The sequence below is a fragment of the Neofelis nebulosa genome, chromosome 12 (genome assembly GCF_028018385.1).
Source record: "Neofelis nebulosa isolate mNeoNeb1 chromosome 12, mNeoNeb1.pri, whole genome shotgun sequence".
NCBI classification, from domain to species: Eukaryota; Metazoa; Chordata; class Mammalia; order Carnivora; family Felidae; genus Neofelis; species Neofelis nebulosa.
The window spans coordinates 64,679,584-64,960,578 of NC_080793.1; the positions used below are offsets into that span (position 1 = coordinate 64,679,584).

Genomic DNA, 280,995 nt, shown 5'->3' on the forward strand with positions numbered 1-280,995 from the left:
TTGCCTAAAAAATGTGGGTTTTTAAAATCGAAATATATTTGACATACAACGTTGTGTAAATTGAAGGTGTACGTGTTGATTTGATACATTTATTATTGCATTGTGATTGCCAGTGCCGTGTTGGCTAGCACGTCTATCACCTCACATATTATCATTTCTTTTTTTATGGTGATTGGAATAATTAAGATCTAGTCTCTTAGCAAGTTTGATGTTTATAATACAATATTGTTATCTATAATCACTATACTGTGCATTAGATCTCTAAGACTTATTTATCAGGTTTACACCCTTTAACATCTCTCCTATTCTCTACCCTCGAGGCCTTGGTAACTGATAGAGTAGGCAATTAGCTAGATAAAAGCAGGGAACAAATGCTTTCCAACTAAAAAAAAAAAAAAAAAAAAAAGGCAGAAACCAGATTCCAAATAGCTAGGAAAGACCCTGGAGGATATATATGCATTCTTCCCTGTAACAGGCTGCCCTACAGTAACCTATAGCTTCATTATAATACATTTACATTGCAGTTTTGACTCCCCACCTCTGGGGCGGGGTTGGGGGGGGCGGGTAGACAGCAGCCATGGCAGTTCCAACAAGGACCATACGGGGCCAAAAACTCCCCCTTGAGAGTTTGGCTCTCTATATTCTTTCTTGGCTGAACTCAACAACTGTGGTTGGTGCAGAAGCAGGGAAGGGCTCCACAAGATGACAGTAACCACCATTTTACTGTTCCTACAAGTTAAGCATTTTTTTAGATTCCATAGTATAAGTGATATCGTACAGAATTTGTCTTCTCTGAGTTACCTCACGGAGTATAATGTCCTCAAGGGCCAACCATGTTGTCACAATGCAGGATTTCCTTCTTTCTCATGGATGAATAATATTTCACTGCATATATACCATATCTTCTTTACCCATTCATCCACTGATGAACATTTAGGTTGTTTCCACATCTTGGCAATTATGAATAATGCTACAATCTTCATGGAAGTGCATATATATTGCTTCAATATCCTGTTTTCATTTTCTGGTTATATACCAAAAGTAGAATTGCTGGATCATATGGTAGTTCTATTTTTAATTTTTTGAGGAACCTCCATAATACTTTTTATAGGGGCTATGCTAATTTACATTCCCACCAACAATGATTAGTGACTCCTTTTTCTCCATATCCTCACCAACAATTATTTCTTGTCTCCCTGATGATAGGTGTGAGGTGATAGCTACTTGTGGCTTTGATTTACATTTCCCTGATGATTAGTGATGTTGATCACCTTTTCCTGTACCTGGTGGCCATTTGGATGTTTTCTTAGGAAAACTGTCTATTTAGTTCCTCTGCCCACTTTCCCCCCTATTTTTTTATTTTTTTTATTTTTTTTTATTTTTTTTTTAAAATTTTTTTTTTTCAACGTCTTTTATTTATTTTTGGGACAGAGAGAGACAGAGCATGAACGGGGAAGGGGCAGAGAGAGAGGGAGACACACAGAATTGGAAACAGGCTCCAGGCTCCGAGCCATCAGCCCAGAGCCCGACGCGGGGCTCGAACTCACGGACCGCGAGATCGTGACCTGGCTGAAGTCGGACGCTTAACCGACTGCGCCACCCAGGCGCCCCTCCCCCCTATTTTTTTAAATTGTATTGTTTGTTGTTAATGAGTTCTGAGTTCTTTATATATTTCAGATATTTACCACTTTTCCAATATATGGTTTGCAAATATTTTCTTCCATTCTATAGATTGCCTTTAAATATTTTCTCCCATTCTATAGATTGCCTTTTCATTGTGTTGTTTCTATTGCTTTGCAGAAGCTTTTAAGTTTGATGGAGTCCTACTTAATGATTTTTGCTTTTGTTGATAGAATCCAGGTTTTCTATTACTTGAAAACAAAAGCACTGTAACTGATAAGTTCTCACTATACTTATTCATTCTTCTGCTATATTATTTATTGCTCTTCATCACAACTATTGATTCTGAGCTTATCTTCCCAAATGGACTATTAGCTCATTGCCTTAAGCGTGTCTTATCTTAATCTTTCTAGTTTCTACCAATACCTGACACAGGGAAGTTGCTAAGTACATATTTGTTGACTGTGTGACTAGTTCTACCTGTTATATCCTGAGTACAGGGATTAAGGAGTTTACATGAAAAACAATTTGTATCCTTAAAATGTAAAGGAAACCATAATACATTGCAGTTAAATAAAATTTTTAAAAAATACACCTGAAAGTAACCAAATGAAACACCAAACCAGAATAAAACATATTCTGTGGTAATCATTTGTGGCTTGTACGCATACGTCTTTCTGGGTCACTTGGACACTAGAACATTTTTTTAAAAACTGTTATTTTGATCTAATTTTAGGTGTACAGATAAATTGCAAAACAGTACAGAGTTCCTATTTACCCTTTACTCACTTACCTCTGTTAACATCTTACACGACTATGATACATTTGTCAAAACTAAACTCATTGAAGTACAGACTTTATTTGGAATTCCCCAATTCCTCTACTAATACCCTCTATCTGCTCCAGGATCCAATACAAAATACCATGTTGTCTTTAGTTGTCATGACTCCTTATCTCTCATCTGTGATGGTTTCTTAGTCTTTGACTTTTATGACACTTTTGAAGAGTATTGGCCAGGTATTTACAGAATTTCTCTTAATTTTTGTTTATCTAGAGACTTATTGTCTAAAGCTTTCTGGAAATTCTTTTTTTTTTTTTTTTAAAGTAAACTTTACCTCCAATGTGGGGCTTAGACTCACAACCCCAAGATCAAGAGTTGCGTGCTCTACTGACTGAGCAAGCCAGGCGCCCTCTAGAATTCTTTTGTAGTAATAATAATGCCTTATAAATGCAAGACATTTTATGGTTTACAAACGAACATCAGTATGTTCCTGTGGTGATTCCCACCTTCATCTGGAGAAGTGACTCAGAAAGAATGTTTGTCCCCATGTACAGGAAGGCCTTCACAGAGAACTACTGGAAGGAGCAGGCTGAAAACACCATTAGCACCTGCTGGAATGAAGGCTGGACAGGAGGTCACTAAACCGGACCAGGCCTGAAGGGAACCGAGCTTGAACTTGTGAGGTACCCTCACTGGGTCAGATTCCTGACCTCCACGGGTCTACAAGGTTTCTAAAATCCTCTATTATCTATGTATTTCATTCACCCTGCTAATACTGCACTCTATTCACACTAAAAATTAACAGCTAATGATAAAACCCAAAAGTTGCCTTTCACAGATAGCATTTTACTGTACAACAAAGTCCTTTACTTTTATTTCTCTGAGAAAGGCCCTCTTCAAAAGGCTGATGGGGCATATTAGCACCTGATGGGTCAGCCTAAGTTACTTTTCTCCTTCCTTCCTTCCTTCCTTCCTTCCTTCCTTCCTTCCTTCCTTCCTCCCTTCCTTCCTATTTCTTTCTTTCCTTTTCCTTTTTAGTAATCTCCACACCCAAGTCAAACACACAACCCCGAGATCAAGAGTCACATGCGCCTCCAACTGAGCTAGACAGACACCCCTGAGTTACTTCTTGAGGAATTAACCTCTTGGGAACTACATTCCTTGTTTCAGAAAAACCAAGGTGCATTAGTGAGAGCAGCAGAGATGAATAAACCAATAATGCACTATTTTCAGACCAAGGTACAGTCACAGCACTCAGCCAGGTGTGCTTGGGGAGAAGGAAAAGAGAAACTGGGGAGAGGGGAGGATAGGTGGAGGAAGAAGTGCGTGCAAGAGGAAGACTTAAAGACAAGCAAAAGGAAGTTCATGCATTCATGAATATTTCTTGGGTACTTTCTCTGTGATAGATTTTAGAGATAGAACAAAGTAGACATGGACTTTTTTTCAGGGAGTTTATAGTCTACTTAAGAAATGGAAAAGAAACAAATACTTATTTAATCCTAATTGTAACAAATGCTTAAAAATACTGAAGTGTGCAGTGCACCAAATAACCAGAAGGTAGCAGGTTAGGGTTCTCTAGGTGGGCTAAAATAGTTGATAAATTATTAACATACTTGAGTCCAACCAGGCAGTTTTGGGGACTTTTGATAGCTATTGGGATGATCAGTGTGAAAATTCTTGTTAGAGTCAGTGGTTAGCAACTAAGCCAAGGAAACCTGAACATCTACAGTCAGGTGAGGCCCATCTCTGGAATAATCTAAGCGGAAATAGAACTGGCTGGGTGTTAGGTGGACAGGTTTCTGTGGACTGGCCATACTGCGTTGGATGTGTTCTCTGAGCTCTGCCCTGCAAGTTTCAACCAGTGGGAAACACCTGACCTGTGAAGCACTCTGATTGCCCTGCTCCCACTCATACTCACTGCACATTGGCTGGCTGAGCTTTCCCGGCACCACCATTTCTCACCTATTCCATGCATTCCCCAAACAATACTCACCGAGGCCTACTATGTGCCAGGCCTCATGTCGGTCTGTGAAGATAGTACAGTGCTGCAGAAGGCAAGGAGCTTACTGTCTCATTTAGAGGTTCCCAAACACTCAGCTCGAAGCACCTTTAGGGCAACAGAAATTCCTGTTAGTTCCCTTCGTTTAGAAGTTAGGTCCAGAGGGGCGCCTGGGTGGCTCAGTCGGTTAAGCGGCCAACTTCGGCTCAGGTCATGATCTCGTGGTCTGTGAGTTTAAGCCCCACGTCGGGCTCTGTGCTGACAGCTCAGAGCCTGGAGCCTGTTTCAGATTCTGTGTCTCCCTCTCTCTGACCCTCCCCCGTTCATGCTCTGTCTCTCTCTGTGTCTCAGAAATAAATAAACGTTAAAAAAAAAAAAAAAAAAAAAAAAAGAAGAAGTTAGGTCCAGAGCGCCTAGGTAGCTCAGTCAGCTAAGCAACCAACTTTTGATTTCGGCTTAGGTCATGATCTCACGGTTTAGGGGTTTGAGCCCCACATCGGGCTCTGAGCTGACAGAGCCTGCTTGGGATTCTCTGTCTCTCCTTCTCTCCCTCTAAAAATAAATAAATATTTAAAAGTTATTAAAAAAAAAAAAGTAGGGTCCAAACAACTTAATAAGTATTTATATTTTAACAACCTAATCGCTGTTTGAAGCTACAAATGAAAAGAAAATGTCACATTTTTATTTCATTCCAGGATGTGTGCCTGTTGGGCACTATACAACTCCTCAATCCTTGAAATCAGATTGGACACCGCCACCCTGGTTTCCTGTTCCACAGTAATTTTTGTGTGGTTCCAGATTTTTATCACAGCTGTTGAAAACCCAGCTTTGCAAAGATATGATGTCATTCAAAGAAATGCAGTAGAAAAGAAACGTCAAATCATCAACTATCTTTACTATCTCTACTTACAGGCAAGATGTCAGACAGATGACCCATTTCCTCAAATATTTAAAATATCCTGCTGTACATACTGTGTAAGTACACTGTGGCACCCCAACACCTATTTCTTGATTTAGCAACAGATCTATGCTTTAAAATGTCTAAACCCACTGCAGGTTTCTCAAACAAAGCACTTAAATATGTGTCCAGTAACGTATACATCACACAGCTGCAAGCCAGAGGATACAGGATCAGTTTCTCCCACACTTTGTGGCAGACACTAGTCACATATACCTCACTAGCACTCTGTCCAGGATATGGGTGACTCTAAAGGGCTTCAACTAGACAAATATAATAGAGGATCACATTTTCTGAATTGCAAATCCAGATACAAAGGTGGGTGAACTTATAAAGACGAAGTCTGTTATCTGGCCCCGTCCCAGGAGTTCTGGACACATGGTCACCAACTATGAGAAACCCCAGTACAAGATTAACCCCCAAGTCTGGGGCCAACGGGGTCTCCTAGAGGCTGCAGAAATTCCTAAATTCCCCTATGCCTGCCTACATACAGCCTGCCTTAGGAGAAATTAGGGTGGAACTAGAAGCAGGCCTAAAAGACTACCTGGTATCAACCTTAAAAATAAAACAGCCAGTTATTTTATCAGCAAAGTGAATTTATTTGGCAATAGCAAAGGGACTGCAATTTGGGACAAACAAACTATGACAAACCACAGGAAAGTATGAAGAAACAAAGGGAAGGTCAGCTTTTATTAGGCCTTTGGGAAAATTTGGGAGATTTGTTTTGAACAAAAGTTCACTGGAGAAGAATAAGAGTCTGCAGCTGTGGTGGTTTCTCACTGGCTACAAGCAGTAGTTAGCATGTTGCTGGGAAGAGAGGGATCTTCCTTTATCTTTTTTTTTTTTTTAACATTTATTTTTGAGGCAGAAAGAGACAGAGCATGAATGGGGGAGGGTCAGAGAGAGGGAGACGCAGAATCTGAAACAGACTCCAGGCTCTGAGCTGTCAGCACAGAGCCGGACGCGGGGCTCGAACTCACGGACCGCGAGATCATGACCTGAGCGAAGTCAGCCGCTTAACCGACTGAGCCACCCAGGCGCCCCCATGGGATCTTCCTTTATCTTAAAAGCAGGAGATAAACTCGTAAGTGAAACATGCCCTCTCTTGTCAAGATAATTCTTATCTTCCTTCTTCCTGCTGGTTGTACAGGCTGCAAGGAGTGGCATCTGCATGAAAATTTCCCCTTCATGGCTTCTGAACTCTATTTTATTATTTTTTCCATACTTCATTTTAAATGAGGTGTCCTTTACTCATTTTCACACTGGTAGAGACTTCTACAAAACCGATGCCAAGTCATCTAACTCCATCGTCTTCATCCCTCCCAGCCCTTTTACACACTCAGGTGGGTTGTCTCACTTGAGGAGTCTGTTTTTTACTTAAAAAACATCTTGTGGGGGGGAGGAGTACTCTTGAAACATTTAGAACATGTCTTTTTATTTTTTTTTTAATGTTTTACTTATTTTTGAGAGAGAGAGAGACCATGTGAGCAGGGGAGGGGCAGAGAGAGAGGGAGACACAGAATCCAAAGCAGGCTCCAGGCTCTGAGCTGTCAGCACAGAGCCCAACACGGGCTCGAGCTCACAAACTGTGAGACTATGACCTGAGCCGAAGTCAGACACTTAACCGATTGAGCCACCCAGGTGCCCCTATTCTATCTAGTACATTTCTAAAATAGGTTTGTTTATCTATCTATCTATCTATTTAAAGTAGGCTCTACACCCAATGTGGGGCTTGAACTCAAAGGCCCGGAGATCAAGAGTGGCATGCTATACTGACTACTGACTGTGCCTTCCAGGTGCCCCCTAAGATAGGTTTATCATACCAACTCTTAAAATGTAAAACACACACATACAGAGAAGTATTATGCAATCATAAAAAGAACAAGATCATGGGGCGCCTGGGTGGCGCAGTCGGTTAAGCGTCCGACTTCAGCCAGGTCACGATCTCGCGGTCCGTGAGTTCGAGCCCCGCGTCGGGCTCTGGGCCGATGGCTCGGAGCCTGGAGCCTGTTTCCGATTCTGTGTCTCCCTGTCTCTCTGCCCCTCCCCCGTTCATGCTCTGTCTCTCTCTGTCCCAAAAATAAATAAAAAAACGTTGGAAAAAAAAAAAAAAAAAAAAGAACAAGATCATACCATTTGTGACAACATGGATGAACCTAAACAGCACAGTAAAACCCTGGATTGTGAATAATTTGTTCTGCGAGTGTTCCTCAAGATGAGCAAACATTTCTAATACATTTTAACTTGATAAAGAAGTGATGTCTTGCAATAGCAGTACATGACTCCGAATATCCCGTGATCACTACTGAGTCAATGGTTCTTCTCTCTCTCTCTCTCTTTTGCTGTGGGATTGTGGATGATTGTCTCCCATGCTCAGATTCTCTGTCTCAGGCCTCAGTGTTTGGCAGAAATCAGTGATTTTTCAGAACAGTGGGAGGTGCCCACAACTGACACTAACTAGTGTATTTTTGTCACTTCAAAGCACCAATGGACAGTCCTTTGCTTTTCCATACAAGAGTAAGCTTAGGAATGCTTTGCTTCATTCTAGGTCAGGCTGCCTGCAGAAATAGACCTTTCCTCTGCTGCCTTATTGCCAGTTACATTAAATATGGTATATGACAAGAATTTCTTAATACTGTACTGTAGTCAACATCCGTGTGAGCATATACAATGATCCCCATGCAGAAAAAGGTGGAAAAGAAAGGCGGTAAGAAGAACGGGATGAGGGGCACCTGGGTGGCTCAGTCGGTTGAGTGTCTGACTTCGGCTCAGGTCATGATCTCACAGTTTGTGAGTTCAAGCCCCACATCAGGCTCTGTGCTGACAGCTCAGAGCCTGGAGCCTGCTTTGAATTCTGTATCTCCCTTTCTCTCTGCCCCTCCCACATTCGCACTCTCTCTCAAAAATAAATAAACATTAATAAAAAAATTTAAAAAAAAAAGAAGGGGATGATTACACTGGAAGAAAGACATCATCATGAAGTACAAATGAGGTATGCAAGTAGCTGGAATTGCAAGATTTCATAAGAAGTCTAGGTCTGTGTCTTGTCTGCAGAGGAGGAGGAGAAAAAGGTGGAGGAATCTCTCACTTCAAATGAAATTAGGGAGATGTGTAAAATGTGGGAAACAATGCAAAATTTTGTAGAAAAGCACCACCCGAATAAGGCTGTAGCAGCATGCAAGCAATGAATCTGTTTAACAACAATGCAAGGTCACATTTCTGTGAAATCCTCAAAAGGAGGCAAAAGCAAGTGTCATTGCATAGGTTCCTTGTTAAAGTTGCATGAAAAGAAAAAGATACCATTGAGCCAAAAGACAGCAAAGATTCCATTAGTGAGAGTGAAAGTCTTCCTACACAACAACCCTCCTCTCTCGTCTCCCTCACATGAACCAGGAAAGTTTTCAAAGGTAAGTGCAGGTTATTTTTTCTTCATATTTTGTATTATATTACAGTATTCTGATCGTTTTTATTTCTATTTATTTTTAAGTTTTTTAACATTTATTCATTTTTGACAGAGTGTGAGGGGGGAGGGGCAGAGAAACAGAGAGAGAGAGACAGAATCTGAAGTAGGCTCAAGGCTCTGAGCTGTCAGCACAGAACCCGATGAGGGGCTCCAACCCACGAATTGTGAGACCATGACCTGAGCTAAAGTCGGACGCTTAACAAACTGAGCCACCCAGGTACCCCTTGTGATCATTTTTATATAAATATTTTTGGGTTGTGGAACGAATCATCTGAGTTTCCATTATTTCTTATGGGGGAATTTTCTTTGATATACAAGTGCTTTGCATTACAAGCGTGTTTCCAGAATGAATTATGTTCACAAATCAAGGTTTTACTGTATTATGCTAAGTGAAATAGTCAGACTGAGAAAAACAAATACCATACGATTTCACTCACTGTGGAATCTAAAAAAAAAACAAAAAACAAACCAACAAAACAAACAAATAAATAAGCAGAATCAGACCTGTAAACACAGAAAACAAACTCACGGTTGCCAGAGGGGATGGGGAGTAGATGGGCAAAACAGGTGAAAGGGAGAGAGAGATACAGGTTTCCAGCTACGAAATAAAGAAGTCACAGGAATAAAAGGCACAGCATAAGGAATACAGTCAATATTATAATAGTGTTATATGGTGCCAGATGGTAGCTACACTTGTGGTAAGCATAGCATAATGTTTAAACTTGTTGAAGCACCATGTTTACACCTGCAGCTAATTGACATTGTGTGCCAACACAACACTCAAATACAAAAATTAATAATAAAAAAATTGGTGGTCTTACCAAAAGAAGTTGAACCTATGCATCTTAGCTTCTTCTTGTCTGTGGCACTTGCACAAATTGCTGCAAACCTACTTTGTTCTATGACTTAAAATATTTAAATCACTACCTTGCACACACACGCACACAAAGTAGAATTAAAGGAGTTTGTTCCAGTGATGAAAATTTTCCATATTTTCATAGGGATGTGAATAACAGGGGTGGACAATCAGCCAAAACTCATTCGACTGTGCAGAGATGCACAGAAAAGTGCCAGAAGCCAAGCTATCCAACCAGCCTGATGGCAGGGCCCAGGCGGTGGATGGATCGGGACTGCATGGCGGCCCACCAAAAGTGAAGCTTCTTGTACTCCTGCTTTTATGTAATTTGGCCTTAGCGATGGTCAGGGCAGCCGCCCTACCAATGAAAGTACATGGGGATTTGTTGATTGGGGAATTGCCCATGACAGGCCCCTCGGGGAAAAAAACCATTGGGGAAAGAAAGAAGATTCCGCAGGGAAATTAGTGGCCCTACATCCAGCCTTTGCCACCCCCTATAAAGACTCCTCTACCTAAAGGAAGGATAGCCCCATATATTTCCCAGCCAAGGAGGGGGACAAATGGGTTCGAAATCCCCAATTCTGGTAACAAAGGAATGTATCTATGGATACAAGTTACTCCAACCCCCTGGCCCACTTGGCCGCCAGGAGGCATTCCAGAGCATATCTGGACCTCGTGGGTTAAGGTACAGAATGGTTCGTTAGTTCCTAGGTATACATTGTCTCTCTGGGAGCACATAAGGCATGGGTTCCCAGGGCCCTCTTGCCTCCCTCCGGGCACCCCAGACCAAAGCGAATACTTTTGTTCCTTGTATCCCAGATGGTTCAAAGGAACAATTAAGAAGTCATGTCCCTGTAAAGGTGTTGAGAGCTAGATGACCTTGAAAGGGCAAGAGGAAATGTTACAAGAAAATAACTATGTTGTTCCTTAACAGGTGATTACACAAAAGAACATTTTTAGAATTAGGTAATGCCAGAAAGCATAGATGACACATGCTATAAAGAATTTGCTAACAAATATAATGCCACACTTGCCACAATAAAGCGGCCTATCTAACACACTGCTATTGTCTGTGTCCATTTGTTATTTTCGCAGACGCCATTCATCCTTCAGAAACCCCTGGACCTGCTGGGGCTGGACTCTGGCAGAAAAGTGACAGAGTAAAACATTATCGATAGAAACTAGATGGTGGACCCAGGAGTGTTCACTGCACAATTCTTTCAATTTTTTGAGCATGTTGTAAAATATCCAAGATACGTACACCTGAAACTGAAATTAAAAACTTAATAAAAAAATTAAATAAATAAATAAATAAATAAAAACTCCTTGTTTAATCACGGTCAGAAAAAAAAAGAAGAAATGCACATCCAATGACCCAATCATTATTCTCCTGGGTATATACTCAACAAAAATGCATAAACATAAATCAAGAGATGTGTATTTTAAATCTTACGGTGGCATCGTTTATGCTGAGCAGAATTCTACTAGCAAAATGACTAATATTTATTCACAGATACAAGAATCAGGGGAAAAGCCCATTCATGTCAAGAAATAAATGTCAAAAATAATTTTGCATTTTATATTTAATAATTGCATATCAAATTATGTAATGACTTATGTCATTTGACCATGTGTATACAAATAATAGTTGTAATAAAAACCCAATTCAGTACAAAAACATTTTTTAATAAAAAAATAAAATATCCATGATAAAATGTTGGCAATCTTTAAATTAAAAATTAAAGATTTGGGGCACCTGGATAGCTCAGTCGGTTGAGCCTTTGACTCCGGATTTTGGCTCAGGTCATGATCCCAGGGTTCTGAGATCAGGCCCCACACTGAGTGTGGAGCTTGTTTGGGATTCTCTCTTTTTCCCTCTGCCCCTCTCCCACGCCCGCGCGTGCTCTCTCTAAAATTAAAAAAAAAAAAAAAATTAAATTAAGTTAAAATTAAATATTTATTTTAAAAATAAAAATTAACTCTACACCTAAGATGTGTTCATTACACTGTGTATTAATGATACCTCAAAACAAAACACCAGAACTAAGGGCTCGGTTAAAAACGGAATAGAAGGAAAATACAATAAGTCTGTTAAATCATAAATGTGGCTGTTCTGAGAAGAAAATTCTTTAAATTGGTAACTGGTTCTCTAAGTAAGAAGTAACTTCGGCCGAAGCAGGGGGCTGCGTCCTTCCTAAACAACTTTTTCTCCCCTGGACCCCTCTCCCTCTTCCTACCTATAGTGGCTGAGTCAGAAAACACCCGTGCAGCTTAAGCTTGCCTGCGCGTCGCGGCCAGCGGAGACTCATCTCGTAGCTGCGGTGTGCGCCCCATCCAGTCCCCGTACACTCCAGTCTACCAGCACCCAGCGGGCCGCGACCCAGCGTCCACGCCCGACGGAAGCTCACGCAGCTCCGCCCCTTGTGCTCTGCCCTACGGCCCGCCGGGAGCTCCGTCCCGCCCCTCCCAGGTTGCGCCCCGCCCCGCCCCGCATTCAGCTCCGCCCCACCCAGGTTGCGCCCCGCCCCGCCGCGACGAGGGTCGCCCCCGCGGGCCGGGACCCCACGCAGCTCCGCCCCGTGCGTCCTGCCCCGCTCCGCCCTGAGTCCCGCCCAGCCTTGCGTCCCATCCCCAGTCCCGAATTGCTCCGCCGGGTGCACTCTGATCGGCCTCGACCCGTCTGGCACAGCCTATGCGATCAGCCTGAGCCCGGTGGGCGCGATCCCTGGCCGGCCGGGCAGATGCTGGGCGCGATGGCCTACCTTGCCCTCGCCCCGGTAACGCGGCAGGTCAGCGGCCGCGCCGCCCCGGCCGCAGTCCCTAGCGGCCCAGAGCGCGGGCAGCCCCTGGCCGCAACAGTGGCCGAGCTGTCTGTGCTGGACGCCTCCGGGAGGCAGGTGCCGTTCGGCGCGCTGTTTCGGGAGCGCCGGGTTATCGTGGTCTTCGTGAGGGTGAGCGCAGGCAGAGGGGCGGCCCAGAGCAGGGACCTTGCGGCAGGCTGGGATGGAGGTTGCTTCTGTAGCCTCTGCTGGGGGACATCGGGTCCCTGAGAAGGTTCAAGGCCCAAGAGTGAGGTCTCCCTGGGCGTGGCCATCCCCATTGCTGGTCAGTAGAGGCTTCCGGAATACTAACTGCCCTTCTGGCTTCCTTTAATAGGAATGGAAAAATAGCCCGCCAAGCCAAGTACATTCTCCCAGCAAACGAGGCCTAAGAGCGGGTGCGGCCCAATTTTAATGCACCTCGAGCGCCCTTCACACCTTTTTTGTCCACCTCGAGTGGCGTCATGAGTAACAAAGTACTTGGTCTTTTATAGTTGCTAACTTGCCCTTTTTGCCGTGTTGGGATTTCAGCATTTCCTGTGTTACATCTGCAAGGAATACGTAGAAGATCTGGCCAAAATCCCCAAGAGTTTCTTACAAGTAAGTTTCCTGAGAGTGAGCAGCAGTGTGCCTTGCCTCAGGGCGACCTTGTGAAAGTCACCTGTCATTTATTAAGAAGCGAGGTGTGGAGGCGCCTGGGTGGCTCAGTCGGTTAAGCGGCCGACTTCGGCTCAGGTCATGATCTCGCGGTCCGTGAGTTCCAGCCCCGCGTCGGGCTCCGCGCTGACAGCTCAGAGCCTGGAGGCTGTTTCAGATTCTGCGTCTCCCTCTCTCTGACCCTCCCCCGTTCATGCTCTGTCTCAAAAATAAATATAAAAACGTTAAAAAAATTAAAAAAAAAAAAAAAAAAGCGAGGTGTGGTGAGTATGACACATCTCCAGAACAGACTCTCACAAACCCATATTATCACCTTCCCGCACATCTCTCCCAACACTTTCAAAAAGTAGACAGAGGTTAGAGATCTATTTTTGTCCTGCTTTACTTTTCTATGTACTGCCTGCTAATATGTACTAATCATAATAATTTAGATGTTAGTAACTTATTTGCAAATGTTGAATGATAATGACCAAAAGCACAAATGCTAGAAATTATTGCTATTTTATTCCCTTTATTTTTGTAATAAGAGCACTGCAAATAGTTGTTGACTATGCGAAAATACTAATATATCTTAAAGGTGAACATTTGTATTTGTTAGGATGCGCTTTCCACATTCCTGGGACATCCACATACGCGCTTTTTTTCAGATACATATACGTTTGTTCCCAGGTGAATTTTTGAGTGAAGAAATTGGGCAACCTTTATAAAACTAAGATCTGTTTCCCTCAGGCATTAGTAATTGGGATGTGAAAAAGTAAAATTGTCTGATTTTTAAAAACCCTCCAATAATTTTTATTCTTTTTTAATGTATGTCTTTGGGGAGAGGAAAGAATTATTGGCTATATTATTTTGAAGTTCTTTCTTGGCAAAAGACCAACTGAATTAACTGAACATTTTAGCATACATTTCTTTATTTTGATTCACACAATTTTGCTGTTTATTCCATTCTTCTAGAAGCCTATAGGTGGCATTAGAATGGAACAAAAGAGTTGAATAAGGGGGAGTTTTATAAAACATATATAATTTCTGGTAATATGTACCTGTCCTTTTTTTCTCCTAAAGGAAGCAAATGTCACCCTTATAGTGATTGGACAGTCATCCTACCATCATATTGAGGTAAAGGTATCATCAGAAATTGCGAAACCAACAGATTAAATCAGTTTCAGACATAAAAATTATTTTATTTGAAAAATAAAGATAGATTATCATTACTTTTCTCTCTCATTTTTACTAATACAAATTCCAAATATTATCTTTTTTTAGCCTTTCTGCAAACTGACTGGGTATTCTCATGAAATCTATGTTGATCCTGAGAGAGAAATTTATAAAAAATTAGGAATGAAAAGAGGTGAAGAAATTGCCCCTTCAGGTAAGACATGACACGTCCCATCAGAAAATGCCGGTGGTGTATTTTACATTTGTGTATGTATGCATAGAGAAACGAATGGTAAACTCATAAATCAGGCTGGTTTTTAGGATTCTAGTAAGTGGGCCAGATACACCAGATTCTCAAGGATTCATTTCCTAGGTGTAATGACATAGAAAGCTGTGAAGTACCAAAGGAGTGAAGAAAGCAAGTTGCAGAACACTGTTTTTGGTTTGATTCTGTTTTTGTGGAAATAAAAACCATTTTCATAAAGATCAAGAGTATGTATATGTGTGTGTAATGAAAAAGGTTTTAAAAGATACTGCCATGCTTACCCCAAGTTATAGAAGTTAGAAAAGTGGCTTTTGTGCTTTTAACAGTGGGAGTACATTTTTTTTAATGTTTATTTATTTTGAGAGAGAGATAGCACATGTGTGAGTAGAGGAGGGGTATGGAGAGAGGGAGAGAGAGAATCCCAAGCAGGCTCCACGCCATCAGGGCAGAGCCTGAAGTGGGCTTCGATGTCTTGAACCAACTGTGAGATCATGACCTGATCTGAAGTCAAGAGTTGGATGCTTAACTGACTGAGCCACCCAGGCACCCCTAACAGTAAGTACATTTTACTTTTGTAATTCAATGAAAAAATAATATTGCTTGAGTTCATATATTTTGCTACTTCAAACAAACATATATTTTGCTACTTCAAACCATAGCTTTGAATAGTATATGTTCTTTAATTGATGAAATCTGTTTTCATTGAAGCCCAACTCAAAGGGGCCCTTCAAGCAGAAGTTATTGCTTCCCTCATTGTACTTTAATAGCACCTTGTACTTTATTATGTACTCTATTAGTGATTAAGGTGTGCAGATACTATGGTTATTTGAAGAATTTGAAATTTTATTCATTGTTATGTGGTCCATATTCCCTGCCCTTAGCACAATTCTTTATAATTAACAGAGCTTCATCAGCTTTAGGTGAACCATTGCTGCATGTTTTAGGTGGAAAGAATGTGGCTTCTAAAATGCCAAACGAGAAGGGGTGCCTGGGTGGCTCAGTCAATTAAGTGTCCAACTTTGGCTCAGGTCATGATCTCGTGGTTGTGAGTTCAAGCCCCCCGTTGGGCTCTGTGCTGACAGCTCAGAACCTGGAGCCTGCTTCAGATTCTATGTCTCCCCTCTCTCTCTGCCCTTCCCCTGTTCTCTCTTTCTTTCTCTCAAAAATCAATAAACAGGGGCGCCTGGGTGGCGCAGTCGGTTAAGCGTCCGACTTCAGCCAGGTCACGATCTCGCGGTCCGTGAGTTCGAGCCCCGCGTCGGGCTCTGGGCTGATGGCTCGGAGCCTGGAGCCTGTTTCCGATTCTGTGTCTCCCTCTCTCTGTGCCCCTCCCCCGTTCATGCTCTGTCTCTCTCTGTCCCAAAAATAAATAAAAAAAAAAAAAAAAAAAAAAAAAAAAAAAAAAAATCAATAAACAAAATTTTTTTTAATTAAAAAAAATGCCAAATGAGAGAACTCAAACTCAAATCATTCACTCTCAAAAAATATTGTTGCACTCTTGTCAGTAATCCCCACTTTGGTGGATGCTCCCAGAAGAACAGTGATAAACAGCCCCTGCCATCCTGAAACTCATACTCTTCTCTAGGAAACAGAAGCGAACAGCTGATTACAATTTAAGGGCTTGTACTAGAAAACATGTAAGGAGAATATCATTACCAGAAATATGAGGGCAGAGAAGAATCTGGAAAGGCTTCTCCAGAGGAGGTGTCACCTAAGCCCACTCTTTTTTCTTTTTCAATTTTTTTTAATGCTTATTTATTTTTGAGAGAGAGAGAGAGACAGACAGAGCATGAGCAGGGGAGGGGCAGAGAGAGAGGGAGACACAAAATCCAAAGCAGGCTTCGGGCTCCCAGCTGTCAGCACAGAGCCAGATGCGGGGCTCAAATTTGTGATCTGCAAGATCATGACCTGAGCTCAAGTTGGACACTTAACCAACTGAGCCACCCAGGCACCCCACTCCATAAACCTACTCTTAAAGGAGTTAGCTGGGTGAGATGAGTCTGGAGAAGGGTGCTGCTGACAGAAAGCACATGCAAAAGCACATGGGCATGAAAAACTGTGGCCCTTGGAGAAGTGTAGATCCCTGCATCACACCAGAGTCTAGGAGCCATTTGAGGAATTGGTGTGAGCCAGGGGACAGGTGTTGGCCATTTCAGACTGAGTCTGGGGTGACCAGCCAAGGAGTTTGGATTTGCTCTGGAGGCAGTAGGGATGTCACACAAGCATTTTAGGTAGAGAAGTGATAGCCATGTGTCCATTGTGGTGGAGTATTTAGAACTTGCCAAGCCAGAGCCACTGATACAGTTATAGTAGGGTGTAGCAATAGACTAGAAAGAAGTGCTCTGGCAGAAAATGGAGATGAAGAGGAGGGGATGGGTCAGGAGCTATTTATGACATAGAGTTGATACGATTGCTTTACTGATATTTTTTCAAAAAAGGAACCTAACTTTTTTTTTTTTTTTTTTTTTTTAAAGAGAAGAACAGGGGCGCCTGGCTGGCGCAGTCGGTTAAGCGTCCGACTTCAGCCAGGTCACGATCTCGCGGTCCGTGAGTTCGAGCCCCGCGTCAGGCTCTGGGCTGATGGCTCGGAGCCTGGAGCCTGTTTCCGATTCTGTGTCTCCCTCTCTCTCTGCCCCTCTCCCGTTCATGCTCTGTCTCTCTCTGTCCCAAAAATAAATTAAAAATAAATAAATAAATAAAATAAAGAGAAGAACAGACTTTTTTTTTTTAACGTTTATTTATTTTTGAGACAGAGAGAGACAGAGCATGAACAGGTGAGGAGCAGAGAGAGAGGGAGACACAGAATCTGAAACAAGCTCCAGGCTTTGAGCTGTCAGCACAGAGCCCGATGCGGGGCTCGAACTCACGGACCGTGAGATCATGACCTGAGCCGAAGTCCGACGCTTAACCGACCAAGCCACCCAGGCGCCCCAAAAGCAACCTAACTTTTATTAAAACTAATAATGAGCTATCATAAACAGAGTTTACTATTTCCTTTTTTCTCCTCGGTATAGGAAATTGCAATGTACAGATTGTGAGCCTTACTTATTGGTAGACTGTTTTCTGTGTTATAATAGTCCCAGTGTGTGTAAGTTCTGTTTATCATTTAGCACTTTAGATCTAAACTGTGAGCTTCATCTGTAACACCTCACCATTCGCAGGCACAATAAAAATACAGAATTGAAAAGAAAACAGATGAATTTGAAACAAAACTTATGCTTGTAGTTATTAGATAAGGTATATTTAAATCTTTTAAACTCTTCTGACCTGTGTTAAAGTACTGTATTTCCAACCAGAAAACATTATTTTCTCATAAGATCATCTTTTACAAGTTCCTCTCTGAAAAAGCGTAAGTCTCAGAATAGTCCTACTTGGAAATTAAGACACTAAAAAATAAGATAATTTTAAATTAATGGACATTTTATAAAGACAAATATAAAAGACATTTTATAAAGACAAATATATATTTTATAAAGAAAATAAAGCCTTTACATGCCAGGAAATAATGGGTTTGTAGAAGACTGAAAAACAGGAGTTTTATACATATGAACTAAATTCAAATGGGCAAAATTAGATCGTGTTTGAAGCAAAGACTGTCGATTCTAGGTCATGGAATCTCCTTCAATTGAATTTCTAAAGTTTCAGAAATATTAAATGACCCCATCTTTGGACCTGAAGAAATAGTTTGGATTTCTGAATATTTATTTTAGATAGAGAATCCTATAAACCAGTAAACCAGTCTTTTACTCATGTCTCTAAGCTAATGAGCCTGTATTTGTTTTTTGGTAACATCAGTGTCCATCATAATGGAAACATGAAACAAATAAAAGAGTCGTAGAGATGAAGGGAAATAATAGGTATTTGGAAATACTAGGAATTTAGGCAGGTCAAAGGCAGTGTAAATAATAAACCAAAAGCAAAACATAAAAGGCAAGGATAGGAGAAAGATAAGTTACAAGAAGGGTAAAGAGACTGAGTCCCTTTACTCAGTGGGAGTGGAAGGGAAGTATTAGTCACAGTGGGAAAGGAGACTGAAAAACTGACAGCCAAGGAGAGATGGAAAGGTGGCTGGAGTAGCTGTTGTTACAGAGAACTCCCAAAGTCTCAGTAGCATAACACAGTAGAAGATTAGTTCTTTTTCTGTTAATTTCAAGATGGGTGTATCTATTCAGATGTCTCTCCTCCAAGCAGCAATACCAACAGGAACACAGTAGGAAGGACTGAGGCCTCTTCCATCTTGTGGCTCTGTCATTTTCAACCCAAGGCTTCCAAGAATGTAGAGGGAATATGGAGAATCACTTGTGGGAAGTTTTAAGGAGTTGGCCTGGAAATGGTCCAAATCATTTTATTCAGGGGTTAGAACATAGTCACGTGGCCATACGAAACTGCCAGGAAATTTAGCTGTGGGCCCAGAAAGAGGAAATGGGTTTTGCCAGCATATAATAGTCTGTGCCACAGTGTCTCTTGAAAAGGAGTGTAGTTACTTATAGTAGGTGAGAGACTCAAAAGAGGATAAATGGGGTATTAAAAGGGAAAGCACTGGGGCGCCTGGCCAGCTCAGTCAGTAGAGCATGTGACTCTTGATCTCGGGGTTATGAGTTCGAGCTCCATGTTGAGTGTGGAGATTACTTAAAAATAAAACCTTTAAAGAGAAAAGGGAAAGCACTACCAATTTGAGAAGTCTGTAGCTGACATTCTTCTGTGGCATTGGGATATATCATGACTTCTTCCTTTAAAGTAGTAGTTCTCGATCAGGGGACATTTGGTATTGTGTGAAGACATTTTTGGTTGTCACAACTTGGTGAATGGTGCTATGGCATCTAGTGGGTGCACAGGGCAGTGATGCTGCTGAACATCGTACGTTGCACAGGACAAAGACTTGTGTGCTCCAAAATGTCAATAGTGAAAGGCTGAGAAGCCTTTCCTTGAAGGAAGAAAAAAAGACAACTTGAAAGTAAGATAACACACAAGAAAGAGAATGTTTTAGAGAGGGATGGGCAAAAGTGGGTGACGGGGACTGGGACGTACAGGCTACCAGTTATAGGATTAATAAGTCATAGCAATGAAAGGTACAACATAGGGAATATTGTCAATGGTATTTCAATCGCTTTGGATGATGACAGATGGCAGCTACACTTGTAGTGAGCATAGCCCAACTACAGAGCTATGGAATTGCTGTTATATACCCCAAGCTAATGTACATTCTGTGTCAACTATACTTCAGAAAGAGAGAGTGAATGTTTTACAGAAGTACTAACATTATCTTCTGATATCTAATTGAATATAAAATGATAATATCTAAAGACAATTCCCAATATTTCAGGAAAGAGTCCCCATATAAAATCAAATGTACTCTCGGGAAGCATTCAGAGCCTGTGGAGGGCAGTGACTGGCCCTCTTTTTGATTTTCAAGGAGACCCTGCTCAGCAAGGTGGAACCCTCATTTTAGGTCCAGGTAAGCATCAAAGTGCAATTCCAGCAGTATGCTTTTTGTGCCTTTTAGAAGTTAAGAGGCCACCCAGTTTCTTCATAAAATAGATACCATGTAAAAATGGCAATTTGACATTGTAATAGTCACCATTCTGTGCTTGTAGGGAGCAGGGGGCATCTTTTGTTTTTAAAGGCTTCTGTGTATTTTGTGTCTGTTTATTGGATGTAATGTGCCCATCATTCTGTGCCTGAGTGATTTCAGTATTTGAGATAGGAAAGTCAGTGGTGGTTTGGTGAATTGTATATGGCTATAAAACTGTTTAAGAAGTTCATGGAGGGGCACTTGGGTGGTCCAGACAGTTGAATGTCTGACTCTTGACTTCGGCTCAGGTTGTAGTCCCAACATTGTGGGACTGAGCCCTGCATTGGGGTCTGCACTGAGCGTGGAACCTGCTTAAGATTCTCTCTCTCTCTCTCTCTCTCTCTCTCTCTCTCTCTCTTTCTCTCTCTCTCTTCCCCCCCTCCTCCCCCAGCCCCTCTCCCAGCTTGTGCATATTCTCTCTCTCTTAAAAAATAAATAAAAATAAATAAAATAAGAAGTTCATGGAAGTGAACATTTCCACATAAGAGAAAATCCTCAAGCTTCCCCCCCACCCTGCCTTTTTTTTTTGGAGGGGGGAGGGGTCGTCAATAGAAGAATCAATCCAGTTACTTATATCTAATAAGGCTAGAAGACTTATTTAGTGTCAGAAGGCAAGTCAGCTCATTCAGTAACAATTACTATAAGCCACATAGTTTTAGTAGCTTTATTGATTGGAATACCTGAAATTTCTTTGGCTCCACATTGCTAACTGGTTGACTGTTGGATCTCTACCATGTTCAAGTATTGTAGTCAGGGACAGGCACTAAGTAGATTTTTCTTAGTTCTTCCTCTTTGAGACTGTCCACAATAGTGAGCATAGCTTCTAAAAGTTATAAAATTTTACTTTAATAAACTCCAGATGTCTAAAAGTCTTTAGAAGGAGGCTTTTGACCAAACATTATGGCTTTTTGGCTTTCTGCAGTTAGAGTACTTTAGCTAGCTAAAACCTGTCATTCAATCTCTTTCCCTCTCTTGTGTACACCAGTTAGACCAGACAGAAGAGAAGCCCTGTTTTATGAGACTGAGTCCTATAGATTATCCTCAATGACATTGAGCCATAGTTTTGGATGGCTTGTTTCCATCGTCCAACCTGTTGTGAGCCCCTCATCTCCATTGTCTCAGTATCATGTGACCACATGTTCAGGTGTGTAAGAGTGATGAGCACATGGAGTTCATCACTGGAACATACTCAATAAAGAGAATATTTTGATACTCTCTGCTGGAAGGAGTGTAGCTCCTCTAAGGAAAGAGCTGGGTGTACTTATTTACACAAATCTATCACAGTTAACCCAGTATTTCATTTTGCCTTATTTGATAATAAGCCAATTCATGATATTAAATCTACAGTGATACTATAGACAACAGTTAAGTATAATGCAGAGAACATGCCTCTTATAGTTAATCATGAGGGTTGATGGAGGAAGGTGGGGGGGGTGGATGGACTAGATGGGTGATGGGTATTAAGGAAGGCACTTGTGATGAGCACTGGGTGTTGTATGTAAGTGATGAATCACTGAATTCTACTCCTAAAACCAATATTGTACTATATGTTAACTAACTAGAATTTAAATAAAAATTTGAAAAGAAAAAACACACATGCAAAGAATTACAGAATTTCAGCTGTAGGTTGAAATAAAAAAAGCTAATCTAATGTTTTAAGTTCAACATCTGGCTTTGATTCTAAGAATCAAAGTAAAAAGATCTAGACCTATAAATTACAGGGTTTTTTTTACTTGAGCAGATAAAAGGTTTGTTGTGGAGGTCTTAACAGTCTCAATGCCCTGCTTTTCAGCCTCTTTTGGTCTCTGGTTATAATGCAGATAGCCTATTAAATCAGTGTTTGAGAGTGAATTTTTTTTTAAGCAAGTGATTTATTCCATTATTACATTTAAGAAACAGATGTGATTTTCCATTTGATATCTATGTTCTGTATTGTTCCTGTCTGTTTGACAGGACATTTTATTTAATTACATCTAATAAAACCTAACAGAGGTTATAATTTAAGAATATTTCCCCTTAGATCTCATAAAACATTAAGTATCACTCTTATTTAACCATAATCCTTTTCATCCTTTATTACCTTAATTAAAAATTATTATGGCATTATATAGAGAATATTATGAACTCCAGGCAATTAATTTTTCCCTTAGGATTAATTAAAAGTTGCTTTTGCTTCCTTTATTCTAATAAGCAATAAATCTAATGAATAATACTGTATGCCAACTTCTGCCTTTTATTCTTACTCTCTTCTAGGTAACAACATCCATTTTATACACCGTGATAGAAATAGGTTGGATCACAAACCCATCAACTCTGTTTTACAGCTTGTAGGAGTTCAGCATGTGGACTTTACAAGCAGATCTTCAGTTATCCATGTGTGATGGTATAGACTCTTTATCACTTTCGAATGGACCCTTGGGATATGACCTGAAATGTTCAGAGTGTGGTATCCTTGTGCAGTGTCTCACTTGTTGGCTTTTCCCAGCCTTTGAGGAGTTATGAAAACATAAAGAGACCATGTACTAGTTGAACTACATACTGGGAGGCATCAGTTGTCAAAAATGTTATATATATTTATAATTCTATAGCTTTTAAAGTTTTATGTAAAATAAAATTTTATTTATATAAAATAAAACTTTAAAAGCTATAAAATTAGAAATACCATTTTTTATTTTACATTATGGTATATCCATTCAATGAAAGTTTTTATTGGCCCTAATTCTTATGAAGAACATATAAAGGGAAAGGTAAGCAACTCAGGACCACTTTATCCAGTGAAAAAGCAGGATGTCAAATCCTGTAAATAATGTAATCATATTTTTATGTATATGTTTATATTTTTGCATACTTAGGAAAAAAGACAGGATATAAACACACCAGGTTATTGCCAGTAGGTACCTCTATATGGTAGGATTACAGTATCTTTATTTTTTTTTCCATATTTTCCTTTATCTCCTAACTTTCTATAATGAGCATGATTCATTTTTTTAGCCAGGAAAAGTTATTTAAAAATTATATGAAGAATATATTCCTATATAGGAAGCTTCACAAAGTTGCATATAAATGCAACTGTCTACATGTTTCCATCCACATTGCTTTACTTAGAGGAAATATTGCAAACCAAACCTGCATAGCCTGTGTTCAAAGTGCCTTGTACCACACACACAGTATCCATTTCACTAGGATTTGGCGGGGGGTGGGGAGGTGGAAAGAGTAAAAGGAGAAAAAAAATGTTTTATGTATTTAATACATGTATTTAAAATATGGTTCAATATGCTTTTTGGATGAATTTTAAGAATTGTTTAAAAAAAAACTTTGTAACTTAAATGTACACTGGTTTGCTTGCCAAATTGCTTTTATTTAGTGTACTGTTATCTTTTATTTTTCTAGAATGTTAATAGGTTTACTTGGGAAGTGTCCCAGAAATTCTGATGAAAAAGTACAGCAAGATCAAAATCTTGGTAATTAGTAGCAAATATACACTGCTTTGAACTTATAAACTTTTATATCAAGCATATGAGGTCACACACACAAAATATATTTTAAATATCCAAATATTTTAATGTACATTCATGTATATATACATTAAACAATCATGTTTTTAACCAATAAAAACAAAATTTCTCATGACATTTAAAATTAAGCAATTTTGTGCTATTTTTTATAGTAAGGGAAGACTGGTGACCCAGATCCTTTTGCTGATTTTACACTTAAAACTGCTGAATCAGAGCTTACACAAAAATTTATATGTTTATAAACTTACACCACGTTTTTCTAAGATACACAAATGTTCTTTATGTGGCTTCAGGGAGGTTCAGTTACATAAATACAGTGCAGTGGTAATTTGCTGACCCAAACAAACATATTTAAAACAAAAAATATTTCTGGTAGTTACTGTGAAATATATGAACATGCTGCATACCCAATAATATACTAGACTCCAAATTTTGGAAACCTTCCTATAATAAATACATAGAAATTACTGTTAAAAGAATATCATCTAGCCCTGTTATGGTGCTAATTATTTGCCAAGTAGTGTTCCAAGTGCTTTACATAGTGCTCTATAGAATTGACATCCCCATCATGCCCATTTCACAGAGAAGAAGCATCTTTTTTTTTTTTTTAATTAACTTTTAATAAGAAAGTGAGGAAACCATCAGGGCCAGAAGCAGAAACATGCCTTGAAGCCATGGGCTGCCCTGAAGTTTGTGCTCATCCAGGAATGTTCTTTGGCCAACTCAAAGGCTTTGTGTAGTAGAGAGTTAAGACTAAGACCACTGCCTAAAGTAGTGCCTGAGACCTAAGCCTGAGACCTGGGACTTCCTGGGACTTCTAAAAGCTACAGCTGCATTGCAGTCAGATCCATCCATAGACCAAGGATCCCAGTGAGGAAGTGTGTTGTAAGGCTCCTGCAGTGAACTACTGGGGCAACAAGAATTTTAATAACATGAACGTACATGTTTAAAAAATTTTTTTTGACATTTATTTTTGAGAGACAGCATGAGCAAGGGGAGGGGCAGAGAAAGAGGGAGACAGAATTTGAAGCAGGCTCCAGGCTCTGAGCTGTCAACACAGAGCCCAATGTGGGGCTCGAACCCACAAACAGATCATGACCTGAGCCGAAGTCACACGCTTAACCGATTGAGCCACCTAAGCACCCCTTTTAAAAAAATTTTTTTACTGGGACGCCTGGGTGGCTTGGTCGGTTAAGCGTCTGACTTCAGCTCAAGTCATGATCTCACGGTCCGTGGGTTCGAGCCCGGTGTCGGGCTGTGTGCTGACAGCTCAGAGCCTGGAGCCTGTTTCAGATTCTGTGTCTCCCTCTCTCTCTGCCCCTCCCCTGTTCATGCTCTGTCTCTGTCTCAAAAATAAATAAACGTTAAAAAAAATTTTTTTTTAATTTTTTTACTAAAAAATTTTTTTCTTAACGGACTGCATGTTTAAAAACCAAATACTTTTGTTTCTCAAGATTGATGATAAGCTAGTAACCAGCATAAAATGCTTATTTATGTTACCATCTACCAGTGGGGCCAGAGTGATAACATGGACCATGTGAAACTGGGAGACAAACTTTCTAAAGAAGAAACATCATCTACTCCAAAGTTACCAGTTATTTTAAGAAGAGTGTTCCAGAAAATAATTAAAGATGTACAGTTACAGAAGGTACATTTACACATCATTCTGTGAACATTTTTTTTTCATTTATTTTTTTTGAGTAGACTCCATGCCCAACATGGGGTTTGAACTCACAACCCTGAGATCAAGGGTTGCATGCTCTACCAACTGAGACATTCATGCACACCTAGTTTTAATTTAGAACAGAGTCCTTTTAAATTAATTTTGCTCATTTTCACTTCCAAGTTTTCTTGTACCCATATAAAAAGTGGAATGGCAGCTATTCATATATTAGCTCTATTAGCAGAAAATTTTGAAAACAGTTCCCAGATGCCAGTTTTATATCAGTATTATATAAATCTAAATGATTATATACTGTGATAAAAACAATGTTCATACTAAATTATGAAATCTATGGAGCACAGTGTACTTGGAACTTGGTTGTGATATATATATATATATATATATATATATATCTCAATTATATATATATCTCAATTATATATATATCTCAATTATATATATATCTCAATTATATATATATCTCAATTATATATATATATATATATATATATATATATATATATATATATATAAAATTGTGTCCAAGCTGTCAGTCAAAATAAATATTATAGTCGTTAAAATTTTTTAAATTTTTAAAGCATTTTATTGTGATAAAATATACATAAAAACTTACCATCTTAACCATTTTTAAAATCTACAGTTCATAACATTAAGTATACTCATAGTGTTATGTAATCATCACCACTACCCATCTCCAGAATTTTGTCATCATCTCATACTGAAACTCTGTACCCATTAAATAACTCTCATTGCTCCCTGCCCATAGCCCCTGGTAATCACTGTTCTGCTTTCTGCCTCTGTAAATTTGTGGAGTCATACAATATTTATCATTTTATGTCTATCTGATTTCACTTAGCATAAAGTCCTCAAGGTTCATCCATGTTGTAGCATGTACCAGAATTTCATTCCTTTTTAAGGCTAAATTATATTCTATTGTATGTATATACGTTTTATTTATCCATTTATCCCTCAGTGGACATTTAGGTTATTTCTACTTTTGGGCTATTGTGAATAATGTTGCTGTCAACCTTGGTATACAAATATGTTTGATTCCTTGCTTTCAATTCTTTTGTGTATATATCCGGAAGTGGAATTGCTGGATAATAGGGGCATTCTGTGTATAAGGAACTTCCATACTGTTTTCCACAGAAGCTGCACCATTTTACGTTCCCACCAGCAATGTACAAGGGTTCCAATTTCTCTATATCCTCACCAGCATTTGTTTCTAGTTTTTACATTTTTTTAAATGTTTATTTATTTTTGAGAGAGAGACAGCACGCGCAGGGGAGGAGCAGAGAGAGAGGGAGACACAGAATCTGAAGCAGACTCCAGGCTCTGAGCTGTCAGCACAGAGCCCCATGCAGGGCTCGAACTCACAAGCCATGGGATCATGACCTGAGCAGAAGTCAGCTGCTCAACCGAACCACCCAGGCACCCTCTCGTTTTTTTTATAATAGCCATTCTTATGGGTACCTCATTGTAGTTTTGACAAAATTTACCAATTTTTAAACATGTATACACATAATAACCAAAAGAAAAAATATCTATGAGCAGCTGATGTTAAATAATTAAAAAAAAAAAAAAAAGCATGGCAGCCTGGACTTTCAACAACAAAGTCCACTATTGAGCAGACATTAGAAACATTTGGAGTGTTAAAGAACAGCTTTGTAAATCAACCTGTGTTGTCCTGATTGTGGATATTTTTTTCTTTTTTTGTGAATGGGTCCTTACATGTTTTGATTTCTATTGTTTAAGTTGGAAATCTTTAGTGAGTTTATTTAATGGATGGTGTGCCAAAAAACTTTCATTTTGAACTTTTAGCAAATCATATGATTGAAAACAAACCTTACAAATAGGAAGACATTGAAATCTGGCTTTAAATGAGAAGGAAACTAAACAGAATAAATAATTGAAAACTCAAATAGAATAAGATTTAATTTTGAAATTCTGTAACTTTGCTTTACAGTTTTTTAACTTATGATGAAGCTCCTATTTTTAATTAGGTAAATGTGAATTCAACATTAGAATAGAAAAGAATGAAATGGAGGGGCACCTGGTTGGCTCAGTTGGTAGAGCATGCCACTCTTGATCTCAGGGTATGAGTTCAAGCTCCACATTGGGTGTAGAGCTAACTTTTAAAAAAATAATAATAATGAAATGGAAAAAAAAAAAAGAACAAAATGGCCTCTGATTATTTACCATAAAAATATGGTAAAACATTCAAAAGAATTTAAGTGGAGAATTTATTTGATGAGTTTTATCTTGTAAAAATTATGTGTTGAAGAAAGGTACTGAGTGGAAGCAAAAGACAGTACATATTTGAAAATGTTAGGGCTGCAATATTTTTTGGTATCAAAAAAAAATGGACTTTAGGGGCGCCTGGGTGGCTCAGTCAGTTAAGCATCCAACTTTTGGCTCAAGTCATGATTTCACAGTTCATGAGTTCAAGCCCCTCATTGGGCTCTGTGCTCACAGCTCAGAGCCTGGAGCTTGTTTCGGATTCTGTGTCTCCCTCACTCTCTGTCTCCCTGCCCCTCCCTGTCTCTCTCTAAAAAATAAATAAACATTTTTTTAAAATGGCCTTTAAATACCCTCCATTTAACAATATTTTTCTGGAGTTTACCAGGTACTTCAGTACCTAAAGAGACAGTATATTCTCCATTTGAAATGTGGACTACAGAGAAAAATCAAATGAAGAGGTCTACAATTCCAAGTCAATTAACTATAAAATCCAACATTAGGGGCGCCTGGGTGGCTCAGTCGGTTAAGCAGCCGACTTCGGCTCAGGTCGTGATCTTGCGGTCCGTGAGTTTGAGCCCCGCGTCGGGCTGTGTGCTGACAGCTCAGAGCCTGGAGCCTGTTTCAGAGTCTGTGTCTCCCTCTCTCTGACCCTCCCCTGTTCATGCTCTGTCTCTCTCTGTCTCAAAAATAAATAAACGTTAAAAAAAAAAACTATATAAAAAAAATCCAACATTAGAGAAGGTTGCAGAGAATTTTATTTAAATGAAATTAAAAATAAGTTAAAAATAAAACAATATTTAAAAAATCGTTTTCAGAAAAATGACTTGGCATCAGACAGACTCAGCTTAAAAATGGACTGAAGTATATACATATGTATAATTTAGAATTTTTAGAAAGGATTTTATTTTTAAAATATTTTTGGGGGGCATCTGGGTGGCTCAGTAGGTTGAACATCGGACTCTTGATTTCAGCTCAGGTCATGATCCCAGGCTCATGGGATCAGGCCCTACATTAGGCTTAGGCTCTGTGCTGAGCATGGAGCCTGCTTAAGATGATCTCTCTCTCTACCCCTCTCCCCTGCTCATGCTCTTTCTCTCCCTCTAAAAAAAAAAGAAAAGGCTGCCTGGGTGGCTTAGTAAGTTAAGCATCTGACTTTGGTTTGCGTCATGATCTCACAGTTTGTGAGTTTGAGCCCCTCATCAGGCTCCCTACTGTCAGCACAGAGCCTGCTTCAGATCCTCTGTTCCCCGCCCCCATTCCTTCCCCGCTTTCTCTCTCTCTCTGTCTCTCTCTCAAAATAAAATAAACTAAAAAAAAAAAAGAATACACTAAAATAAAATAGTTTTTGAATAGAACAATTTTAGATGTCCCTTAACATTGAAACAATTGTCAGTCAATAAGTGTTTCAATAAATTATTTTATTTTTATGTATATTTAATTTTTATTAATAAACAATAATTTTCACATCTTTTTTCACTCTCAAATGTTGTTTGGACCATAAATTATATGGCCACCTTATTGATGATCTTCATTGATGGATGAAGCAAATAAAATAATAGTAAGAATAAAGAATAGTTGAATAATGCAAATAATAAAATTAATTTAATGAACAAATGTAAAACAATAGGTTAAAAATAAAAATCCTATCTTTCTCAAGAATACATGAAACATTAACCATATATTATCCTTAAAGTATAGCTCAATAAATTTAAAAATTCAAGTTTATACAAACCATGTTCTATAGGTATCACAATACAACTGTATTTAGGGTGCCTCGTGACTCTTGATTTCGGCTCAGGTTATGATCTCACAGTTTGTGTGATCAAGCCCTGCGTGGGGCTCCAGGCTGATAGCTCAAAACCTGCTTGGGATTCTTCCTCTTTCTCTCCTCTCTGCTGTTTCCCTCCCCCTCCCTCCCCACGTGCACCCAGGCTCACAAAAAAAAAAAAACCACAATGTAACTATATTAGAAATCAATACCAAAATCAAACCAAACCCTCTGTAGACATTTTTTTTTAAATTTTTTGAATGTTTATTTTTGAGAGAGACAGACACAGAACATGAGCGGGGGAGGGGCAGAGAGAGACGGAGGCACAGAATCCAAGGCAGGCTCCAGGCTCTGAGCTGTTAGCACAGAGCCTGACATGAGGCTCAAACTCATGAACTATGAGATCATGACCTGAGCCACAGATACTTAATTGACTGAGCCACCCAGGCACCCCTGTAGACATTTTTTTTTAAGTAGTCTCCAAGCCCAGCATGAAGCCCAACATGGGGCCTTAGCTCACAACGCTGAGATCAAGTCCTGAGCTGAGATCAAGAGTCAGACCCTTAACCTACTGAGCCACCCAGGCACCCCTAGTCATTTTTAATTAAAAGAAAAAACAACACTAAAACTTAATGGGACAAAGAAAATGTGATAGATGTGAAGAATTAGAATTGAATAGTGACAATAACTTGTGGAATTCTTAAAAAATGGTATTTTAATGTAAATTTATACCCCTAAACTCTCATATTAGAAAAGAAAAAAAAAGGGCTAGAAATTAATAGACTAAGTGTTCAACGTTAAGAAGTTAAGAAAGCAACAAACTAAACCCATATAAAAAACAATGAAAGGAGGTAAGTAAGGAGTGGCAATTGATTAAATATCAGACAGAGATACAACAGAGCAACTCCATAGGCTAAATTTGCTAATAAAGTAGACAAACCTGTGGCAAAGCTGTTGAAGGAAAAAGAAGGTACAAATATTAGAAATAAAAAAGGGACAACTACAAAGATAGCAGAGATTAAAAACACTCTGAACTTTATGCTAATAAATTTGAAAATTTAGAGAAAAAGAATGTTTTATTTAAATAACTTTAAATAACTTTTAAAAGTCTTTAAAAATAGAATATCTAGGGGCGCCTGGGTGGCGCAGTCGGTTGAGCGTCCGACTTCAGCCAGGTCACGATCTCGCGGTCCGTGAGTTCGAGCCCCGCGTCAGGCTCTGGGCTGATGGCTTGGAGCCTGGAGCCTGTTTCCGATTCTGTGTCTCCCTCTCTCTCTGCCCCTCCCCCGTTCATGCTCTGTCTCTCTCTGTCCCAAAAATAAATAAAAAACGTTGAAAAAAAAATTAAAAAAAAAAAATAGAATATCTATATAGCCTTAAAACTCTTTTTTAAAGGAAGTGATTTTTTTAGGTTTATTTTTATAGAGAGAGCACACATGAGCGCAAGTGCATGGGGGAGGAGAAGGAGAAAGGGAGAGAGAATTCCAAACAGGCCCTGTGCTGTCAGCGAGGAGCACCACGCAGGGCTCAATCCTAGGAACCATGAGACCATGAATGACCGAGACAAAACCAAGAGTCTGACGCTCAACCAATGGGCCACCCATGTGCCCCCAGACTTATAACCATTTATTTATTTATTTATTAACATTTATTTGTTTCTGAGAGAGAGGCAGAGCATGAGCAGGGGAGGGACAGAGAGAGAGGGAAACACAGAATCCGAAGCAGGCTCCACTCTCTGAGCTGTCAGCAGAGAGCCTGACTGGAGGCTCTAACCCACAAACTGTAGGATCATGAACTGAGCCAAAGTCGGACACTTAACTGACTGAGCCACCCAGGCGCCCCATAACCATTTAAAATTGAATCAGTAGTTGAAGATCAGCAGTTCCTTCCCACAAAGAAAACACCCAGATGAAAAAGGTTTAGTAAGAATTTGAATTCTACCATTTTTTTAAACCAAATTTTTAAGGAAGTAAAGACACTTGCAATCTTTTTTTTTTTTTTAAGTTTATTTATTTTGAGAGAGAGTGAATGAGTGGGAGAAGAGCAGAGAGAGAGAGAAAGAGATAATCTCAAGCAGGCTCTGTACTATCAGTGCAAGAGCCTGACGCAGGGCTTGAACTCACCAACTGTGAGAACATGACCTGAGCCAGTCAAATGTCAGCCACTCAACTAACTGAGCCATCCAGGAGCACCAATACTTCCAATCTTATACAAACTTTCTGAGAAGAGAAAATGAGGCTAATTTTACCTTGTTTTACTTCAATCAGAGTAGGATAATATAAGAATGGAAAATTATAGGTTGGATTCTCCCATAAATAAATGAAAAATTCCTAAGTTGTATATTGGCAAACAGAATCAAACAATATGTAAAATATTTAATTTACCACAGTAAAGTAGGGTTTATCCCAGAAATGCAAATTTTATTTTACAGTAAAAATTAAAGTAATTCACCATATTAATACATTCAAGGAAGAAAAAAATGCGTAGTTATTTCAAAGAAGCAGAAAAAACATATGATAAAATTTAGCATCTGTTTATACTTAAAACAATTTTAAGCAATCTAGGAATTAAAGACAATTTCCTCAATCTGATAAAAACTGTCTGCCAAAAACCTTCAACATTTATTATATTTAATGGAAAAATACTATAACTCTTCCTTTGAAAAAAGGAATATGATGAGGGTGCCCACTATTACTGCTAGTTTTTGACATTATACCAGAGTTCTAGCCAGTGCAAAACCACAACAAAACAAACAAATAAAGGTATAAGATTTAGAAAAGAAGAACTAAAACTCTTTCATTTATTATATATGCCATGACTGTCTATGTAGAAAAACAAAACTAATCTAAAGACAAATTCTTGGGGCACCTGGGTGGCTCATTCGGTTAAGCATCTGACTTCGACTCAGGTCATGATCTCACGTCTGTGAGTTCGAGCCCCACATTGGGCTTTGTGCTGACAGCTCAGAGCCTGGAGCCTGTTTCAGATTCTGTGTGTGTCTCTCTCTCTCTAACCCTCCCCTGTTCATGCTGTCTCTCTCTGTCTCAAAAATAAAAAAAAATAAACGTTAAAAAAAAATAAATTGGGTTATTTCTCTAAAAAAAAAAAAAAAAGACAAATTCTTACTTAATAAGTTGCTGGATGTGATATCAATATTCAATTTAGTTTGAGTTGCTACAAGCCCTTAATTATGAACAGGAAAACTGATTTTAAAATCATTTATAGGGGTGCCTCAGTGGCTCAGTTGGTAAAGCCTACAACTCGGCTCAGGTCACGTGATCTCATGGTTTGTGGGTTGGAGCTCTGCATCCAGCTCTGTGTTGACAGCTCAGAGCCTGAAGCCTGCTTCAGATTCTGTGTCTCCCTCCTCTCTCTGCCCCTCCCCCGCTCACACTTGGTCTCTCTCTCTCTCAAAAATAAATATTAAAATGTTTTTTAAAACATTTATAAGAGCAATAAAACGTATAAGGGACCCAGGAATAAATCCAACATGTTAAACCTTTACAAGAAAATTATACAGTGAAACCTAGGTTTGCTAGCATAATTTGTTCTGGAAACATGCTTGTAATCCAAAGCACTTGAATATTAAAGCAAATTTCAAGAACCATTGGCTCAGTTGTGTTCATGTGGTGACACGTACTACTTGTATTGCAAGACATCACTGGTTTATCAAGTTGAAATTTATCAGAAACTTTTGCTCGTCCTGCAAAACACAGAAAAGTTACTCCCAATCCAAAGTTTTACTGTATATCTTTATTAAAGAATTTTTTTAAAGATTTGATAAATCCAGAGATAATATATTCATGGAGAAGAATTCTCATTATTCTAAAAATGTTAGCTGTTTCCAAAGTGGTCTACAGATTCCTAACAGAATCCTTACCAAGTTTTTCATGGAACTTGAAATGCTCATTCTAAAATTTATGTAGAGGAGCAAAAGCTAAGACATTCCTAAAAAACAAGAATCAAGAAGTGGCTCCTTCTATGAGAAATCAAAATGCAGAATTAGGTCATAGCAATTAAAAGATGGTGTGAAACTGGAAGGGCATATATAGAGAGAGGAATGTAATAGAATGGAAAGCTCAGAAACAGACAAACATATATAGACACTTGACACACGCTACAGATAACTGGAGAAAGAATAGAGTAAATAAGTGGTTCTGGGATATCTAATTATCCACAGGAAAAGAGAAATACAGTAGTGCAATATTTGTAAGCCACTGTTTTTCAAATCACAATATCATCAGATTGTGTGGTATGACCTCAGGCAAAGACATTCCTATCAGGAGTGACATTCCAAGGGTTTGGAGATTAAGAAGCTAAGGGCAAAGGCCAGACCTCTTTTGTGGGAAGATCACATTCTTTAGTACACAACTACAAATTCATAGGGAAAAATCTCATAAATCGTGAATAAATATATGAAAAAATTTTCCAACTTCACTAATAAATTAAATCCACAATAATATACCATTTTATACTCAGGAATTTGGCAAAAATAAAAAGTATGACAATACCAAGTGTTGAGGATATGGGTACACTGATAAAACATAAACTGGAAAAACAATTTGTGGAGCAATTTGGCAATACCTAGGAAAATGGAAAACATGTATAGCTCTAGAGCCAGTCTTCTATAAAACAGATAAAATGCACAAATATATCCACAACAACATTGCTTGGCATAGTTATAAATTGGTAACATCCTAAATGTCTATTACCAGGATGATGAATTAATTGTGGCATAATGTTTTAAGAAATATATATTAAGGATACTTACATATGTCTTACAGTCTTAAAAAAATGCAAGGCAATCATAAATAGTAAATTAAGGAGAATAAATATCTTTGGGGAGATAAAGGTGGAAGTGATTATTAGAGTGGCACAGAAAGGGGGTTTGGCTGAGTTAGCAAAATTTTATTTTTTAAAAACACTATATTAATTTTTTGTAAAGATTTTATTTGTAAGTCATCTCTACACCTAACATGGGACTCAATTTACAACCCCGAGGTCAAGAGTTGCATGTTCCTTGGGACACCTGGGTGGCTATGTCAGTTAAGCATCCAAGTTCAACTCAGGTCATGATCTTGTGGTTCAGTTTGTGAGTCCGAACCCCACATTGGGCTCTGTGCTGACAGCTCAGAGCCTGGAGCCCGCTTCGGATTCTGTGTCTGCTTCTCTCTCTGCCCCTCCCCTGCTCATCCTCTATCTCCCAAAAATAAAAATTAAAAAAAAAAGGGGGCGCCTGGGTGGCTCAGTCAGTTGAGTGTCCGACTTCAGCTCAGGTCATGATCTCCTCATTCGGGAGTTCAAGCCCCGCGTCAGGCTCTGTGCTGACAGCTCAGAGCCTGGAGCCTGCTTCAGAGTCTGTGTCTCCTCTCTCTCTGTCCCTCCCCCACTCATGCTCTGTCTCTCTCTCAAAAATAAACATTAAAAATTAAAAAAAAAAAAGAGTTGCATGTTCCACCAACTGAGCTTGTAGCCAGGTGCCCTCAAAATTTCATTTCATTTTTTTTTTTTTAATTTTTTTTTAAACGTTTATTTATTTTTCAGACAGAGAGAGACACAGCATGAACGGGGGAGGGGCAGAGAGGGAAACACAGAATCGGAAGCAGGCTCCAGGCTCTTAGCCATCAGCCCAGAGCCCGACGCGGGGCTCGAACCCGCGGACCGCGAGATTGTGACCTGGCGGGAGTCGGACGCTTAACCGACTGAGCCACCAGGCACCCCGAAATTTCATTTCTTAGGTGATATAGTGGGTACATGGGTATCTGTTGTGTCATTCTTTATACCTTTTGTATTCTTAAATGGTGTATAGTACTTTGAAAAGTGAATATATATGTGTCTGTGTTTACACACACACACACACACACACACACACACACACACACAAATGTATTTAGCCTATTTTGTAGATGTATTAATTGGGTTGGCCTTACATTATTCCCTGATAATTGCCTTTATAGCCTAAATGTTGAAAGAGAGGGCAATCGACAGTTGTACATTTATGCAAAGAAAGAAAAGCATTGTCTACATCTTTAAAACATGTAGGTTTACTAAGCTGTACATTCGGTTCCTGCCTAGAATAGCAACACAGGGGTGTCTTTCTTGTTTGGGATCTGTGCTGCAGTACTCTCTTACAGGTGATGCGGTCTGATCATCAGGGAAAAGATGTTTTCCAGGGCCTATTATATGTTAGGTATTGTGGAAGATTTAAAGGAAAGAAACAGCAGAATCTTTGCCTTTAATCATTCAGAATATATTTAGGGAGGGCAGGAAGAACATCAGGGCAAGTAACAAAATAGGGTAGTAAATGATAAGCAGGCCTCTGCAGGGTGCAGAAAACCTCACAGTGATTTGAAGGTCTTGGAGGGGAAGGCAGGAGACTGGAGTGCTGGGAGGTTTGCACATGAATTTTTAAAAGCAGCTCACAAGGACCACAAGTGTAATTAGCCTTATTCATCATGATGAGGTATTTGATCAAAGCTCTTATGGAAGTAAAACTTGTTTCTAGAAAATTATTTTTAATATCACGCCAATCTTCTTACAATGCCATTTTTAAAAATAGGTAAGCACTCAGAATACTTTTAAGGTTTCTTTAGAAATCATTCCAGCTCTGTTATTTAACTTTACTCTGAGAGCAGCCTGTAATCACTGACATTTCCAGACTTTGACTCCTAAGGACTTAAAATGCCATATATGAATGTACTTACTAACTTGATGTAAATAAATAGCCTCATAATTCCAAGCAACATGCATACATGTCTCATAAGCAGTTCATCATTTCTTCTGCTTAAACCCATACTTTCCTCTCCCTTTTTGTAGACTGAAAGCTCAGATTTTGAGATTTTGTTGCTCATGTCTATATAGGCAAGTATGAGGCCCTCCTGTGAATTAATACTGTGTGCCACACAAGGGGAAAACAAAGCAAAAGAAAATGCTTTCAAAAATGTATTGAAGGGGCACCTAGCTGGTTCAGTTGGTAGAGCATATGACTCTTGATCTCAGGATCGTAAGTTTAAGTGGCACACTGGATATAGAGATAACTTAAAAATAAAAGTTTTTTAAATTTTTTTTTTAACATTTATTTATTTTTGAGACAGAGCATGAACAGGGGAGGGGCAGAGAGAGAGGGAGACACAGAATCGGAAACAGGCTCCAGGCTCTGAGCCATCAGCCCAGAGCCTGACACGGGGCTCGAACTCACGGACCGCGAGATCGTGACCTGAGCCGAAGTCGGATGCTTAACCGACTGAGCCACCCAGGCGCCCCAAAAAATAAAAGTTTTTAAATAAATAAATAATAAATAATGTACTGGAGACATTTTTCCAAAGATGACAAACAGATAGACAATGGGTACATGAAGAGACGATCAAATAACTAATCATCAGGGAAATGCAAATCAAAACCACAATGAGGTATCACCTCACACCTGTCAGAATGGCTAAAATCAAAAAGACGATAAATAACAAGTGTTGACAAGGATGTGGAGAAAAGGGAACTCTGGTGTACTGTTGGTAGGAATGTAAATTGGTGCAGCCACTATGGAAAACAATACGGAGGTTCTTCAAAATACTGTAAGTAGAGCTACCAAAAGATCCAAAAAAAAAAGTGAAAACAGTAACTCAAAAAAGATATCTGCACCTTCATGCTCACTGAAGCATTATTTATAATAGTCAAGACATGGGAGCAGTCTAAGTGTCCATCGATGGATGGATAAAGAAAATGTATACATATGTGTGTGTGTGTGTGTGTGTGTGTTGTGTGAATATATATGTGTGTATACATATATATGTATACACAACACACACACACAACACACACACACACACACAGGAATATTACTTAGCCATGAAAAGAATGAAATCTTGCCATTTCCTGTTGACATGGATGGATCTTGAGGACATTAAAGTAAGTAAAATAGGTTAGATAAGAAAAGATAAATATGTCTGATTTCACTTATATGTAGAATATGAAAACAAAATAAAACCAAGCTCATGAATATAGAGAGTAGACTACTGGTTGCCTGTGGCATGGATAGGCAAAATGGGTGAAGGGAGTCAAAAAATACAATTTCCATTTATAAAATAAATAAGTCATGGGAATGTAATGTACAGCATGATGACTCCAGTTAATAATACCTTTTTTTTTTAAGTTTATTTATTTTTGAGAGGGAGAGAGACAGAACGTGAGAGGTAGAGAGAGAGAATCCCAAGCAGGATCCGCAGTAACAGTGCCCACTTTGGGGCTCATACTCACCAACCATGAGATCATGACCTGAGCCGAAACCAAGAGTGGGATGCTTAACCAACTGAGCCACCCAGGCACCCCTCTAATTAATAATACCTTACCGCATATTTGAAAGTAGCTAGGAGAGTAGATCTTGAAAGTTCTCATCACAAGAAAAACACATTTTGTAACTATATATGGTGACAGGTGTTAACTGGACTTATTGTGATGATTTTGCAATATATACAAATATTGAATCATTACATTTACATCTGAAACTAATATAACGTTCTGTGGATTATGCCTCAATGAAAAAAAAGGTATTAGAAACAATGATCGATGTACGTTGTGTAGTTAGGAAAATTAAAATACAGTACCAGAACCATTCTGGCAGAGAGACCTGTGACCAAAGAGAAATAAAGTATCTTTCTGCCACTTCTTTAAGGAAAGAAAATGTATTCATTTATTAATGTTGAGAAATTGTTCTAATATTGAGTTAGAATCTATGGGCTGCAGTGTAATCACACATATCTCCATTAAAAACTATAAAATTCATTCTGTAAGTTTTCTTATGTCATTTTGTTTTAACATATAAAAGTGAACCACTCACAGAGTACTTAATAACAGATATGTGCTTGAATATGCATAGACTATATCTGGATACATAAAATATTGAATTTTGAGGTGGATATATTATCTATTTAATGAAGTTATTTTTATAAGTAATAATCAAATTGTCTTGCATTATAACCTTCTCTAGATTAGTTAATACTAATTGGTTACAGAAGACTCAACTAAAAACACAGTGCAACAAAGAATAGAAACCTCATTGCCTTATAATGCCAGTTCTCTTGTTTTCTTGAACAGTATTATTTTCTATTTCCCACACAGAAATCAGATATACTTACAGTGATAATCAGGCAAATATAAATTAAAACAATGAGATGGGGCACCTGGTTGGCTCAGCTGGTACTGTATGCAACACTTGATCTCAGGGTTGTGAGTTTGAGCCCCCACATTGGGTGTAGATATTACTTAAAAAAATAAATGCTATTTATTTTACTATATTTTATTTTTTTGAGGGAGAGAGTGCACAAGCAGGGGAGGGGCAAAGGGAGGAGAGAGAGAATCTTAAGCAGGCTCCATGCCCAGCACAGAGCCCAATGGGGTGCTCCATCTCACGACTATGAGATCATGACCTAAGCCGAAATCAAGAGTTGGATGCTTAACTAACTGAGCCACCCAGGCACCCTGAAATGCTACTTCAAAACCAAACCAAACCAAACCAAACCAAACAAAACAAATGAGATGCCATTTTCCTACCATGTGACAGAGAGTGCTACCAGGAGCAGAGGTCAGGCTGGGATTCAAAGGCAGTCAGAGAAGACCACACATCAGTTAACACTTAAATAGTTGTGAAAAAGGGTTTAAGAATTAGCCACACAGAAAAGTGGTGGTAAGGGCCTCCAGGAAGACGCTACAGCATGGGCAAATGCAAGAGTATGGGGGAGTATGGCACTTTGGGGACTCTGAGAGGGTATGTGGCAGAGCATACAAGGCAGTGAAGAAATCGCAGGAGATTTTGTAGACGAGACTAGAATCAGTTCTCAGAGGCCTTGAGTGTTTTTTAAATACTGTGACCAGGGGCACCTGGGTGGCTCAGTGGGTTAAGTGTCCGACTTCGGCTCAGGTCATGATCTCAAAGTTCATGAGTTCGAGCCCCATGTTGGGCTCTGTGCTGACAGCTCAGAGCCTGGAGCCTGCTTCCAATTCTGTGTCTCCCTCTCTCTCTGCCCCTCCCCTGCTCATGCTGTCTCTCTCTCAAAAGTAAATAAACATTAAAAAAAATTTTAAAATAATAAATATTATGACCCAGTAAAGACAGCTAGACCTTCCTGGAGGAATAACTGACTCCAGGGCAGGGAAAGGACAAGTTAAACCCTGAAAATCTTGTGCCAGAAAGTAAGGAAGCACTAAAAAATTGATGGGGACATGTCAAAAGGACACAGAAGCTAATATGAAGTGCTACCCACTAGTCAAATCTGAGACAATTTGAGCATCAAAATACATAGTGACACTAAGGGATTATAATCCATTATAGAAAACTAGAAGTAAATCCATAATCTATCCACCTACCTACATGCATGCATACATGCATACACACATACATACATGCATACATACATACACAGGAGAGAAAATAAAGCTCCTCTTTCTATAGAAAGTCAATAAATAAATGTAGAACGTAATTAGAAAGTCACTATCTGTACCATTATAGTAACAACTGATTCAGAATCCTCAATGTGTACTAAATCACTGGGTGGAAGTTTGTGGTCTTAAACTATCTCCCCACAAATTATTAATTACAAAGGGAAAAGTTATACCTTTATAGTGGGAAAAATTGGCAGGCAACACCTTAATGAACCCAGTGATCAAAGTTCATTAATTACCCAGAATAAGGCAAACTGTCATCCTGGGCCTCCTTACCTGACACAGCAAGGATGCACCATCACAGTAGAAAATTCCTGCAAAAGTACACATCCTGAGCCTAACTGTTAGAAAAAGGATTGCTTCCTGGGTCAGGGAAAACCAATGCTATAAAGGGCATTATTAGGACAATTGGTGAATTGTGAAGATGAACTAAACATTTGATAATTGTATTGTCAAGGAATGTTAAGTTTCCTGAATTTGACAATGACATTATGGTTATGTAGGAAAATGTTCCTGTTTTTAGGAGATAGAGGTCATGATGTCTGTAACATTTTCTCAGATGGTTCCCCCCTAGATTAACTTGTAGGTTTGACATTTTCAAACTAAAATAAAATAATAATAAAGATGACTCTTATATAAGTGTGTAGGATGGTCCAGAAGATGAATTCAAGACTCTCTAAATGGGGCAAGGGGCTGTGAGAACATTTTAGTTGATAAAATATGATCAGATTTACCATCTTGAAAGTTTACTATGGAGCAGGGTGGAGCACGGTCCAGAAAATGAACATGGTGGCCAAAAGACAAGTTTGATCTGCAAACTCTTCACTTGGAGTTTCTTTCCTTTTCTTTCTTTTTTTTTTTTTTTACTTTTTTTTTTTTTACACGTTTATTTTTGAGAGACAGAGAGAGACAGAGAGAGACAGAGCATGAGCATGGGAGGGGCAGACACAGAATCTGAAGCAGGCTCCAGGCTCTGAGCTGTTAGCACAGAGCCTGATGTCGGGCTCGAACTCAACAAACTGCGAGATCATGACCTGAGCCGAAGTCGGATGCTTAACCCACTGAGCCACCCAGGCGCCTATCTTCACTTGGATTTTCCAAATACATTTTAACGTTATTTTGGCAGCTAGATTTAAGTCAGAAACATGTTCTTTTTAATATATTTGATAATGCATAAGCTAAAAAAATTAAGCTAATACATTAAATGTGAAAACATAATTTTTCTTTCCAGAAATATTATTAAATGACAGCTCACTTTTATGGACAATTTCTAGAAGCTGATTGCCTATGTTATGGGTCATTCCAGCTGTTTTTGTCTTTGCAAAGCCCCTAACTTTGGATAAAGCAATTCACTACTCACTTGAATCTGCATTTAACAATGAAGTTAATGGAGAATCCAACTTAATCTGTTGATTTGTGCTCTAGTATCACTGAAGAGGGAAAAAATGATAGTTAAAACCTCCTACCATATAAGAATTAAAAACTATAGATCTGTGAGGGTTGCCTGGATGGCTCAGTCAGTTGAGCATCTGACTCTTGATTTCAGCTCAGGTCATGATCTCACAGTTCGAGCCCTGTGTCAGGAGCTGCACTGACAGTGCAAACAAAGTCTGCTTGGGATTCTCCCTCTGTCCCTCCACTGCTTGTGCGTGCTCGCTCTCTCTCAAAATAGGGGCGCCTGGGTGGCTCAGTCGGTTAAGCATCCGACTTCGGCTCAGGTCATGATCTCACAGTCTGTGGGTTTGAGCCCTGCGTCAGGCTCTATGCTGACAGCTCAGAGCCTGGAGCCTGTTTCAGATTCTGTGTCTCCCTCTTTCTCTGACCCTCCCCTGTTCATCCTCTCTCTCTCTCTCTCTCTCTCTCTCTCTCTGTCTGTCTCAAAAATAAATAAACGTTAAAAAAAAATTTTAAAAATCAAAATAAACTTAAACAAACAAAATCCAAACCTATAGATCTATGTGTTTACTCTTTTCTGCCCTCCCTACTCCTATGGAAAACAGTGTGTGAGAGGGAGAACCAAGACTAGGCTAGGACCTCCTCATAGGAAAATTTGTAGCAAAAAGACAGAAAAATCACCCAATATATTGGAATTGGTAGCCAGTTCTCTTCCAAAGTCTTTGCAGGGAATATTCTCCCAGTCACAACAGGAGATAGAGAATAAATTGCTTTTACACTTTTACAGCTACAGAAGTGACTTGAAATTGATGCCTTTAATTTACTTCTAACTGTGTGGATAAGGGCAGAGTCAGACAAAGGATGTCTTTCTTGTCCTGCAACAATTGGAAAGACAAATGTTTGTAGTGAAGGTGAAGGAGGCTATTAGCTGCTTCACATTACCTGATTATCTCTGCTGATTCCTACCTGAAGCATGCTCTGTCCTACCGCTACCAAGCCCCCCTGGGAGGAGGCCTGGTGGGGTGCAGCCAGGAGAAAGGGCCAAACTCAGGGACAGCTTGGGTCTGCGAATTCTGTATCCCAGTTATGTCTGAGGAAGAGGACCAAGACCCGAGCCAGCAGAGCCGATCCCATTCAGTCATGTTGGGTGGGAGGGAAGGTTCAGAAACTTGAGGTATAGTGCCAAAGGGATGTCAGAGGTGGAGAGCAGCAAGCAGGGGCAAGGGAAGGGTGGCAGATGGATTGGAATGGCATGGGGGATTGTCTGGACACGGGCTTGACACAGGGAATCATGCTTATGATTGCATGGATGGTATTTCTATAAGGATCATTGATTCTGTATCTTGTTTTGAGTGGTGGTTATACAGGGGTATATAATTTTAAAACTCACTGAACTAACATCCAGATCTTTGCTTCTATAACATGTTTATTATATTTCAAATTTTTAAAAGCCCATTGGAAATAAATACAGCAGGAAATTACTATAGCTGAAATCACAATCTTATGGTGCCCCCAGAGCTTACTGTGAACATAAGGTTAATAAATCTTCATAAGAGCCTCCTTTACACTTACAAAAATGAGGTGATGAGAGACTGCACTGCCCAAAACTCAAGACTAAAATAATGAAAAGAGTTTAATTTCAAAGTTCTGTTGGGCCTTGGTGGAAATGAAAGTGTCCCAGATGTAGTGGCTTCTGCTTTGGTCAGACAGTAATAGGTATAATTTCTTTTGCCCCAGTAGGCCTCTGGGCCTTGTAAGAAGCCAGGAGGAGGAACTGAAATTAGTCTGGACAGTAATTTAAAATACTATCTCCCTTGTGAACAAAAGAAGCTGGAAGTGTATGTTTAACGAAAAAAAGTTTGCATTCCTATGGATCAGGCTGTACCTTCTCCTAGTAACAGTGGTAAAATACAGGAACAATACACAAAATCATGCTCATAATAAATGTATCATGGTTTATTTACTGAAGGACTTAAATAAATTCAAAGACATATACATATACACACACACATATATACATACATATATATACACATGTATACATACATATATGTATACATGTATACATATATACATGTATACATACATAGATGTATGTAAACATGTATATACAAGTTTTAATTTATTTAATTATTATTATTACTTAATTATTATTATTTATTATTAATTTATTATTATTATTTAATTTATTTATATATATACACACATATATGTATGTATACATGTATATATATATATAAGTTTTAATTTATTTAAGTAATCTCTATACCCCATGTGGGACTTGAACTCATGACCCTAAGATGAAGAGTTGCACACTCTTCCCACTGGGCCAGCCAGGTATTCTTATACCTTTTCCTTTAATTACAGAAAATCAGTATTTTAAGAAATTCCTATTTAAAAATTCAATATTTAAATATATCAATTTTCTTCAAGTTAATCTAGAAATTGAATACTATCCCAGACAAAATCACAGAAAGAATTTTAAAATATGTAAGAATATAGGGGTACATGGCTGGCTCAGTAAGTAGAGCATGGTAAAGATTACTTAAAAATAAAATCTTGAAAATATAGAGAATATAGAGAAAAAATTGGCTTTGATTATGAAAAATTTTAAACATAAGAAAGTAGAAAGACAACGAAAAAAGAAATAACCATTACCTGGATTCAATAATTCTTAATATTCTGCCATAGTTGTTTTATAGGTAAATACATAGGTAAATGGATAGATAGAATGAGATAAAGAGTATATACTTACTGAACCATTTTACTTTTATTTACTTTAAAAAATTGTTTGAGTGAGAGAGAGAGAGAGAGAGAGAGAGAGAGAGAGAGAGAGAGAGCATGCACAAGTGGGAGGTTGGGAGGGAGAGAGAATCCCAAGGAGGTGCTGTGCAGCAAACACACAGTCTGATGTGGGGCTTGACCAAATGAACCACGAGATCGCGACCTGAGCTGAAATCAAGAGTGGGATGCTCAGCTGACTGAGCTACCCGGGTGCCTCCTTACTAGACCATTTTAAAGCTTTATACTCAAATACTTTATCCATAAATTCTTCAGTTATCAGTTGACTTGAGCTGCTATAACAAAGTATTATAGATTGGGTGGTTTTTTGAGTTTTTTTTTTTTAAAGATTTTATTTTTAAGTAATCTCTACATCCAATGTGGGGCTCAAACTTACAACCCTGAGATCAAGAGTCACATGCTCTACTGACTGAGACTGCCAGGCACCCCGAGACTGGGTGGTTTAAACAACAGACATTTATTTTTCACAGTTCTGGAACCTGGAAAGTCTAAGATCAAGGCGCTGGCTGATTTGGTTCCTTGTGAGGACTCTGTTTCCTGGCTTGCAGATGGCTACCTTCTAACTGTGTCCTCATATGGTGCACAGAGAGCCATCTCTTTTCTACTTCTTATATGAATGATAATCAAAATATGAAGGCCACACCCTCTTGACCTCATCTAAACCTAATTATCTCCCAAAGGCCCCATCCCCAAAGACCATCACATTAGAGGTTAGGGCTTCAACATATAAATTGGGCTGGGAAGGGGTGGGGCACGATTCAGTCCACAGTACTAGAATAAGTCCATTCTTCTACATCATTGCATTATTATCATACCCCAAACATTTAACAATATTTCCTTAATATCACCTAATGCCCAGTCCATATTCAAATATCACCAGTTATCCAAAACATGTCATTTATAGCTGGTTTGTTCAGACCAGACACTATGAATTGCATTTGGTTTTATGGCTCTTAAGGTTCTTTTCATTTACCACACATCTTCTCATCCACTTGACCTCAGTTTTTTTCCCATGACATTTACCTGTTTAAGAGACAGACTTTGTAAAAAGTCTCACATGTTACACTGTTTTCTTAGAAGTCATTTAATTTGTTCCCTCCTCCCCCTTATATGTCCTGTAAGCTGAACTCAGATCTCAAGACTTGATTGGATTCAGGGTAACTATTTTTCTCCTATTTTACTGGTGATGCTGTGTTCATCAAGAAGCACACTATCTCAGGGCGCCTGAGTGGCTCAGTTGGTCAAGCATCTATTTGACTCTAGGTTTTGGCTCGGGTCATGATCTCAGTGCTGACAACACAGAGCCTGCTTGGGATTTTCTCTCTCCTTCTCTCTGCCCTTCTCCACTCTCTCTGTGTGCCTACGCATGTGTGTGCGTGCTCTCTCTCTCAAATAAAAAAAGAAAGGAGACTAGAATCAGGCCATAGTATATATGAGAACTGTAAATATTTATGGGTAGCATTTCAAATTAATGGGAAAAAGATGTGCTATGTGATAAAAAAGTGTTGGGAAAGAATAGATCCCTACTTTATCCTATATCCTCCAAATAAATTCCAGGTGGATTAAAGAGCTAAATATAGCAACATCTCTGAAAGAAATAGAAAATAAAGAATACTTTTAAAATATTGGGACACAAAAAATAAGGTACAATACTTAGAAACCTTAAAAAAAAGGACTGGTAAGGGGCACCTGGCTGGTTCAGCGGAGCATGCAACTCTTGATCTTGGGGTCATGAGATCGAATACCATGTTGGTGGAGAGATTACTTAAATAATAAAATCTTAAAAAAAAAAAGGACTGGTAAAATTGATCAGACATTAAAACACATACAACTTGTGCAGCAACATGAACAGAGCAATATGACAAAGATTAAGTAATATCAACAAGACTGAAGAGCTGATATCTATAATATATAATCAACTCTTACCAATCTAAAAGAAAATGAAAACAAATGGAGACATGAGCAAACAACATGAATAAGAAATTCTTAGAAAATATACTGAGCACTTTATAATATGTTCAGCTTTACTAGTGATGAGAGAAATGCAGTGAAAATTACAGTAAGCTGTTACTTTTTATTCTCAAACTTAAAAATATTGATTATATCTAGTGATCTCAAGGATGTGCAGAAACAAGTACTCTAAAATATTATTGGTGTCTATCAAAATTTAAAAAGTGGTCACTCTTCGATTCAGCAATTCCACCTCCTGTGGATATACATATGTTAGGATATTCAATGCAGAGCTGTTTGTAATAATACCCCCCACTACAACCTAAGTGTCCATCCATAGGAAAATAAATTATGGAAAACATACAAGGGAAATCTATGCAGCCATTAGAGTCAATGGAGTTGGCTATAAAGACAAGGAAAATGTTCAGGATGCAGTATTAAGTAAAAAAGAAAAAAAAACAGTTCATAGAACAATATGCACACTATGAAACAATTTATTAAAAATTCTTTCAAATCTAAATACAGACTATTAAAGGTGTAGGGTAGGATTGGGGTATAAGGGTGAAGAAGAATTTTATATATACAACTATGTATGTATTTCTGCTTTTTACGTTTTTTAAAAATACAATAACATGTACATGCATTATTTGGTCATTTGGGATAAAAACAAAGAAAAAGAAAAATACCTCAAGAATCTTTGAGGTAAAAAGACCCTATCACAAAGTAAGACCCAGATTTTAGAAGCCACTGGTGAGGATGAGCATGTATATTCATTTCATCCTGGGAGAAACATTTAGCCAAGGAGAGCATGGATGTGCTGATCTTCATGCATTCTTTTCCATTTCTCTCAAGATTACTAAATTCTACTCTACTGATACATTAAACATCTGACAGTCTGTCAAATGCATGCTAGCATTTTTCAAAAGGTAAAGTGAGAGAGAGAATGAGCTGGGTACTGCTCAGTCAGTGCCCTAGGCACAGGCCTAGTCTTTGGGGTAAAAGCATCCTTAGTCGTTCTCTGATCTCAAGACTCAATATAACCAGAATTCTCACCATTCTCTAGCCTCTTCCACACCAGCATGACATTATTATTATTGTTGTCGTTGTTGTTATTGTGTGGGAGGAAGTGTATGTAATAAAAAAACAAATTAACATCAGGAATATTGTTTTAAAAATCTGTAATGGTAGCATGTGGTCTGAGGTCCCCAAATTTAATAAAAATGTATGACATTTATATAACTTTACAGGTTATTTCAAAACCTACCTGCAAGGAAAGATCCCTCCAAACTCTGTCCTCAACCTATGAAGAATGGTGTTGGCCCCGAGAAAGAGCCCTGGGTTTTCAAACCAAACTCACTGCAGGACCTGGGATAACTGCTTTGCCCTGTCAAATGAGGGATTCCTCACCCACAAAATAAAAACAATAATATCTAACAGGGCATCTAAACCCCTAGCACTGTGTCCAGCATGTGGTAGTAGCTTTCTAAATATTCATTTTCTCCCCTTTTTACAATTCTAAGAGATTTTCAGTCTCAGGGTCAGGAATATGGAGGACTTCAGATTAATGCTGAGATTACCAGAATATCCAATGAAATAAAATCAACTTTTTTTTTTTTTAAGATTTTATTTTAGGGGCACCTGAGTGGTTCATTCGGTTAAATGTCTGATTCTTGGTTTCAGCTCAGGTCATGATGTCACAGTTGGTAGGATCAAGCCCCCACACTGCTCTATGCTGACAGCATGAAGCCTGCTTGGGATTCTCTCTCTCTCCCTTTCTCTCTCTGCCCCTCCCCTGCTCATGCTCTCTCTCAAAAATAAATAAATTAAAAAAAACATTTTATTTTTAAAAAAAAATTTTTTTTTTCAACGTTTTTTTATTTATTTTTGGGACAGAGAGAGACAGAGCATGAACGGGGGAGGGGCAGAGAGAGAGGGAGAGACAGAATCGGAAACAGGCTCCAGGCTCTGAGCCGTCAGCCCAGAGCCTGACGCGGGGCTCGAACTCACGGACCGCGAGATCGTGACCTGGCTGAAGTCGGACGCTTAACCGACTGCGCCACCCAGGCGCCCAAAAAACATTTTATTTTAAAATTTTATTTATTTTTAAGATTTTATTTATTTATTTATTTTTTATTAAAAAAATTTTTTTAACGTTTATTCATTTTTGAGAGACAGAGAGAGACAGAGCATGAGTGAGGAAGGGGCAGAGAGAGGGAGACACAGAATCAGAAACAGGCTCCAGACTCTGAGCTGTCAGCACAGAGCCTGACGCAGGGCTTGAACTCACAAACTGCGAGATCCTGACCTGAGCCGAAGTCGGACGCTCAGCCGACTGAGCCACCCAGGCGCCCCTAAAATTTTATTTTTAAGTGATCCCTACACCCAACATGCGGATTGAATTTACAACCCCAAGATCAAGAATCACATGCTCTATGGACTCAGTCAGTCAGGTGCCCCTAAACCAGTCTTTTTAAATATGCTAGTGAAGACTTCAGTGTCTATTTTCCCATATACCTGCCACCTAAACCCTTTAGCTCTATGGAAATTTGACCTTAAAGAAAATTACTTATCTTCACATAATTAAAGCTGTAATTCACTTATTATTTGAAATTGAAACTTACTGTGATTTGAAAAAAAAGTTGTTTTTTTTTTAGGATTTTACTTTTAGTGGTACCTAGGTGGCTCAGTCATTGAGGGACTCACTCTTGGTTTTGGCTTGGGTCGTGATTCACAGTTTGTGGGATTGAGCCCTGCGCTGGGCTCTATGCTGACAGCACGGAGCCTGCTTCTGATTCTCTCTCTCTCCCTCTCTGCACCTCCCTGGCTCTCTCTCAAAATAAATAAACACTTTTAAAAAAATATTTATTTTTAAGTGCTCTCTACATCCAACATGGAACTCCAATTTACAACCCTGAAATCAAAGGTCACATCATGCTCTAGGGACTGAGACAGCCAGGTCTTCTATCCTTTGAAATTGTAATGTAATGTATCTATGGACCAGTTTCTACTAATTTTAGGGTAAGATTTCAAATTTTCAGAGTATGACTTAACTAAAATATACATCTAAAAAATCTTCTATAATTGTATTCTTTTTTTTTTAAATTTTTTTAACGTTTATTTATTTTTGAGACAGGGAGAGACAGCATGAATGGGGGAGGGTCAGAGAGAGAGGGAGACGCAGAATGTGAAGCAGGCTCCAGGCTCTGAGCTGTCAGCACAGAGCCTGATGCGGGGCTCGAACTCACGGACCGCGAGATCATGACCTGAGCCGAAGTCGGATGCTTAACCGACTGAGCCACCCAGCCGCCCCTATAATTGTATTCTTTTCAGGGTGAATCTACCTAGGAGAAAGGAATATTTTGGAGAACTTCTTCCCTAGTTCTTTTGCTTTTCACTGTGCTGCCCATAATGCTGAAGATTATAACCAGATGCATCTGTTTTCTAAGCTCAGACAAGTCAAGGAAAGACAACTGGAATCTTGAAGAATGTTTCAGTATCCACTCCAGCCCTGCACTGTCACTTCTGTGGGTTCCCATGTCCTCACTGTGAAATGGCAGCCTTGGACCAAATATTGTCTAAAGTGCTTTCAAGCTCTAAAATTTTATGATCAATGGTCAAACAGTGAACAATAAACTAACCAATCAACCGAGCAAACTGAACTACATTTCTTATGGCCAATTTCTCAGAGCTTAGAGATTAGCTTATTAAATGTCAGTAAGAGTCAAATTACTCAAGAGAAGTGCCACACATGAAAACAAATATCGTAGAAAGACCACTTTTCTGTCACTACCTAAACATGACCTAAAAAGAAAATATAAACAGGGTTTAAAATTTCGATGTGTGAGAGCAAGTTTAAGTGTCAGACTTTGCCTCAGGTCATGATCTGGAGGTTGGTGAGTTTGAGCCCTGCATCGGGCTCTGTGCTAACAGCTCAGAACCTGCAGCCTACTTTGGATTTTGTATCCTCCCCTCTCTCTGGCCCTACCCGGCTTGTGCTCTCTCTCAAAAATAAATAAACGTTAAAAAAATAAAATAAAATTTCAGTGTGTGTACTTAGTGTATGGATTTCCTATTCCCAAGAATGTGAGACATTTCTGCAAATTTACAAACTGTAATTATATACTTTCTCTCTTAACAATGTTATACTAACAAAAGCATAAAATTCTGTTTGTAAAATGTGAAAATGGTTAAACAGTGTAATTATTGGTACTTATTATATTTTTCCCTCATTTATTGGAATCATATGCATTTTGTTAGAATTTCCAGTCTAAACACTAAATTTGTAGTTGAAAGAAAATGAACTGATGTAAGTGAACTTCCTGGCACTTCAGTCTTAGTTTGACATTTAGATAAGCCACACTCAAATAAATAGAATGTCATAGGGTACTTGAATTTCTTTAATTCTAGGGAGCCAAGAAAACAACTCCCATGTAGTATCTAACTGTTCAAAACAAGACCTACTTGGATGTTAACTAGACTTGCTGTGGTGATTATTTTGCACTATATACAAATATCAAATCCTTATGTTGTACACCTGAAACTAATGTAACGTTATATGTCAATTATACCTCAATAAACAAAAGAAAAGACTCTAGCAAAATCTCAGATGATCTGGGAAAAGGTGGCCTTTCCACTACTTTCCTAAGGCCAGTAAGACCTCCTTTTTCTAGTCAAAGTAGAGGACCTGGGAGGATAGGTCTCTGCTTAACGTGGACTCATTTGCATAGCATTCTAGAAGCTTCCAAGTCTTGTGCTTTATTGCTGCCCCTGCAGACAAACAGGTGGACCATTTTTAATTTAAGGCCTTCACTGAGTTCCTTAGGGGAAACAGGGAGGAAAGAACATGATTACTAAGCTTCTGGTCTAAGTGGCTGATCTGTAGTTCCAGACTGTTCAGCTGAGTCAGTGATGCAGAACCATCTTTTTCCCCAGCCCCCTTTCCTCCTTAATTAGCAGTGCTAAAGGGTAAAGGCCTTCAACAATAGAAGTCAAATAGCCCCTCTGGGAAGTACTCCATCAAAATTTGCATTTCTAAGATGCTTCTAGGGGGATTGACTAAAATTCTATCTTCCTCTTCTAGAGGCTGGCAGTAATTGCAGAACTGCAGGATAAAACGTTAAAACGTTGGTGAAAAATTAAGAATCGCTTGCAAGATGTAAAACTCGGGGCTATGAAAATTTAAGACTGCCCTCCAATCTATTCACCTTCTTAGATGTTACCATGGAAATTTGTTTAAAGTCCCACCAAAACGAGTTTTGGTTAAGTTTCAGAAATACCAGGCATTATTTTAACCCAGAAGAAAAACAGAGAGACAACCCCACAGTTTGCAAGATGAAAGCTCAAGGATTAAATTCGCCACTTGCTTCATTCAATACTTCAATCATTTTATCTGTCAACACCTTAGGTAAGAAAAACTCAGCAACTGTGTGTAAAATTACTGAATTAAATGGGGGTACTGGACTCCGAGAAGACAAACTAGGAGGCAAACCCTACCGTAAATCGTGTTTCCACGGTGAGTTTATCGACTCCTTCAGAAGCCTGGCTTAGTCTTTTTGAATGCTGGGCACAACATATGTCGATAAAGAGTATGGGTGATTTAAATAGTTCTTAAGTTGTGAAACCAACTTTACCTTAGAGCGGCGGACAATTTTATCAGTCCATACTCTTTTTCCAAGCCAGCAGCCAGGGCAAGAGTCCTTTTCACTTGGCGCAATTACAGGGAAAAGCCAGAAATACTTAAAAAAAATATACATGCCAAAGAACTGGAGTTAAGTTACTAGGGTGGGGCTGTGTAAAGCTTTGGTGACTCATTAAAGGAAGTTGGCGACCTCGGGTCTTGGCACTGGAAGAACACAGAATAAACAAAAGTTGGGGGTAGGCGGAGGGTCGCGAGCACACTTTTATGTTTGATTGGCGGAACCACTCAGACTTTTCTTTATGGCGTCACCGGGTACCTGCCTGTAGAAAGGCCCCGTCCGCGTGACGTCACGTCTCACTGACCAATGAAAAGCCCCAGTCTGCGGGCCCCGAGGAGGGTTGTGGGCCCTTTTTTGTGAATGAAGCTCCACGGAACAGCCCTCCTGGGGTCCCCGGGAACCGCGGCCCGCTGTGCTCCCGCGCCTCAGCAGCAGCGTCCGCGGCCGCGGTGGGCGCGCGCGGTTACCCCGGGCAGCCCCAGCCGCCGGCGGCAGCACCGTCGCCTCAGCCGCGCCAGCGGGCTGCGGGCACCTGGGGGCGGGCTGGGGGGCGGCGGCAGGAGGCGCTGTAGCCAGGGCTGCGGCGCGGGTCCCGCGGCGGCCGCAGGAGGGAGCGGGGCAGGCGCGGTGGGCCCGGCCCCTCCTCCGCCTCCTGCGCGGCCGCCTCCCGCCGGGCTCGACCGGCGCCCGCCGTCCCTGCAGCGCCGCTCCGCGCCCGCCGCCCCGAGCGCCCGCGCGCGGGGCTGGCGGGGGCCTCGGCGGGCGAGCGGACGCTCGGGGCCATGGTCGTGGCCCCCTGACGGGCCGCGGCCGCCTCCATGAAGCGGAAGAGCGAGCGGCGGCCGAGCTGGGCCGCCGCGCCCCCCTGCTCGCGGCGTTGCTCGGCGTCCTCGCATGGAATGAAGAAGAGCCGCAGCTCCACGTCGCAGGAACTGCACCGCTTGGACCAGCAGGACGACCTGTACCTGGACATCACCGGTGAGCCGGCGAGCGAGCGCGTGGCGGGGCGCCCCAGACACGCGGCACCCCGCGCGGGGGTCTTAGCCCACCCACCCAGTCTGTGGAGGCGCCTCCCGGGGCCCGACTGACGTGCCTCCACCCCCACTCCCATAAAAGCCCTGCCGACCACACCCCCTTCAGCAGCCGGGCTCCTTGGGAGCGCCCCCCTACCCCGACTTTCCATCTGCGTGTGTTGCGAGCTGTAACTTTATCCGTTTTGCACTCTTACCCCAGCGATGGGCCGAGGGTCACCTTTCTAAATTGCTGGCGTCAGCTCGGCGCCTCGGGCTTTTTGTAAGTTCGGGTTGATAGCACCTCCCGGGGCTGCAAGCTCGGTTGGCCCTCCCAGGAGTCTGAACCTCTGAATCACCCCAGAGGATTCCCCGAGCGCGCGGAACGCGCCGGCACGGGAGCAGCTGCCCTGTTTGCTTGGCGTTCGCCCAACCTCGGCTGCTCTGGAGGAAATGGAGTCCCGCCTCGTGCGGCGTTCCCACATCCGCGCTCGGGTCCGCACGGCCCGCGCCCCCTCCTTGGCGTGCACGCGAGCACTCCCGGCCTCCTGGGGCTAGCTCTCGTCTCGTGCCTCTACTAGCATTGTGTCACGTTGAAGGCTTGGGAGCCGCTGTGCGTGCCGAATGCCCAGAGTTGTCACTTGAGAAATCGCAGCCAGCCAGAGGAGGTAGAAAAGCAGACCTTTCGTAGCTGTTTTATTATTAGTGCTGTTGCTACAATTCTTGAAGAGTAATACATCCAATTTGGTAGCTGTTGGGTTTGCCAGGATTGACACTAAAGCGTGTGAAGGCATCACATGTGATGATGTATGTGCAAAACGCTTTGTAAACAGCATAGCGGTCTACAATTCTGAGGCAGTTTGCAGTCTGTTTTCTGTGGCGCGGAATGTGTAAGGCTTGGCATGTGGAATTTTTAAAAAACTGTTTCCCGCCCTGAGTCTTTGATAAACCAGGTGAGCTGGACAGGGCAGAATATTAATTTAGAAAGTGTTCAGACAAACATAAATTTAGTAGACATTGATTTCTAGATTGATGGACAGTTGTAAACTGAAGGTCCGTTTTAAACAAAGCTGCGAGTACAGGGGAAGGTTTCTCGGCGCTGGATGGGTGGCCTTTGGAAACCATGGCGGGAGGAGCAAGGGGTCGCCTTAATCTCTGTCCCCGGCTGACACCTGCCCGGGTCCACCGTAGCATGTGACGCTGTTGGAGGTGAAGCCAGTTTGCTGAGGCTGAAACCAGGTCCCACCTGGCTGTACACTCCCCGGGAGATAGCCCCGCTGAGGAGGGCTAGGGGTGGGGGACGACACCACATATTCCTTGTGCCTTTGTTATTTATTTATACCTCTTCAAAGGAACTTTGCTTAATAGCATTTAATTTTAGGGCAAGTAACGCACTCTTCATTCTGAAGGTGTTTCTAGTGAAACACCTCAGGAGTTTCTAGTGAAAAGCTGGTTGCAGCCACCGACTCTTGGTCCCCAGAGGCAACGGCAGTTCCTAGTTTCCTGTGAATCCTTCCAGAAATAGACTATGTGTGCATACACCTATATATTCTTAATCAGACACAAGCGTGATAGCATACATATTGTTTTGCAGTTTTTTCTTTACAGTATTTCTTAGCAGAACAATTATTCTGTACATGCAAACCTGCTGCATTTGATTTTAATTACTGCTTAGGCCAAAGTAGACCAAGTTTTAAAAAATAAAGCCATAAAGTATATGTAGATTTAAAAATATATCTCTTCAAAGATTTTCTTATTTTTTAAAAGTAATCTCTACACCCAAAATGGAGCCGGAACTCACATCCCCCCGTTCAAGAGTCTTGTGCTGTATCCTCTGAGCCAGCCAGGCGCCCCTAAGTGTGTGTACACACACACACACACACACACACACACACACACACACACACACACAGATATTTATATGTTTTAGTCGTTTAGACAGCTCCTTATTTTATTTATTGTATTTTTTTATTTTTTATTTTTTTTTTATTTTATTTATTTTTGGGACAGAGAGAGACAGAGCATGAACGGGGGAGGGGCAGAGAGAGAGGGAGACACAGAATCGGAAACAGGCTCCAGGCTCCGAGCCATCAGCCCAGAGCCTGACGCGGGGCTCGAACTCACGGACCGCGAGATCGTGACCTGGCTGAAGTCGGACGCTTAACCGACTGCGCCACCCAGGCGCCCCTATTGTATTTTTTTAAATGTTTATTCTTGAGGGAGAGAGAGAGAGAGACAGTGTAAGCTGGGGAGGGGCAGAGAGAGAGAGACAGAGACAGAATCTGAAGCAGGTTCCAGGCCCTGAACTGTCAGCACAGAGCTGGACACAGGGCTTGAACCCAGGAACTGCGAGATAATGACCTGAGCTGAAGTCTGACGCTCAGCTGACTGAGCCACCCAGGCACCCTTAGACAGCTCCTTACTGATAAATATTTAAGGTTGTCTCCATCAAAAAGAAGTTTTTGACAGTAAAGTCGTTGGAGTAAATCTTATTCCTCCTTCGTGGCTGGCTTTCCTGAGCACAGTGATTGAACTTCAGAAAATATTGCCAAGCTGAATATTGAGGAAAGAGTTGGTGCATTGTATAATATCAAAATGCCGTTATTTAGATTGCAAGCCCAGATAATGAAAGGATCCTGCTTAAGTGTAAGGGCAGCAAGGGAATCAAGTTTGCCTGGAATTTTTCCAGGTGTCCCTTAGTGACAGTCTTGGCTTCCTGGAAGAATGATACTGAATCAGTCTGCTTCAGGGTGATGGACAAGACAAATTAAAGTAACTTTGGATGCATGGTGCAGATTACTTTACACTGGGTTTGGAGGGAAGGCTTGAGCCTAAGTGGCAACCTGGTCCCATCCTCCCCAAGTTGTTTTTTCCTCGTTGTTTCCTTAACATGTTTCAAGTTGAATGTTACCAAAAGAGATATATAAATATAGTTGGTCTCCCCAGTAATATTTTCTTTTTCTATGCACATTTAAGTTTCTACAAACTGTGCCATATCAACAAGAACAGTCCTTTTTTTTTTTTAATATATTTTTTTAACGTTTATTTATTTTTGAGACAGAGAGAGACAGAGCATGAACGGGGGAGGGTCACAGAGAGAGGGAGACACAGAATCTGAAACAGGCTCCAGGCTCTGAGCTGTCAGCACAGAGCCCGACGCAGGGCTCGAACCCACGGACCATGAGATCATGACCTGAGCCGAAGTCGGACACTTAACCGAGCCACCCAGGCGCCCCGAACAGTCCTTTTTTTAATGGCTGTATGGTATTGCATTGTATGGCTGAATTGTGATTTATATAATGGTTACAATCGTTTTTTTGGGGAGGTTTTCAGTTTCTGCAAATGGCAGCAGTAAAATCAGTGTATATGTCTACCTACGTGTGTGACTGTTATCTGCAAAATAAAGGAGAAGTGAAGAGACCAAGCCAAAATATATATAGTTTTATCTATTCATTGGTGGACTTTTTTGTGATTGTGAATAATGCTGCTATGAACATTAATGTACAAGTTTTTGCGTGGACGTTTTCAGTTCCTTTGCCTATATACAGGTAGGAGTGGAGGTGCTGGGTTGCATGGTAACGCCATGTTTAACCTTTTGAGGAACTGCCAAACTTTTTCCCAGTGCTACTGTACCACTAGCATTTCCCACCAGCATTGTACCAGTTCTTCGACATCCTAGCCAACACTTGTTATAGGATTATGAAGATTCTTTCCCAGTGGGATTGGTTTGTAAAAATTAATGCACATTATCACTTCTGCCCACTCTGCCCTTCAATACATTATTATTTTTTTACTTTACTGCCTTGTTATTTTTATTGTGACTTATTATCTGTTAAGTCAAATTCCCATAGATTAATGCCTATTATTGTTCTGTAGTCCTTTGTTATATGGTCACTACTTATTTATGTATGTATGTATGTATGTATGTATGTATGTATGTATAGCCAGCCACTTGGCTACACTGGGCATTTCCTAGGAGTAGACTGATGGTTTTATTCCCACATGGACCCCATCCACCTCTCACCATTCACTCAGTTCTTGCCGTTTGCAGTGATGTGGATTTTTACATGAGCTGTATTCCTGGTGCGGTTCCATGCATCATATTAAAAAAAAAAGATCAGGGGCGCTTGGGTGGCTCGGTCGGTTAAGCGTCCGACTTTGGCTCAGGTCATGATCTCACAGTCCGTGAGTTCGAGTCCCGCGTCGGGCTCTGTGCTGACAGCTCAGAGCCTGGAGCCTGTTTCAGATTCTGTGTCTCCCTCTCTGACCCTCCCCTGTTCATGCTCTCTCTCTGTGTCAAAAATAAATAAACGTTAAAAAAAATTAAAAAAAAAGATCATAAAAACTGTAAATTGTATACATTAACACAAAAGAGATACTGAGTAAAGATCTAATCAGAATGAATTGTTATCAGTTAAGGAAGCTGGGGAAGAAGGGAAGAGAGGAGAGTTTTTGGTTGGGTTTGGAATTAGAATCTCTCAAGATGGGAAAAATACCAAATGAAAAATGTTGGACATAGGTTTTTGATTTTCCGATGAACCTCCTAACAGTCAGAAGTCTGAATCTTTTTGATCTCTATATTCCTATCTCTTAAATAGGACCATAAATGACAGTGCACATTCTCCTTTCCTCTTTGGTAATATAGGAAAAAATATTAAAGACTATGAAACTACTGTATTATCTCTATGTTTGATAATTTATAGGATTTAATAGTATAGAATTTCGATTTACTTTATTTTTTTATTTTTTAAACTTCTGACTAGTAAAAATAATTGGTAATAACTATTAGCTAAAAACGATTCTTGGTGGTTTGTCTTAAAATAAATTTTGTTTTTAATGTCTGCCGTGATAGTCTACCTTTTTAAGAGTCTATAACAGTAAATAATTTTATTGGAGAAGCTCTAGTCGAGATCAGGATTGTCATTTAAAAGCACCGATTATCGTGTATCAGATACTCATCAAATTACAGATGCAGCACTGCCTTTACCCTGCTTCTTTTCTTTTTAGGATTTAAAAAATTCACACTAGACATTATTGGGCAGGGAAAATTTATTCATTAATTCAAGAAGTGTTGAATGCTTACTATGTAAAATAGTCTTGCATATTCATTGTTTGCAATGATAGAAGTATATTTTTCTTGATTAAAAAAATAATGCTGTTACCTGGGGCACTGATTCAAGGAGGAAATAAATTCATTTTTCTTCAAGACTGATGTAGTAGATTATTGAGTTTCAGTAATTGAAGCTCATCAGAGTATGTGGTGTTCATTTTTCTTCTTATGCCTTATTTCTATACTTTGAAATTTGTGCATGAGCTAATTTTTTTTTTCTTGATTTATGTGCTTGTTTAAATCTTCAGCATCTTTACTTCTGATGGTGTCATGTTAGTTATCTGCTTTAAATTTAATTCCTTAGGCAGTGGGGCACTACATACAAAAACTTAACCCAGTTTCATTGTTACTGCTTCAATGGACATAATGGTTGGGCATAGAGATGAAGGGAAAGCGGAATAACTAGGTGACAGAGGCGGTACTGATGCCAGGAGTTGCCAGTAAGTGCAGACTATAACTTCTTTAAATGGGAATGGATTTCCCCAATTCCTGTTGTGGAGAGCTGGAATGAAACTGCATTGTGGATTTTTAGAATGAAAGGAAGGCACTGGGTACATAGCAATATCTTGAAGTTTCTGAGATAGTCTCTGGGGATCTCTGAATTGATAGGACAGGTGTTTTGTTATTTGAAAGAATTTCAAGAGATCATCTTGAAATACCACAACTGTCCACTTTTCCCTCAGAAGCTAAGACCGGAGATAAGTAATTTTGGCCAAATTGATGCAGTTTCTTTTTGGGAAAGCCATACTACCTGCCTTTTATTTTTTCTAGCAGATAAAGCTATTTCAGCAGTTATGTACATAAATTTGTTCAACATGTACTATTTAGTCCTGTGCTGCATGGGTGATGTCATAGTAGATGCTCCATGAGGAGTATCTGTGAAGTTGAATTTAGATAATTACCTAGTGAATTTGGAAATAGGAGTAAACTACGTACACAATTCAGGTCCTCCTGTTTTTCAAATCGGCTGTCATCACAGCTCAGATTTTCTAGGTATTTCATTCATTCAACCAAATGTATAATGAATACCTACTCTGCCAGGCTTTGTTTTTTTGGTTTCCTTTTGCTTCTCAAGAGCTAAAAATAGGTCACTGCGGAAGATAATCCCTGCTCTCATGGAGTTTGTTTTCTGTGTTAGTTGAGAAAATAAAACTTGGAGGGTCTGAGGAATAACTAGTATAGAGAGGAACCGTATCGTGGTTGAAATTTGGGGGGAAGGAAAACTTTGTTCATAGAGTTTTTGAAGAGCTAATTGTAGTGGTTAGGCATGAGGACACCAGAGAAAGCTAGTGTCTGCCCTCACCGAGACTGAACACAGCTGGATTATTAATAACGTTTCGGAGCCTCTATTCTCTTCTGTTTGAAAATAAAAAGTGCAGTGTTGTTGGGAGGGTGAACTGAAGCAGATGCATGTGAAGTGCCTGACTTGGTGCCTCCTTGACAGCCAGGGATCCCTAAATGGTCTCTGGTATTACAAGTGTGCCAGCAGTGGGCCAGGGATACTAAGGGCAGACAGACAGTCATCGCGGTTGGAAGGGTTTCAAGCTCAGAAGCAAACATTTCCTCCATACGTGTGCATGTACAAAAGGTTCAGTGAATCAGCACAGTGAAAATGCAGTGTGTTCCTTTCTCTGCTTCTGAGAATGATCTTCAGGGCAGAAGCACTCCAGATGAGGCTGGCTCAGAATTTGTCAGAGCAGTGGAGATTTGGCGCTGTGATGACAAGCTTTTCTGTCTTGGGAAAAACGTTATGGTTTCTCTTTAAAGATTCCTTGTAAGAGGAAGAATAAACTAAAGCTGTTTCTTCCTTTTTGAGGCTATTGTTATGTATTTTTATTACACTGAAGAGTTTGTATATTGCATTATATTAAATTGCAGCTAAGCTCATTGGGGAATGTCTTTGTAAAGATGAAAAGGCCTCATGGGAGAGCCTCAGGTAGGTTATAGAAAATCAAATATATTAAATTCTTTACTGATAGAATATAAACTTTTCACAGTGGTTAATTTAAAGCATGACTGTGGCCTAGAACATCGTTCTAAAAGAGTATTTCACAGATTCAAAAGATTTGATCCTGGTGGCACATATTACAGGCAGACAGGACTTTGTTGTTGTTATTTTGAGTAAAACAAAATTGTTTTCAGTGGGCCTTTCCATGCTCAATTTGTGACATGGAGACCCGATTTATTTGGAAGGGGTGGGAGGTAGAATAAATAAGAAATTCTATCTGTACGTCTTTTAACCACACTGGGAACAAAATAATTTTAGTAGCCGGTATTTCATTTTCCTTTCTGTCCTAGCTACAGAGTATTTTTAATCTGAGTAAGCCCTTTACTCAGGTCCTTCACGTTAAAAGTACTTTTACATAATTATCTGTAAGTTGAATGAAACGCATGTATAGACTGGTTTATCTGAACATTTCAAAAACTGTTCCTCACTTAGGACAGGCACCTTTATGAGTGAGGTAAGTAGGTGCAGGGGTTGTGGGCAAAAAGTGGAGAGATTAATATAGAGACACAAACTGGTTCGGCAGGAGCTAACCAATCTTCAAATATTGTTTCTTTACATTATTTGTTTTTTAGCTTTTGAGGTTAGTCATTTAATTTCTAGAAGTGCTGATCTACCGTAATAGACAGGGATTACCTTAAAAAACATTTTCCAAAACAAAATTGATTTTAATTTCCTAAATACAAGGATATTTAACTGGAATGTGTGCGTCTCATCTGGATTCTCTAGTTTATATGAAAGTTTTACGCCCTTCTCTCTCTTTCTCTTTTTTTCTTTAGCTTTTCATGGATACTGCTCCAACAAAGGTATTCAGATCATTGACTCTACTTTGCAGTGCTTTCTGATGATTTTAAAACTGTAGATTTAACCTGTTGGTTGTCATCCTTGGTTCCGTCCCTTCCTTGTTTGCTTGTCTTAAATTAGTCTTAGGTAGCAGATTCAAGTTTTCTGTAATTGTAGAGTATCCTACGTATGTTTATGACTTAAGTCGAAATTTGTCTTTATATGAAAAGTTTTGTTGTTTCTGTGTATAGGTAATGCTGACATTAGTTTCTCTGCTATTGTATTAGGTTAATTATGAATGCTATGTTTTAGATAGTGGATATTTTTGGTACTACTAAACTTTTTCTGTTTTAATTGAATCTCACATTCGTAGACTTGCTGAAAGGATGTTTAGAATGAGCTCTATAACAGCTATTCTTGATTTTTTTCTTTTGCTAGGTTACTTACTTCTTTCTAGGCCTTTCTTTGCTTAATGGACAGGCTTATATCTTATTTACTGTTTTTGGCAAGAGGGAAATCTCATGAAAATGCCAACTTAAACTTTGGGAACAGGGAAGCTAAAGTATTCTGATTCCATTTCATTTTCAAGTTCCCCACATAAGGCCAGTTATCAAAAGAACAAATCCGAATGGCCCCATATGCATGTATTTCCAATTAAAAAAATTTCTGCCTTTATTTTCTTGGTCTTTTATTCAGCTCCTTTAATTCTTAGTATCATTTACATTCTAGAGAGCAGTTCTCTTAGAGTGCTTTATTCACCAGTCAGTTCAAAGATTTGGTCCTATTGTCTTGAGTCTGAAAAGCTGAGGAAGCCAGGCTGGGCAAATTCATTCTAAGTGTGCAATATCACATACTGACTTCATTTCTCAGGTAGTTCACTTTTATACTATTAAAATTTGGTCAGCAGTGTACTGTTTTCACGGAAGAAAAACATCTTGTTCCCACTGTCGATGGTGTTTATTGTTCCTTCAAGTTCTAATTTGAAAGTAAAATTACTTTCTTGGCACTGCAGTTTATGACATTGATCTTTTTATACCCAATCCATAATGCTATAATATCATTACAGACTCTGGATTCTGCAAAACCCTCCATTTTAGGACCATCTCAGCTGAATCATTCTCTGCATTTTGCTCATTTATACTCATTTGTATGAATCGTGCTGTGGAATTAATTAGTGTATCCATTTAACAAGTATTTATTGAGCAACTACCTTGAACAAGGGATTGAGCCAAGTACTATTGGGGAAGGGAGGAGGAGATGTGAAGATTTATAGCAACATCCCTGAAAGACTGAGAAGGCATACTATTAAGTCATCATCGCAGTGAAGACAGGTAATGAGAGAATCCGTCATTATGTGGTTTCGTTTTCTTCATTTACACAGTGTCAGTTTAAGAGAATTTTGTGATGGAAATGTCACTCCATAATTCCTACACAAAGTAAATTATTTTTTCCAGTGTGGTGAAAACGATCTGTCTTACGGTATCTTTCTCGTGGGTGTGTAGGGGCATGGGTGTGGGTGTAGGTGTGTGTTTCAAACTTTAACAGTGACAAGTGGAAAAAGCTTAATTTTGGTACATAGTCATATACATATATGAATGCACTATATACATGAATACTGACATATAAATGGATATAGTTAATAACATACTGAAAACCCTATTTCTACTAAAACACAGTCAAAGCAAAAGTTCTACATTCCAGTTAATTCTATATCTCTAATTTGAATCTCAAGAGCACCCCAGATGATATAGTTTAGAATGAGATGTCTTGTTTATTTTTAAGAATACCTAATTTATTGGTAAGAAGTAATTACAGAACATCTTTTTTAAAAAATTATTTTAATGTTTGTTTATTTTTGAGAGGAGAGACAGAGCACAACAGGGGAGGGGCAGAGAGAGAGGGACACACAGAATCTGAAGCAGGCTCCAGGCTCTGAGCTGTCAGCACAGAGCCTGATGTGGGGCACGAACCCACAAACTGTGAGATCATGACCTGAGCTGAAGTCAGCTGCTTAACCAACTGACCCACCCAGGTGCCCCATTACAGAACATCTTTTAAGGGGAGTATTGCTTCTTGAATTGAAGGCACTAAAGACGAAGATTGCCAAATATTTTAGGAACTAGATTTGGTGTGTGTGACTTGTACTGAAAAGCATTCTGATTTTCACAGTCTTTTATAGGTGCTGAGGAAGAATTGCTTTGACATGAATGTATAACAGAATTAACATTATGGTTTTACATTTTGGGGAGCTGTTCTCAGTCTGCTCTTGGAATTTTTTATTGTAGTCCTGTCATCAGATAGCTTGTTGGAAGCACCTTGTGCATGAAACTGAATCCTCTTAACATTCATTTATTTCCTTTTTGACAATAAACTGTCAAAAAAGCTTAGAATTTAGCTAGCAAACACAATTGAGGTTGGGATTTTAACTTCACTGTTAATATATTCTAATTTTAAACTATTGTGACTGAAAGGGCTTGAAGCACAGATTCACATAGGGTATGTTTGAGTGCATTTCATGGTTTCATCCTTGCACTGGCTGCTGCAAGAACTGCAGCAGAGATTTCACACTTGACCCAGATCTCTGCGAAGTGACAGGAGCCCACAGAACTGGGTGATATATCTCTATCTCTATATCTCTGTCTCTATCTCTATCTTTATTCAGTAATAGAGGGGCTTATCAGTGAATGTCATGGACACTCAAAGATGGATGCCTCTGAATGAATGAGAAGAGGCTTGAGCTGTGTTTTACAGCTTTTTTTTTTTTAAGTTTATTTATTTGTTTTGAGAGAGAAAGCATGAGTGGGGGAGGAGCAGAGAGAGAGTGAGAGAGAGAAACCCAATCAGGCTCTGCACCGTCAGTGCGGAACCCCATGTTGGGCTCGAATTCACAAACTGTGATATCATGACCTGAGCGGAAGTTGGATATTTAACCAACTGAGCCACCAGGTGCCCCTTGAGCTGTGTTTTAAAAGATTCTCTTCTTTTTCCCTCTAGAGCCAGCAGGAACTTTTTTTTTTTTTTTAATTTTTTTTTCAACGTTTTTTATTTATTTTTGGGACAGAGAGAGACAGAGCACGAATGGGGGAGGGGCAGAGAGAGAGGGAGACACAGAATCAGAAACAGGCTCCAGGCTCCGAGCCATCAGCCCAGAGCCTGACGCGGGGCTCGAACTCACGGACCGCGAGATCGTGACCTGGCTGAAGTCGGACGCTTAACCGACTGCGCCACCCAGGCGCCCCTAAAGAACGGTTCTTGATTGCAGTAACACAAGTCTGCTTTCTCCTTCCTGCTGATAGCACCATTGGTCCTACTGTGGTGGCAGTTGTCGGGGTGGTTTGGGGAGGGTGTGATTGCTGGGACTGGGGATAGACTCTACCCCAGTGAGGAGAAACTATCTTCTCTATCCCCTAGACCTGTCTGTCAGTGCTCTTGCATTTTTCCAGTAACAAACAACAAGACATGGTAGTTAACCTAAATTAAATAACAACTGTGCTCCAAAAGGAAAAAAATACTTTTAATACTTTAATCGGTCTTACTCAGGAGAGCAGGAAAAGGAACATAACCTTAAAGCATCCTTTATCTATTAGGACCTATTCAGATTATTTTGATCAAATAAATTTTTAGAGGTTAAATGTGTGGATTCAGAAGACAACCATTTCTAGGCACAATGGTAAAGGAATTTTTTTTTTTTAATTTTTCTTTTCTTTTTGTAGGCTCCATGTCCATTGTGGGGCTTGAACTCATAATCTTGAGATCGAGAGTCGCATGCTCTACCAACTGAGCCAGCCAGGCACCCCTTCTTTCTTTTTTAAATTGAAGTATAGTTGACTCACAATGTTATATTTGTTTCATGTGTACAACATAGTGATTCAATAATTTTATACCTTATGCTATGCTCACTACAAGTGTAGCTACCATCTGTCATACAATGCTATTACAATACCATTGACTTTATTCCCTATGCTGTGCTTTTAATCCCTCTGACTTATGTGTTCTGTTACTAGAAGCCTGTGTCTCCCTCTCCCTTTCACCCATTTTGCCCATTCCCCCACCACCTCGCCTCTGGTAACTGTCAGTTTATCTGTATTTACAGGTCTGATTTTGCTTTTTGTTTCTTTATTCATTTGTTTTGTTTTTTAGATTCCACATATGAGTGAAATCATCTTTCTTTGTCTGATTGATTTCACTTAGCATAGTGTCCTCTGGGTGGTCCATTCATGTCACAAATGGCAGGGTCTCATTTCTTTTTTTATGGCTGAATAATATTCCATTGTATGTATATGTATATATCCTTATGCAAACACATAACCCCACCTCTTCCTTAACTATTTGTCTGTGGATGATGGATACTTAGGTTGCTTCTGTATCTTGGCTATTGTAAATAATACTGCAGTAAACAGAAGCATATATCTATCTTTTCAAATTAGTGTTTTCATTTTCTTTGGGTAAATACCCAGTAGTGGAATTGCTGGGTTATGTGGTAGTTCTATTTTTAATTTTTTGAGGAACCTGCATACTATTTTCCACAGTGACTACACCAATTTACATTCCTACCAACAGTGCAGGAGGAGGGAGGAGTCTTTTTTTGTAATGTGATACTTTTGGGAATTTCCAAAATAACAGTGTGGAATATTTTGAAAGCTAAGCAATGACTCCCCCCCCCCCCCCCCCCCCCCCGCCAAATCAAAGCTTTGGATTAAGGGCTTTATTTTAAAAAGATCAGAAAACAAATGTTATTCTGATTGTAGAGACTTCTGAGCAGGATTACTGAGTTTTGTTGTTTTATGCCACAAAAGCAATTTTTTAATAATGTCAGTTTCTTGTGTACCTATTACACACCCCATTTAACATAACCTTGTTGAGTGCTATTTTGTTGTAATTGTCTTCAAAATAATTTTACTAAGTATAAATAGGCATATATAAAACTGTAGTCATTGTCTTGTTTTGGCTTTCCCAGAACAGATTGAGTCAAGGATTCCAATGCAGTACTTTCTTTGGGATATGATCCCAGAAAACTCTCCAAGGGGGGTGGGGTGGTGAGAGGTTTGGAAATGCTCATTATTGGGTAGGTTACTTCTGTGTGAACTAGAGTTTGATCCCATTGGGGAAATCTGACAGTAGTACAGAACAAAGGAGGGTCGAAGGGGCTGGGATATTTAACCAGTAACTTAGAGTGGGGGTGAGTGATAATTTTGAAGTGCTGTGAGGATGGGTCAAAATGGGCTCTGGAGGCTAGAGAAAGCCCTGCAAAGAGATGTTGGTATAGTTAGAAAGCGCTGATGGGGGCAGGGTATATAGGCTGAGCTGTTCCAGTGTGCTTCCAGAATCCGTCAGGGTATTGTTAAGTTTTTTCTGTGTGCTCTTACTGCTATTATTCTAAGTTCTTAGCTAGTTAATGCTCAACTGTTATCCTGAGTTGTGTGCGTTACTACTGTCACTGCTGTGTCCTGGTGGGGCGTGGGGTATTTTCGATAGCAAATGTTGAGAAAATGTATGCACAGCACAGGGTGGGTTTGTTAGAAAGAAGCAGTGGGAGAGCTGGATGTTTAAAATGTAAGCTTAGGGGCACATGGGTAGCTCAGTCAGTTAAGCAGTTTAAGCATCAGACTTCAGCTCGGGTCATGATCTCGTGGTTTGTGAGTTCGAGCCCAGTCAGTGCAGAGCCTGCTTGGGATTTTCTCTCTCCCCCCATCTCTCCCTGCCCCTCCACCACTTGCACACTCTATCTCAAAATAAATAAGTAAACTTTTTAAAAAAATGTAAGCTTAAAGACAAGGAACTGTTTAAGGAAACTAGGTAAAGATCAATGTGCAGGTAAGGATGGTTGGAAGTTCTTGGATTTTTATGAAAGGCTTTATAAACATCCCTGTAGCTTGTATGTTTGACTAACAACTCTGTGATTAGCACTTAGAAGAATTATGGCCAGAGACAATCTTGACTTCAGTGAATGTGAAATAGCTAGAAGAGCTGAGCCATTGCCAATGTAGAATGCCAGGACTGGATCTCCATGGAGACTTTGCGGTTTCTGTGCAGTTCTGTTTCCAGGAACTCCTCATCTCCAGCTAAATGAAGTTTGTGCATGCATGTGAAGTCAACCACCTTATGTCATTTATTTATTTATTTATTATTTCTTAAAAAAACTTTTCATTCATTTATTTAAGTAATACCTACACCTAACATGGGGCTCAAACTTATGACCCTGAGGTCAAGAGTTGCATACTTTCCCAACTGAGCCAGCCAGGCACCCCTGTGTCATTTTTTTCTAATAAGGCCAGATAACAAATGTTAGGTACTCTTGCAAATATTTTCAGATAAATATGCTAATTTAACTGCTCAAGAGTTGATAACTTGTATGTCATATGTGTGTACAAAATGTTACACAGATACAAAATAGGGAAATCACAGTTTACCATATATGGTGTAAGTAAATGCTGTTTTCCTACCTTTCTGGATGCTTTCCCCACATTATTAAAGCCTTACACAGTTCTTTCTTTCTTTCTTTCTTTCTTTCTTTCTTTCTTTCTTTTGGAAATAATAATTCAGTCTGTTCTTAGTGGAGGAGAAAAAATAAGTCATACTGTTAATCTTGTAAGAGGTGGAATATAACAATGCTGAAGCTGTCACATGGAGTCAAGATTCAGTAATAAAAGCCTTGACCCTGGAAGCATTAGAAATAATTTTTATTCATTTTCTTTTCTTTTTTAAAACATTTTAAAAAGTTTTTTTAATGTTTATTAATTTTTTGAGAGCGAGCATAGCAAGGAGCAGATAGAGAGGGAGACAGACAATCCAAAGCAGGCTCTGCACTGACAGCAGAGAACCCGATGTGGGGCTCGAACTCATGAATTGTGAGATAATGACCTGAGCCGAAGTCAGTTGCTTAACTGACTGAGCCACCCAGGCACCCCTTCATTTTCTTGAATGTCAGTGGATAGCTCATAGAACTTATTTGAAAAAGTAGTACTGGTGATCTTTTCTGCCCTTTAATCATGTTCCATGTTATTGAGATGAATTCATTATTCTGGGTTCATGACACATTCATAATTGGTCCATGCAAGCCCTTTAATTAGGCTATGTTTTTGAAATATGACCCCCTAAATGACATGTAGTATATCCCTTCACTTGGAGTTGTTTGTATTTTTTAAAAAGTTTTTCATTTTATCTGTTTTTTTTTAAATAGATCATGCATGTACATAGTTCAGAATTTTAAAGATACACAAGAGGAGTGCCTGGCTGGCTCGGTTGGTGGAGCATGCAACTGTTGATCTGAGGGTTGTGAGGTCAAGCCTTACATGGAGTGTAGAGATTACTTAAAAAGAATCTTTAAATTTTTATATTTATTTATTTTTTTGAGAGAGAGCGTGAGCGAGCACGAGCAGGGATGGCGCAGAGAGAGAGGGAGAGAGAGAGAGAATCCTAAACAGGTTCCACACTGTCAGTGCAGAACCTGATGTGGGGCTTAATCCTCCTAACTTTGAGACCAGCCACTCCAAAATCACTGAATGAATACCAGTAAATGGCAGAGTAAGATTCCTCTTTTCCCTTGTCACCTAGCTACTTTCTTTTCCATTTCTGAATCAATTGACATAACCTCTTCTATGTCTTTTTCCAGAGATTTTCTATGTACTTGCAAACATTTATATTATGTGTGTACAGATGTATGTATGTTTGTATCCTCTCATTCAAAAGACAGCACATTATTCTCACAGTTCTCTTCTTTGCTTTTTTAACTGCTGTTGGGTTGCTCAGTGAGCATGGAATGAAACAAAGGGAGCTGAATAACCCTAATGGAGGATGAGATGTGATGGTAATAATCCCTGAGTAGTCAATGTCTGCTGGGTGCTAAGGCCCATGCTAACACCTGTGTCTCTCCTCCACCTCCAAATAAAGTTTCTAAGATATAGGTGCTCTTTATTTTTAAAAAAAGGCACAGAAAGAAAATGGTCAGAGATCCTACTAACAAGGATGTTTTCTTTATCAGTTTAGACTTGGTTATACTGTAATAACAACCCCCTCCCACCACCCCCAATCTCAGCAGTTTAAAACAAAAATTAAAGCTTTTTCTGTTTCACAGCCACTGTGGGTCAGCAGGGGGTTCTGCTTATTGTAATTGCTTGGGGACCTAGGTGCATAAGCAACAATCCTCTCTAATCTTGGTTCCTGTGCCAGAGGAAAAAGAGGCCTGTGGAGGGTCTTGAATCAACAATTCAATGCTCGTTTCCACTCATAACTTTGTGGTCAGAATTAATCACAAGGCTCCACCCAACCACAGAGGGGCAGGAATGTGTATGTGAGGCCGGGAGCCAGAAATATTTGGTGAACAGCATTAATGATTACCACATTTAGCCTTTTAGATTATTCAGTGCATATTTATATATATAGACATCTCGAGAGAGAGAGAGATGTTTTTGCATTAACAAGATAAACACTATAAATACGATCATTACTTTTTCCACTTTATATATTGTAGCGGAATCTTCCATTGTCATAAATATGTGTCCAAATATATATCTCTTAGTGGATGCATATTATTTTAGTGTAAGGATACATGAGGTATTTATTTCCTTGTAGTTCCTCTACTGAAGAAAATGTCCATGAATTCATTTGAAAAACTGGGTAGAGAATTTTAGGTTATAGGTCTTCTCTAGCCAAGACATGGATTCTTGTCATGGTCCCTAGATTGTAAATATAAGCTCTATTTAGAATAACCTCTCTTTAGCCCCCTTGTCCCCCTCATAAAGTATCTTTTTATAATTTTTATTTTTATTTTTTCCTGTCACTGTTACTTTATTAATATCAGATAAATACATACATATTAAAAAAATTTTAATTCTAGTATAGTTAACATACAGTGTTATATTAGTGTCAAGTATACAGTACAGTGATTTAATAGTTCCATATATTACTCAGTGCTGTACTTTTGGAGTGTCTGACTGCCTCAGTGGGGAGAGCATGAAACTTCTGATCCTGGGGTTGTGAGTTCTAGTCCCATGTTGGGTGTGGAGCCTACTTTAAAAAATGTTGAAAAGAAAAAAGGAAAAGGATAAGTGTGCTCTTAATCCTCTTTACCTATTTTGCCCATTACCCCCCACCCACCTCCCCTCTGGTAACTATCTATTCTCTATAGTTAGAGTCTGTGTTTTGGTTTGTCTCTTTTTTTCCTTTGTTTGGTTTCCTAAATTCCACATATGAGTGAAATACGGTATTTGTCTTTCTGGCTGACTTATTTTGCTTAGCATTATACACTTTAGATCCATCCATGTTGTTCCACTGGCAAAATTTCATTCTTTTTTGTGACTGAATAATATTCCATTGTATGTATATATACCACATCTTATCTGTTCATCAGTCAGTGGATACTTGGGCTGCGTCCATCATTTGGCTATTGCAGTAAACATAGATGTGCATGTATCCCTTTGAATTTGTGTTTTCGTATTCTTTGGGTAAATACCCAGTAGTGCAATTCTGGATCATGTGGTAGTTCCATTCTTAACTTTTAGAGGAACCTCCATACTGTTTTCCCCAGTGGCTACACTAGTTTGCATTCCCACCAACAGTGTATGAGGGTTCTTTTTTTCCACATCCTCACCAACACCTATTGTTTCTTGTGTTATAATTTTTATTATTTTATTCATTTATTTACTTTTTAGAGAGAGACTGTGTGCATGAGCAGGGGAGGGGAACAGAGGGGGAGAGAGAGAGAATTTTTTTTTTAAGCTTATTTACTTTGAGACAGAGAGAGAGAGAGAGAGAGAGAGAGAGCGCGCGTGAGCGCACGCATGGGCAGGGGAGGGGCAGAGAGGGGGAGCAAGAATCCCAAGCAGGCTCTATGCTGTCAGCACAGAACCCGATGCGGGGTTTGAACTCACAAAGTGCAAGATCATGATCTGAGCTGAAATCAAGAGTCAGGAGCCTAACCGATTGAGCCACCCAAGTACCCTGAGAGAGAGAGACAGAGAAAGGGAAAATCTTAAGCAGGCTCCATGATCAGCATGGAGCCTGATGCAGGGCTTGATCCCACTACCCTGGGACTATGACCTGAGCCAAAGTCAAGAGTCAGACGCTCAACTGACCGAGGCACCAGGTGCCCCTCTTGTATTCTAATTTTTAAACTTGATATCTGAATAGGTAAATATTCATATGGTTCTGAGACAAATGTAAGCTGAGCAGTCTCCTACCAGCCCTCTCTGTCCATATTTGTCTATTTCTACCCACTCTGCCATCCCCCAGAAGTTTTAGTTTGTTAACGTTTGACTTCAGTTTTTAAAAATGCATAAAATGTAGATACTTCTAAAAATTACTATTTCAACAAACTTTTTTTTTTCTTTTTTTTTTTTTTTCAACGTTTTTTTTTTTTTTTTATTTATTTTTGGGACAGAGAGAGAGACAGAGCATGAACGGGGGAGGGGCAGAGAGAGAGGGAGACACAGAGTCGGAAACAGGCTCCAGGCTCCGAGCCATCAGCCCAGAGCCTGACGCGGGGCTCGAACTCACGGACCACGAGATCGTGACCTGGCTGAAGTCGGACGCTTAACCGACTGCGCCACCCAGGCGCCCCAACAAACTTTTTTTTATTGGGGAATAATTTCAGATTTACAGAAAAGTTGCAAAAATAGTACAGAGAGCTCCTTTATATACCTTTCCTATTTCCCCAGTATTATCTTACTTTACTATAGTACATTTGTCAAGACTAAGAAGCCACCACTGATGTGAACTATTAACTAAACTCCAGACTTGATTTGGATTTCCCCACATAAATATCTTTTTTTTCTGTTTCAGGATATAATCCTGAGTACTTCAATGTATTTAGTAGATTCTTTTTGAACTAAAAGATAGCATATTCTACACATGGTTCTGCACCTTGCTGTTTTCAGTTGACACCATATTTCACTGATTCTAAAACACAACAGGGGTGCCTGGGTGGCTCAGTGGGTTAAGCATCTGACTCTTATTTCAGTGGTGGTGGAATCAAGCCCCATGTTGGGCTCCTGGCTGAGAGCATGCATCCTGTTTGGGATTCTCTTTTTCCCTCTCTGTCTGCCTCTCCCCAGCTCATGAGGTCATGATCTCTCTCTTTCTCAAAATAAACAAACAACAACAACAAAATAAAACACAACAGGATATATTAAGTACTTCAGAAATGGGGCACCTGGGTGGCTCAGTGGGTTAAGCATTGCTCTTGATTTTGGCTCAGGTCATGGTCTCAGAGTTCATGGGTTCGAGCCCCACATAGGGCTCTACGCTGGCAGCACAGAGACTGCTTAGGATTCTGTCTCTCCCCTCTCTCTTCTGCCTCTACCCCGCTTAAGCGCACTTTCTCTCCAAACAGATCAATAAATTAAAAAAAAAAAAGAAAAAGAAAGGAGACATGCTGCTGATTATAACTAAGTCACAGATCTTAAGCTGTTGCATAATTTCAGAGATATTCAAATGTGAAAAAACATACATCTTAGAATTGATGGAATGTGATATATCTTGGAGATCTTTCAACTTGATTTCATAGAGACTTCCTCATTCATATTTATATAGCTGCATAGAATTTAACTTTATAATGCTCATAAAATCTTTAAGTAAGCCCTTATCCCATACTTCTTAGGATTGCTTTCAGTCTTCAGCTATAAAAAATAATGCTGTTTTGAATAACCTGTTACATATGTCCTATGTGCAGAAGTATATAGGAATAACTTTTCAAAAGTGAATTGCTGAATTAGAGGTGTATATATACTTGTAATTTTGGTAGAAGTCGTACCCATTTACACTCCCACCTGTGGTGGATGAGACAACTTGTTAAAAGTTCACCAATAGAGTAGGTTACCAGACTTTTGGATTTTTGCCAGTCTGACAGGTGGAAAATTATAGTCTCAGTGTAGTTTTCCTGTATGAGCACAGGTTGAGTTTCCAAAAACTGGCTATAAATTATCTTTACCCGCTTTTTTATTGGGCTATTTGCTCTTTCAAATATGCATTGCTGTTTCAATTTTATTGCATTAGGCTCTTTAAACATTAGGGAAATTATTATGTGTTATGATTTACAAATGTGTTTTCTTTTTGTCATTTCCTTTTTAATTTTCTTACAGTTGTGGTGGTGATGTAGGTGAACCTGATAATATTTTCTCTTAAGGCTTCTGGACTTCTGGATTTTAAGTCCTAGTTGGCCTCAACAAAGTTATTAAGAAATTCATACATGTTTCCTTCCATTTCTCCTGTCTTGGCCTTTATGCTGTTGATCTCATGCATTTTACTTAATATGTATATTATACATTTAAGCCCCAACATGGGACTTGATTCCCCAAACCATGAGATCATGACATGACCTGAGCTGAAATCAAGAGTTCACTGAGCCACCCAAGTGCCCCTTATGCATGCAGTATATCATAGAAACTCCATAGTATACTATTACTTTTGTGAAAACAATCATCTTTTAAGGACTCCTGGGTGGCTCACTCAGTTGGTTAAGCGCCTGATTCTTGATTTTGGCTCAGGTCATGATTTCATGGTTGGGGGTGGGGTGGGGTGGGGGTCAAGCCCCAGGTAGGGCTCTGCACTGACAGTGGGGAACCTACTTGGGATTCTCTCTGTGCCTTCTCTATGCATGCTCTGTTAAAATAAACATTAAAAAAATCTTTTAAAGAGATTTAAGTAAGAAAAATATTACATATTTACCTATGTAGTTATTTGTAGCACCCTTCATTCTTTGTGCAGATCTGGACAACTGGTGTCATTTTCATTCTGCCTGAAGGATGTTTTTTAACATTTTTTTATAGTGCAGGTCTGTTAGTGATGAACTCTTTCATCTTTGAATATCTAAAAATGTTTCCGTTATGTCTTTTTTTTTTTTTAAACGTTTATTCATTTTTGACAGAGACAGAGCACAAGTGGGATGCAGCAGAGAGAGAGGGAGACACAGAATCTGAAGCAAGCTGCAGGCTCTGAGTTGTCAGCACAGAGCCCGATACAGAGCTTGAACCCATGAACCGTGAGATCATGACCTGAGCCTAAGTCCGGACGCTCAACCGACTGAGCCACCCAGGCGCCCCTATGTCTTTCTTTTTGGATGATATTTGCTTAGTATAGAGTTCAAGGTTGGCATTTTCTTTTTAAGTACTTTAAAAATGTTGCTCTCCTGTATTCTCACGTTGGTTCCAACAGGAAATCTGATATCCTTGTCTTTGTTTCTCTATATATTAAGTACTTTTTCCTCTGGCTGCTTTCAAGATTTTCTCTTTATCACTGGTTTTGGGCCATTTGCTTACAGCATAGTTTTCTTTATGTTTCTTGTGCTTAGGATTCATTGAACTTCTTGGATCTGTGTGTTTATAGAGTTCATCAATTTAGAAAGTTTTCAGCCATTATTTTTTAAAATATTTTTTTTCTGCCTGCTCATCTTCCTTAATATATAATTAACTGTGTCTTAGACCATTTAAACTGTCCCACAGCTCATGCTCTTTTCATTTGTGGGTTGTTTTTTCTCTCACTCTGTTTCTTTTGGATAGGTTCACTAATGTGCCTTCAATTTCACTAATGTTTTCTTCTCCTATTATCTTCCATTAATCCCATCCAGTGTGTTCCTCATTTTATAGATTACAATTTTCATCTTTAGGAAAGCTTGAATTGGGCACTTTTCCCATTTCTTTTTTTTTTTTTAATGTTTTATTTATTTTTGAGAGAGAGAGAGAGAGACAGTGCGAGCGGGGGAAGGGCAGAGAGACAGGGAGACACAGAATCTGAAGCAGGCTCCAGGCTCTGAGCTGACAGCACAGAGCCCCATGTGGGGCTCGAACTTTCGAACTGTGAGATCATGACCTGAGCCAAAGTCCATGCTTAACCGACTGAGCCACCCAGGCACCTCTCCCCCTTTTCTTCTTAAAGTAGGCTCCACACTGGGCATGGAGCCCAACACGGGCTTGAATGTATAACCCCGAGATCAAGACCTGAGCTGAGATCAAGAGTCGGGCACTTGACCAACTGAGCCACCAAGGCATTCCAAATTGGGCCCTTATAATATCTTATGTGTCTCTCTTTTTTTTTTCCCCTCTCTATTGAGATGTAATTCAACTACCATACAATCCACCAATTTAAAGGGTACATTTCAGGGGTGCCTGGGTGGCTCAGTCGGTTAAGCATCCGACTTCAGCTCAGGTTACGATCTCACAGTTCGTAAGTTCAAGCCCCACAGTGGGCTCTGTGTTGACAGCTCAGAGCCTGGAGCCTGCTTCAGATTCTGTGTCTCCCTGTCTCTCTGCCCTTCCCCGCCTCGCACTCCATCTCTGTTGCTCAAAAATAAATAAACGTTAAAAAACAATTAAAAAAATAAAGTGTACATTTCAATGGTTTATTTTTAATATTTTAAATAGCATTTAAATATTAAATATTTAAAAAATAGTATTTCGGAGGTAAATAGTGTACTCATAGAGTTGTGCAACTATCACCGTAATCCAGTTTTACAACATTTTGATTATCCCTAAAAGGAACCTTGTACCAAATAGAAGTTACTCTCCATTCCCTTCCCCTTCCCCTTCCCCTTCCCCTTCCCCTTCCCCTTCCCCTTCCCCTTCCCCTTCCCCTTCCCCTTCCCCTTCCCCTTAGGCAATCACCAACCAACCTTTTTTTGTCACTATAGATTTCCTATTTTAGATATCTCATATAAATGGGATCATACTATTAGTGATCTTTTGTGACTGGTTTCTTAGCATAATGATTATGGGTTCATTTATGTTGTGGCATGTATCCGTGCTTCATTCCTTTTTAAGGCTGAATAATACCACGTTTTGTTTATCTTTTCATCATGGACATGTGGGTTGTTTGCACTTTTAGGTTATTATGAGTAATGCTGCTATGAACATGTATACATAAGTTTTTATGTGGACATGCATTTTCATCTACTTAGGGAACATATGAATACAGTTATAATAACTTTTAATGTCTTTCTCTGCTTGTTCTAATTTATGCATCTGCTCTGGGACTATTTTGACTGACTGCTTATTCTCTTCATAAGGGTAGTGCTTTTCTGCTTCCTTGCATGCCTGGCAATTGTTGGATGCTGAATTTTATCTTAGTGTGTGCTGGATATTTCTGTATTTGTTAAGCAGGCCTGGATCAGTGCTAAGTCAAGGGCTAATTATTCATTATTGAGGCAAGACCTTTCTGAGTACTCTTACCCACTGTGTCTTAGGAGTTTTTACATAATGGCCTGTGAAAACAAGTGCCTTCCCCAGTTTTTTGTGAGTGCCAGACACTGTTTGCTCTAATCTTTTGGGATGATTCTTTTCTGGGCCTCCAGCAGTTTCCTAACATGAACATTCTATACTTAATTCTGTTAAATACTTAGGACTGTGCAAATCTTTGGAGTTCTCTCTTTGTGCTGCTTCCTTCTCTTTGGTATTCTGTCCTATGAACTCTTGCTGCCTTGGTTTTCCTGCACTCAGCTCCATCTCCTCAACTTGAGTCATCTGGGTTCTGCCTCAGTTTACCCTCTCTGCAGGGGCAGTTACAGGGCTCACTTTTTTGTTTCCTGTGTTTCAGACATTGTTGTCCTCCATTGCCTAATAGCCAGAATCTTGAAAACCATTATTTAGTGTAATTTGTCTGGCTTAAAAAAAACAAAACAAAACTTGTTTTTTTCCCGCCAGCAGGAATAAGACTGGTTCCTGTTAAATTAACTCTGTCTGGGTTAGTAGTGGAAATCCTCTGTTTTCTTATATAAATTATGTTTTCAATTTCTTACATTTAAATAGTTTTTCCATTTGAAATTCTGTGAGGACATGGAGCCACTTTTATTTGTTTTTTCAAATGGCTACTTGACTGGTTTGATTTATCATTTTTATCATGTATTACATTCTTGTATGTGTCTGAGCCTATTTTAGAACTTCTGTTCTATGTGTATATGTCTATCAGGTGCTAGGAATGGTCTGTGTTAGTAATGGAGGCCTTTTAATACATTTTAATATCTGGTAGTACTAGCTCCTTTTTATTTATTTATTTTTTTTAATATTTTTTTTTTTCAACATTTTTTATTTATTTTTGGGACAGAGAGAGACAGAGCATGAACGGGGGAGGGGCAGAGAGAGAGGGAGACACAGAATCGGAAACAGGCTCCAGGCTCCGAGCCATCAGCCCAGAGCCTGACGCGGGGCTCGAACTCACGGACCGCGAGATCGTGACCTGGCTGAAGTCGGACGCTTAACCGACTGCGCCACCCAGGCGCCCCTTTATTTTTTAATGTTTGTTTATTTTTGAGAGAGAGACAGAGCACAAGTGGGGGAGGGGCAGAGAGAGAGGGAAACAGAATCTATCTGAAGCAGGCTCCAGGCTCTGAGCTGTCAGCACAGAGCCTGACGCGGGGCTCGAGCCCACAAACTGCAAGATCATGACCTGAGCTGAAGTCGGACCTTTAATCGACTGAGCCACCCAGGCGCCCCAGTGCTAGCTCCTTTTTAGAGCTCTTTAAAAAAAAACAATCTTTTTGTGGCTACCTTGAGACACTGGTTATACTTCCCATCACAGTTAAGTTTACTGCAGTAGTGACCATGAGATCTGTAGCATTTTTCACTAGGCTCATGGGTAAAAAGTGGATGTAACGACTTTTCAATATTAGAAATGATTAAGGAATATTATGTTTTATTTTATTATTATTTTTTATTTTATTTTATTTTATTTTATTTTATTTTATTTTATTTTATTTTATTTTGTGTGTGTGTGTGTGTGTGTGTGTGTTTTAAAGTCAGCTCTACACTCAGTGTGGGGCTTGAACTCATGAGCGTGAGATCAATAGTCACATGCTCCACCAACTGAGCCAGCCAGGCAATTGAAGGAGTAATACATTTTAGACGATTTGCCAAAATAGTAATCCGTGTGCTTCCTACAATTTAACTTACACGGCCTTAAAGTAAATTGCTTGAAGCTGGATCCCAAAGATTATATAAGTGACAAAATTTTTTTTTACGATTTTATTTTTAAGTAATCTCTACACCCAATGTGGACTTGAACTTACAACCCTGAGATCAAGAGTCACACACTACTGAGTGAGCCAGCCAGGTACCCCACAAGTGGTGAATTTTTGAAGTGTTGATATTCAAGTGATGATCAGAGAAGCTCAACTAAAAGAATTGTGGACTTACTGACAATGACAACTGTGGATTGAGCAAAAATTCTTTTTGAAGGGCTGTCTTGAAGATTATGACCCGGGCTTTGCAGGGAGCTAAGGTGATTGACTGGCAGTGGAAGGAATCACATGTGAAATTCCTTAAATAAAAATCCATTGACTTAAAAAAGAAACAAACCCTCCAGCTATGATTGTGTCTTTTTCCATATGAATTTAAGGCTCAGTTTACCTATTCCATAAACAAAAAATCTTGCTAGTTACTTAAAACTAACTGGGAGAAAACATCTTTAGGATGATGACTCTTCTGTCCACAAACATAATATGTCTTGTTTGCTCAAGTCGTCTTTTGAGTAGCTCATTAATGTGTTAAAATGTCATACCACACAATGTCTTACACTTGTTAAACTTTTTTTTAGGTATTTAATCTTTGTTGTTAACTATTATAAATGGGATTTTTTTCTTTTTTATTTCACATGATACCAATTCCTTGAACAGTTAACTGAACTCATTATGGAAAACATTTTAATTTTATTTAACTTTGATTCCATAGTGCCTACCACAGAATTTGGAAGATAGAAGTGGCTGTGCTGAATGTTTAGATGTTAGAAGAAAGATTGAGGGGTTACTATAACTTCATTAATACTACATTTTACATTGTAGATGATTATCATGGCTTTGTTTTTAACTATTAAAATTTAGGGATTGATCATTCTGATCATGTTGGTATGTTATAGCTCTTGTAAATAAGACTCTATTAATATCCTTATTAACAACCTGTTTTTGTTTTTCTAAAGTTTATTTATTCAGAGAGAGAGAGAGCACTCGCGAGGGGCAGGGATAAAGGAGGGGGAGAGAGAGAGCGAGAGAGAGAATCCCAAGCAGGCATTGCACTGTCATTACAGAGCCCAGTGCAAGGCTCGAGCTCATGAACTGTGAGATCATGACCTGAGCCAAAACCAAGAGTCAGACACTTAACCCGCTGAGCCACCCAGGTGCCCCTTAACTACCTGTTTTTGAACTCTGTTGAGGAAGCTGGTATAGCTAATGGTAATCATAGATTTCTTTTTTTGATGAATAGAAATTTGCTTGAGAAGCAAAATGGCCTTTTAAAAACTTATGGTTTTACGTTGCTGTAAGAAAGTAAAGACACAGATAAATGGAAAGACATTCCGTGCTTGTGGATTGGAAGACTTAATATTGTTAAAATGTCCATACTACCCAGAGTGAGCCAAAGATTTTATACAATCTCTATCAAAATCCCAATGGTATATTTTGCAGAAATAGAAAAAAATTCTAGGATTCATATGGAATCTTAGAGGACCTCAAATAGACAGTCTTGAAAAAGAAAAACAAGGCTAGGGGCGCCTGGGTGGCTCAAATGTGTAAGCGTCAGACTTCAGCTCAGGTCATGATCTCATGGTTTGTGAGTTTGAGCCCAGTGTCGGGCTCTGTGCTGACAGTTCAGAGCCTGGAACCTGCTTAGGATTCTGAGTCTCCCCTTCTTTCCCTGCCCCTCTTCTCCCCCCCCCCCCCGCCCCCCACCCGTCTCTCAAAAATAAATAAAAAGACTTGAAAATATTAAAACAAAAACCAAGGCTGGAGACTTCACACTTCTCATTTCAAAACATATTATAAAGCTACAAAACAGTGTGGCGGTGGCATAAAGAAAGACATACACCAATGGAACAGAATAGAGCCTAGAGATAAACCCTCATGTGTATGGTCAAGGGCTATACCACGGGGAAAAGATAGTCTCTTCCATTAATGGTGTTGGGAAAACTGTATATCCACATGCAAAAGAATAAAGTTGGATTCTTATATTATATCATATACAAAAATTAATGCAAAATGCATTAAGGAATAAATGTAAAGCCAGAAACTAAAACTCCCAGAGGAAAACACAGGGAAAGCTTCAAGACACTGGATTTGGCAATGTTTTCATGGATATGGCACCAAAAGCATAGCAAGAAAAGCAAAAGCAGACAAATGGGACTACATCAGATGTGAAAAGTTTTGCGCATCGAAGGACAAAAGAGAGTGAAACCTATGGAATGAGAAAAACAAATGCAAACCATGTATCTGATAAATGAGTTAATGTAAAGGTGGTCACTATCCAGAATATGTAGAGAACTCCTATAATGGACTCCTACAACTCAACAGCAACAAAAAACACCAAAATCAATCAATCAATCAATCCAACTAAACAATAGGCAAAAGACTTGCATAGACATTTTCCCAAAGAAGACAGATAAAAGGTCAATAAGCTATATTAGAAAAAGACCTCTCAGGTTTCCCTCCTGTGTGTCTCCTTTACTCTTACACAGAATATGTCATTTCTGATATTTCTGGTTACCAAATGTGGGTGGATTTTCCCACACCAAGCAATTCTGTGACACTAGCTGGATATCCTATAATGTAATTTAATTCTGACACTATCAACCTAGAAATAGCATCAGATCTCACAGATGAAGGGCTCAGTACCACAAGACTGCCTCTCCCCCATTTCAGATGCCAATCACAAATACAAGTTGTTACCTGTGCTTCTGACTTGGCTATGGGCTATAAATCAGAGGTTCCCATGACTCCTCTTCAGGTTTGATTAATTGCTAGAGAGGCTTACAGAAATTAGGAAAACAGTACTTACTGTTTACCAGTTAATTATAAAAGGATATAATATAGGATACAGATGAACATCCAGATGGAAGAGATGCATAGAGTATGTGGGGTAGGATGGAGCTTCCATGCCCTCCCTGGGCCCACTGTTCTCCCAGTACCTGTATGTGTTCACCAACCCAGAAACTCCCCAAACCCCATACTATTGGCATTTTTAGGGAGGCTTCCTCATCTAGGCATGATCAATTTATCAATTCCATTTCTAGCCCCTCTCTAGAGAATTCAGGGCAGGACTGAATATTGCAAGCTTGTAATATGGCTTGCTCTTTCTGGTGACCAGCCCTCATCTAGGGCCCTACCAGAGTCCCCTCATTAGAACAAAAGACACTCATATCACCCTGGGGAGTTTCTAGAGGTTTAGGATCCTGTGTCAGGAACCAGGATCAGAGACCAAATATCAGAACAAAAGATACTCCTAGTGTTCTTCTTACAAGGGTTTTAGGAGCTCTGTGCCAGGAACTGGGGGGCCAAGACCAATATACAGTAAAACTTTGGCTTGTGAGCAACTTGTTCTGTGAGTGTTCAAGACGAGCAAACGTTTCTAGTAAATTTTAACTTGATAAACGAGTGATGTCTTGCAGTACTAGTATGTGATGCCAAATGTCACATCACAACCGAGCCAATGGTTCTTCTCTCTCTCTCTCTCTCTCACTCTCACTGTGGAGTTGTGTGTGATCCTTTCCCATGCTCAGATGCTTGGTCTCAGGCTGCAGTGTTTGGCAGACATCTGATTTTTCAGAAGGTTGGAAGGTGCCCAAAACTGGTGTATTTTTTGTCACTTCAAAGCACCTGTGGACAGTCCTTTGCTTTTCCATACAAAGTAAGCTTAGGAATGCTTTGCTTCATTCTAGGTCAGGCGGCCTGCAGAAATAGACCATTTCCTCTGTTGCCTTATTGCCAGTTACATTAAATACAGTATATGACAAGGGTTTATTAATACTGTAGTCAACATCCATGTGAGCGTATGCAATGGTCCCCATGCAGGAAAATATTCCATTGAGCCAATAGATAGCAGTGATTCTGTTAGTGATAGTGAAAGTCGTCCTACACAATAACCCTCCTCTCTCTTATCTCCCTCAAACCAGCCACAAAGGTTTCAAAAGTAAGTGCAGGTTAATTTGTTTATTTTTCTTTATATTTTGTATTTCCTTTATTACTTTGTATTACATTACAGTATTGTAATCATTTTTATATGAATATTTTTGGGTTGTGGAATGAATCGTCTGAGTTTCCACTATTTCTTATGGGGAAATTCACTTTGATATACAAGTGCTTTGGATTACAAGCATGCTCACAAACCAAGGTTTTACTGTATATGTTTTCTGTTATCTCACACAAGCATATGAAAAAATGCTCAACATCACTAATTATTAGGGAAACTCAGATCAAAACCACAGCTAAGTTATTACTTCATACCTGTTTGGATGGGCACTATAAAAAGAAAGCCAAAATAACAAGTGTTTTAAGAATGTGGAGAAATTAGAATGTTTGTGCACTGTTGGTGGGAATGTAAAATGGTGCAGCTGCTATGGAAAACAGTATAAAGGCCTTTAAAAGTTAAAATTAGAACTATTGTGTGATCCAGCAATCCCACTTCTTGGTGTCTATCTAAAAGAACTGAAAACAGGATCTCAAAGAGCTAACATATCTATGTTCACTGCATTTTCCACAATAGCCAAGAGGTGAAAGCAACCTAAATGCCCATCACAGGTGAATGGATAAAGAAAATACGGATATACATAAAGTGAGATATTATTCAGTCTTAAAAAAAGGCAATCTTGTCATATACAAAAGCGTCAATGAACTTTGAGGACCTTAATGCTAAGTGAAATAAGCCAGTCACAAAAAGACACATACTGTATGATTCTACATATGAGGTACCTCAAGCAGTCAAACTCTTAGAGAGTAAATTGTGGTTGTCCTTCTGGGAGGAGGTGGAAAAGGGCAGTTGCCTGTTCTAGGTGGGTATAGAGTTTCAGTTTTTCAAGATGAAAAAGTTCTGGAGATCTGTTTCACAACCATGTGCATAAGTTAAAATTACTGTACAATACATTTAAAAATGGTTAAGATGGTAGATTTTGTTAATGCTATTTTTTTTAAGTTTATTAGAGAGAGAGAGAGAGAGAGAGAGAGAGAGAGAGAGAGAGAGAGACAGTGCAAGTGGGGGAGGGGCAGAGAGAGAATCCCAAACAGGCAGCGCAGAGCCCAAATGGGGCTTGAACCCATGAAGCCATGAGATCATGACCTGAGCCAAAACCAAGAGCTGGGCACTTAACCAACAGAGGCACCCAGGTGCCCCTATGCTGTTTTGTTTTTTGTTTTTTTAATGTAGATTACAATTTAATAAGGTCTTTTTAAAAAAAAATTGTTTGGGGCACTTGGGTGGCTCAGTCATTAAGCATCTGACTTCAGTTCAGGTCATGGTCTCATGGTTGGTGATTTCGAGTCCCACGTTGGGTGAGCTCAAGCCTGCTTCAGGTAAACAGGAGCCCTGCTTCGGGTGAGCCCTGCTTCTCTCTCTATCTCTGTCTGTCTCTTCCCCTCTCCCTTCCTTCCTTTCTTTCTCTCCCTTCCCACCCCGCCCCCCACTCTGCCCCTCCTGGGATTTGCTCTCCCTCTCTCTGCCCCTCGCTCTCTTGCACCCACTTTCTAAAAAAAAAAAAATGGTTTGTAATCTCTGTACCCAATGTGGGGCTCAGAACTCAACCTTGCGATCAAGAGTCCCATACTCTTCCCACTGAGCCAGCTAGGCACCCCTATATTACACTGTTTTTGATAACACCCACAAAAAGAGCAGTTTTAAAAAATGGAAGTTTCGAGGTGCCTGGGTAGCTCAATTGGTTAAGTGGCAACTCTTGATTTTGGCTCAAGTCATGATCTGATGGTTGGTGAGATTGAGCCCTGCTTTGGGCTCTGCAATGACAGCATGGGGTCTGCTTGGGATTCTCTCTCCCTCTCTCTCTGCCCCTCCCCCACTCATTCTCTTTCTATATATAAATAAGTAAATACACTTTAAAAAAGTTTCACATTTATTTCTATTTGTTGACTGATCTTAATACTGTTATTTGTGTAGGTATTCCTCTGGAAAACATTAGGCTGTTGGAGATCAAGAATCCAGATTTCAGAGAATGTTTTTCGTATTTTAAGCAAATAACTGCATCTGATAAATATAAGGATTACTTTTAAGAGTGGAGCAGAATATTTGAAATTAGAATTGGTCAGGAAAGTTGAGAGTGTATGATTAAGCATTAACAGAATGCTTATACATAGCCATTCAATTTAAACAAAAATAAAAGATATGAGTTATAAATTTTATTAGCAACTTTAGTACTTTATGGTTTTTTATTTTTTAAAAAAATTTTTAATGTTGGGGCACCTGGGTGGCTCAGTTGGTTGGGCGTCTGACTTGAGCTCAGGTCATGATCTCACACTCTGTGAGTTCAAGTCCCTCATCGGACTCTGTGCTGACAGGTCAGAGCCTGGAGCCTAATTCAGATTCTGTGTCTCCCCCTCTCTCTGCCCCTCCCCTGCTCATGCTCTGTCTCTCTCTGTCTCAAAAATAAATAAAAACATTTAAAAAAATTAAAAAAAATTTTAATGTTTCATTTTGAGAGAGTGTGCAAGTGAGCCAGAGCACAAGCTGGGTAGGAGCAGAGAGAGAGGGAAACACAGAATCAGAAGCAGGCTCCAGGCTCTGAGCTGTCAGCACTAAGCCTGATGCAGGGCTTGAACCCGTGAACTGTGAGATCATGACCTGAGCTGAAGTTGGAAGCTTAACCGATTGAGCCATCCAGGCGCCCCTGCTTTCTGTTTTTTGTTTTTTTTTTTTTTAAACAGGAGAATTTCACTTCTGCTTTCAGGCAGTGTTTTTCAATTACAAGTATTTAAGTAATACTGTAAAATATAAAGCTGTGCTTCATAGTTACAATCTGAATACCATGTTGTTTTAAAGTAGATAATAAATATCTGGGCGCCTGGGTAGCTCAGCCCATTAAAGCACTGACTTCAGCTCAGGTCATGGTCTCATGATCTGTGAGTTCAAGCCCGGCGTTGGGCTCTGTGCTGACAGCTCAGAGCCTGGAGCCTGCTTCAGATTCTTTGTCTCCCTCTCTCTCTGTCCCTCCCCTGCTCATGCTCTGTGTGTGTGTGTGTGTGTGTGTGTGTGTGTGTCTCTCTCAAAAAATGAATAAACATTAAAAAAAATTTTTTAAGTAGATAATAAATATAATTGGCATTAAATTCGTGTATATTTAATGACTTCTCTGAAAGCTTTTCTTTAAAAAAATTTTTTAAGAACAAGAAATCTCCCTCAAAATTATGTTAAACTTAGCAAGAGCTATTTCCTCTTCAAATTCAAAGCATACACAAATTTCTCTTAAAATCCTTAGGTTTACTGTTTCATGTAGAGCTGCTGCAGAGAGGTAAATGTTACTGCTGTGAAAATTAGTTGTGTCAAAAAATGACCTGTAAGCAAGATAGAATGCTCCTTTGCTGAATGATGCCGTGTGGCTGGGTTAATAGAGGGCTTTCAGTGAACAGCCCACTCTCTTTCTTAGGTTTCCACAAAGTTGTGCTGCTTCCAGTGTTCCTTCTGGACCCCCCAGAGTGTTTGTTCTGGTGTCCCAGCTCCCCCCAAGGAAGCAAGCTTTGAGCCTGGAAAAGCTCAAATAAAGCATCTCTTTATATGATGCAGATTTCAGTGTTTTTGGCCTCTCTTTTCTTTTGAAAAACATGTTATGATATGGCTTTCAAATTTTAATAGCTTATGAAATAAGCAGTTTTGGAAGTCACCTACCTTGAGCCACTTATTTTTCCATAGGCTTTCCTTGAAGCCAAACTGCAGTATAATTGTGAGAAATAGGGGGCTTTAAAAAAATGCTATATGGCAATTACTGGTATATATGCAACTATATATGAGTGAATTCTGGCTACATTGGTTATATTTGTTCAAAGCCGTATTTTACCCCACTGTCACAAGCTGTGCAAGTTACTTATTCTTCCTTGCACTGCCTCTCCCATTTGTAAAATGGAGGCGATAATCTCTATTCTAGGCTGTGGTGAAAAATAAAATGAGATAAGTTGTGTAAAGTGCCTATCCCAGAATGTACTCAATAAAGGACGCCTTTTCCTCTGGCCTTGTCTACCCTCCTTCCATTTATTAAACTGGTTTCTTAAACAGGCATTTACGGTGGGTACCTGTTGTGTCTTAGGCACTATGCTGGGTAGGCTGTGTTTCTGACCACAGGTGCTTCTCATTCTCTTCAAACCCCAGAGAAAAGCAGAGTTGTGTCCTGAGGCTTGGTGTTAAGATCAGGACTCTTGGAACCAAAGATCCTGAAAGCAGAAGAAAAGCCATAGCTCCCTTAATTTTGTTTTGCCCACAGTGGAGGACTTTTGTTTCTTAATTATCCACTTGCCAGAATGTATAGATCAGAAGCTGAAGAACCTATTTCCCCTAAGTCTATGTTGTTCATTTTAGTAACCACTAACCATGTTTGCAGATGCTGCACATTTCCATCACTACTGAAAGTTCTACTGGAGCAGTGTTGTAGGCAGTGCGAGAGAGTTGGATCAGTAGTTTTAAGAGAAGGAATAAGAACTCTAGATTATTCTGCTATATTTATGTTACTTAGGAAGTCTTAGAGCCATATGAGATGGTATTTAACAGAGTTCCTGTTCTCCTTATTTGCAACCCAGAGTACTTTATTAAATAATATGTTTGATGGGATATAAGGAATGGCAGAGAATCTATGAATAAAGATAGGCCCTGGATCTGTGATTTTTCCTTTGTGAAAATTTTAGGACCAGAGGGACTGCTTAAAAAATTTTTTTATTTTTATAAATAATCTTTTACAGCCTTAGGAAGAATAAAAATATTTACTTTTCACCAAATAGTCAACAGTCTTTCTACTAGCCACATGACCTTTTCTGCCTTTTTCCTTTTTTTTGCAGTGTAATTTATTATTCATGGTCTATGCTATCCAGTTGATTAGGTCAAGATAATTCTTAATTATATTCTATACAAAATATTCTGTAGTTTTTTCATGAATGTGTACCACTAAAGATTCTTTTTGCCCCCCACTTTTAAAAAGTACAGTATAACTTATATACAGTAAATTGCATAGATTTATGTGTACAATTTTAATTTTAACAAGTATATACCCCTGTGAACTACTGTTCCCTCTGGGCTCCTTTCCAGTCAACTCATTCTTACCCCCCAACAACCACTATTCTGATTTCTGTCCATATAGATTAGTTTTACCAGTTCTTGAAATTTATGTCTGGAATCATATAGCATGAACTATTGTGTCTGTCTTCTTTTGCTAAGCATAAGAGATGCATCCATTTTATTTTGTGTATTGACACTTCATTCTTTTGTTTTTGCTGGGTAGTGTTCCATTGCATAAATATACAACAATCTTTTTATCTATTCTCCTGTTGGTGGGCATTCTCCTTTCCAGTTTGGGGCTCTTTCTAAAGCTGCTACAAATAACTCCCATACAAGTCTTTCTGTAGACACATTTTACTGCTCTGAGTATGTACTTAGGAGTAGGATGGTTGGGTCATAGGAAAAGTATATATAACTATTAAACTTTTCCAATGTCTTAATACTATTTTATTTTATTTTATTTTATTTTATTTTATTTTGTCACTACCATTTTAAATTCCGTGTAGCAGTGTTTGAGAGTTGTAATTGCTCTACATTTTCCCCAACAATTGGTGTTATCATTCTTTTTTTTCTTCTTTTTTTAGATTTTAAGTAATCTCTACACACAGTGTGGGGCTCAACTCAAAACCCCTAAGATCAAGTCACATGCTCCCCAACTGAGCCAGCCAGACGCCCCTGCCCCTCCGTGTCATTCTAATTGTAACCATTCTAGTGGGTGTAGATATTTCATTATGGTTTTAATTTGCATATGTGTGATTTAAATACCTTTTTCATGAGCTTATAGGCCATTCCTATGACTTCTTTCATAAAGTGCCTTCAAATCTTTTGTCTTTTCCTTTAAATTTTTTTTGATATATAGTCAAAATCCTCTTCCTCATTTTCTTAAAAATCACAACCAAATTGGCATAATTTTGAAAACTCTCCCTTATATATTTTTCTATAGAAAAAAATTGGTTATTGATAGGACTAGTGGCCTAGAATTGTGATTTGTCCTAAATATCGTTAGGAGGGCATTAAAATACCATCAGAGATAGTGAGTATTGTATATAAGAATTTGCTTCTGATAAGGCAGTTATATTAAAAATACTCATTAAAGTAAGTCTTTTTTAAATTCACTGCCAAGAAATTTGAGATGAGACAGACCATTTACTTACACCACTGTCCCCCACGTGCCCTGCCTTTTGAAACATTTATTTAGGTAGATGAATTAGAATTTATCTATCAAAGTTCTTGGTTTAGGATCCTAGAAAAAAAATGTCTGCTGAACGTGGCTGCTTTATTTCAGTGTGACTTCCTCTCTCTGGCTCCTGTCTTATTTCCATGACTGTGATCCAAATGTTTTAGGGCATGTTAGTGATGCCAGATCTAATCTGACTTTTGTATTGTACTGATGGAAACTGACCTGAACCGGTTTGGTCATGCATAGCTCTTAGGACTTTTTGATAGATAACAGTAACTGCAGGAAAACTTGAGGTAGATAGGGTTTAGCTAACTCTACTACGGCCTTGATCTACCAGGTTATAATGAAAGCTAGTCTCAGATAAAAACAATTCTTCTATACAACAGTGATTCATTCAGTATTCTTAGCAAGCAGGCATAAACTACGATACACCCTTTCCTGTAGACTTAGCTCCTGAAATTTTAGGTAATCTGACCCCTGCTTTTGTGACAGGTTCACTTGAGGCAGACATGACAGTATTCCAGGTACAGGATTCTGTTAACCTTATAGTTGGCACCAAACAGAAATCCTCACAGCTAGCAGCTGGACAGGGGCCAGTTTAGACATCTAGACTTCAGGCTCTAACACTATCCCTAAATAGGAGTCACATTACTTTATAATCTGTAGAGTATTTTAGACCATCTACATATATGGACAGCTATTAATGTTACCAATGAGAGCCCTTTCTAACAATTATTCTGATTAGCAAGCTACTCAGTTTACCAGTAAAAACCACTTGACATTCACTGTTTTAATTGTAAATTCTCCAGATATATGGATAATAGAAAAGCTATTGTATCATCTCTGGAATGTGAGTTTCCTACTTTAATAGCTGCCCATCTCTGTAGCTTCTGATTAGAGCAGCTGCCCCTAGATCAACTGATTTGTCCCACAGTGTAGCTTAAACCAAATTGTATACCTTTCACCCTTGTATATGCAGTTTGAAAGCAAATTTACCAATAGCCCAATGCCATTATATAAAACAAGAATTCGTCTGTATGATGCACCTACCTTCTGATAAACTTAGTAAATATATTACAAGTTTCAGATACGAGTAATTATACAACACTCAAAGACAAAGGAAATTAGAGGCTAGAACTTTTTTTTTTTTTGATGTTTTTAAATTTATTTTTCAGAGAGACAGAGCGTGAGCAGGGGAGGGGCAGAGAGAGAGGGAGACATAGAATCCGAAGCAGGCTCCAGGCTCTGAGCTGTCAGCACAGAGTCTGATTCGAGGCTCAAATGTAGGGACTCAGACTCACGAACCGTGAGATCCTGACCTGAGCTGAAGTCGGACGTTCAGCCGGCTGAGCCACCCAGGCGCCCCGAGTCTAGAACTCTTAATTTTGCTTTTTGTCACATAGCCAGAGAACATGTGAGACAGAGGGCTGGGGAGATTCCCCCTCCACCCCGGGGACCCCCAGTGATTTAAGTTTTAGAGCCCCTGTTTTAAAGAGAAGGACCAGAGAGCTTGATAGAGCTGTCTTATCTTTGCCACCCTTTTGTAGTTCCCTGTAAAGTGCATTGAGAGTCAAACAAATTTGAATCTCCAGCTCAGGGATGAAGGATAGACTAGATAAGGAAGGATGGTGAAAGGCAGCTGGCAGGAGTCGCTATCTTATTCTTCCAGTTAAGAGTGCTAGCTACTAATGCTTTAATTTAAACTGATGTCGTCCCTGGGATGGTAGATCTTGTCCTGGCCGAAAATAGCTGTTTCACTGCATTTATTAACAGGGAATTAGGCCACCCAGGTTGAGAGGGGAAAGATGATGGTTTCCTCCCCCATCCCTTCCTTGCTCCCCAGAGGAACAGATTTTGAATTACATATAAACTAAGTAAAAAAGACCAACTTTTAAGATGTTCTTAAAAACCCAAGTAATACTGATAAAATATCAGTCCCCCCTCCCCCCCAATCCGAGTTCCTTTTGTTTACATTAACTGTTTGGTGTTGAGTTTTCTTCCATTTGCTTTGCTGTTTATTTTCATATGCATATATTTACCTGTAGGGATATGGCTGTTTTTCACTGTTTCTTTTTTTTTTTTTTAATAGATGTTGTTCATTTATTTTTTTAAAAAAAAGTCTTTGTAGTGGTATGAAGAGATTTCACAGTGCTCTACCTCATTAATTTAAAAAAAATTTTAAATAAGTTTTCATTTATTAAATAATGTTTTCATTTATTTTTGAGGGAGAGAGAGAGTGCTCAAGCAGGGGAGGGGCAGAGAGAGAGGGAGACACAGAATCCAAAGCAGGTTCCAGGCTCTGAGCTGTCAGCACAGAACCTGATGCTGGGCTCGAACCCATGGACCATGAGATCATGACCTGAGCCAAAGTCGAATGCTTAGCTGACTGAGCCACTCAGGTGCCCCCTCATTAATTTTAAGTCACAGTAGGACTTCAACAGTTTATGTAATTGTTCTGCTATTGATAACAATTGTTAATTCTGTTTAGTTTTATTGCAGACAGTGCTATATAGTAAACCTCTTCACAAATGCTTCTTAGTGCTCCTACGCTAGCATTTCTCTGAGGTAGATACTAAGAATGGGAACCAGCTGGGTCAAGGGTTACAGGCATAATAGACACTGCCAGACTGCTCTCCAGGATGCCTGTATTCAATTTATAGTCCCACCTTCTTTGTATAAAAGTAGCTATTTCCCCACAACCTTTCCCTAATTAATATCAGTATCTAAAATATTTTCCAATTTGATGGTGTGAAACAGAATTATAGTTTTATAATTTTCATTTTTTGAATTACTAATTAGGTTAAACATCTCATTTTTTTTGTCATTTGTGTTTACTTTTCTGACTTGGTTTTTTATATTTTACTCAATTTTCTTTTGGGCTGTTTGCAATTTTAAGATATTTTAAAGGCATTTTTTTATATTTATTATATATGTCTATATATCTTTTAATTATATAAGTTATAAATATTTTCTTCCAGTCAGTTCCTTTTTTTAAAAATAACTTTTTAGATTTACAGAAACATTGCAAAGATCGTACAGAGAGTTCCTGTATACTCTTCAGTTTCCTCCAATGTTAGTATCTGCATTAATCACCTCAGGCTGCCAAAATAAAATCTGCAGGGTGGGTGATTTAAACAATGAGAATTTATTTTCTTTCGGTTCTGGATGTGGGAAGTCCCAAGATCAGGGTGCCACCATGGTTGGTTTTGGTGAAGCCTCTCTTCCCAGCATGCTATGACCTCACATGGCTTTTACTCTGTGTGTGCACAGAGAGGGAGAAAGATCTCTGGTGTCTCCTCTACTTATAAGGACATCAGTTCTGTTGCACTAGGGCCCCACCATTTTGACCTCATTTAATGAGATCTTTAAAGGCCGTATCTCCAATATAGTCCTGTTGGGGTTTAGGGCTTCAAGGTAACGTATCTTAGGGGACATAATTCAGTCTCTACATCATCTTGAATTACTCTGGTACCTTAAGATACCTTAACATACATTGGTATGTTGCTATTAAAGTATATTCGACTTTATTCAGATATCTGCAGTTTTTCCATTAATGTCTTTTCTATTTCAGGATTCAGTCTAGGATACTACATTGATTTTGGTGCTACCTTCTTAGTCATCTAAGGTCTTTGACAGTTTCCTTGACAGTTTTGAGGAGTGCTGTTCAGGTATTTTGTAGAATGTTCCTTAGTTGCACTTGATATTTTCTAATGACTAGACTGGGTTTTTGGAGTGAATACCACAGAGAAGTGCCCTTCTTACACATCATATTGAGAGTACATGAAATCCACATGACATCACTGGTTAATCATGACCATGTGCATTAAAGTAGCATTGGCCAGGGGCGTCTGGGTGGCTCAGTCGGTTAAGCGTCCGACTTCAGCTCCGGTCACGATCTTGCGGTCCGTGAGTTCGAGCCTCGCGTCGGGCTCTGTGCTGACTGCTCAGAGCCTGGAGCCTGTTTCGGATTCTGTGTCTCCCTCTCTCTCTGACCCTCCCCCGTTCATGCTCTCTGTCTCAAAAATAAATAAACGTTAAAAAAAATTAAAAAAAAAAAGTAGCATTGGCCAGGTTTCTCCTCTGTAAAGTTGCCATTTTTCCCTTTTCATACTGTATTCTTTAGAAGCAAGTCACTAAGTTTAGCACACACTCAAAAGAAGGGAGGGGTTATGCTCCACCTCTTGGAGGGAAGTATCTACCTATTTTATTTGGAATTCTTCTGTAAGAAAGTTTTGTCTCTCTTCCATTTACTTATTTAAGCACTTATTTGTATCAGCATTTGTCCATATTTATTGTATACTTTGGATTATAACCCAATATTATATACTTATTTTTATGGGAATTCAGGTTGGCTACAGTATTATTCTCTCCTCCCACCCCATCTCTAAAAAGTATTGTTATGGTGTCTTTTGTAAATTTATCAAATCCTTTCTCTTTATAGCTTTTGCATTTTGTGTTTTAGTTTAAGACTTTTCATAAACATCTAAAGATAAGTTCAGGATAGGCTAGGTTATATTGTGATTACAACTCCAAAATCTTAGTGGGATGTGACAAGCAAAGGTTTATTTTTTGTTCGTGACATATACCCATCATTGGTGAGGTAAGACCTATTCTAAATCTCCCCTGTGGATCCACGTTGTCCATGCAGAGCCCAATGTGGGGCTTGATCCCATGAACCACGAGATCATGACCTGAGCCGAAATCAAGAGTCAGATGCTCAACCAACTGAGCCACTTAGGCACCCCACTCTCCTGATTTTTGTTGCCAAGATTTGTCTGATTTTGAAATATAAATGAAACCATACTGTATGTACTCTTTTGTGTGGCTTCTTTCACTAAATAGTATGTTTGTGAGAGTCATCCATGATATTGTGCATGGTCATAGTTAATTCATTCTTAGTGTTATTTAATATTACATTGTAAGAAGTATCACAGTGTTTCAGTCTACTGTTTCTGAACATTAGTTTGTTTTCAGTCATTATTTTCAAATGATTCTATGAACCTTTCTATCTTTCTTGGTGAACATGTATTTTTTTTTTTATGGACTCTGCCAGTTTTCTAACATGGTTTGTGTTATGACTATAATCTTGAATGCTGCTGTCAGAAGGAAAGAGAATTCGGCAGAGTTTTGTACCATCAATTAAATGGGCTGGCCTGGAAGCGATGTGCTGTCAGCGTGGAGCCTGACATGGGGCTCAGTCTCACAAACCAGGAGATCATGACCTGAGCCGAAATTAAGAGTTGGATGCTTAACACCCTAAGCCATGCAGGCTTCCTGGTAGATTATATCTTTAATCATGAAACATCATCTTTTTATTGCTTTTTACTATGAATTCTACAGGCATACCTTGGAGGTATTTGTGGGTTTGGTTCCAGAACACTGCAATAAAGAGAATATCATAGTAAAGCAAACCAAGTGAACTTTTTGGTTTCCCACTGCACATAAGCGTTATGTTTACACTATAATCTTTTAAGTGTGCAGTAGCACTATGTCGAAAAAAATAATGTGTATATACCTTAATTAAAAAAATACTTTATAATGGAGCGCCTGGGTGGTTCAGTAGGTTAAGCTCCCGACATCGATCTAGGTCATGATCTTGCTGTTTCTGAGTTGAAGCCCTGCATCAGGCTCTGTGCTGACAGTTCAGAGCCTGGAGCCTGCTTCAGATTCTGTGTCTCCCTTTTTCTCTGCCCCTCCCCTGCTCACACTCTGTCTCTCTCTCTCTCTCTCAAAAATAAATACACATTAAAAAAATTAAAAATAAATAAAAAAATACTTTATTGCTAAAAAATGCCGTCACCTGAGCTTTAAGTGAGCCAAAATCTTTTTGCTGGTGGAGAGTGCCTGCTGACTGACCAGGGAGGTAGTTGTGAAGGTTGGGTGGCTGTAGCAGTTTCTTAAAATAGGACAACAGTGAAGTCTGTCACATTGATTGATTTTCACAGAACGATTTCTCTGAGGCATGCAGTGCTGTTTGATAGCATTTTACTGACAGAACTTCTTTCAAAATTGGAGTCAATCCTCTAAAATCCTGCTGCTGCTTTATCAATTAGTATGTAATACTTGAAATCCTTTGCTGTCATTTCAGCAGTCTGCACATTATCTTCACTAGGAGTAGATTCCATCCCAAGAAACCACTTTCTTTGATCATCATAAGGAACAACTCATCCATTCAAGTTTTATCATGAGATTGCATCAATTTAGTCACACCTTCAGACTTCACTTTTAATTTTAGTTCTCTTGCTGTTCCCACCACATCTGCAGTGACTTCCTCCACTAAAATCTTGAACCCCTTGAAGTCATTCACAAGGGTAGGAATCACCTTCTTCCAGACTCCTGTTAATGTTGATATTTGACCTCTTCCCATGAGTCACGAATGTTCTTAATGGATCTAGAATGGTGAATCCTTGCCAGAAAATTTTTGATTTACCTTGCCTAGATCCATCAAAGGAACCACTGTATTATGGCAGGAATAGCCTTACATATTTCTTAAATAGTAAGATTTAAAGTCAAAGTGACTCCTTGAACCATGGGCTGGCTGCGGAACGAGTGTTCTTTTAGCAGGTATGAACATGTTTGTCTCATTGTGTATCTCCATCAGAGTTCTTGAGGGACCAGGAACATTGCCAATGAGCAGTAGTATTTTGAGAAGATTTTTTTCTCTCAGCAGTAGGTCTCAACAGTAGGTTTAAAGTATTCAGTAAGCCATACTATAAACAGATGTGCTGCCATCCAGGTTTTGTTGTTCCATTTGTAGAGCACAGTTAGAGTAGATTTAGCATAATTCTTAAGGGCCCTAGGATTTTCAGAGTGGTAAAGGAACACTGGCTTCAACTGAAAGTTATTCACTATGTTACGCCCTAACAAGAGAGTCAGCCTGTCCTTTGAAACTTTGAAGCCAGGCATGGACTTTTTTTCACTAGGTGTAAAAGGTCCTAAATGACATTTTCCAATGGAAGGCTGTTCCATCTACATTGAAAGTCTGTTGTTGAGTATAGCCATCTTTATTAATTACCTTAGCTAGTTCTTCTGGATAACTTGCTGCTTCACCTTGCACTTGTATGTCATGGAGATGGCTTCTTAAACCTTATGAAACAACCTCTACCAGCATCAGACTTTTCTGCTGAGGCTTCCTCCTTTCTCAGCTTTTGTAGAATCGGTGGCTTGGGTGTTGGCCTAAGGGAATGTTATGACTGGTGTGATCTTCTGTCCATACCACTAAAACTTTCCCCAAATCTGCAATAAGGCTGTCTCACTTTATTATCATTGATGTGTTCACTGGAGTAGTACTTTCAATTTTTAAGAACTTTTTCCTTGCATTCACAAATGTGCTCTTTGGTGCAAGAGGCCAAGCTTTCAGCCTATCAATAGGCTTTTGACATGCCTTATTCACTAAGAGTATTAATTTCTACCTTTTGATTTAAAGTGACGGATGTGTAATTCATCCTTTTACTTGAACACTTAGAGGCCATTGTAGGAGTATTAATTGGGGTGATTTCAATATTGTGTCTCAGTCAATGGGGAAGCCTGAAGAGGGGGAGACAGGGGAATAGCTGGTTAGTGGAGTAGTCAGAATGCACACATTTATCGATTAAGTTCACCATCTTATATATGGACGTGGTTTGTGGCAACCCCAAACAATTACAGTAGTTAACAAAGAGCACAGATCACCATAACAAATATAATAATAATGAAATTTTTGAAATAATTGTGAGAATTACCAAAATGTGACACACAGACACAAAGTGAGCAAATGCTGTTGGAAAAAATAGTGCCAATAGATTGCTTGGTGCAGTGTCGCCACAAACCTTCAGTTTGTAAAAATCCTATCTGTGAAGTGCAATAAAAGCAAAATGTCTAAGATGAGGCACCGTTTTCCTATCTTTTCATTTAAATTTTCCTTATAGGGCTTTGTTTTAGTAGCCTTTATTAAGCAGTATGTATTTTTAAAGTCAATTTGAAATTCTTGTAGATGAATTTAAGTATTTTGCATTTTATTATTGTTAATATGTTTGGACTTATCCCTACCATCTCATTCTGTTTTATATTTGCCATGTTTTTCCTAGCTGTTTGGTGCCTTGATCACATTTTCTTTTTCTTTTTTTTTTAACATTTATTTTTGAGAGAGAGAGAGCATGAGCAGGGGAGGGGCAGAGACAGAGGAGACACAGAATGTGAAGCAGGCTCCAGGCTCTGAGCTGTCAGCACAGAACCTGATGTGGGGCTCGAACTCACGGACTGTGAGATCATGACCTGAGCTGAAGTCTGACACCAACTGAGCCACCCAGGTGCCCCATTTCTTTCTCTTTTTTAAAGTTTACTTATTTTTGAGAGCGAGAGGGTGTGAGCATGGATGAGTGGGGGAGGGGCAAAGAGAGAGGGAGAGGGAGAGGGAGAGAGAGAGAGAGAGAGAGAGAGAGAGAGAGAGGAAGGATCCCAAGCAGGATCCAAGCTGTCAGTGCAGAACCTGATGTGGGGCTTGATCTCATGAACCAAACTGTGAGATCATGCCCTGAGCCAAAATCAAGAGTCGGACACTTAACTGATTGAGCCTCCCTGGCACCCCATGACATTTTCTTAGTTTCTCTTGCTCTAATGATCTGAAAGGTGTGAAAACCATTGCAGTTCTTATAGTGGCTTCCTTTTTAAAAAAAAAAAAAGATTAAATATTTCAGGAATATAGATGAGTATGGAGACTAATGTAACATTGGGTGAAGATTTTTGGGTCTCTTTAGATAAGATTACTCTTTTTTTCCCCACCTTAGTTTTAGAGCAACTGATAGAGGAACACAGGAGTTAAACAGGTAAAGATTAAAATGTAGGCATTATTACTGATAAAATTAAGGGACTTGGTTTATATCTGTGTGCATTTAGATCTGTAGGCCACTGGAATTACTTATAGAAGCAGTCACTGGCACATCGGTCAACCAGCCACAAGGATAAATTCCAGATGGTGCATCTGCAACTGATGGAGCCTCTATTCCATATTCTTGGATGACTGCATAGAATAGAGCCTCCTCCACCCCCCCCCCCCCCACCTGTGATACACGTAGCACCAACAAGCAATACACCTCTGTTGTAGTGAACTAAATCACTATGATTTCAGGGTTAGTTGTTGCCATAGTTTATTCTGACGAGTAAACTCAGTTCATCACAAGGCATAGCACAGACTAAAACCATACTCATCTTATAGGTCCTTTTTAAAAAGAGGAGCAAGAACAATTAGGTTTCTTCTTTTGTGAATTTCTTACTCCCATCTTCTGCCCATTTATTTATTGGGATGTTAGCTTTTTTCTTTGTGATTTATAGTTGTTTATAAGTTCTGATACTAATCCTCTTTTGCTTGTATGCATTGTAACTATCTTCTAGTGTGTGAATTATCTTCTAAAATTTTGCTTATGGAGTCTCATATTGAACAGAAGCATTAAATCTTCATGTGACCAAATTTCTCAATCTTTTGCTTCATAGTTAGTACCTTTTATGTTTTGTTTAAAAAAAAAACCCATCCCTTCACTGTTATGAGTTATTTTTCTATATTCTAAAACTTTTAAAGCTTTCTTCTTACATCTAGACTTTTTTTTTTTTTTAACATTTATTTATTACTGAGAGACAGAGAGTGACAGAGCATGAACATGGGAGGGGCAGAGAGAGGGGGAGACACAGAATCTGAAGCAGGCTCCAGGCTCTGAGCTGTCAGCACAGAGCCCGACGCGGAGCTTGAACTCATGAACCGCGAGATCATGACCTGAGCCAAAGTCAGTCACCCAACCAACTGAGCCACCGAGGCACCCTAGACTTTTTTTTTTTTAAGTGTTTATTTATTTTGAGAGAGAGAATTCCAACCAGGCTCTGAGCTTTTAGTGCAGAGCCCGATGTGGGGCTCCAGCTTACAAACTGTGAGATCATGACCTGAGCCAAAATCAGGAGTCAGACACTTAGGGACTGAGCCACCCAGGTGCCATTCATATCTAGACTTTCAATCCACCTGGGATTTTTTTCTTCTTTGGGGAGTGGTGGCTGATGGTGTAAGATAAGGATCCAACTTCCTCCTACCACCCCTGACAAAGTGGACAACCAATTATCCCTATACTTTGTACTGAGTAATTTTCCTACTGATCTGTAATGCCACCTCTGCCATATGGGAGGTTTCCATGTAAATGTGGTTTCTCTCGGGGCGCCTGGGTGGCCAGGTCGGTTAAATGTCCAACTTCTCGCAGTTTGTGAGTTCAAGCCCCACGTCAGGCTCTGTGATGGCAGCTCAGAGCCTGGAGCCTCCTTCAGATTCTGTGCCTCTCCATCTCTCAGCCCCTCCCCTGCTCAAGCTCTGTGTCTCTCTGTCTCTCAATAATAAATAAATGTTAAATTTTTTTTTAAAATGTGGTTTCTCTCTGGGCTCTCATCTTTACCTTTTGTCTATTATATCTGTGCCAATACTACAGGACTTAAATTATTTTAAATTTTACTATTTAGTAGGGCAAGGGCCCCCTTCCTGTTCAGTTCTTTGTGGTTCCTGCTGTCTTCTAGATTAATTTTAGAATCAGCTTGTCAGGCTGTATTGAGATTTTAGTAAGAATTGCCTTTAGTTTGAGGGTAATCACCATCTTTGTGATAGTGAGTCTTCCCAGTTATAAACCTGCTTTATCTTGCCATATATTCATAAAGGATATGCACATGCTATTATATTTCATAGTTGGTTATTACAAGTATATAGAAAAACTCTTGGTTTTTGTGTGTTAATCAGATATCCAGGAACTTTGCAAAAGTTTTATTAATAGGTTGTTTACAGATTTCTCTTGTATTTTTTAGGTAGATAATTATTGTCTGTAAATAAGGACAACTGGTTCCTTTCCAATTCTTCTCTCTCATGTCTTTTTCTTATCTTGGCATCAGCCAGAACTTCCGGTTATTGTAATGATAGGAATTTTTGTCTTTTTTTTTTTAATATTTATTTTTGAGGTGGGGGGGTTTGGGGGAGGGGAGAGAGAGAGCGAGACATAGAATCTGAAGCAGGCTCCAGGCTCTGAGCTGTCAGCACAGAGTCTGACATGGGGCTCGAACCCAACAAATGGTGAGATCATGACCTGAGCCAAAGTTGGATGCTTAACAGACTGAGCCACCCAGGCACCCCTTGTCTTGTTTTTTATTTGAGGGAGATGCTCACAAAATAAAGCATGAAGTATGATACTTGCTAGTGGTATTTGGAGAATACTCTTTATCAGGTTAAAGAAGTTCTCCTTTAGGCTCATTATACAAAGACTTAATTGGAACTGACTTGATTTTAATGATTCCTTTTTCTGTATTTAATGAGATAATCATGTGACTTTTTTCTGTAATCTGTTTCATGATGATGGATTTTTTTTTTTTTAATGATGAGCCACTGGGAAGATTCTTTCATATACTATTGACCATTTGTATAGCTTTTTTGAATTGGCTGTTTCATTTTCTATTGGGTTCTTACATTGCTTTGTAGGTACTTTTTTTCTGTCATGACGATTACCCCTTTATTATATGATTAACCCTTTATTATATATTTTCCTCTAAGTTTGTTTTTTACTTCTATGACTTCAGTTTTGTGTCATGCTTAAAAATTCCCCATTTATTTAAAAAAAATTTTTTTTTAACGTTTTTATTTATTTATTTATTTTTTTTTAATTTTTTTTTTCAACGTTTTTTATTTATTTTTGGGACAGAGAGAGACAGAGCATGAACGGGGGAGGGGCAGAGAGAGAGGGAGACACAGAATCGGAAACAGGCTCCAGGCTCTGAGCCATCAGCCCAGAGCCTGACGCGGGGTTCGAACTCACGGACCGCGAGATCGTGACCTGGCTGAAGTCGGACGCTTAACCGACTGCGCCACCCAGGCGCCCCTAACGTTTTTATTTTTGAGACAGAGAGAGACAAAGCATGAATGGGGGAGGGTCAGAGAGAGGGAGACACAGAATCCGAAACAGGCTCCAGGCTCCGAGCTGTCAGCACAGAGCCCGATGCAGGGCTCGAACTCACGGACCGCGAGATCATGACCTGAGCCGGAGTCAGCGGCTTAACCGACTGAGCCACCCAGGTGCCCCTAAAAATTCCCCATTTAAATTGTAGAACTATTCATTATAATTTTTATAGTTACCTGACAGCTTTAAAAAATTATTTAATCTGGTATTTGTTCTATATGATAGGTGAGATGGAAATCTCAGTTTCTTTTCATACATGGAGATAACTGCTCCTTATTGAGTAAGGCCTTCTTTGTTACTGGTTTGAAATACATTTTCATTACATACTAAGTTTTCATATATGCCCAGGTCCATATTTGTATATTGCTATGGTAACATCATATTGTTTTAATTATTCTTGCTTTACATCAGCTGAAGTCTCTGAGGCAAGGATTTAAAAAAGCCTCAGGCTTCAATCTAATAGCCTGTCCTAATTCTACTTTATAACAGGCTTTGTGACCTTGCTTTTAGGTTAGTCACTTAGCCTCTTTAGGGTTAGATTTCCTTTCCTGCAAACTACCGATAGTAGTAGTAATATCTACCTCATAGGTTATGAGCTTTAATACAGTACCTAGCACTGAACTGTCGATAATTGCTCACTGTCATTGTTTTCTTTTTTAAAATCAGTACTTTTGCGAACATTTCTTCCTCTGCTCCCCTTGGTCACTCCTTCCCTTCAAAACTGAGTGACTAATACAGCTGAGAGGCTGATGTCTGTTGGCCCTCTCTCTAAGGGACAGTCACTATTCAGGTAGAGCCTGGTTTTTTACCTGTTCTCTTTTGTTCCATAGGGATGTGAATCTTCCTTTCTGCTTGTCTTGCGGTGAGCTCTCTTATCCTATAGGGAAGCTGTTCACTTCTCTAGCTACTCTGCCAGGTTCTGTGAAGTCAGTCAAATTCCAGGGGGAAAGAGAAATAGTGGGAAGTTGATTGTGTCTGTAGGTCCAAGTAGAGTTCTTTCTGTTAAAAAGTGTATGCTGTATTATCATTGCCACCTGACTCCTACATGTATTTCTCACTTGGTTTAGAACATTACCCCTCTGTTTGATTAATTATCCCCAAATTTCTACATTTGTTATGTAGGAAAATACTTTTTACTTAATGTATTTATTAAAGGAAGAAGTAGCAAACTGGAGACCCAAAAGCCAAATCAAAACAGACAACTCAAAACAAATCAAAACAGACAACTTGGGCATGAGGATGTTGAACGTTTTTGTTAACATTTTTAAATGGTGAGATTTCATTTCCTTTTACTGTGCCCTTTTCAAAGAAGCAAGAGAGGCAACATTATGTGACAGGCATATATAGGCAAGAATGTTTATTACTTTAAATCTTCAGTGTTCTGTTTTTGACAATAGAAACATTAAGTGGAAGATACATGGGTTTACAGGATTATAAATTGAATCATGAACTTTGTAAAAGATTCCGGCTTCTAGCTCGAGGCTTCTGATAAATAGCTCTCATCCCCACACTCATCTCCACAGCAGTTTATTGCAATATTAGTCTAACAATAGAATATTGAGAATACATTATGGAAAGGTAATTGGACATCAAAAATCAGTGATTTTTTAAAAATAATATTTGTTTTTATTTAAGTAATTTCTACACCCAATGTGGGGCTCTAACAACCCCAAGATCAAGAGTTGCATGCTCTTCCAACTGAGCCAGCTGTATACCCCTGCCCCTTGTAATGTGTAAAAACCTCTTCCCTCTTCCTTCTAGGTATTCCCAGTTTTGTTTGGGTTTGTTAAAAGAAATTGGATTGCAAGATATATAGGTAGAAATCAAATAAGTTACCAGTTCTCTCTTTTATTTTATTTTTTAATTTTTTTGACGTTTATTTTTGAGAGAGAGAGAGAGAGAGAGAGAGAGAGAGAGAGCAAGCCGGGTAGGGGCAGAAGAGAGGGAGACACAGAATCTGAAGCAGGCTCCAGGCTGCAGGCTTTAGGCTCCAAGCTCTAAGCTCTCAGCACACAGCCCAACACATCACTTGAGCCAAAGTCAGAGGCTTAACCTTAACCGTTTGAGCCACCCAGGTGCCCCCTACCAGTTCTTTTTTTTTTTTAAATGTGCACGAAGGACTTTTCCAGGTTGCCTTATACTATGCTTACAGTATGCTTCATGTCTTGACGAAGAGTCAGCTTTGGAGAAACGTTGTTAGCCTGCAAGTTCACTTTTCAAAACCTTCTTCATTTTGAATAGGTAAATGTATGGTACAAAATTTGAAAGTTATGAAAAGGCACAAATCTCACTTATCTTTCTGTATCTCCGGACACTCAGTTTCCTCTTGTAAAACGCATTCACTACTACCAGTTTTTTGTATATCCTTCCAGAGATTAGCTATGCAATGTGCCATATACAGTCATACAAATGTGTACATATACTTTACACACATTCAAATAAATGGTATAAATGGTAATATTTAGCAGCCTGTCTTGGCAGTCTTGCCAGCTTTCAGTCTTGGAAATTTCTGCCAAATTGCCCTTTCTTGCCCTTCAAGGAGGTTATCCCAGTTTATATTCCTACTCACAGGCAACCTGAGAGGGTGGATGTTTCTCCAGAGCCTCACAAACAATGCTTTATCAGACTCCTGATTTTTGCCAAGGAAAAATAGTACCTTGTGGTTTCAGTTTGCATTTTTTGTATTTTGAAGTTCAATATCAGATTGAGATGAATTTAAAAATATTTTCCAGCTTATGTCTTGACTTTATGTGTTTATTTTCCATGAAGACTTTTTTATTTTACTATTATTATCATTTTAATATTTATTTTTTGGGGGGAGAGTGCAAGCAGGGGAGGGGCAGAGAGAGAGAGGGATAGAGGATCTGAAGCAGGCTCTGCACAGACAGGCTGACAGCAGCTAGCCCAAACTCACAAACCTCTAGATTATGACCTGAGCTGAAGTCAGACACTCAACAGACTGAGCCACCCAGGTGTCCTATGAACACCATTTTAAAAATGTGTATCGGGGCGCCTGGGTGGCTCAGTCGGTTAAGCGTCTGACTTCAGCTCAGGTCACGATCTCATGGTCCATGAGTTCGAGCCCCGCGTCGGGCTCTGGGCTGATGTCTCAGAGCCTGGAGCCTGCTTCCGATTCTGTGTCTCCCTCTCTCTCTGCCCCTCCCCCGTTCATGCTCTGTCTCTCTCTGTCTCAAAAATAAAAAAATAAACGTTAAAAAAAAATTAAAAAAAAAATAAAAATGTGTATCAATTTAATACATTCTCTTATGGCTTTTAGTTTTTGTTTCATTTAAAAACGCCCAATTGGAGAGTACAGAAATAATTCATTATTTTGTTTTTACATTTAAAGTCTTTGATCCTTTTGGAAATTTTAGGATAAGGTTAGGAGGTATGCAGGCTTACTTTTGATGCAAAGATGTATATATTGTGATATAATGTATATATTGTATTAGGACTATAAGTGACTTGGGGGAAAGAGTAGAGTAGTTCCTGTATTGCCTTTCTCTTTACGGGAGTCATTGCAAATTTTTTCACAGATAAAATAATACTTGCCTGTAGGAAACTTGGGAAAATAACAGGAGGAAATGAAAATCATCAAAATCACCCATGGTCCTAGTGTGTATATGCATATACATATGCACATACTCATACTGTATCATAAATTTTTTATCACTTGAGACTAACACAGGAACATAGATTTAGAAAATACTTTAAATGGATGCTTAAGTATTGTGCCTGAATTTTTGTTTTTCAACCATCCTAATGCTTTTTGGAGGAGAAATCTAGGACCTTTAAAGGAACACATGGCCTCAGTTTTAGGCTTACCTTTAAATCCTGAGCAGTTTTGGAGAGCCCAAATAGATGAGACGTCAGCATTCCTGCGAGCCTGGCACCCAGCGGGTCTCGACCCGAAGTGGCCAAGGAGCTGAGTGGACTAAGAAGTCGAACGCCTCCACCCGCCCCCGCCTGGCCGCCGCCCGGCCTTGGACCCCGCCTCCCGGCTTGGCCCTGTCCGGTAACAGTGCCCCCTAGCGGCAGCGGCGAGGAGGGCTGAGTGCGCGGCTGTGGCGGCTGTGGGAATACCCCGCATAGCTGGGCAGGTCAGCCAACGAGTCCTTCTCTTCTGACAAGTCCTTTTAATGGCTTTTGGAGCCGCTTGCTTTTATGAGGCCTGTGTCCGCTTCTGCGGTGTTTTGCTGCACTCCCCAACTTCAAGTGCATTAGTGTGGCCCAGCCAGGCCTGGCGCTGCGGAAGACCGCCAGGCGGCCCCAAGGCGGGCCGAGGCTCAGCCCCGGCGGCTGGGGCTCGTTTCCGCACCCCACTCTTTCGCCACTCTGTTTGGGGCCTTTTGAGAAGTTTTGAACTTCCGGGGTTGGCTCGCCCGCGTTTGTGGTGTGGTGGGTGGCCGAGGGGCGTTGCTGTGCCCTGCGCTTGGGCGCGGCCCTTTAAACTTTCTGTTTTTTCAAACTTCGGGGGTGTGGTCGCTGCGCCTCCTCTCTCCCGGGCTGGTTGTTCTCTGGCCACCCGGTCCTTCCCTCCGCCCCGCCTTCCAGATGCTTTGGAGTCATGAGCCGGGAGGGCGCAGGGACCCCTCTGGTGGCCGAGGTGATCAAAGGTGAGTGCGGGGCTTGTCTGTCGCCGGCGCCGCCGAGACACCCGGTACTCAGCATCAGGCGGTGCCGCGGGGCGGGGGGTCTAGGGGAGGTGAGGAGGCGTCAATTGCCGGCAAAGGGCTGCCCTTCCACTTCGGGCCGGGCCGTTGCTGTCTCACGGGCGTGGGTGGCCTCCCCGGACTCCTTGTCCCCAAGCACGGTCTTGCTTTGGGGCGAATCCACACGGACACGTGCAGTTGGGAACCCGGTGTCCTTACACCCCTGGGTGGTAGAGTAGTTGCGTCTCCTCACCCAAGGGAGCAAAATCCCAGGTCATTCTGTGCACGGGGATCAAGGTTCATTTGTGGTTGGAAAGGAATAAACTCCGGCATCCGTTTGAGTGTTTGTGGTTGCAAGACATTTCAGTTGAGTTTGCAAGGAAGTAAATACAGCGATTGTGTGAGTTGAATTGTAGACAGAAATTGTTTAGATTCCCATTTGGGGAAAGGATGCCAGCTGGCGTTCTTTATATTTTACTATTTTGAAGGCTGTGCTTGATTTTGCCACAATCTGAGTGTGAGTATTCTCCTAGCACTACTTATTACTACTAAGAGGTATTGCAGGTGACTGCTTCACTGATGGTTTTTAGGCAACTTTTTTGGGGGGTGAGGAATGGAGAAAGGGTGGAGCCTCTGAGCATTACTACTCCTTACCATTCTTGATAAACTTCACAGCAGCCTAACTGCATTTATGCAACACAAGTTCATCTCACACTCCTCTTGGAGAAACCTCTCATTGCTTCTGTTGTAATGGTAATTTGTCTAATTGTAAAAATCTCTATGACAGTAGTGATTCCGAATCAAAAAAGAAGCGATCCCTAAGAACAGTTGGATAAACATGGTTTGTTTTGTTGTGTTCTATAGCCATAAACATTAATTTAGCAGCATTTTTTGATGGCGTTCTTTAGTTTCTGTTTTAAAAAGTGCAGTTTCCTATTGAAATAACTTTTTAGGATGACTTGAAAACCTAGTGAAACAAAGCACAAGTAATCTAGGTTGATGCCTAATTATCAAATGCATGCCTCCAGTTGCTGAAATTTCTTAGCCCATGGGTACTAAAGTTTTGTAATGAGAGGTTCCTCTAAAAATCTAGCCATGTTGCTATGTGAAAAATTACTTACTGCTATTGAAATTTATGGTTAAAAGCAATTTCTCCTTTAAAAATGTGGCTTATTTATTATCACCTGCCAGAATAGCAAAACATTTTGAAATTGCCCATTATTACCCTTACCATGCATGGGAAAAATAAAAATTTGACTTCATCTGAAAAGAGTTGCATCATGATACGTGAAACGTTTTTTAATAACCTGAAGAAAGGAACATTGCAATTTTTCCATTTCAGATCGCCTTTGTTTTGCCATTCTCTACAGCAGACCAAAGAGTTCATCAAATGTACATTATTTCAGCATAGATAATGAACTTGAATATGAGAAGTAAGTATTGGTTTTTAAAAGATTGTTAGTAACATTTTTTTTTTATTTTGAAGAATCTAAAGGTATGTTTATAAGTAGAATAGCCTTGGAAAATTACTAATCTGTTGATAATTGGAGAATGCTTTTTTTTTTAAACTCTTGGTAATAAAATAGATCTTTAGGAAAAAATCAAAATGAAAGAACCTTCCTAAATTTAATAATTTACATTTGAAATTCTAATAGTTTAAGGTATATTGAGATTAAGCTAATATGCTACTAAGTAAGATGCTGTGTTTTTGCCAGTAGAAACATGTGGAAAAACAGCTTTTTTATTCAACAGGTATTTTCAGATGTTATCGAGGCTAGATTTAACCATTGTCACACTTGCCATGTTTTTTTAATAAGCATTATTTACCAGAATACCACTAGTATTAAGTTGTATGATCAGTAAAAATTTGGTATACTCTTTCTTGTCTTAATTGGATCTTGTAGTTCCAAAAAGGCATTTATATTAGAGCATCTAGAATGTATATATATATATATGTTTTTGTTTTTCATTTTTAAAGCTTCTACGCAGATTTTGGACCACTCAATCTGGCAATGGTTTACAGATATTGTTGCAAGATAAATAAGAAATTAAAGGTAAAATCTTTTTTACTTAAGATTTGACTTAGGTAATCATTGTTAGCCTGATCATGGGGAGGGAAAAGTAAGGAAAACATACCTCTGTTTTTTATTTAAAAAAAAAAAAAAAAAAAAAGTCTTGTTTCTCACTGCAGTGGTGCTTAAGACATACATGTGGCTTATTGTTTTATATAGTCATAGTGTATATGTTTATTTTCCAGAGTTTTGACTGAATGGTTTAAGACTGATTGAGTCGTTTGGTTCTGGTTTGAATTGGTAATGATTAAATACTTGAAAAGCCAAAGTGGAAATTGGTTATTAAAGTGAAACCTCTTACTGTCTGTTCTAATGGAACTGAAACCCAGCAAGAGAAACTTAAACTTCCCTTGCTTTGGTCAAGCAATGACCTTTCTGCCTTCACTTTGACAGAGAATGCTAGCAAACTAGTGAAGAAAATTGCATCATCTTACTTCCATTCTATCTTTAATGTCCCGTGATATTGTACTACTACTTGTGACTTTTCACCCTCACCCATTGTACCTACTATTAAGGAGCAGGGAAGGCAGGGGCAAACAGCATCTCTTTAAGGCTGTATATGAGACTTGCAAAGAATATTTCTATTAGTTTGAACTCAGACCCCATTCCTTTATTTAAAAAACTTTGACTTATGGTTACATATAATAAAAAGTGTCTGTGTACTGCTAGCAATTCCAAATTAGTCACTGTAAATTCTCAAGTAGAAAGTGCTGCATTTAGGGGCCGTTACTTTTTTAAAAACAATGTTATCCAGGTGATTACTTACCATACAATTACACAGAAGAAATAAAATTTGTTTTCAACTAAAAATTAAATTGTATTAAAAATTTATGAGTGATTAAGGCAGATTTTTTTTTCCCTTGAGCCTCAAACCTAAAATTCCCCATCATAACTGTTGGAAATACCTGCCAGAGGAGTTACTAATCTGCAAAATGGCAATGTGCCTTTTCTTTTTGTATTATATAGTATGCCCTACAGATTTATGTAGAGATGGAAACTCTTTTTTTCTGGGCTTTATTTTTCTCTTGAATAGGAATATAAGCATTTATGGCCTTGTATATTTATGTCCACACCCTCCTCCTTTTTTCCACTTGCCAGTGGCAGGTCTTTTGTTCATACAGGGCTAGGAAGCTAAAAATAATTTCCTCTCCCCCTGCTTGAGTTTCTTTGCTCTAATTTTGAAAGACTTTTTTTCCCCCGTGTATTCCTCTATCTACAGCCTTTTATCCTTCTGTCAACCAAGAATATATTGGTATATTAGTCCTTTTTTTTTTTTTTTTTAAACTTTTTATCATTTACTAGAACCAACTTTCAGGGTATTGACCATCCAACCTGGTAGGAACATTACTGCCTACTCAATTAGTGATAAAAACATGTATAGAGTTTGAATTTCAGTGTCTTGTGCTTATGTTGTTCTATGGCTGGTTGGGTTTTGTTTTTGTTTTTAAAATCAACTTGGATCTCTTACTCTATGTAAACAAAATATGTACACATTCATCATTGACTCACAGAAGCCAAGAAATACGTGCTTTTTGAACTCAGTATATCCTTTTCCTTATGCTTACCTGAATCTGTTTCTGCTCACGTTAGTGAAATACAGGTGAGGAGGTCCTAACTAATCATATGCTTTTTTTGGTCTTTAAATTCCATATCCTTTTAAATAAAAAGTATAATGTATTTACAGAATTGAAGTATAATGTATGTACAGAAATAGGTACAGATCTTGAGGTTCAGATCAATGAATTTTCACAAACTGAGTATATGTAGGTAATCATCTAAGTCATCAAATCAAGAACAGAATGTTAGCAACGCCACACAAGAGCCCACTTATGCTCTGTTATCTCTGTTCCACCCCTTCTCTGCCCTGTTACCTCATTCACTATCCTGATTTGTAACAGAATTATTTTTGCCTGTTTTTATTTACCCTTTTATTAAAAAAATGTTTTTTAACGTTTATTCATTTTTTTTTAAATTTTTTTTTTTTAACGTTTATTTATTTTTGAGACAGAGAGAGACAGAGCATGAACGGGGGAGGGGCAGAGAGAGAGGGAGACACAGAATTGGAAGCAGGCTCTAGGCTCTGAGCCATCAACCCAGAGCCTGACGCGGGGCTCGAACTCACGGACCGCGAGATCGTGACCTGAGCTGAAGTCCGACGCTTAACCGACTGAGGCACCCAGGCGCCCCTAAAGTTTATTCATTTTTGAGAGACAGAGCACGAGTGGGGAAGGGGCAGAGAGGGGTAGACACAGAATCTGAAGCAGGCTCCAGACTCCGAGCTGTCAGCACAGAGCCCAACGCGCGGCTTGAACTCTCTAACTGCAAGATCTTGACCTGAGCTGAGCCGGAAGTCAGACGTTCAACTGACTAAACCACCCAGGCGCCCCACCCTTTTATTTTAATGTAAAGGTTTTGGGAATAGATGTTAAAAACAAAAACGGGGAAAGGAAAGAAAAGTCCCCTCCCCCCCACTGCCTTTTCTAGCATCGTATGTATTCTTTCAGAGCATGTACTCTAAGCATATACCTGTTCATGTCTCTTCCTCACTCCTTAATTGTACATTCATTTTAATCCAAGAATATGTCTATTATGGGAAGGTACATGGTATTTTTGAGTATTAGAGTTAACTATTTTAAAGTTCTTGCTAATACAAATGCTTATATGTTGTTAAGATTTGGAATTTATATCTTCATCACAAAGTAAAGTTTTAGGAAACTTGAAATTAAAGAGAAATACTAACAGCTGTTTATCTTTATGCAGTCCATCACAATGATGAGGAAGAAAATTATTCATTTTACTGGCTCTGATCAGAGAAAACAAGCAAATGCTGCTTTCCTTATTGGATGTTATATGGTAAGTATTAAACTGATTTCCTAACATATTAGTGAAAATGCATACGGCAGTGGTACTTTAAATTGCAGTTGGAATTTTGAAATTACGTTTTCTATGATAACGTCTTGATTTCTTTCCAGAAAGAACATGTTTTGTTTTTAAAGATTTGACCAGCTGGAAAGGCTGTGCATGTTTGGGAGGATGTTTCTGTACCTTTTACTCAGTTTTGCTGTTTTGAACCTAAAACTACTCTTTAAAAAGTCTATTTTTTAAAAAAATTGATCAACTACTGTGAAACCCCTTTTCTGTGTTTTGCACTTAATAATGCCCCTAAAGCTGTGTTTTTATAAACCCATGGTCCGTTTAGTGAAGTTGTAAAAGTGGAGTCAGGATTAATAATTGTTTTTTTTTCTAGAAAAACAGCAAAGTGCATCATATGAAATAAGAGTGCTTTATAATTTGAATATAGGCAATTTTTTCCTAACTGAGGTATGATTCTTAGATCTATTCTTAGGATTCTCTCTATTATCAAAACATCTTGCATGAGGAAAATGGGTGCATACTGCGTAGGTTACACAGGACATTGAGAGGTCTGTTTGAATCATTGCAAATTGTGTTTGGAATAGCCAGTATTTACACAAGAGTTATAAATTTCATTTATTTATAAGCATCAAGGAAGAGCTTTATTTTTTTAGTCCCATTTTATCACTGCCTGATGCATTTATCTGCAGGAGTATCTTAGCAGCAAGTTTTCCAGAGTATGCCGAGAGCTCCTCCAGAGTGGTGTGTCCTTATCTTTTTGTTTGTTGGTATGGAAGCTAGCTGTTCTGTTCACTGGAGAAGAGCAAGTTGAATGTGTTTTCTACTCCCATCCACCATAAAGGGATTGTCTTTGAAGTTCTTTAGATAAGTTCTTTCTTCCCTCAGCTTGCTACTTGATTCTGTCATGCTTTCCTCCCTTTGAAAGTTATTTTCTGGTATATTGTTTAATAATTTAGAATGTACAGTGATTAGACCAGAAGTTGGTGGTACTAGCTAACATTGCACCTAAAAATTAGTGATTTCCTTTTCTGTTAAAGGTAAATCATTAACAACAGTGATTAAGGCCTTTTTTGCTTTTGTTTTTCCTCTTGTGCTCACAGAAATAGTTGGTAGAAATGTTTTTGGGATAGTTTTATCATCTCCGAATATATGAAACACAGGTTGTAGATGATGTCTATTAAAATTTGACTTCTTAAGCTTACCGAAATTTGGTGCTTTTGTTTAGTTGTTTGTTTTTCCATCTTTCCTGGTGTTTATTGTGCTTCACAGCAAAAATTCTTAGGGGTAAAAAAAAGCCTATGCAAGTTCTCAAGAAAAAGAATAGGGAGGTGGCTCTTTTAACAGGGGCATTTGGTCCCATTACTTAGCCAATCACTGGGGATAGGAACCCCATGGATTACAGGATAAATCATGACAGCTTTACAGAAAGAGGGATGTAGCCAGAATTCTTGGGGTTTGTACAGTGTTAAGAGGAGATGCTGGAGAAATGGCCCTTGGTGTGACAGTAAAAGTCTTTGCACTGCCCAGGAGAAAATCTGGGTGGCTGAAGCCATTCCATTTCAGAGAATGTGCGCTTGCCTAGAACATACCGAGTTCTGCCTGGACTGTTCTTGGTGCACTCATTTGTTTCTGGTCAGGTGAGATGTCCCCAAGTTGGGGGGGGGGGGGGTCTTGGGGAGCCAGACATGATGTCTTCAGTGTGAAGACCCTCCAGAGAAGGTGGCTGTGATCACGGTGGAAACCAAGGGTTTTGTTAAAAACAAAACACTTGATAATTTTATAAATAAGAAATCTCTTTTTAATAATCTTATTGCTGTTGTGTGTTACTGCTAGTGAAAAAAAAAAATGACCTCGGCAAATTTACCAAAAATTTGTTGTCATTTGTTTTAAGTTTGGTGTTGGTCTTTTGACTTTGTTTATGGTTTATTTTGGCATGTAAAAGTGTATTTTTCTATTTTTAACATATTTGGAGTTAGAAATCCTTCCAGGATTTTATGCTCTCAGATTAACACTGATTTGATTGGTTAGGAAAGTGCCAGGTAAGCAATTTGGACATGGACTTGAGTTCATTCCTTTGCTCAGTTAGAAGCCAGCTTGGCAGGAGGATCACAGCTCTTGGCTATAGTGAAAGTCCTTGCAGCCATGACTGGCTGGCTAAAGTGGGAGCTTGGAGTTCAAATGATGCTAGGTAGAGAAATAGGAGAAAACCTTCTAAGAAAAGGAAATTTATTAATAGTAGCAAAAGAGGATCGAGGTATAACATGGATACCTTAAAAGATGAAACATCAAAGGTAAGTAAATAGAGATTTGATCTGGTTGAAGTCTGTTAAATCCTCTGATGAAAGATTTGTAGAAAGAATGAGAGTTCCCTAAAAAATCAATCTGCAGCCTTGATAACCTTTTTTTGGAGTTATTGAGGAATTTTGGAGATTGTAAGGCTTTTTAATGGTTGACCTGGAAGGTGGTGTGGTAATGTTAAAACAGAAAGTCTAGAGGAAGAAGTTTCAGGAAGGAAATGTTCCAAATGGACTGACTCTTGATCCATCCTTTTACACTCTGGGATTCTGAAGGGGATGTCCCCTTCATCTTTACACATTCAGAAGGACCTAATACAGAGTGTGGAGGAGGCTTGAGAATAAAGTGGCAGTACTTCTATTATCTTTTTGTCTTAAAAACAGAGGAGGTTAGTTTTATAAGTACTCAAAATAACTCAGATACTTAAAACAGGATTGATATGCTCATGCTCCCTTTTGTCAGATGGTCAAGTGTCACATGTGGCAGAAGAAGTGAGATTATTGGCTTAACTATTCATTTGTCTTCAATGTGCATATTTCCAAGTAATGCACTTTGTGTGGCCTGGTAAATGGATTCACAATCATCTGAAATGGTAGGAGCTTTGGTAACAAATTATGGTAAAAGCAACCATCTTAGGGTGCTGGGTTAAGCATCCAACTCTTAGTTTCAGCTCAGGTCAGGATCTCACAATTTTGTGTGTGGGTTTGAGCCCTGCATGGGGCTCTGTGCTATAGATGCAGAGCCTATTTGGGATTCTCTCTCTCTACCTCTCTCTCTCTCTCTCTGCCCCTTCCCCACTTGGTGCTCTCTCTCAAAATGAATAAACTTTAAAATTTTAATTAAAGCAAATTAAAAAAAAAAAGAAAAATCTTGTATACCACTCAGCGTAGAAGACTTGAGGAATGTGAAAGATAAGTGCATTACATCATTTTATGAAGTGGTAAGTTTACCCTGTTGTGATAAGTCTGTGATTCCTTATTACCTAGCCAGATTTGGAGACGGGTGGTATATATAGCCTGTTATTTCAAGTAAAGGTGAAGTTTTAAGTGAAAGTGCCTTTCAAAACAAATAAATTCATAAGAGAGTATTTTGAAAATAAAAGTTTGAAACTTTTGTCATTTTGTGAAAAATGTCATGTACAAAACCTGTGTACCCTTGAGAAATTTAGAAAATCTTCCTTAAAAATAAAAAATAAAAACCCTTTTATATTTATAAAAACAGGACATGTGCAGGGGCGCCTGGGTGGCTCAGTCGGTTGAGCGGCCGACTTCGGCTTAGGTCATGATCTCGCGGTCTGTGAGTTTGAGTCCCACGTCGGGCTCTGTGCTGACAGCTCAGAGCCTGGAGCCTGTTTCGGATTCTGTGTCTCCCTCTCTCTGACCCTCCCCCATTCATGCTCTGTCTCTCTCTGTCTCAAAAATAAATAAACGTTAAAAAAAAATTAAAAAAAAAAACCAGGACATGTGCATATGTGTGTGTAATATACTATATGTTTTATGTTCACTAGTACAGTTTTATCACCTATTTTTTTTCAGTCAGTGGCTCATTGTTCCATTTTAGTACATACTGCATCATCTCTATACCTGGATTATATTCATATTTCCTCCATCGATCCAAAATGCCCAAAGCAATATGTAATCCAGGACCACACATTGTGTATGATTGTTGTGCCCTTAACCTCACTGACACATTCATGGTACCTTTTTGCTAACACTGATTTATGGAAGAGACCAGACCTCTTATGGAATGTTCTACCTTTCGAATTTCTCTGGTTTCTTCCTTGTGGTATGTTTTAACTGTTTTTCTCCATTCTCTGTATGTCTTCAGAACTGGAAGTTAAATCTGTAGGCTTGTGCATTAGTAGAATATGTTGCATCATATCAGGAAACATATGATATAATACCTAAATTACCATTCAGGATGCTAAAAATGTCCTTTGGATTAGGGGCTAATCATCAAATTCCTTCAGTGTATGATTTTTCTCCTTTATGACTTAATGGATTCAGATGGTGTTATTTTGAAACTATTTGTATGTTCAGTTCCCCATCAACCATGCAGCTAGTGTTTTAAACAACAATTATAGTACTTGCCTCAATCAATTTTATTATGATTTCAGTATAACCATAATTCCTAATTATTTCATTCATCCTTCATTTATTAGTTGGCTTTCTTTCATGGAAATTGAACTTCCTTTCTTCCAGTTAAGATTGTTGGTTATCCTGAAACCAGTTTCCTACTGAAAAGGCAGAATGAATGGTGTTTTTCCATTTAAGCACACAGTTTTCAAAGTCAAGTGTTCTAGTGATAGCCACAAAACAAAATTTTATAACCTGCTTTAAAATCATCTAAGTAAAGTTTCAGTGGATTTTGGGCTTATTTGCTAAGCATGTTTTCAAATGTGCAGCACTCCTCTATTAGTTTGTTTTTTTTTTTAATTTTTTTTTTTTAACGTTTATTTATTTTTGAGACAGAGAGAGACAGAGCATGAACGGGGGAGGGGCAGAGAGAGAGGGAGACACAGAACTGGAAGCAGGCTCCAGGCTCTGGGCCATCAGCCCAGAGCCCAACGCGGGGCTCGAACTCACGGACCGCGAGATCGTGACCTGAGCTGAAGTCGGGCGCTTAACCGACTGAGCCACCCAGGCGCCCCTCTATTAGTTTTTAATAATATCTGATTAGCATTTGGTAAGTTGGGAATTTACTAACCAAATGTCCATCATTGGCTGGATGGGTTGAAAGAATGAGTGTAATCGTTTCTGCATTTACATATACTTACCACAGTAAAGTATCTGTTTTAGTTAAAGCACCCATTAAAATCAAGAATTGAAACAGCTGTGCATGATTTTATGTATATGAAGCTCTTGGAAGGCTAGCTATTCTATTCCATAGAGACAGAAAGCATATCAGTGGTTGTCTCAGACTTATGGGGAGGGGGAAACATTTGGGATTAACTGGGAAGATGCACAAGAGAACTTTTGAGGGTGATGGGAATTTCCTTTCTGGATTGTGTCATGGTTATATAGGTGTAGACAGTTGTTAAAATCCATTGACTTGTACATTTAAAATTATGTTTTTATTGATTGTAAAATATACTTCTGTAAATATTTTTTAACTAAAAAAAGTAATAAATAGAAGAAAAGAAATAGCCGAACTCACAACTAGGCATTTAAAAACACTTAAAAAATGAAGCATTAGCTGTTAAATTTATTAACATTTTAGTGAAGAAGTTCTTTATTTTATTATTTTTTTTGTGAAGAAGTTCTTTAAAACACAATTACTGTATATAATCATTTAAGAAATAACTGTCACTTTATCTTTGTCTATTTAATTTTTTATGTGTATGCTTTGTAATGGAAGTGATAGTGTGTAATACTAGTAGGTATAAACATCAATTTCTAGTTGCAAAATAGTTTTTTGAAGAGGCCACTGAGCTGGCTTTTAATTTCAGTTTAGGTAGAATATCTGGCACAAATTAAACATTGAATAAAATGTCTTCTTTTTCTTTTTCCCCCCTGCTCCTGTCCACCATTATCATATCTTAAATCTGCTTTTTATATTAAAAAACAAGAAAGTTACCATTTTATCTTATTGCCCCAGCAGCAATTCTGTTTTCCTGCAGATATATAGTATTTAGCTCTTCCATAGGTTAAATGTACTTTTGAGGGCCAGTGTGGGAAATTAACCATTGTTTCTAATAGTTTTTGTGGTTTTTGTGGTTAAGGCGTTCTGAGTATAAGATAAATGACAGAAGCAAACTCTTGGTACATAGCTTGCAAATTTGCTTTCCTTTAATGTTTGATAGATTACTTCGGTGGAGCTAATTGTGCTAACATATAGATTTCCTGTTCAAAATTTATCCCTCTGTATTATTATTTTTTATTTCTAAGCAATTTTTATAAACTTTATAATGACTTACCTTGTAAATTGTTAACATTTACATTGAAAATTATACTAATTAAATTCTGGGAATTGATTAATTCAGCAATCTGTGAGTAGAATCCTAAATTGTATTGAATTTGAGATTACTTCAACAATTAGAATAAGAGCTCAGGGACTTAATTTGTTATTTAATGATGATCTTTTGAACTTGTAGTCTCCTTTTCCTGAAGGAATTAATTATTTTGGACCCGGAGTAGTCAGTACCAGGTTAAGGTGGCTGCAGGGTGAAGGGATCAGATGAGAAGTTAAGACAAAGGGAGCACAGAGGAGAGGATCTGGGAGCTGTAGGTAAGAATCCAGTTCAGCAAATAGCCATCTAAATGGGGCAGCAGGGGCGCCTGGGTGGCGCAGTCGGTTAAGCGTCCGACTTCAGCCAGGTCACGATCTCGCGGTCCGTGAGTTCGAGCCCCGCGTCAGGCTCTGGGCTGATGGCTCGGAGCCTGGAGCCTGTTTCGGATTCTGTGTCTCCCTCTTTCTCTGCCCCTCCCCCGTTCATGCTCTGTCTCTCTCTGTCCCAAAAATAAATAAAAAACGTTGAAAAAAAAATTAAAAAAAAAAAAATAAAAAATAAAAAAAAATAAATGGGGCAGCAAAGACTGGAGGATAAAATCAGGTGGGATGGCCAGGGTCTTGGCCCTGGGCAATACTCAGCCCTGGGCAAACACCCTTCCTGGGTGTCAGTGAAAAGTAGGGCCAACAGCAACAGGCAGCTGTAAATAGCAACCAGGAACCAGGTTAGTGTGAGGTGTGCCCAAAAGGGGATAGGATGGGCTGGAGGAACAGGCCAGGTGGTAGAGGTGGCTGTAGGCATCACAGTTCACAGCCTTACTACTTCTTCCTTTTTCACCCTAGTGAGCCTGACTGCTGGTATTTCAGCTGCCCATGATACTTGCTAGGTGGTATTAGTTTGGGGAAAAGGTAAAGAGAAATGACTCTGTTACGAGCTTTGATTGTAGATCTTTTAAGCTGTCTGGAATTTTGGATCCTGTCCTTGTTTTAATACTTATTTTATTTTTTTATTAAAAAAATTTTTGTTTAACATTTATTTTTGAAAGGCAGAGAGAGACAGAGCATGAATGGGGGAGGGGCAGAGAGAGGGGGAGACACAGAAACAGAAGCAGGCTTCAGGCTCTGAGCTGTCAGCACAGAGCCCCACGTGGGGCTCAAACTCACAGACTGCGAGATCATGACCTGAGCCGAAATCGGCTGCTTAACCGACTGAGCCACCCAGGCACCCCTAATACTTGTTTTAGATAGTATGGTTTCTCATCTATAAATAAGGGAAGGGCCTTCTTCCATTCATAGCAAGCAGTGTGATTTTGGGTGACCAGTTGGAGAAGTGGGAGAGTAGTGGCCTGCTGGCTTTGTGTAACTAACAGTATTTATTTTTAAATAATAGTAGTTTGTTTTTGCCATGTTTAAAAATTAGGAGGTTTCATGTAAAAAAAAAAAATCAAGATTTTTGCTTTGTTTAAAAAAAAAAAAATCCCTACTACTCACATAGTATAACCATGTACACTTAATACCTAGAACCCATTCCCTCACATTAAAAAAAAAAAAAAAAAAAAAAAAAAAAGTTTATTTATTTATTTTGAGAAAGAGAGTGAATCCCAAGCAGGCTCTGCCCTGTCAGCATGGAGCCCTACACAGGGCTGGATCTCACAAATCCTTAGATCATGACTAGAGCTGAAATCTAGAGTCGGACCCTTAACTGACAGCCACCCAGGCGCCCCTCCCTCACGTTTATTAGCTGTATGGCTTTGGTAGATAGGATTGCTACTCCAAACTTCCAGTGTCCCTTTATCTAAACTGAGAATCATTATACTAGCCTACTGTTATATAAATAAAAATAATTAAAAAGTGAAAACTGTTGAAATATAAGACGATCTGATTTTTTCTAAAAATGGTTTAGGGTTTTTTTTTTTTCATATTTCTGTATTTGTGCAGGAGCTGTGAAATTGATTTATTTATCTTATCATGTAAAACTGTATTGTATATAGTCTTTCCCTGCTCAATAAGCTATTTCCGTTAGCTTATTTCCATCTTTCATAAACATTTCAGTATTAATCTGAAGAGAGTGATTTCTTTAAAAAAGATCATTCAAGTCTTGGCATAAGAAAGACCGTGTCATCTGGTTGATGCGCATGTAAGTTAATACTGGAAACATTGTGACATTTCTCCATGAAAAATACTTGAAAATGGGGGTACCTGGGTGGCTCAGTCGGTTAAGTGGCTGACTCAGGTCGTGATCTCAGTTTGTGAGTTTGAGCCCCACGTCGGGTTCTGTGCTGACAGCTCAGAGCCTGGAACCTGCTTCAGATTCTGTGTCTCCCTCTCTCTCTGTGCCTCCCCTGCTCACACTCTGTTTCTCTCTGTCTCCCAATAATAGATAAACATTAAAAAAAAAGAAAAATACTTGAAAATGGTTTACTGGTTTATTGGGCTGCCACATTTGTTGTGGAGTTTAAGTACTCTTTGTTATTCTTCATTCTTAGGATGATTTGTGTAATGTTTTGGTTTTTAGAACTGTACCAAAGACCAATAAGTACATAGCTTAAGCTTCAAAATGCTCTGTGTAAGAATAGAAATAGGAAGCATGTGTCTAAGTGATTGGGTGTTACTATTTGAGGCCTGAGTGGTCAGGATTGAAACTGATCAGTCTGTGATTCTTTTCTTTCAGTCCACTAATTAATTCATCACCGATTGAGCCCAGGCCCTCCCAGGTTTTGCAACACAGATCAGTAGTCCAAGGTTAGAAGTTCTCACAGGGACTGAGGCAGGCAGATGGTAATTTAAAAAAGGGGGTGGTGGAAGTCCTAGAAATGGCTTTGATTTTATTCAGCAAAAAAGATCATGACTTTGAAAAGCACTATTGACTTCTCAAGTATTTCTGCCCCAATATTTTATTCATCCTGTGAGATTGCTGTTTGCTTCTTCAGAGAGAAAGAGAGAGGTGGCAACAAGCTCTCCTTCCTAATGCTTTCTAAGCCACAAGACTTGCTTATCTTTACATCTCTGCACTTGTCACCTATTTTTTTATTTATATACTTTTAACAAACTGAACTGATCATTTCTTACTGTTGATTGTGTTACCATATTATTGCTGCCTGACAAATTACTCCCCTGGACTACAGTCATCTAAAGGCTAGCCCGGGGCTGGAGGGTGCACTGCTAACGGGGACTCTTCACACTCCTGCCAATTAGCGCTGATTATTGGCACATGGCCTTAGTTCCTTGCCACACAGCTGCCCAAGTACCGTCACTGAATGATACCTTGAGGTACCTGGAGTGAGGAATCCAATGCTGGAGCCACAGCATCATTTATGCCTCAGAAGTCACACTCTGCCTTTTATGCATTGTTTATACATAGGTGCCCAATCAATGTGGGAGGGGGCCATGCAAGGGTAGAAGTACCAGGAGGTGAGCATCACTGGGACTGTTTTGGAAGCTGGCTACCACAGCTGTTTAATATCTCTCTTGTTCCTCATTTGTTGCTTCCTATTTTTGGATGGCAGTGTGGATTTAGAGTGAGCATTCTATATTTGTACAAAGCTTCTCATGAAAATATACCAAAGGAATTTGAGAAGGACCTAGCTTCCAAATTGCCAGGAACACAGTGATAGATCATAAAATTGCATTGAGTTAGAGTTTACTAATTTGAGGATCTGTGTTAATAGAGGAGCCATTTATAGGGTTTTTCTTAAAAAACAAATTTAGAATAATTTCATTTGGCAAGGCCTTTTGATGCGGGAAGATACGTGAGTGTACAGTTAAAAATGATAGATTGCTAGCAGATATTTCCTTAATAGTTCTGTGTCTTAGTCCTTCTGAGTAGCCATAACAAAGTACCAGAGACTGGGAGGCTTATAAACAGAAATGTATTTCTCACAGTTCTGGAGGCTGGAACTTCCGGGATCAGAATGTCAGCATGGACTGGTGAGGCCTCTCACGTGGTGGAAGGGGCTGAGGATCTCTCTGGGGCTTCTTTTAGAAGGCACTAATCCCATTCATGATGGCTCCACCTTTATGGCTAACCATCTCCCAAAGGCCCCATCTACTAATAGCATCACATCACCTTTTGGGGGTTAGGATTTCAACATAAGAATTTGCAAGGTGGGGCACACAAACATTCAGACTATAGCATTATATAAATAGGCTTATTCTGAGTCTATAAATTTCTTTCAGCTTATCTCATTATACCCAGTATTACCTGTTTAAGTACATTATGTACAAGCATCCCCCAACTAGATTTCAAAAATAACATTTTTTTTTTGTTTTTAAAGTTCATGGCTAGGGATTTAGGTTTTATTCCCCCATAGGAGGAAATGTTATACTGCTCTTGTGTTCTTTGAATTGAACTTATGTTCCAAGGCTAACCCAGAATTATTTAATGTATTAGCGACTGTGTTTTGAAAGTAAGGAAATAATACTATTGCAATTTTAGTAATTAAAGAAACCAAAGAACTGCAATCTTGAGTAAGAGGAATTTTCTTTAATGTGGTGCTTAAGGAAAAATTACTATAATTTGAGAGAAGGTTTTATTAGAAATTTATGGAAAATCTGAAAGAGGTCTCTGGATTTCATTTACTTAAATTATGTATATATACACATATATACTCAAACACAATTGAATCAAACCTGTTTTCACTCTCATTTGCCTCAAAGTGTTTTTTATTTGGTTTTGTTCTTCTGGTTTCAGGGGTGGTGTTTGGAGGGGAGTTGTCTGCTAGTAAGTCCTAAAATAGAATGGAGAAAAGAAAATACTTTACTGATGTTATGTAGTAAGCCTTAGATAAAAAAGGAAGCATGTTGGAGACTAGAAGAGAATGAGGAGATTTGGAAAGAGGGATTTGTTTTTTAAAAAGTTTTAAATTTTTCCTGAAAGAATTGTTATGCTGTCTTTCCAAATGAATAGTAATAAAATAAAAAGTCAGTTGATAGGTTGATGCTTAAAAGATAATGTATAGGGGCGCCTGGGTGGCGCAGTCGGTTAAGCGTCCGACTTCAGCCAGGTCACGATCTCGCGGTTCGTGAGTTCGAGCCCCGCGTCAGGCTCTGGGCTGATGGCTCGGAGCCTGGAGCCTGTTTCCGATTCTGTGTCTCCCTCTCTCTCTGCCCCTCCCCCGTTCATGCTCTGTCTCTCTCTGTCCCAAAAATAAATAAAAAATGTTGAAAAAAAAATTAAAAAAAAAAAAATAAATAAAAAAAGATAATGTATAGACAAGTATGATGAGTGAGATTATAAATGATTATCTTGTGGCTAATTCATGATAAACTGCAATTGTATATGAGTCAGAAATACTTGTACTTGAAAGTTTGTTTGCTACTGGGTAACAAAGTATTTCTTTATTCTTGGAATTGATTGTTCTTTGTGGTACTTTTTTTGTGGATTTGTATCTTCCTATAGATAAAGAAATGTTAAGAGATAAATATTGGAAGATTCTGTATAGTTAATTAAAGTTGAGCATTTTTTTTAGAGTAAATGGGATGAAACCATATTGAGAAACAGCCTAGACATTGGGAAAATTTTCCATTTGTGATTCTTAAAACAGAAAATTGGTAAAATGCCCTCTGGAAGCTGAGTTAACTCTTATGACTAGTTTTGGAATATACCCTTCTCTAAGTTTCAAAGATCCTTGCTGGATCTGTGATTTTGTAATTTGTTTTAATCCAATGATTTTTTAAATTTAGGATTTAAACATTTTCTAACCATTAACAAGTAGATTTAGGTTCAGTGAATTAAACATTGAACCACAGTATATATAATATATAATCTATGAACCAGGAGTCAAATGAAACCCACGATGTGGGTCCTCACTTGAGACAGCTCACATTACATTGAAGAAACAGCTCATATATGTATGTAGTAGAGATTAAAAGTTTATAATTAACTTTTTTAATGATTTATTTTTACCAGTCAACATTTAAAGTATATTATCCCAAAGTAAGCTTTAGCACTGACTCTAATTTGTATCATAATATATGTGCCAAATCTAATGCTTGTGGCCACCTCCCCTCCCCTATATATGAGCTGAAAATGCCCTGCCCTGCAGGAAGATTCTGAGTTGGAAAAAGACTTGTGCCTTCAGATAGCATGTGGGTCAGATAATCCCAGGCAAACTTAATTGGAGATTGAAGATGACTTATTTAGAGGGAGGCCAGTAGTTTTTTTAGAACCAGTGACTTGTAAGGAACAGAAGGAGAGTATGAGGCTAGTAAAATCCTTCTGCAACACTACAACTGAGAAGACAGTGGAACAACATGTATAAATTATTGAGAGAAAAGAACTACCCACCAAAAATCATATACATAGTCCATAAATTCAGGGCAGAAAACAAGAAATTATCAGAAATGTGAGGAATACCTACCAGTAATGGACCTGAAATGCTAAAGCATCTACTTGAAGTAATTCTACCAGATAAAAATGGAAGCATAATGTAGTTCTGAGGATGAAAGAAGCCAATGAGAATAGGAGGCAAATGCAGTTTTATAGGAAACTTGTACAGTATTGTAAGTAGTTAAATCTAAATGGATGGAGTTAATAAACTTGCTCTGCCTTTATGTTCTTTTCCACCTTTTCCCCAGTCTCAATCCATCTCCCAACCCGGACCCCCCCCACACTTCTTTATGATCATTTCAGTGGCTTTTCATAAAAGAGATGAGGTACAAGCATGTGCTCAGTCTAACATCTTGGTTTAGAAAATCTGTTTTAAAAATTCTATACTTGTTACTACAAAAGGTTGTTGTGAATTGTTGCTGAGTGTTCTTCCTGCAAGCAACAGAAACTAGCTATGGCAGATTGAAACAAAAAAGGGATTCACTGACGGGTGCTGGGGGACTCTCAGGATCCTTGGGAAAGCTAGAGACCCAGGCTCAGGTAATTGGAGAGGTCACTTTGCAGTGACAGCACTATATCTTCATTTAGAAATAAATTGCCTTTTTCTTTTCTTTTCATATGTAGGTTATATATTTGGGGAGGACTCCAGAAGAAGCATATAGAATATTAATGTGTGGAAATACATCCTATATTCCTTTCAGGTAAATATAAGAGTGATATGATAAATTCATTCAGTCATGCCCTTGCCAGAAATATCTTGGTATAATTGTTTCTGAAAAAAAGAAGACCTGGTAAATAGTCATTTTAGAGTGGGTGCAAATAATCCGGTAGATCTGGGTTGCTCAACAGTGACATTTTCGACATTTTGTTGTGGGGGCTGTCCTGTGTATTGTAGGACACTCAGCAGCATCCCTGACTTCTGCCTACTAGTTGCCAGTAATACCTCCACCTCCATGAAATTAATTGTGGAAACCAAAATGTCTCAGACATTGTGAATGTGAATCACTTCTATGTGAGAACCTCTGCCACTGATGGAAAATAGGCTTTATAATCAGATGACAGTCCTGTAGTTAGAACTCAGAGCTACCGTTGAGGAGTTTGAGTCCTGAGGAGTTAAGAGAGAAGTTTTCCTGATAATCAGGAGTTGGTTGCCGCAGCAAAAAGGAACCTCTTTGTCCTAGGGATTTGCCAGCAGAGATAGTGGACAAGGTTGCTAATGCAGCAACACTACTAGAGAAACCAAGTGGCTGTGTCCTAGAGGCACTATGTAAATACTGTCTGTACATGAATGGATGATGTCCTCATCCTCATCTCAAACTTACCAGGTGATTGTGTTGAAGATCTTTTGAAAAAAACTTGTGTTCTTTTTTTTTCTTTAAGTTCTAAAAGTTTCTCTGTGTTTCTCAAAATCCTTGACTTAGTTACATTATCTAAATATTATGTGGCGCTTGACATGTAATAAAGATGTGAAATAATTTGGCTGATTGCATGCTGTGTTGTTAATTTCAAGTGCTGTATTATTCTTCCACTTGTAAGTTAGGTAGTGATTTTAGTATTGTTGCATATACCTTGAATGTCTGATTTGGAAGGTAATGGCTTCACTTTTTAAATGTAAGCTTGTGAATTTGACTTCATTGTGGACAAGCTTTAGGAGGGTCTCCCATTGGGCAGAATCTTCAATAACTGTAGGACTGTCCATAGACTTACTCCATGAAATAGATATTTGTTTCAATTACATATTGCACTAAAGATTGTATATTAAGTGATTTAGCAAATTGGAAGAATTACTTTGAACCCAGTACTATCACCTTTCTTTCTAGTGCAAGGATTATGTTAGGTATTCTGTTATTTGAGGCGGGTAGGGAGAGATGGAGATAATTTTCTAACATGGAGAGTGTGCTACTTTTCTTCTCAACCTGTAATCTAATAGCAACCATATACTTCCTTTAGAAGAAAGGCTTGTATCTGTGGTCTGTGAGTCACAGGAACATTGATATACAGTGATAATTTAGTTGTACAGAGCTCTTTATATTGATATTCCTCTATAATAGTGCCATTCTCAAAGTTTATAGCATAAGGTCTTGAAGTAGAATAAGTGCACACATTTCATATAATGCAAGTAAGGATCCATGGAACACTGTTGATGTAAAAGAGAGTTTGCATTGATTTAAATGCAAAGGCCAAAAATAGAATAAATGTTGCTTTTTTTTTTTTTGCCATACCTGAGTTTAAAATTACTGAAGTTTGGCACTGAGAAATGAAGTTAGTTACTTCTAGTCCCAGGAGCAAATGTTTGTAATTCTTTAAAAAATAGGACTTAGCTAGAAACAGCTCAAGATGGTAAAATATGAATCTTTGCAGTCACAGATGCCAGATAATTTGATATATCTAAAGTATTGTGTCTCCAAGTGTGGCCTATGAATTAGTGTCAATCTGTGAAGTTTTTGTTCCAGGTAAGTATAGCAATTGAGAGCAAGATTTTAGAGACTTTGGTAATAATGTAATAGGATATTTTTATGTGTGTGGAATCGAATATTAGAAGAATTTGGGCTTGTATTTAATATGTTTTTTACCTTCTGTTTTTCTAGTAATTCATTTTTGTTTATAAAAAATGCATTTTTATGAATAAAATACTTTTTTATTTACAGAAATAAAATTGTGTTATTTGGGGTATGTAATAGTACAATACTGTTGTATTTTATACTTAACTGCATTCTACAAGAGTATCAGCATATGGCAGATATAATAATCTGGTGCTTTATCACATGTTACTATTCTGTTGAACTTACTAGTTAGAAAGTAGGCCAGTCAGAATTAATAAAGCTTGATAATATTTTTTAAGTTTGATAATATTTTGGAAGAGATTGCATTATAGTCTTTTATTCTTGCCACTTGAAGTGCATAGTATAAATATAGCTGTTAAGAAGAATAGCATTGATTTACAGTTAAAAAACTTTTGGTTCTCCACAGCAATATTTAATTAGATTTAATTCAACCTAGATATAATTCTTCAACCACTGAGTTGACTTAATTTCTTAATGAATATATTGAGTATTTCTCTGTGCATGTCTAAATGAAAAAATAGTATAAAATGTAGTTCGATATTTTCTTGATACCTTAGGATTATGGTTATGAAGAGCATATATTTCTATTTTTTTGGTTATTACCTATAATACTCTTTTGCTTCTTAGTTGATTTTTTTTTATGGTGGAGGGGGTCTCTACTTACTATTTTCAGCCCACTAACCTCATGTGTATATGTAGCTACCATCCAGTTCAGTGTACAGAACACTGCCAGCACCCCTGAAGATTCCTTTCAGCTCTTTTCTAGTGAGTAGCCACCCCCTAAGTAACCACTGCTGACTTCTACCACATCAGTTTTTCTTGATTTTGAACTTCTTATAAATGGAGTCAGAGAGTAGGCATTTCGCAGAACTGGGACTAGCTTTTAAAATACATCATGCCTGTGAGATGTATCTGTGTTGTGGCAGGCATCAGTAGTTCATCTTTTTTTTTTACTGCTTTTGTAGCATTCCATTCTATGAATACATCACAACTTATTTGCTTTTTGTCCTTTTGATGGATTCCTGGGTTGTTTGCAGTTTGGGGCTATTATGCATACAAGCCACCACAAAATCTGTTATTTTTTAAACTAGTATTTGACACTGTTTTGCAGTTTCTCAGCAATACTCCTTCATTGATTCTCATCTGCTTTTCTAAATTTATTAAATGATCTTACCCGCCCCAACCTTACATCTAGATTCATAGCTGCTATTCTGCTGTTTTGAAGAAGCCTGATTGCTTGGGTAGAAGGAAGGAAGTGTGGGTGTGTTTAAAGTTGGAGGTGTTAATGAAGTAAACGGGAATGAATAAAGATTCTTGTCATCTATTCAGGTAGTATGATGCATGAGGAAGAACTTTAGCTGAGCCCAGATCAAAGCTTGTCGAATCATCATCGACTAGAGCAGGGCTTGGCCCATAGTAGGTTCTCAGAAAATATTCAATGAGTAAATGCATCAAGTTATCACAAAGACTGAATCAACATGTCTTTAATTTCACTGGGGAAGAATTAGCAGTACGTTAAGAAGATAATAAAAGTGGTAAAAACACTGGGATGCGATTTGAGACTTTACCATATTTCCTCTGATAATTTTGATTTGGTTTAGGTTAAATTACTTAATTTCCTTACCCATAGGTTCTTTATCTAAAAATGTTCTTTATTCCATGAAAGAATTATTTCTACAAATCAACAAATATTTGTGTTGATTATATAGGTCAGTGGTTCTTAAACTTGAACATGCATCAGTCACCTGGAGGACCTGTTAGAACAAAAATTACCTGGCCCACCCATATAGAACCTCTGACTCAGTGGGTCTGGGGTGGAGCTGGGAATTAGCAGGTGCTGCTGATCGTTTGATCAGTGACCACACTGATAACTGCTATGGGTCGTTTTGTTTTTCTCCCCCCGAATATTACCAATAAACTACTGGTAAAATCATTTTCTAGGTTGCATAGAGACCTGGTCTAGCTTTTGGATGAGCAGCTTTTTTTTTTTTTTTTTTTTTTAAATTTTTTTTTTCAACGTTTTTTATTTATTTTTGGGACAGAGAGAGACAGAGCATGAACGGGGGAGGGGCAGAGAGAGAGGGAGACACAGAATCGGAAACAGGCTCCAGGCTCCGAGCCATCAGCCCAGAGCCTGACGCGGGGCTCAAACTCACGGACCGCGAGATCGTGACCTGGCTGAAGTCGGACGCTTAACCGACTGCGCCACCCAGGCGCCCCGGATGAGCAGCTTTTTAAATTCAGAAGCTTACTGGACAAAAATGGCACATTGTAACACTTTGTGTGCAATCCTATGAAGGCTAACCTATAACTTAACTCAGTAATTCTAACCAATCCAGACAGTAATGTCTAAAACTAAAATAGTCCTTTTCCTCCTTGTTCATGTTGCTATGAAAGTCTGTATTCTTAAGGTTTATGTAAGTTGACATCTTAAATAATTTTTCAGGTTAAGTAATACTACAATTGAAAACTCAACCAAGACAGGCAATTAATGATGGCTTCACTAGCAGCTGTTTCCACCAGGGGACCAAATAAGGACCATTCAGAGAGTCACAGTTGTTCGGCATGTCTAGAATGATCACAGTTAAATTAATTTTTATCTTGTCTAATTCCAAACATTTTTACTTCGTAATGGCTCACAGTAGCTAGAAGGGGGAAGTAGATGGGATTGGGAGTTCAAAACCTTAACTGACATTAAGAGATTTGTGCTAAGATTACAGATAGATGTTGATGAGGTGTTGGGCTGTTGGGCGGAGTTGTCTGTAAACTAATTTAAGCACTTCCCCAAGAGCACTAAAGCTCTACTAAAGGTGTTTGGCCCCTTAGTTCCTGTGGTTTTCTTGGTATTCTAATCTTGTAAGAATCAGAAAGAAGTTACTCAGTTAACTTGTTAAAAATTGTGAAAGCATAATGAGAAGAGCAGACTGCTTTCTTTTTAGCTTGCAACTAGTATTTCAGTTAGCAATAATTGCGCCTCGGATAAACCTCATTGGCTACAATACTGCCACTGTGCAAAGCTTGCACCTAGTATTTCAAATATTACTTTGATTTCCCAATATTGTTTTCCTTCATGGATAGACCTATACCTGCGGCACATACTTACAACATGCACACACATATATGTGTATACAGAATCAAAAAGAAGTCTTACCTGGTAACAGTTTAATATGGTATTTTCCAGTAAAAAAGAAAAAACTCAATGCCTTGCTCTTTTGTGGGGAAGGGTACATATTACTGATTAGAACTTAAGCAACTTTTGAAGCCCAGCCATCAAGGCCAAAAATGATCTAGGGAGATCATTTGAAATTTAAAAAGTGGTCATTATTGATTCATGCCTATAAAATAATATCTACTGGAATAGGTAGAAACCGCAGTGAAATTTATAACAATGACTTATCCTTGACTTAAAAATCGAAAGGCAAGATTTTTGTTTTTTGAGTCTGATCCTGAGTATGTGGTTTGCTTTTAAATACTAGTCTGCTTTGTCTTGAGGTAAGTGTACTACAGAAAACTAAATTTAACTGAGCTATGTATTTCAATACTTTTGGGATTTCAGAGATGCTGCCTATGGAAGTTGCAATTTCTACATTACACTTCTTGACTGTTTTCATGCAGTAAAGAAGGTAAGTGAATTGTAAGATGTACCCAGTGTTGAGTTGGAAGACTAGGCCTTTTCTGCAAGGATCTTCCAAGATGTGTATGATGTCAGAGATGTCCCATTTCCCACTAACTTTGGAATAATGCCAAACCAGTAAATGATTTTTCTGAATCTGAGTGTTTCTCGAATGAGTTGGGAAAAAAGCCACTTGAACAACAGAGCTAGTTATGTAATTAGGTTCTAAATCCAGACATGTTTTGGGTGCGTTGTGATTTCAAAGAAAAACAAAAAGTAAATAGATTACTGGTTTCCGAGTTGTCTTTGATTTATGTATTTTATGGGTCTGAAAGCCACCAATCCTATTTTACCACAGACATTTCTGTAATGCAGTAATTGATACAAACACTTCGTTATGTGTCTTCAAGCATTCAATTTCTAGCTCAGCAGAAGAATTTGTGTAGTCCATTAGTTTGTTACTAGGTTTTATGTAAGACTAAGTAGGTCACCACTGCTTTGTCAAAGTTATTTAAAAATAACTGCTGTGTTTTATAACCAGTACTGCCTGCCGTCTTTGACTCCCAGGGACACCTTTAATATCACATTCTAAATGAATGGGGTCCCCTGGAGTTACGTGATGCAGGCACACTCCCTCCCTCAGGTATGTGTCTTGAATGTCAGGGCAGCACAAGAAACTAGAATTTAAATCAGTAGCCCATGGATCAAATACACTTTCAACAACATCTCAAGTTTTATGTGACTTACATTCACACAGTCAAAAGGAGCCCTGGTTTGCTTTCTTGTATAATGAAACATGGTGGCTTTCTGAGAAATTTGAGGACTAGTTAGTATACTAATTCAGATATTAATTAGTATATCTTTTTTTTCCTGTATTAGGTAACAAGGTATAGAACTTAATGTTGTTTTGGGTTTGAGTCCAGTGACTGTTAATAAAAGTGATCAAGTTCGTTGCCACAGGCTCTGAGGCAGCTCGATCAGGCCTCACTTTAGGCGGGTAATGTGCAGAGGAGGTGATCAAGAGATGGAGGGTATAAATGACCCCTGGGAACTGCTAATTCAGGCAGGTATACCTCCTTATGCTAGGGTTCCCTTCTCTCTACTTCCACTTCCTTTAAAAAGAGAGGTGAAAAACTTAGAGGGCTTTGGAAATGGTCCACTCTAACATTCTATTGTTATTTGTCAGCTTAGTTTTTTTCTTTTTTATCAGATATTATATCCAAAGCCTAATTAATTAGCAGGAACTATAAGTCAAAGACTCCTTTTCTTGCTCTATATTTAATTTTATTCGAGAGTCAACAGCTTCTGATTTTCAAGTTAAACATTTTTAATTTGTAGCTGATTTTGAATATTATTGCATATAAAAAAGGTTTATAAAAGTAATTGTGACTTCATTTTAATGCAGCTTCTAATAGGTTCTCCTTATGAGTAGAAATTGCCTTTAAACTACATTTTATTGTATCACTCTGTTAAGAGCATATAGTTCAAATAGCATGACATATATTGAGTATTTTGAATTCAAAGAAATATAACTAATCATAGTCTTGGAATTAGAATTTAAATAGCTATATTTTTTTAAATGAGGGTTTTTTGTTTGATACTGTAGCCTTCTCATTTTCCATTCATATTTCAGTGGTTTAAATTTTGAAAGCTGAGTTTATAGAGTCATTCCTTTTGAACCAAGAATACCTTGCTGATCAAGAATTTTTACACACAGAGATGGAAAGTACAGCATAGAGAATATAATCAGTAGTAGAACAATAACATTGTATGGTGACAGATTGGGACTACACTTAGCATGGTGAGCACTGAGTAATGTGTAACATTGTCAACTTCGTTATGTTGGACACCTGAAACTAATAAAACATTGTCAACTACAACAACAACAAAAAATCCTTGGTTGCATGCTGGCTGGCTCAGTGAGCAGGGATAACACCTCTCAGAGGCCACCAGCTTGTCTTTGTCTCAGAAATTAGATACTCTGTTTATTTTGCTTAGCATGACCTGCCCGCTGCAACTGAGGGAGGCTACAGAATAGAACAGAAATTTTATGGGTTTTCTTTTTATTGAAAGAAGAATTTTTTCCTCAAAATTTTGAATTTTGTTGTATTAGGAACATTCATCTTTTAATCCAAATTCAGAAGAATTTGAAAGTGAAGATATTTATGAAGTGGTGGGATTTGTTTGGGATAAGCTAACCTATGATTTACTTCTTTTTTATTATTTATTTAAGGACCATTGCTTGGTGGTGTTGATCATTAGATCAGCCTACTAACTTATTAAAGTTAGTATGATTACTTTGAAATCTTCATTAGTTAGCTGTGCATGGATAGGATGATTGATGAAGGAAAATAAAAACAAATCAAATCTCATTAAAATAAATATTATTATAGCTAATCTTCCAGATAATGGAAGCATTTAAAACACATAGCCCACCTTCTTTGAAAACTATTAAGTGGAACAAAATCTAAATATAATAATGCTCTTTTGGGTTACCTCCTGATATCTTTAATTAGGAAATTGGATCGGAAATTGTTCTCTTATTTGCATCTTTATTCTTAAAAGCTTTCCTTTGGATTTTAGGCAATGCAGTATGACTTCCTTAATTTCAACACATTTAACCTTGATGAATATGAACACTATGAAGTAAGTTTTCAAGGATACTGCTTTTAACTCCTTTATTCATGTTTTACTTACAGAGGTAATATTCTTGTTTTTTGAAGAGGTGAACAATTTAGATATGTATAGAGAAAAAAAAAAGGCAAGTCTTTATCCTCTTACCCCCATTCTGCAGTTCCAGTTCTTAGTGGTGATTTGTATATTTGATGCATCTTTCCCAGAGTGCATGAATGTGCTCCTGGGCATTTTTCTTTCATGTTTAATTTTTTTAGTACTGATAATTTTCATAGAGTGATTAAATGAGGAGATTTAAAAACCCTTAGCATAGGATCTGGTGAGGTGAATAAAAGTCCTTATACATCTAATTACCTCTGGAAAATGTTTTTATCATAACCTTTTGTTTGTATGAAGTCAAGACACTTCTGGGTGCAAATTACAGAAAGTAAATACAAATGGCTTAAATAAAAAAGGGGACATTTATTGATTTACATAAATAAAAAGTCTAGGAGCAGGTGTAACTTCAGGTATGACCAGGTGAATGTACTCAGATACTCGCCAGTAAAAGCTAGTTTTGTTACCAGGCCAGCCCTCCCCAGTAGTGATGGCGACCAGCATCTTTGATTGACTCACTGGGCAAACTCATCAGAAGAAACCCACAAGTTCCTCATTGGCCTGCCTTATTAGATCATGTGCCTTGCTCTGAGCTAGACTGTGTTCCTAGTGAGGGTAGTTGTTGGGTGGATCATCTCAGTAGTTGGAGGGGTATGCTGGGATCAGCCCTGTCAAACCACACAGACAATAAAACAGAGAAAGAGAAAGAAGAAAGTCCAGGAAGGCAAAACAATAGATGTCCTCTACATTTGTAAATGTAGTATATTTTAAAGAGTAAGTAATTTGATTCTGCCATTCCACCCTTTAAGTAGTAAGATGCTATCATGCTAAAGGTCTTTTTTGCCAAGAGTACTTGTGGGATCTTGTCTTTTTATCCTACTGTAGTTATCTGGAGCAGGCATTCTCACCAATAATGGAGTGATTCCAACAGACAGCACTTTTATGCAACAGTGTCTGGAATCCTCAGATAACTGTCCTTTCACAATTTCTAGAGTATTATTTTTTTTAATGTTTTAAAAAAATTTATTCAGAGAGAGAGAGAGAGTGGGCGAGGAGCAGAGAGAGAGGAGAGAGAGAATCCCAAGCAGGTTCCACACTGTCAGCGCAGAGTCTGATGTGGGCTCGATCTCAAGAACCTTGAGATCATGACCTGAGCCAAAATTCAAGAGCTGGACACCCAACTGACTGAGTCAGCGAGGTGCCCCTAGAGCACCTATTATTTTAAACTTTTAGGTATAACTGAACTGTTCTAATAGTTACGGTTAGTCATTACTGTGATGTACCAAAGATCTAAAACATACCATGATTGATTCATTCGGGCCAACCATATCTTTACTTCTCTGTAATACCAGTATGTTTCTGAAGTACAGTATATATTTAATGCACATCCTAAACTGATAAATATAACTTATTTATTAATACCATTATTTTTGTGCTTGTCCTCATAAAATTAAACATTTAAAATAAAATATGCTTTCTCTTTCTAGGCAAATAAAACTACTAAGAACACCAGTTGGTGTTCCTTCAGTGGAGCAGTGATGCCTTTATGTGTTACTGAGGAGTAGTATAGGTGCTAATTAGCTTCCCTCTCACTAATGCAGAAATTGCAGTGTTGGGGGTAGTAGCAAGGTTGCCCCCATATGCTGTTTACTTTCAGTGAAACTGCACTGAAACTCAAGGAACTGTTTAAGTAGCTACAAGCCATGGATAGTTTTGTTTCTCTACAGATATTTAGAAATTTTGGAGTAGTGTCTTTCATTGATTCCCCGATGCCCATTTTTTCCTATTACATTACTTTTCTGAATTCAAGATGCATTTTATAATATGTGATGTCTGCAATTCTGTAAAATCTAATCACATGTTTCTCATAATAAAATCTCTAGATTTCTTTTTTTAACAATTTTTTTTTTAATGTTTATTTATTTTTGAGAGAGAGAGACAGAGTGTGAGCAGGGGAGGGGCGGAGAGAGCGGGAGACACAGAATCGGAAGCAGGCTCCAGGCTCCGAGCTGTCAGCGCGGAGCCCGACGCGGGGCTTGAACTCACAGACTGTGAGGTCATGACCTGAGCTGAAGTCGGACGCTTAACCGACTGAGCCACCCAGGCGCCCCAAAATCTCTAGATTTCTGATTCCATTTCAAAGTTGGAATACCTGGACATGTTTTCATTCTTGCTTAGGCCTTTTAGTATGGAACAAGGGTTCGTTAATTCCCCTCACTGATAATTAAGTCAAATAAATTGGATTTGGGTTACCTGACTGGCAACTCCAGTTGTAGATAATCAGGCAACTCCCAGTTTATTGCTTACTTGTTCTTAGGTGCGCATAAGTATACCCCAATTGCTTGTTTTTGTTGCTAGTTCTCTCCTCCACTATCAAGTCTTCTACTTCCTGCTTCAGTTTTTGTGTATCCATTTCTATTATTGTTATAGTTGAGCTGTATTTATCCTACAATAATTATTATGGTAACTCAGTTGAAAGGACTTAGTAACAGGAAGTAAGGTGTTTTAAATATCAGTTTATGTTCACGCTTTTTTCTAAAGCTGTACTGTGAAATTAGTGTACTTGTAATTTTGTGGTGGGTTTAGTGCAAATTCTTCATTGACCCTTTTACTAAATAGGTAACAAAATGATGGAAGTATGTGTCTCTAGAAATAAAGTGTAAATATCAAGAAATCAGAAGTCCACTCCCCCCCCCCCCCCCCTTTGTTCAAGGAGTCAAGATTGCTCATGTTGGAAGCCAGTTAGTCATTCAGGGAAATAGGAAAATTTCTAAGATCCCTCATAATAAAAAGTTTGCTTTCTTATTAATTAGCAGCAATTATATGAGAATTTACCTGGATAAAATAATTAAAATACTTAGGTATATTTTGGATAGCAGCAGTTAGCTCTGTTTTCCAAAGGCTGACTATCCAAGCAAAGGAACACTGTTTTTAAAAACATGATTAGAAAAATAAATAAATAAACAAAAATAAAAATAAAAACATGATTAGGATCAGAAGAAGTTAACTACTCCCAGGGAATACTCATAGCAGGCTAAATTTTAGTTTCCTATCTCATGGTCATTTATGAACTGATTCTGTGCTAAAATAAATGGATTTGAAGTCCTTCAGACACTCAGTATTGGGAAGGAGTGTGGATGGGAGATCAAGTCTAAAAATGAATTGTACTGGTCTTTCCTTTGCAGAAAGCAGAAAATGGAGATTTAAATTGGATAATACCAGACCGATTTATTGCCTTCTGTGGACCTCATTCAAGAACCAGACTTGAAAGTGGTATGCAAAAATAATGGGACCTAATGGGACCTAGTATCGTTTTGTTATTAAAAGTATCTATCCTGTATTTTCTTTTGAAAGAGGCCAAAGGTCTGTCTTAATTATTTAAATATACTTGGTCATTTTTATTCTGCCAGGCTTTTAACTTTTTGAATTAATGCTTTTATAGTTATAATCAAATTGGTATTCCACCCCCAGGTCAGATACTCTTTCCACCCAATTACAGGTGAAATTGTTAAGCATTGTTTTCTTTCTGCATTTGACAATATCTGGTGAATTTTTTTATGTAGGTTACCACCAACATTCTCCTGAGGCTTATATTCCATATTTTAAGAATCACAACGTTACTACTATTATTCGTCTGAATAAAAGGATGTATGATGCCAAACGCTTTACGAATGCTGGTTTCGATCACTATGACCTTTTCTTTGCGGATGGCAGCACCCCTACTGATGCCATCGTCAAAGAATTTTTGGATATTTGTGAAAATGCGGAGGGTGCCATTGCAGTACATTGTAAAGGTATGTTTCTAGGATTGGTTAAAGATGCTGGACACATATGTATGTCCGTTTACAAACACACCATGCCCCTTTAGGTTATATGCCAGGATACATGAAGCTGCCTTTGTTGTTGTTGTTTGTAAGTTGCTGTTTTCTTAAAACCACTTTATTGAGGTATGATTGACATTAAAAAACTGTGTGTATATCGAATGCCTTTAAAACCCTAATTTTGGGGTGCCTGGGTGGCTCAGTTGGTTAAGCATCCAACTCTTGGTTTCAGCTCAGCTCATGATCTCCTGGTTATGGGAATGAGCCCCATGTCAGGCTCTGCACTGAGTGCGGAGCCTTCTTAGTGTTCTCCCTTTCCCTCTCCCTCTGCCCCTCCCCTGCTCTTTTGCTTTCGCTTTCTCTCTTTCTCTTCCTCTCTTTCACACTCTCAAAAAAGACATCCTAATTTCATATGAAAAGTGTCATAAATTAACTTGTATTCATTGGTAACCCTGCAAAGGCTTATCTATCACATTGAAATGCATTCATTTATTCCTCGAATATTTACTCAGTGCTCTCTGTTTGATATGTTCTAGAATATGTCAATGAGCAGAGCAGACTCTAAGAGCTTGTCTTTGTGGTGCTTATATTCTAACAAGTTTCTGTGTTTTTAGCAGTTAAAGCAGTGCTTTAGCACTTAGTAAGTATTTATTGAATGAATGACTATGTAATAATATACTGTATGATGTACTAGGATTTCAGTACTTTCCATTTCAGTAATGGAAAGAACAGAGAGAAGATTAGTAAGGAAATAGAGGATTTGAACAACACAGTAAAACCGACTTAGAAATAACAGACACACCCAGAACACTGACCCCCAAAAAGGGAGCACACATTTGTCTTAAGGATACCCACGACATGGTAGTAATGGTCGCACAGCAATGAGTTGGTTAATGCCACTGAAATGGACACTTAACAATGGTGACCATGATCTCCAGACACCAGCCCTAAAGAAACGTAGATCTCTGAATTATCTGACAAGGAATTTAAAACAGCTGAATTTAAAAATTAGGGGCTTCTGGCTGGCTCACCCAGAGTGTGCAACTCTTGATCTCAGGGTTGTGAGTTCAAGCCCCACCTTGGGTGTGAAGCCTACTTTAAGTAAACTGTGAAAAAAATTGCTCAGTGAGCTAAAAGGAAACATAAGGAAGGTAGTGAAACCAGGAAAATGATGCATGAACAAAAATGGTAAATTTTATGTCAGGTATATTTTACCACAATTTAAAAAAATAAATAATTATGGGGCGCCTGGGTGGCTCAGTCAGTTGAGCTTCCGACTTCGGCTCAGGTCACGATCTCACCATCTGTGAGTTCGAGCCCCGCGTCGGGCTCTGTGCTGACAGCTCAGAGCCTGGAGCCTGCTTCGGATTCTGTGTCTCCGTCTCTCTCTAACCCTCCCCCGCTCATGCTCTGTCTCTGTCTCAAAAATAAAATAAACCATTAAAAAAAATTTTTTTTAAATAAAAAAATAAATAATTAAAACAAAATCCAACATTGGTTATTTCATTTTTTTTTAAATTACAATAAGCAATTGAGGTTATGCTCAGCTGAGCTCCTCATTCAGGGTGGTTTTGCCCCCCAGAGAACATTTGGCAATGTCTGAAGACATTTTTTTGTTTTGTTTTGTTTTCACAACTTGGTGGGAAGATGCTACTGGCATCTGGTGGCTATAGGCCAGTGATGCTCTTAAACAGCCTACAGTGCACAGGAGAGCCCCCATACCAGCCCCCAAATTCAGTAGTGCTAAGGTTGAGAAACCCGGAAGTTGACTGGGGACCAGTTAAAAACCTGAAGAGGATTTGATAGGATTGGATCTTTGTTTCGGGAAGAAAACTGATGATACTATAAAGCGTGGATTATCATATGCAAAGTGAGATTATCTAGGGAGTGTATTAATTTGCTTGGGGTACCACGTCAGAATCCCACAGACTGTGTAGTTTAAACAGAAGTTATTTTTTCACAGTTGAGAAGCTAGAAATTCAAGATCAGGGTGTTGGCAAAGGTTGGATTCTGATGAGGCCTCTTCCTGGGTTTCAGACAGCTGCCTTCTTTTTCCTATGTGTACATTCACTCCTGGTGTCTCTTCCTCTTCTTTAAAAAATTTTTTTTAAATGTTTATTTAATTTTAAGAGAGAGAGACAAAGCGTGAGCAAGGTGAGGCGGGGTGGTGGGGGGCAGAGAGAGAGGGAGACACAGAATCTGAAGCAGGCTCCAGGCTCTGAGCTGTCAGCACAGAGCCTTACATGGGGCTCAACCAACGAACCATGAAATCATGACCTGAGCCAAAGTTGGATGCTTAACTGACTGAGCCACCCAGGTGCCCCGTGTCTCTTCCTCTTCTAAGGACACCAGTCCTACTGGATTAGGGGCCTTCCCCACATGACCTTGTATAACCTTAATTGACTCCATAAAAGTCCTTTCCCCAGAGATAGTCACATTGGGAAATATGACTTTAATATGGATTTTGAGGGGCACAGGGAGTGGGGGACCCAATTCAGTCCATAACATTGTGTTTGCTGCGTCCCCAGCGTTCATGTTTTCGCATGTAAAATCCCAGCAGCCTCCAAAGACTTAACTCATTCCAACATCAGTTCCAGATCCAAAGTCTCATCTAAACGTCCTCTAAGTCATGTAATGGGTGACACTCCAGGTACAATTCATCCTGAGGCAGAATTCCTCCCGGTCTGTGAACTTGTGGAACCTGGCAAGTTAAGTGCATCTAAAATGCAGTAGTGGGACGTGCATAGGGTAGATGTTCCCATTCCAAATGACAGAAATCAGAAAAAAGAAAGGGCTTGACAGGTCCCAAGCAAGTCCAAAACCTGGCAAGGCAAATGCTGTTAGATGTTAAGGCTCAGAAATAATGCTCTGGCTCCATTCTCTGTCTGCAGACCCACTGGGGTAGCAGCCCTGTCCCTGAGCTCGGGCAGAAACAGCCTGGCCACTGACCACAGAGGTGACCCCCACCTTCTGAAACTCAGGAGTAGACAGCCTTGCCCCTGGGCTTAATGGTGGCAGTGACAGCCCTGTTGGCCCCTTGCGGGTATGTTTCTCTTTTCTTGAAGAGAAACATGAGATATGTTTTTAGTGAGATGTTTCTGTTAGTCCTGTTTAGAACCCCAGGAATTTGAAAGCCTTTATTTCATCCTGTACGTATCCCCTTTGTTTCATCCTGGCAGTGTGTCTGCTGGTATAATCAATCCCATCACTATTTTTGGCTTCTGCTGAAATGGCTGATTAAATCCATAGGTAATCACTTTATGGAATAGATCGTTGACTATACCCTTGGTGTTCTCTCTAAACACACCTCACTCTGCAATATGGATAGGCCTAGAATTTTCTAAATGTTTAGTTTCTGTTTTGCTTAACAATTCCTTCTTCAGTTGATTTGTCTTCTCTCATATTTTACTATAATCAGTGAGGAGAAACCAGGCTGTACTTTCAATACTTGGCTTATAAATCTCTTTTGCTAAATATCCAGGGTTGTCACTCACAACTTCTACCTTCCATAAAGCAATAAAACAATTTAGCCAGGTTTTTTTTTTCTTTTTCTTTCTCTTTCTCTTTCTTTCTCTTTTTCTTCTCTTTTCTCTCCTTCTTTCCTTCTTTCTTTCTTTCTTTCTTTCTTTCTTTCTTTCTTTCTTCCTTTTTTTTTTTTTTTTTTTTTTTTTTTGCCATTTTCTAACAAGGATTGCCTTTCTTCTGGTTTCCAATAACATGTTCCTCATTCCCATCTGAGTCAGAGCCAGAGCCAGAGTCACTGTTAATGCCCATATTCCTACCAACAGTTCCTTCAAGGCAATCTAGGGTTTTGCTAACATTGTGCTTTAAAACTTCCAGAGCTTTTACAATTACAACTCCAAAGCCACTTACACATTTTTATATATTGTCACTGTAACACACCACTTCACAGTACCAGAATCTGTATAAGCAAGGGTTTTCTAGAGAAACAGAAGCAATGGCATGTGTATATATAGAAAGAGATTAATTGTAAAGAATTGGCTTGGGTGAAGTGAAGGCTAGCAAGTACAAAATCTGCCATATGAGGTGACAGACTGGTCACTTGGGAGAGCTTATGGTGCAGCTGAGGTCTGAAAGCATACTGCTAGGGAATTCTCTCTAGCTTGAGGAAGATGGCCTTTGTTCTCTTCAGACCATCAACTGATTGGGTGAGGCCCACCCACATTATGGCGGGTAATCTACTTACTCATAGTCCAGCAATCTAAATGGCAGTGTCATCCAAATACACCTGCCAGACTGACCTACAAATTAACCATCACAGCAGGTAATGATAGTAGTCTGGATGGGAGTAAAGAAAGGATAGCAGGAATAGTTAAAAAAGAAATCTATATGAGGGTGCCTGGGTGGTTTAGTTGGTTAAGCATCCAACTTCGGCTCGGGTCATGAGCTCACAGTTTGTGAGTTCAAGCCCTGCATCGGGCTCTGTGCTGACCACTCAGAGCCTGGAGCCTGCTTCGGATTCTGTGTTTCTCTCTCTCTCTCTCTCTCTCTCTCTCTCTCTCTCTCTCTGCTCCTCTCCTACTTGTGCACTCTGTCTCTCTCTCTCTCAAAAACAAACATTTAAAAAAAAATTTTTTTTAAATCCATGTGAAAATAGGAATAGAAATAGCATAGAAAAAAACTGTTAGGGGAGAAAGTGTAAGATTCTAAGCCCATGTGTTTGGAAAGATTTCTGTACATGAACAGAAAACTCGGAGTAGAAAGCAGTACTAACAATCTCGCTTAGAAAGTGATTTTCAGTGTTGACTATGTAGAATCATCTGGGGGGATTTTAGGAATCTCCATGTCCAGGCTGTCTCACATACCAATTAAATCAGAATTCTCCAGTATTTTTTAACACTCTTCAGGTGATTGCCATGTGCATCCAAACTTGAGAACCACTGTAGAGCAGGGAAGCAGAAACCTTTTAAGAAAAATTCTACCTCCCCTACAAAATTCTGGAGTACATGAGACCAGGTCCGTTTGGTTTGTTTCTGTTTCTAGCTGGCCTTGGACGAACGGGCACTCTAATAGCCTGCTACATCATGAAGCATTACAGGATGACAGCAGCCGAGACCATTGCTTGGGTCAGGATCTGCAGACCTGGCTCAGTGATTGGGCCTCAGCAACAGTTTTTGGTGATGTAAGTAGACAGAGAGCTTTTGTAATTCCTGAGGGAACACATGGGCCTGGCAAATGATAGGAAGTAGAGTTTTTCTTAGTCACTAACAACAGATAGTCTAGTAGGAGAAAGTTGTTTGCATGTGTCCTTCTGGAAAGCTGTGTTTTGATGTTATTTAAATGTTCTAGGAAACAGGCAAGCCTCTGGTTGGAAGGTGACTATTTTCGTCAAAAGTTAAGGGGTCAGGAGAATGGAAAACACAGAGCAGCTGTCTCAAAACTCCTCTTGGCTGTTGATGACATTTCAATCAATGGGGTCGAGAATCAAGACAAGCAAGAACCTGAACTGGTAATCGAACCATCCCTATCATGCTGTTGTCATTGTTTTCAGTGCTGGTGAGGACCATATAGGGCATGGGGGAAATTGTAGATAAAAATAATAAAGCACGTTTTTGAGGGATTATCGTCACACATTTTTTTAATACTTACAGCTCCCTCTAGGAAACTTTTACTCAAAATAATTAAAATAAGGTCATATGGCCATAAAATGGAAGGTTTTTTTTATTTTTTGTCTTTTTTTTTATTTACTCACTAGGCACTGGTGGTAAAAAGAGGTATGTGAAGGAAGCCCTTTAGATGGACCTAATGACACTTCCCCGTGCACCTGCACCCCCAACCCGGCGTTTTTTCCATTTCATGACTGTTGATTTAGGGAACTAGTTGTTCTCAAATGGAAAAGTTTATAAAGAACCAAGCAAGAGTTTAGGGGTAGTGGTACTATATTAAGTGGTGGTGAGTGGATTGTGAAATTTTACAAAGAATCTTTTCATTATTGGAAACCCATCATGCCTCTTCACTGTCAGTATGTTTTATAACAAGAGTGCTGTTGGGTTCTGTGTCTGTGAATGTCAACTTTTGGTTGTCTTGAAATGTGACCCGTGTTTATTTTGAAAGCAGCATAACACTGCAGAGTTCAGCAGTTCATTTGTATGTGTCTGTATGGGTAAACATAGCTGCTATGCTTTTTTGCCTTAATAAGCGCAACTGAAGTCACTAGCTTAGTGTGTCTTTACTTATACAGTACAGTGATGATGACGAAATCCATGGAGTGACACAAGGTGATAGACTTCGTGCCCTGAAAAGCAGAAGACAGTCAAAAACAAACGCTATTCCCCTCACGTGAGTCTGGTTTCCTTTGTGTGGTTGATGTATTTAATATGTACATGAGCACTTTATCTTGTATATTTTTCTCAATAGTTGCATGCCCATTATGCTACTTTGAAATGCTTATTTACATTATTTAAAATCCAGGGATGTTGCCCAAGAAGCTCTTGGCCATACTTTATCTCCATCTTCTATTGTAACCTCACTAGCCTGTATAGAAAGGAAAGTGTTTTCCCTATGGATAGTCACCATGTGACATCCTCAGGAGAGTGGCAGCAGATGTAAAACCACAGAATGACAGATTTGTCCATAGTTATTAAAATTGTGAATTTCCTTAAATTCAATACCATATTTTAGGCAGTTTATTTGGATATGGTAGAATTTAATCTGTGATGACATTGTGGCTTAATGTCATATTTTAGGGTAACAATGAACTAGATTAAATGATTATTTTTGTATTAATTTTTAGTTGAACTATTTTCAAGTTATAGAAGAAGGTTTAGTATGGAGGTAGGAAGTTTTATAGTTAGTGTGTGTATGTCCACATGTACTTGGTTGTGTAAGTTGTTAGTTGGGATTCAATCTTATGGAATATCCCAGATTGCTAGAGAAATATGTAGAGTTAAAAAACTTGGTCATTACACTTTTTTTCTAGGATATTCTTTCATAGATGCTGTAATCTAGGCTGTTGGATATCTTCCTTTTCATTGTGGGCTATCACATTTCCATTTATGTTTTTTGGTGATGGAGAATGGAGATAAGTCATTTTGTTTATTAGTCAGCATCTTACAATATGGTAAGGACCTGATGGCATCATAAATGTTCATGGTAGAGAAGAACAGGCCTTCTTTTTAATTAACAGTGCGTCTTCACTGGCATCTCCTTGTTATATAAACTAGAATTACACAGAAGGCATGTGTCCTCATAGGCTACTCATGGCCTTGGGAGGTTCTTAAAAGACCCAAAGAAAAGAATGGGGTTTTTCAAAAAAGGGCCATGTGAACGAGAGGCGTCAAGTATTGATTGTAGGTATTTACTAAGCATTCTTTGCAGCTTAGTGGTGCATCACAAAACTGAAGAAGCTTTAAGAATAGTGCACTTTATATAATTTATTTAACTTCAAATGCCATTTTGTTAATTTTGTTGTCTTCATCTAAGGCCTGAATGTTTCTTTTTATTTAGAAATATTGTAGTCCCTCCAGATAATCATCCTGAAGCGGTAAGAGACATGGTAGAGGAAATAGGTAGTGCCCTGGAGCATTGCTCAGACTTCACTGTGCATTTGAGTCTCCTGGGAGCTTGTGAACATGCAGATTATGGTTATTGGGCCTGGTCTGTGATTCTGCATTTCTAGCAAGCTTCCAGGTTTTGAGGCACTGCTGGTCCAGGGACCACACTTTGAGTCGCAAACCCTAGAAAATGGGTGATTTGTGGGTTGCTTTTAGTCATGCCTAGGTGTTTTGTTTTTACAAATCTGCAGCATCAGTTTATTTCTCAGTAACTTCTGATCCGAAGGGAAGTTGGGAGTCGGGATTGGAATTCTGCTTTGTCTAAAGTTCTGGTTAAATAAGGCTTATAGAAAATTTCCTTTAGTTACTCTGAGTCCACTCCCTTGTGAATATGTGTTCCAGAAGGTTCACGTCACTTGTTTTCTTTTCTACAGATGAGACGATAAGGCTCTTTCATAGCTGATAGGTTTGTGGTAATATAAAAAAAAAACAGTGAACGAAGATTAAAATTCTAAATACTATTGGAAACCAGCAGGTGACGCTAGGTGTGATTACATTCACTTTGGTGTGTGAGGTTCTCCAGGGTGAAAGCTGAGCAAAGTCAGTGATGGTTGAAGGAAAGACCAGCCTCTGCTATCACATGCTAGTTACAGAGTTACCCCCCACCTTACCCACAAAAGAAATAAAGGACATGGCTGGCCCTTTTCCCTGAAGCACTCAGCCTAATTTATAAACCAAGGAAAATGGTATAAGTTAAAATAAATAAAGCGCTAGTTCAAGTTCCTGTAATTGTAACCCTTAAAACAGTAGAATAGCCCCCAAACTGTCCCCTTCCCATACACATAATCAACAGGCTTTTAGGACACAGTTTATTTTATTTTATTTTACTTTTTTAAATGTTTATTTATTTATTTTGAGAGAGAGTGCAAGCAGGGGAGGGACAAAGAAAGGGAGACAGAGAATCTGAGGCAGGTTCCGTGTTCTGAGCAGTCAGCACAGAGCCCTACACATGGCCTGAACGCAGGAACCTTGAGATCCGGACCTGAGCTTAAGTTGGATGCTTATCCAGTTAACTGAGCCACCCAGGTGCTCCAAGTCCACAATTTTAAAGGAAAAGACAAAATGTTAAAATCCTTTTAAGCTCTTAAGTGTAAAAACCCTGGGGGGTTTTAGATTTCCCTTCCTTCTTTACAACATTTAACTTACCCTTTCTCTGCTTTTTCAGACCCTCCTTGCTGTTAGAATCCTCTTTTATGGTCCTAGAAGAAGAGGTCACTTAGGGATTTCCTTTCCCTCCCAAGTGTTTGTTGTTACTTTAGAAATAAAAGTTTCCTAAGATAGAGTTTTTGACAGCAGCTTGGGTTGAGAAATCTAAATTCAGTCCTTGCCTCCTGATTTTGACTCCTGTATCACTTGTGGGTAACCTATTTTGCTTCGCTGTTGGTACTTAGGTGAATGAAAATACTTAGGTGAATGAATATACGATTTTTAAAGTTTTTTTTTTTAATGTGTATTTATTTTTGAGAGAGAGAGAAAGACAGAGCCTTAGCGGGGGAGGGAGAGAGAGAGAGAGAGAGAGAGGGAGACACAGAATCCAAAGCAGGTTCCAGGCTCTGTGCTGTCAGCACAGAGCCCGACGCGGGGCTCGAACTCACCGACCACGAGATCTTGACCTGAGCCGAAGTCGGCCGCTCAACCAACTGAGCCACCCAGGCGCCCCAAGATTTGGTAGATTTTATAATTTCATCCATGCTGCCTGTCTTTTCTGCATAGTGATGATTTCTGCTAGGTTTGTTGGGGTTAAATGAAATGGTACATAAAGAATGAAGTGTACTCTACCTAGGAATAAGGTGAAAATATGGATCTAATTTGCCTCAAATCCTCTTTAAAATAGCACAGTGTGGATGAGTGTGTGTTTCATCATTGGGAAATAATTCTTATGCCAGGAGCTTTATTAGAGGAACAGTGAAAAATCTGTAATGTGGACACTTGGATATTTTGGCCATTCTGCCGTTAAGATAACTGTTAAATTAGTAACTGCAAATGAAAGTTGGGGTGGATGGAGAGTTCTCTAGTATTCCTGGGCCATTTATTCTGTTCTGTCTAAATACTAAGCCCCTTCAATCTTAACATTTATTAGTAGGTTTGTGTTTTTGTGGGAGGAGTACATGAGCTGGTACTAGGTGTAACTTGCAGGGTGAGATTAGATTTGATTTCAGGTCCATCCTTAGTGTAATCCCTTGTTGCTAGATACCATACCAGGGTGCCTGACACATAGTGTTCAATGATTCAGATGACAAGGACACCAGTAAAAATGGCCTAGTAAGCCAGACCAATCATTTATGACTTGATTCATGCAGTACTTTGCACAAAGTGAATGCTCAATAGAGCCTTTTATATTTGGTCACAGATGTGTCCAGGTGACCAGTTGGAACTATAGTAGCTGGAATACCACTCTTCCAACTGTGAGGTTTCCTTCTTCACTGCCAAAAACTAGACCGCTGGGTTAAGAAATCCTGAGCTGAAAGCTCAGTTTGGCCACAGGAGGAAAACGAATGAAGAAAACAATGAAGGAGGGGTGCCCAGGTGGCTCAGTTGTTGAGTGTCCCACTTCAGCTTAGGTCATGATCTCACGGTTTGTGGGTTCAAACCCTACATTGGGCTCCATGCTGACAGCTCAGACCCTGGAGCCTGCTTCGGGTTCTGTCTCCCCCTCTGCCCCTCCCCGGCGTGCTCGCTCTCTCTCTCTCTCTCTCTCTCTCTCTCTCTCTATCTCTCTCTCCCTCCCCCTCCCGTTCCCTTTCTCTCTCAAAAATAAATAAACATTAAAAAAAATTAAAAAAAAAAAAAACAACTAAGAAAATAGATATGGTGTTAATACATGGGGGAAATTGCCCTCATTTTGTGTTGCCCAGGATTGGACGTGCTTCTTTATGCCTTATATGCAGAATACGCAGTTTGCCTTAGCTCCCAGATGATCCAGCGTATGACTCCATGGAAGTTAGATCACATCTGCTATGCCGTGTTCATTTATAATTGTGCCTTCCCTGAATCATTGTTAATTATCAGGCCATAGCTTCTTGTTATTGTTGGTTGGTTAGGTTTCCCTCCTTTTTCTCTGGTTTGGTTTAGTTTTCTGTGTGTGCATATCATGTGCTTTTTGAAGAATTTCAGTCATGTAACTACAACTCTGATTTCCGTATCACACAGTTAAGTTAACATGGGGCAGTTATCCCCCATGAGATTAGAGGTTAGAGATAGGGTCTAACCTTTTGTTACCAAATAACCCAATCAGCTGAAAACTGAAGGTAGCATTTTCTCCCCCAGCACAAAATAGCAAGACTCCATCCTTGTTTCCCACCCCTTTGTATCTATCATAGGGTGTCTAAAATTCACACGTGGCTTTATTTATTTATTATTTATTTATTTTGGCTTCCCAATTTGAACATCTGTTCTTTCCCCTTCACCCCTTTCCAGATGTTCCCTAGCTGTGCTGACCTCTGCACTGTGTAGTGTTGTCATCTGGTGGATTGTTTGTGACTACATTCTTCCCATCCTGCTATTCTGTCTCGATGGTTTCAGAACACAGTAGCCGTCGGGACCCTTTGACAAATAGCTGCTGTGTAAGTGTCCCATTCCATTTCTCTACGTGGTCCCCTCTGGTGGCCAGTGTGTTTCTCATGACGCATGTTTTTCTCACTGTCAGCTCTCCTAGCTTTATTGGTTTGCCTCTTTTCAAAGGTTCTTTTTCTGAAACTTCTCAATTAATGGGATGGTGGTGGGAGGAGGTCTTCCCTGATCCTTTCATGTAGGGATGTTAAAAATAACAAACTTTGTTTTTAGGTTGTGCTTATTACTCTTAACAGATTTTTTGCAGTGGCAATTTATGAAGTCACTGGAATAGTTTCTTTTCCCTATCAAAAATATTTAGTGAGTTTGGGATAATTGGGGTGGTTTTCATTCAGTCAGTTTTCCCTTGTTTTCTAGAGTAAATGTCTTTAGCATAGCCTTTTCAATGTAGCGAAAAGAATTTGCCCGCTGATTTTCTGCTGTTGATAGAGATTTGCTTTTGTAGCTGTGAGGTCTAGTGAGCATTTCATCGTGTTTCACCTCTGACTCTGCCATTGCCCTCAGCCAGCAACTGCTTCTCTGCGAAGTCTTCTGTCTTGAGGAAGCAGAATCTTCTCCTCTGCTTCGTTTCATGTCCTCCCCTCTAGAGTTAGTACAGTTTTCAGGAATGATGTTAAATGGAAATGGGACAGCAGAGAAGACAGGATTCCCTTGTTCAGCCTTGTATTTCTGCATGACAATCTCTATGCTTACTTCCTCCCACTTTCCTTCTTTCCCAAAAGTAATCAAAATGCCCTTATTAGGTTAATATTGCAGAATTTGTATTCTCTTAATATCTTTTATCCTTCATGAATAGCATAACAGCGAAGAGACTGTGGCAGGAAGCTTTCCTGGGGAACACCTTACAGTTGACACCAAACATAGGAAGGAGGGTGTGTTCTTTTTTCTCTGAAATTCTTCCTTTAGCTCATATTTCAAGAATTTATTCTCTTGTTCCAACTTGGACTTGGGAGTTGTAAAAGAATATGAAAGTTCCTTCTAGGATCTCCTCCAAAGTGGAATTCTATTTCAACCAACTCTCATAATTTGTGGCTTCATGGAGTATCTTCAGATGGCTTAGGAAAGACTTAAAAATCCAGCAGACTCTATTCTTTTCAAAAGTAAGGAAAGGCTGCTTAACATGTTCCTATGTATGACATTTTCTTGACTATCTTATCAATACAAGCTTATTATTACATAGATAAGTTGTATTTCTGACATAGATGATCTTTTTGTTTGTTTTTTTTTTCCTTTATTCCTCTTAGTAAGCTTAGATTTTTGCATATTCTGACTCGATCATCATGCACTGCACAGATTTATTCCTCTCAAACTATTCCGAGAGGGAAAGGTATTTCAAATAGGTGGAGTTCTAAATGGGTGGAGTCATTGCTAATAATACTTAGGCACTTCATGACTGTATTACTTTTCCCAGGGTGAGTAAATGATTTCTATCAGGCAAGCACCTTTCTTTTTAATATTCTACGTAAGATACAGTCTTTATTGTTACTACTGGTATCTGCCAATGCATTTGTAGACCCAAAGCTGAATATTCAGTTTATCCTGCTTGATTAATTTGGAATTTACAGAAACAAAAGCTTTCGGCAGTAACAATGATGTGAACAGATATAATCCTTGTAGTTTTCTTTTGAGGTGGCCACTTGTAGAGGTGGCATTCACCTCTGTTGGCTGATGACGTAGCATGGCCTGATAGATCATCACCTGTCATGCCTGGAAGACCAGACTGTACCAGTGCCTCAGATGGCTGCGCCAAACTCTGGGACAATGGGAAAGGAGTCTGTGAAGGTTGCAGGGCCGCAGGCCTATCATTTGGAAAGCTTGTTGTGTGTCAGTGGTAGACAACCAAGTGTCAATAGTGCATAGTTGGACTGATGGATTCTTTTCTTGGAGTTGGACATTTATGTTCAAAGCATTTTGTGGTTTGGGAGATAAGAGGCCTGGCTTGTCAATTATTTGCATTGGGAATACTGGGACTCAAGAGGAGTCGCAAAAAACGTGAACTGCAGTATGGGCAAGAATAAGTATGAATTTGTAGAACATTGCTCTGCAAAGCCATGTGATTGGCCTGGTTTGCAAGGTGAGAGGTAGCTGGTTCCCGCTTACCCTGTGGCAGAGTGAAAACATCACATGTGTTTGTCAGCTTATTCCACTTTACGTTGTTGTGTGTAGTTTATCACAAGTAATACCTAAGTGTAGTTGCTGGGGGGTTTTCCAGTTGATTGATGCATAACCTACAGATAGAGTAACTGCTCTGTTAATACAAATATCTGGTGATGTGACTCTCTACTGCGATTAATGCTTTCCAAATTTCTGTTATGCTCTTATTTTTTTTAAAAATCAACAAAAATTATTTACACTAATTTTACAGAGAAATAGATACTTTTTATTTTATTTTTTTTAAGTTTATTTTGACAGTGAATGAGAGCGAGCAAGCACAAGTGGGGAAGGGGCAGAGAGAAAGGGAGAGAGAGAGAATCCCAAGCAGGCTTCACACTGTCAGTGCAGAGCCTGATGCGGGGCTCAAACCCATGAACCATGAGATCATGACTCGGGCTGAAATCAAGAGTTGATGCTTTAACCCACTGAGCCACCCAGGTGCCCCGAGAAACAGATACTTTTTAAAAGATGTTTCCTGTCAGCCTAAAATTGGATTTAGCAGTGATTTCTGTTTTCAGATGGTAAACCTTCATAGTAGTTGTCTTAAATTTCCTAAGCAAGTAATATATTGGCTCTTGTTTCTATTCTCATATTAATGATTTCACAGTGTGGTGTCTATCTATACTTTTGGCCGTAAGTGGCCTCAAATTATTTGAAAAGTAGATGTGGTATTTCCAAAAAGCTAAGGGGAGTCTCATTTTCTCTGTATAAATGGAGATAAAAACCAGGAGCCTTGCTAAGCAGGTGCAAGGCTTCAGGACCACCGTGGCAGTGGCAGTGGCACCACACATTGGGTTTGGGCTTCAGAAATAGCAGAAGTTTTGTTGTTCTTTATTTTATGAAAAATTCTATATTCAGATCCTGTTAATGATACGGAGACTATTTAATAGTCTCCTGCCCTTCCCTCTCCACTTGATATAATCAGATTTTTAAGTAAATCCTTGGTTTCAGAGGTAGAATTCATATGCCTCTGCGGTTGGTTGCCTTCTTTGATCAAACAACTATGTCTGCATGTACCTTTTCTATTTTATTAGAGTGATAAAACTTTATGAGAAATTCTGAGTTGAGCATTGGCTCATTTACCCAGAATCAGTTTCCCTCTGAGATGGAAGGCCCTTTCACAGGCTCTAGGAAATACTCTGGGGATACAGCAAAACCGCTGAGAGTAGCCCCACCCCTCCCCCACCCTTCCCTAAACAGCTTGAAAACCACTGGCCCCCAGGCTTCTGCTCTGGGACAATGCCACCATTGTGTTTTTAGTGATGAGAAGTTTAGCATTTTACTAAATGCTGATGCTGAATATGCTGTGGTTTGCATAATATTAAAAATTTGCTAATCTTTGCTACATTATAAGGACCTGGCCTTGGTTAGTAACTTATATGTTGGTAACACAGGCATAGGAGGTAGGACTAGTAGTTAGCTGTAATGGTTTCTTTTTACTCTTGTGAGTTGGACATGAAAAGAGGAAGCTTATTATTAAGGCAGTGTTTTCTCTTACAGATAAATAAAAGTTGAGTAGTATAAATGTATGTGTGCCCACGCAGTTCATTGTTTTCGCCATTATCTTTTGAAGTAAAGAATTGCATATAAAATCTTTTGATGTTTTCTGTTTTCCCTGTGGCCATTCAGTGAGGAATTATGAAACACCCTCTACTTTTGAGCAAGGTCCTCTATGTGGGCTTTTATCTGAGGGTGTTCTTCTGACTCATGAATTTGCCTCCTGGGCAACCTACACTCATAGGCATCAGTTCCTTGAGATTATTTTAGAGTTTAATTAAATCAGGTTTTTCACAGAATTTAAACAGTTTTGTATTCATGTTAATGGTGCTTAATGATTTAATTAAGTAGGTTATAATCCAGACAAATTCAAATTTTGCTTGAACATATCTTTAAAATTTGAAATATTATATAAAATCAGTATTGATTTGGCATTTATTGCCCTTTCACCTCTGAAGAGTGACTATTGTAGATTTTTATGTTCATATTCTTTAGAATTTGGGGTTTTTAAATGAAATCTTGTTTTCAAGAGTAGAATTCTGAGAACCTACTTTTACTTTGGGACACAAAGATTTGTTTTATTGATTGATTTCTTTGGTGTGGGAATTGCTTAAAATGCCAGGTCATTTGTTTTTCAAAAGCACAGTATATTCTGGTTATCTTTGTATAACCTTTATGGGGAAATGAGATGCTTCATTCAAAAGTCTTTGATGTAAAAATGTGTTTCAGATTTTTATTGGCAAGTGTGTTTACGGAAAATCCTATGAATTCTCAATAAAATAATTTGCACTAAAGTACAACAATGCCTTCCTCTGTCAGGTATTTGAAAATTGTTTCAGTGAATATAATCTTATTTTTTTCCAACTGTTTTCAGAGTAATTCTTCAGTCCAGTGTTCAGAGCTGTAAAACATCTGAACCTAACATTTCTGGCAGTGCAGGCATTACTAAAAGAACCACCAGATCTGCTTCAAGAAAAAGCAGTTTTAAAAGGTGAGAAAAGAATCCTACTCTTCTGAAAAGTTCCAAGCATTGGTTTTCCAGTTTAATCTTCTGGATATAGAAATGAAAAGAGGAAGAGAGGAGAAAGCACAGTCCCTAAGATGGACAATTAATCAAATGTGTTTGACTTGTTCATCATCTAAGAAAATCTGGGCCATTTTTAATGTAGGGTTTGTTTTGTTTTTCAGAGGTGGTTCTGAACACTGGAGATGTGTCTCGGGGTCAGAATATGGGGAAGTTGAGAGTGTTGTACTTATAAGTTCTTGAATTTCCAAAGCTCTCTCTGTCAGGACTCAAAGGAAATTTTTCTGTATAGCAGATACAGCATAATTGTTGGAGAATTAGCTGCAAATAAGTGTGATGGTGGAATATGAGAACTCCAGTGAGTTTGGGATCCTTTTTTACCTAGGGCCTGGTCTCTTAGCCACAGTCCACACCACACCCATGGGGGTTCATGCTTTCACCAGGAGCCCAGCACCTTCCCTTCCTTCATTATTACAGGCTGTGACAAGAAAATACACATGTTCCATGACCAAATCCGTTACTCACTGTTGCATTTGGATGTTTATCATGAACTAAAGGCAGACATTTCATTTCTAACATATTCCAGAAGCAGTTCCCTTTTGAGGGAAGAGCAGATAACCTACTTAACTGTCATCTTATGAATAGAAGAAGGCAGGTACCCTTTTTGTGTTTATGTATCATTGCCTGGTGTTAACATGTGTGGTCCTGTGCTCATGGCCCAGCGCCTGTCTTATAATAGACCACAACCGGCCTGAAGATAGTCTAAACCAGACTTTAAAACATCCTTCCCTATTTTCCTTGTTTCTTTTTAACTTCTTGCCTTCTTGTCTTTGAGGCTGTGGGACAGCCGAGTTAGTCTCCGGGGTGCAGGGCCCAGCAGCCTGTTTCCTGAGGGACTCACTACAAACCAGAGAACTCTGTGGTGTGTGTATGTGTTTGTGTTTAAGGAATTGTTCAGTTTTGCCATTTTCCTCTCTTTGCTAATTCTTTCTACAGTTTCACTACAGACTTTTACTTACATCAGAATGTGATAGTCCCTTAGTACAAGTATTTGAGAGCACCAACTCATGACTTGGGGATTTTGAGTTTTTCATAGAAAGGTATCAAATATTCATAGTTCTTTTTACTCTCTTAATTCCACTGAGAAGAATAATAGAGAAATACTGACAAAAGGTCTTAGGTACATTATAGTATCAGAACATTATTTATAACCATGAGGAAGAGGAAATGGGCTAAAGGTTGTTAAATTATCCCAAATGAATCAAGAATCATGCTTTTACAGAAAATTTAATGGCTTGGATAAATGCTCATGAAGCAGTAAGTGAAAAGAGCCACACATATAAAAATTAGGAAGTATTACTCTAATTTTATAAATGTACAATATACTTTATAGAAATGTATACCTCTACAAATATATGTATATGTTCATACATATATGTAGTATATAAGCTTATAAATTATACATATATTTAAGTATATATGCATATGTTTCTATGCATGTATGGAAATAAGATAACAAATGCTGAAATATTAACAATTCTTCTGGTTGGTAGGGTAGTTAGGGATTTTTATTATTTAAAAAAATTTTTTTTAATGTTTATTTAGTTTTGAAAAAATGTGAGAAACAGAGTGCAAGCAGGGGAGGGGCAGACAGAGGGAGACACAGAACCTGAGGCAGGCTTCAGGCTCTGAGCTGTCAGCACAGAGTCCAACGCACGGGGCTCGAACTCATGAACCGTGAGATCATGACCTGAGCCAAATTCAGACACTTAACCGACTGAACCACTCAGGCTCCCCAGGGATTTTTATTATTTTATCATTTGATTTTCCTCCCAACTTTTTTACAGTAAGTAGGGAGAAATGGGAGCATTTTAACTTCGACACTTTCAGGTGAATTACCCTATTAAAAATTCAGATAAAAAGCCTGCTGTGGGGGATAGTTAGACATGTTTTGAATGAACATATTCTTTTTAGGTATACGTACTCAGGCTTCTGTTACAGTTTTGAGTGTGTCTTGCACATTTAATTCTGCTTTCTGCTTTTCTGGATTGTGCTCTTCAGGCTACAGAGGAATAGAGTCCAGGAGCCGGGACTACGCGTGCCCAGTCACACCACGTTCCTCTGAGGGGCGTGGCCACGCGGCACTTTTTCCATCTAGGTCTTGTCTAGTGATCTAAACGTGTGCTTCTCAGCAGAGGTGGTTCCTGATTGCAGTGAGCATCTGCCTGAGGTCCCTGGGCCAGATGCTTTGAGGGGTTGAAAGTAGAGTTCAGACTGAATACACTTAACTGAATTTTGAAATGGCCCAAAGCAGTTTCCAGGCATGTGGCATAGTGCTGAAAACCAAAAGTCTTCTTTTAAATTCTCAAAATGGGACTTTCAGAGATTGGGAGGGGAGAAGAAATAAACTAATGAGAGAAAGCTGGGTTTCGAGTATGTTTACACACGCCCCCTTCATGCAGGGTCTTCTTGGCCTCTTATGGAGCTTTGACCTGTGTTCACATTACCTTAACTGTGACCCACCTACAGCTCACAAAAGAAAGGCAAATACATTACATACAGGTCCCACTTCCTCCTTCTAGGAAATAGTGGAAGCTGAGGGAGCCAAGCAGTTAGCCTGAAGCTTTTATCCTACTGAATAGTAGTCATTTTTGGTTGGAGAGTAATGAAGGAATTAACACATTTGTGCATAATCTGAGGACAAAATAATACAAGATTGTTGAGTAATTATAAAGTATTGAATAGAAAACTTTGCTTTAGACAGCAGTACAAGGAGATGATACCGTATACTTCTCAGTATAAAATAAATACCTAGGAGGCACAAGGGTTGCCAGTCTCCTGTTACCCCCACCTGTGAGGCCTTCTCTTTGCAGGTTGGTGTTCTCACATCATCTGTTCTGCCGTAGGAACCTGACCTTTCATTCCCATGTTCTATTTTCTTCTTAGAGGCTTCCAGGATGAGACCTCACCTAAACTCACTTTGCACTGATTTGGCTTTCTGATTTTTGACAGTTTACTGAGAGGCTCTACAACTTGGGAGGCCTTTTCCACAAACACATTGAAAATGCAATTATTTGGAGGCTGAAAAAATATGTGTTGTCATAAATCTTTGTTGCTGGGAAGAAATGCCACCAGGTTTCTTTCTTGGTAGATGATCATTCCCTCCTGTATCCCTTGAACGTGAGCCACACATAAACCTACCCAGCGGGTGTCAAGCTCTGCTCTGAAAGAGTTGTGCGGTTCAGGCCCAGAGCACTGGAGTATCTGGTGGTGGATGGAGTACACTGACCCTTGGGGCTGAGAGGCATCTCTGTGGCACCTTCCTCATCCCTTTTCTCAAGTCTGAAGAAGTAAATCTTCTCCCTCTCCCACTTCCTGTTAGATCTGTAAATGCATTCTCATGTTTCTCTTTTAAGAATTATTAAATCCAGTAAGGAATTGGACTGTTTTCTAGTCTCTGATGAGCTCTCTTAGAGTCTTGAAAATTTCATCACTCTGCATCTGATTGAGGACCTCCAGCCATCTCATTTGATAACATTCAATTCGGTTTGTGTCTTCACACAACTTACCATCCAGTACATGTTTCTGTAAGCTTATGGTATTTCTTTGGAGGAATCTTTTCTTTCTTTTTTTAAATTATAACTTCATTTTCTGAGAAACTCGTCATGGACAAATTATTTATTTTGTTTAATTCTAAATTGGATCATTTGGAACCATCACCTTCTGCTCCATCTGTCAAACCAACCTAATATTTATGACTTTTGGGGTATTTTGCACCTGATTATTCACATGGGGGAAGATAAATGCTCAGGCCTCTGAAAAACATGTCTTCACGAGCCCTTCAGTTGGAAATAGCTACATTTAGGACTTCTTGGCTTTTTCAAGTTTTCTCAATTGTGACTTTTGTCATTATCCCACCTGTCACTGCTTCTTGTCCGTTTACAGTCTCAGATCTCAGTACCCATTCCACCACCTCTGGGCTTTAATTTTCAGTTATTGCCATTATCTCTGAAAATCCATTCATCTAGAAGCCCCAGGATGTTGTCTCTAAATATCCTGAGATATCTTTTTAAAAAAGAATGCTGGTTACCTCTGCTCATCTAAAATACTAATTTCCCTTTCAAATTCCAGACATTTTCCCACTTGGCTGTACCAGTTAACCTGGACCGTTATACTCAGTACTCTGTTGGGGTCTCCAAAAACTAAGTCATCGATTCAGATGAGCTACTTTGATAAAGTGGCCTCATCATCCAGTGAGGGGCACCTCCAGACTGGAATTGGCTTCTCTGACTCTTTCCTTTTGCTCAAGTTCTTCTCTAAAAGCTGCTGGTTAGTTGAAAGTTTACATAATAAACCGGGGTAGGAGAGAAGGGAAATAAGAGGAGAATCCGTCAAGATGCGCCCCACCTGCAGCGTAGTCTGAGGCTGGCTGGGAGCGGGTGCCCTCCGTGCTGCTGAACTGGAAACTGCTTGAGGTGCCAGAGCTTTTTCTGTGACCGAATTCTGGCTTTGGAAATAATCAAGTAACACTTCTTTATCTTTTCGTTCTTTCCGCTTTTCCCACAGCCTGGTTCCTCAGAGGGAAAGAAGGAAAAGGAATGCTTTGCAACAAATGCCCTTAATGGCATTATGGTACTCTCATTGCTCTGCTGCTTCTGCCCGCCCTTCTTTTTTTCTTTGTTTTTATTGTTTTTTTATTTTTTGCAGAACTGAACCTTTTTCTGCTCTGCCTTTCTCTCCCATTTGTCTTTACTTTATGGTTGATATTGTACTGTCTTTTCCAAAATACTTGTCATTAAAGAATTATACAAAGTGTATACTTCTTAGCATGTCACTACTTTTATTATGTTGCCTTCCTTGTCTTTGGTAACTACATACGGGACACTTGGAAACCTTCATGGTAAAATCCTTTTTTTTCTCCCCCTGTAGTCCCTCCATTTCAAGGACTAAAACAGTCTTGCGTTAAGTAAAAACCTGTGACCAGAACTGAAGGAAGACTCTAGGAACAGAAACCTACAGCAGAACTTAGCACAATGTATTTGGAAACAAAACAAAATTGCAAAAGCCTTAGCCGCTTTCCACCTAAGAAGTTTATTCAATGAAGACAATGTCCACTGGAGTTTAAAATAACTACATGAGTTTGGGCACAAGCAGTGACTTGAAGGAGGCCCAGCTCTCCTTTTGTAGAAACATCTCAAGTTTAACGACAAAAAAAGCTATTGTAAATTTAGTCTCAGGTGTAAATATCAAAGCCCTCTGTTGTCAGGAGAGCTGACTAGTCTGTGTGGTGCACGTGTGTCCCTGTGATGGCAATCATTTTAGCTGCTGGCCTTCAGAAGAAGCGAGGATCTGATGGAGGTTTTTTATGTATTTATTTTCTGTTCACCCTGTGTCAAAATTTATAAAGAGAAAACAGGCATTACTGAAATGGTACTTTCTGTAATTTGATACTATTTGGTTTAAACATCTTCACTTTAATACTTGTAATATTGTTGTAATGGTAACTCTGTTAAGTACCCAAGCTGCTTGTCTTCCACCAAAGAGTGCTTTATTAACAAGAATCTGTGAAAACCGTGTTTGAGGACTGTTGGATGTTGTGATACAAAGTGGTACTTTGGCAGCCGAATTTGCAAGAGAACATGAGTGGTAGCTTTAGAAGACTCAGGAGGGGACGCTGCCTTCAGAGTCGGAAGATTGTTGTAAGTCATTCCTCTTTATGTCATTGAGGGACTGGAGAATGCCAAGGCTGCCCACGATTTGGTTGCCCAGTCATACATACAAATTAAAATCCTGTTTCCTTCCACGCATGATTAAAAAAAACACTGTTGGTGTTTTCCCTTGGAAACAGCCATCCCAAATAACGATGGCTAAAAAAAAAAAGTACTGCTTTATTCAGGTCTTTCTCTGTAACATTGTGGGTTTCTTTTTTTATGTGATCAGCCTAAGGCCATTCACACACCCTTTGATTTCAGTGACAGTTACTAGCATCTGGATTTCAGTTGTTTGTAAATAAGAGACTCACTGTTGCCTTTGGTTGGGGAATACAACTAACTCTTTTCAGTGTGCCTTCGCCCCTCCACCCTCCAGAAACACAGCAGAGTCTGTGATATAAAGCAATCACAAAAACAATTTATTTGCTGCTAAAACAAAAAACGGGGGCCCAAAATAAAAGAATATTTTGCAGTCACCTTGGTTACCTCCATAATAAGAAGTGAATGGTTTTAGTTATTGTTAACCAATTTTTGCCTATCCTAGAATGGAGAGCAGGAGATACAATATGGAAAGGCAACAGAAGGCAAATGCCTTCACCTTACAAGATGAATGAATCAGGCGAGTAAGCAATTCCTTTTGTTAAAAAGCCACCTTTTTAACAAAACTATGAGGAGTAAGAAGTGATTGGAATAAACAGATTTTACTCTGTTAATGCAAAAAGTTACTGGAAGGCCGTGGCTCCATTTCGATATTTACTCTCTTGGAGTAAATTATAAGATTGACTGGCTTCGAGGGGAGATGGTGCCATCATCTTGGTCAAACAGGTGGCTCTTCCCTGTCAGGTAGTATGGGGGTGTGTCATGCCAGCTTTTAAATGCTGGGGACTAGATCTCAGAAAAAAAAGTGGTTTTCTATCCCTGGAAGTGAATAGACACAAAGACCCACTTACCTGATGGGAAGACCTCTCTTCACTAAGCTCTGGGTGGGAGGAGAAACATTCCATTAGATGTCTCGTGCTAGGAGACAATAATATTCAGACTATGCCCTTGCATAAAACATTGAATTCTCAGGGCAATTCTTCTTCCCTTGACATCTTTGAAGGCCATTTCCTGCATAAATAATCCAGGTAGTTATGAAAATCAAACTTCCATCAGAACTTTTCCTGGTTTGGCTGTTTATTACATCAAAACAAGTTAAATGTGCCGTCTCCCTCCCAGTGAATAAGCCATTTGATGTCTTGGCCAAGAGTGTAAAAATCTGGGCTTCAGTGTTAACCACAGTACTTTTTATTTTACAAATTGCCTTTTTGTGTCAGCTGCTCAAGCTTCCAGCTAGAATTGCTATCACTGTGGCTCTTTCTAAAAAATCTTGTTATTTAACAGGCTCACTAAAGTGAGTCCCAGGAAACTGTGATTTGATAAAGGAGCAGTCCTTGGAACACAGCAAGGACTTAGGGTAGTGCTTCCGGTGGATTTCATAGCACACTATTATTAAATGTACTGGAGGGCATTTCTAGAATCCAGGAAGTCTCTGGGTCTGATGGAAAGTTCTTTCTGCTATGAATAAGAGTGGACTTTTTTTTTCCCCCAATGGAAACTTCAACACACCCAGAATCTCCTGAGATTCTAACTTCAAGTCCTTGTCATAGAAAGACCCTGTTGCTATGGAATATGAAATAGGGCACGTCAGATGGAGAGATTCCTTTAAACTTAAGAGCCTTAAATAGATCTGAAAGTACAGCAAGACCGTTTCTTTGAAATTAGAATTAGAAATGCATATTTTTAGGTGTCCTTGAAGCTTTTTGGGGACTCATGTCCAAAGTCCAAGACAGTCCAAAGGAAGGGTGTCTGCAAAACTGGGTACCTAGAAGTATAGACAGACTTCTCTTTTGTAATGCTAAAGAAAAACTAGAAATCTCTCTGAGCTGTCTGTAAAGAGGGGTTAATCCTGAGCAGTGCCTCACTGAAACACGTAGCCTGCCTTGTCCACATAGCCGCGTCTGGGCGGCATGCTGCTCTGCTAGTCTCCAGCATCTTTCTGCTCTCGGCCTGGCCCCGTTTGCCTGTCACCCACCTGCTTTCTTCTCTGCCCTCCTGCCCTCTCACAGGGGTCATTCATTCCTACCTCTTTTCTTGGGCCAAGACAATTTTTAGAGGAGTTCCCAAGAGTGCTTGTGAGGCGAATATGTTTGCCCTTGGAGCCCGATGGCCAGTTCTGTGTGCCCTGCGGACCATCAGGCCTTCTGGGTGGTGTTGTGCCAAGAGCTTCTGGAAGCTTCCCTTTGCTTGAATCACCACCATTCATGACAAATGAGCAATGCGCTCTTTTGATGTTTGTTCTAAAAGTAGCTTAACTGTTCCTCTTCATACATTTTTTAAAGTAATTGCATCTTGGAAAGCAGTGCTCATGAAAAACAACTTTAAAAGCATATTTTGATTCTTTAATAGCTATCTCCCGCTAAAACTGTCCTGGTAAGGCTAGCTGCTGCTCTTCCATTTCTCCTAAATCTGAGTATTCCTCATGTTCCTAAGTGGAAATACTACAGATATATTTAAAAGACTGGACAATTCACCTATACTGTGTAAGAAATTACCTCCTTAACTGCCCAGTAGAATAACTGTCAGCAGGTATGTTCATCTGATTATAGTACTGCAGTTTTATATTAATAATTTGCAGACTTTTATCTAACCTGCACTCATGTACAGATTATTAAAAAGTTTTAAAATGTAACTGATTAATCAGTATTTGGTCAGTCATTGTCTTGATTTTTTTATTAAAATGTATATTTCTAATCATATTTTATAAAGCCAAGAGAACTGGTTGAATGAATGTTTATTTTCCTGAAGGTATTTTTAAGATAAAGCTTCATAATGGCGTGTAAACTTTGCATATCTATGTAGTTTGATACGTATTGTCGAGTTTGAAAATCTTGTGTATTGTAACTGGTTTTATACGAAATACTGAATAGTGAAATTGTATAATTATAATCATATAATTAAAAGTGTTAACCAAACAGCCTTCCAGTTTACTGTATTCACTTACCATTCTGAATTGTAGTAGGCAATGGTCAGAATATAAAGTGGATATAACCACTGTATTAGTTTACTACCCTGGGGGCTGAAACAACAGAAATTTATTTCCTCTCAGTGCTGAGGCTGGAGACCCAAGATCAAAGTGTTGGCAGAGTTTATTTCTTCTGATGCCGCTGGCCTTGGGCTTTTCTCTGTGCACTATAATCCCTGGTGTCCTGTCTGTCCTCTTTTCCTTATGACGCCAGTCAGATTGGAGTAGGGTCCATCCTCATGGTCTCATTTTAATTACTTCTTAAAAGGCCCTGTCTCCAAATATAGTCACGTTCTGAGGTATTAGGCATTAGGGCTTCAGCTTAAAAATTTGGGGGTGGAGGTATACAGTTCAGTCCATAACACCTTCCCCAAGATAAGATGGTGCGTGAGGGCTCCTGTTAATGAAGTCATTCTGTACACACCCAACACCAACTCAAATTATGCCAAGGTTTGACTTTGTGGAAATTACTGAGGATAAGACACATAAATCAGGCCCTTACATTACCTGCCAAGGTCAGGAGTAAAGAGCTAAGCGAGGGGCAGGACCATTGCTCAGGCACCTACATTCTGATGTCCAACTCTGGATGCCATCATAGTGCCGTCTGCCTGCCTCCCCTCTGACCGTCTCGTGCTGGCCTGGATCCTGAAGACCTAATGCCCACACCACCACTCAGAGGATGTCTGGGATGTAGGAGCTTGCTCTGTTAGGAATGCTGGCCCATTCCCAAAGGAACTCAGCTCACTTGTGCTCGGATCCAGGTTTTCAAAGTACAAACCACAGGGACCCCCACACTCATGCCCCATCCAGACTTCTAGCAGGCACTGCTACCCCCAGAGTGTGATTCGCAAGCTCCGTCCCCTGTTGTTGAAAGCTGCAGCGGCTACCTGCCCCTCCAGGTCATGCACCCTCCTGCTGAGCAGTGAAGTTCAGTTGATTGGCATCTGCGAAGCTGCCCAAAGTATGTAAGTGCTGTGAAGGGGGTAGGCATGGCAAGGGCCTAACACTTGGAAGACTCGGAATGAAACCCCAAGTTCCGTCTTGCAGGGCTGTGCAGTGTGGGTGATGAGCCATGGAGACCCTGGCCCTGTAGATGCTCCCTCTCTGTTGTCGACAATGCCATTTGGTGCCACCTACCACACACACAATTTGCTAAACCCCTCTGCTTCTGTTTTTTTTTTTTTTTTTTTTTTTTTTTATTTTTATTTTTGGGACAGAGAGAGACATAGCATGAATGGGGGAGGGCCAGAGAGAGGGAGACACAGAATCGGAAACAGGCTCCAGGCTCTGAGCCATCAGCCCAGAGCCTGACGCGGGGCTCGAACTCACGGACCGCGAGATCGTGACCTGGCTGAAGTCGGACGCTTAACCGACTGCGCCACCCAGGCGCCCCACTGCTTCTGTTTCTTAAGTAAAATGGGAAGGAAAGGGATTCCTATCTTAACAGTTAGTGGGATAATTAAATGAGGTAATCCATGCAAAGCATTTAAAACATGCTGGTACATAGCTTTCAATAAATTAGTTTTTTCCTACATTTAAGGTAATTTTCTGTACATAATTAGGTAAATGACCTAGGGTGGGGGTAGAGTTAAGTAGAAAGGCCCCTTCATGAGGCCCCGGAGTGTATGGAGTTAGCAAGTCAATGTGGAAAGAGCAGCCAGTGTGTGCTCTGAAATGAGCTCTGCCGCTCATGCTGTGGTCTCAGGCATCCTTTTCCTGCCTCCTGCCCCTTACTTTGTTTATCTGTAAAATCGGACTGCTAAATGCGTAGCGTTGGAATTAAAAGATCAAGGGAGGTGAGTGTGCCTTAGCCTGGGCCCTAGGACAGTGGAGGCGTCCCATCCATCCACTGCTCCCATTTCCTCCCATGCGTCTGAGCACACTTGTGCTTGGGAAGGCAGGGTGGTGGCAAGAATTCTCCATGAACATAATACTCACCTTCTCTAGGTTGCCAAGACTTCGGCATGGTCTCTCCTCATGCTTGCCCCCGTGGGTAGTTTCTGGCCTTTCACTAGTACAGATTGATTAAACATTCTCCTGTGTGGATTCTTCCTGGTTGGTGCTGGTTATCTCCTTAGGAGAAATTCTTACAAAAGGCATGTCTCCTGGGTCAAGGATGTGCAAAAATTTAAAGCTTTTGTTGGTATATGCTGTGTCAAAAAGCAGCTTATTATAATTGTTCAAAGCATGGATTCTGGACCTAGGCTGCGTGCAAACCTTTGCTGCTTGTTAGCCAGGGAGACAGATGAGGATTAATTATTAACTTGGTTAATATTTGTTCATTAGAACAAGTGCTTGACACATACAAAGAGTCATACATATGTTGTGTTTAATAATAAAAAAAAAATACTGTCTTAATGCTCTGAAATGGTCTGTGACAGTGGACAGTCCCCTTAGCATCAGCTGTCGGGGCATGGCTGAGATGGCTAATTAATAGTAGGACACTGGCCTTAGTGCTATTAGGTCATGGGTCACCATTACCCGCTGCCATATCTGGTCCTAACTCTTAGCTGCCCCATTATTTAGATTTGGGGTCTTTTGTCTTCTAAGTAGTTGGCATAATATGTACCTATCACAGTCTGGTTTTCTCAGTTTTTTGGGAGAACAAAATGGACTCTGGGCAAAACCCATCCAAGTGCATCTCCAGACATTCTGGCTTCTTCACTGGGGGTGCTGGCCCAGCCCGTGTAGGAACGGAGATCCTCCCACACTGCCTGGCCTTGCCTCTAACTGTGTCTCGTCTCTTTGCTAGCAAGTCTGCATGGCTTTGACATGTTTCTGGATGACAGGTGCTCCATCCACACTGAAATTCCCAGGTAAGGAGGCTTCTCACCCAGCATGACCAGAGGCCACGTGGGCTGGCCACCCCCAGGGACTGGCCTTGGTCCCTCGAATTCTTATACTACCAAATGTCACGTTTCTAAACAGGGAGAGGCTTTGGGTGGGAAAAGAAAGAGTACAGGAGGTGGTATGGTTTGTGCATTGTTTTACTTGGATAAAGACAATGGGTGTGTTTCTCATCATGGGTGTGTTTCTTCATGTAAAACAAGATGACTTTTCAGGCGGGACAGTTCTTCCTTGCGTGGGACTCTCCAGACAATGTAGCCAGTCTGGCATCCCCACCCACTAAATACCAGTCATATTCTCAGCCATTGGATAGTCCAGACACCCCCGCACATTGTCAGCCCCCTTCAGGAGGCAGTGCTGCCCACCGCCCCCCCCCCCCCCCACCCGTTGGGAACTGCTGATCAGCTTCAAATACAGCTTCATTGGGCAATGTCATGGAAACAGAAACAGTTGCTCTTAGGACCTTGCTGAAGTGAATATTGTCCCCCTGCCCTGTTCTGCTCTGGTGCAAACCCCAGAGGGCAAAAGAAGGGGCTGGAGGAAAGGTTTCACTCATGAAGGGGGCAGCAGAGGGGGCTTGGCCCTCAGGAATGGGGTTCATGAGTATTTGTGAGACTGGGGCCGGGGGCTCTGAGACAGTGAGCGAACTGCCTTCCTGCCTGAGCCTAGCATATCTCCTGCCATGTGGCAGCCACGGAGAGGTCTCCATCCTTGAGAGTGAGGGGTCTGTTGTGACAGAGCTAGATGACACATGGGAGCTCTGTAGGCAGGCCAGTGGCTGACAGGTTCTTAAACAGGAGTGGACAGAGCAGGGGCCTGATTCCAGCACCCTGGAGCACTCATGTTCAGGGTGATTCTGCTGTGGCCAACCCCAGATTTGCCTTGCAGTTAACTAAGGAGTTTACAGTGTGCACCGTGGAGTCTTTTCTCTAGCTGCCATATTAAACTAGTCCTTGTCACACCCAGTGACTCCCTAAGGTTCTGGTGTCATAAATACAACTCGTTCTATCTTCTCCCTTTTGCAGTGATAGTTGGCCGTCTCGAGCTGTAACCTTTCTAGACCGGCTTTTAATCTGGCTTGGGATCCGCAAAGACTAGGCCTCCCAAGAAGATCTCTCCTGGACAGCACAATGCTCACCAACAGAAAGTCTCTCCAGGTGCAATTTAAGCCTGTTTCCTCAAGCGTGTGCCTCAGCCTCAGCAAGTGTGTCTTCTATCCACTGGGTATTGAGGGTTCAGCCTGAGGCTAGAGCTGGGCCTACCAGTAGGTGGCCTGGAGGAGTGACTGGGATGGCTCCTCTCTGGTGGCAGATCCCCAGTAAGTAGCGTTCCTTGCTTTCTTACATTAGGGGCCCCTGTGACTGACTTGGTGGAAGCTGGTCTGTGTCCCCAGAAAAGTTAATGCAAAACTCTTGAAGAGTTCATGGGCAGGCCCTCTGTGGCCTCCCCGGCTGTGCAGCATTCAACTCCAGGGGCGCTGCTCATACAGATGCAGTGAGAAGGGCGCCCCCTCAGGTGTCCTGCTTCAGAGCCCGTTCACCAGTCATTCCAAGGCCCTGCTCTGGGCATCTACAGATCCTTGGTTAAAATCCCTGAGCGCTGTCTTTCTGCTCTGGTCACAGGTTCCTGGGCTGGGATGCAGTCAGGGTAGGGATCCCCACTTCTCGTGTTAGGCTATGCAGCCTCCACATTTCTCTTGCTTCCTTTCTACCCACCTTGCTTTTTCCCTCTTACTGAAAACTCTTCCAGCCACCGTGCTTGCTCTCCCCTCATTTTCCCTCACCGCCAAACACGCAGGTGGTGGTCATTTTGCATGGCTGAGAATGTAGGACTTACTTTGATACTTGAGTTTTCCTCCCTGTTGCTCGGATGCTCCCAGTATCTAGACAGGTGAAATGCAGGCCAGGGCCACTAACATGGCCGTGCGGGTGTATCCATGTGGGTGAGCTCCCCTGGGTTGAGCAGTGCACCCATGAGGTGGAGGTGTTCTCAGTGCCCCTGGTGGGGTGGCTGTTCTCAAGGAAAGTTCTCTCTACCCTCATTGAGCCCTGGAGACTGATGTGCGCCTTGACACCACTCCATTCTCACCTGACAGGCATTCCCACTTACAGATGACTCTGTGCTCTGAAATCAGGCCACATTTCTGCAAAGTAACAATGCTTAGAAGGCATTGTGGCTTGGTTGGGGAAATTCCATCACCTTGAGTCACAAGCAGCGTTGTGGCTGAGGAAAAGGCTTTCCAGAGCATTCGGGAGACAGGCAGGGAGCAGCTTGGGCCTAGGAGAGGCATAAGCAGCTGCTGGACCCTGTAGGCTCCATGAAGCCCCCGGGAGAGCCAAACTTCTGTTCATTTCCACCAGTGCCTCACTGGTGACCTTGAACCTAATCTCGTGGCCTCTCAAGTCATGCCATCTCCACCTGTGCAGGAGATCTAATAATAAAGCTAAGAACACTTTTTTTTAATGTTTATTTTGAGAGAGTGAGCGGGGGAGGGGCAGAGAGAGAAAGAGAATCCGAAGCAGGCTTCAGGCTCAGAGCGGTCAGCACGGAGTCCGACGCGGGGCTCAAACCCACAAACTGTGAGATCATGCCCTAAGCCGAAGTCCGAGGCTTAACCGACTGAGCCACCTAGGTGCCCCTCTAAGAACACTTGTAATCCCATCGTGTTTTCAGGAGAATGTGTTCAAGAGGGACTCATGCCACTGCTGTGTGTGGTCACCATGTTACTTGCCCCTGAGCACACAGCAGGTACTCATTGTGGCTTCCTTCATCCCCTGCAGAGGAACCTGTGTCCTCTGGCCTTTGCCCCTCTCCTAGCAGCTTTACCCTGGGGACTAGTAATCGAAGTGGTAATTTTGGGAGTGTGGAAGGAACACTGGGCTAGAGGGCTGGATCTTGTTTCTGCCTTATCTCCTCATCAGGCGCCAGCTAGGGACTAAGAGGACCAAGAAGACTGTCCTTCCCGTTCCCTGACTGGAAAGCATGAGACAGTTGCAAGACCGCACACAGCAGCCACTCCACCACTGCTCGTCTCCTCACGCTGCTAGTTTCTGCACCAAGGGTGGGAGGGCGAGCCTGCAGATGTAGAAGACATCCAAATGAAGGGCAAAGCCTTAATGTTAGGGATGACCCTTGGGACTAAGGACAGTGGTTCCTTTCAGGGGAGGGGGAGGCTGTGGTTGGCATGGGCACTGGACAGGCTTCTGGGAAAATCAGTTTCTTAGGTGGTGTTACAAGGAAATTTGCATTTGTATCCATATTGTTTTACGATATATATTTTTTCTAAGACTTTTTTTTTTAAGTAATCCTACACTGAACATGGTCATCGAATTCACAACCCCGAGATCAAGATTCGCATGCTTTACCGACTGAGTCAGTTGGGTGCCCCTACAATAAAGAAGTTTTTAAAATACCTTTTTCCCTTCCTCATTTTCTTCACCACATAAATACAGACCCCTTTGGGACAAAGCTAGGCAAAGCCTCAGACGTGTGGGGCATGTCGAGGGCACTGACCTCAGGCCAGTGTCGGAGGATCTGGAGAGGAGGGCAGATCCCGAGTGGCTGTTTGCATGAACCGTGACCCTTGTGGAGGCGGAGACACAGCAGCAGTGAAAGGAAATGGGCAGGTCTTCTCTCACAGTGAAACTATGCTCATCTGGCTGCATGATGCCATGTGGAGGGGAGGAAAGCCCCACCTGCTGTCAGCAGCGTGGCTCCTGAATAGCTCAGAAGAGGGCTGACCTTTCCCAGCTTGAGACCCAGGTCCAGTAGCTCCATAGGACTTAACCAGCACCACATGGTACTGTCTCAAAAGAAAAACAGTGCCTGCACTGGGGTGGCCCGGAGGACCTAGCCAACCGAGAGGAAAAGCCCTGAACTAGTGACCAGCACTAGAAGTGCGGGTCCCCCTTGCGGCCTCTTGGGCTCTGAGGGCCTTGCCTTGCATGGGAATGAAGACATCAAATGCTTATCAGCAACATTAGGCTAAAGATGTACAGCTTCTCAAGTAGCCTGGCCAGATGTTAAAAACATCCAATGCATGATTTTAACCTTCCTGAGGCGCTTCCCTGGCGGTAGCCTCTGTAGGGAGTCTGCCTCTTCCCAGACCTTGTCAGATAAGCAGCTTAGGTTTTCATCCAATCAAGACTGCTTCCTTCAGGGGCGACACCTCTCTGTGAGGCTCCCCCAACCTCCAGGCCCTGGGACTACTCCCCCCCCCCCCCCCCGCCATCTTCAGCTGCTGTCCCCCCAGAGTGGGGCCGGCACATTGACCTTGGCATTCAAACATGTTTGACGTCTGCTTTCCAAGAGTCTTGGGGACTGACACACTAGTTTTCTTTTGTGGGATCAATTTGTTCACTGTTACTTGTTAGAAACAGGACTACACCCACCTCAAAAGAGGAACTTGGATCAGGAAGGCCTTGCCTTGTGTATAAATCCGAACATAAGCCTCCTGCCTGCTTTGATTTTCCCTATGGCATGGCACAGGAATCTTGAGTACATCTAAGAAGGATGCAGTATTTGCAAATACAGTATTAATTCCAGTGCTATGGGCTTTTCAGCCACTATTTACAACATCAGGGAATTTTCTTGAAAGGGATCTCTGTTTTGCCGATCTTCAGAGCCAAGGTGGGCAGAGTAACTTCATGTCACAGCATCAAGCCTGCTGAGGAAAGACACACCCTCATGCTGTACCAGTTGATCATTATGGCTGAATGTGACATTCACTCTCCTGAGACTTGACTTACATCAGGTCACTCCCACTCACTGTGTCCTTTCCAGGGAGAGGAAATAAAACAATCAGTTAATATATCTTAGTATTCAGATATTAATTTAGTAGTAAGAGACCAAGGGTGGACAGTCACCCACAGCAAATGTCCTTAACTGTCATATGGCAGGGAGGTCAGCCGATTCCTTCTACTGGGCTTTTTTCCACATTCTTTTCTCTTGACCTGGGAGTGACCAAAAGGATTCAGCTTTCTGTACACAGTTAGGAGGGAATACCAACCTTTATTTACACTCGGGTTCAAGTTCAGAGCCATCTTAAACAGTATAGCAAAGCGGGGGAAAGCACAGATCCTGGGACCAAGTTCAGATTCCAACAGAAGCATATTAACTGTGACAACAGGCAAAGGTTATTTTCAGTTTCTGCAGTCAATTGGAGAGAGCATCACCCCCAGCTGCCCGCAGCTTACAGCTGCCTCCGCCCCAGTCCCTGCCCCGGATGCTTGGCCAAATTCAGGCTCTGGCAGGACTCACTCTGCTGGGCATGGCAGGACTCGGTGAGTTACTGAAACTCTGAGGTAGCCCCCAACCCCAAACGTTCACCAAAGGCAAGAAATAGGAACTCGAACTGGTGTATGGGCTGGGTGAGAAAAACTGCACACGGTGTTCAATAAATACTATTTACAAGTCTTGCCAGGCAAGGACAGAGGGCATCTGTACATGGGCACTGATTTCAGATATTAGTTTCTAGGGGAGAAAAGGATATGATGGTAAGGTATAACACTATTTTGCCTGGACCCCCTTTCTCTTGATCAATGGGTTAAATAACGATTTTAAAAATCATACGCTTAATACTCATCCTGAAAACCACCCAAACACTAAATATGCACATTTATACTAAGCGTGCGTGTATGCGTGTGTACATACACACAGAAACCACGAGGTAGTTTAAATCACCATTAAAAAAAACCCAAAAACAATACTTTTCCTAATTCTCTGTCACAGAGTGGTAGCCAATGGCTGCCCACCAGCTATTTAAAATTATCGGTTAAATGAAAACCAAAACTCAAAAACTTCCAGGAGACTGTAACACAAGTAAACAGTAAGTACAGGTGTATTTTACTTCGTCAGTCTCTGGAAACTAGGCTGTGACTGCTTTCAATTAATGGTCGGTGTTACATGTATTTGCTCTAATGCTAAAGCACACAGCCTTCCCAATCTATACACCTTATGAAGTAGTCTCTGTAGATTCTATTTTACATCTTTACTCTCCAGGTTTTTGTGGAGGATTCAATACAATCTCTATGTACACATTTTAAACATTATTTCTGAACTTCATTTGGAATTATTTAAATAAAAAAATAATCACCATTCTCCACCTTCTTGGGAAAGTGCCAGACTAAACCCCCCACCCCCCCAACTGGAACTGCTGCCTTGTGTCTAGAGAAATCCCTACCCCACAGCCCCCAGGCCAAAAAAGTGCAATGAATTCACACTAAACGGGAAAAAGCAACATCTATTGTTCTTAGAGTCTGACTCTTCCCCACACCAAGAAAAGTCTCTTCATAGGTATGCCAATGCTGTTGTAGCTTGCTAGGGAAATAGGGCTCTCTCAGGCCAGAGCAGGAAAGTCCTCAGGGTCATCTGGGTTGGGAGCAACGTCTTGTGTCTAAAGAAGAAAAGAAAAGTTTTTAAACCAACATTCACTTTACCCATTGCCACTTGGGCAGAGCCCTCTGAGAAACACATGCCTGCTCTCAACCAGGTGGGCGCTGACAGTGGGTGTGGCCCAAACACTGTAGGGAGAGGCAGGCTCCCAGTGGGAAGAGACACAGAGAGGGGGGGTGCGGAAGGGTCCCTTCTCAGACTCGCTCTTGTCCCCTCTGCAAAATGGCCACCAGTTCCTGCCTCCCTCCCTTCCTCCCACAAACCCTTACCGAGTGACCCTTATTGTATCTGGCACCTCCACCATCGAATAAACATGATTTAGAATATTTACTATATGGAGATACAAGGTTGATTAGAAGCAGTTCCTGCCTGACCTGGGGTTCCCTGGGGTCAGGGGAGATGCCCCGAGGAAGTCACAGCCTGGTAACTTCAGCAACAGATGGCCTATGAATGGCCCACAGGAGGGGCACCCACTGCTATTTGGAGGTGGAATGCACATCACCATTAGGTAAGGTTTTCTAGAAGAAAAGGTTCTTCCAGAGATAAGCCTCAGTGAATGAGCAAAGGGAATATGGATCCTCAAACAGGGTAACCTGACGGTGAAGAGGTGGGGGCCTGAGGGCAGGTCTGAGCTAGAAGAGAACAGTATGCATATATTTGTCTATAAAACATTTACAAAGTGCCTACTATACACTTAAATTGTGCTGGGCACTGGGGAAACCAATAATGAGCAAAAGCAGACATGGTTTGTGTCCATCCACTGTACAGACAACAGACACTGATCAACAATCACACCAGTGAGAATACAGTTACAAATGAAGACAATGCTTCAAAGAAAAAATTCTTTGCTCAAGGACTCTGACCTGGTCTGGAAGGAAATGTGACCAAAGAAGACTTCTCTGAGGAAGCAAGGTGAGAGGATCTATTCTAGGTGAGCAGGCAAATGGGCAGAAGGACCACCAGGTGCAAATGCTCCGTGGGGTCAGGAACATGCTTGTGTGAAGAACTAGAGGGAGAGCAGTGTTGGCTGAGGAGCAGGGAAGAATGGTTTGAGGTGACAAGGTGAGCTTGGGGAGGTCACAAGGAGGCCCTGAAGCCTTGGAAGGGTTCTGTCTACCCTGAAAGTACCGTAAGGGCACAGGGCATATGATTGGATCACAGTTAGGAACTGTCAGGTGATCTGATAGGATCCCAAGCCTGGGGACTTGTCTGATGCAGACGAGTGAGTTTTCTCTGGTTCTGAGAGTGCATTTACAGCAGTGGATGTGCCCGGTGACCATGGAGGCCACGGCCACTGAATGGTCTGTATCCAACTATGTCCATGCTGCTGACCTCACTGTTCTGAACACCTGGATGCCAGACCCACACTAGATACAGGAATGTACAGCAGACCCTGATAGGCCTCCCAGTGGCATAGCCTGGGGCCCCCTCATCCTCTCACCTCCTTCAGAAAACCGTCCAGGTCACAGAGTACACACACTCACCACCACTTCTGCTCTGGGTCCGTAGTTCTCCACCCTTCTGATCCTTCCCCGGCCTCCCCGTGTGCCACCTCTGGCTCCACGCCCAGGACGAGGGAGGTTACCGAAATTAATCTCCAGCTGGGATGTGATGTCATTGGCTGCTTTCCGGAAAACGTGGGCATCATCTTCATAGTCATCCTTTACCATCTGAAACACAGTTACAGCATATCACACACACACACACACACACACACACACACCCGTCTCCATGGACACTCACTCGCTCAGCGTCGAAGCGCTATGCCGCCAGGGAGCCAATATGGCATCACAGCGGACAGTGGCCCTCCCTGATGTGCTGTCGGCACTGGGCTACAGGGCAAGGCAAAGGTGGTGACCCCGCTGCTCTGGTTCCAGCACAGGGGTTCTGCACATTTCCCAGCCACATGTTCTCATACTCACCGTCTTAATCCAAACATCTCTCAAATTACTATTAACTCAAGTGACACCCGAGTTTTTAGCAGTTTGGCAGGTTAAGATGTAAGATTTGACATGCCTACCAGCAATCAACATATATCTTTTATATCTAAATGTATTTTGCTGAGATTAAAAAATTTTAATTTCTGCCTTTTATTTGTTCACAAATGCTACTTTGATAAATAAGGAAATATCACCTCCTTAGAATAGAACTTGATGGAAAAACTCCTTTCAATGTGGGTGCTGACTGTACAAATACCATATGTTAAAAACTGCATGATTTACAATAAACAATTCTGACTCAAAATCTAGGAAAATAGTAAAACAACAGAGTATGGTTATCTGATGATTGCTGCAGAAAGAATTCAAGCTGCTTTTTAAGAACTATTTTTGGCCAAAATACTTTGAGAAATTACATTTTATTATATATGAGGTCAAATAAGTTCTGTTTCTTGTTAAAAGAAAACTATATTAAATAAACTTTGTTCCAAATTTGATTTGGCTTCAATTCCTAATAATGGATAAAAAAAAAAAAACCTCACTTTTGAGTAAAACATAAATCTATACAAAATATGCCAATGATCTTGGATGAGAATCTCCAAACGCTATAATGCTAAACATTCCTACTACAACTTGTCCAGAAAATGGAATCAAGTCTCCCTGAACTTATCAACCCCTTTTGGCCATCTGTTCATTACAGGTTCTGTGTTTAACATTTATGTTCCCTTCAAAGCTGCATTAAAATAAAGCAGAGGCCTTAGCTGGATGTACTGTTGAAACTAAAAAGGTGAAGGAAAGAACAATTCAGGAGCATTGACACTCTGGTAAAAAGACAGACACAAAAAACCAGTAAGAGGCGAAGTAATAGCCTACCACCTGCTTCAGAAAACAGCGGGCTCTGTGTGCTGGAGTGGGGGAGGCCGTGACGGAGTAGGGGGAAGCTGCACAGGAGTAGGGGGAGGCTGTGCCAGAACAAGGGCAGCTGTGCAGGAGTGGGGATGGTCGTGGAGCAGGGGGAGGCTGTGCTGGAGTGGGGGTGGCCGTGCAGGAGTCAGGGGAGGCCCTGCAGAAGTAGGGGGAGGCCGTGCCAGAGGAAGGGCAGCGGTGCCTGGGACAATACTGAGTGTGCTTTCTTGAAAGGGATCAGCTCATTTCACAGGCTGCCGGTGGTCTGAACTTTGCAAACACAAGGCATTTTACTCTATTGCTTTGTCTCTTAGGGTGCCCAGAACAAAGTAAATCAGTGACCCTAAGATTTGGCTTTTGTTGCTCTCAGAACAATTTCTGGCTAAAATCTTCAATGCCGTAACATTAACAAGAGACCAAAGACATGTGCTTCGTGGAGACCAAGCTGGATGACTCAGCTAACCCAGTTGCTTCAGATATTCCAGGAGACCTCTCTCTGGAGCCAGGGAGGATGAATCTGGTGTGGATGCAGGAAAAACAGCTGCTATTTTTACCTAACATGTCAGCTGCACATTTCACATCCTGACAGCACATTTGTTTTAGGAAAAGCTTTATTTACAATGGCCCGGAACAAAAAAGAACAAAAGTGAATAGGAAAAGAGCCAACCCAGTTAGCTGATGGACGTGAAGAAATACCTCACAGAGACTTCCAAGAGAAGGCTCTCCCCTCCATGCTGCCTGTGTATAACAGCTAGTGGAGTGGCTCCAAACTTCTTAGTAAGGCCTGGAAGAGACTGGAGGTGGTAAGGCATCCTGTATTATAAATGACCCTCTGATGAAAGTATTCATTCAAAGAACACAAGTAACCGAAGTGTCAATGGAAACACACATAAAGCTACACAGTTTCAAATGGAAAATCAGTGTATAATATCTAGTGGGAATATCTGTCCACCACCATCATCAACACAGAAATGTGTATTAAGATAAGCAGCTGTGACTGAATGATGTGAATTCTACAGTTTAAAACGAGAATATTCAGGGCACCCTTAAGTTCAGTAACTTAAACAGAACGCGATTACATGACTCACTGATCGTCTGCATCAATATATGCTGGGAGTCCTTTTCAAAGCCGAGGCCTCCAAAAAAGGGCCTGAACACAAAGCATGAAGAGCAAGGCCCTCACGGGAGGGAGGAACAATGTGAGCAATCCTGGCTGTGGCAGCAGGGTGTGGCCAGGCAGCCGCACTGTCCCAGGGGCTCTTCCTGGGTGGCAGCAGTTACACGGCGGGGACAGAACTGCTGCAGTAACACAGCACAGAACTCTGACAGGTTGCAAATGATCAACTCCTCCCAATAAAATGCTCTTACTAAGAACGTGAGCTGAAAATCTAACCTAATCATGAAATGCGGAGTAGTTACCCTTTGAAATGGCACTATTCATGAGACACTGTACCTCTCTTGAGACAAAAACGAGATGCAATTAACATACAGTATTTGCACAGTCAAAGCACAGCTGTGGGTTGAGCGGAAAATGCACTGTCACTGAAACTGCTTTGTATGAAGTGTCGACAGGCCAAGTTTCAACTCTTTTTATGAACAATACAGGTACAGATAAAATTAGGCACACATCATATCTGATTAGTCTTAGGTAGAAACTAGAATGCCAACTACCAATGTCCCATTTTCACACTAGAAGTGGAAAGGCTCCATCTGGTTTCCAGTAAGGTAAGAATGAAGATTACCTCTAGACAAGAAAATGTCATACTTACATCATCTCTATATTTGGACTTGTGTATCACCACTGCTTTGGAAGGGACAGTGGACTCAGGTTTCCGGATGTTAAACTCAGGCTTTGGTCTTGTCTGTTCTTGAAGATTTTTCCACTCATCAAGGGTCATCTCTTGAACTTGAGTTTCCTCTTCTAACTCCAACTCAGGAACTCTATGAAAAATCAGAAGTTTTTGATGGATCTAAAATGTCTACTTTCTCAAAGAAAAAGTTATTACTATTAATTAGCATACTTTCATGGTTCTGCATCTCATATTTACATAAGGTAAGAAAATCTCGGAACTATAAGCTTCCATATTTTAATCATTTTATGCTGTCACTACCAACTGAAGATACTTCCTGTCTGTTTTCTTTTTTATTTTTTTAAGTAATCTCTATGCCCAATGTGGGGCTTGAACTCACAAGCCCCAAATCAGGAGTCACACAGTCCACCAACTGAGTCAGCCAGCTGCCCCACTTCTTGTTTTCAAAGCAGTCTTTGAAAAATAGGAACTGCACCATCCCATTAGCATTACACTTGACCACCAGGCACTCCCTTCCCAGATGGCATTACATACAAAATGAGATAAAATTGCAGAAGAAAAGGGAGAAACTATTGGAACAAAACAACCATAGGCAACCATGAACAGAGTTATAAAACAATGGGTTACAAATACATACTTTTGTAAATATCCTCTTTAAATTCATGAGACTTCAAGAATAGATCAATAGAATAAATTTCAGAGCCCAGAAAAAAATCCTCACATTTAAAATCAATTGATTTTTTTTCAAGCAGGTGCCAAAGACAATTCAAAGGAGAAAGAATGGTCTTTTCAGCAAATGGTGCTGGGAAAACGGTATCCACGTGCAAAAAAAAGAAGTTGGACCCCCACCTCACACCATGAATATAAGAGTTAGAAATATAAACCGCTTAGAAGACGACACAGGCATAAACTTTCATGACCTTAGATTAGGCAGTGGTTTCTTACATGTGACACTAAAAGTGTAAGCAACAAAGAAAAAGGGGTGCTTGGGTGGCACAGTCGGTTAAGCATCTGACTCTTAATCTTGGCTCAGGTCATGATCTCACAGTTCATGAGTTTGAGCTCTGCATGGGGCTCTGCACGGATGTTGCGGAGTCTGCTTAAGATTCTGCCTCTCCTTCTCTCTGCCTCTCCCCACTGTGCGTGCGCGCTCTCCCTCAAAATAAATAAACTTAAAAGAAAAAGTAGATAAACTGGACATCACCCCCAAACTTCTGACAACTTTTGTGCTTCAAAAGACACCATCAAGAAAGTGAAAAGCCAATCCACAGAATGGGAGAAAACATTTGCAAATCATATATCTGATAAGGGACTTACCTTGGATACAAAAAGGATTACAACTTACAACTTAATGAAAAGAAATAACCCAACTGAAAACCAGGCAATGCTCTGAATAGACATTTTTCCAAACAAGATATACAAATAGCCAATAAGATGTTCAATATCATTAACCATCAGGGAAATGGAAATGAAAACCACAATGACCTATACCCACTCCACATTCAGTAGGATGATTAGAATAAAAAAGACACTTAACAAGTGCTGGCGAGGATGTGGAGAAATTGGAACTTCATACATTGCTGGGGCGGGGTGGGGGGAGGTGGGATGTGAAATGGTGTGGCCACTCTGGAAAAACAGTCTGGCAAATTCTCAAAAATGTAAACACAGAGTTGCCATTTGACCTGACAATACCACTCTAAGTTACACATCCAGGAGAAACAACAGCATATGTCCATGTGAAAACACCATGGCACTGCCATAAATAACACTGTTCATTTATTTTTTAAGTTTATTTATTTTGAGAGAGAGAGAACCAATGGGGGAGGGGCAGAGAGAGAGGGGGACAGAGGATCTGAAGCAGGCTCTGTGCTGACAGCAGTGAGTCCAATGTGGGGCTCGAACTCATAAACTATGAGATCATGATCTGAGCCAAAGATGGATGCCTAACCGACTGAGCTACCCAGGTGCCCCTAATAATGCTGTTTATAGCAGCATTATTCACAATAGCCAAAGAGTGGAAACAGCTTGACTGGCCATCAACTGATGAGTAGATAAAATATGCTATCTTTAATACTGTGGAATACTATTTGGCTATAAGACGAAATGAGGTATTGATACATGTTACAATATGAATAAACCTTGAAAACATTATGCTAAGTGAAATAAACCAGGCACAAAAAGTTTACGTACGATTCCATTTATATGAAATACCCAGAAAAGGCAAATTCATGGAGACAAAGAGCAGATTATGGTGGCCAGAGACTGGGGACAGGGAGGCCAGGGAATGACTGCTTAATGGGAATGGGGTGATGGAAATGTTCTGGAACTAGATAATGGCAATGGTTACATAACACTGTAAATGCACTGTCACTTAATTGTACACCTAAAATGATTAAAATTGTAAGTTTTATGTTGTATGTATTTAACACCAAAAAAAGAGATAATACACAAAAAAGAAAGAAATGAGAAGATAATATACAAAAAGAAAGAAATAAGCCAGACACAAAAGGACAAATATTATATTCCATTTATATGAGGTATCTAGAATAGGCAAATTCATAGAGATAAAAATAGAGGTTACCAGGGGTTAAGGGGAGGGGGAAGTGGGGATTTACTATTTCATGGAGTTTCTGTTTGTGATGATGAAATGTTCTGGACATGGATGGTGGTAATGGTTGCACACAATGTGAATGTAATTAATGCCACTAAACTGCACACTTGAAAATGCTTAAAATGGTGATTTTTATGTTATATGTGTTATGTAACATACCCCAAACCACTGAATTGTACAGTTTAAATGGCTGAATTTTGCAGTATGGGAATTATAGCTCAATAAAGTTTACAAGAAAAAATAATTAGGTGGTGAGTGGGAAGGGAATCAAATCTAATACCTTCACAGAAGGGCTAATGTAACTTGTCCTACATTATAGGTTAATGATATGAAAACTATTAGTGAAATCAGGAGAGAAACTTAATCACAGACCATTCAAAACAGGCATATTTGTAAAGGGACTTTAAAATATCAAGCCAGTGGGGTGCCTGGGTGGCTTAGTCCGTTAAGCATCCAACTCTCTTTCTTTATTTTTAAATTTATTTTGAGAGAGAAAGTGAGTAAGTGTGAGCAGGGGAGGGGCAGAGGGAGATGGGGAGAGCAAAACCCAAGCAGGCTATGTAATGTCAGTGTAGAGCCCAATGTGGGGCTCAATCCCACAAACCGTGAGGTCATGACCTGAGCCAAAATCAAGAGTTGGACGCTTAACCAACTGAGCCACCCAGGTGCCCCAAACAGGGGACAGAGAACATGTTCAACTACTCTACAAAAGTGTCACATTGGAATTAACTTGCACCAGTTCGAACTGGCTCACGGCCAGTTATTATTATTATTAAATCAAATTATTTAATTATTATTATTAAATTATTATTAGATTATTATTAAAAATTAAATTATATAAATTATAATTAGCTATACTAAAGGTAATAATCACAATTCATTATTCCCTAATTATTCCACTATATTGTACCTTTATCCATGCTCTTGGGGTTTATTATACCTAATGTATGTGCATAGTGAAAATGTTACATAATAGTGTACTATTGTTTATCTCTTCCCAACTCTGCGTTCAGTATGACACAGTGGTAGTTTTAAATCAGCCATGGTGGAAATATTTACACCACAAAAACCAGCAAGTGCCAACAGATCCAGGCTTTTTCATTCTAGAGAGCCAGATGTTGAGTATTTACCAGCATACCATTGCCTGCAGGGAGGCACTGAGTAAAATTCTGACTCTGGGAAATATTTTGTGGACATATGACCCAGTTTCTTAGACAAATAAATTACAAGGGAAAGAGAGAACATATAGATTAACAGTGACTTAAGAATAATCAAGATAGTGTAATATTAGTGTAATATAAACAGACCAATAGAACAAAATATAAAGTACAGAAATAGGCCTGCACATTTTAACAATGGTATTTCATGTGCTGGAATAACTGGATATACATATACCAAAATGAAAAAAAAGGGAACTTTGATCCACACCTCACACTGTATACAAAAATCAACTCAAATGGATCACAGACCTAAATACAAAAGCCCAAATCATTAAACTTATAGGAGAAAACCTTTGTGGTACTAAACTGAGCAAAGATTTCTTACATTTGAGACCAAAAGCAAGATCAATAAAAGAAAAAAAAATTGATAAAGTGGATTTAATCAAAATTTAAAACTTCTGCTTTTCAAAAGACACTGTCAAGAGAAAGAAAAGAAGGCTACATACAGATTGGAAGAAAATACTGGAAAATCATATATCTGATAAAGGGCTTGAATCCAGAATATATGAAGAACTCTCAAAACACAGTAATAAGAAATAGTTAGAAAATGGGCAATTTCAACACTCTTTATTTTAATAAAGATATACAGATGGCAAATAACCTGTGAAAAAGTGCTTAATGTCATTAGTCAATAGGGAAATGTAAATTAAAACCACAATGAGATATAAACCTATCATAATGGCTAAACATTGTAAAAGCTGGAAAAACCACTTCAGAAAAGAGCCTGGCAGTTTCTTTAAAAAGTTATACATACACCTGCCATATAGTCCAACCATTCCACCCCTAGGCATTTACACAGGAGACATGAAAATGTATACTCCACCAAGACTACACAAAAATGTCCACAGCAATTTTATTTGTAATAGCAAGAACTGGAAACACCCCAAATGACCATCAGGTAGACAGATGAAGAAACTGCAGTCTATCTGTACAGTGGAATACTGCTTGACAATAAAAAGGAACAAAATATTGATACATGCAGCAACATGGATGCATCTCAAAAGAAGTATGCTCAGTGAAAGAACACAAGACAAAAAAAGAATATATGATGTGTGATTGCATTTATATAAAACTGTAGCAATTGCAAACTAATCTTTAGTGACAAAAAGTAGATCACTGGCTGCCTGGGGGAAAGGGGCAGGAGGGAGGGATTACAAAAGGATAAAAGGAAACTTTTTGGGTTGATGAATATGCTCATTATTTTGATTGTGGTAATGGTTTTACAAGTATATATGGTTGTCAAAGCTTGTAAAACTGTACATACTAAATATATGTCACTCGTTGGATGTTAACTCTCAGTACTGTTGAAAAAAAATGAGATATGCCAATTGAGATGTATATTTCAATATTAATTCAAACAAGTAAGTTGTTTTAAAAAGAGATTTTGAGATAATCAGGGAAACTGACAAACTGCCCAGATATTTAAGGAATTGTTAAAAACTTTAGATGGGATAACACTACTCCAGTTAAAAAGAGCAGACCTTTAGATATAACTTCGTGAAACATTTATGAATGAATATGATATCCTGACAGAAGAGGAAGTGGGTAGAGACATACATGAAACAAGAATGGTCATGATTTGATAAAATTTTAAGTTGAATAACTTAGAAGTTCATTATACTATTATTTTATATACATCTTTCAGTGATATAATCTTCTAATACAGAGCTGAAAATAAATATTAAGGGTTCATAAAGGTTCTTTAGGCTACTTGTGACAGAATTAGGAAATAATCAGAGCTGATTTCTAGGAGGCTATTCTGATTATAGACTATAATCTAGTTATGATTTCTAGAACTGATGCTGTAAATTTGAGGATTCTTTCATAACTAGGATGAACTAAAGAAGTTAATAAATTCCAAAAAGTTCAGTAAGAACACATCTTTTGTTAAGACCACAAAAGAAGTACTTTTTCTGTTCGCTTATCTTAAAGAACATCATATATAAACATGAAAGGGCTAGAACAAAAAAGGATAAGGCATATAAGAAATGTAGTCTTGGGGTGCCTGGGTGGCTCAGTTGGTTAAGTATCTGACTTTGGCTCAGGTCATGATCTCATGGTTGGTGGGTTTGAGCCCTGTTTCTGGCTATGCTAACACCTCAGAGCCTGGAGCCTGCTCTGGATTCTGTGTCTTCCTCTCTCTCTTCCCCTCCCCCAATTGTGTTCATTCTCTCTCTCTCTCAAAAATAAACATTTTGGGGGTGCCTGAGTGGCTCAGTCGGTTGAGCATTCGACTTCAGCTCAGGTCATGATCTCGCGGTTCATGAGTTTAAGCCCCGCGTCAGGCTCTGTGTTGACAGCTCAGAGCCTAGAGCCTTCTTGGGATTCTGTGTCTCCCTCTCTCTCTCCGCCCCTCCCCTGCTTGTACTCTGCCTCTCTCTCTCTCTCTCAAAAATAAATAAAACATTAAAAAAAACATTTTAAAAAATTATTAAAAAAAAAAAAAAAGGAAATATAGTCTTTAAGTTGATACATAGACACACCCAAAGTGAAGCAAACAGTGGAGAGCTCAGAAAAGAGCATTTGCTGCAAGTGATTCCCTCCTTGAAAATGATCACCTGACCCTGTTCACTCTGGGGCACTCCATTCACAAGTATACATACAGATGCCCCCTGTACATTCTCCTCTGCCATTTGTCATTGCAACAAGCCGTGTTGGGAGCAGTACAAAATCACCAAGGACAGACTCCTTAACCTTATTCTCTATTCACTACAGATTATTACAAAAAACACATTCTATGAAAGTTCTGTGAGGCAGATCCCATTTCCATCCTATTTGAATTGGCACTAAATGTAGTTTTTACTGGCAGTTTTACCAAAGACTGGATTTTCAACAGGAAGAGATGTATAATTAATCCCTCAGTTCCAGGAGGGACGAAAGCAGTTATATTTCTAACAGTTATAAAAGCATTGTAATTGCTATTTACATCCTCCAAATTTAACAGCACCCCCCCCCCCCCATTTTGACTAATTCAAAGTCCTTCACAGTTCTTGGTCTATTACCAAAAATCTTGGGAGATGATTTTCCATCAAAGCTGCTTATAGATATAAGATGGTCTAATCTATGACTTGTAATGTGAATAATGCTATATGCAAATTTGATAGTTATACATTTGTTTCTACATGGGTGAAATTATAGGAGAAATAGAACTGTTTTAACAAACTGTTACTTTATTTAAAACATAAATGGGGCAATAATGGTAACATTTACTGAATGCTTCCTAGGTGCCAAATGCTATTCAAAGGACTTTACGTTAATTTGGTCGTGACAATTAATCCCACAAGTTAGCTCCAATTAATAGCTCCATTTTATAGGTAAGGAAACTGAGGCAGAGTCATATAGCTCACAAACAAAAGAGCCATGTTGCATACCTATACATTCCATCTCCAAAGCCCAGACTCCACCACCTTGAGGGAATAAGAGGACAGAGAAATGCACGGAGACGGAAGAGAGTCAAGATGTGGGCACAGAAAACATACGTAACACCAAACGTCCAAATATCCATTCAGGCAATATCTTTCACCTCAATATATGAAAGGGTGCAGGGAACCAAAAAAAGTAGGTTCTAGAAATAACATTTTATGAACTAAATACTTAACCAGGGCAAGTGGATTTAAACTGACGTGTAAGTAACACCTCTTCCTTCCTTCCCAAGTACTGAAATTGAAGTGAATTTCATGCTAAACTTTGAGCTCCTCAGAAATTTGCCATATAAATTTTAAAGAGGTGTTTTCCAGCTTTAAGAAAATTCAACACAGGACAATCTTCACTAAGCAAAAATACTTGGAAATGAATTACAATGAAAAATATTTCACTGCAGGTATTTTGTAACGATGCTTCTATAACACTCTTTTCATAATGGCTGTTTTATTTTTAAGGAAGGAAGGGAATGTCATTCCATGTTACTGAATAGGAAAGTCCTCAGCAACCCCAGCAGCCCCCTCCTCTGCTCACAGAACCAGCAGCTTCTCCCCTGTTCAGTTCTTTGGAGCAAACTTCAAAGCGTTCATGGCACTTTCAACCGTTCCTACCATTCACTACAGGAAAGAGCATGAATGTCGGTCCCACATCTAGTTGCCACTTCTTAGCAAGCCCTTTAACCTCCGTATCTCCATATGAGGATAGTAACAGTATCTCCTCCTTCACTAAAGGGCAGCAAAGGATTGAGGAGTTAAGACATGGAAGCATTTCGAGTTCCTGGCACACAACAAATGCTCTATAAATGTTAGATTTATTCTTATAGTCTTGTAACAAAATACTCCCGAGAAGTTGTCACAAGCATCTTCAGACATGAGGACACCATGTGATTAAGGAACATGCAATACTTCTATGATGAAAGGGGGAAGGAGGGAAGGAAGGAAGGGCACAGCACATATAATTGTCAACAAAACGTGTCCAATCTGAGGAAAATATATCTTCTTTGGGGTGTACGTTTGAATGTAAGTGAGGGTATATTAAATTAATCTATCAGGAAGTTCTAAACTGAGCAGCGCATTGAATATACATTTTGGCTCGGGGTCCAAAGTCTGAGCGTTAGATCAACGTGAGAAAAAGCTGAGATCAGACAGCATCACCACCATCGAATGTACTTCTCAAATACAAACCTAATTCTGAAATTATCACAAACCTGTAACTGCACTACTAGGAATTTTAGTGATAACTTTAAAGTGTGACGGGGCAGTGCGGAGACAAGAATGTCGCAGCGCGGTCGGCCACTGGTCTGCTAGTGTGGCTGCTCGGCCGCGCAGCTCCTGCAGACCTAACTAGATGCTCACTGCCTACTGCAGGCAGTGGAGGGGAGAAAGCGGGCTGGGCTCTCGTGCAGACACGAGACCGCCATCAAACCATTTAGAATTCTGTCTTTCAGAGTAACTGACTGAGAGAACTATTTTGTCTATTTAATATTAGGAAAGCAAGGGTATCTCAATCAATTCCACAGAGTTATGCTATAATTTATTATTCTGCCTTACATAACCTGAATTTGTATAAATGGTTTATTGGCTCAAAAAAGATACCATTTTTCCTGAAGGGATCTAGTTAACTCACTTTTTCAACATTTATGTAAACTGTTAATCTACTTCCTTAGTTAAATCACCGTCTAAATATTCATATTAATTTCTCTCTTTACTTAAATACACTTCTTGGTTGTTTTGAACAGTAAATTAACAGCTTTCATAATTATCAATCATTGCAGCATTTTACTTTTGCAATAATAATAGCAGATATTTATATAGCATTAACTACATGCCAGGCCCCACTCTGTGACTGACAGACACACACACACACACACACACACACACACACACACACAATCCTTATAACAACCTTATGATGTAGGTACTATTATTATTCCCATTTTACATGTGAAGAAAACTAGAACAGACAGAATAAATAACTTGCCCAAACTAATGAGTGACAGAGCTGGGATTTGAACCCACACTCTGGCTTGGGGTCTGTGCTCTTAACCACTAGACACCTTGCTTCTTGGCAGCTGAAGGATGAGAAGAGTTAAATCAGTGAAGGGGGAAGGGAATTTGGAGAGGTATGGGGTGGGGGGAAAGGCAACAGCACTTGCTGAAGCGCTTTGGCATGTATAGGACAGGGGTAGGGGAAAGGTCCTTGAGAACATGACATAAGGGCAACGTGATAAACCCAGAGAAGGCACACGAATGGCTGCACTTGAGAGCTCTGCAGGGTATAGACCACGCAGGACCCTGCAGGTCAGGTCAAGGGATAGGAAGAGAACAGCAAGCCATGGGGGGTCTTGCATGAGGGGTGGGTGCATGACAATCAGAATGTTAGTGTGAAAGCCACTGTGGTGCAGAAATGGGCTTGTCCCAGATGAGAAAGCAGGGAGCCCATAAGGAGTTGTGGTGACAGGTTGGATGAGATGATGGTGATGAGCAGAGAGGAGAAGAGAAGGTACAATCACCAGGGCAGGGTGACAGACTGAATTTGGGGAAGGGAGGGGGTCAAGAGGAAGGAAGTCTCAAGGATGACTCCTAGGTTTCTGGTTTGTGCAGCTGGATGGATGGTGATGGGCTGCTCCACAAGATGGAAATACGTAATGAAGACAGACTTCTCCTGGACACGCGGAGCGGGAGATCTGAAATATCCATGGGAAGATATCCAGAGCAAGCAGCTAGAAACACACACCTGGAGCCCAGGTAGAAGGTGAGAGCCAGAGGTATACATTCTGGAGTTGATACATGAATGATGACCCGAGCTGCAGGGGTACGGGAGATCCTATAAAAGACACTAAAGAGAAGAGGGCCTAAGGCAGAGCCATAAAGAACTTGACATTTTAAAAGACCAGAAAAACAAGGATGAGTCTGTAGAGGAGAAGCTGAGAAGCAGTGGGAAAACCAGAAGAGTGCAGACATCACAGAAATCAGGGAAAGAGAGCTTAAGAAGAAATCAATAAAGTCAAATGCTCTGACAGGTCAAGAAAGATGCAGACGAAACATGTATTAGGTGTGGAGACATGTGGTGACTGTTTCCAAAGGGCAATGGGGACACAGCCAGATCTGGAGTGAAGTGAGGCATAAGTGAGAGGGAGGAAGTGAAGGAAGAGTACACACAACCCTGAAAAAAGGCAGCTAAATGAGAATGTGGGGCAAGAGTAGAAGACTTAAAATAGGGGACACTGAGCACGTTTAAACTGTTGATGAAGACCAGAGTTGGGAGGAAGGTAAGCAGACTCATGAGGAAGGAGCTGACTGACGGTGTGAGGTTTCCATGCAGTCAGCAGGAGACAGGATTCAAAGCCTGAAGAAGTGGCAGGAGAGATGGTGCCTCTTTCTTACCATGAGGGAAGGAGGCTAGGAGGTATGCAGGCACAGGTGGGTTTGTACCTTTAAGAGCGGGAAGATGATAAACTTCCCAGCTGGTGGCTCTCAATTTCTGTGTGACATAGGAGGCAAAGTTATGTCGAGAAAGTAAAAGAGGAGGTGCAGGTATGGGAAGGGTGGGGGAAGAGTAAAGTGGGGACAGTGTCAGGGCTTAGAGGATACAAGAAGGATGGAATTGGTCATTGTAGAGGGTGGGAGAAAGAATGAGCCCCAGAAAAGGGGACTGATGGGCAGTGTTAAGGGCTCATTTCAGAATGCAGGTGATCAACAATTTACAGGGGTTCCTGTCGGCTCTGCTGTTGGCAGTGCTCAGCTGACCAGTGCAGGCAGAGAGAGGGCAGCCAGCCAGTGGTCATCCAGGAGGCAGGTTTTGCTAGCAAGGCACAACAGAAGATCCAGAGGCAAAGGAGGTTAAGGACTGGGCAAGGACGCTAGAGGTGGAACAGGGACCTAAGCTCCATGAAGAAAAGAGGGAGGATGGACACAGAGAGAATAAAGGAACGAGAGACGAGGGTACTGATAAGAGGGAGAATAATGCAGTACAGGATGCCGATGGAAAAGAGGTTGTGGGCACTGGATGGGATACTTAAATTTAACTCATTAATTATCATTAATAATCATTCATTAGATTATTTGAATTATTAATTAGTTTGATTATTCACTAATACATTAAGGTCAACCTTCTGTGATATAACAAAAGGCTGAGCTCCTTGTTCTGTGAAGCGCTCTTAGAAATCGTTAAGAACAAGGCCAACACCAGCTCATGGGAAAAATGAGTAAAACACCCACTTGGCTGGAGATTCCTCCTCCAGGGGGCCCGGGGACTCTTCCACCGCTGTGGTCTCTTCCATTGGTGCAGTCTGCTCCACGTCACTGAAAAGCAGTGAGAATTGCTCTAGTCACACAAATATGTTCACATCAATGCTTTTATATAGTCAAGATAGAAAAAAAAAATTCCAATGTCCTTTTTCTTAAGTAAATCTCATTCAAAAAATTACATACACATATAGGTAACCCACATCAAAATAAAAATGACAAAATGTAATAAATTGCTAATCCATTGAAATTATTTTAAAAAATGTTAAAAGTACTTTTAGAAATAGAACTTTCTATGAATGGCCTAAAGTTAAAACAGATTATAAAAGACCAGAACAATTATTTAAGATGCTTACTGTCCTAGGAAATTCCAAATATATATATATTTTTTAATTTTTTTTTTCAACTTTTTAAATTTATTTTTGGGACAGAGAGAGACAGAGCATGAACGGGGGAGGGGCAGAGAGAGAGGGAGACACAGAATCGGAAACAGGCTCCAGGCTCCGAGCCATCAGCCCAGAGCCTGACGCGGGGCTCGAACTCACGGACCGCGAGATCGTGACCTGGCTGAAGTCTGACGCTTAACCGACTGCACCACCCAGGCGCCCCGGAAATTCCAAATATTAAAAGGGGCCATAAAATTTCTCAACCTGTGCTTTTAAAATGTGTTCAAACTTCAGTGACCATCAATTTAACACAGACTGCTAAATACACAGGATGTTATATATGAACCTCACAGTACCCACAAACCAAAAGCCTACAACAGACACAAAAAATAAAGAGAACGGAATCTAAACATAACATTAAGAAAGTCATCAAATCACAAGGGAAGAAAGAAAAGAAGAAAGGAACAGAAATGAAAAACAACCAGAAAATGATTAACAAAATGATAGTAATACATGCCTATCAATAATTACTTTAAATGTAAATGGATTAAATGCTCCAATAAAAGACACAGGGTGACTGAATGGATAAGACCCATCTCTATGCTGCCTACAGGAGACTCACTCACACCTAAAGACACACACGGACAAAGTGAAGAGACGGAAAAAACATTTACCATGCAAATAGAAGCAAAAAAAAAAAAAAAAAAAAAAAAAGCTGGGGTGGCAATATTTATATCAGACAAAATAGACTTTAAACAAAAACCATAACAAGAGACAAAGGGGATTACATGATGATAAAAAGATCGATCTAAGAAGAGAATGTAACAATTGTAAATATCTCTGCACTTGCCACAGGAGCACCTGAACAAAAAGCAACATTAAACAGACATAAAGGGAGAAATCAACAGTGATACAATAATAGTACAACACTTTAACATCCCACTTACATTAATGGACAAATCATCCAGACAGAAAATCAATCAGTAGCTTTGAAAGACACATTAGACCAGATGGACTTAACAGACATAAAACAAACCATCTCCAAACAGCAGAATACATATTCTTTTCAAGTATGCATGGAACATTCTCGAGGATAAATCACATGGTAGGCCACAAAACGCATCCTACTAAATTTAAAAGACTGAAATCGTATCAGGAATCTTTTCTGATCACAACACTATAAAGCCAGAAGTCAATTACAAGAATAAAACTGGAAAAAACACAACCATGTGGATGCTAAGCGACATGCTACTAAAAAACCAATGGGTCAATGAAGAAATCAAAGAGGATATCAAAAATACCTTGACACAAATGAAATGAAAACACCATGGTCCAAAATCTTTGGGACACAGCAAAAGCAGCTCTCAAAGGGAAGTTTATAGTGATCCAGGCCTACCTCAAAAAATAAGAAAAATCTCAAACAATCTAACCCTACACCTAAAGGAACTAGAAAAAGAGGAACAAAGCCCAACATGAGTAGAAGAAAAGAAATAAGATCAGAGAAGAAATAAATGAAATAGAGCCTAAAAACATAATGAAAAGATCCACGAAACTAAGAGCTAATTCTCTGAAAAGACTAATTAAATAAACTTTTAGCCAGATTCATCAAGGAAAAAAAAAAAAAGAGGACTCAAATAAAATCACAAATGAAAGAGAATTTACAACTGACATCACAGAAATACAAAGAATCATTAGATTCTTATACACCAAAAAATTGGACAACTAGAAGAAATGGGTAAATTCCTAGAAACATACAATCTTCTAAGACTGAATCAGGAAAAAAAAATCTGTAACTGGCCAATTACTAATATCAAAATTGAGTTAGTAATAAAAAAAACTCCAGGAGTAGATGGTTTCACAGGTAAATTCTATCACATATTTAAAGAAGAGTTAATACATACTCTTCTCATATCCCAAAAAATGGAAGAGGAAGAAGAAGTATTTCCAAATTAATTCTATGAGGCCAGCATTACCCTCACACCAAACTCAAAACAAAAACAATACAGAAAGAATTACAGACCAATATCCCTGATGAACATTCATGTAAAACTCCTTAACAAAATATTATTAGCAAACAGCATTCAACAACACATTAAAAGGATCATTCACCATAATCACATTGGACTTATTCCAGGGATGCAAGGATGATTCAATACCTGCAAATCAATCAATGTGATATACTATATTAACAAAATGAAGGATGAAAATGATATGATCATCTCAATAGATGCTGAAAAAGCATTTGACAAAATTCAACATCCATTCATGATAAAAACTCTCAACAAAGTGGGTATAGAGGGAACACACCTCAATATAATAAAGGCCATATATGAAAACTCACAGCTAACATCATACTCAATGGTGAAAAGCTTAAAGTGTTTCCTCTAAGATCAGGAACAAAACAAGGATGTCCATTCTATCACTTTTATTCAACATAGTACTGAAAGTCCTAGCCACACCAATCAGACCAAAAAAAAAAAAAAAAAAAAAAAAAAAAAAAAAAAAAAAAAAAGAAGTAAAGGGATCTAAATAGGTAAGAAGTAAAACTGTCACTATTTGCAGATGACATGATACTATACATAGAAAACAGTAAATAACTCACCAGAAAACTATTAGAACTAATAAATGATTTCAGTAAAATTGCAGGATACAAAATTAATCTACAGAAATCTGTTGCATTTCTATACATTAATAACGAACCAGCAGAGACATTACAAAAACAACCCCATTTACAATTACATTAAAGAGAATAGCATGCCTATGAATAAACTGAACCAAGGAGTTAAAAGACCTCTACTTTGAAAACTATAGGACATTGGTAAAAGAAATTGAAGACAACACAAATAAATGAGAAGATATTCTATATTCATGGGTTGGAAGAATTAATATTGTTAAAATGTCCACACTACTCAAAGTAATCTTAGATTCAATGCAATCCCCATCAAAATGCCAATGGTATTTTTCACAGAACTAGAAACAAGCAATCCTAAAATTTGTATGGAACCACAAAAGACCCCAAATAGCCAAAGCTCTCTTGAGAAAGAACAATAAAGCTGAATATATTACAATCCCAGATTTAAAACTATACTACAAAGCTCTATTAACAAAACAGTAGTGGACTGGCATAAAAATAAAGACCATAGATCAATGTAACAGAAGAGAGCACAGAGCTAATCCCATGCTTATATGGTCAATTAATCTATGACAAAGGAGGCAATAATACACAGTGGTGAAAAGACAACTTCTTCAATAAGTGGTGTTGGGGAAACCTAAACAGCTACATGCAAAAGAATGAAACTGGACCACTTTCTTACACCACACACAAAAATAAACTCAAAATGGATTAAAGACCTAAATGTAAAAACTGAAACCATAAAATACCCCCACCCCAACAAGAAACCCCCAATCATAGGCAATATACTCTTAGACATCTGTTTAGCAATATTTTTCTGTATCTGTCTCCTCAGCCAAGGGAAACAAAAGCAAAAATAGGCTACTGGGACTACATCAAACTAAATAAAAAGCTTTTGCACAGTGGAAGAAACCATGAAAAAAATGAAAAGGCAATCTGTTGAATGGGAGAAGATTTTTGAAAATGATATATCGAAAAAGGGGTCAATATCCAAAATATATAAAGAACTCCTAGAACTCAACACCAAAAAAACTAAGAGTCCGATTAAAAAATAGGCAGAGGACTTGACTAGACATATGGTCAACATACATATGAAAAGATGCTCAACACCACTCCTCATCAGGGAAATGCAAAAATCAAACGACAATGATATATATACCCTTACACCAATCAGAATAGCTAATATCAAAAAGACAAGAAGTAACAAGTGTTGGTGAGGATGTGGAGAAAAGGGAATCCTTGTGTACTGCCATTGGGTATGTAAATTGGCACAACCACTATGGAAAATAGCATGGAGGTTCCTCAAACAAAACAGAATTACCATACGATCCAGTAATGACCCCTCCGGGTATTTATTCCCCCTGCCCCAAATGAAAAGACGAATTTTAGAAATTTTTTTTTTTTAAGTTTTTTATTTATTTTTGGGACAGAGAGAGACAGAGCATGAACGGAGGAGGGGCAGAGAGAGAGGGAGACACAGAATCGGAAACAGGCTCCGGGCTCTGAGCAGTCAGCACAGAGCCTGACGCGGGGCTCGAACTCATGGACCGCGAGATTGTGACCTGGCCGAAGTCGGACGCTTAACTGACTGCGCCACCCAGGCGCCCCAAAAAGACGAATTTTAAAAGATATATGCACCCCTTTTATAATTAAGCATTATTTATAATAGCCAAAGTATGGAAGAAACCTAATTGCCCATTGACAGATGAATGGATAAAATTGTATTATATACATACAATGGAATATTACTCAGCCATAAAAAAGAATAAAGTCTTGCCATTCGCAACAACACGGATGGACCCAAAGGTATTTATGTTAAGTGAAATAAGTCAGAGAAAGATAAATATCCTGTGATTTCACTCACATGTGGAATTTAAATAACAAAACAAATGAAGAAAAAAAAAGACTCAAATACAGAGAACAAATTGGCAGTTCCCAGAGGAGCATGGGGGTGGAGGAGAATGGGCAAAATAGGTAAAGGGGATTAAGACATATAAACTTCCCAAAGCAATCTACACATTCAATGCAATCTCAATCAAAATTGCACCGGCATTCTTCTCAAAGTTAGAACAAACAATCCTAAAATTTGTATGGAACCACAAAAGACCTCGAATAGCCAAAGTTATGTTGGAAAAAAAAAACAAAACCAAGGCGTCACAATCCTGGAGTTTAGCCTCTACTACAAAGTTGTAATCATCAAGACAGTATGGTACTGGCACAAGAACAGACACATAGACCAATGGAATAGAATAGAGAACCCTGAATTGGACCTACAAATGTATGGCCAACTAATCTTTGACAAAACAGGAAAGAGTACCCACTGGAAAAAAGACAGTCTCTTTAGCAAATGGTACTGGGAGAACTGGACAGCAACATGCAGAAGAATGAACTTGGGCCACTTACTTACACCATACACAAAAATAAACTCAAAATGGATGAAAGACCTAAATGTGAGACAGGAAACCATTAAAACCCTAGAGGAGAAAATAGGCAACAACCTCTTTGACTTCAGCTGCAGCAATTTCTTGCTTGACATGTCTCCAAAGGAAGGAAATTAAAAGCAAAAATGAACTATTGGGACCTCATCAAGATAAAAAGCTTCTGCACCGCAAAGGAAACAATCAACAAAACTAAAAGGCAACTGACAGAATGGGAAAAGATATTGGCCAATGACATATCAAATAAAAGGCTAGTATCTAAAATCTATAAAGAACTAACCAAACTCCACACCTGAAAAACAAATAATCCAGTGAAGAAATGGGCAGAAGACATGAATAGACATTTTTTCCAAAGAAGATGGCCAACAGACACATGAAAAGATGTTCAATATCACTCAGGGATATACAAATCAGGGAAATATAAATCAAAACCACACTGAGATCAAAACCACATTGAGATACCACCTCACACCAGTCAGAGTGGCTAAAATTAACAACTCAGGAAACAACAGATGTTGGTGAGGATGTGGAGAAACGGGAACCCTCTTACACTGTTGGTGGGAATGCAAACTGGTACAGCCGCCCTGGAAAACAGTGTGGAGGTTCCTCAAAAAATTAAAAATCAAACTACCCTACAACCCAATAATAGCGCTACTAGGAATTCATCCAAAGTATACAGGAGTGCGGATTCATAGGGGCACATGTACCCCAATCTTTACAGCAGAACCTTCAACAATAGCCACATTACAGAAAGAGCCCAAATGTCCATCACCTGATGAATGGACAAAGATGTGGTTTGTATATACAATGGGATACTACTTGGCAATGAGAAAGAATGAAATCCTGCCATTTGTAACAACGTTAAAGAAAGACAAATATCATATGTTTTCACTCACATGTGGAACTTGAGAAACTTAAAGGAGGACCATGGGAAAAGGGAAGGGGAAAAACAGTTTCAAAAAAATAGAGTGTGAACGGGGGAGGAGCAGAGAGAGAGGGAGACACAGAATCCAAAGCAGGCTCCAGGCTGTCAGCACAGAGCCTGATGCGGGGCTCGAACCCATAAACTGTTAGATCATGACCTGAGTTGAAGCTGGACACTTAACTGACTGAGCCACCCAGGCACCCCAACATAAGCTATTTTTTGAAAAGCAAAGATAAATTGACCTGTAATAACAGAATTGACTTTCTGCATTTTTTAAAAATGTTTACTTACTTTTGAGGGAGAGAGAGACAGTGCGAGAGGGGTAGGGGGAGAGAGAAACACACACACACACACACCACAGAATCCGAAGCAGGCTCCAGGCTCTGAGCTGTCAGCACTGAGTCCGATGCGGGGCTCAAACCTACAGACCATAAGATTATGACCTGAGCTGAAGTTGGATGCTTAACTGACTGAGTCACCCAGGTACCCCTACATTTTTTTATTCTCAATGCAAAGCTATTGTAATGAGCTTAAAAGTGAGTTTTTCTATACAAAATTTGAATAATTTTTTTAAGTTAATTTTTTCTATAATCTCTACACCCAATGTGGGAGTTGAACTCACAATCCTGAGATCAACAGTCGCCTGCTCTACTGACTGAGCCAGCCAGGCACCCCAAATAATTATTAATCTTTATTTTTGAAAAAGGTCCTAAATCAAATGCACCCTATGTGTGGAAAGATGTGGCTGGCACTGTGCTTGGTGGAGGCCCTGTCACAAAGGCTGCTTCTGCTCATCAGCCTGACTCCAGCAGGGTCACAGGAGTTTCTGGCATCCAGGAGCCTCAAAATCCAGCAGCAGCAGCACAAATTATTCCAACTTTCTCTTTACTCCCTTGGCAACATAATAAACCAAGGGAATAAAAACCATAGGTTTATTGATAGTTTATAGCTTTCAACCATTAAAAATCATAAAAGGGACTATGTACAAACACCAGCATTCTTTTTTTTTTTTTTATTAAAAAAAATTTTTTTTTTTAACGTTTATTTATTTTTGAGACAGAGAGACACAAAGCATGAATGGGGGAGGGTCAGAGAGAGGGAGACACAGAATCTGAAACAGGCTCCAGGCTCTGAGCTGTCAGCACAGAGCCCGACGTGGGGCTTGAACTCATGGACTGCGAGATCATGACCTGAGCCGAACTCGGCTGCTTAACCGACTGAGCCACCCAGGCGCCCCACACCAGCATTCTTAAACTTGAGCAGCTGATTAAAAAAAAGAGAAATCACACATCTCCCTGTGTTGACCTACATTATTTAATGAATAAACATAAAACTAATGTGCTTACGGCTCTTATAGACCCATGTGACCAAAACTACAGAGCAGTGAGGTTTCAAAATTAGCAATAATTTATGTTAGCAGATTTTGTTATTTTGTTGAAAGTAAATCACCAATGTTAGATTTACAGAAGAAGATACAGCCCCAGGGCAGATGTATATATTTTGACTTTAGTTATATGAATGCAGAAAATGCCTGTTTGCACAAGCACATTCCACAAAGTGAATTGAACACCTGAAGGCTTTGTTATCTAGTTCAAATTCAATGAGACTTGAATTACCCAAATCTATGACAGCAGAGAGATTTTAATTGAATGTTAATAAAACCATCTTGCTCTTTGAAATAAAAGTTGGAAGGCACCATTACTGAAAACTGCTTTCGTGTGTGTGTTTCAATTGGTAACAAAGAAATAATATCAGATATTATATGTTTGTAATTACCACAGATGGAGAAAACTTTACTTTCAGGCACTCACTGTCAAACTGCTGAAGAGAAGCATTAACATTGGAAATGGCTCATTGCACCATTTTGAAAACATTCATAAATTTAGTTAGCACTGCCAATGCCTTCAAACAGGAATACTAACTATAGCAAAACCTTCCAGCTTATAACACACCGTGCAGTGTTTGGCTTCACCAGCCATTAACATCCTTGCTACAGTAGGCTCACCTCTGCTCTTTTCTCATTAATCAAAAGCAGCCCATAACTCCACTGTACTGAACTGTTTTCATGATCAAAATCAAAATCTCCACTTATTAAATAAGAAATTTAAGTCTTATTCTATGAAAATCTTCAAATTACAAATTATTACCACCTAAGAGCTTTGACTTAGTCACTCACAAACCAATCCAAAATGACATGTGTCATTTTAGCACAAGGACATACATGCCAGATCACCTGCAGCACACCCAGCTCCTGGTTACTTCTTCATGTTAAAAGGCCAATGCTGACCCCTTAGGGTACATAATCACTTGACGCCAAAATTATTTTAAGTTCCAATGCCAACTGAAATGGAGTGGCAGCATTAGATAAGGTGGTAAATCAGATGACTCAGAGGTATTTACTTTTTAAAATATATATTAAAGTAAAATAAAACAAAATTAAAAGATTCATTATTAGCCTATGAAACCCCATACTGAGAAACATTCAACAAGTTTCTTTTCCTTTCAAGGACAACACAGATGTGCAAGGGTAGCACATGTAATATTATATTTAGTATTGTTTTGTATGTTTGTCTTTAAGGACAACAATTTCAGAAAAATGAGTTTATGGGGGCGCCAGGTGGCTCAGTCAGTTAAGCATCTGACTCTTGATTCCAGCTCAAGTCATAATCTCACGGTTTGTGAGTTCAAGCCCTGCGTTGGGCTCTGTGTTGACAGTGCGAAGCCTGCTTGGATTCTCTCTCTCCCCATCTCTCTCTGCCCCTTCCCTGCTCATGCTCTCTCTCTCAAAATAAATAAAGTTTAAAAAAAAGAAGAAAGAAAGAAAGAAAGAAAGAAAGAAAGAAAGAAAGAAAGAAAGAAAGAAAGAAAAAGAAAGAAGGAAAGAAAAGTAAGTTTATGTAAAAAGCTTATATTCTGGATTCCCTCAAGGCTTCAAAATCGTGGAAAGTCTTTCCTACAACATGTTCTGGGAGGGATCCATTCCTTGCCTTGTACTGCCCTCAAGTCTTCTTGCTTATTCTTTGCAGACACCAGGAAGGCACTGCCCCTACAGCCATGAAATGACTGAAACAGCAGAACCAAGTACTTCTTCTAAGCAGCAAAACTGGTACAGATCTGAGACACCATGAAACCTCAGAGAAATGTCAGATTTGAACCTTCGGTGAAATTTGTCATTGAGCTTCAACCCGCAAATGATTTCATAAAATCAAGATGCAATGCATATAAGAACTTGGGAAGGTCACAGAAAAATAAAAGTATAGAATATCCAGAAATTTAAAAAGCATTCTGAGGCCTATGCAAATGTAGAGTATCATGCGCTGGGGCATCAGCAAATACACAAATTTGTTTGGCTAAAACAAAAGAACTTTAAAACCACTTTAAAAGTCATTTTCAAATCTAATTACAACATAGCAAACCCACTTTAAAAAGTCACCTCACTAAACCAAAGCCTAAAATCAATCTATACCTAACAGCACACAAGTATAAAGACAATGCAAGCATAGCAGAGAAGACATAATTTTCACAAAAGGAAAATAAAGATCTGGATATTTCCACTTAATTTCAGGTTCACAAAAGGCACACATTTGCACCATACCTGGTATCTTTGCCTGATCCCCAAGTTCGAATTCCACAGCCACCCATGTTGTCTTCAGTTCTGATTGCTCTAGAGAAAGAAAGAATATTCGCTTCAGCTGAAAGCAGGCCTGCAGTCAATCTCCAAATCATAAAAGTTGATCAGAAAAGCTGTCACAGGATCAGCTCCCTCAGGAATAAGCGCATACTAATATCAAGTCAATTCATATTAACACACAACAAACAGATTCATACCATGTATTACCAAGATCATAAGGCAAAAACAGCAGTTACAGAGGAACTTACATTTTCTCATTCCCACCGTACCTCTCAAAATCTCGTTTCCCTCTCTGGTCAAAACCCTCAAAAGCTCTGTTCCCGGGGCCGCCTCTGCCTCGGCTTCGCATGGCCCCCCTTGGGCCTCCACGGCCTCTCAGTGGTCTGTCTCGATCAAACCTGTCAATGGGTCTAGGAAGAGATGGGTATAATAATAAAAAGCAGTGAACTGGATTGAAGGGCTAAGGCTTTTTTGAGAAAAAAATTCTAGGAGGACATCATGGCTATAATATATTGGAAAGAATGGTAGCTTGAAAAATAAAGTAACAATTAACTTTTACTGAACAATACTACTGAGGCATTGTTCTGAGCACTTCATCATATATAATTCTCATAAACAGATGTATAATATACAACTATTATCCACAGACAATGAACTGAGGCACAAAGGAGGTAGGTAACTTGCCCAAGGTCATACAGCTGCTAGGTGAGGAAGCCAGACCAGAGAAGCAGGTCCTGGGCAGGTCTTGCTAATCTGTGGAGGGGTACCCCTTTCTCTGGAGGTTTATTCCAGCTCTAATATTCAATATTTAAATTAAATTTGGAATGTTTTGTATAAGAGAAATAGGAAACTTCAAATTATGCCCCTCCCAAACCTCCCTCTCCCAAACACACAACCAGTCAGTGACATTTGGGGCTAAAAGTATTAACCCGCAACAACCTCAATTCTCTTCCTCTTGCCCCACACACACCTCCAAGGACAGCTGAAGCTTTTTGTTGTGAAAGCCAATAGCAACTTTTGTCTTTATGTCATTTGACCCCTATTCATCATTTGACACCACTGACCACTAATTTTCCTCAGACTTCTCTTTCCTTGCCTTGTCCTTTAACACTTATTTTTGTAATAGGTCATACTCAAACATGGTACAAAATTCACAAGATACTCACTCCCCTTGCTTCTTAGGCCCCCAATTCCATTTTTCAGAGGAAGGCACCTCCAGAGTCACATCAAGGGACACATTCTGTATCTTGCCTCTTTCACTTAACTAGTCTTGATGCTCTCCACACAGCTGCCTCCCTCGTTCTTCTGGATACTCGTTTGTCCTCACAGGTGCCCGCATTCCTGACTTCCCATCCCAGGCACACACTGTTCTCATCTCTATGCTATTGCTACATGACCCTCATTCATGTGACCCTGCATCTCTCACTGGGGTCTCTGATTCCAGGCCACAAAGCCAGTTACTTCCTGGACATGCCCTCTGTCCACACCCTGGCCCTGCAGATACATGACCAACACTGACCCCTTGGCTCCCGCTATGGTCCCTAACTCACAGCATCAAACTACCTAAGCCAAGAACCAGATGTCTTCTATACTCCCTTCTTCCTCTGCCACATCCACTGGGACCAAGGCCTAACCACCCACACACTCCTCCTCATACTCATTCTCAGCCATGTCTCTGGTCACCATCACTTTTTATGAGGACTTGCCTTTCTTCCATTAGACTCAAAGCTACTGCAGCAAGGACCACATCTTTTCACCATTACAACCTTAGTTTAATAAGACAGATTATATATTTTTAATTTGTCAAGACTTTAAAAATATTTAAAATTGTAACAAATTACTTACTGAACTCTAGTGGCATTAGTGACTCAAACACCAAAACTAGAGGTATGTTCTAGTCTATGGTCATGGCTGAAATCGTTACATTAAAAAGCTACTGTCTGGGGCGCCTGGGTGGCTCAGTCGGTTGAGCACCTGACTTCGACTCAGGTCATGATCTCACACTCATGGGTTTGAGCCCCATGTCGGGCTCTGTGCTGACAGCTCAGAGCCTAGAGTCTTGCTTTGGATTCTGTGTCTCACTCTCTTTTTTGCCCCTCCCCCACTCTCACTCTGTCTCTCTCTCTTCTCAAAATAAATAAACATAATAATAAAAAAATTATTTTAAAAAAGCTACTGTCTGATGGTGGGTAAAAATATATAAAACTCTCTATTATCCTTACTCAAAAAGATAAAAAAACACAGAAGCACCAATCATTAACTTTATGCCAGTCTCTTATAAGAAACATCATCCTGGGGCGCCTGGGTGGCGCAGTCGGTTAAGTGTCCGACTTCAGCCAGGTCACGATCTCGCGGTCCGTGAGTTTGAGCCCCGCGTCAGGCTCTGGGCTGATGGCTCGGAGCCTGGAGCCTGTTTCCGATTCTGTGTCTCCCTCTCTCTGCCCCTGCCCCGTTCATGCTTTGTCTCTCTCTGTCCCAAAAATAAATAAAAAACGTTGAAAAAAAAAATTAAAAAAAAAAAAAAAAAAAAAGAAACATCATCCTAAATAAAATCTCCAGGTTGGGTGTTCTACCTCCCACCTCTCCCATTCCCGACTAAAACAGAGATTATTATAAAATCTATTCCCATTATAATAAATATCTAAAGCAGAGTTCTAAAACAATAACAGGGTCATAAGAGAAAAAAAGTCTACCTAAATGTTGAGAGGAAATGAAACACGAAAACATACATGGAAAATAATGTCAACAGTCAAAATTGGGTCTAAATTTACATGAAATCTAGATCAGATACCAACAAAACAACAAAGGCATTTAAAATATAATAGTGATTGAAACCGACCCTAAAAATAGCCCTGTGTGTTCTGGGGTTTATTTTAATCCCTTAAGCCTCTTTTTTTTTTTTTTTTTAGTGGTTTTTTTAAAAAAAAATTTATTTTAGAGAGAGAGCATAAGCAGGGGAGAGGGGCGGGGAGGGGAAAGAGAGAGAGAGAGAGAGAGAGAGAGAGAGAGAGAGAGAGAGAGAGAGAGAATCTTAAGCAGGCTCCACGCTTAGCACAGAGCCCAATGCAGGGCTCAAACCCATGACCCAGGGATCATGATCTGAGCCATAACCAAAAGTCCAACACTCAACCGAGTCACCCAGGAGCCCCTAAAACATTTTTTTTTCTTTACCCCACAGGTTACCCACATCCTTATCCCCATATTCTCAGGACACCTGGGTGGCTCAGTCAGTGAAGCGTCTGACTCTTGATTTCAGCTCAGGTCATGATCTCATAGTTCATGAGCTTGAGCTCCGTGTTGGGCTCTGTGCTGACAGCCTGGAGCCTGCTTGGGATTCTCTCTCTCTGCCCACCCCGCCCTGCTCATTTGTGCACTCTCTCTCTCTCACAAATACACTTTAAATACATATATTCTCAATTGCTTCTTGCTTATAAAACATACCCTCTTTGTGCTCGTGTTGGCAGCACATATACTAAAAATTAGAACAATAAAACATATCCTCTTTTTATTCAGGCAAGGGAGCATTGAGAAATCCTGTATCCACTTAGGAATCTTTATTTGTTATGTACTCACGAGGAAAAGGATGGAAAATAACATTTCAGCCAAGCATCATGCTTTATATCCCTGTAATCCACTCTCCAACAACAATCCCAATTAAGTAGGCATGAGTACCTGTTTTACAGATAAAGGGAATGATGTTCTTGGAGGGGAGAATGGGGAATTAGTGTTTAATGGGTACAGAGTTTCAGGTGGGGAAGATAAAAATGTTCCGAAGATGGATGATGGGGATGGTTGCACAACAGTGTGAATGTACTTCATGCCACCGTACTATCATACATTTATAAGTGGTTAAAATGATACATTAAAAAAATTTTTTTAATGTTTATTCATTTTTGAGAGAGAGACAGGGTGAGAGTGGGGCAGGAGCAGAGAGAAAGAGAGAATCCAAAGCAGGCTCCAGGCTCTAAGCTGTCAGCACAGAGCCCAATGTGGGGCTTGAACCCATGAACCATGAGATCGTGACCTGAGCTGAAGTCAGACACTTAACTGATTGAGCCACCCAGGTGCCCCTAAAATGGTACATTATGTTACGTATATTTTACCCCAATTTTTCTCAACTATTTCCATATGAGGAGGAAAAAAAAGTTAAACATCTGAGTAAGTGATTCTTTCAGAACTGGAACTGACTTTGAATGACCAGCACTAAACTTCAAGAAGAGCCAAAGAAAGAGTCAAAATATATCCAGACAGAGGTAGGCTAATTTCCTAATAGCCTATGTTCAAAGAATTCACTTAGGTTCATCATTTGGAGCCTAAAGAAAAATTCCTTATACATTAAAAACAGTGATCTGGAAGTGTCCTGGTTGATCTCTGCACCTGAGCCACATGGACAGTTACTCCCAGCACCACTTATGACACCGCTTCAATGTGAAAATATGTGTTCTGCTTTAGTGGAATAAAAATCACATGAGCTGGCTGTGACCACAATAGCCATCACTGAAACTCCGGGTTTTTGTTTCCTCATCCATAAATTGAGAGGACTGAATTAGACAGTCTGTTAAGATTATCAAGATTCAATAATTCTGCCCAATAAATATGTATAGGTATCACAGAAATGCAAGGTGACACCATTTTTCACTATCAAATAAGCCAAGATCAAAGTTTATTATATTCAACTCTGCAGAAAGAGCTAGGAGAAGGGCTCTAGATTATTAGTGACAGAGTAAATGGACAGGTTACTAAGATAGTGATTGGTCACTACATATCAAAAGATCCCCCTGACTCTAATTTGTTTTCACACTACATGCACCCATCCAAACTTGCATTGAAGCACAAACTGGGTCCCAGGTTTTAATATATGACACCCAGCTGAGAACCACTGCTTTATGGCCCTAACTGGGGTTCCCATTTCTAGAACTTCCATCTAGAGAAGGTCCAACACTAAGGAAATTATTACACTGTACTGCATCCACAACAGCTCATAATAGAGCCATTAAAAATGTTTACCAGGGCGCCTGGCTGGCTCAGTCAGTTAAGCGTCCAACTTCGGCTCAGGTCATGATCTTACAGTTCATGAGTTTGAGCTCTGCATTGGGCTCCATGATGACAGCTCAGAGCTTGGAGCCTGCTTCGGATTCTGTGTAGCCCTCTCTCTCTGGCCCTTCCCCACTTGTGCTCTGTCTCTCTCTCTCTCTCAGTCTCAAAAATAAGTAAAAACATTAAAAAAAAATGTTTACCAAAAATTCACAGGGCAGCTGGGTGGCTCAGTCAATTAAGCGTCTGACTCTTGATTTTGGCTCAGGGCATCATCTCACGGTTGAGTGATCAAGCTCCATGTCAGGTTCTGCACTGAGTGTAGAGCCTGCTTAGGATTCTCTCCCTCCTGATCCCTCTGCCCCTCCCCCACTTGCAAATGCTCTCTTTCAAAAAAATTTAAAAGAAAATGTTTACCAAACATTGTTAGTGACATGGAAATGACTTTGACCATGTCAAATGGAAAAAGAAATATAAAGCACTCAGTATATATGTATTATCATCTTAATATTTAAGTATATCTATGTATTAAAAAAAAGGAAAACATTAGTCCAAATGTTAGGAGTAATTACCTTAAATGGTAAGATAAGTGGCTTTAATTTTCTTTATAATTGTATGCATTTTCTAAACTATCCAAATTGTCTTATGGATCTTTATTAATAGAAGAGTACTTTTTAAGAAACTAAGGAAAATATCTTTTCTGATAGCACATGATTTATCAAAAATAATTTCACATTTCCTTGAAAGTAAAACTTCCCTCCATATACCTAACATGATACACTGCGAAGGACACAAGACCTCACTTGTGTGGTATTCCTGCCAAAGTGCATGACATCGTTCCAGACAAACTCGGTTCTGAGCTGTTGTACAAAATAACTGGTCCTTCCTCTTCTGACATGTCAAAGTCAAAGATAAAGGAAGAGTAAAGAGCTGTTCCAAATGAAAGACGACTAAATGCAGTGCACACTCCTGGACTGGATCCTGAACCAGGCATTTTTTTTCTTTTGCTAAAAGGACATTATAGGACAACTGGTGAAATTTGAGTACTCTGTAGATTACATGATATAGAGAATTAGATAATAGTAATGTATCAAGGTTAAAATGTTTGATAATTGTACAATGTTTTCAGGAAATACATTTAAAGTATTTAGGGATAAAGAGGTATTTCTGCACTTTACTCTTTTTAAATTTTTTTTAGTGTTTATTTTTGAGAGAGAGAGAGAGAGACAGAGCATGAGTGGGGGAGGGGCAGAGAGAGAAAGGGAGACAGAATCCGAAGCAGGCTCCATGCTCCGAGTGTCAGCACAGAGCCAGATGCGGGGCTCAAACCCAGGAGCTGTGAGATCATGACCTGAGCTGAGGTCAGATGCTCAACTGACTGAGCCACCCAGGCGCCCCATCTGCACTTTACTCTTAAATGTCAAAGAAAAAAGGTGTGTGTGTGTGTGTGTGTGTGTGTGTGTGTGTGTGTGTGTAAGGGAAGGAGAGAGGCAGGGGGTAGAGAGGGAGGGGGTATGATAAAGCAAATGTTAACAGTTGGGGAATCTGGATGAGGGTATATGGGAATTCTGTGTATAATTCTTGCAACTTTCTATAAATCTGAAGTTTTCATTTTTTTTTTTTTTACATTTATTTATTTTTGAGAGACAGAGTGAGACAGAGTGTGGGCAGGGGAAGGGCAGAGAGAGAACGAGACAGAATCTGAAGCAGCTTCCAGGCTCTGAGCAAGCAGTCAGCACAGAGCCTGATGCAGGGCTTGAACCCATGAATCATGAGATCATGCCCTGGGCCGAAGTCGGACTGAGGCACCCAGGCACCCCAATAAATCTGAAGTTATTTTTAAAGAAAAAAGAAAAATCCCTCCATAATCCCATATCCCACTCTACCCCTATCTTCATGTATGACTTCACTTAATAGGCATCATTTTGTGTTAACATATACTCATCCTTTTAAAAGACTCATAGTTTTGCTACTAAAAAAAGCTGGAAACATGAGTTTGTGCTTTTGAGCTATAATTTCCTTATTTCCACAGAATAAATCCCTGAAGTGAGAAAAAAAAAATACACATATGCTTCCCCAAATAAGCAGCTCTGATCCAGAAGTCTTTCTGTAAGCAAGCAGACTATGGCCATTACACAGCACAATTGAAGTACTCTCCAAAAATAGCAGAATTAAGCCTTTCTCTAACCCTCACGCTCCAATATGGTGGCAGATACACTAGCCTGATGTTCTCAATATGTAATTTCTAGGGAATACATCTGTGGGAGTCACCAGCTGCTCAGCCTTCTCAGACTGAGCTACTCTCTGCTGGACTTCTGGGGGTCTTTTGGGGGAAGGGGTGGTGTTTTAATGAGGTGGTGTTTTAATGAACATAGTTTTTACATGTCCTTTGGTTAAAACTTGTAGCCAGGATCCTAAATGGAATCAATAGTCAAGAACTTGGAATACTTTGGGAATAACGGCTTCCTTGACATTAAACTGTTGACGGCTAATAGTGTCAACGTACACTATTCTAGTCTCCTTTAGCCTTTTTTTTAACCTATTTTCCTTTAAATGTGATTCACAAGTTGTTTCAGTTTAATCTAAACTCAGTGCTATGAAGGTTGAATAATTTAACACAAACTTTAGGCAGTAAGCATCTGTCTTGTTAGGGCCAAGCATAAGACACAAAGAACCGCTACGTGTGTATAGGCAGGCGCGGGTGGTCAGGAGCGGTGTCAGGCTGCACCAGCCCAAGACTACCTTCCAGATCAGAGCACTTTCTAGAAGAAGGTATGGCAGCCAGAAATTGGTTTTATACACTGTATCAGTTTTTCTTAAAATGTCATCATGATAGCCAAGTGACCTAACCATGGGGCTAGGAACTTGTTTAAATTTGTTAGTAGTCTAAATTAGTAATGTTAAATCAAAACCATAATTATGCTTAGCTTCAACTGCAAAAGAAAATTTAACCAGTTTAACAGACTCCTGTGTAGTTTTTTTCTTTACAAGAGTGCTTTGTGTAGCTACCAATAAATAACTCATTTTTTACCTTACATCATTTCCTGAACCAAGACTTAAGGTCACCCAAGAAATAAATGGAACATCCTTCCTGTGTCACCTAAAGTGACTGCCAAGGTTGCAAAGGTTAACAGTTCTAGTAAAACCCTCCTGGTTCCCCCCACCCTCCTGACCAAGGTCTGCAGTACGTACTTTTCATCCGTGAACTTCTCAGATGTAAAGTCTGCCTGTCTCTCGCTCTCATAGGGTCGATATTCCCTGTAGGATCTCCGCTCTGCTCTGTCAAGTGTCACCTCTGTCCCCCGGCTGTCATTCCATCCCTGCTGCTCCCCTCTTCTAGGAGCTCGCTTCTGGCCTGCCAAATCAGAAGGGACAGCTGGGACACCAGGTCCATGAGAGCACACCTACAGGGAGTTTTAAATTCCACTTTTCTAGAAGTCAACATCATAGGAAAATCCAGGAAGTTTGGAAATGTTCAGAGAAGAAAAAAGTTATGGATATCATCGTAGCCCACAGTCAACTACCATCGACCCTTGAACAACAGAGGTTTGAAGTGCATGGGCCCACTTACAGAATTTTTCAGATGCAGTACAGAAGTGTAAATGTATTTTCTCTTCCTTATAATTTTAATAACATTTTCTCTTCTCTAGCTTATCTGCTCTACGAATATATACTACATATACAAAATAAATGTTAATTGACTATTACTGGCAAGGCTTCCAGTCAATAGTAGGCTACTAGTAGTTAAGTTTTTGGGAAGTTCAAAGTTATATGTGGATTTTCAACTGCACGGCTTGAAACCTGGTTTCAACCTAACCCCCTGGTTGCTCAAGGGTCAACTGTACTTCCTCATAAAACTTTTTTTTTTTAATTTTTTTAGCGTTTATTTATTTTTGAGAGACAGAGACAGAAGAGGGGCAGAGAGAGAGGGAGACACAGAATCTGAAACAGACTCCAGGCTCTGAGCTGTCAGCACAGAGCCCAACATGGGGCTCAAACTCACGAACCACGAGATCATGACCTGAGCCGAAGTCGGACGCTTAACCAACTGAGCCACCCAGGCGCCCCCCTCATAAAACTTTTAAGATACTTAGGTTTTCTTTCCCTTCTGTCCTAGAAAATATAAGATAAACTACACCAACTAACCTATAATTACAGGTAACTCACAATGACTGTGACAGCTATGGATACACACATTTGCTAAATTAACTACAGTTGTCAACAGCAGCTTTATTAAAACATGGTAGCTACACTCCATTCAGAATATTAAAGGATAAATGCCCTATATGTCAGATTGTACTTTCAGATAAACTATGGTTTATCATTGGCTACTAAGGTTTTCATTTCTAAATACAGTTCTGTACTGCTGTTATCTTTTTTTTGCTTGAAAACAGATTTTCCTGCTCTCTTGATCTTTGATGGAATTTATACATTTATGATCATACTTTTCAATATGAGGCCAACCTGCTATCTACCAACTGATCCAAGCGACAACACTGGAAGGGGGCATCTCTCGTTCACAGGCCAGCACTCAGCCAGGGCCACTCCAGGCCTCTCTCTCACTTTATTCCTCTCTAGTTTTGATGCTTTAAAAATTTTAAGCAGAGTCTATGTCTGAAAGCAGCTAACACTTGGTAAGTACGTTGTAAGGAACTTTGTCACTTCTTAAATCATCTTCTAAAAATGCATTTTATTTTTCTTAAAAAAAAATACTTAAAAGCTCTCCATCTCAAACATGATGTACCATTTTTATTACAGTAGCTTCGATTTTCCTTGGTATAATTTATACCCTTCACATTGGTTGTATGGCTATCAAAAATTTTTTTTAATGTTTATTTTTGACAGAGAGAGCGCGCATGAGCAGGGAAGGGGTGGGGGTGCGGTGGGAAACAGAGGATCTGAAGCGGGCTTTGCACTGACTGTAGAGAGCCTAAGTGCGATGTAGGGCTCGAACTCACAGCCCATGAGATCACGATATGAGCCAAAGTTGGATGCTTAACCAACTGAGCCATCAAAATATTAAATGTATTTGAAGTAATGAGTAATTTTTAAAGTCCTGGATTCCTCTCTTAGACAGATATATATAACTCTTAAGGAATATATGTTTACACATATTTTTCTGTCTTCCTACTGAATAGCTTCTATCTGAACTTTGTACTGGGCACATGTACATAGTAACATAGTTCCAGTATCTTACTGATTCCATTTTAAAGCAGAAGTCAAGTCTGTGACACCACAAACATAAAATTGTGCGATTTATTACTTGTTAACATAAAGTATTTTTTCAATGTGAAAAGTTCCACAATAAATCTAAGTTCAGTCTTAAGTTAATGTCCCTTAAATCGGATTTGCATCCTGTACTGATGTTACAATCCGAGCTTGTGACGTGTTTGGGAAATGGGAAAGATGTTATCTTTCTCATAATAGATCATTGTTTCTCTTGCAGAAACAAAACAGAGGGTGACACTTGTCCCAGGAGTATGCAATGCCAAATGAGGGCAGATATATTCCTAATAGAGATCAAATTTGGAATGTGAGGTAGAAAATGTTATTTTGGAAGTTTATTATCTAACAAGTTGAAAATTGTAATAGAGTATGACATAACAGCAATCAGCTGATACGTCAATAGTGACAATACTTTTCCTTCAATGCAAAAACATTATTTTAATACAGCTTCAAATTTCCTATTTATAACCTATCTTTAAATAAAACCTGGGGCACCTGGGTGGCTCAGTCAGTTAAGTGTCTGACTTTGGCTCAGGTCATGATCTCATGGTTTGTGGGTTCATGTTCCTCATCAGGTTCTGTGCTGACAGCTCAGAGCCTGGAGCCTGCTTTGGATTCTGTGTCTCCCTCTCCCACTGCCCCTCCCCTGCTCACGCTCTCTCTCTCAAAAATAAATAAACGTTACAAATTTTTTTAAAAAACCTTTAGTATCTCCACTCAGCTACAAAATTACTTAGGAGCTTATCCTACCTCTTTGCTTCCTCAAGGTTGTTGTTGTTGTTGTTGTTGTTGTTTTTATATTGTATTAAATTTGGAATTCACCATTCAAAACTTAAAATGACATTTACTGCATACTTTATATTAAAACTTCTTCCAAAGTTTTGGTGTACAAACTTAAAAAATAAAATTTTAAAAATTAAATAGGGGCACCTGGGTGGCTCAGCTGGTTAAGTGTCCTACTCTTGATCTGGTCTCAGGTCATGCTATCATGGTTTATGATATCGAGCCATACTTGGGGCTCTGCACTGACAGCAGGGAACCTGCTTAGGATTTTCTCTCCCTCTCTCTCTGCTCTTCTCCTGCTCATGTGCACACACATGTGTGCACTCTCTCTCTCAAAACAAACATTAAAAATACCATTAAATGTAACTGGATATTTATTAGAATAATTATGAATACACTGCAAACACTTGTCTCCCCAAAACCCAAAGATAAAAGGGGTTCAGTTTTCCCCCCACAATTTAGTGCTAAGCGATCAAGATTGCAACTGAACCTAGTTTGTTTTTCTGTGCTGGGTCAGCAGCTCCAAGTGGATAATGCAAACACTGAATTTCTCTAGCCCTTTCCAATAAAACGCTGGCACATGCTGTCTGATCACTGATCTAAACCCAAGCCCATATGAAGGGGCAGAATACAATAAAATTTACAGTAAGATTTCCTACAAAACAAAGTTGAGCTTTCACTCAAAGACAATAGTTCTGAAAGGCTAGGAAAAGCAAAGCTGAAAACAGTCTCTGTAGATTTCAGTAATGAGTTTATAAAACAAGGCTCACCCAAGGGTTAAATATTGAAGGGCATTAAAAACCTCTGTTTCCATGGGAAAATCTTGTGATTTCCACATTCACATCCAAAAATATTTCCATTATATGTCAAACATGTTTTGACTTTGATTCTTCTCTACACTGAGCATTCATTTATAATATTCTAACTAAATTAAAAATTTTGAATGTTAGAAAGGTACAGTCCATATTAATTAGGGCTACAAAACCTTGAGAGAGTAGCTCTCTATAAATTTAGTACTAACTACATAAATGGAAATTAATGAGCTGTTTGCTCCTGAAATAACATTTACTTGAAAAAGAACCAGGATGACAAAATTTCCATCCTATCTACAAAATTAACTAAGAATCTTTAATATAGATCTCAAAACCCAGGTCATCTGGATTATGAACAATTGACAGAAAAAAGTTATAAACCCACTAGATTACAATGCTAAGTGAAACAAGCAGGCTGCAACTCAGTTTGCATATCATTTAAATTTAGAAAAAAAGAAATAGCTCTGTTTGTACATAAATACAAGGTGTTAACCAGTAATAAAAATAGGAGATTTTTGCTTTACTTCATACATTTCAGAATTGCTCAAAATTTACAAAAATTTTATAAATTTGTTATAAAAATTCATGATTTTTAATATTAAAAAGGTTAAAAAGCAGTATATTAACAGCACTAACTGCAGTTTCACACTACTTTAAAGGATAAAATACATTATTTTCATCTGTTAAAAAGCAAAGGGAGAGGAAAAGCTTAGCCTTAGGCAATTCTTTCATTACTATATCTAAATAGATTTATGAGAAAAATCAGAATACAAAACGTACAATATATCTCACATCTCATTCACTGTTTAAATAGGCTCATAAATGTGCTGGCCTACTAGCATGGGGTCTTAAAATATCCAAAAGCATTGAAAATAATTTTCAATATCTTTATTATAGTGACTTGATTTTCTATTTCTCAGGGGATATTGCTGGACTGAAGTTTTCACAGACAAAAGTAAAGCAAACATTACCTAGCTGCACGAGTCAAAGACCCAACACTTAAATCAGAGTTGTAATCTCAGGGCTGGGATGCACAACTGTCATCAAGCAAGGAACAAGCCAGCAAAGCCCAGTTGAATACAATGCCAAACACTGGCTCAAGTGGTCGAATGACACATCTTAATCTTAACACTCTTTTTAAGCAAACCTTAGGACCACTGCTTTATTTTAGGAGAACAGAGGAAATACAGGTGGAGTCTTACAGACTATGAACTGATGCAGTTCAGGTGATGAACGACTCTTAGGTACCCTCCCTCGCTGGATGCGGACAGTGGTACCTGGCTAAATAGGGTGTGGGGAACTTTGAATATTCTTGTTTAAAAGGGTTAAAGGTTAAAAACGCTTTTCTTAAAGCAACCTGACTTAATGACAAGTTACACGTCCCAACGACACAACATGCTGTATTGAAAAATGATGCCGGCTGACTGCTGGAAGCTACAGTAAGGGGATGGGGTGTACGAGGATGGGGTGAAAGCACGGAGCCTGGCAGGAGCCGGGGACCCCGCGTCCGCCCCCGCCGCATTCGGCTCGCGGCCCTGACGTCACAGCCCGCCCCCGCGGTCACCCAGGCCTTCGCTCCATCACAGAGGCCCGAGCCCCTCATCCCCACGATTCCTCACACACCCTGGGCTCTCGCCACCACCCCCAGAGACCGGGTGCGCCCTCTTTGCTCACCCTCCCTCCTTCCCCACCACGCTTCTCTTCTGACCTCCCGACCCGAATCTTGCAGAGGTTGGGCTGGAGGATGGGGACCTTCCCTGCTAGCTCTAGATTTGAGCGCCCGGGGTAGCGACCCTAGTTATCCCGACAAACACTACCCCAACATTATCCCTCAACTTTGCCCAACTTGTAATCGCTCAGTTCTGGGATTCTGAGACCCCTATTCCAAGCCAGCACGCCGCCCCCCGCCCAAGGGGCTGGAAAAGGCCAGAAGGGGCGTGACACCCCCTCCCGTTCTCTTTTCCTACCTTCCTCCGCCACAAGGACCCTCAACTTAACCCGTCTTCCCGGGAGCCCCTTCCCTTTCTGGATCAAGATCCTCTGACCCCGGTCTCACAGTGAGGGTCGAGGGACGGCAGAGGAGGGGTGACCTCCGTGACCCCATTCTCCTTCCCCTCCCGCCCACTGCGCCTACCCGGGGGTGCCCAGGTGCCCGGCGGGGCGCGCGTACCGGGTGGCAGCGGGCCGCCCCCGGGGCTGTCCGGCTGCTGCGCGCCAGGGGCCGGGAGGCTCTTGCGCTCCTTCTGGGACTCCCTCCGGCCGCCGCCCGCGCCAGGTCTGTGGCCCGAGGCCCCGGCCGGACTCCTGCCGCCGCGGTTGCCGGCCCCGGCCGCCGCCGCTGCCTCGTCGCGCTTCTTGCGCTGCAGCTGCTGCTGGCGCCGGTGCTCGGCCTCGCGCAGGATGTCGAACGGGTCCGACTCGTCGTCCAGCAGCTGGTGGAAGCGGTTGGCCACGACGCAGCCGAAACTCTCCTGCATCGCGGCGCCTGCGGCGGCCGCGGCCACGGGACTCCCCAGAGCGCCCTTCATGCCGCCGCGGCCACTGCGGGCCCGCCGCTGGCAGCCCACGCGAGCGAGTCTCAGCAAAACCGGCGGCGAGAACCCATCCCGCCCGCTGCTACCGCCCTCCCAGCCCTGCCTGGTCCCGGCCCTCCCCGCGCCCGCCCCCGCGCCGCCGCCGCCGCTGCCCGCCCAGCCACCGCCCGACAGCCAATCAGCACACGCAGACACGCCCCCTTTCCTAGTCGGCGCGTCTGGAAGCCCAATCAGCGGCCGGAGGCTGTCACGTCACGCGACCTCTATGCCCCTCCCCGACTCAGCAGAGAGGGGCGGGGCACAGGGGCGGAGCTACTGGGAGGAGCAACGAGTCTTGTAGTCTTGGCGGCCCCGCTGTGCGGGTGGGTCACGGCCATTATTTGTATTCTCTCTGGCGCTGGATACACATTGGTTATGGGCCACTCATCTTTGAAGTTCATGTATTCATCTAGCCATTCAACTACATATTGAACACTTACTATGTGCCAGGCATTATGTTGTAAGAGATACTAGCTCCGTGTTTTTGCGGATCTTAGTCTAGAGACAGAAGAGTGCGGTAAAGGAAGGGACAGACTTTCTACGCGCCAGTAGCAGAGACCTGACCTAATTAGGAGGCCTGGAAAGGCTTTCCCTGGGAAGTGACGGTTAAACTGACATACTACCAAGGATGACAGGGGCAGGAGCAACCACACGTGAAGATGTCTTGATGTGGGATGGAGCACAACCCATTGAAACTCAGAGGATACCATTGTAACTGGATTGCAAAGAGCTGAGGGACGGCTTTTTTTTTTCCCCCCTAGGAGCAATAGGAAGCAAATTTTAAGTCTAAGCATGTATTTGAAAAGGCTACTCTAGTTGCACTGTGAAGGACTAGGTTGGAGGCAGGTCCAAATAGATGTAAGGAGACCAAGCAAAAGACTGTTGCAGAACTCCAGAGAAGAGTTGATGATGACAGTGACTTGAATTAGAATGGTTGAGTGGAGGTGAAGAGACTCATTGATTCAAGAGCTGTTTGGGAGGTTGTATCAACAGGACCTGGTGATGTGTTAGATATGGGTGTTGAGGGAAATGAAGAGGGTATGATGACTCCTATTTCTGGCTTGTGCAGCTGGAATGGTGGTGCATTCCAAAGAGATAGAACACTGGAAGAAACCATTTTGATGGGAATCATGAGTTAGTTTTGGACATATTGAGGGTTTTTAAAATTTTTTTAAATGTTTTTATTTATTTTTGAGACAGAGAGAGACAGAACATGAGCAGGGGAGGGGCAGAGAGAGGGAGACACAGAATCGAAGCAGGCTCCAGGCTCTGAGCTGTCAGCACAGAACCCGACACGGGGCTCGAACTCAACCGACTGAGCCACCCCGGCACCACCCCCCCCCCTTTTTTTATTTCAATTGAGAACTGGAACTCAGAGGACTCTGAACTGGACAGTCCTCCAGGAAGTTTTGCCTGGCACATGGCTGTCTATCCCACTCCTTCCTTTTCCTCTTACATTTTCCCAGAACCTGTATTTTGTTAGGACATCAGGTGGCTGTATGCCCCAGGGGAAGCTGGGCTTCTGGCCAGCCTCAAACTTGCTTAATCCTAATCATGCACTCTAATTCCATTCCCTTGCCAATGATTGGTGTAGGAAGAAGCTCCTGGTGCAAATCTTCCCTGAGGGGAACTGTTATGGAGGATTCCTGGGAACATTTTTCTTATATCTAAAAAAAGGGATTGAGAAGGGATCTGTTATTTCCCACCTCTGTTCTCTGCTCTTTGTTATGTGAGGAAGACATAATGCCTAGAGTTGCTGTTCCTTATTGCAACTATGAGAATGGCAGAGCAGAAGGGTAGAGAAAACCTAATTCCTTGGTGCTGATTTATCCCACTGGGAAGACTCCCTACCTCAGATTTATTATATAAGAGGATAAATAACATTATTGTTTAATCTGCTCTTAGTTTTATTTGTCTTGATTCAAAAGCATCACCTTAGAGCTTCTTGCTCAGGTGAGTCATCACCAGCATGACTGCTGCCAGGTTTGTGTTTTACTCATTTAATTTTCTGTCATTCCTGAGGAGGATAGGGATGATGCCTGTCATTCATTGCTTTCTTATTCGTTGCAGTTTACATGCCCAGTGCTTCAAATTCTGGGTAGTTGTGTGGTAGGTTCTCAGTAAGTATTTGCTGAATGAATATTTTAAGATATTCAGTCATCTCCTTTTTGGAGTCAGCAGAGGTTTATGATCAAAAGCCTATTCTTTTTACCCAAAAGAATTGATAGCAGGTGTTCAAACAAAAACTTGTACATGAGTGTTCGTGGCAGTACTGCTTGCAATATCCAAAGGTGGAAACAGCCCAAATATACATCAGTGGATGAATGGATAAACAAAATGTGGTACAATGGATTAATATTTGTGTATAAAAGGGAATGAGGTACTTATACATGCTACAATATAAATGAATGTTGAAACATTATGGCCAGATACAAAAGGCCACACATTGTATGCCCCTTTATATAAAATGTCCAGTATAGGCAAATCCATAGAGACAGAAATCAGATTAGTGGTTGCCAGGGGTAAGGGGGAAAGGAGATGGGGAGCGACCATTTAAGGTGCATGAAGTTGCCTTTTGGGGTGAGGAAATTTTTCTGAAATTTATAGTGGTGTTAGTTGTACCAAATGTGAATGTAGTAAATACCACTGAATTGTACACTTTAAAATGGCTACAATAGCACAACTTTCCGAGTTTTTGGCTATGAGGATTGGGGCAGCCTGCGACAGGGGTCCTGCACTGAGATGCCTCAAATCCTTGTTAAAAATGTTTAGGCCCCCATGAGGCCCCACACTGTCCAAGCTAACCAGGAGATTTAGGTAGGAAGGGGATTGATGGGTTCATTGTTTATAAAATCAGTTGTGCTGATAAAAGAAGTAAAGCTGGGAAAGCTTTGAGTCCGGCACCTGTTCATGGTCATCATTAACCAGCTTTACCTGGAGTACACATCAGATGGGACATCAGTCTGGCTGTAAATTGCAGCCAGCTGTTAGATGGGAACATGGAGTATCACTGTGCACCTGCAGATGTGTTATTTCTTTTGTGGCATGAATAAATGTATCTGTGATGTACAGAAAAAAAAAGACTACAATAGTAAATTTTATGTGATTCTACCACAATATTTAAAGCATATATTTTGGAGTTCTATCATGATTTGAATCCTGGCTCTGCCACTAATTAATTTTGTGACCTTGGACCTGTTCCTTATTTCTGTGCCTCAGTTTTCTCATCTGTAAAATGGAAAAAATAATGATACCTATTTCTGAGGGTTATTGTGAAAACTGGGTCAGATAATGCATATGAAGTGTTGAGCACCATGCTTGGCACAAAGTAAGTCCTCAGTGAAAGTCATTATCAACATTATTATTATCATTATTTTGAATCACACTTAAGAGTAGGTAGAGTCATAATGAGCCCTCATTATTATGAGACGAATGAAATTTCCAAAGATTCTTTATGCACCAGAATTACCACATGTACCAGAGACCATATTTTGAGAAGCACTGCTTCAAACCAGATGTCTCCTGCAACTTTAACCTGCCCATCACCAAGCAACAACAAGGGACCATTACCACTTGAGAGAGGACCTGTCATCCTCTAAATTTTTTTTAATGTTTATTTATTTATTTATTTATTTATTTTTTTAATTTTTTTTAACGTTTATTTATTTTTGAGACAGAGAGAGACAGAGCATGAATGGGGGAGGGACAGAGAGAGAGGGAGACACAGAATCGGAAGCAGGCTCCAGGCTCCAAGCCATCAGCCCAGAGCCTGACGCGGGGCTCGAACTCACGGACCGCGAGATCGTGACCTGAGCTGAAGTTGGATGCTCAACCAACTGAGCCACCCAGGCGCCCCATAATGTTTATTTATTTTTGAGAGAAAGAGAGAAACAGAGCACAAGCAGGGAAGGGGCAGAGAGGGTGGAGATACAGAATTGGAAGCAGGCTGCAGGCTCTGAGCTGTCAGCAGAGAGCCCGACATGGGGTTCGAACCCACAAGCTGTTTGATCCCACAAGCTGAAGTTGGATGCTCAACCAACTGAGCCACCCAGGCACCCCGGGCTTGTCATCTTACTAGACATCTGGAGACAGCTTACTGCCCCATTGCCCTCCTATTTCCTTTCCAACACCACCAATCACAACAGTTTCTTAAGGCATGCTCTGGGAGCACTGCATTCTAATTTCCAAATCATAACTGCCTAAAACAGTTATAAGTCAACCAATCCTGATTACTTTAGGATTAAGAACACCTTTAAAACCAATGAAATAGAGATGAGTAGCTTCTAGCTGGTGTTAGCTGGCCGTGGGTTTCCTTTGGGGCTATTAATTACTGTAGAATTTACTGATGGAAACTTATTAAGTAGCATCACATTTTTTCCTGACAATTTTTCTGCTGGAAGATTGCATCCTTAGACGCGTTCCTAAAATAACAACTCTTATCACATGAGCATGAGTTATTTGCAACGTTGTGTTTAATGTGGTCGATTTAACAGACTTTATTTATTTTTTATTTTTTTAAGTTTATTTATTTATTTGAGACAGACAGAGACAGTGGGGAGGGGTAGAGAGAGGGGGAGACAGAGAATCCCAAGCAGGCTCTGCATTGCCAGTGCAGAGTCTGATGTGTGGCTCAAACCCACAAAACCGTGAGATCATGACCTGAGCTGAAACCAAGAGTTGGACGCTTAGCCGACTGAGCCACCCAGGCACCCCTAGACTAATATTTCTAATAATCCAAGGTATAAAAACTATCTTTAGTAATTATAATATCAAACAGAACACACACACACACACACACACACACTCACACACGGCCATATAACTTAGAAAATAAAGCATACCAAAAAAGCAGTGGGGTGTGGATGCTGAATAATACCATTAGCCCTTCCATAGCAGTTATTTATTGGCACCAGTGGAAATGCATGCAGTTTAACTACATACAAATTGCTAATTACCTTGAGTTACTTAATATACAAATTCCATTAGGAATAGTAAAATAAAATTCACTAAAATCTTCCAGATTGACTTGAAATTCTCAGGAAGATCACTCCAAAGTTTAAAAACATGTAGTTGTATTACTTAAAATTTTTTTTATCATGTTTATTTATTTTTGAGACAGAGAGAGACAAAGCATGAGTGGGGGAGGGGCAGAGAGAGAGAGGGAGACTCAGAAGCAGGCTCCAGTCTCTGAGCTGTCAGCACAGAGCTCGACACGGGGCTCGAACTCCCGAGCTGTGAGATCATGACCTGAGCCGAAGTTGGATGCTTAACTGACTGAACCACCTAGGTGTCCCTTTAGCTATATTACTTTTAGTTATATGCAGGGAAAAATGCCTAAGAGAGGGCCAAGGCACAGGGGTCAGTCAGGATGCAAAGGGTTTGCGTTTTTGTGAATCACCAAAGAGTTGCAGTCTATATACTCTGTTTTGCCACTGAGTTGCTGCCATCCCTTTGCCTAGCTTTTCCTCTCTATGAAATTAGGATGATTATAATCAGTCCTATGTTCCACGTATGGTTGATGGGAAAAGAAAATCAGAGAAGTAAATTGAAAAAGGTAAAACGGTATTATATTACAATTGTTTCTACTTCCTTGTATCATATATGTAAAAAAAAAACCTATTTTTCCTAATTCTAAGAGGATCTCAAATGTTTTATGCCAGTTGAGTTGTGATAAGATCAATAAAGTTATAGTTCCTGGTTTAGTTGTTACAAGATTGATAAGTGAATTTAAATTCAGTGTCCCACAGAAAATGAATAAAGCAAGTATGTAGTCTCAAAGTTAGGGGTTATAGAACCATAAACCATTGACATCAGGATGTGACAAGAGAAAATTTTGCCAAGCCAAAATACATTATGATGACCAGACACAGAATATTTTAAATCCAGAAAGGACCTGTACCCACCTTACAATATTTGTATTCTTAGTATCACTGAAGTTCTTTCCAGCTTTTTTCCTTTTTTTTACAAAAATGTTTATTTACTTTTGAGAGAGAGAGACAGACAGAGCATGAGTGGGGAAGGGGCAGAGAGCAAGAGAGGGAGACACAGAATCTGAAGCAGGCTCCAGGTTCTGAGCTGTCAGCACAGAGCCTGGTGTGGGGCTTGAACCCACAAACCACGAGATCATGACCTGAGCCGAAGTTGGACACTCAACCGACTGAGACACCCAGGAGCCACTTTTCCTTTTTTTTCTTTAAGTTTATTTATTTTGAGAGAAACAGACAGCCCGAGTGGGGGAAGGAGAGAGAGAGAATCCCAAGTAGGCTCTGTACTGTCAGCACAGAGCTAGAGTTGGGGCTTGAACTCACAAAGCCGTGAGATCCTGACCTGAGTTGAAATCAAGAGTCAGATGCTTAACCGACTGAGCTACCCAGGTGCCCCTCCAGCTTTTCCTCTTATGACAAGATGTTACTGCCTAACCCTGTTTGTATCCTCAGACCACAGTGCAAATAGAACAGAATTTTATTCTATGTTCCTACTATTAAAATCTTGATCTTGGTCATAGCTTTAATAAAAGCTAAATAAAATAATTTGGAATTTAGAACTTTTTAGTTCCACATTTATTCATGAGGCATCTTAGAATTAAATCACTGGCCTGTCTTTGGTCATTTGTACACCTTTGAACCAGTTGCTATAGTGAAGGGCATTTAATTCTCTGATCAGTCAGGCCGGGGTCGAAAGGCCAACCTGGAGTCTGATTATAGTCAGCCCCCTGAACCCTGGGACTGTGTGGACGGGGGTGGTTCCCCGAGAAAAATAAGGTTTCCAATACTTACATATAGGAATAGGTGCTGGGCAGGAAACTCGGAATCCCCCATCAGTGATGATTAGCGTGAACATGTTATTGATATGCCTCTTGTAGCACTGGATTCTTGTGCCCCCATTATAATTCTTTCTTCTTATTTCTCCTCCTTAAGACCAGAAAGTGTACCTAACTCCTTTCTGAATCCCTTCTTTCCCTTCCTTCTGGCCCCTTCTCTCTGGTCCCATCTTCAGTGCCTGGAGGGGTGCCCTTCATTCAGGAAATATTTGTTGTGTGAATGAATTAGTTTCTTGCTTGTATGCATGTATTCCTGATAAATAACTTTGCATGTGTTAAAAATGCAACAAATTAATTAATGTGTGAAAATTAATTAATACATGTTACGTGATCAAATGGATGTTATACTGTTTCTGAAAGAATCATTATTCTATTCTATAGAATAAAATATTCTATAGCGAATATTCCATTTGCTAATAATCATAGCCAAATTTTATATAGTGCTTACTAGGTGCTAGACATCATTCCAATTCTGTTCATTTAATCTTTACAACCACCTGAAGAGGTGGATGCTTCTACTGACCCCATGATATAGTAAGAAGAGTGCCTTGGTAAGTAACAAGTGTGTGCACTGGAACACAGGCAGTCTGGCTGTCCTAACCATTATGCTTTTCTGCTAAGTAGTGAGCCAAAGCTGATGTATGAGCAGGATATGGTTTCTCGCTCCTTTTTTAAAAATTTTTTATTTGTTTTTTGAGAGAGAGAGAGAGAGAGAGAGAGAGAGAGAGAGAATGTGAGCGGGGGAGGGGCAGAGAGAGAGGTGGACAGAAGATATGAAGCGGGCTCTCGTTGACAGCAATGAGTTCAATGAGCTGCTCAACCTCACGAACCTTGAGATCATCTGAGCCGAAGTCATAAGTTCAACGGACTGAGCCACCTAGCTGCCCCATGGTTTCTCTTTTTAAAAAGCTATGTGAGGGGCGCCTGGGTGGCGCAGTCGGTTAAGCGTCCGACTTCAGCCAGGTCACGATCTCGCGGTCCGTGAGTTCGAGCCCCGCGTCGGGCTCTGGGCCGATGGCTCGGAGCCTGGAGCCTGTTTCCGATTCTGTGTCTCCCTCTCTCTCTGCCCCTCCCCCGTTCATGCTCTGTCTCTCTCTGTCCCAAAAATAAAATAAAAAACGTTGAAAAAAAAAAAAATTTAAAAAGCTATGTGAGGGGCGCCTTGGTGGCTCAGTCAGTTAAGCGTCTGACTTTGGTTAGGTCATGATCTCACAGTTGGTACATTCGAACTCTGCGTCGGGCTCTGGGCTGACAGCTTGGAGCTGGAGCCTGCTTCAGATTCTGTCTCCCTCTCTCTCTCTGCCCCTCCCCTGCTCACACTCTGTTTCTCTCTCTCTCAAAAATAAACATTAAAAAAATAAAAAAATAAAAAAAGCTATATGAGCAGAGGGCAGATATTGTGTGTACATAAGTCCTAAAAAGGAGCTGAATGGAGACCCATAATTATATCACTAATAGAAATTATATGAGGGAGTGCCCAGAGAGGCACTAGTGGGGGAAACGGTTTATTTAGACGCCCCCCCCCAAATAATTTTGTGGGATGAAGGCTATATTGTGTCCATGCTAAGTTTGAGTGGACTAAGATGTTGAAATAGGACTGCCTTTCTGTTGAGATTATATTTCAGAAATGTATTTAAAAATGAGCTAACACTTCACTCTCTAAGAATGGTCTGTGGATAAGCACCTGCACAGCACTTGGGAGGTTGTTAGAAATGCACAACCTGGGGCACCTGAGTGGCACCCAACTTCGGCTCAGGTCATGATCTCACAGGTTGTGAGTTTCAGCCCCACATTGGGCTCTCTGTTGTCAGAGGGAAGCCTGCTTTGGATCTCTGTCCTCTTCTCTCTCTGCCTTTCCCCCCCACCACTCCCTGTCTAAAATAAATATTAAAATAATAAGTGAACAATCTCAGGCCTATCTCAGAGCTACTGAATCAGAATCTGCACTTTACAAAATCCCTAAAATATGTCTATGCACAATAAAATTTGAGAAGCACTGAGTTAAAGTAAAAATACAAAGCCAGCAATTAGATCTGTCAGTATCATCTGATGGAAACCTGGCTGTCCTTTGTCACTGACATAGTTTAGCCTTATCTAGCAGCTGGTATGTTTGAGGTGCTCAGCCTGGCATGGAAGCACCTAATGAGAAAGAGCCTACTCTCCCTCTCCCCCAAAGAGGACAGAGGCCCTGCACCAGCAGGGGCTCAGGCCACCTCTTCCACTGAAAAGTCCCTACCACATATCCTTTGATGAACTTAACACCTTACCACAAGGTTAAGGGGAATGAATTGGGAAAGGTTCCAAAGAGGAGGAAATTTTAGGCCAGTTTTGATGAATGATTGAGCTTTAGATTAACTAGAATTTCTGTGTAGAATGTCAGACTATGGGCTATACCAATAAGGATGGGCCAGACCTTGAATTACTGCATAAGCCATAATAAGGATTTTGGACTTTACCTTTTAAACCCAGGAGTGTCACCCAGTGAATATTGTGCTTTATAAAAATATGTTGGGGCGCCTGGGTGGCGCAGTCGGTTAAGCGTCCGACTTCAGCCAGGTCACGATCTCGCGGTCCGTGAGTTCGAGCCCCGCGTCAGGCTCTGGGCTGATGGCTCGGAGCCTGGAGCCTGTTTCCGATTCTGTGTCTCCCTCTCTCTCTGCCCCTCCCCCGTTCATGCTCTGTCTCTCTCTGTCCCAAAAATAAATAAAAAACATTAAAAAAAAAATATGTATTTGGTCATTCAGACCACCAAAATATATTTTGCATATATATTTGGTCTTTGTTCACAATTCCTGGCTCACAGCTCCCCAAACCCTCAGAATTTGGTTTCATGGTTAGTTGCCAAAGGAGCCAACCATGTGATTAGAGGGTTGGCCCTTGCACTGCCACTAGAAGTTGAATCTATCACCAATGGTCAATGATTTAATCAATCATGTGTATGTAATGAAGCCTCCATAAAAACTCAAAAGGATGGAATTCAGAGAGCCTCCAAGTTGATGAACATGTGGAGATTTGGGGAGAGTGGAATGCCTAGAGATTGCTTGGAAACTCTGTGCTCTTTACCCATACTTTGCCCTATACATCTCTAACCTGGCTGTTCCTGAGTTGTATCCTTTTATAATAAACCAGAAATCTAGTAAGTAACATGTTTCCCTGAGTTCTGTGAGCTGCTTCAGCAAATTAATTGAACCTGAGGAGGGAGCTCCTAGGGCACCTCTGATTTATAGCCAGTTAGTCAGAAGTATAGGTAACAACCAGCACTTGTGATTGGCATCTGAAGTAGATAACAGTCCTATAGGACTGAACCTGTGGAATCTGACACTGTCTCTGGATAGTGTCAGAATTGAGTTGAGGGGCACCTGAGTGGCCCAGTTGGTTGAGCATCCCACTTTGGCTCAGGTCATGATCCCACTGTTCGTGAGTTTGAGCCTCATGTCAGGCTTGTAGCTGTCAGTGCAGAGCCTGCTTTGGATCCTCTGTCTCCTTCTTTCTCTGCCCCTCCTCCACTCACTCATGCATTCATGCTCTTTCCCTCCCTCTCTCTCTCAAAAATAAACATTTTTTAAAAACTGGAAAAAATATTTTATTTATTTATTTATTTATTAAAAAAATTTTTTTTAACATTTATTCATTTTTGAAAGGCAGAGAGAGACAGAGCGCAAATGGGGGAGGGGCAGAGAGATAGGGAGACACAGAAACAGAAGCAGGCTCCAGGCTCCGAGCTATCAACACAGAGCCCAACACGGGGCTCGAGCTCATGGACTGAGAGATCATGACCTGAGCTGAAGTAGGCCGCTTAACCAACTGAGCCACCCAGGCACCCCTGGAAAAAATATTTTAAAAAAGAGAATTGAGTTGAATTCTCAGACACCCTGTTGACATCTGGAGAATTACTAGGTGCTGTGTGGGACCCCCTCCCTGCAATGCACACATTGGATTTGGTGCCAGAACCAAAAGACCCAGGGAATATCACCAGGGTTTTTTGAGGGTTGGGAGGAATTATCTTTATTGCTTTGGTTGAAATTATACATACTCATGGAAAGAAAGTAAAACTAAGAACAGTAAAACTAGTAAACTAAGAAAATAAAACTAAGACAGTAAAACATAAAACCTCATCACCTACTGACATTTTCTAATGTTCTTCTAGTTTTCTTCATGTGTATATATACATATAATTTTACATATCTGATTTTTTCACTCAGCAATGTCATAGACACTGTTCTATGTCAATAAATACATCTACATCATCATTTTAATGGACACAAAATATTCTGTTGTGTGCTAATGCTTTATATATCAGTCTGGGTTCAAACAGAAGACAAGAACACACAGTAATTTCAATGGGAGAGTTAATATAGAGAATTATTAACAAGAGATAGGACAGTAACTACTAAGAAAGTACAAAAGAATGATATCTTGCCATTTGCAAAACATGGATGGACCTACAGAGTATTATTCTAGGTGAAATAAGTCAGAAAAAGACAAATACCATATGATTTGACTTACATGTGGAATCTAAAAACAAAACAAATGAATAAACAAAAAGCAGAAAGAGAACCATAATACAGAGAACAAGCTGATGGTTGCTAGAGGGATGTTGGGTGGGGGGATGGGGAAATTGGGTGAAGGGGAGGAGGAGATAAAGGTTTCCAGTTATGGAATGAATAAGTCATAGGGGTAAAAGGCACAGCATAGGGAATATAGTCAATGGTATTTTAATAGTGTTGTATGGTGATAGCTGGTACAGCTGGTGGCAGCTGTGATGAGCACAGCACGATGTCTAGACTTGTTGAATCACTATGTTATACACCAGAAACCACTGTAACATTGTCATGTATAATAAAAAAAAAAGAAGAAGAAAGAAAAGGAATTCTAAAGGGTACTTTAGGGCTAATGGAGGGTACCCAAGAAAGGACAAAGTTGGAAAGGAGTTCAGACTTCATTAAGGAAGGTGTGTTTTGAGTCCACTGGATGGTGGAGAAGTTTGCTGCTTTGTCAGGCCAGGATGGTGTATAATCACTGGGAAAGCAGAAATAGCACTCCAGGGCTCAGAAGAGTGAAGGCTTATGGGGGAGGGAGTGCACAGAGGGAGACAGGTGCCACTGTTGGCAATGCTGGGACCAGAAGGTGGGGAGGTCCTGCTTTGCAGGAATGGAGCATACTTCTACGTGTAGCTTGGGGTGGGGAGTCTCCAGGACACTGCATGGAAGAAAATTCGGTGGCTGGCTCATTATATGGAGGTCAAACAGGCCCTGGTATGTGCACACAAGGGACAGAGGAGAGGGTACCATGAGCAGCCACCGGTGCTGAGCTACAGGCACATGCACTCTGGGCTTCTGGCTATCCAGCCTGTTGAGAGCTGTTAAAAACAGAAGCCTAGCAGACAGTAGAGAAAATACCACTTGGAGTTAGGCAGTGGAGAAAAACCATATTCTGCCTGAGTCTGGTGACAATCTACTGGAGAACTAGGAAGAAAAAAGCTCTTTTTCTTTTAGTGGCCTTCCATCACCCTCTGTTGACTGAGTGTAACATCTTGTGTTGGCAAAGAAAAACTATTTAATGGGCCCAGATCCATTTTTTCAGAGCAGGCAATAAATATGAATCTGGAATTGTGTGGCAATAAGTAACGGGCACGTTACAGCATACTTAGCCTGTTCTCTAATAATGGATATTTTTGTATTCCCAATGTTTTACCACTCTGAACGATGCTGGTATGCCTGACTCTAACACTTGAGTGATTACTAGAAGAAAGTTTTAAATTGTGGAGGTGGACATGAGATTTACATCCATTCTTAGATTAATCAATCAAAGCTACATTTGGCTTGGGGAAATGCTGTGAAAATCAGCACCTGCCTGGGTCATTCAGAGGTGGCCAAAAGTTACTTCTATTGTTGGCCAGAGATGCTTTTCTAAGAGTCACGATAGTTACCAGGGAGAACTTCTATTCAAGAAGTTGAATACACCTAGGCCTCATCTCCCACATCCAAATGGTCATAAAAACCCAAGCTTTTAGCCATTCGGGCCTGTCCCAGTGTAACAGATCTCTACCCTGCCACCTCCAGGACCACTAGGACTCTTCCAGATCCTCCTTACTTGGCATCTCAGGAATCTATTTTATCCCCCTTGGGAGATTCATTTATTCTCCTTGGGAATATTTGAAAATTTGTATTGTTAGATTAGATTCCACATTTGTAGACATTAGAAAACAGAACTAAGGGCTCCAGAGGGCATGGAGGCCTTGCCCTGCCTTTCTTCTGCCTCCTACACCCTTACTCCCTACCTAGAAATCCGTCAAGTTCACCCTAGTGCTGTTCACTTCTTGCAGACATACCTTAATCCATTAATCAGCTGAGTACTGACATTATGCCAGGGACTCCTTAGGAAATTATAGTGAAAAATCCTCTATGGTTTCTCAAGGGCACAGAGGCAATAAGCAGTAAAACTGGAATTAGAAACCAGACCCCAAGTCCAAGTATAGCTTTTATCATGTTTTACAAAAAATATAGCTAGCGAGAGGGAAAAAAGCCCAATAGGCTTGCTGTTTACTATATTGGCTCAAAAAGTCTCATCATGCCCAATGGTCTCTCAATGCCCCTACAGAAGTCCCTGCCCTGCCAGCTCTGGATCTGATGGCTTGGCCCTCCTCTGGGGACCATTTCTGTGGATATCTGAACACCTCTTCACATACCCATAGTGGTCTTTGCTCCTCCCCAGTCCCTGTTCTGTCCTTTGGAGTAATCAGTCCCAGCCAGGAGTCACTGGCAAAAGGGCAATGGTTGCTTCTGAGAAGATGGGGCCTTCTCCCTAGAGAATCTCTTAGAGGTGGTATGCTGGCTGAGACTATTAATGAGCAGTTGAAGATTTTGCCAAATTCTATTGAACAACAGCTGTGTACTAGGCCTCATGAGACAGAAATGTGGGGTGTGGATTCTGCCATCTTTGTTTTTTATTATTCATCCTAGAGGAGTTGGCCATCCTTTTACTTTTGCTTTCTTATATATTTGTTTCTAATTGTAAACTTATAGACACAAAAAATTTAAGGAACTCAATCACCAAAATGTGTGACAGAAAAATCCTCATAATTTGTCCTTTTTTTAAGTTTATTTATTTTGAGAGAGAGATAGAGAGAAAGAATGTGTGGGAGGGGCAGAGAGAGAGAGAGAGAGAGAGACTCCCAAGTAGGTGCACTGCCAGTGCAGAGCCCCACACAGGGTTTGAACCCACAAACTGTGAGATCATGACCTGAGCCGAAATCAAGAGTCAGACTCTCAACTGACTGAGCCACCCAGGCACCCCCATAATTTGTCCTTTAACCCCACCCCCACCCTCACCTCATCATCATTAACAATTCAGCTTTTTTTTGTATTAAAATTTTTTAACAAACTTTATTTTTAGTAGCAATTTTAGATTCATAGCAAAATTGAGCAGAAAGTACACAGATTTCCCATAGGTCCCCCTGCTCCCCAACAAGCAAAACCCCTCCCACTGTCAATAGCTTCCACCAGAGTGATACACTTGTTACACTGCAAATATAGTGTACAAAATATAGTCTACAAATTAGTAGGGGCGCCTGGGTGGCTCAGTCGGTTAAGCGTCCGACTTCAGCTCAGGTCACGATCTCGCGGTCCGTGAGTTCGAGCCCCACGTCGGGCTCTGGGCTGATGGCTCAGAGCCTGGAGCCTGCTTCTGATTCTGTGTCTCCCTCTCTCTCTGCCCCTCCCCCATTCATGCTCTGTCTCTCTCTGTGTCAAAAATAAATAAACGTTAAAAAAAATTAAAAAAAAAAACAAATTAGTGAATCCACATTGATGCATCATTATCAACAAGTCCTTGTTTACATTAAGGTTCTTGGTGTTGTACATTTTATGGATTTCAACAAATGTATGATGACATGTATCCACCATTATAACATCATACAGAATAGTTTTACTGCTCTAAAATCCTAGAAATCCTTTGTACTCCATCTATTCATCCCTCCCCTTCCCACAATGTCTGACAAAGACTGATCTTTTTAATGTCTGCATAGTTTTGCCTTTTCCAGAGTGTCATATAATTGAAACCATACAGTATATAGCCTTTTTAGATTGGCATATGTTTTAGATTAAGTTTTCTTTAAGAGCACAATATCATTTGTTTGTTTACTTATTAACTAATTAAATAAATAGGGATAATATCAAACGTGTTCTTTCTTCATGTAATACTGTATCTTGAATACATTTTCTTATCCGTGTATTTAAAAGATAATGATAGCAATATAATAGTTGAATCTATTGAGCATTCACTGTGTAGCACATACTGTTCTACTATAAAGGTTTGTCATGTCTGTTATGGGCTAAATTGTATCCTGTCCCCCCAATTCATATGTTGAAGTCCTCTCTTCTGTACCTGAGAATGTAACTGTATTTGGAGATAGGGTCTTTAAAGAGATAAATAAGTTAAAATGAGGTCATTAGCGTGGACCCTAATCCAATCCAACTGATGTCCTAAGAAGAAAAGGACACAGAAATTCACAAAGGGAAGACCACGTGAAGACACAGGGAGAAGACAGCCATGTACAAAAGCCAAGGACAAAGGCCTTAGAGGAAACTGATCCTGCTGACACCTTGATTTTGGACTTCCAGCTCCTGGAACTGTGGGAAAACAAATTCCTGCTGTGTAAACTACTCGGTCTGTGGTACTTTGTTATGGCAGCCCTAGCAAAGTGGGGCTGTGTTTCCACAGTCCCTGAGGTGGGGGAGAGAACATGTGATGAATCAGATTCATTGACTTCTTTTTAAAATTAAAAAAAAATTTATTTTAATTCCAATTAGTTAATATACAGCGTTATATTAGTTTCAGGTTTACAATATAGTAATTCAACAATTACATACATCACCCTGTGCTCATGACAAGTGTTCTCCTTAATCCTCATCACTTCTCCTTTTTTTTAAGTTTATTTTACTTAGTTATTGAGAGAGAGAGAAAGAGGGGGAGAGAGCAGGGGAGGGGAAGAGAAGGAGAGAGAGAGTACCCCAAGCAGGCTCCACACTGTCAGTGCAGAGCTCAGTTTGGGGCTCGAGCTCACAAACCATGAGATCATGACCTGAGCTGAAATCAAGAGTTGGATGCTTAACTCACTTGAGCCACCCAGGTGCCCCAATCTCCATTACCTCTTTAACCCATCTCCCCATGCCCTTCCCTCTGATTACCATCAGATTATTCTCTATAGTTTAGAGTTTATTTCTTGCTTTTGCTCTCATTTTTTCCCTTTTGCTTGTGTTGTAAACTCCACATATGAAATAATATAGTATTTGTCTTTCTCTGACTGACTTATTTTGCTTAGCATTATATTCTCTAAATCCATTCATGTTGTTGCAAATGGCAAGATTTCATTCTTTTTAATGGCTGAATAGAACCTTTATATATATCCATTCTGTATATATATCCATTCTATATATCTATATATCTATATCATTCTATATAATATATATCCATTCTGTATAATATATATATATATCTCACATCTTTATCCATTCTAATATGTATATATATATCCATTCTATCTGTCTATTTATCTATCTATCTATATCTATCTATCACATCTTTATCCATTCATCAGTTGATGGACACTTTGGCTGCTTCTGTTCCTTAGCTATTGTAAATAATGCTGCTATAAACATAGGTGTGCATGTATCCCTTTGAATTAGTGTTCCTGTATTTGGCAAATACACAGTAGTGTAATTGCTGGATTGTAAGGTGGTTCAATTTTTAATTTTTGGAGGAACCTCCATACTGTTTTCCACAGCAGCTGCACCACGTTGCATTCCCAGTTCCTAAGGTTTCCTTTTTCTCCACATCCTTGCCAACACCTGTTGTTTCTTTTGTTCTTGATTTAGCCATTCTGACAGGTGTGAGGTGATATCTCATTGTAGTTTTGATTTGCGTTTCTCTGATGATGAGTGATGTTGAGCATCTTTTCTTGTGTCTGTTAGCCATCTGGATGTCTTCTTTGGAGATATGTCTGTTCATGTCCTCTATTCATTTTTTAATTGGATTATTTGGTTTTTAGGCATTGAGTTTTATAAGTTCTTAAAAATATGGAACGCTTCAAAAATTTGTGTGTCATCCTTGTGCAGGAACCATGTTAATCTTCTCTGTATTGTTCAAAGTTTAGTATACGTGCTCCCAAAGCAAGTACAATCCCTCATTTACTTCTTTTTTTTTTTTTTAATTTTTTTAATGTTTATTTATTTTTGAGACAGAGAGAGACAGAGCATGAACAGGGGAGGGTCAGAGACAGAGGGAGACACAGAATCCGAAACAGGCTCTGGGCTCCGAGCTGTCAGCACAGAGCCTGATGCGGGGCTTGAACCCACGGACTGCGAGATCATGACCTGGGCCGAAGTCGGATGCTCAACCGACTGAGCCACCCAGGTGCCCCAATCCCTCATTTACTTCTAAAGCTTCTGCTTGCTCATCATTTCTACTTACACTTCTTCAACTAAGGCAAGTCATAAGGCCATACATATCTTCAAAGAGGTTAAGTATGCACAATCCCACCATGTACCCAGAAAAGGAGAATGAGAATATTCATAAATTTGCATCATAGTGGGATGCTTGGGTGGCTCATTCAGTTGGGCATCCAACTCTTGATTTTGGCTCAGGTCATGATCTCACGGTTCATGAGATAGAGCCCCACATCAGGCTCCACACTGACAGCATGGAGCCTGTTTAGGATTGTCCTTCTGTCTCTCTGTCTCTCTCTCAAAATGAATAAATAAACATTTTTAAAAAATTAGCATATGGGAATGCAAGCTGGTGCAGCCACTCTGGAAAACAGTATGGAAGTTCCTCAAAAAACTAAAAATATAACTACCTTACCACCCAGCAATTGCACCACTAGGCATTTATCCATGGGATACAGGTGTGCTGTTTCGAAGGGACACATGCACCCCCATGTTTATAGCAGCACTATCAACAATAGCCAAAGTATGGAAAGAGCCCAAATGTCCATCAATGGATGAATGGATAAAGAAAATGTGGTATACACACACACACACACACACACACACACACACACACACACACACAATGGAGTATTACTCAGAAATCAAAAAGAATGAAATCTTGCCATTTGCAACTACGTGGATGGAACTGGAGGGTATTATGCTAAGTGAAATTAGTCAGTCAGAGAAAGACAAAAATCATATGACTTCACTCATATGAGGACTTTAAGAAACAAAACAGATGAACTTAAGGGAAGGGAAACAAAAATAATATAAAAACAGGGAGGGGGACCAAACAGAAGAGACTCAAATATGGAGAACAAACTGAGGGTTGCTGGAGGGGTGGTGGGAGGGGGGATGGGCTAAATGGGTAAGGGGCATTAAGGAATATACTCCTGAAATCATTGTTTCACTATATGCTAACTAACTTGGATGTAAATTTTTAAAAAGAAAAAAGAAAATTAAAAAAAAAAGAAAAAGTTAACATCATTGCAACCACATGGGGCAGGCCAACCCAGGCAAACTAAAGCCTATACTCTCGATATGTACTCCAAAATACAGGTAGGATGGTGTGTGATGAGGAATTAATTTTACCTAAAGGAGGATCTGGCTTTTCTCTCAGCTAATGGAGGTGATCTCTAGGCCTCTGGATTGTCCTGCCTTGATAGAAGTGTCTTTGAAACCTATACTTTCCTGATCAAACCCCAGCTTTCTTCTTTAGGTTTTTCCACCATCTCCTCCACTCCCTCATATGCTCCCAAAGTCCTGTGTTCCCCAAATACCACTGGCTCTTTCATGCCTCAGCAACTTCACACATGCTATTTCCTCTGCCTAACCTGCCCTACCTGAGCCACCCATGGAGACCTTTCATTATTCAAGATTTAGCTTGAAATCTCCTTTCTTTAAAGGGTGTTCTTTTCCCCACCAGAAAGTGTTGGTCATTCCTTTTTCTGTGTTTTCATAACACTTTTTACCAGAATGTGTCATAGACTTTCTATTTGGTTATGTAAGAAAAGTAAACACACTTAACAATGATGCAGGATGAGAAGGTGCTGTGACTGATCTCCCAAGATGGATCTATTGAGATACATCCACTTCCATGCTACTCTTGAATCTGCACTGACTATGACCCTGTTAACTAAAAGAATTAAGTAGAAATGATGCTGTGTGAATTCTGGGCCTAGCCTTTAAAAGGAATAACAGCTTCTATTTTCCTTCTTGGAACTTAGCTGCCATGCTGTGAAGAAGCCCAAGTAGCCATGTGGAAAGCCCAGGTGGAGAGGAGAAGCCCAACACTATTTGGGGGAAGGAGAAAGACTCAGTTATTCCTGTGTCACTGACAAGCTTCTAGATAACTATAACCTCCCCTACCATGTGATGCAACTGCCCAAGAAACACTAAGCAGGACCAGCAGAACTGCTCAGTTGAGTTCAATCAACCCATAGAATCATAAGGTAATAAATAACATGGCTGCTGTTTTAAGTCACTGAGTTTTGGGCTTGAAGGTCATTAGACTATGAGATCAGCAACACAAAGACATTAAATATCCTGGATATTTCCCTAGCATAGAGAAAAATATATGAGGAAAGTAAATAAACCTTCTGTGAAAGAAGTGTCGTTTCTATAACACAAAGTATAGTTCAGCTCATCAAATGCCCAGCTAAAAGTGCATCTCCTCTGATTGTTTTCCCTGGTCAACTGAATCTTTCAAGGTCCCTATGCCATGTAGCTTTAGTCCTTTAGGTAAAAATTAAATTTATATATATATATATATATATATATATATATATATATATATATACATATATATATGTTATAACATATACACATATAAAGACTAAAGACAGTGTCTACATGGCAAAGATATGAAAGTAAAAATAAATGAAGAAATAAAATGTTCAGTATTTTCTTTAAAAAAAATATTTGATATTGGGGGCTCCTGGCTGGCTCAGTTGATAGAACATGTGACTCTTGATCTTGGAGTTGGGAGTTCAAGCCCCATCTTGGGTATAGAGATCACTTAAAAATGATAAAAATATTTAAAATGATATTTGATATTGTTTAGGTGACAGAGGCAAAGTAGGTTTTACTACTTAATTAGAAATGTTATCTTTTTATTTAAAATTTTTTTTTCAATGTTTATTTATTTATTTATTTTTTTAATTTTTAATGTTTATTTATTTTTTGAGAGAGACAGAGACAGAGCAGGAGCAGGGGAGGGGCACAGAGAGGGGGAGACAGAATCCGAAACAGGCTCCAGGCTCTGAGCTGTCAGCACAGAGCCTGACGTGGGGCTCGAACTCACAAACCGTGAGATCATGACCTGAGCCGAAGTTGGACGCCCAACCGACTGAGCCACCCAGGCGCCCCTCAATGTTTATTTTTGAGAAAGAGACAGAGAGACAGTATGTGAGTGGAGGAGGAACAGAGACAGAGGGAGACACAGAATCTGAAACAGGCTCCAGGCTCTGAGCTGTCAGCACAGAGCCCGATGCAGGGCTCGAACTCACGAACTCTGAGATCATGGCCTGAGCCGAAGTCAGACACTTAACTGAGCCACCCAGAGGGCCTCAGAAATATGATTTTAAATAAAAGCAATCACATAAATATAAGACTAGTCACACTAATTCTGTAATCTTGGGGAAAAGTATAGCTTTGGTGGCTCCTCTGGATGATTTGGAGGAGTTACTTTCTCTTCTACACTTTTCAGAGTGATAGAATTTTCTCTCCTGCCCTGGGGTCTTTCTACCTGTTATTCCATCTGCTTAGGGCTGTTTCTCCAATATGGCTCACTTCCTAAATTGTTTTACGTTCCTGCTCAGATGTCTTCTTATCAGAAAGACCTTCTCTAACCAGCCCATTTAAAAGCTCCACTTCCTTCATAGCTTGCACAGGGAGTGTATTCATTTGTTTGTTGTCCGTCTCCCTCCACTAGAGTGTAAGCTCTGAGAACACAGACTTTCTTTTGTCCACTGCTGTATCCTCAGTGCTGAAAAAGTGATTGGCATGTACTTGGCACTCAATAAATATTTGTTGAATGAATGAGGGTAGAATGTCTAAAAACTCTACTCGCAGCTAAATAGAAAGCTAAGCAAAACAGTGGACTTGATTCTTTTGCTTAGCATCACGGATAATTTTGCCATTATAGTAAGTTTTTTAAATGGCTGGATTTCCTAAGTCATTATGTAATTACCCTGTTAAGGCTGAGTGAGCATTTAAAAGTGCAATATCTAAATTGTTTTGCATACACAACATCTCTGCTATTGATAGTGTCATTTAGCAGACAGTGTGATGAGGCATACGATTAAAACATGTCCTAGGAGAAGTCAGGCTGCAGTAAGCAGCATAGCATAAAAGGGAAGAAGAATGGACTTAGTGCCAGATCTCACCCCGTCCCACGTCAGCCAGATGGCCTTAGTAAAGCCACTTAATCTCTTTGAGATTTTTTTTTCTTCAACTGCAAAATGCAGATACCCTGCCAAGAGTACCTAACTTGGTATTGTGAGGGTCAAATAAGAAAAGACTTAGAAGTGCTTTGAACACCTGAAAAGCATCACAAAAACATAAGGTGTTATAATTATGCCAAAGTAATAATCAGTCATCGACTTTTAAGCACGTGGTATAGCCAAGGGACTGTGCTAGAGCTGCAGAGAGGCTTTCTGTTTAGTTGGAGGAATGGGGGACAGCACGTAGCTTAAAAATTTGCTCATCTAACTAATAATGCAATCATCTCCAAAATGTGCCTCAGATACAAATGGAATTTTTAAAAGAATTGGCTGATTCAAATTGTACCTTCACATTTTATATTAATTTATATCAAAGGAGAATAATGGAACCATAGACCCCTTATTAGAGGCAACCCCTGTGTGTGTGTGTGTGTGTGTGTGTGTGTGTGTGTGTGTGTCCTTTTGGGCTTTATTCTTCAGTTCATATTGCTTTTTAAAAAATCGTATGGATATTTTCACTGGAGAAGAATTGTAATATAGGAGTTCCCCAAGAAGAGGGGCATCTGGGTGGCTCAGTGGGTTAAGCCTCCGACTCTTGATTTCAGCTCAGGTCATAATCTCAACAGTTGGTGAATTGGAACCCCATGTAGGGCTCTCTGCTAAGCATGGAGCCTGCTTGAGATTCTCTCTCTCCATCTGTCCCTCTCCCTCCCCCTGCCCCTCTCCCTGAGGTGTGCCTGCTCTTTCTCTCTCAAAATAAATAAATAAAACTTTAAAAAAAATTCGCCAAGAAAAAAAAGTATCCTTTCATTACTTCAGTCATCATATTGGGTTTCTCTTAAAACACACTTTAAATGAATATCAATAAGGGGAAAATAACCACTGAGACAAGAAAAAACTTGAAATCATACATGACTTCTATACAAATAATAGAGACATTGATAATTTCCTGAGGAAATTCAGATTGGCAAAATTGAACCCATTAGAGTTAGAAAATTTAAAAAGGCCAATATCCATAGAAGAGACAGGAAATTACTAAGTAACTATGATTTCACAGGAAAATTCTACCAAACCATTAATATTGGCATTAAAAAGGAAGGAAAATGTCCTAATTCCTTTTTTAATTTTTTTAATGTTTATTTTTTTTTTTGAGAGAGAGAGAGAGAGACACAGAGTGTGAGTGGGGGAGGGGCAGAGAGTGAGGGAGACACAGAATCTGAAGCAGGCTCCAGGCTCCAAGCTGTCTGCCCAGAGCCCGATGTGGGGTTCCAATTCCCGAATAGTGAGATCATGACCTGAGCTGAAGTCAGATGCTTAACCGACTGAGCCACCCAGGTGCCCCCCACCCAATTTCTTTTATGAAGTAAATATAACACTGATATCTAAACTAGATAAAGTACAAAGAAAACTATTGGCAATATTATTCATGAATATTGATACAAAATTTTTAAATAAAATATTAGCAAAAAGAATTCAATGCCACATTAAGAAAATAAAACATCAGGACCAACTGGGATTTATTCTGGAAATGCAAATCTGGTTTAATATTTGGAAATCATTGAATATCATACCATAATATTAAACCTAAGAAAAAGATCATATCATGTCTATATAGAAGCTGAGAAAGCTTTTGAATAAACCAATACTTATTCATCATAAAACACTCAGAAATATAGGAATTAAAGAATACTTCTTTAAAAAGTGTTTTTGTATGTTTTATTTATTTTGAGAGAGAGAGAGACAGAGAGAACGTGACTGGGGGAGGGTAGAGAGAAAGTGGGACAGTGGATCTGAATCAGGCTCTGTGCTGTGAGCCTGATGCAGGGCTTGAATTCACCAACCAGGAGATCATAACCTGAGCCGGTGTTGGTGCTCAACTAAATGAGCCACCCAGGTGCCCCTAAAAAAGTTTTTTATTTCTGGGTTATTCTAATTTTTAAAAATGTATTTATTTAAATTCAAGCTAGTTAAAATACAGTGTAGTATTGGTTTCAAGAATAGAACCCAGTGATTCATCACTTACATATAACATCCTGTGCTCATCCCAACAAGTGCCCTCTTTAATTCCCATCACCCATTTAGCCAATCCCCTCCACCTCCCCTCCAGCAATCCTAAGTTTATTTTGTATTTAAGAGTCTCTTATGATTTCCCTCCTGCCTGCTCTACCGACCAAGCCAGGCAATTTCCACAAATTGGTGAAATTTGAATAAGAACTGTAGTTTAATTAATGGTATTATACTAATGTTAATTTTCTGTTTTGAACATTGTGGTTATACATTAGAGGAAGCTGGGGTATATGAAAACTCTCTGTGCTGTTTTTGTAACTTTCCTATAAATTCCAAATCAGTTCTGAATAAAAAGCATTAAAAAAGAGAATATATGGGGCACCTAGGTGGCTCAGCAGTTAAGCATCTGACTTCAGCTCAGGTGATGATCTCACGGCTGGGTTGGTGAGTTCAAGCCCCACACCAGGCTCTGCGCTGACAGCTCAGAGCCGGGAGCCTGCTTCAGATTCTGTCTCCCTCTCTCTCTGCCCTTCCCCCACTCACACTCTGTCTCTCTCTAAATAAACATTAAAAAAAAGAGAGAATATCAACAATAACTGTACTGACACCATTCTTCAAGATTAATCTCTGACACCAGAAGTAAGGAGGAAGAGAATTTAAACTAAAGATGTATTTGTGCTTATTTAACTTAATTTAATGACAATAATTAAGACGAAATGCCGCAATCTTAAGTTTCTGTAGATAACAAATGTACTAACTACATTTGGCAGAAGCTCACGACTGTGGCCCCCAATATACCTACAGATCTTAAGTGTGATAAAGAGGGAAGCCAACCCAAGAGTAAGCTCAATGACCTCTTATAAGATTTAAGTACTTGTGAAGGTATTATTAATCAGCTGCCTAATTAAACTGCTTTATTTTAGTCTGTTTTGGATTTTATTCTAACAAGTCAAATTATGTAAGTTTTTTAAAGATTTTATTTCTCTGCATAATCTCTACCCCAATGCAGAGCTCAAATTAATGACCCCAAGATCAGGAGTCACACGCTCTACAGACTGAGCCAGCCAGGCACCCCGCCAAATTATACTATTTACAGGGCATAGCCACGTGCCATTTTAAACTTGATTTCAAATCAAGCTGATAATTAATCATTGTGAGTCTAAAATAATGAAACTTAGGTCTTTTGTGGAGCACAAGAGAGTTAATATGAGTACCTCACAGTAAGTCAGTCACTTTCAATACTATGCAGTGGGGTAAAAACTGCCCAGTCGCCTATGCTTACTGATGGTGGGGGTCTTGAGTAGTGTTTAGAAGATGGTTTAGCTCCCCCAAGTCACCACCAGTATCAACAAAAACAATCCCAGGGGTAAGTAATAAGTAAAATCCATTTGTATGAATCATTGAAACTGCCTCGATTTTGTGCAAATTTTGTAAAAGTGTTTACTATTTTGTATTGATGTGTAACATACACTCTAAATAAAAACATCATGCTTGCTGTGAGCGATAGTGTCAAGGCAAGTCTTTGGCACTGCCTTCCAACAGGACTGCCCCTCTCAAACTCTGCCGTGTGAGAATTCTGGATCCCTCTTGTTTCTATATTATTACAAATATGGCAATCACAGTTGACAAGGTTTATCGGGCTACCCTCAGTGTTATTAGGCTGTTAACAATGATTTATACCTGGTTACTCAAGTTACACAGTCAGTCAAGAAGAATTTTACTGTGCTCCCATGAGGGTATCTTTTCTTTTTCTTGTTTAAAAATTTTTTTAATGTTTATTTATTTTTGAGAAAGAGAGAGACAGAGTGTGAGGGGGCAGGGGCAGAGAGAGAGACACACACAGAATCTGAAGCAGGCTCCAGGCTCTGAGCTGTCAGCACAGAACCTGACACGGGGCTCGAACTCAGGAGCAGTGAGATCATGACCTGAGCCGAAGTTGGACCAACTTCTTAACCAACTTCTTAACCAACTGAGCCACCCAGGTGCCTGTGAGGGTATCTTTTCTGTGTGGTTTACACAAGCCCCAAATTTATAGGACCATTGCATTTATACAAAATTGTAGTCCTTTTGTTACTAAAGTTCTTTTGTGGATTTAAGTCACATATTAGGGCCTGTGTAGGTACAAAGTTGCAACTATGCACTTTTCAGTGTGGGGTACTGGAGCTGACCACCTGGGTACCACAGGAGGGCACTTACACACTCAGAGTATGATGACACTAATGGCCTCATTCTTCACCCTTCCCTGTATTCACACGTTAAGCCATGTAACTTTGCAGTACCCTCTCACACAGCACCAGGGTGTAATTTCCTACTCTGCACTCAGCCATGCATCTTGCTTTGGCCAATGGGATGTTAGCAGATGTGAAGCAAGCTGCTGTGAATACGTCATTAGGCTTGCATACTGTTGTGCTTCCGGCATCTGCAGGAAGACATGCCAGTGCTAGCCATCTAGTCCCAAGAGGATGAGAAACTCGTAGAACTGAACTGCTCAGCCAAAGTCACAGCTCCCAATCAACCTGCAGATGCAGGATGAATTTTTTTAATGCCCCTGATGTTTTGTAGTTATTTGTTTTGCAGCTGTAGCTAACTGGTACACATATCAATTTAGTTGCAAAGATATGGAAAGACTTTCTAGTATACATTAGTCAAGGGTATGACTTGCTTTTCGTGGCACTCATTGGCAACAGGAGGAGAGAAAGATTAAATGATATGCAGAATCAGTCTAGGAGATCAAAATTCTTATAACTGGCATTCATGGAAGTGAGAATGGCAATATCCAGAGTAAATTTAAAATTTTCTGGCACAAAGGCAAGGCAAGAGTCTGTAGATTTAAAATGTTCACAAGTGAAGAACAAAGTATATAATAAAAGATATATACTTGAATACATCATGGTGAAATGTCAGAATACGAAGGATAAAGAGAAAATCCAAAAAACCTTCTGGGGAGTGGGTGAGTGGGGAGGGGTAAGAATCAGTTTGCATTGTAACTTTCATCAATAAAATTAAATGCCAGAAAATACTAAAGCAATATTTTCAAAGCTTGATCTTAAAAGGTATAGATACAGACTTGTATCTAGTCCCAGCTAAATTAGCAGTTCAATGGAATGACAAAAATAAGGTTTGTTTAATGTAAGGATTTAGAAATTTTCCTGTCACAATTGCTTACTGAAAAAAAAAAATCCAGAGAATAGAAACCAGCCAAGTGCTTCCTTAACCTTTGTAGAGGCTAGGCAGGAGTACAAATGAAGACTTCCAAATTGTGACACTTCCCTCTCTTTCTTCCTACCACTAGCTCCATCTCTTTCTGCAAGGGGAAACCACACCATGTATGTAGAATCCTAGCCTGCAAGTCCAAGTTCCTTCCCACCTGCCTCAAGCAGACTCCTTCTCGCCAGCCCTCAGGTATAGTTAGAAGTGTGATCTACCCATAGGATGTAGGTCCAGGAAAGAGGCCTGCACAGGTCCTGGAAGTGGCCTTGTGGCCATGTGGGCAGGAAATTCTGAAATCTCAGGTACTTATAACATGATCTTGAGGGTGTGGACATGGGCTCTGGGTAGTCCTTATGGGCTCTTCACATATTTCACACACTCTTCACCAGCCAAGAGCCATGACAGGGCCCTATAAGCCTGGGGTCCCATGGCAGAAGCCTAGCTTCCCAGGTCTACAAGAAGCACTAAGTCCAGAAAAATGAAAAGTTAATCCCAAGGAAAGGCATAGGACACAATAAACAAACAGGGAATGGACAAATATATCATGGAATAGAATAGACACATATTTAGTGGGATTTAGCATATAACAATTATAACATCAAGAACAACTAACATTTATTGAGAGCTCATTATATACCATACTCTCTTTGACTTCAATTTACTTACGGGGAAACTTAGATTATGTACAAGGCCCATGTTCAGAAAACAAGGCCTTGGCTGTGCTCTTTTTTAAATTTTTACTCTTTTTTTTTTAGAGAGAGAGAGAGAGTAAGTGGGGGAGAGAGGCAGAGGGAGAGAGAGAGAATCTTAAGCAGGCTCCATGCTCAGTGTGGAGCCCAATGTGGGGCTTCATTCTACAACCCTGAGATCATGACCTGAGCTGAAATCAAGAGTCAGACCCTCAACCAACTGAACCACCCTGGCACACCACCATGGCTGTGCTTTTAACTGCAATACTATTCTATGATGAAGTAAAAGCATCTCAAGTCAGTAATGAAGGGACACATTTTCCAGTAAATAATGCTTAAAAAAATGGCTCTTTGTTAAGGTAAAACTTGCTGCTGTAACTTCAGTGTTTAGCAACATAAAAGATTATTTCTCTCTCACTTAAAGTCTACAATGGGTGTTCCTAATTGGAGGTGGTCTTCCTCCAAGCAGTGACTCAAGGATCAAGACTTTTCCCATCTTAGGAGATCTGTCCTTTCAAAACACAGTTTCCAAGTAAGCATGCTTGGCTGCCTCAGCCAGGATGGGAAAGAAAGTCAAGAATGAGTGTGGGAATTTTTCATGGGCCAGGCCTAAATGGGGTCCATACCTCTGTCCACATTTGTTCCCAGGAGCTTAGTCACATGGCCACACCTAACTACAAAGGCTTAGAAAGGTAGATTGCTGTATGCCCAGGAGGAAGAAGAAATGGTATGCTAAACATCTAACATGTTCTGCCATAGCTATCCAAAGCAATCTACATATTGACTGCAATCCCTATCAAAACAACACCAGCATTCTTCACAGAGCTATAACAAACAATTCTAAAATTTGTATGGAACCAGAGAAGACCCCAAAGAGCCAAAGTAATGTTGAAAAAGAAAATCAAAGCCAGAGGCATCACAATTCCAGACTTCAAGCTGTATTACAAAGCTGTCATTATCAGGACAGTATGGTACTGGCACAAGAACAGACACATAGATCAATGGAACAGAATAGATAACTCAGAAATGTACCCACAAATGTATGGCCAACTAATCTTCAACAAAGCAAGAAAGAGTATTTGGAAAAAAAAAACAACAGTCTCTTCAACAAATGGTATTGGGAGAACTGGACTGTGACATGCAGAAGAATGAAACTGAACCACTTTATTATACCATATGCAAAAATAAATTAAAAATGGATGAAACATGTAAATGTGAGATAGGAAACCATAAAAATCCTAGAGGAGAAAATAAGCAAAAACCTCTTTGACTTCAGCTGCAATGACTTTTTACTAGACATGTCTTCAGAGGCGAGGGGAACAAAAGCAAAAATGAACTATTGGGACCTCATCAAGATAAAAAGCTCTGCACAGTAAACAATCAACAAAACTAAAAGGCAACTGATGGAATGGGAGAAGATATTTGCAAATGACATATCGAATAAAGGATTAGCATCCAAAATCTATAAAGAACTTATGAAACTCAACACCTAAAAAACAAATAATCCAGTGAAGAAATGGGCAAAATATATGAACAGACACTTTTCCAAAGAAGACATCCAGATGGCTAACAGACACATGAAAAGATGTTCAGTATCAGTCATCATCACTCAATATCATGAATCAAAACTGCAACAAAACATTCCCTCACACCTGTCAGAATGGCTAAAATGAACAACTCAGGAAACAACAGATATTGGTGGGGATGTGGAGAAAGGAGAATCCTTGTTCACTGTTGGTGGGAATGCAAACTGGTATAGCCACTCTGGAGAACAGTATAGAGGTTCCTCAAAAAATTAAAAATAGAGCTACCCTATGACCCAGCAATTGCACTACTAGGTATATATACAAAGGATACAAAAATGCTGATTCAAAGGGGCACATGCACCCCATGGTTTATAGCGGTACTATCAATAATAGCCCAATTATGGAAAGAGCCCAAATGTCCATCGACTGATGAATGGATTAAGAAGATGTGAGATATATCTATCTATCTATCTCCTTACTCATTGACTTCTGTAGCCCACCTGAGATAATTGTTTTGAGTGAAGTATTGTAAAATAAAAATATATATATTAGATATCTATATATCTATCTCTGTTCCTAGTTTCTGATGCACAGCTCTTAAATCCTTTGGGATTTCCTGGGTGATAGCAGTGTCTTTTGTTCTAATGAGGTGACTTGGTGGGCTCCTTGATGGGGGCTGGTCACCAGAAAGACTAAGCCATGATAAGGAGCTTGGAATTTTCAGCTCCACTCCTCATTCTCTAGAGAGAGAGGGGAAGGGCTGGAAATGGAGTTAACGATTGATCATGCCCATGTAATGCAGCCTCCATAAAAATTCCAGTGGGGTTTGGGACTTCCAGGTTGGTGAACATGTGGGTTTGGTAGGAGAGTAGTGTACAGGGAGAAGGCATGGAAGCTCTGGGCCCCTTCCCACACACCGTCCTCTACACATCTCTTCCATCTGGATGTTTATCACTATCCTTTATTGGTAAACAGTAAGCAAACTGTTTTCCTAAGTTCTGTGAGCTGCTCTAGCAAATTAATTAAACCCGAGGAAGGGCTCACAGGAACCTATGATTTATAGCTGATTAGTCAAAAGCGTGGGTGACAACTTGGACTTGATGTTGGTGTCTTTAGTGGGGCATAGGGTAGGGCAATCTTGTAGGCCCTTAACTTGTGGGATCTGATGCTACCTCTGTGTAGATAGTGTCAGAATTGCATTAAATTGTAGAGCACTCAGCTGGTGTCATGGAATTGCTTGATGTAGGGAAAAAAACCACATCTAGTGTCGGAAGTGTTGTGAGTGTATAGTAGTGTGACAGTAAAGGAGAAACACAGAAGTGAGTTTTTCCCGCTCAGGTATGAACAAATTAATGCGTGAACAACACATACACACACAAAGACACACACATATTATAAGTTGGTTTTCCAGTTGGCTTTCCTCTCAAGGGTAGCTGGCTTAATACATCCAACTTCCTGTTTTTACTCTGGTTGCATATTGCATTGTCCTTAAAGGAGCTGATTCTATAAGGCTTCCACCAATCCTACCTCAGTTAGTCTAGTGCTGATGCCAGCTCCCTAAACCTGAACTATTTGTGTTCACTCTCTAACCCACAACAGGCTTTTGCTGAACTAATACATGATTTAATTGCAGGAAGCTTCAAGGGACTTCAATATAATAATTATTCTCTTTGTAATAGGTCTTTGTTTCTACCAACTAAAACATGAATTGTATAGCCTTTTCTGACTTCCGTCTCAGCAAAAAATGTGTTACTGGTTCTGAAGTTACTGTAAGGGTTATTTCAGCACTCGACACTTTACTACTTAATGTATGCCAAAGAAGAGACCTAATTTTACTGATTAAGAAATATGGTGTCCCTAGCTGACATAGAAGTGGCTGATAAGTACATGAAGAGATGCTCAATGTCATTAGTCATCAGAGAAATGCAAATTAAAACCACAGTGAGACATCATATCATACCTACTAGTATGGCTATAATTAAAAAAAGGAAAAAGTGTTGGTGAGGCTATGAAAAAATTGGGATGTTCATATACTGCTGGTGGAAATGTAAAATGGTGCAGCATCTGTGGAAAACAGTTTGGTAGTTCCTAAAACATTTAAGCATAGAATTACCATGTGACCCAGCAATATTCCATGCCTAGTCACATAACCAAGAGAATTGAAAACAGATATTTGCACAAAACCTTGTGCAAATGTTCATAGCATTATTTCTAATAGTCAAAAAGTAGAAACAACTCGGGGCACCTGGGTGGTTCAGTCGGTTAAGCGTCCCATTTCGGCTCAGGTCATGATCTCGTGTTTTGTGAGTTCGGGCCCCGCATCGGGCTCTGTGCTGACAGCCTGGAGTCTGCTTCAGATTCTGTGTCTCCCCCTCTCTCTGCCCCTCCCCTGCTTGTGCTCTCTCTCTCTGTCTCTCAAAAAATGAATAAATGTTAAAAAAATTAAAAAAAAAAAGTAGAAACAACTCAAATGTCCAGTAACTGATGAATGATTAGCAAAAAATTCCTAAATAATAAGACCTGTGTGTTATCAAGCAGACTTGCAAAGAGATATACTATTCTTATCTCTCTGAAATACATCTTTTCTGTCCTTTTACAAGAAAACATAAAGAATAGAAATGAGCAAGAGGTGTCATTACTTGGTACACACACACACACACACACACACACACACACACACAGAAAGAGAGAGAGAATATTGTTAGTAGAACTAGTCTCAGTAGAGTATCAAAATCTAAGCTTTGCATTTCTAAATTTGGGGACTGGACCTGCATAACTTCTGTTTCCACCTTAAGAAACTAGAAAAAGAAGAACAAATGAAACTCAAAATAAGCAGAAAAAAGAGAATAATAAAGATTAAGGCAGAGATCAATGAAATAAAGTTAGTAGGTCAATAGATAATATCAATGAAATTTCTAGACAAAAGTGAAACAAAATATTTGTGCCCATAGTTTAGGTAAAGATGTTTTAGATATAACACCAAAAGCATAATTCATTAAAAAAATTGGTATCTGACTGACTCAGTCAGTACAGCATGCAACTCTTGATCTCAGGGTTGTGAGTTTCAGCCTCATGTTGGGTATAGAGTAAAAAGTTTACTTAAAACTTTTTTAAAAGTCTTAAAAAAAAGCAAATTGATAAGTTGGACTTAATAAAAATTAAGAACTCTTGCAAAATATACTGTTAAGAGATGAGAACTGGAGGCATCACACTACCTGATTTCAAACTGTATTAGATGCTATAGTAATCAAAACAGGATGATATTGGTGTGAAAACAGACACATAGATCAAGAGAACAGAATAGACAGCCCAGAATTAAACTCATGCATATGTTGTCAGTTAATTTACAACAAAGGAGCCAAGACTATACAACAGGGAAAGACAGTCTTTCAATAAATAGTGTTGGGAAACTAGACAACCACATGCAGAAGAATGAAAAGAGTAAAATTTACATCATATACAAAAATTAACTAAAGGGAATTAAAGACTTGAACATAAGAGCTGAAACCATAAAACTCGTAGAAGAAAATGTTAGTGGTAACCTCCTTGACATTGGTGTTGGCAATGATGTTTTGGATTTGAAACCAAAAGCAAAGGCAACAGAAGCAAGAATTTTAAAAATGGGATTACATTAAACTGAAACACTTCTACAAAACAAAGGAAACCACCAGCAAAACAAAAAGGCAAACTACTGAATTGGAGAAAATATTTGTAAATTATATATCTGTTAAGGTGTTAATATACAAAATATATAAAGAACTAAAACTCAATAGCAAAAAATAAAATAAAATAAAATAAACAATCTGATTTAAAAATGGGCAGAAGATCTGAATAGATATTTTTCCAAAGTAGACCCACAGATACCCAATAAGTAAATGAATAGGTGCTCAGCATCATTAATCATTGGGGGAAAATATAATATAAACCAAAACCACAATAAGATATCATCTCATTGTGATGAGGTGTAATGAGAATGGCTATTATCAAAAAGACAAGAAATAACAAGTACTGGTAAGGATGTAAAGAAAACAGGAATCCTTGTGCACTGTTGGTAGGAATGTAAATTAGTGTAGCCACTGTGGAAAACAATATGGATATCCTCAAAAAATTAAAAGAACTACCATATGATCCAACAATTCCAATTCTGGGTATTAATCTGAAAAAAAAATGAGAACACTAACTTGAAAAGATATCTGCACCTTAATGTTCATTGCAGCATACAATAACCAGGATATGGAAACAACCTAATCATCCACTGATGGATCAATCGATAAAAGATATACTGTACATATACAATAGAGCATTATTCAGCAATAAAAAGAAGGAAATCTTGACATTTGTGACAACATAGATGGAAGTTGAGGGCATTATGCTAAATGAAATAAATCAGACAGAGAAAAACAAATACCACATGATCTTACTTCCATTTAGAATCCAAAACAAAAACAAAAAATCCCCAAACACCCCCACAAAATGAAACAAAACAGAATCTGAGTTCATAGATATAGAGAACAGATTGGTAGTTGCCAGAGAAGAAGGTAGAGGATAGGCAAAACGGGTGAAGGGGTCAAAATGTACAAATTTCCAGTTATAAAATAAATCAATCCCAGGGATGTAATGTATAGCATGGTGACTATAGTTAAAAATATTATTTTTCATATTTAAAATTTGCTAAGAAAAAAAAATTTTAATTCGCTAAGAGACTAGGTCTTAAAATTTCTCATCACAAGAAACAATTTGTCACTATGCATGGTGACAGTAGACTTACTGTGACAATTTTGCAATATATATAGAAATATTGAATTATTATATTATATACCTGAAACTAATATATGTCAATTATATCTCAATAAAAAAAGAGAGATGAGAAGAAAATATTACAAATCACACATCTGATAATGGACTTGTATACAGTATACATAAAGAACTCTCAAAACTAAATAATAAGAAAACTAAGACAAACTGGGCAAAAGATGTGAAGACACTTCACCAAAGATCTATGTGCTTAGATCAAATAAGCACATAGATGCTGAACATAATTAGTCATTAAGAAAATGCAAATTAAAATCACAATGGGATAACATTATACATGCAGTAAAATGACTGACAAAAATGAAAAGGACTGACTACCAGGTTGGCAAGAATGTGGAGAAATTACAACTCATAAACTTATGGTGGGAATGTAAAATTATATAATTACACTGGAAAACAACTTGGCAGGGGACAATTTTTTTAAGATGATAAGATGATAAGAATATATCATCCCACTGCCTTCTGATTTCCACGGTTTCTGATGAGAAATCAGCTATTGATGTTATTGAGGCTCATGTGTACATAATGATTTATATCTCTCTTGCTATTTTCAAGATTTTTTTTCACTTTTGGGAAATTATACTAAAAAATTTTAAATTTGAATGTAGTTGACACACAATATTACATGTTTCAGGTGTACGACATTGTGATTCAACTTCTTTATATGTTATACTATGCTCACCACAAGTGTAGTTACCATCTCTTACCATATAGTGCTATTAAAATATCAATGACCCTATTCCCTGTGATGTGCCCTTTATTCCTGTGACTTATTTATTCCATAACTGGAAGCTTGTATCTCACACTCCCCTTCATTCCATCCATTTTCCCTATCCTCCCAACCCCTTTCTCTCATCAACAAACAACCATTAGTTTGTTCTTTGTATTGATAGATCTAATTCTGCTTTGTTTGTTTATTCATTTGTTTTGTTCTTTTTATATTCCACATATGAGTGAAATAATATGGTATTTGTCTTCTCAGTCTGATTTATTTCACTTATCATAATACTCTCTACATCTATCCATGCTGTCCCAAATGGCCAGCTCTCATTCTTTTTTATGGCTGTGTAATATTCCATTATACCAATTTTTTTGATCCATTTGCCTATCAATGAAGTTGCTTCCATGTCTTGACTATTGGAAATAATGCTGCAATAAATATAGGGGTGAATATATATTTTCAAATTAGTGTTTTCATTTTCTTTGGATAAATACTGAATAATGAAAATTTCAGATCATATGGTATTTCTGTATTTAATTTTTTGAGGAAACTTCATACTGTTTTCCACAGTGGCTGTACCAATTTTCTCCACATCTTTGCCAACAATTGTTATTTCTTGTCTTTTTGATTTTAGCCATTCTGACAGGTGTGAGGTGATATCTCGTTCCGGTTTTGACTTCCATTTCTCTAATGACAAGTGATGTGTCTATTGGCCATCTACATGACTTCTTTGGAAAAATGCCTAGTCAGATCTTCCACCTATTTTTTTTTTAGTTGGATTATTTCTTTACATTGAGTTACATAAATTTTTTATTTATTTTGGATATTAACCCCTTATCAAAGAGATCATTTGCAAATATCTTCTATTCAGTAAGTTACCTTTTTGTTTTGTTGACAAAAGCTTTTTATTTTGATGTATCCCACTTATTTATTTCATTTCTCTTTCCCTTGCCTGAGGAGACATACCTAGAAAAATATTTCTATGGCTGAAGCCAAAGAAATTACTGCCTGTGTTTCCTTCTACAATTTAATTAATTAACTAATTAATTAATTAATTAATTTTTAAAGTCTATTTATTTTGAGATAGAGAGTGCATGTGAGCAGGGAGGGGCAGAGAGAGAGGGAGAGAGAGAATCCCAAGCCAGCTCCACACTTAGGACAGAGCTTGATATGGGGCTTGATGCCACAACTGGGAGATCATGACCTGAGCTGAAATCCAGAATCAGATGCTTAACTGACTGAGCCACCCAAGTGCTCCCAATTTTTATTTAACTGAAGTATAATTAACAGACAGTGTTATATTAGTTTTGAGTGTAAAATACAGTGATTCAGTAGTTCTTCTATACATTATTCAGTGCTCATCAGGATAAGTATATTCTTAATCCCCTTCGCCTATTTCACCCATCCCCCCCCCCCCACCTCTTCTCTGGAAGCCACTAATTTGTTCTCTGTATTTGAGTCTGTTTTTTGTTTATCTCTTGTTATGTTTGTTTGTTTTGTTTCTTAAATTTCACATATGAATGAAATCATATAGTATTTGTCTTTCTCTGACAGACTTATTTCACTAAGCATTATACCCTCTAGGTCTATCTATGATGTGCCAGATGGAAAGATTTCATTCTTATTATGGCTGGTAATATTCCATTTTACATATATACTACATCTTTATTCAGTCATTTATCAATGGACATTCAGACAGCTTTTATATCTCAGCTATTGTAAATAATTTTGCAATAGACATAGGGGTATATATCTTTTCAAATGAGTATTTTTTTTTTCTTTGCTCCAAACTGTTTTCCACAGTGACTGTACCAGTTTACATTCTCACCAACAGTGCATGAGTGTTCCTTTTTCTTCATATCAGTGCCAATACTTGTTATTTCTTGTCTTTTTGATTTTAGCCATTCTGATAGGGATAAAATGATATTGTGGTTTTAATTTGCATTTTCCTGATGATGAGTGATACTGAGCATCTTTTCATGTGTCTACTGACCATCTGTATGTCTTATTTGGGAAAATATCTATTAATATTCTCTGCCCATTTAATTGGATGTTGTTGAGTCGTATAAGTTCTTTACGTATTTTGGATATTAACCCCTTATCAGATATGTCATTTGCAAATATCTTGTCCCATTGAGTAGGTTGCCTTTTAGTTTTGTGATGATTTCCTTCATCGTATGAAAGATTTTTATTTTGAGGTAGTCCCAATAGTTTAATTTTGCTTTTGTTTTATTTGCTTTAGAAGACATATATAGAAAAATGTCTCTACAGCTGATGTCAAAGAAATTACTGTCTGTATTTTCTTCTAGGAATTTTATGGTTTAAGGTCTCACAATTAGGTCTTTAATCCATTTTGAGGATTTTTTTTGTATTTTATATATTTTGGCATAAGAAAGTGGTCCTGTTTTATTTTATTGCATGTAGATATCCAGTTTTCCCAGCACCATTTATTGAAGAAGCTGTCTTTTCCCCCATTGTATATTCTTGCCTCCTTTGTCATAGATTAATTGACCATAAAATCATGGGTTTATTTCTGGGCTCTATTCTGTTCTGTTGATCTATGTGTCCAATTTTTTTTTTTTTGCATGTGTCAAAACTGTTTTGGTTATTTCAGCTTTGTGGTATATCTTGATATATGGAATTGTGATACCTCCAGTTTGTTCTTCTTTCTGAAGACTGCTTTGACTATTCAGGGTCTTTTGTGGTCCCACTTAAATTTTAGTATTATTTGTTCTAGTTCTGTGAAAAATGCTGTTGGTATCTTGATAGTGATTGCATTGAACCTGTAGATTACTTTGGGTAGTATGGACATTTTAACAACACTAATTCTTAGAATCCATGAACATGGAATACCTTTCCATTTGTTTGTGTCATGTTTAATTCCTTTTATCAATATTTTATAGTTTTCAGATTACAGGTCTTTCACCTCCTTGGTTAAGTTTATTCCTAAGTATTTTATTCTTTTGGTGCAACTGAAATGGCATTGTTTTCTTAATTTCTCTTTCTGTTACTTCATTATTAGTGTATACAAATGCTACTGATTTTGTATCCTACAGCTTTACTTAATTCATTTATTACTTCTGTTTTTTGGTGGAGTCATTAGAGTTTTCTATGTATAGCATCTTATTTGCAAATAGTAACATTTTAACTTCTTCCTTACCAATATGGATGGCTCTTATTTCTTTTTATTTTCTGGTTGCTGTGGCTAGGACTTCCAGTACTATGTTGAGTAAAAGTGGTGAGAATAGATATATTTGTCTTGTTCCTGATCTTAGAGGGAAAGCTCTCAGTTTTTTACCATTAAGCATGATGTTAATTGCAGAATTTTCATATACGGCCTCTATTATGTTGAGATATATTTCCTCTAAAGTCGCTTTGTTGAGAATTTTTATCATAAATCAATGCTGAATATTGTCAAATGCTTTTCTGTATCTATTGAGATGGTCATTTGATTTTTATCTTTCATTTTGTTGATGTGGTGTATCGTGTTGATTGATTTGTAAAATTGAACTGTCCTTGCATCCCTGGTATAATTCCCAGTTGATTGTGGTGAACGATTCTTTTAATGTGTTGTTGGATTCAATTTGCTAATAGTTTGGTGAGGACTTCTGCTTCTTTGTTGGTCAGGGATATTGGTCTGTTGTTTTCTTTTTGTGTGTGTGGTGTCTTCATCTGGTTTTGGTATAAAGGTAATGCTGGACTTGTAAAATGTACATAGATGCTTTCTTTTCTCATCTATTTTTTGGAATAGTTTGAAGAGAATAGGCATTAATTCTTCTTGAAATGTTTGGTATGATTCACCTGTGAATCCATCTGGTCCTGGATTTCATTTTGTTGATAGTAAATTAATTATTGGTTCAATTTCATTACTGGTAATTTGTCTGTTTATAATTTCTATTTCTTCCTGATTCAGTTTTGGAAGATTGTATGTTTCTTGGAAACTATCCGCTTCTTCTAGGTTGTCTAATTTGTTGGCATATAATTTTTCATAGCAGCCTCATAATCTGTATTACTGTGGTGTCAGTTGTTACTTTTCCTTAGTCATTTCTGATTTTATTTGTGTCCTTTCTCTTTTTTTCTTCAGGAGTCTGGCTAAGGCTAAGGGTTTATCAATTTTGTTTATCTTTTCAAAGAAATAGCTCTTGGTTCCTTCTTTTTCTTTTTCTTTTTCTTTTTCTTTTCTTTTCCTTTTGTTTCTTTTCTCCTCCCCCTCCTTCTTTTTTTTGTCCTTTTTTTTTTTTTTTAATTTATTGTCAAGTTACCTAACATGAAGTGTAGTCTTGGCTTCAGCAATAGATTCACATGATTCATTACTTACGTACAACAGCCAGTGCTCATCCCAACAAGTGCCCTCCTCAATGCCCATCACCCTTTTCCCCACCCCCTAACCCTCCATCCCCATCAACACTCAGTGATGGGATACCACGTCACACCTGTCAGAATGGCTAAAATTAACAACACAAGAAAGAACCAGTGTTGGCGGGGATGTGGAAAAAGGGGAACCCTCTTGCACTGCTGGTGCAAACTGGAATGCAAAATGGTGCAGCCACTCTGGAGAACAGTATGGAGTTTTCTCAAAGAACTGAAAATAGAACTACCCTGTGATCCAGCAATCACACTACTTGGTATTTACCCAAAGGATTCAAAAATACAGATTTGAAGGGGTACATGTATCCTGATGTTTATAGAAACATTATACACAATAACCAAACTATGGAGAGAGCCCATATGTCCATCCACTGATGAATGGATAAAGAAGAAGTGGTATACAGATACAATGGAATATTACTCAGCCATAAAAAAGAATGAAACCTTGCCATTTGCAATGGCATGGATGGAGATAGAGTGTATTATGGTAAGAAAAATAATTCAATCAGAGAAAAACATATACCATATATTTCACTCATATGTGGAATTTAAGAAACAAAACAGATGAACACATGGGAAAGGGGGGAAGAGGAGAGAGGGAGGCAAACCATAAGAGACTCTTAAATACAGAGAACAAACTGAGGGTTGATGGAGGGAGGTGGAGGGGGATGGGCTAGAAGGGTGATGGGTATTAAGGAGGGTACTTGTTATGATGAGCACTGGCTGTTGTATGTAAGTGATGAATCATTCAATTCTACTCCTAAAACCAATATTGCACTGCATGCTAACTAACTAAAATTTAAATTAAAAACAATATGGTCAGAATTCCCCTGGGAAGCCATCTGGACCAGGACTTTTGTTTGTTGGGAGATTTTTGATTACTGATTCAGTTTCTTTGCTGGTTATGGGTCTGTTCCAATTTTCTATTTCTTCCTGCTTCGGTTTTGGTAGGTTTTAAGTTTCTTGAAATTTGTCCATTTGTTCCAGATTCCTCAGTTTTTTTGGCATATAATTTTTTCACAGTATTCTCTTACAATTGTTTGCATTTCTTTTTTTTTTTAATGTTTTTATTTATTTTTGAGACAGAGAGAGACAGAGCATGAGCACGGGAGGGGCAGAGAGAGAGGGAGACACAGAATCTGAAGCAGGCTCCAGGTTCTGAGCTGTCAACACAGAGCCTGACATGGGGCTCGAACTCACAGACTGTGAGATCATGACCTGAGCTGAAGTCTGACGCTTAACCGACTGAGCCACCCAGGCGCCCCAATTGTTTGTATTTCTGTGGTGTTGGTTGTGATCTCTCCTCTTTATTTCCTGATTTTATCTACTTGGGTCTTTTCTCATATCTTTTTGAAAAGTCCCTGCTAGGAGTTTATCAATTTTATTAATTCTTTCAAAGAACCAGCTCTTAGTTTTGTTGAACTTCCAGTTTTCATTAGAAACACCAACTCTATAGGTAACACAATGGCACTAAATTCATATCCTTCAGTAATCACTGTGAATGTAAATGGATTAAATGCTGCAATAAAAAGACAAGGGTATCAGAATGGATTAAAAAAAAATAAGACCCATCCATATGCTGCCTTTCTTGATAAAACCCTTTCTTGATAAAACCCCCCAAGAAAGTAGGGATATAAGGATCATACCTCAAGATATCTGAAGGATCCACTGGTAGTATCATCCTCAATGGAGAAAAACTGAGAGCTTCCCCCTAAGGTCAGGAACATGACAAGGATGTCTACTTTCACCACTGTTACTCAACTTAATGCTGGAAGTCCTAGCTTCAGCAATCAGGCAACACAAAGAGATAAAAGTCATCTAAATCATGAAGAAGGAAGTCAAACTTTCACTCTTCACAGATGACATGATATTCTATGTGGAAAACCCAAAAGATTCCACCAAAAAACCCTGTTAAACTGACCCATGAATTCAGCAGGATATAAAATCATTGCACAGAAATTGGTTGCATTTCTATACACCAATAATGAAGCAACAGAAAGAGAAATAAAGGAATCAATCTCATTTATAATTACACCAAAAACCATAAAATACTTAGGAATAAACCTAACCAAACAGGTGAAAAATCTAAACACTGAAGATTATAGAAAACCTATGAAAGAAATTGAAGAAGACACAAAAAAATGGAAAAACATTCCATGCTCCTGGATAGGAAGAACAAATATTGTTAAAATGTCAATACTACCCAAAGCAATCTACATATTCAATGCAATCCCTATCAAAATAACACCAACATTCTTCACAGAGCTAGAACATACAATCTTAAAATTTGTATGGAACCAGAAAAGATCCTGAATAGCCAAAGCAATCCTGAAAAAAGAAAACCAAGGTTGGAGGCATCATAATTCTGGACTTCAAGCTGCATTACAAAGCTATAATCATCCAGACAGTATGGTACTGGCACAAAAACAGACACACAGATCATTGGAACAAAATAGAGAACCCAGAAATGGACCCACAAATGTATGGCCAACTCATCTTTGACAAAGCAGGAAAGAATATCCAATGGAATAAAGACAGTCTCTTCAACAAATGGTATTGGGAGAACTGGACAACAACATGCAAAATAATTAACCTGGACCACTTTCTTACACCATACACAAAAATAAACTCAAAATGGATGAAAGACCTCAATGTAAGACAGGAAGTCATCAAAATCCTAGAGGAGAAAGCAGGCAAAAACGTCTTCGACCTTGGCCACAGAAACTTCTTACTCAACATTTCTTCAAAAATGAACTATTGGGACCTCATCAAGATATAAAGCTTCTGCAGGGAGAAGGAAATAATCAACAAAACTAAAAGGCAACCAACAGAATGGGAGAAGATATTTGCAAATGACATATCAAATAAAGGGTTGGTATCTAAAACCTATAAAGAACTTATCAAACTCAACACCCAAAACACAAATAATCCAGTGAAGAAATAGGCAAAAGACATGAATAGACACTTTTCCAAAGAAGACATCCAGATGGCTAACAAACAGATGAGAAAATGCTCAACATCACTCATCATCAGGGAAATATATTAGATATATTACAATATAATATATAATATTATAATATAGGGTACATTATATATACATTATATTATATACATTATTGTTAACTAAAGCCTATAGTTTATTCAGATCTCCTTAGTTTTTATCTAATGTCCTTTTCTATGCATGAATCTACCCAGGATACTACATTACATTTAATTGTTATGTCAAGGAAACTTGGCTTTTCTTGGCTGTGACAGTTTCTCAGATTTTGTGTGTGTGTGTGTGTGTGTGTGTGTGTGTGTGTGTGTGTGTGTGTTTTATGACTGTGACATTTTTGAGGCATTCTGGAGATATATTATAGGATGTCCTTCTAGTGGAATTTTTCTGATATTTTCCCCATGGCTAGAGTAGGATATGGATTTGTAGGAGGAAGATCACAGAGGCAAAGTGCCATTTTCATTACATCATCAGGATACATACTATCAACATGATTTATTACTGTTGATACTGAACTTTGTCCCCTGCTGAAGTAGGCTTTGTTGTGTTTCTTGAGTTACTCTTTGATCTCTCATTTCCACATTGCACTCTTATTTGGAAGTGTTCTGCATAGAAGATTTGTCTCTTCTCCCCCATTATTAATTTAATCAGTTTTTTTTACATAATATGGACTCATAGATATTTATTTTATACTATATGTATACTCTCATACTATATAATACTATACAACTTATTTTGTTGCTCAAATCACTCCAGTTTTGACAACTGAAAACTCTTCCACTTACTCTTCTGTCCCTTTGACATACATATCAATGTAGGGATTTTTTTGGTTTTCATTTTTTTATTTATCTTTTTTTAGCACTTTTCTAACTTTCTGGCACTACAAGATGCTTCAGGCTCATCTTAATCTTGCACCAGTCTTATCAGTATCAACCATTTCTCCAAGGAAGCATGGTTCTTAATATTGAAGATTTATATTAGAAGCCAAGATCTAAGAACTAGGTGTGTAAAATACTTTTAAAAAATGATATAAAAAGCTATGGTTAGTGAGTAACTTCTTGACTACAACACCAAAGGAACAAGCCAATTGACTTCATCAAAATTACAAACTTTTGTGTATCAAAAGACACTATACAGAGACTGAAAGGATGCACAGAATGGGAGAAAATATTTTCCAATCATGTAGCTGAAGGACATTCAGAATTTATAAGGAACTGTTACAACTCACCAATAAAAAGATACAAAGTTCAATTAAAACTAGGCAAAGTATTTCAATAGGCATTTCCCTCAAGACAAGACACAAATGGGCAATACGCACATAAAAAGATAGTAATATCATTAATCATTAAGGGAGTATGAATGAAAGCCACAGTGAGATACCGTGGCTATAATGAGACACAATGGCTATAATTTTTAAAGGAAAATAACATTGGAGGATGTGAAGAAATTGGAACCCTCATACACTGTTAGTGGGAATGTAAAATGGTATAGCCACTGAGGGTAACCATTTGGCAGTTCCCAAAAAGTTAAATATAGAGTTACCATATGACCCAACAATTCCCTGTTAGGTATATGCCCAAGAGAACTGAAAACACATATAGACACAAAAACATACATGAATGTTCATAGCAGCATTATTAATAATAGCCCAAAGGTGGAAATAACCCAAATATTCATCAACTGATAAATGGGTGAGACTTGAAAACAAGATACTAAGTGAAAGAAGCCAGACACAATAAGTCACATGTAGTATTAATCCATTTATTTGAAAAGCCCAGAATAGGCAAATCCACAGAGAAAGTAGATTAGTGGTTGCCAAGAGACTGGAGAAGAGAAGAATTGGAAACTGTGGGGTTTCCTTTGAGGGGATGGAAATGTTCTGGACATTGATAGTAGCACTGGTTGCACAACATTATGAATTTATTATAAATTCCTGAATTGTATACTTTCAAATGGTAAAAATTATAAACTTAATATCATGTGTATTTTAGCTCAATAAAAAATAAATGATATGAATAATGTGATCACTAAAGGAAAATTAGTAAATAGAGATAAGCAAAAAGAAGAAAAGCAATATCCTAATTCCATCTCCCCAATGCTCAATATTTCATATTATCTTCTATGCATACATATACATCTGCATAAAGGACTTCATAGCTTGCCATCTTTGGTTTGCCAGAGTAGATCCTGAGACGGATCTGAGTACAAGTTTATTTGGGAAGAGAAGAAACCACTGGCTGGAGAGTGGGGAAGTGAAACAAGGAAGGGAAGGCAGTCAGTAAAGTCTGCCTTTTCAGGGAAGCAAATTAACACTGTGAGCAAATGAAACTGAATCTCACTGGGGAAATACTGGGAACCAGTGTAGATCATACTCCTGAGTCATCTCACCAGAGAGGAGCTGAATATGTATATACCAAATATCTTCATTGTTGGAGAGGTGCTAGGAGGAGACAGTAGTATTCAATTCCCCAGCACTTCTGACATACTAGCCTGGCATAAAAAGGGAATTCCAGGGAGGAGAGTAAATTCTCAGGCTAAGAGCTGCAGGTTGTAGCAGATGAAAGTTCAGTAAGGGGTGTGTGCTGAAATGATAAGTATGAGGGGAAATGGGCAGGGCACTGAGAACATATACTCCATGTATTGTGCATATGTAAGATACAGATTGATAGATCAATATAGATAGAGTTGTATTTAGATCTCCATCCATATTTATCTGAAATATTTCCACTCAAAGGGTCAGTTTGGATGTATAGATTAGTCCTTTATCTATGGCTAAAAGCATTTTTACTTTATTAAAAGGCTGGTCACAATTGGACACTTCAAGAATGGCATTGAGTTTTCTGTAATTCTAATCATGAAATTCCTTGGCTATCATGATAATGCTAAATTAGTTTAAATTCTCACTATACAAAATGAATATGAATATTACATTCATGAATTCATGAATATTACATGAAGTTACGGGCAACATTTTACATTACATTATTCTGATGGTATCGTTGCTCAGACATATATATCCTTGCTTAAAGAAAGCAAAAATCTCAATGTTAAGATGGTGATAATTGCAGAATTTGTGATGCTTCATTGGATTAGGCTTTAGAAGTATCTGGGTGTGTTATCAATAGCCAATTTGCGTTGTCCTTTCTAAACCATGTTTGTTTGTTTTTTTCTACTCTCTTATCTCCCTCCCTCCTTCTCCCCCGAACTTTTTTTTTTTTTTTTTTTTTTTGCCACGGGAGTATGTTAGATCATTTTCCCACCTGTTGCTCCAGGCCAGCCATGTGGCACAAAGACAGCTACTCAAACCCTCTCCAAATCTTCCAGGCAGGATGTCCTCTGGAGATTGAAAACTTGGGAATTGCTGAAGATAAGGCAAAATCTATTGGTAAGAAATCTTTAGGACATTTTCTCTTTAGCTAAAGAGTCTCTAAATTCAAAGTAGTATACCTTTTGCTCTTATACTACTTTCAATTTAGAAACTAGCTAAGGGGCACAAGAGAAGTTTCTGGGAGGATGGATATGTACTCTGTTCATTGGGAGGGTAGTTAGGCAGATGTTGTCAAAAATCACAAATCTGAATTTTCTAGTGTGCAATTATATCTCATTAAAGTTGATTTTAAAATAAAATAAAATAAAATATTACCTGTAATAATAAAGCAATAGCAACAGAGGGAACAAAATAAAAAGTAAAATATCAATAAAAATATTTTAAAAATTCAAAGTAGTACATACAATGTGACCAAGTGAAGAAAATGTTATTACTCATATGGTAACAGATAGTGAACATGGAGTAATATATAGAACCATGTATTAAATACTGTGTTATATACCTGAAAGTAGTATAACATTATATGTGAACTGTACTTCAATAATACTTTTTTAAAGAAAAAATGTCATTACTTTACCATGTGGCTCTAGAATCCCTTCTGGGTAGACAGCTAATATTGGGACATTGTACAACCCTCACCACTATCCGTCTGCTGAACTCTTCCATTATCTCACTGGATATCCCATTATCCCACTAGGAATCTCTGTACCCATTCAACAATAACCTCCCATTCTCTCTTCCCCCAGCTCCTAGTATCCATTGCTCAAAAACTCCATTTTTGAGTTGTGATAACTGAAAAAGAGGTAGAGGTGTACGTTAGCCCAGGCCAGGGTGTTGCACATGAGGAAGGCAGAATGTGGGAGACAGACAGCCAAGAGAAGGAGGAGTCCCAGCCCAGTCTCAGTCTCAAGAACTCAGGGAAAATTATGACTTCCTACAACTTGTGAAATTGGAGAATCAAAGCAATTTAATTTACCTCTCAAGCATCAGAAAGGACTCCAACTGAAGATGAGATTACAAAAAGCACTTCCTAGTTTCTGCAGGGTTAGCAAAATTCATTTATTTATTCAATAAATATTGACTAAGCACTTACTATGTGCCAGGCGCTGGGATGACAACAGTGCCCAAGACATGTTCCTCATATTTATGGAGTTTACCATCTAGGAGGAAGACAGTAAACAAAAATCCCCACAGCTTTGTCAATTAAAGTTATAAGTGATTACATTTGTAATTGACAAAGATGGATAAAATCCTCAAAGAGTTTGCAATCTACTGAGAGTGGAGTAGGGTGGGAATCACCCTAAATATACAACTGTGTTCTTTTTTTTTTTTTAATGTTTTTAATGTTTATTTATTTTTGAGAGAGAAAGAGAGACAGAGCATGAGCAGGGAGGGGCAAAGAGAGAGAGGGAGACACAGAATCAGAAGCAAGCTACAGGCTCTGAGCTATCAGCACACAGCCTGACGTAGTGCTTGAACCCACGAATGGAGAGATCATGACATGAGCTAAAGTCGGAGGCTTAACTGACTGAGCCACCCAGGCACCCCTACACGTGTGTTCTATAATATCCTTCTAGTACCAGCAAATATATCCTTTCTTCTTTGAGGCTTTCTGGATGTCCATCTTTATAAGTAGAATTAATCAATCCCTTATCTGTTCTAGCACAGTTTGCACCACACTTCAATTTTAGATAATCACATTGGATTTAAGTTATTTATGTTCTGGTCTTCCCATTAGACTGTCATCTCCTCAAGGGCAATTAGTTTACTCGACTTCATCTGACTTAATAAACATTGATTGAGAACCTACCACGTATTGGGCACAATGCCAAATGCTACAGACTCAAAGATACATATATCCTTAGCTCTTGGTTTCATACTTAAGGAAGCTTTCTTCTAGGAATTTAGAAAGGATTGAGAGAGGGAGGCTAAAGAAGGGGGGCCAGGGAAGAAGGGTTTTATAATAGCGAGAGAGGAAACAAGAAATGTTTGAACTAGGGCAGTTGGCAGCAGGAATAGAAAGGCAGGAATAAATTCAGAAGACATGCTGGAGATTGGATCTACAGGATTTGGAAATTCATTGGGTATCAAGGAAAGTGGAGTCAAAGTTGAAGACAGTGTTTCTGCCCCCCCACCCCCACTCTGGTTATAAGCAAATAAAAGGTTGATTATGCTTATATGAGAATATATACGTAGAATAGGTAAACTCTTAAAGACAGGAAGGTTACCAGAGGCTGGGGGAGGAGGGAATGGAGTTCCCAGTTCCTGTCTGGTTTGATGAGAAAGTTATGGAAATGGAGTCAATCACGAGGGAGGTACTAGTTTCATTTATAAATGTTTCTTAACATTGGATTGTTTTTAAATAAATTAACATTTTATGATTTGCCATTGTAAGTTGAAGTGCATAGCTGCTGAATCTTTTTCAAAACCAGTAATTGTCTACTGCATCTGTATGTAGCTAATCAGAGTTTTGAGAGTTTCTAGTTTGAAGACCATCATTCAAAGTTAAATTAGTGGTAGTGTCTACTCACATCTATAAATTCTCTTAGTAGAAGTAGAAGAATTAGTGTCATATAATAAGTCTGATCATTGACAGGTCCCTTTATGAAGTTCTTTGGTGTAATTTTTATTTTGTTTTATTTTTTATTAAAATTTTTTTTTAAAGTTTTGGGGCGCCTGGGTGGCGCAGTCGGTTAAGCGTCCGACTTCAGCCAGGTCACGATCTCGCGGTCCATGAGTTCGAGCCCCGCGTCGGGCTCTGGGCTGATGGCTCGGAGCCTGGAGCCTGTTTCCGATTCTGTGTCTCCCTCTCTCTGTGCCCCTCCCCCGTTCATGCTCTGTCTCTCTCTGTCCCAAAAATAAATAAAAAACGTTGAAAAAAAAATTTAAAAAAAAAATTTTTTTTTAAAGTTTTTAAAATTTATTTTTGAGAGACAGAGAGAGAGCACAAGCAGGGGAAGGGCAGAGAGAGAGGGAGGCACAGAATCCGAAGCAGACTCCAGGCTCTGAGCTGTCAGTACTGAGCCCCATGCGGCACTCAAACTCTCCAATCGCGAGATCACGACCTGAGCCAAAGTTGGACACTCAGCCAACTGAGCTACCCAGGCACGCCTGTTTAATTTTTATTTTAAAGTTTTGGTTTGTTTTACTTCTTATAAATTTTGTCAAATACTTTTATTCTTTTATTTTGTCTTATTGTAAATTTTGTGAAATAGCTTTATTTTTACCATTGAAATTTATATATTGCCCTATATAGTCCTTTCACTTAATCTACTACACCTGAGAAAATTCTTAGAATCTCTAAATAATAGTAAAAATGTTGTCATAGAGTTTTTAACTCCAGATACAGAAAAAAAGACAATACCATTAAGCCTGTCAATCATCACACTTCCACTCCATGAAAGCCACATAAATATTGGTAGTAAGGACAAAGATCATTCAAAAAGTCAGGAGGGTGTCTGAATGGCTCAGTTGGTTGAGCATTGGACTTCGGCTCAGGTGATGATCTCATGGTTCATGGGTTCAAGCTCCGCAGTTGGGCTCTGTGCCTGGATCCTGCTTTGGATTCTGTGTCTCCCTCTCTCTGCCCTTCCCCCATTTGCACTCTGTCTCACTCAAAATTAAATAAATAAACATTTAAAAAATACCAAAAAGAGTCAGGAACGTTATGTTTAGGAAATAATTTTTCTTATTTTGGTATGTATACATTTGAAAACATCAGTGGTTGAACTAACTTATCTGTAACATTCATTCACTTTATGCTTTTTAATTAGAGAAATTTGAAATTTATTGCCTAATACAAATGTAATGTTATAAGAGATCAGATATTTCCATAGCAGTACTTGTGAATGCTGGAGGCATTTCAGTGTGGGTTAGCAAGGGAGCCACAAATCTTCAGGGGATCTGCTATTGTTTTATGCATGTTAAACTTAAAAAAATGAATGTAACCTTCTAGAATGGGCAAATCTGTAGAGACAGAAGCTTTTGCCTGGGCCTGGGGAGAGAAAGGAGAATGAGGAGCAGCTGCTCCATGAGGACAAGGTTTCCTTCTGGAATGAGGAAAAAGTTCTGGAGCTAGATAGTGGTGATGGTTGCACCACATTGTGAATGTACTGTATGCCACTGAATTCTCACTGTCACATGATTACTGATAGTTTTGTGTTATATGTATTTTACTACAATAAAAAATAACCTTATTACAAAATGTTAATTTTATTTATTTGTTTGTGTTTTGAGAGACAGTGTGAACAGGGGAGGGGCAGAGAGACAGAGAGGAAGAGAGAGAGAAGCTCAAGCCGACTCCACACTGCCAGCACAGAGCCCAATGTAGGACTCGAACTTATGAACCATGAGATCATAACTTGAGCTGAAGACTTGAGTCGAAATCAAGAGTCAGACACGTTAACCACATAAGCCACCCAGGTGCCCCAGGGTGAATTATAGAACTTTTGAATTATAGAACATTCATACAAGCACAGGAAGGACATGAACATCACCAGCAATCCCACCACCCAGATGGAGCTGGTGTTGCCGTTTTGGTGACTACTTTCCCAGGTGTGTTCCTATGCACGTAATTTCATTTCTGTCTTAGTTAAGACTTTTTTGTTGCAAGTAATGGAAAACAGAAAACCCGGTGTCTTCTGGAAACCATATGGAGCAATGTAGCTGGACCTCAGAAAAGGGCCAAGGACTCTGGGGGCTGAGGGGTCATTGAGAGGTCAGGCAGTGTGCCCCGTTCTGATCTCTTCTCCATGGGCTCTGTAGGTCAGATTTCGTCTCTTAGATTATCTTTCTTCACTTCTCTATCCACATGGCAGATTGCTGCCCCACAGCCCCTCAACGTGCCTGCTGACATGCCAGCTACCTGCAAACTGCCTGGCTCTCTCAGTCAGACCCAATTCTAAATTCTGCTCATGTTTTGGTCAGCTTTAGCCAGGGGATTCAGGTCACACAATATAAACAAGAACTAATTCAGATCATTTGCTTTGAAAACTTTTGAGACAGCAAGATATCATCAGCTTTAGCTGTTTTCCAAGGTATGTAAAAATTATAATGATAATAGTAGTTTATTCTAGAGGAACTTTAACAACATATTGTACGTATATAGTTGAAAACAATGCTCTACATTAGTAGATGTTTCACAACTGATTGCGAAGGTAGGTGTGCTTTTATTTATTTATTTAAAAGTTGACATGTACTGTATTTTCAGTGAAGTCATCGATTTGGCACTTCATTTATTTTTTGGGACAGAGAGAGACAGAGCATGAACGGGGGAGGGGCAGAGAGAGAGGGAGACACAGAATCGGAAACAGGCTCCAGGCTCCGAGCCATCAGCCCAGAGCCTGACGCGGGGCTCGAACTCACGGACCGCGAGATCGTGACCTGGCTGAAGTTGGACGCTTAACCGACTGCGCCACCCAGGCGCCCCCAATTTGGCACTTCAAATGGAATGCTCTGGAATTATTTTTTCTTAACTTCTTCTCTGATTGAAGGCCAGGCAGCACTTAGGATGCATGTTCATAGGAGACTTTCTTTGGTAATATGAGGATTTTGAATAAATATTCTTTTTAACTGAAAAGGGTAATTTGGGGTTTTGTAAAAACAGTTTCATTGAAAAATAATGTACATTCCACAAAATCCTCCTGTTGTAAGTGTACAATTCAGTTTAAAAAGTTTACAAAGTGGTGCATCCACTACTACAATCCCATTGCAGAGCTTCCACTTCACCCCCAGGACACCCCTCTGCCTAACTGCCGTTAATCCCATTTCCACCTTTAGCCCAAGTCAAACACTAACTTATTTTTGGTCTCCGTGGATTTGTAAAAAGGGCAATTGTATACAACAAAATTTTTATAGACTTTGTGGAGACCTCACAATATCATCATATACAATTAATGTCCAATGTAATGAGTGAGGGTTAAAAATTTCTTAATGATCTTCATCAAAATATGTAATTCATTCACTAGCCTGTTTTTTCTTTTATTTATTTATTAAAAAATTTTTTTTAATGTTTTATTTTTGAGAGAGAGACACACACACACAGTGTGAGTGGGCAAGGGGTAGAGAGAGAGGGAGACATAGAATCTGAAGCAGGCTCCAGGCTCTGAGCTATCAGTACATAGCCGGATGCGGGGCTCAAACTCACGAACTGTGAGATCATGACCTGAGCCAAAGTTGGACACTTAACCGACTGCGACACTAGGCACCCCAACTAGCGTGGTTTTTCAGCTATGCATTCAAAGTTATATATGCAGGGGCGCCTGGGTGGTGCAGTTGGTTAAGTGTCCAGCTCAGCTCATCATTGTGAAATATAAATGCCCCCACTTCTGGCATTGCACTGGGCATGGAGACTGCTTGAGATTCTCTCTCTCCCTCTCCCTCTGCCCCTCCCCTTCTTGTGTGCTCATGCTCTCTCTCTCTCTCTCTCTCTCTCAAAAAATAAATAAGTAACAGTTATACATGCAAATAGCTAATGTAGTATGTATTTATAGGGAGTGATCTTCTTTTTCTTAAGTTTATTTATTTATGTTGTGAGAGAGAGAGTGCAAGCAGGGAAGGGGCAGAGGAAGAGGGAGAGACAGAATCCTAAGCTGGCTCCACACTGTGAGCACAAAGCCTGATGCGGGGCTTGAACATGAACTGTGAGATCATGACCTAAATCCAGATCAAGAGTCAGACGCTTAACCACATGCTTAACCAAGTGAGCCACCCAGGTGCCCTGGGAATTCTCTCTTTTTTAAGTCCTCCTGAATTGTCCCCCATTAGCTGTCGCTTCCTGCCCCTATCAGTTCTGTCATTTTTTCTGCCTGTCACACCTGGAGCTCATGAGCTCTGGCTGGGATGCTGCTTTGTCCACACAGGCAGGGAGCATAAGTGAGGGGCCAGCCAGATGTTCCTTTCTGCCTTGTCCCTTATTGCTCATATGACTATTACCCCATGCCTTGAGAATGCACCAGGCTTACAAATGTTTAGGATTATCACACAGGAGAGGAAAAAACCCAAAAGTATACACTAAAAAGTATTCCTGAAGTCCTAGGTGTATATTTAACCGAAGAGATTAAACCCTCCATAGACTCCTTGTTCCTGTTTGAATCTCTTGCTTCTCTGTCATTAGACCACGTTTTTCCTATGAAAGTACCTCTCTCTAAACCTTGTCATACATAGATGTACCTCATCCCTGCCACTCTGAGAAACCCTAGACCCAGCCCATAAGAATTGGTCTTACCGAAGATCTACACCTCTCTTTCAGCAGTATAATTGCTCAAGTATGAGTTACTTCTTCTAGATTGGAATTACACCCTAGGAAAGAGGGCCTGAGAACCAGTGTTGGTGGTGGTTCTCCAAGTGTCAGAACAGGTGCACATGGGTGTCAGGGAAGACTTTGGTGTTTAGATCGCTGGAAGCATGTCAACGTTGCTGTGGGTAACTTAAAATTGAATTCTCTTAATGTCTCTCTTCCAGTGGAAGTTGAACTTATCTTTCATTCTCTGGACTGTCCAGGCTAACTACTGAGTAAGATACACAAATATATTATCATGTATGTCATACCATCTCCCAAGGACAAATTTTAATTCTCAGAAGTAGTGCAGTAACCCATGAGGAGGAAGAGAAGTATTTTCCTGCTGACTCATAATTTACAAGCCACTTCTCAATCAATAAAATCTGTCCTGTACATTATTTACTGCACATTATAATATAAGCAGTATTGGTTCTTTTCCCTTGTTCCCTCTTCTCCACTCTCTGCTCTCAAATTATGACCTCTTAGGTCTTCTAGGAAGACAAAGAAATCCTATTGTTAGCTCATAAACTAAACCTTTTATTGGCTGCTCCCTTAACTATATTAGGCCTAGCTGAGGCTGTAAAATCAGTCCTTATAAGTTCTTGAGTAAATTCTTGGCCAAGATCATACTCTGTCTAAGGAGGATGAGAGGTCATGATTTCATTCTTCTAGTTATAAGCACATAATTATATGCTCTTAATCTACATGAATTCTACTTGCCCCATTTACTAAGCAACTCATGGATATAGCGGGACTTTGTTAGCCCTGTCTAGTGATGGTCCTCAAATATCACCAACACAATTTGTTAATAAGATAAACCTAAGTTTATTGCTTGGACTAGTAAGAACCACACTTCCTCAGAGCTTTGGCAGTGTCTCAAAGAGGGCAATGTCAGGTCAGAATTTACTGAGAATTTGAAAGTTGTATTAAGGTAGGTCTTTCAATGCAGGAACTTGATTAGAATTAGATAAGGATCAGATAAAACAGTCAGGATTGGTGGAAACAACGAGGAATAGTTTTGAGGCTAGGGCTTTGAAGAATTGTAGGGCACAAACTGTTGATGTCTTCCATTGGAGATTTTCTTTTGGAAAGTTCCTGTGATGAACTCTCAAATCTTGCTACGGAAAGAAATTCCCAGAGAAGTAAGGAATAAAAAAAAATTTATTCCTGAAGACAGGAAAACAAAAATATGTTAATGTAGGGAATAAGGTAAGTGAAGTAATTTCTGTTCTCAGTGTCCAGGATGAGTGAGGTGTAGATGATTTTGGTTCTTGGCCCCTTTCCAATCTCTCCAAGCAAATTAAAGTAATTCTAGCTGTTGAAACAGATAAATACCCAAATGTATGATGGCTCAAATATGGAAGAACTTTACTTTTCACTCAGGTAAAGTCCAAAATAAGTGTTCCTGATTAATGGATGGTTTTCCTTCTTGGGGACAGAAAAACACTGGCTTTTTAGAAACTGAGCTCCATTTTCTCGTAAGGCAATGACCCCCACCATTAGAGTAGTCACCAGAATCACCTGGAGGTTTTGATAAGCCACAAAAAACCAAAGCCAACTTTGGGTCTCATCCCTAAAGTTTCTTGTCACATGACCCCACCTAGATACACAGAGGTCTAGGAAATCTTATCCTTTTGACTGAAAAAGAATTTTTGTAGAACATTTTAGTGGACAGCTATCCACTTCTCCTTAGCCTATCATGTATCCAACAAAACTCCAAGAGCACCCGTCTTTCCACATATAGTACATACTCAGTTCCTCTAGAGACCCATCCAATTGACTATATCTAAGAGGTACACGGTCCTCTTTACAAAACCCAAAAGTGGCTTGTCATGGTTTACACCCTATTAACCCAAAAGTTATCTGCTCTACAATATATAATGGTGGATCAGGGACATGATAAAATACCCATTCAGGCAAGAATAATGGAGAAACACAGCAGTCATAGAAATTTATCCATAGCAGTCCACTTCTGCAACCCTTAGAAGTGCCAAATGTTTGGATTTTCTCTATTACCTTTCATTTCTGCTTGCACGCTGGCCAATTCTTTCCAGAAGTCCATCTCTTTCTTATAATAACTTGCTAAAAGCAGAAAGTAAATGTCAGCATACACTATCACACCAACTCTTACCAACCACTTCCGCTAAAGCTACTGATTCAGTAGACTCTGGTCTTCTTTCCAATAGTTAGACAATTTTGCCAAATGTCTTGTGGCTACATGACCTGAATATGTATTTATTCAGCTTTTGGTATTAGCTTTACTGCTTTCCCTGATCACTAACCCAGCTTCACATATTTTAGATTTTTGTCACATTAATATCTTATTTTTGATACTAATTTCTGTATTAGCTAAGGTAAATCTGGTTGCCATAACAAATGAACCAAAAAATATAACAGCTTAGTTGTTATAGATGCTTATTTCTCACTAAGTTCTGCAAGATTTGTTTGTTTTTCAAGTTTATTTATTTATTTTGAGAGAGAGAGAGAGAGAGAGAGGGAGGGAGTGCACACATGCACACAGTGGAGAGGGGCAGAGACAGAAAGGGAGAGAAAGAGGGAAAGAGAGAGAGAAAGAGAGAGAGAGAGAGAGAGAGAGAGAGAGAGAGAGAGAATCCCAAGCAGGCTCCATACTGTCAGCATGGAGCCTGATGTAGGGCTCACACTCACAAACCATGAGATCATGACCTGAGCTGAAGTAAGATGCTTACCTTACTGAGCCACCCAGGTGTCCTTGTTTTGTTTTTTTGTTTTTGTTTCTGTTTTTTTTTTTTTTAAGTAGGCTTCATGCCCAGTGTGGAGCCCATTATGGGCCACAAACTCAAGACTGTGAGATCAAGACCTCAACTCAGATCAAGAGTTGGACGCTTAACATATTGAGTTACCCAGACACCCCTCCACGAGGTTCTTAATGGCTAGCAGCTTCCATCTTTGTAGTGATAGAGCTGGATTGTAGCCTGTTATCTCCTAAGGCCTCAGTGTCCTTGGTTTGATTCTCTGCATCTAGCTTACAGACAGAAGAAGAGACCTGTGGGTTAGGTATATCCTCTTCTTAACATTGCTGGTCTGAAAACAACACATATCGCTTCTGCTCACATTTTATTATGCAAAACAAGTCACATGGCCATATCTAGATGTAAGGGATGAAAAAAACAGTAGTCTTTACCTGAGTAATCCTTTTGTGGCAAAACTCTAGACTATAGAAGGGAAACACAAATTTTTGGTGAACATCTAGTGTGCCACACCAGCAAACCCTGTCATTAGAGACATCCAGTCAAAATCCAACTTGGATATAGTTATTCTACCAGTTAGGAATGGCTTTGGACTACTAGTAATATATTTAAGAAATAAGAGTGACTTAAACAAGACCAAAGTATATTCCTTTCTCACATGAAACATATGCAGAACTGGGCAGTCTCGTCAGATACGGCTGTTCCATGAAGTCATCAAAAACTCAGATACCTTCTACCTTTCTGCTTTACCATCCTTAACTCTTAGCTTCTGTTTTTCAAAATGGCTGCTAGATCTCTGGATAATATATTCACATTTCAGGTTTGAAGAGGGAAGAAGGGTGAAAACACAAAAAGGTCTATGTTTTAAAGAAGCTTTCTGAAACTCCATTTAACCGCATTGGCTGATATCTCATTGACAGTGAACATCATATCTAGTTTCAGGGAAGGATGGTAGATACAGAATTTAGGTAGAATCAATGATGCACCTAGAATATAGGGATTTTAATATGAAGAAAGAAGGGAAGAATAGATATTTGGGTAGTTGGATAGCGCCATAGTGTCACTATAAATTAGAAAGGAGGAACATGTAGCTTCTTGCTACATATTAGGGTAATAATGGCTCATTATGGCATATTGGGTACTTTATTCCCTCTGGTTAATCAAATGAGTTGGGTAAGTGCAAAAACTACAAAATTTTTAGTGTCTGTCTTTTTTCTAAGAGTCAAATTCCAACTTATAATCAGTCTAAATTATTAACAATCATCATCCCTATTGGTGTGTTAAGCATATTTCATATATTTTAATCTAGTGCTTCCCCAACCACATCACACATATTTACTTGTGAAGCTAGTCAGTTAATTAACAAATGTTAATTTAACCCCTACAATATGCTCTCCAACTTGAAAACTGCTGGAGAAGATGGAAAAAAAGGCATAGGACACAAATACCTTGAATTCAGGGACTATCAAATTGAATACATAAGATCAAACAATACTCTTTTTTAAAAATTTTTTGATATTTATTTATGTTTGAGAGACAGAGAGTGACAAAGAGTGTGAGTGGTGGAGGGGCAGAGAGAGAAGGAGACACAGAATCTGAAGCAGGCTCCAGGCTCTGAGCTGTCAGCACAGAGCCCAATGCAGGGCTTGAACTCATGGACCACAAGATCATGACCTGAGTTGTTGTATGCTCAACCGACTGAGCCACCCAGGTGCCCCTCAAATAACATCCTAATACATATCAAAAGACTTAAAGTTTTGCAAACTTTCAGATCTATCAATTCTACTCCGAAAAATACAATGAGGAAATTATGAACATGTGCAAAGAATTAACTATATGAACGGTCATTAAAGTGTTGATTATGAAAACAGCAAACTAAAAAACTTCAATTTCAATAGTAGGTCATTGATCAAGACGTTAGAGTGCTCCCATGCAGCTACATACAATGACACCTAGATCTGTGAAAGAATACTTACAACATGTAATACACACTCATGATTTATTGTTAGGTGGAAACCATACATCTTACTGAAAAAGATTTACGTTTTGCATGGTAAGTATTGTCTATAAGCTATTTCCCTCTTCTCTGGGCACTGTCTCTTAGACCATAGAGACCCCAGTCCACCTTTTTACCAGTGACTTGTGTCTGCTGATTGGTTCACCTGAACCAAGCTGAGCAATCAAATTCTGCCTTTTAGTGATTTGAAATTGAAATTTGCAAATGCCAATCTCTTTCTGCTGGTGGCCTGAATACAGCATAAATAACTCAGGTGCTGGTTTATAGTGATGGACATTTAGCCATACACATGCAGAAGCAAAGAAATGTGTCTACAGAGAGAAAAGAATGAAGCACATCTATAGTGAGAGGAACTGAGGCCAGAAACCATGTGTCCCCAGTAGGCTCTGATGGCCAATTCCAGGTCTTAACCCTGTCTTTGGAGTCCAATAGACACCCTTGTTTCCTTTTAATAACTCTGTCTTTGTTCTCTAAGCTGGTCTGACAGTCTTACCATTACTTACAACCCAAGTCAGAGTTCCTATTTGAGAGTTATTGCTAAGAATATTAGCAATACTATCATCGCTTATAAGGAAATATTTGGACATTTGGGATAGTATATATGGCAAATTGATGCTAAAAATTGTTCCCCTATTCTCTTGACTTGAGGAAACAGTCACGGGCAAGGTTCTTGAAAAATATTTTGGGGAAGGCTCTTTTGGATGAAAAATGTACTTGGTTTGTGCAGATACTTTCCTGTTGTTAGAGTTTAAAAATCACTTTGAAATATTTTGGGAAGCCATCTCCCCCCTAGATTTGTCTTTGTAAGAGGACTTTTGGAACTCAAGTTTGAGTCTGTTGCCAAATAGAACATTGAGAAAATTATTTAGGAGAATTTTTATGATAAAATATCTTCCTATTATTCTCAAAACAAGTGATCAGGCACTTTCATCTTTTTTCATCTACATTTATTTGCAAAGCTATTTTATTTGCAATTTTATCTGTAAGGACATCATTTAAAAGGATTTATGTTATGCTCAGTCTCCCACAATAAGTAGAATAGAAGATTTTGTAACAATCAAGCAGCTTGAAATGCTCTTATTGGTATGTTTTCGAGGTGAAAAAAATCTTGCTTTGTTTCACTCAGGTTTTCATTTATTTTGAAACTTTAAAATGCATTTTTTAAAAAGTCACTTTTGTGGTACACATCGTTAAAAAAAGAGACAATAAGCCCCAAATGGAGTCACTTGTGCTAATTCTCACATCACCAAACCAAGACTTAATAATTAACTTAATTATAGTTTCAACTTCTCCCAGGAGTGGAATCTTAAACCAGTCAATCTGGAATTACCTGGTCAGCACTAGCGTGGTAATCTTCCTGATAGACCCCTGCTATCTTCTAAAGAAAGGTGACCTTGTCAGAAACAATCTATTCATGGCTACTAACTTTCTTGTCCTTTCCTCCTTCTCCCTAAAAAGTCTTTCATTTGGTACAACTCCTTGGAGTTCCTTTGTGTCCCCTAGAAATGATGCTGCTTGACTCATAATTCACTGAATAAAGCCAATAAAGTCTTTAAAACTTACTCAGATGAGTTTTGTTTGTTTATCTGTTTGGTTTTTTTTAAACAATATTGGTGGCAATGGTGCGATCTGAGGGAAACTTCTGATGGCTTCAGAGACAATGAGAAACACAAACCCTTTGAGCTCTCTGTCTTTCTCATCATTTCTGAGGGTGATGGGCAAGTTCCTCTCCATTATAAGTTCCACTATTTTTGTGTTAGGCTCACAAATGGTTCTACCTGGCAGATGGTTCTACCTGGAACCCGAGTCTCTAGCCCTTGGTTACATCTGTGGTTCCCCATTTGATTGGGGAAGTGACCAAACAGTTTTGCATGGCCTTGGTTCCAGTGGAGGTGGTGACAGGTCTCATTTCACAAGGAGACTAGAGAACACCACACCTAGTTAAAACTTGCCACATATGGGCCAGGGACTAAACACTGCCCACAGAAGGCAAGGAGAACCTCTACACACGACTAGCTTGAAGAATAGAAGAGCCAGAATACAACAGCAGAGTGCATGCAGCACACACTGGAGACACGCCCTGTGCACCAGGCCCTGGGAACTACCTGACCTCTCTTTTGTAAGGCCATTACTTTCAGGAGCAGGAGACATAACTGGCTTTTCTAACACAGAGAAGCAGGCAGAGACTTAGACAAAATGAGAAGAATGAAGAATATATTCCAAATCAAAGAACATGATAAGGCCACAGCCAGAGATCTAAGCAAAACAGATATAAATAACACATCTGGTGGAGAATTTAAAGCAACTATCATGGGGCGCCTGGGTGGCTCAGTCGGTTAAGCGGCCGACTTTGGCTCAGGTCATGATCTCGCGGTCCGTGAGTTCGAGCCCCGTGTCGGGCTCTGTGCTGATGGCTCAGAGCCTGGAGCCTGTTTCAGATTCTGTGTCTCCCTCTCTCTGACCCTCTCCCGTTCGTGCTCTGTCTCTCTCTGTCTCAAAAATAAATAAACGTTAAAAAAAAAATCTTTAAAGCAACTATCATAAGGATACTCACTGGGTTCAAGAAAAGAATAGAAGATATCAGTGAGACCCCTACCACAGAGATAAAAGAGTTAAAAAAGAATCAGAGATAAAGAGTGCAATAAACTAGATTAGAAACAGACTTGATGCAATGAATGGCAGGCTAGAAGAAGCAGAGGAACAAATTAATGGCCTAGAAGACAAAGTAATGGAAAGCAATGAAACTGAAAAAAATAGAGAAAGAATTATGCAAAATGAGAATAGACTTAGGGATCTCAGTGACTCCATCAAACATAATAACATTCATATTATAGGAGTCCCAGAGGAAGAGAGAAAAGGGGGTAGAAAATTTATTTGAAGAAATAATAGCTGAAAACTTCCCTCATCTGGGAAAGGAAACAGATATCCAGATCCAAGAGGTACAGAGAATGATGAGCAAAATCAACAAAAACAGATCCACATCAAGATATACTATAATTAAACTGACAAAATACAGTGATAAGAAAAAATATCTTAAAAGCAGCAAGACAAAAGAAGACAGTTACTCATAAGGGAAAACCCATAAAGCTATCAGCAGATTTTTCAGCAAAAACTCTCCAAGCCAGAAGGGAATGACATGAACTATTCAAAGTACTGAATGGAAAAATCTGCAGCCAACAATACTCTATCCAGCAAGGTCGTCATTCAGAATTGAAAGAGAAATAAGGAATTTCACAGACAAACAAAAACTAAGGGGTTCATCACCCTGAAACCAGTCCTACAAGAAATATTAAAGGGTACTCTGTGAATGAAAAAAAAAAAAAAGACCAGAAGTTACAATATGAAGGTAGGAAACACAAAAGCAGTAAAAATGAACATTTCTATAAGAAAACCAGTCAAGGAACTCACAAAATAAAAGGATATAAAATATGACACCATATACCTAAACCAAGGGGAGGGAGGAGTAAAGAATGGGCTCAAACTTAAACAACCATTAACTGAATATAGACTGTTATTTGCAGATGTTATATACAAACCTAATGGTAACCACAAATCAAAAGCCACTAATATATATGCAAAGAATAAAGAGAAAGAAATACAAATGTATCTTTAAAGAAAATCAGCAAACCATGAAAGAGAGAAAGATAAGAATGGAACAGAGAAATCCTACAGGAAAAAAAAAAAAACCGCAAAAAGAGTAATGAAATGGCAATAATTACTTTGAATGGAAATGGACTAAATGCTCCAATCAAAAGACATAGGGTATCAGAAGGAATTTTAGACCCATCTGTATGCTGCCTACAAGAGACCTATTTTAGACCTAAAGACAGATTGAAAGCGAGGGGATGGAGAACCATTTATCATGCTAATGGATGTCAAAAGAAAGCTGAAGTAGCAATACTTATATCAGACAAACTAGAATTTAAAACAAATATGGTGGGGCACTTGGTTTGCTCAGTTGGTTGAGCATCCAGCTTTGGGCTCAGGTCATGATCTTATGGTTTGTGGGTTCGAGCCCCACGTGGAGTTCTGTGCTGACAACTCAGAGCCTGGAGCCTGCTTCGGATTGTGTGTCTCCCACTGTCTCTGCTCCTTCTCCATTCTCACTCTGTCTTTCTCTCAAAAATAAATAAACATTAAAAAAAATTAAAAATAAATAAATAAAACAAAGATGGAAACAAGAGACTATATAATAATAGAAGGTACTATCCAACAAAAAGATATAACAATTGTAAATATTTATGCACCCAATATGAAAGAACCCAAATACATAAAACAGTCAACAGCAAACATAAAGGAACCAATGGATTATAATATAAATTAGTGGGGGACTTTAACACCCCAGTTACATCAATGTACAGATCATCTAAACAGAAAATAAACAGCGAAACAATGGCTTTTAATGACACACTAGACCAGATGGACCTAACAGATATATTTAGAATATTCCATCTAAAATCAGCAGAATACATATTCTTTTCAAGTGCACAGAAAACATTCTTCAGAATAGATCACATATTAGGTCACAGCACAGGCCTTAACAAATTCAAGAAAATCAAAGTCATACCATTCACCTTTTCCAACCATAACTCTATGAAACTAGAAGTCAACCACAAAAAAAAAATCTGCAAAGATCACAGATACATGGAGGCTAAAAAACATACTACTAAACAATGAATAGGTCAACCCAGAAATAAAAGAAGAAATTAAAAAGTACATAGAAACAAGTGAAAATGAAAACAAAATGGTCCAAAACCTTTGGGAGGCAGCATAATCAATTCTAAGAGGGAAGTATATAGCAGTATAGGTCTACCTCAAAAAGCAACAAAAATCTCAAATAAACAACCTAACCTTGCTCCTAAAGAAGCTAGAAAAAGAACAACAAAGCATAAAGCCAGCAGAAGGAAGTGACTAATGAAGATCAGAGCAGAAATAAACAATATAGAAACCAAAAACAAACAAACAAAGAAAAGATCAATGAAAACAGGAGCTGGTTCTTTGAAAAAATTAATAAAATTGAAAAACCCCTGCCAGACTTATCAAAAAGAAAAGGGAAAGGACCCAAATAAATAAAATCACAAATGAAAGAGGAGAAATAACAATAAACACCATAAAAATACAAACAATTATAAGAGATTATTATGAAAAACTATATGCCAACATATTGGACAACCTAGAAGAAATGGATACATTCCTAGAAACATATAAATTACCAAAACTGAAACATGGATAAATGGAAAATTTGAACAGGGTGATAACCAGCAAAGAAATCGGTTCAGTAATCAAAAAGCTCTCAATAAACAAAAGACCAGGACCAGATGGCTTCTCAGGTGAATTCTGCCAAACATTTAAACATTCTTCTCAAACTATTCCAAAAAATAGAAAAGGAAGGAAAATTTCCAAATTCATTCTATGAGGCCAGCATTACCCTGATAACAAAACCAGATAAAGACACCACAAAAAAAGAGAATGACGGGTCAATGTCTTTGATGAACATAGATGCAAAAATCCTCAACAAAATACTTAGCAAACAGAATCCAAGAACACATTAAAAAAACATTCACCATGATCAAGTTCACCATGATTTATTCCTGGGTTGCAAGGGTGGTTCAATATTCACAAACCAATCAAAGTGATACATCACATTAATAGGAGAAAGGATAAGAATCACACAATCATTTCAATAGATGCAGAAAAAGCATTTGACAAAGTACAACATACTTTCATGATAAAAACCCTCAACAAAGTAGGTGTAGAGGTAACATACCTCAACATAATAAAGGCCATATATAAAAAACCCACAGTGAACATTATCCTAAATGGGAAAAACTCAAAGCTTTTCCTCCTGGTTGGGAACAAGACAGGGATTTTACTCTCACCACTTTTATTCAACATAGTATTAGAAGTACTACATAGCCACAGCAATCAGAAAGAAAAAGAAATAAAAGATATTCAAATCATCAAGGAAGAAGTAAAACTTTCACTATTTGCTGTTGCCATGAAAGTATAAATAGAAAACCTGAAAAACTCCACTAAAAAACTGCTATAACTGATAAATGAATTCAGTAAAGTCACCAGATACAAAATCAATGTACTGAAATCAGTTACATTTCTTTTTTTTTTTTTAGATTAATTACTTTATTTATTTGAGACAGAAAGAGAAGGAGAGAGAGATTGTTATCAGGGAGGGGGGCAGAGAGAGAGAAAGAGAGAATCCCAAGCAGGCTCCATGCTCAGCACAGGGCCTGACATGGCACTTGATCCCACGACACTGGGATCATGACCTGAACTGAAATCAAGAGTTGGATGCTCAATTGACTGAGCCACCCAGGCACCCCTGAAATCTGTTACATTTCTATACACTAATAACAAAACAGCAGAAAGAGAAGTTAAGGAGTCAGTACCATTTATAATCGCGCCCAAAACAGTAAGATACCTAGGAATAAACCTAACCAAAGAGGTGAAATTCCTGTAGTCTGAAAAGTAGAACACACTGATGAAGAAACTGAAGATGACACACAAAAAAGGAAAGACATTCCATGCTCACGGATTGGAAGATGTATTGTTAAAATGTCTATACTATCCAAAGCAATCTACATATTCAATGCAATCCCTATCAAAATACCAATAGTATATTTCACAGAGCTAGAACGAATAATCCTAAAATTTGTATGGACCCACAAAAGATTCCAAACAGCCAGAGCAAGCTTGATAAAGAAAAGCAAGGCTGGAGGCATCAGAATTCCACACTTCAAGTTATATTACAAAACTATAGTAATCAAAACAGTATGTAGTGGCACAAAAAAAGACACATATAACAATAGAACAGAGTACAAAACCCAGAAGTGAACCCACAATTATATGGTCAATTAATCTTCGACAAAGCAGGAAAGAATATCCAATGGAAAAAGAAAATATCTTCAACAAATGTTGTTGGGAAAATTGGACGACATTATGCAAAAGAAATCAGACCATTCTCTTTCACCAAACACAAAAATAAACTCTAAATGTGAGACCTGAAATCATAAAAATCCTAAAAGAAAGCACAGGCCATAATTTCTTTGACATCAGCCAGAGAAACATTTTTCTAGATATGTCTCCTGAAGCAAGGGAAACTAAAGCAAAAATAAACTATTGGGACTACATCAAAATAAAAAGCTTCTGCACAGTGAGGCAAACAATCAACAAAACTAAAAGGCAGCCTATGGAATGGGAGAAGATATTTGTAAATGGCATATCTGATAAAGGGTTAGTATCTAAAATCCATAAAGAACTTAGCAAACTCAACACACAAAAAAATGAATAATTCAATTGAAAAATGGGCAGAAGACATGAATAGACTCTTTTCTAAAGAAGATATCCAGATGGTACATGAAACAGACACATGAAAAGATAACAGACACATGAAAAGATGCTCAACATCACTCATTATCAAGGAAATATAAATCAAAACTACAATGTCATATCACTTCACACCTGTCAGAATGGCTAAAATCAAGAACACAAGAAACAACAGATGTTGGAGAGGATGTGGAGAAAGAGGAAACTCTCTTGCACTGTTGGTGGGAATGCAAACTGGTGCAGTCATTCTGGAAAACAGTATGGAGTTTCTTCAAACAGTTAAAAATACAACTACCCTATGATCCAGCAATCATATTGCTAGGTATTTACTCAAAGAATACAAAGATACTAATTCAAAGGAATACAGGCACCCTGATGTTTATAGCAACATTATTTATAATAGCCAAATTATGGAAACAGCCCAGTGTCCATTGACTGATGAGTAGATAAAGATGTGATAAATATATATATTGCTATATATATATTGCAATATATATATTGCTATATATATATTGCTATATATATATATATATATATATATATATATATGCATAGTAATATTATTGCCAAAAAAGAAAAGAAAGAAAAGAAGAGAAAGAATGATCCCTTTCCATTTGCAATGGCATGGATGGAGCTAGAGAGTATTATGCTAAGCGAAATAAGTCAGTTAGAGATAGCCAAACATCATATGATTTCATTCATATGTGGAATTTAAGAAACAAAACAAATGAGTGAAGGGGAAAAAAAGAGAGGCAAACCAAGAAAGAGGCTCTTAAGTATAGAGAACAAACTGATGGCTCCCAGGGGGAGGTGGGTGGAGGGATGGGTGAAATAGGTGATGGTAGTGCCCTTGTGATGAGCACTGGGTGATATACGGAGTTGTTGAATAATTACTCTGTACACCTGAAACTAATATTACACTGTATAGTAACTAACTGTAATTTAAATAAAAACAAACAAAAAATTCTTAGCAGACTCAGCTCCTCTGAACCTCTGTGTGCACTGCCCAATCAAGAGAGGAAAATAAATTTTTACATTGTCCCTTTCTTTACTGCTTGACCAAACTGAAAACTGACAAGATATTTGGAAGGATATTTTTTTTAAAAGTAGCTTTGTGGCCAGAAATTGGCTGAATTGGAAGCTGATATTCAGATCCCGAAAGGAACTTATTTTTAGGTTTTCACTACACTAAATGTACACAGAGAAAAGAGGAGAAAACAAAAAACTTCTGAAGCTTTTCTGAAAGGATTTATTAAAACATTCCAAAGACACACAGCTCTAAATCTAGGAATCCTTTTGCTTTCTATCTTAGATAAAAATCTTCTCCCTGATATAAAGAAGTAAACTGAGGATAATGTAGTTGGATGGGTAGATTAACCTATGATATAATTTAAATTGCTACCCAATTTCTTGAGAAATTAAAAGCTAATATCTTTATCTTTAAAAATCTTGGCAAAACTAGAAATGCAGGTTCTAGGAGCAGTTCAAAGTCTACCTATCCCTTTTAACCAATCCCAAAGCTTCCCTATTTATTTCAAAAACAAACAAACATACAAACTCCAAATAAAAAACTTGTAAGTATTGTAAAAATTCTGGCCTTAGGAAACAAAAGTTCTTCTTGGAGAAACTTGCTTTCTTTTCCCCTGTAGCTTTGAGATGTAAATGTTCTCCCTGGTCTTCTCCAGGCACCCTTTTAGGTCATCTCTTAGAAATAAAACTTTAAGGAGGTAATTCTTATCAGAAGAAAAACAAAAGGGAGAAACTTTATTGTAAACTTAGGCAAATAGAAAATCTTAGGTTTCTTCTCCACAAATATTAAAAACTTTAGCCATCTTAGCAGGTAATCTTAATTTATTCCACCTGCCCAAAACAATTTGGATCCAACTTTTTTTTGTAAGTAGTGAGTTTTGTATCAGTGTAGCTGATTCACAGGTAAAATTTTACAACAGTAGCTATTTAGAAAAGTCTTAGTTTGTGTCTCTCTGTATGTTTATGTGTGTCTCTCTATGCATGTGTTGTAGATCTGGGGTATTTTTCTACTTCCAGATAGTATAGCCAAAATTAATTTGTAAAAGAGCTCTATTTAATTGACTTATAGAAAATTGAAAAATTCCTTATATGAATGAAATATTCTCTGAACTCTCATAAATATAGAAACTAACCCAAATGTTTTTAACTTAATGTGGTCTAGGTTTAATTATTAGTAAGTAAAAGTGGTTTAACTTTGTTGGTTTGATTAAAACAGGCATGTCTTTAGAGTTATCATATTAGATATAATTCTTTTATTCTGCCTAAGTTTAGTAAAGGTCAATTAAGTTCATGTTATCCCTTTAAAATTTTGTCAGCAAGAAAAATAGCTTGGGGTGATGGCTGACTTTGTGTAATGTCTCTCAATTTTCATATGTGACTTAAACATAAGTGTTAAGCACAAAGTATTCAATAGATGTAAGTGGGATAAGTGTTTCTAGGTCAACTTTTTATCAATAATTATGCTTTATGGTATGTCTACTTAAGTAGTTTCCAAAATTGCTTTGGTTACTCGAAACCTTAAAGTTATCCTGAAATAAGTTAAATGATGGATGGATATTCATTAAATATCTAGATCATTTTCAAATAAAATAAAATAAAATAAAATAATAAAATAAAATAAAATAAAATATTGAAACATTGATCACTGAACAGTCTTATCTATTTTTGGTTTCCTTTTACAAAAGAACTAAAGATATTTAGGTCTATTAGTAAACATGTTTTGTGCCACATTGGAAACATTACTATGAGGAAGAATATACTTCTAGAAATTATGAAATGTATTTATAAATTTGCCAATCCACAGAATGCTAATGTAAGTGCAGTACACAGTTACTTACTTTTTTTTTTTTTTTTTTTTTTTTTAAATTTTTTTTTTATTTATTTTTGGGACAGAGAGAGACAGAGCATGAACGGGGGAGGGGCACAGAGAGAGGGAGACACAGAATCAGAAACAGGCTCCAGGCTCCGAGCCATCGGCCCAGAGCCTGACGCGGGGCTCGAACTCACGGACCGCGAGATCGTGACCTGGCTGAAGTCGGACGCTTAACCGACTGCGCCACCCAGGCGCCCCCACAGTTACTTACTTTTTAGTGTTTACTGGGAATTAAGGATTTTAAGGGTTGAGAATTCTAATCAATATATACAACTAAAACCACTTAGAAATTACAAGGGTAAAAGAAAACAACTATGTATAAAAAGTAGGTAAGGAAAGTAAAATGATTAATTGTTCCATGATGAGAAAGAAGAAAAACATAGGACAAAATTTGAAGGGATATTTAAAAAGTTGTAGAAGGTTTGTGAAAAAGGAATCTTCAGAAAGGAATTTTACGTGTGGTCAAGTTGGCTAAGGTTGGAATGAAGGGAATGAATTTTAGTATCAAATATAAAATAGTACAAAATTAGAATTTGGTTTTCTCACTGTTTAAAGAACAAAGTTTTCTCAAACTATTGGTCTGTTCTTGATAAGATATTGTGAAAGGTTTTTCTTTACCTTAAAAGTAATATGCCTGGAAAGCAGCGGTTTTGTGTCTTACCACAATAATTTACTGTGTTCATGTTTTCCTTATCATCAAGTCTTTGATTTACTTAAGTAGGCCTAATCTTCCTTTAACATCTTTTGTTGCCACTTAGGTTAAATGGGTAACTAAGTAATTCAGCCCCTGGGTGGCTCAGTCGGTTAAACCTCTGAACTCCAGCTCAGGTCATGATCTTGCAGATCTGGAGTTTGAGTACCACATCGGGCTCAGCTCTGACAGCTCAGAGACTGGAGCCTGCTTCAGATTCTGTGTCTCCTGCTGTCTCTGCCCCTCCCCCACCCACACTCTGTCTCTCTCAAAACTAAATAAATATTTTTAAAAAATTTTTTAAATGTATAACTAAGTATTGTTCCACAGTGACTTATAATCATATCTAATCAAGTGTTTTAAACCTTCTTGATATTTTTGACAAACTTCCCCAAATTAAAATTCTAATTTTTTTTTTTTTTACATTGAATGAAACTTTGGGATTTTCCAGAGTGTCCCTGGGATATCTCAAAAAATCTGTTCTCTTTCCTTATAAAAAGAGAGATGTTAAACTAATTAGGCTTATTTGATATGCTAAATTCCATGGAAAGCATTGTCAAATAAGAAGTAATACTAAGCCTTCTTTATCTTGTATTTGTATAGGTATTATTTGTATAGGTATATATCATAAGTGCTCCAGAAATTGTACAAAATTCCTAGAAATCTGATATGTCCTGGTATAATGCTATCAATCATAACAGTTATTATCTTAATATGCTGTATATTACAGAAATAATGAAATTTCCCTCTCAGTTCCATTATGATGAACTTTCATCAGACCCCTAATCATGGCCATTTTAAAGTCTTTTGTCATTTACGGACAGTTACTGTTTTACTGTGATGCTTTTGCAAAAGTGAGACTCATGGAAAGGACCCTACTAAGAACTCTATGTTTATTTATTTTTAAGAGACAGAGCATGAGTGGGGGAGGGACAGAGAGAGAGGGAGACACAGAATCTAAAGCAGGCTCGGGGCTCTGGGCTGTCAGCACAGAGCTGGACACAGGGCTCCAACCCACAAACTATGAGATCATGACCTGAGCCGAAGTCAGATGCTTACTGACTGAGCCACCCAGTCTCCCCAAGAACTCTTGATCATGGACATTGCTGCTAAATTACAAGGTATTAAACTTTGAGTGCATATTTCACAACTGAAGAAGGCTCCACCTGACTTTCTGGTCTCATGAAAATACTGGAGACCACCAAATCAATTTGACAAAGAAGAGAAGTAGCTGAATTGAGGTAGACTACTTCTATCCAAGACCCTGGATCAAGACTTCATACTTTACCTAAAATGAAATTTTTTCTTATTCTCTTTTTTACCTTTACTCTGGCATTGGCATGGAAAGATAACACTATCATCTGTATTAGTCCATTGCCAATGGGAGCAACCTTTCTGACTATTGGATATACCATCAAAAACTCCAATCTGTCCAGGATGCTAGAGACCCCTTGGTCCTCCCTGTGACCAATTTTTCTTCTATTCCCAATCTCACCATAAACTACAATCAATCCCTCTTAGAAATCACTTACAGAGTCTGACTTTTATGGCCAGAATATACAGTGCCTTGATTTTAAGTTTCTCTGATTATAACTGTACTTGCACAATTAGACACAAATACCTTTGTAAATTGTAGTACATTTGCACCCCCATGTTCTTGTGATTATCTAAATCAGATCTGCCCCCAATTGTGAAAGGATCTTACCAGCAGCACCCATCTTGGCAAGGCATTTAGAACAACTTTTTTTTTTTTTTTTTTTTTTTTTTTTTTTTTAATTTCAGGCTAGGAGATTTACCTCCTGAGTGCACTGAAAACCTAACTGACCTCCTGGGCAAACACAACAATCCCCATGACTGATTGTGTTAACAGTGCCACCTTAAGAGGAGTGGTTTGTGTCCTGACAGGGTTTGTCTTTGGTCTTTGTCTGTGGTGGTTATTGTTCTCCTGGGGCCTGTGAATGCCTCCATGGCAGGTGTACAACTAGGCAATGCCTCTTAGGTTGTTTAACTCTTCCTCCAAATGTTCACAAACTGGGAAATCTCATTGGTCAATTCCCCTGAATTTACACTGTCAAATTAGAAAGGACCTGCCAGGAGATATTCAGGATTTGCTTACATTGGCAGGATTTCACTTACTTCTAGGGCTAGGAGTGAGTGCAAATGAGGTCATGATCAGGAACCTCTCCTTAAGTCTTAAAAATACTTTAGGATCTACCTTAAAGCAATAGCTGCCTGCCACCCCGCACCCCACCAACCTTATAGTCTCTGGCCAATGTTGTTGTTGATAATAAAATAGCTCTTGATTATCTTTTATCTACACCAGGAGGTATCTGTGTTCTGGTAACACCACTTGCTGCACTTGGATTGACATCTCTAGGGAAGTTGAAATTCAGCTGCATAAGATCACTAATTAGGTAGGCCACTTGGCTTAAGAAAGTGACTCCTTCAATGGGGGTCCTTCTTTGACTTATTTTTACAATTATTTATTTTTGAGAGACACAGTAAGACAAAGTGAGAGTGGGGGAGGGGCAGAGAGAGAGGAGACACAGAATCCGAAACAGGCTCCAGGATCTGAGCTGTCAGCACAGAGCCCGACGCGGAACTCGAACCCACAGACCATGAGATCTGAAGTCGGATGCTCAACCGACTGAGCCACCCAGGCACCCCACTTCTTTGACTTATTTGATTGATTAATTTGAGTCTTAGAGACCATGGCTTTGGAGTGCACTCCATATATTGGGAATTATTTTGTTTATAATGATCAGAATATTCTCCTTGTGTGCTATATTCTCTTAAAAACTTTAAATGAACGTTCACAGCTGCAGACCACCAAGCAAGTAATCTTGAGACTGGAACTTCAGAAAAAGAATGGAATAAAGAGAATGACCAACTTAACCAATGTGAACTTGAGGCTGTAATGTGTGAATATCACAATGATTCAGCAAAAAGACATCATGACCTGTAAATACCACACAGAGGACTGGCAAAAACTGCAACAACTTCAGAGTGGTAGCTGGAAGCGGCACTAATACCTTAAATTTTGATCACATCTCTCAATTAAGCTGAGAGCCTGATCAAAAGGGGGCTATTGTTAAGAAAAGAGACAAAGGCTCCCAATGGAGTCAGTCGTGCTAAGCCTATTTTACCAAACCAAGACTTAAATACACAGCTTCAACTGGTCCTAGGGAAGTAAGTCTTAAACCAGTCAATCTAGAATTATTTGGTCAACTCTAGTGAGGTAACCCTCCTCATAGACTTCTACAGCCCCCTACAGAAGGTGACTTGACACAAACAATCCCCTCTTGGCTACTAACTTTCCCTTTTACCTATAAAAGTCTTTCATTTTCTACAGCTCTTCAGAATTCCTTTCTGCTAGATGGGATGCTGCCTGACTCATGAATCACTGAATAAAATCAATAAGATCTTTTAAAGTTTACCCAGATGAATTTTTAAAAACACTATCAGAAGAGGCCTACATTTTTAACAGTTGTAAAGATTACTGTAATAATACAGTATCCTGAGATCGGTTTTAGTATTCTTCAGAGTTACTATCCACTGTGGGATGTTGATGATGTCTGTGGTAGAACAAGACATCAGGAATGCAATCCACGCACTTCAGCTTCCTAGTTGCATGAAAAGGGAGCCAAACAAGCAGATCTTGCATGACCTCAGCTCTGTTCCTGGAATCACCCTCTGGTTCACTTCACACATTTCTGGCATGTCTTTCATTCTCTTGTGGCAGAGAGCAAGTGGAGTTGCCCATTTACTGTTGATGAAGAGTAGTTTTTAGAAACAGAAAGGCAGTGTCCTGGTTCTGAATAATTTATCTTGCACCCCGGGGCATGTTAAACAGTAACTATTAGTTGGTGCTTAATCTTTTGGATCTTACTCAATCCATAATTTGAGTGTCCATGATGGACATATCACTTTTTCTTTTTATTATCTTTCAAGTATAAAATGGTTGTGTTAGATTTCCCTTCCAGAAGTATACGGTGCAGTCATTTGGCATTAAATTGTGAAAACAAAATGTTTATTACGTGAAATGAGAAGTGGACTTCCAGCTTTCCACATCAACTATTTATTAAAATATCAAATTAGTTTTAACCCCTAAAACCTGAAGGTTTTAAATATGAGAAAGAGTTCTTAGAAATGTGGGAGCCCCATTTTTCAGTGCCGCCTTCTTTTGGTTCAGCAGACTCAAGT

The 280,995-nt window shown here is 39.4% G+C and overlaps 3 protein-coding genes, 1 long non-coding RNA gene, 2 other non-coding genes and 1 pseudogene across 30 annotated transcripts; 4 read left to right on the plus strand and 3 right to left on the minus strand.

The window, feature by feature from the left end:
* The first annotated feature begins 12,284 nt into the window (after positions 1–12,284).
* On the plus strand, positions 12,285–49,585 carry PRXL2C (peroxiredoxin like 2C). Of its 4 annotated transcripts, XR_009251729.1 has the most exons (8): positions 12,285–12,628; positions 13,028–13,096; positions 14,216–14,269; positions 14,417–14,522; positions 19,897–20,028; positions 22,399–22,528; positions 25,171–25,308; positions 49,262–49,585. XR_009251729.1 is itself a non-coding variant. In XM_058695483.1 (7 exons), exons 1-6 carry the CDS (start codon positions 12,419–12,421, stop codon positions 22,524–22,526), a joined length of 699 nt encoding a protein of 232 aa, XP_058551466.1. In that variant the 5' UTR covers positions 12,285–12,418; the 3' UTR covers positions 22,527–22,528; positions 49,262–49,585. The 4 variants fall into 4 exon arrangements, 2 of the variants coding, with proteins under 2 accessions (XP_058551466.1, XP_058551465.1); XR_009251728.1 differs by lacking the exon at positions 25,171–25,308 and having other exon boundaries at positions 22,399–22,892; XM_058695483.1 differs by lacking the exon at positions 25,171–25,308.
* A 2,750-nt stretch (positions 49,586–52,335) lies between these two features.
* On the plus strand, positions 52,336–183,005 carry CDC14B (cell division cycle 14B). Of its 17 annotated transcripts, XM_058695454.1 has the most exons (16): positions 52,340–52,605; positions 60,532–60,558; positions 105,598–105,688; positions 106,234–106,309; positions 109,088–109,180; positions 122,397–122,473; positions 127,893–127,959; positions 130,533–130,595; positions 133,865–133,952; positions 134,243–134,473; positions 139,505–139,643; positions 139,811–139,970; positions 140,703–140,800; positions 150,170–150,286; positions 154,886–154,951; positions 155,249–159,048. In XM_058695454.1, exons 1-16 carry the CDS (start codon positions 52,446–52,448, stop codon positions 155,283–155,285), a joined length of 1,590 nt encoding a protein of 529 aa, XP_058551437.1. In that variant the 5' UTR covers positions 52,340–52,445; the 3' UTR covers positions 155,286–159,048. The 17 variants fall into 17 exon arrangements, with proteins under 17 accessions (XP_058551434.1, XP_058551432.1, XP_058551435.1 ...); XM_058695449.1 differs by lacking the exon at positions 155,249–159,048 and having other exon boundaries at positions 52,337–52,605; positions 154,886–155,241; XM_058695461.1 differs by lacking the exons at positions 150,170–150,286; positions 154,886–154,951 and adding an exon at positions 145,492–145,637.
* LOC131492304 (U4 spliceosomal RNA) lies at positions 127,210–127,355 on the minus strand. The gene has a single exon (XR_009251999.1). It is a non-coding gene; the product is annotated as a U4 spliceosomal RNA (small nuclear RNA).
* LOC131491942 (uncharacterized) lies at positions 160,490–165,351 on the plus strand. Its single transcript, XR_009251730.1, has 2 exons — positions 160,490–161,910; positions 162,967–165,351. It is a non-coding gene; the product is annotated as an uncharacterized LOC131491942 (long non-coding RNA).
* Positions 166,932–209,000, minus strand: HABP4 (hyaluronan binding protein 4). 6 transcript variants are annotated; one of them, XM_058695470.1, is made up of 8 exons: positions 208,488–208,992; positions 202,725–202,887; positions 194,768–194,908; positions 194,463–194,531; positions 184,460–184,543; positions 172,947–173,118; positions 169,920–170,004; positions 166,932–168,335 (listed from the first exon to the last, which is right to left on the minus strand). In XM_058695470.1, the coding sequence occupies exons 1-8, from the start codon at positions 208,879–208,881 to the stop codon at positions 168,307–168,309; spliced, it is 1,137 nt and encodes a 378-aa protein (XP_058551453.1). In that variant the 5' UTR covers positions 208,882–208,992; the 3' UTR covers positions 166,932–168,306. The 6 variants fall into 6 exon arrangements, with proteins under 6 accessions (XP_058551453.1, XP_058551452.1, XP_058551456.1 ...); XM_058695469.1 differs by having other exon boundaries at positions 169,819–170,004; positions 208,488–208,991; XM_058695473.1 differs by having other exon boundaries at positions 169,819–170,004; positions 208,524–208,989.
* A 2,668-nt stretch (positions 209,001–211,668) lies between these two features.
* On the plus strand, positions 211,669–211,850 carry LOC131491941 (ATP synthase subunit ATP5MJ, mitochondrial-like; annotated as a pseudogene).
* A 13,966-nt stretch (positions 211,851–225,816) lies between these two features.
* Positions 225,817–225,923, minus strand: LOC131492320 (U6 spliceosomal RNA). Its single transcript, XR_009252009.1, has one exon. It is a non-coding gene; the product is annotated as a U6 spliceosomal RNA (small nuclear RNA).
* Between the last annotated feature and the right edge of the window lie 55,072 nt (positions 225,924–280,995).

Excerpts from the sequence above, each read along its gene's own strand:
- CDC14B (XM_058695449.1), top strand. The coding sequence starts at position 52,446 with ATGAAGCGGAAGAGCGAGCGGCGGCCGAGCTGGGCCGCCGCGCCCCCC. Across the intron at positions 127,960-130,532 it reads GTTTTCATGCAGTAAAGAAG|GCAATGCAGTATGACTTCCT; the intron begins GTAAGTGAATTG and ends TTTGGATTTTAG. Across the intron at positions 130,596-133,864 it reads ATGAATATGAACACTATGAA|AAAGCAGAAAATGGAGATTT; the intron begins GTAAGTTTTCAA and ends TTTCCTTTGCAG.
- PRXL2C (XM_058695483.1), top strand. The coding sequence starts at position 12,419 with ATGCTGGGCGCGATGGCCTACCTTGCCCTCGCCCCGGTAACGCGGCAG. Across the intron at positions 13,097-14,215 it reads TCCCCAAGAGTTTCTTACAA|GAAGCAAATGTCACCCTTAT; the intron begins GTAAGTTTCCTG and ends TTTCTCCTAAAG. Across the intron at positions 14,523-19,896 it reads TGAAGAAATTGCCCCTTCAG|GAAAGAGTCCCCATATAAAA; the intron begins GTAAGACATGAC and ends CCAATATTTCAG.
- HABP4 (XM_058695467.1), bottom strand. The coding sequence starts at position 208,881 with ATGAAGGGCGCTCTGGGGAGTCCCGTGGCCGCGGCCGCCGCAGGCGCC. Across the intron at positions 194,532-194,767 it reads GGGAAACGAGATTTTGAGAG|AGCAATCAGAACTGAAGACA; the intron begins GTACGGTGGGAA and ends TTCTTTCTCTAG. Across the intron at positions 184,544-194,462 it reads GGATCAGGCAAAGATACCAG|TGACGTGGAGCAGACTGCAC; the intron begins GTATGGTGCAAA and ends ACTGCTTTTCAG.